At 40.4% G+C, this 243,829-nt stretch overlaps 18 protein-coding genes across 28 annotated transcripts; 10 read left to right on the top strand and 8 right to left on the bottom strand.

The window, feature by feature from the left end:
* The first annotated feature begins 9,577 nt into the window (after positions 1 to 9,577).
* Positions 9,578 to 17,390, top strand: LOC117470139 (sodium- and chloride-dependent GABA transporter 2-like). Its single transcript, XM_034114706.1, is given in 15 exon segments — positions 9,578 to 9,945; positions 10,023 to 10,157; positions 11,258 to 11,398; positions 11,965 to 12,052; positions 12,155 to 12,287; positions 12,368 to 12,502; positions 12,576 to 12,679; positions 12,784 to 12,908; positions 14,574 to 14,686; positions 14,775 to 14,912; positions 15,630 to 15,732; positions 15,923 to 16,023; positions 16,395 to 16,406; positions 16,408 to 16,566; positions 16,873 to 17,390. Coding segments are annotated over 15 exon segments (1,788 nt in total). The 5' UTR covers positions 9,578 to 9,779; the 3' UTR covers positions 17,008 to 17,390.
* Positions 17,391 to 18,953: 1,563 nt separating this feature from the next.
* LOC117470142 (sodium- and chloride-dependent GABA transporter 3-like) lies at positions 18,954 to 19,823 on the top strand. Its single transcript, XM_034114717.1, has 2 exons — positions 18,954 to 19,301; positions 19,379 to 19,823. The coding sequence occupies exons 1-2, from the start codon at positions 19,136 to 19,138 to the stop codon at positions 19,537 to 19,539; spliced, it is 327 nt and encodes a 108-aa protein (XP_033970608.1). The 5' UTR covers positions 18,954 to 19,135; the 3' UTR covers positions 19,540 to 19,823.
* A 22,786-nt stretch (positions 19,824 to 42,609) lies between these two features.
* Positions 42,610 to 50,237, top strand: LOC117470140 (sodium- and chloride-dependent GABA transporter 2-like). The gene is given in 15 exon segments (XM_034114708.1): positions 42,610 to 43,079; positions 43,157 to 43,291; positions 44,392 to 44,532; positions 45,099 to 45,186; positions 45,289 to 45,421; positions 45,502 to 45,636; positions 45,710 to 45,813; positions 45,918 to 46,042; positions 47,607 to 47,719; positions 47,808 to 47,846; positions 47,849 to 47,947; positions 48,668 to 48,770; positions 48,961 to 49,061; positions 49,433 to 49,603; positions 49,910 to 50,237. Coding segments are annotated over 15 exon segments (1,788 nt in total). The 5' UTR covers positions 42,610 to 42,913; the 3' UTR covers positions 50,045 to 50,237.
* Positions 50,238 to 50,539: 302 nt separating this feature from the next.
* Positions 50,540 to 57,711, bottom strand: si:ch211-132b12.7 (uncharacterized protein LOC564531 homolog). Of its 7 annotated transcripts, none has more exons than XM_034114714.1 (5): positions 57,516 to 57,711; positions 56,027 to 56,084; positions 55,237 to 55,419; positions 54,238 to 54,437; positions 51,913 to 52,893 (listed from the first exon to the last, which is right to left on the bottom strand). In XM_034114714.1, exons 3-5 carry the CDS (start codon positions 55,409 to 55,411, stop codon positions 51,913 to 51,915), a joined length of 1,356 nt encoding a protein of 451 aa, XP_033970605.1. In that variant the 5' UTR covers positions 55,412 to 55,419; positions 56,027 to 56,084; positions 57,516 to 57,711. The 7 variants fall into 7 exon arrangements, with proteins under 7 accessions (XP_033970607.1, XP_033970605.1, XP_033970602.1 ...); XM_034114711.1 differs by lacking the exon at positions 56,027 to 56,084 and adding an exon at positions 57,151 to 57,230 and having other exon boundaries at positions 57,516 to 57,692; XM_034114710.1 differs by lacking the exon at positions 57,516 to 57,711 and adding an exon at positions 57,151 to 57,506.
* A 956-nt stretch (positions 57,712 to 58,667) lies between these two features.
* Positions 58,668 to 65,377, bottom strand: ccnp (cyclin P). 2 transcript variants are annotated; one of them, XM_034114841.1, is made up of 9 exons: positions 65,204 to 65,377; positions 64,434 to 64,556; positions 64,037 to 64,112; positions 63,650 to 63,816; positions 63,384 to 63,482; positions 62,713 to 62,868; positions 59,643 to 59,801; positions 59,381 to 59,559; positions 58,668 to 59,167 (listed from the first exon to the last, which is right to left on the bottom strand). In XM_034114841.1, exons 1-9 carry the CDS (start codon positions 65,255 to 65,257, stop codon positions 58,999 to 59,001), a joined length of 1,182 nt encoding a protein of 393 aa, XP_033970732.1. In that variant the 5' UTR covers positions 65,258 to 65,377; the 3' UTR covers positions 58,668 to 58,998. The 2 variants fall into 2 exon arrangements, with proteins under 2 accessions (XP_033970732.1, XP_033970731.1); XM_034114840.1 differs by having other exon boundaries at positions 63,650 to 63,819.
* Positions 65,378 to 67,501: 2,124 nt separating this feature from the next.
* Positions 67,502 to 79,321, bottom strand: akt2 (v-akt murine thymoma viral oncogene homolog 2). The gene is made up of 14 exons (XM_034114727.1): positions 78,812 to 79,321; positions 76,303 to 76,470; positions 75,962 to 76,093; positions 75,732 to 75,843; positions 74,370 to 74,523; positions 73,569 to 73,700; positions 73,392 to 73,457; positions 73,233 to 73,301; positions 73,016 to 73,138; positions 72,792 to 72,920; positions 72,073 to 72,287; positions 70,745 to 70,832; positions 69,534 to 69,636; positions 67,502 to 69,437 (listed from the first exon to the last, which is right to left on the bottom strand). Exons 2-14 carry the CDS (start codon positions 76,346 to 76,348, stop codon positions 69,358 to 69,360), a joined length of 1,449 nt encoding a protein of 482 aa, XP_033970618.1. The 5' UTR covers positions 76,349 to 76,470; positions 78,812 to 79,321; the 3' UTR covers positions 67,502 to 69,357.
* A 2,062-nt stretch (positions 79,322 to 81,383) lies between these two features.
* dhx40 (DEAH (Asp-Glu-Ala-His) box polypeptide 40) lies at positions 81,384 to 88,116 on the bottom strand. Its single transcript, XM_034114695.1, has 17 exons — positions 87,729 to 88,116; positions 86,900 to 87,045; positions 86,692 to 86,811; positions 85,909 to 86,145; positions 85,719 to 85,785; positions 85,498 to 85,629; positions 85,311 to 85,410; positions 85,097 to 85,183; positions 84,782 to 84,964; positions 83,966 to 84,046; positions 83,701 to 83,858; positions 83,004 to 83,118; positions 82,743 to 82,851; positions 82,386 to 82,480; positions 82,186 to 82,255; positions 81,832 to 82,060; positions 81,384 to 81,624 (listed from the first exon to the last, which is right to left on the bottom strand). The coding sequence occupies exons 1-17, from the start codon at positions 87,898 to 87,900 to the stop codon at positions 81,512 to 81,514; spliced, it is 2,214 nt and encodes a 737-aa protein (XP_033970586.1). The 5' UTR covers positions 87,901 to 88,116; the 3' UTR covers positions 81,384 to 81,511.
* Positions 88,117 to 88,507: 391 nt separating this feature from the next.
* Positions 88,508 to 90,892, bottom strand: LOC117470198 (zona pellucida sperm-binding protein 4-like). The gene is made up of 10 exons (XM_034114864.1): positions 90,699 to 90,892; positions 90,484 to 90,605; positions 90,306 to 90,405; positions 90,003 to 90,220; positions 89,827 to 89,915; positions 89,614 to 89,747; positions 89,186 to 89,375; positions 88,949 to 89,084; positions 88,792 to 88,855; positions 88,508 to 88,670 (listed from the first exon to the last, which is right to left on the bottom strand). The coding sequence occupies exons 1-10, from the start codon at positions 90,757 to 90,759 to the stop codon at positions 88,582 to 88,584; spliced, it is 1,203 nt and encodes a 400-aa protein (XP_033970755.1). The 5' UTR covers positions 90,760 to 90,892; the 3' UTR covers positions 88,508 to 88,581.
* A 1,262-nt stretch (positions 90,893 to 92,154) lies between these two features.
* On the bottom strand, positions 92,155 to 97,605 carry LOC117470133. 2 transcript variants are annotated; one of them, XM_034114699.1, is made up of 11 exons: positions 97,161 to 97,602; positions 96,244 to 96,591; positions 95,982 to 96,077; positions 95,801 to 95,851; positions 94,776 to 94,832; positions 94,621 to 94,647; positions 94,326 to 94,508; positions 92,795 to 92,842; positions 92,656 to 92,718; positions 92,529 to 92,555; positions 92,155 to 92,445 (listed from the first exon to the last, which is right to left on the bottom strand). In XM_034114699.1, the coding sequence occupies exons 1-11, from the start codon at positions 97,219 to 97,221 to the stop codon at positions 92,387 to 92,389; spliced, it is 1,020 nt and encodes a 339-aa protein (XP_033970590.1). In that variant the 5' UTR covers positions 97,222 to 97,602; the 3' UTR covers positions 92,155 to 92,386. The 2 variants fall into 2 exon arrangements, with proteins under 2 accessions (XP_033970590.1, XP_033970591.1); XM_034114700.1 differs by lacking the exon at positions 95,801 to 95,851 and having other exon boundaries at positions 97,161 to 97,605.
* A 1,096-nt stretch (positions 97,606 to 98,701) lies between these two features.
* LOC117470166 (P2X purinoceptor 5-like) lies at positions 98,702 to 112,923 on the top strand. The gene is given in 11 exon segments (XM_034114760.1): positions 98,702 to 98,930; positions 100,129 to 100,279; positions 101,524 to 101,595; positions 108,203 to 108,278; positions 108,532 to 108,628; positions 108,736 to 108,816; positions 108,929 to 109,070; positions 110,353 to 110,483; positions 112,394 to 112,487; positions 112,653 to 112,718; positions 112,816 to 112,923. Coding segments are annotated over 11 exon segments (1,227 nt in total). The 5' UTR covers positions 98,702 to 98,721.
* Positions 112,924 to 114,849: 1,926 nt separating this feature from the next.
* Positions 114,850 to 116,563, top strand: ly6d (lymphocyte antigen 6 family member D). The gene is made up of 3 exons (XM_034114869.1): positions 114,850 to 114,957; positions 115,767 to 115,865; positions 116,007 to 116,563. The coding sequence occupies exons 1-3, from the start codon at positions 114,909 to 114,911 to the stop codon at positions 116,093 to 116,095; spliced, it is 237 nt and encodes a 78-aa protein (XP_033970760.1). The 5' UTR covers positions 114,850 to 114,908; the 3' UTR covers positions 116,096 to 116,563.
* A 5,151-nt stretch (positions 116,564 to 121,714) lies between these two features.
* Positions 121,715 to 127,265, top strand: LOC117470167. Its single transcript, XM_034114761.1, has 7 exons — positions 121,715 to 121,855; positions 122,645 to 122,691; positions 123,838 to 123,878; positions 124,144 to 124,227; positions 124,623 to 124,714; positions 126,037 to 126,151; positions 126,799 to 127,265. Exons 1-7 carry the CDS (start codon positions 121,715 to 121,717, stop codon positions 127,263 to 127,265), a joined length of 987 nt encoding a protein of 328 aa, XP_033970652.1.
* Positions 127,266 to 129,839: 2,574 nt separating this feature from the next.
* Positions 129,840 to 136,780, top strand: LOC117470201 (SAM domain-containing protein SAMSN-1-like). Its single transcript, XM_034114868.1, has 8 exons — positions 129,840 to 130,016; positions 130,989 to 131,066; positions 131,505 to 131,630; positions 132,028 to 132,145; positions 132,330 to 132,481; positions 133,046 to 133,261; positions 133,633 to 133,777; positions 135,990 to 136,780. Exons 1-8 carry the CDS (start codon positions 129,960 to 129,962, stop codon positions 136,124 to 136,126), a joined length of 1,029 nt encoding a protein of 342 aa, XP_033970759.1. The 5' UTR covers positions 129,840 to 129,959; the 3' UTR covers positions 136,127 to 136,780.
* Positions 136,781 to 137,067: 287 nt separating this feature from the next.
* Positions 137,068 to 144,152, top strand: hspa13 (heat shock protein 70 family, member 13). The gene is made up of 5 exons (XM_034114870.1): positions 137,068 to 137,461; positions 137,565 to 137,905; positions 138,539 to 138,752; positions 139,642 to 139,809; positions 142,172 to 144,152. The coding sequence occupies exons 1-5, from the start codon at positions 137,437 to 137,439 to the stop codon at positions 142,750 to 142,752; spliced, it is 1,329 nt and encodes a 442-aa protein (XP_033970761.1). The 5' UTR covers positions 137,068 to 137,436; the 3' UTR covers positions 142,753 to 144,152.
* A 678-nt stretch (positions 144,153 to 144,830) lies between these two features.
* gdpd5b (glycerophosphodiester phosphodiesterase domain containing 5b) lies at positions 144,831 to 197,133 on the bottom strand. Its single transcript, XM_034114871.1, is given in 17 exon segments — positions 144,831 to 146,089; positions 147,641 to 147,756; positions 149,917 to 149,999; positions 151,423 to 151,570; positions 151,903 to 152,060; positions 153,888 to 154,109; positions 155,305 to 155,455; positions 156,816 to 156,898; positions 159,003 to 159,035; positions 159,037 to 159,149; positions 161,130 to 161,223; positions 162,528 to 162,626; positions 162,948 to 163,007; positions 163,182 to 163,275; positions 166,521 to 166,624; positions 180,189 to 180,362; positions 196,740 to 197,133. Coding segments are annotated over 16 exon segments (1,845 nt in total). The 5' UTR covers positions 180,306 to 180,362; positions 196,740 to 197,133; the 3' UTR covers positions 144,831 to 145,919.
* Positions 197,134 to 204,634: 7,501 nt separating this feature from the next.
* serpinh1b (serpin peptidase inhibitor, clade H (heat shock protein 47), member 1b) lies at positions 204,635 to 208,179 on the top strand. Its single transcript, XM_034114705.1, is given in 9 exon segments — positions 204,635 to 204,710; positions 205,259 to 205,290; positions 205,973 to 206,073; positions 206,075 to 206,122; positions 206,230 to 206,422; positions 206,543 to 206,813; positions 206,894 to 206,992; positions 207,104 to 207,336; positions 207,430 to 208,179. Coding segments are annotated over 7 exon segments (1,212 nt in total). The 5' UTR covers positions 204,635 to 204,710; positions 205,259 to 205,290; positions 205,973 to 206,008; the 3' UTR covers positions 207,733 to 208,179.
* Positions 208,180 to 213,001: 4,822 nt separating this feature from the next.
* Positions 213,002 to 223,405, bottom strand: gucy2f (guanylate cyclase 2F, retinal). The gene is made up of 18 exons (XM_034114839.1): positions 222,664 to 223,405; positions 221,627 to 221,928; positions 219,326 to 219,680; positions 219,106 to 219,190; positions 218,524 to 218,620; positions 218,264 to 218,389; positions 217,672 to 217,752; positions 217,374 to 217,550; positions 217,135 to 217,291; positions 216,555 to 216,704; positions 216,286 to 216,434; positions 215,616 to 215,779; positions 214,963 to 215,155; positions 214,396 to 214,570; positions 214,207 to 214,305; positions 214,027 to 214,121; positions 213,837 to 213,922; positions 213,002 to 213,183 (listed from the first exon to the last, which is right to left on the bottom strand). The coding sequence occupies exons 1-18, from the start codon at positions 223,403 to 223,405 to the stop codon at positions 213,102 to 213,104; spliced, it is 3,315 nt and encodes a 1,104-aa protein (XP_033970730.1). The 3' UTR covers positions 213,002 to 213,101.
* Positions 223,406 to 230,382: 6,977 nt separating this feature from the next.
* tsku (tsukushi small leucine rich proteoglycan homolog (Xenopus laevis)) lies at positions 230,383 to 239,077 on the top strand. Of its 3 annotated transcripts, XM_034114772.1 has the most exons (4): positions 230,386 to 230,645; positions 231,073 to 231,203; positions 235,835 to 236,146; positions 236,457 to 239,077. In XM_034114772.1, the coding sequence occupies exons 3-4, from the start codon at positions 235,841 to 235,843 to the stop codon at positions 237,195 to 237,197; spliced, it is 1,047 nt and encodes a 348-aa protein (XP_033970663.1). In that variant the 5' UTR covers positions 230,386 to 230,645; positions 231,073 to 231,203; positions 235,835 to 235,840; the 3' UTR covers positions 237,198 to 239,077. The 3 variants fall into 3 exon arrangements, with proteins under 3 accessions (XP_033970662.1, XP_033970663.1, XP_033970664.1); XM_034114771.1 differs by lacking the exon at positions 231,073 to 231,203 and having other exon boundaries at positions 230,383 to 230,645; XM_034114773.1 differs by lacking the exons at positions 230,386 to 230,645; positions 231,073 to 231,203 and adding an exon at positions 231,819 to 234,623.
* Positions 239,078 to 243,829: the final 4,752 nt, after the last annotated feature.

A 243,829-nucleotide genomic window follows, 5' to 3' on the forward strand; every position in this document is an offset into this window, starting at 1 on the left:
ATATTAATGTGTCTTAACATTACTGTCACTGATTATTTTACCTATTTCTTTTGTCTAAATTATTATTATTCTATACATATCCTCATACATTTATATTCAATGTAATGGTATGTTTTTACCTGCTGCTTCATTTCGGACCGCAAAGATGATACAAGATTTTATTACTTTAACTTGACCCAGGCAACATCATTAATTGAGTCTGATAATTGTGATTTTTTTTAAGACATAACATTAACAGAAGTCTTGACAAATGGTTTAAATTGCTAACAGTAGCTGCTTATACTAAGGGATGTTGTTCTTACACAGACCTAATGTACAATCCATAAAAAAGTCAACAGATCTGAAAAGCCACACTGTAAAAATTTACCAGCATTTCACTACATTTAACAGTATTATTTTACAGTGACATATTGTAATCAAGGCCCCCTGTAATATCCCAACAAATACATGTAAAAAGGACTGTATCCTTGGATTTCACAGCATTTAACTATTATTTCACAATAAAATACTGCAATCAAAATCCTCTGTAATATCACAACAACATTGTAAACATTGCAAGGATTTCACAGCATTTAAGAGTATCATATTACAGAGAAATATTGTAATAAAAAGCCCCTGTAATATCACAACAACATTGTAAACATTGCAAGGATTTCACAGCATTTAAGAGTATCATATTACAGAGAAATATTGTAATAAAAAGCCCCTGTAATATCACAACAACATTGTAAACATTGCAAGGATTTCACAGCATTTAAGAGTATCATATTACAGAGAAATATTGTAATAAAAAGCCCCTGTAATATCACAACAAAATATCTATAAAACTACAGTAAATTGGATTTGACATTATTTAACTATTATTTCACAGTAAAGCACTGTACTCAAAATCATCTGTAATAGCACAACCCATTACTGTAAAATTTGAATTGTGCAGCATTGCACATGTGCAGAATAGACTATTCTAACCGGCGTGTGTCCTGCAGCATAGCCTACTTCTCAAACCGTCTGGAAGATTTGAACTGAGACATTCTATACACTGTAAAAAAAGATCCTAATTTTACAGGAAATAATTCATTTTTTATAGTAATTATGTTTTTTTAAATAACTTGCAAAATCCCGTAAAATTACAGATATGAACTATAAATTAACAACCCAAAACATTATTTTAAGTATTTTGACAACAACAAATAACATTTATTTCATTTTTTTTTTAAAGTAAATTTACTATATCATATTTACCGTATTTTTTGCACTTTCAGAAAATACATGCAGATGTGTGTCAAACATTTTTTTACATAAATCATTTTCTCAATATTCAATTGAATCCACCACAAACACAAAATATCCAATGTTGAAACAAAAGTAAATAAATATGTTTTCATGAAATTCCTAACTTACTATATTGTAAACATCAACAGTTGACAATATCATTTAAAAAAATAAAAATCATAGAAAGTGGAGAAATCTCTGCAGGGAGGACCAAGGTTTAAAACACACACTGTTATTTACTCAACAATAAGTCACAGTTATCCTTGTTTTATTTATGTGTTATGTTGCTGTGTTTTTTTTTCCCATTGGTCAATATACAGTAATAAGGGTTAGTTATAGTCTTACATGCAGTATAATGTATGGTTTTCGGATTCTGGCCGACAGCCAGAGCTACGGCACTTGAAATAGAATTCAGCCTAAACACGGCAGACAAGTCAGGCATGTTTGGAATGAGTCCACAACACTCCTGATTGGTTAATATAAACGTCATTGAAGAAACCTGCCAATGAGAACTGTCTGCGCCTGTCGTTCACATTTGAAACATCCACGTCAGTTTGAGCGGGTCTCCTGCGACTGTAATGGAGTTAAACATGTATTTAGAATATCCTTAGTTTGTGAATGTTTTATTTTTTATTTAAGGTTACGTTTCTTCTTCTAGTTAGCTGAGTTTCTTCCCATTATCATTAATAGGTTGTTAAATGTTAAAGGGCCCATGTCATGGCCATTTCCACTGATCATAATTACATTGTTGAGGTATACTAAAATAGATTTATACTGTGCAATTTTCCAAACTCACATTGGTTTCGCATACAGCATCTCTGTCAAGCATGTGTATTCAGCAGTATTCACTCTCTCCACTAAACGACTCGTTGGAGCTCTTGCCCCCCCCCTCCCTGTGAGCCTAGTGTGCTCCGATTGGTCAGCTCGGCCACTCTGTTCTGATTAGTCAACCACCAGAGAGGCTCCGCCCGCTTTTTTCGGGGAACATCAGTGTAATAATGGCGTCGGTACAGCTGATATTTTATACGCTAACTAACCGAACTGAACCTACAACTGTTGTTATAGAAGAGTGTGACGGCCCCAGGGCCTGAAGAGGGTAATCAGCGCAATCACGGACACCTCCGTAGCCGGTGCTATTAATCCCAGCGGCCCGGCGATTCTCTCCCCGACCACCCTATCTCTGCATTTACCACAATAAATGTGCCGTGGTTTTGTAAACTCATGTATGTCTCCTTGCCTTTCCGTTGTGGCCTACGAGCCGGTCATAACAAAGAGTAAGTTATTTTTACCTGTAATAAACTACTACTGTTTGATGAGAAATCAAATCATGGTTTGCTATATATGAATGATATGTTATAGGAGCAAATAATTCAGGGAAGAAAGGATAGGCCTACTAAGTATTTCCATTAAACTTTATTTTTAGAAATGTACAAAATGAACATAAATATACATATATACACACGATATATCATCCATTCCTCCCCGCATCTTGCCTGGGCGCCTTTTAGCACGAGGCCTCAGTAGTAGTAGAAGTCCCGTCCCCGTCATGTATTGTCCGCCAGGATCTGGCTGGACGAAATCAAATGCAAATCACAAAATATTAGAGAAACTTAGTTGTTTTAGATTCGTTAGTAGTAGTTGTGGTAGGAGTGTGGATCTATCTAATGAACAGCTTGCCTGCTAATATGCTAACCTAGCTTTGTTTACCTTGGTAGCTAACACGATATGAACGTTAGCTTGGAGGAACGGCAACTATAATAGAGTGTAATAAAACTACTATGAACAAAAGCTAGTGGTTCATATTAGGCTAGCAATAACGTGTTTATAATTGCAATCGTATACGGGTATTCTGCTACGTTCGGTCATACATTGTAACTTGCATGAATACATTGTTTTGCGCTAGCATACAGCTAGCCTCGTTAGCTATACATGCTGTATGTACTGTCACAATGTACGGTAAATCACCCGGAGTATACTGTATGAGTATTCCGTGTGTGTGACTGCAGACATTCTCCTGCCATGACAAACATGTAAGGCCATCTGCTGACATTGTAGTTGATATATTTAAACGCTAGCAACGTAGCATAACAAAAATGTTTTTCCGACCAAACCTAGGTCTAGCTCCGTGGGTTAGATCGGTAGCATACACGCTACGCCAGCTATAATGTAATTACGTTTCGCGACTGACCGCACGGCAAATCACCCGGAGTATACTGTCAATAGGTATTTTGTGTGTGAATGCAGACATTCTCCTGCTATGAGATACATGTATGCCATCTGCTGATATTAGAGTTGATATATGGAAACGCTAGCAACTTAGTTAGCACAGTTAGCACTGTGTCAATGGCTTAGCAGTCCAACACAGTTTACACATTTAAACAGTCTTGTTTGATAAATAACAATGCAAACTTACAGGTTGTGTACCCGAATCTTCCCCTGCTCCAAACGGTCCAAACAAGCTGTGCATATCCGGCCTCAAACTGGGCAATGTTTTGGAAGCTTTCGTCTGTGAAATGCCGGTTCTTCGAACCTCTGAAGGAACAGTGTTAAAAAGAAATTTCAACCACTGACTTCGTCGTGGTTCTTCCGTCGGTAGGACAAACAGCTCAGATTTCTCCTCACATTTCAGGAAACAGGTCCTTGGCAGTGGCATGACTGGATCGATTGTGAACTGAACCAGAGCTTCCAACAGTAAATGTTAGGCTGGCAGAGGGTGCGGCCAGCGCCGCTGGGTGTGGCCATAGCTCTTCGGGATTGGTCCATTTCGTTCCGGGTACCGCATGACATCAGGCCGTACCCGGAACTAAATGGAAGACTCAAATGGGCAGTGACGTATCTCCAACGAGGCGTTTTAGGGAGGTATTTTCTGTGTTAGAGTTTTACTCGCTACAGGGTGTACTTTGAGGGTTTTGACTCTGCACACCGTTTACATGCATAAAAACCTTCATAACACACAAGGGGACGGGTAATAACCGGAAAAGCATGACATGGGAGCTTTAAGAAGCCCTGAGATGCTGTTTCTTGCAAGATGTTGCGCCCGGGAAACCGGGCTTAACAGGTGGCAGCTAACGTTAGCTTACAGCTTATTGCAGTGCTGCTGCGCCACCCTCTCATCTCCAACACGGGAGAATTACACATAAACATGCAGCGGGGTGTCACAGTGTTGTCGCCAAGTTTATTGTAAAGTTTCAAAGCTTTCTTACAGTGGTATCCAGTTAGTTAATTTCAAGTTATAGTTATAGTTATGTTCTAGTTACAGCTAGCATACGGCTAACCGCTAACGTTTAGCTAACTTGCTAGTTAGCTCTGCTCTATATATTACAAGCTAACATGACTAGCTAATGTCACACTGTGAACTAAAATAGTTTTTGTATTACTACATCATACATGCTTGGTCCAAATCACTGCTAAAATTATAGTATGTATTTTTTTTTGCATTTTTATCACACTTGGCCTAAACTATTTTAGTTCATCATTTAAGAACGGGAGAATGAAAATAATGATTTGTGGTAATCAGAAACAAGGCATTTAATTAATACTTTGAATATTAATGACTAAAGGAATAGATTTGAAAATGTATAGTAAAGAAACACTCAGCCATGCATGAAATAATTTAGCAAAATAATACGGGTCATTTTTGACCCATGTTGTGCCTTAGAAGTGTAGTGATACAAACATGATTTGTATTCAAAAGTAAGAAAGGAAAAATTAAAATTGGTGTTGATCCAAAACAGGTTAATTGAGGGAATACCTGGAATCCTGAATGATTAAAGTAATTTATTGCAAAGATATTTACAATTAAACTAATTCGGGTCACTTTTGACGCATGTTGGTTGTATGTTGTGTAACAAAGGGTTAACATGACAGCTGTGATGTTCACTCTTTTGACAGAGCACCAGTGGACAGTAAAGACTATGGAAGAGAAGATGTGATGGCTGTGTGGAAAGCTGCTGACACCAGCCTGTGTCCCTCATCAGTTTCTCCAGGCAGCACCCAGCTATTCTTCCATCTTGCAGATGAAAAGACTTTGATATGTGAGTAATAACTTGTGTCTAACATAATATTCAATGTGGTTTAGTAAAGTATTTAAAAATACCCCACATTGTACATGTACAGGACAATCAGACCTTTTTCAACAAAGATCATCAGACAATTGTTTTGTCTTTTGAGGTACAGCCGCAGCAGAGAGTCTGAGTTTGAAGAAAACCCTACAACTTTATTTAGTGTTGTTTAATCAATCAATATTTACTGGTCTTGAATTTCCTCACTGGATTACAAAATGCTCGAATCTTATTGTGCAGGGACATTATGCAGATTTCATCAACTGAAGATGAAAATATAGTTTCAGCGATATGTACCATTTTAAGGAAATAGACTGTTAGCGGTATTGACCGAAGCTCCGCAGCTGTAGCTAGACGCTGCTAATGAAAACTCAAGTGCTCAATTTGTTACTTTTGCTTTTTTATTAAGAATTGACCAAGCATATCTTCCTCTTCGAAATCCCAGTTGTACTTCGCTAACACGCAGTGCCTGCGAGGGTGCGTTTGATTGTTCCCACCCTTACCTCATTTATGGACTAGGTCATGTTAGACAAGCAATCCAGTGGTTAGTTTTAGGGTAAGCTTCATTGTTTGTTTTTTTATGTATTCACTTTAAGAGAAAGGGATTTCAGAAACAAGTCTCACAAGTTTGGCTCGAGGTAACATTAACAAAAGCTAACTGTTGTTAGACTATGTTCCCCCCTTCTAAACTTATGAAATGAATGAGAAAAATATGAACAACTCTTCATAGAGCCACATCCACACAGCTTTAAAGTTGTAGGAAGCTGAAGCATTGCATTCGTGCCAGCGCCTAGTTGTAGTTTCTAAGGTATTAGAAAGTTGTGTTTTCTGGAAGGGGTTTAGCATTTGATCAATTCCCTTGGGATGCTATCAAGAACTGTTTTACAATCAATAGTGTGTTTAAGTTTCCAACCCTGCTTCAAAGGTCCATCATACAAGATGGGGGATCTATTGGCAGCTGCTGATAATAACATTCATCATTATGGTTTACTAATTGTTGTCTTTTTGTCCTCTAGGTTGCACTGTCACATCTACAGTAGCGCAGAATGGACAGAGGAAACATGATTGGGCCTCAAGTTTTTTGCAGCCAATATACATTCTCCTACAAACTTGGGATAGGAGGGTGAGTGAACAAGTTATCCATTGGTTGGAACCTACCATTGTTAGACGTACTAAATCCTGCACACTGCTCCTTCAAATGGACAATGTGAACATATGTCGCCATTTTGTAATTTCTGTTATTTTCAGTTGGGAATGTTTCAAAGTAATCTTAAAAAATTAAACTTACTTTTTGTTTATACTGTTTATAAGTAGATGTTTAAATATTAAATGCTGTATTCATTAAACTGTTAAGCCCCAACGCCCCCATCGGCGGGTCTTTTTTTTTCACAAATAAAAAAAAAAAAAAAAAAAAAATTTTAATTTTTTATTAATTTTTTTTATTTTAATTTTTTTTCTTTGAATGGAATGAATACCTATGGTGATAATTCAATGTAATACATCATTTTTATAGTCTGGTACCTGAAAAAGGTCAAATGGCACTGATGGAACCAGATATACCCAAATGTGCCGAAAGCCTATTCCGCTAAATCTCTCTAAAAAGGTCAAATTCAACTTGTTTTGCCTCAATCTTGATACAGGGTACTTATTATATGTTTATAGTTTGGATTCCTAAAGCTTTTAGTCTACTAACCCATCATCCAAGGGTGGTTTTCACTATAAGTAATGGGTTTTTTGTAGGCGGAGGTAAGAATTTACCTTTTTTTTACTATGTTCCATCTGAATTTACTCTGACTGAGAAAAATCTATATTGATTCTGACACTTCTACATCCAACTCACAGATGTAACCTTGCTTTGATAAAAGAAATTATTCATATAACCCTTTTAGAAATGAAGTTGTAGTCATTTGTTTTGGGCATGTCATTTTCGAGCCTGAAACATGAAAAACAGGCTCGGGGCTTAACAGGTTAATGGTTGTATAATTCTACAAATATTTTTATATTTTAAGTTTTAACATTTTTTATAGTAATTGTTCCCTACAGAACATTTTGTGCTGTCTTTTTATTGAACGTCTTTGATTGGAAAATGTTAGAAAAAAGCTGTAAAATAACAGTATTCTACCTGTAGAACTTTAGGTTCTGTATTTACTTTTGTGTTTGATCATAAAAATCTAATAACAAAAATGTAAAAAACTGTTTTTCTCATCAGAACTTTATTTAAGGTATTTGAATGTAACATTTTAACTTTTAAGACAATGGATTTTGAAAAGAGAGGAAACATCTGTAACACTACAGTGTTTTCCTGTAAAATCTTTAAGGACAATTCCTGTTTATGAATTGCTTTAGCACTTTATTTCAGTGAAAGTATTTTACTTAATTTAAGGGTTTTTGTTTGGCAGTTTCTTTTTTACAGTGTAGCCTATTTGATTTGACCCAACTGGACTCACGGGTGAGATGCTTTTTGTGCATTTTTTGCTTGCTGTATGTGGATGACGTGATCAGTCACGTCATCCAATAGTATTTGACAGGAAACCATTGTATGAGCTTCCTCCAGGAAGTACCGGAGCTGGGGACTACAGTTATGCACGTCTATCATTGTAAATTGACAGTAAATTGCTGGCTACTCATCTGCATTACTTTCACGGTACACATTGTAAATTCACAGTAAATTACTGGCAACTCTTTTGCATTACTTTCACAGTACACATTGTAAATTCACAGTAAATTACTGGCAACTCTTTTGCATTACTTTCACAGTACACATTGTAAATTCACAGTAAATTACTGGCAACTCTTTTGCATTACTTTCACAGTACACATTGTAAATTCACAGTAAATTACTGGCAACTCTTTTGCATTACTTTCACAGTACACATTGTAAATTCACAGTAAATTACTGGCAACTCCTGCATTGCTTTCACAATAGAAATGTAAAAGTACAGGCCCTTGTTGTAATGCATGTACAACAAAATGATGTAATTCCCCAGTAACATACTGTAATATCACAGTAATTCCTTAGTCATTGAAGCTGTGAAGTTACAGTATACAGTTTTACCTTTACAACAATGCATTGTAATATCATGGATGTGAAATTACAATACATTGCTGTGAAGACATTCACAGCAATGTATTGTAATATCATGGATGTGAAATTACAATACATTACTGTGAAGACATTCACAGCAATGTATTGTAATATCATGGGTGTGAAATTACAATACATTACTGTGAAGACATTCACAGTAAATTGCTGTGAATCTTACTGTGAAAGTCATGCAAAATTTGGCCTGGTATTTATTGTGAATTCACGGTGAATATTTTTACAGTGTAGGATTGGAGTTGTGCAACTTGAATTTCAATGAGACATTCATCAAACATACCACAAGAACATGTTGATAAAACAACCCGCTGCGCTTCAGTTCAAAAAGGATTTTCCCTTCCTACAGAATCCTTCAGAAACGCGACGCATCTGAAAAAAACTTGAGGTATCATTTATGAACATTACTTCTCTATGTAAATAGCAGTGGCGAGCCGTCAGGGCCCTCTAGGCCCTCTGTGAGGGCCTAAGATATTCCAAAAAATAATATTTAAAAACATTAAAAAAAAAAATATTTTTTAAAAATATATTTTTTTTTTATATTATTTTTGTTATATTTTTCATTAGTTTTACGGAAAAAAAACTTGATTTAATAAAATAACATTTCCAAAGAAATAAATCCTTCGATCTGCCTGTTCGGTTTGAATGTGAAGGGTTACATGAAAGAAGGTCTGGCCCTCTCTGCGATTCACAGAGGGCCCGCTATAGTAACTGAACGAGAGAGTAATGTCAAATGACAGTACAATTGACCAATCATATCTTCCCTCTAAATGGGTGGGTTTCATTATCGCGGACTTTATGACAAGTTCCGCCCGCTGTGAAACTTTTCTTGTTTCCATAGGAACAACAACTTCCTGTCAACAGCGTGAACTCGCCTTCAAAATAAAAGCATGCCAAATTACACGTAAGACATACAACTGTAACGAAAGTAACAAACACAATGCAATATCATTTTCAATGTCAAAGAACACAAATTGGGTTCACAGGTGTTGTTTTGTGTGGTAGAGGGTCGCTGTCATTGATGCGTTTTGCACCCTGGGCCGTTGTTTTGATATTCCGCTGAAGTATACGCTGTGACGTAATAACTATTGTTTTTCCTTTTTTTCGAGGGAAGGGGTGGGGGTCAGAGGGCCTAGGTATAAAGCTCACGGCTCGCCACTGGTAAATAGTTGTTTGTTTAGAGATTGAAAATCTTTCTCAGCCTTGAGTGAATCCACATTTCTCCTGAGAACTGATTAACCTCTCAGGCAGTTGCTCATTACATGATACAGAATCTGTTGTGAATATAAAGGCAGAGAGGACCTGGACACAAGGGAATGGGACGATTGGGTTCAGACTGAGCTTTCACAATGACTTTGGATATGACGAATAAAAAGATTTCAACAAAAAACAAGCAAGTGGAGGAGAGAGGACAATGGGGCAGTAAGGTGGAGTTTCTCCTGGCTGTGGTGGGAAATATTGTCGGCCTGGGCAACGTGTGGAGGTTTCCCTACCTCTGCTACAAAAATGGAGGAGGTAAGCAAATACGAGGCTAACTACTTGTAACTATAATCTGTAGTACAGGCGAACTGTTGTATACTTTGCACATTTAGGTGCCTTCCTGGTGCCATATCTGGTTTTTGTGGTGACCTGTGGAGTTCCCCTGTTTCTGCTGGAGACCACAATAGGCCAGTACACCCAGGAGGGGGGCATCACCTGCTGGAGGAAGTTGTGCCCACTGGCAGAAGGTATGCTATTTGGGACTTTTTTGTAGATTAAATATTCACTGAAAAAAGTGGAAGAAGTAGCTGGTACTTTTGCTGTTTTATTTTGGTAGTCACACAAAGGAGGGTTCAAACACAACTTAAAGACCAATTTTCCCTCAGAGCTCCGTAGACAAACATTGACCACCTTTCAGTATGTCCTCTGTGAAAAATATTAATATTTAAACGAGAGGTGGGAAATCTTTTAGTTCTGTTGCTGAATGTTTATTTCATTGAAAATAGTTAGTGATTTTTGTTGGTCCTAAGCTAGCTGTGTAAAATCTTAGGAATTGCCAAGAGTTAACTAACTTAAAGGGGACCTATCATGCAAAATGCACTTTTGTACGTCTGTTATACATGAATATGTGTCCCCGGTGTTCCAGGGAACTCACCAAGTGTCAGAAAACACAACCCTCTCTATTTTCCTCCATACCCAAATCTCTAAAAAAGGGGCTGCAACGGATCTGATAAAAACTGATCCAGATTTAAACACTGTCCTGACGTCAGGACAGTGGCGCTACGGCTATTGGGCCAACTCCACCAATCAGGAGGAGACAGCCACGGCCATTGCCGTTCGAAAGCGCTGGAGACGCTGTAGTACATATGCCAGGCCTGTAGATGGTGCTGTTCTCACTGAATCTGCCCTTGCAAAAACAGAGCTAAAAAATGTCAAATTGAGCAAAATGAGGCATGGCTAAAATGCATGATCTGTTTGGTATTTTGAAAAAAAAAAAGTATAAATATGCCTTATATATAGGTATGGTCCTACACTATATTATTCAAATATAGCATGATAGGTCCACTTTAAGTCACCATTGTTTAGAGCTGAGGACTACCACCTGCACTTTTTGCATTGTAACAGTGTAGATTAATACAATAAATAAAATAAAATACATCTATTTATATACAGTTTAAGATACATTTATTTTAGATTGAGTAAGCAGTTGAAGAAGTAGGCTGTATTTTGTCAGGCTCCCGTTACGCTGACCGTTCACCGCTTTAGGAAATTATTAAACGGAGGTTGACGGGTTTTTCATATTGTTAGTCTATAACAGAATCTATAACTGCAAAATGTGAGCTTGCAGGTATTGGCTATGGAGGGCAGGTGATCCTCCTCTACAGCTGCATGACCTACATCCTCATTCTGTCCTGGGCTCTGCTCTACCTGGTGTTCTCCTTCAGCTCACAGCTGCCCTGGGCCAGCTGCGACAACTACTGGAACACAGGTGAAAAGGATTGTGATACTTAGATACAAAATAATCTAATCTAAAATAAACTTGTGTTACAGAGTACTACCATATCTGCTGTGTACTGATGTTATCTTAGAACATGTCGTACTTTTTCACATTATCTCAAGACACTTCCAGTGATTTAGAAGTGATATTTTGTGAAGTAGAGCGTTAAGTTTCAGAAACAATTAGTCCTACATTTCCGATAATGCAACTAGATGGCGTCGTCCATTAGCCCCTTCCTGTCTTGTTTTCCATTTAAAGAGGCCCCATCATGCTTTTGGGTTTTTTCCAATCAGACGGTGAAAAGAGGTGCATGCAGCGTATGAGAAAAATAAAGATCTTATTGAACATTAAAGCTAGTAAACATGTCACAATAAAGGCACAAAATAAAATCCTGATACCAGAAAATCAGCATAGGGCCCCTTTAAACTCCACACCAGAATGGAGGCTCTGGTTAAAAAAAAATGGAGACTTCCATAACCTCATCCTAGAGCCACAGAGACACTTATACATCTGCCTTGAGAATATAATCTTAATTTCCTTTCTTACTATCTTTTCAGATAACTGTGTTGATCTTTCCACAAAAAATGAAACCTTTCAATGGACCAACCGGACCAACACATCCTCTGCTGCCACAGAGTTCTGGGAGTATGTATATGAACAAGCTAAGCCTCAAGGTTCAATCAAGTGCCAACATTTTTCCATCAAAACTCTCAATAAAACATTGTGTCTATCTTTGTATCCTTCTAGACGACGGGTGCTGGCTATCTCAGGGGGTATTGAGCAGATAGGCAGCATCAGGTGGGAGATGCTGTTGTGCGTAATTATAATGTGGGTCACATGCTACTTCTGTATCTGGAAAGGGGTCAGGTCTACAGGAAAGGTATTTATATACAACCTAATACTATAGTAAAAGTATATGCTATATATTTGAATGCCTCAAATGTTGATATTTTTCTCCAGGTGGTTTATTTCACTGCTACCTTCCCCTATGTGATGTTGGTCATTCTTTTGATCCGCGGACTCTCTCTTCCTGGGGCTAAACAAGGAATACTTTTCTACCTTTTGCCCGAACCCTCACGACTCGCAGACCCTCAGGTAGGAGATGCATGATATGGTAACAGTGCAGAGTTCATGGATACATTTACCCACTGTTACGTTGCTGGAGCAGGTCTGGATGGAGGCTGGGGCTCAGATCTTCTTCTCATACAGCATGGGGGTTGGCACCTTAACTGTGCTAGGCAGCTACAACAAATACAACAACAACTGCTATAAGTTAGTATTTGTCAATGTGTGACTGAGCTTGATGCTCTGATATCAACTTTTCTGACTGATGAAGAAATTATCAATTTGAATTCATGTGTTTTTGTGTTTTGCAGAGACTGTCTGTTGCTATGTCTGCTAAACAGTGGAACCAGTATAGTAGCTGGGTTTGCAGTCTTCTCTGTGCTGGGGTTCATGGCTCATGAGCAAGGCGTTCCCATTGCAGAAGTGGCCGAGTCAGGTAAGGCAAGCCAATAGAGATACTAAGAAAATGCAACCTCGTCTTTCTACACCTTGTTGCAGCCTAGGTTGAAGCAACCATTTTGTAACCACATCATTGTCATAGCAGTAGGTGATGCACATCTCCTAAACTCCCAAGAAAGGCTAGCTAGAGCACGACCATGGTGGAAAGTAACATACATATACTATAATCTAATGACAAATTAAGTATCACAATAATGATCAAGTCTCTGTCCCAATGTTTAAAGCAATTGCATTTAGAGTACTACCAACTGTGTGTCTATGGTGACATTCCTGGGAAAATCATGAGCAGCACGCACTGTCTGTATCTCTGAGGAGGGAGGTCTAAAAACACACAGTTACCGCTTATCAATCAACATAGAGCCAATGGATTTAAAGGGTTTATTTGTCATATACACAATAGTAATAGTATTTTTGGCAATATAAAGCTCAAGTATCAGGCTCCTCCAACAAAACGTAAAATAGAGCAATACGTTTGGCCTCAGATGCCACCTAAATGAGCCCTTAATCACTCTTCATGTTCATTAGTTCAACCAAAGACGTTTTTCTTCTTACATTTTCCACATGGGTTATCTAAAAGGAACTGTTTAGGACTAAAGAGGTCAAATCATACAATATTTTCACACAAAAAAAAATCAAAGAGGAGAGAAATCCAATCACAAACTGCATGAGAATTTAGTTTTAGAATATCAGAAAGTCAATATAAAGTATCTGGGGACATTTCACTGCCGAACGAGTACTTTTACTTTTTTACTTGTCAACTACTATATTGGTAAGAGGAGTTTTCCTGGTAAGGGAGTATTTTTTTGAGTACTTTTACTAAATTAAAAGTCCTGAACATGCCTTCCACCTCAAGTCCATAATAAATTAAACATTTGCTGACATCTTCAGGGCAACCATAGACATGACACTAACAATCAGCCCAAAGCCTGAGTGTTCATGGCACCTTATACACACATTCATTGTCACTCACTGGGGTAAGGGTCAGGCTCTGAATGAGCTCATGTTGCTCTACTCACATGTCCCTTCTCTTCCCAGCCCAAATATTTACAGTACAAACAAAAAATCTGACTGCGTCAACATCAGTAGCTTATCGCATTTTGTCCGCTGTAGCTTGAAGTAGTCAATGGCTGTACTTCCTTTAAACCCCTTCATGATTCCCTGTTATTTTCCCAGGTCCCTCCATTTAGAGATCAAGGAAGTTGTTTTTTAATGTGTTACTTAAATCATGACTTTTCCACTGCACAGCCACCTGTGTTTATACAACTTTTTAATGGCTCCTTTTTTCTTTTTCTTCATTCCTACATTCCACTCTTCCTCCTCGTGAAAAACACATAAATGATCACGACAATAAAGCAGTCACCTTGGCCTTATCATTTTCAAAGATTATTTTCCACGCAATCTACATTCAGTCTGTACTGAAACACACATGTAAAGAGATTTACTCTGTTGTACTTCTTCTATACCCCTTCCTGATTTCCAGTAACGCCCCCAGTTCCCTCCAGGACGCTGTTATTCATTTGTTACTCGAATAATGAAAATCCACTTGCCATTGGATGCACTTTTGCTTTACAAAGTTATAATGCTGAATCGGTTGAGCAACAAAGGCAGATAATAGCCAGTGACGAGTCTTCTTGTGTTCCAGGTCCCGGCTTGGCGTTCATTGCGTACCCTCAGGCTGTAGCCATGATGCCTCTGCCCCAACTGTGGTCCATCTGTTTCTTTGTCATGCTCCTCCTCCTGGGTCTGAACACACAAGTGAGATGGCCTCTTCATGAACTCTTTGAGGAAGAACACGTTCACATATTGAGATGTACCTATTTTGTCTCGTGTTTTCTCCCTTCAGTTTGTTACAATGGAGGTGGTGATGACGTCCATCATGGACATGTTTCCCTCAGTGATGCGCAGGGCAGGCCGGCGGGAACGCTTCCTCCTCCTCTTCTGCCTCACATGCTTCTTCTGTCAGCTCGTCATGATCACTGAGGTCAGGGTTTAGTGTTATATACATACATTAAATATTTACCAATCCACTATGGCAGAATATTGCTGCCAAATACGATTTGTATACTATCTTTTCATTTTATTGTCACAAGATGCTTCATTTGAATGAATACAACATTTATATTTTAGGCTTCCATGCACCTGATTTTGTCATAATAAGTCAAATGAACAAACCTATGTTAAAGGGGACCTATCATGCAAAATGCACTTTTGTACGTCTTTTATACATGAATATGTGTCCCCGGTGTTCCAGGGAACTCACCAAGTGTCAGAAAACACAACCCTCTCTATTTTCCTCCATACCCAAATCTCTAAAAAAGGGGCTGCAACGGATCTGATAAAAACTGATCCAGATTTGAACACTATCCTGACGTCAAGACGGTGGCGCTACGGCTATTGGGCCAACTCCACCAATCAGGAGGAGACAGCCACGGCCATTGCCGTTCGGAAGCGCTGGAGACGCTGTAGTACATATGCCAGGCCTGTAGATGGTGCTGTTCTCACTGAATCTGCCCTTGCTAAAACAGATCTAAAAATGTCAAATTGAGCAAAATGAGGCATGGCTAAAATGTATGATCTGTTTGGTATTTTGAAAAAAAAAAGTATAAATATGCCTTATATAGGTATGGTCCTACACTATATTATTCAAATATAGCATCATAGGTCCACTTTAAGTAAATATCTTTACTGTTGTTTCCAGGGAGGAATGTATGTGTTCCAGATGTTTGACTACTACGCTTGTAATGGCGCCTGCATCCTCTTCCTGTGTGTTTTTGAAACCCTGGCACTGGCATGGGTATTTGGTAGGTATTCTGTTTCAATTGGCACTGCAGGTATTTATGCTTGACCTATACAGTTGGGAAACTCGAGAGATCAAACGAGATCAAATGTAAAGCAGCAGAGGCAGAAACTACAACCTAAATGACATCAAATAATCCACACACATCTAACCTGATCCACTAATCATATCCTCTTAAATCTTCTTCTATAAAGGGGCTGATCGGTTGTATGGCATCATAAAGGACATGACAGGCATGCAAGCCAACCCGTTCTTTAAATTCTGCTGGCTCTACCTCACACCGCTGGTCTCACTGGTGAGTCACTTTCAATGCTGTACATACAGTATGAATAATGTATTTTCACACAGCCTTGGTCTATTCTCTAGTCTAGTGCACAGAGGCTGACGAAGTGCTCAGATCATTACAGTTTAGAAATACTCTTTTTAAACTACAAGTCATGCATTCAAAGTGATCCGTCAGTGGTAAAAAATAAAGAAGTATAAAGAACAAATGATACATTTACTAAAAGAAAGCACCAGTAGATTCAATGGAAATACTGAAGTATAGTAGAAGTACCTCAGAATTGTACTTCAGTCAATAGTTACTGTCCAACAGTGCATGTACACCTGAATATGTCCCAGCATGTTATTGTAGCCTTTGTTTTTTTTTTCTCTCCTTTTTCTCAGGGCACTTTCATTTTTTTCTCTAGTGGAGTACCAGCCTCTGACCTTTAACCGCTGGTACGTGTACCCTACCTGGGCCAACGTGCTGGGCTGGGTCCTCGCCCTCTCCTCCATCCTGCTCGTGCCGGGGTGGGCGCTGTTTAAACTAGCAACGGGGACTGGGAGCCTCAGTCAGGTGGGAAAACTGTATAAATGATAACAATTCAAGAATAATCACTATGTCTTATATTGGATATATTCATTATGGGCCAATTACAAGCAAAATAACCGATAACTCACGTCTCGGATCTCATTTATTAAATAGGTTTCAGTTTCAGGATTATTGTGTTTTTCATTATTATGATTAATTTAGAGTAAAGGCCTTTTAGAAGTGTGACATGTTGAGGTCTATAAATCAAAGTATAATCCCGATTTATATAACAATATAGATAGAATTTTAAAAGTCTCAAAGTATTTCTGACTTTTTCTCCCATTTTCTTAGCGTTTCCATCATTTGTGCCAACCTGATCCTGACTTCACCGTGAACCAGAAGAGAGAAACTGAGTTGCAGCCCAGCAAAGGGGAAGACCTGCAACAGATCACTACTACGTTTATACCAAACACAGAATCACCCTGAACTCTTCTTCAACTGCATTTAAGTGTCATCAAACTAAGATTGGGTACAGAGCGGCTGGGCTTTAGTCTAAAATCCTGGTTGTTGAAAGGTTATCAAAGTGTTGTTGAATGGTTATCAAAGTGTTTATAAATGGTTGTCAAAGCAGTGCTGTAAGGGTGTAATTCCGAATGAAACATAACAGACACTGTTTTTCACATACTTTAACACAGTCAAACTCTCAACTGTGGCCCATCTGAGGAAAAGAAAATATCATCAGAGTGAAAACGGAAAATAAAGCATCTGCATGAGGGAAAACGGCGTTGATTGATTAGATTCTGTTGATGAATCTCTTCCAATATTATAAGATATGTGTTGTATTTGTAAAATAAAATATGATATCATAACCTGGGATCATGGTGTGTCTTGGTAATGCAAAACAGATAAAAGGAAGTCGGTTTTTTTAAGGCTTTGTTGACAAACATTTAGATATAAGTCCTTGCAGCATGGATGATGTAATGTTGAGGAAGGTTTTCTCTGCAGCATTGAGCATTCAGTTGTGCCTCCAGGGCCATTTATTCGGCAGCTTTTATCTTGTGTTGTTTCAAGGGCACCAATCTTGTCACATGTTTGGACTGCTACCTCTCCTTCAGCATGTTAAAAGAAAACATTTTCTACAAGAAGATGGATACCTTTATCCTTTCTCTGTATTAAGTTGCTATGGTGTGACAGTGACACAACCAACTAAACTGTTTATGTTGTATTGCCTGTGTCTAAGCCAAATTCCTCAGCCTCCAGGGGAAATACATTTTATTTTTCTGATAATCCTTTAAGTGTCTCACAAGCAGAGATCATCCAAACATCAGTGTGGGTGTATAAAGTCAGTGATTATATAAAGTGGTACCTCGGGTTGCACTTGAGTGAATTAAAAAGGGATAGGATGTCAAACACTTATTTCTGTTGAAGCACATTCGGCAACAAAACCTGTACTTCGACATGTAGTACGAACCTTGAATCATTGTTGGATTCCCATTGACCTGCAGAGATATCTTGTGCAATTAAAACTATGTTTACATAACCAGGGATTAACCATTCAAATGACACATAATATCCAAAAATACAAAAAAACTGTCCTTTTTGATGATAATGTGATTGCTACTGTAATTTGTGAAGAAGTTGCACTGAATAAAGAATAAAACATTTTATATTTACTGTCACAAACTTGAATTATTTGCGATTACAATACCTGATATCATGCAATATACAATGCTCAATAAGTAAATAATTACTTTTTCAGGAAGGAAATTGTACAATTCTGATGGAAATAATAAATAAAAATAGGTTTAAACCAACGTTGCAAATTGTCATAAATAGAGATAATGAAATTGTTTAAAGTGGGACTGTATAGGTCTGTTAAACACATCCATATTAATGTGTCTTAACATTACTGTCACTGATTATTTTACCTATTTCTTTTGTCTAAATTATTATTATTCTATACATATCCTCATACATTTATATTCAATGTAATGGTATGTTTTTACCTGCTGCTTCATTTCAAGATGATACAAGATGCTTTGGAGTATATTATTACTTTAACTTGACCCAGGCAACATCATTAATTGAGTCTGATAATTGTGATTTTTTTTTAAGACATAACATTAACAGAAGTCTTGACAAAGGGTTTAAATTGCTAACAGTAGCTGCTTATACTAAGGGATGTTGTTCTTACACAGACCTAATGTACAATCCATAAAAAAGTCAACAGATCTGAAAAGCTAGGATTGGAGTTGTGCAACTTGAATTTCAATGAGACATTCATCAAACATACCACAAGAACATGTTGATAAAACAACCCGCTGCGCTTCAGTTCAAAAAGGATTTTCCCTTCCTACAGAATCCTTCAGAATCGCGACGCATCTGAAAAAAACTTGAGGTATCATTTATGAACATTACTTCTCTATGTAAATAGTTGTTTGTTTAGAGATTGAAAATCTTTCTCAGCCTTGAGTGAATCCACATTTCTCCTGAGAACTGATTAACCTCTCAGGCAGTTGCTCATTACATGATACAGAATCTGTTGTGAATATAAAGGCAGAGAGGACCTGGACACAAGGGAATGGGACGATTGGGTTCAGACTGAGCTTTCACAATGACTTTGGATATGACGAATAAAAAGATTTCAACAAAAAACAAGCAAGTGGAGGAGAGAGGACACTGGGGCAGTAAGGTGGAGTTTCTCCTGGCTGTTGCGGGAAATATTGTCGGCCTGGGCAACGTGTTGAGGTTTCCCTACCTCTGCTACAAAAATGGAGGAGGTAAGCAAATACGAGGCTAACTACTTGTAACTATAATCTGTAGTACAGGCGAACTGTTGTATACTTTGCACATTTAGGTGCCTTCCTGGTGCCATATCTGGTTTTTGTGGTGACCTGTGGAGTTCCCCTGTTTCTGCTGGAGACCACTATAGGCCAGTACACCCAGGAGGGGGGCATCACCTGCTGGAGGAAGTTGTGCCCACTGGCAGAAGGTATGCTATTTGGGACTTTTTTGTAGATTAAATATTCACTGAAAAAAGTGGAAGAAGTAGCTGGTACTTTTGCTGTTTTATTTTGGTAGTCACACAAAGGAGGGTTCAAACACAACTTAAAAGACCAATTTTCCCTCAGAGCTCCGTAGACAAACATTGACCACCTTTCAGTATGTCCTCTGTGAAAAATATTAATATTTAAACGAGAGGTGGGAAATCTTTTAGTTCTGTTGCTGAATGTTTATTTCATTGAAAATAGTTAGTGATTTTTGTTGGTCCTAAGCTAGCTGTGTAAAATCTTAGGAATTGCCAAGAGTTATGTAACTTAAAGGGGACCTATCTTGCAAAATGCACTTTTGTACGTCTGTTATACATGAATATGTGTTCCAGGGAACTCACCAAGTGTCAGAAAACACAACCCTCTCTATTTTCCTCCATACCCAAATCTCTAAAAAAGGGGCTGCAACGGATCTGATAAAAACTGATCCAGATTTGAACACTGTCCTGACGTCAGGACAGTGGCGCTACGGCTATTGGGCCAACTCCACCAATCAGGAGGAGACAGCCACGGCCATTGCCGTTTGAAAGCGCTGTAGACGCTGTAGTACATATGCCAGGCCTGTAGATGGTGCTGTTCTCACTGAATCTGCCCTTGCAAAAACAGAGCTAAAAAATGTCAAATTGAGCAAAATGAGGCATGGCTAAAATGCATGATCTGTTTGGTATTTTGAAAAAAAAAAAGTATAAATATGCCTTATATATAGGTATGGTCCTACACTATATTATTCAAATATAGCATGATAGGTCCACTTTAAGTCACCATTGTTTAGAGCTGAGGACTACCACCTGCACTTTTTGCATTGTAACAGTGTAGATTAATACAATAAATAAAATAAAATATATCTATTTATATACAGTTTAAGATACATTTATTTTAGATTGAGTAAGCAGTTGAAGAAGTAGGCTGTATTTTGTCAGGCTCCCGTTACGCTGACCGTTCACCGGCCTTACCAGAATCTGTGATTGACGGTATCCTAAAATTATCTGTGAAGCTAAGCGGCTGCGTTTCGTTTTGGTTAATGAACATTTGGGGCAAGTAACCCCAGGGGATCATCCAGGGACTCTGTTCTGGCTGATTCCCTCTGTGTGTGCTGCTCGGGACGTATGTGCCGTGCAGGCATACACGGAGATGTTTAAAAAGACCTTAATGAGGGCAGCAGTAAAGTGGAACTTCTGTGTGAAATCAAAATAGAGATTTGTAATGAACAAATCGCCGAGATTCCGGGGGTTTCAGCGGCCAACACTAGCAGTTAACACAAGCAGCCAGAGATATTACCCCCAGCGCCTCTAAAAAAAACACGGCTCCAGCTGCGGCTCCGGGGGATGTGTGTAAAATACCTCCCCGTATCTGCATGAGCTGGTGAAGTGAACTCAGAGGGAGAAAGTCACAGCTTTTGTCTATAGCTTTAACTCACACCACCGCCGTCTCTATTAAAAACGAGACGGTTTAAAAGCACTCTCGTGGCTTGTGGCCGTTTACGATGTGCTGGAAAGTGCGAGGTGCGTGCATTACCTGATGCGCCACAGTTCCCTACATTACTGGAGGAACTGGTGCCGGTCCGGGGTGCATACATAAAATTATAGGCTAATTGATCATGGGTGGGCAGTGGCATGCAAGTGTAGAACAAAACTGTGTTTCATCGTTGTGATGAACATGATGGCGTGTGTATAGGCTGGTCGAGTAGGACTACAGTTAACTGTGTAGTTTCTGATAGAAAGGGTAGAGGAGAAAAAAGTCTATGTGCTCCAGATCGGGGGGGCATAGCACCACTAGAACAGAGTAGTGGGGTCGCAAGAGGATAAGCTAGTTATTGCTCTTGGACGGTCTTCAGGCACCGATCTAGGACTTGTATACAAGGGTGGGAGCGCGAGTCAAGGTGCCCCACTGGGTTCCCCATAGAGCAGACCTGGGCATCGTACGGCCCCCGGGCCACATACGGCCCTTTGGTTGACTCTGACCGGCCCGTGTAAGGCTAATTGGAAATTACAAAATAAACATATTTTCTAACTTTACCTCATGCATGGACTAAAGCTGCATTGCTTTTATTTTGAAGTTGTTTTTTATTCACGTGCATAATGACGCAATACGTATATCAAGACGTGCACATTATTGGATCCTTGTCACAAGACGACTTTAGCCCTCAAAAAAATGTCCGCTAAAAAAAGAAAGGTAGATGCTGAATGCAGGGTTTTCAACAAAAATTGGACTGCTAAGTATTTATTTACTGAAGTCGGAGGTAAAACCGTGTGTTTAGTTTGCGGGGAGCAGATCGCCGTGTTTAAGGAGTACAATGTGAGTCGACATTACGAGACGAAACACGCGGAGAAATATAAAAACTTGACTGACGCTGAAAGGGCGCGGACATCGGAAGCTTTGCTAGCTAAGCTGCAAAAGCAGCAAGGCTTTTTTACCAAGCTTCACACATCCAGTGATGCAGCAACCATGACCAGCTTTGTGATATCCCACAAAATTGCTAAAAACAGTAAGCCGTTCTCGGAGGGGGAGTTTGTCAAAGAGTGCTTGGTGGACTCTGCAGCACTAATATGCCCTGAAAAAAAAGCCGCATTTGAGCAAGTCCCGCTGTCCAGGCGAACCGTGACTAGAAGGATCGAGGACATTGCGGGGAATCTGGAGCTTCAGCTGCAACGTGAAGTGGCAAGTTACGACTTTTTCTCCTTGGCTTTGGACGAGAGCTGTGATGTCCGCGACACAGCCCAGTTACTCGTATTCGTCCGCGGGATAACACCGGACTTCAAGATTACGGAGGAGCTGGCAGCAATGCGGTCGATGAAAGGGACGACGACAGGGAGCGATCTGTTCACGGAGGTAAACGAGTGCATGGACACGCATACATATGTGAACAAACATTTTCAATTATGAAGTTTACGAAATCCAGGTATAGATCCTCTCTCACTGATGATCATCTGTCAGCTGTGCTTCGCATCTCCACCTCAGACATTCAACCTGACTTTGATGCACTCGTTAAAGCCCAGCAGAGACTAGATTTCTCTCACTGAACAAGAAAAGAGAACTTAAAAACACCAAATGAGGTGGTTAGACTACAAATGTTGGCATGTAAAGGCACCAACTAGCAGTGAACTGGGACACTTTCTTTGGAAGCCTTTTTCTCAAAATCACAGTTCAGTGATGTTTAGTGACAGTTCAATATGATGTATCTTGCTTAATATTTGGAGTACAAAGACAATATTGTGATGTCTTTAGAATGCTAAGAACCTCTTTCCAACAGTAAATGAAACTCAAAATGTGTTTGAGTGAATGTGACTGAAAATGTTCACTAATATGAGTCACAAATGGTGAAAAACGTTCATTTTGTTTACCATTGTTTTGGGAAATTTGATTTAATAAATGACATTTTTTTGTAAGGCAACCTCACTTTTTCATTGCTTAACTATAACATATACTCTTACCAGCTTGTCAAAACAATGCTATTTACTGCTTTTTATAAAGAAATACAATTAATATTATGCAGAATTGAGTTCAGCCTTTTGGCCCGGCCCTCCACAATATTTTCAGTTTCTCATGTGGCCCCTCCTTCACAGCCCTACACTTTAAATCATGAGACTTTCAAATCATAACAGACAGAGATCGGTATCACTTTGTGTTGCAAGCCAAATCCATGTAAAGGTTCTACTTGAGCCCAATTTAAATACCATAAAGACAGTATTGAACCCAGCTCAAGCTAAATGTCAAATGTATTTAATTAATGTACAAGTGTTTTGATTTATTTAAAATGTTCCAGTCTAGCTTCTTTCGAGTTCAGTCTAAGCAACAAATTGTTTCTCATAACATTCTGACTGCTGTCCCACATGTTTTAACCTTGGGCAGACAAGCTGTTCACACGCCCACACACACACACACACACACACACACACACACACACACACACCACACACACACACACACACACACTTTGGATAAGTATTCACCTTATCCACATTGTAAATTGTTGCCTTCTTTAAAGTTATAAGTAATTTAAGATTAATTATTAAATTAAATGTGGTACATAAGATAAAATAAATAAAAATAACTTTGACTTGATCATTTTGTTCACAACATTAGACCTGTCCTCTAATCTCTACTAGAATAAGATAAGTGTGCATGTTTGGATGTTTTATCACTCCTGTAATGTACCTAATCTTGATATCCTTTTCATTACAGAGCTTGGAAAATGGTGTATTGATTAGATTCTGATCCGTGCACGTCCAATTTTGACTGACTTTAGTTCTAATGTTAATGTTAATTTGACTTCAACCCATAAGTAATTATTTAAATTAACTCTAAATTTCACATGATGATGGATTAGTGTTCCACATTTCTTCCACTAATTTGTTTTACAATTAGGCCAAAGGTAAAGAGAGACATTGATGACCTTGTGTCCCTTTTGTTAGTACGTGGTTCCATTTTGTCTATGGCCTTGGACGGCTTCACTAAAAGTCACCCAGTTCTGCCCTGCTACAGTCCGGCTGAGTGCAGTCACAGAGATGCTATGGCTGCTCTACATGACATTAAAGGTCTGGTCTGAATGGACACCATTTCCTGCTCCCAGAGAGAATGACACTCCTCAAACTGAACATTACAGCTGTTGATACTGTCTCACATGGGTCTGCTCCCCCCCACTGAGCCATGAACTGAAAGCATGACATCTGCTATAAACACTTGGAAGCCTCCCTGTCACACCAGCACCAACCCTTGGGTCAGTCAGATGAGACTAACGGCTTCACTTAGGGCATTTGGTTCAGATACATGACTCTCGTTACCGCAGAGTGGGTTGTTTTGAAGGCTATTCATACTGCTATGCAGAGGATGCCTGTAAGTTGGCGAGCTGGTAAAAGCCCCTACTATTGTTCCAATAGGCCTAATGTCAGGGGCCGCTTAATGTCTAGTTCTACATGTATTCACATTATATAGACAATGTTTCCACCTGGTAAAACTAAAGGCTGCACGAAACTCAGGCTACAATACAACCATTCTGTTCTGCTCTAACAATTCAATTTATAGATTCTACATCAAAACAATTAGCTTTTATTGTTTCCAATGATAACGTCACCTTAGGTGGAGGAATGCAAACCTGTTTTCAAATGTAAGGTTTTGATGTTGTTTGACATTTCTCAGTAATGACACCCAATATCATTCATGCTATGCCTTCAGTAATAACTCAGATGTTAAAGGGATGAAACTTTTCCTCCCAAATCAGATATGCTTTGTTTTTCAACAAATGTATCAATTTCCTGCATAATATATGTTTATCACAATGGTTTTTTGTAAGCTGCACACAGGTGATACTGAGTCTTCTCGATTAATAGATTATAAACTATACCATGCTTAAATAGACTCCTAAGTTATTATTTCATATGTACCATATGTAAGAAAAGGGAGGGAAGAGTCAATTATATTGAGTAATTTATTATATTTCTGATAAACTAATATGTTATCAAAAGGTAAATGGTGAATTAATATACATTTAGAATCATTGAGAAGGGGTTATATCCACAGGGACAAGCTCACCTTTAACTTACAATAACATTTCTCTGCTATGGACTGATGAGTATATGATTCTTGCATGTTAAATGACTAACACAAACCTTCAAAATGATAATGTGCATGTGTCAGGAAGGCTCCCAAATAATTCTGAGGGGCCTATTTTTGTAATTAAATGATAATGTGCTAATCCATTACTTTGAGTTGTCTTCACTCAGAAAAACATCCCTATCAAGTGTTAACCCAATAACTAGGACAGCTCTCAAGGCCAAGGGTCAGAGAGAGAGGGTCACACTCTCCGGGTGCAGAGAGCACCCCCAGCCACGTGCAAGGAAGCACGAGGTCGTTCGAGATGGGATGCTTCTCTTCACCTTTCTGATAAGAGGGGGTTCTTCTCTTCATCTTTCTGCTCGGTGGGCTCTAGCAGACAACCCTGCAGGACGAGCGAGGGCTTCAGAGGTTTCTATAATACAAGGTTCCATGTTTCTTGGAGGAGTTTGATGTCTTCCTAACCTCTCCCATCATGGGGGGGACACCTGAATGCATCAGGAATATGCAGTTGCACTCAAGCAGATAGCAGAAGGAATACAGGCAGATGAGCCTCCGTCTCACTGGGGGGTCAGCTACAGTGCTCACTGAATGAGTCACACAAAAGCAGAGCAATTGGGGGGTTGAAATATGGCGCTCTGATGAAGAGTTTGAGCCAATCAGCACCACAGTGCTAATCTACAGTATCAGGATGCCTTTACACACCAGACACTCGGTGTCATAAAGGGAGGAAGAGAACGAGTCAGGAAGACTGACGGACATGTTCTTCCAGCTCTCGTACAAAGATGAACTTTGAATTGAATGACCAGATGTTTAAAGATGTACAATTAATGATTGTTTTTTATATTTCCAATGACCAGACGTGTTAAATAGTGGTGATAAATATATTTTGTCAGATCAGATTACACTTTCACACTAAACAAAATTAATAAATAAATATTTTCAGATAAGGTATTGAATAAGGTATTTCTACTATTATCACATATAATGTTAATATCCTTAATCATCCAGAAATCAGGCTTAACAACACCACTCTTTAATGTATTACCCATGCACAGACAGACCTACAATGATGTTTCAAGTACTGGATTAATTTCAGTTTTGGCCCAAAACAAATATTTATAATAATTCATATAACAATTATGTAGCATATTTGATCCTCAAATTAGAGAAGTATAATTTAAAGAAATTGATATTCTATATTCAACATTAGATAACTAATGAATAACCCTTTCCAAGTACCATAAGTAGATTTTCAGGTAAGTATGGCTAATAAGGATAATTGATAGACTTAATTTGGTACAGATCAGTTGTAGCATTTACAAATGTATGAATTAAAGTTTTAAGAATGTTTAATCTTTCCTTTCCAGGTTTTTACAAAAGTCTTTGAATATTTGCCTAACTTTTCCTTTTCAGATTTTGAACAATGTACTTTACTAAGACTGAGTGCCTTACTCTTGGCTAAAGCGTAATGAAGTAAAAGTAAAGTAATCCTAAAATTGAGGACACTGCAATTTTGCAGATTACAGATTGATCAAATCACCACTGTGAATTTTATGCCTTAGCTGGATCTCTTATGATCCTAAGTTTTAAATGCTTTTGATTAGTGATTGCCTTAAAGCAAATCTTTAAGCTGCAAGCTGGTTTTGATTTTATAGTTTGATAAATGACATTAACTAATGGTTTAAATGATAAAAGATATTAGTTTAAAACAAATATTTTGTTATTATGTATCTGTGTTTTATGTGTGTTCATTTTTGTGCTTATTGACAAAAGATGCTCCAAACACTGATGAGAGTGTTAGGGCTGGGTCAAAAGTTCAGGACCTACAATGGCAGAGACCAGATGGATTCAGTCTTTTAACAAAGTTTAATTAAGGAAAAAAGGAGCAACTAAAAAACAATCCACAAAATGAAGGTGGATCTAGTTCTCGCTGGTGGCGGTGGCAGGCCTCAGGCTGGCTCGAGCAGACACTGGAAAAACAGAGGAAAAAACAAGGTTACTCTTCAACAAAAACAGCAAGAGAAAATCACACTAAACTAAGATACTACGATGTTCAGCTCTACCGAGTGAGACGGAATTATCTGGCACTGGAGTGTGAACATGACCAGGGTTTTATGGAGGAGTTGATTAGATGAGTACAGGTGCTCCTCATTGTGAACCAGCTGCGCCTTCTAATGATCACCACACCGCACAGGAGAGAGAGAGAGAAGACAGAGAGGAGGAGGAGAAAGCAAAACACCTAAACCATAACAGTACTCCCCCCCCCCTAACGGACGCCTCCTGGCGGCCTTCCTGGCTTGTCAGGGAATTCCCTATAGAAATCTTCCAGGAGGGTGTGGTCCAGGATAAGGGCCTTAGAGATCCAGGACCGTTCTTCAGGACCATATCCCTCCCAGTCCACAAGGTATTGGAAACCCCGACCACGCCGGCGAATGTCCAGAAGCTGGCGTACTGTAAATGCAGGGTGATCATCAATGATCCGGGGAGGTGGGGGGGGGGGGCAGCCGGAGGAGAGAGAGGACTAGAGACAAAGGGCTTGAGCAGAGACACGTGGAATGAGGGATGTACCTTGAGAGCAGGAGGAAGGCTAAGGCGGACGACACTGGGATTTATGACACGTTCGATTGTATATGGACCAATATACCTTGGGGCCAACTTGCGCGACTCAGTCTGGAGCGGCAGGTCCCGAGCAGATAACCAGACCCTTTGGCCGACCTGGTAGTCTGGAGCGTGGGTTCGGTGGCGATTTGCCAGCCTCTGGTTACGGGCAGCAGTCCGGGTGAGGGCTGCTCGGGCTTCCCGCCAGACTCGGCGGGCACGACGGAGATGGGCCTGGACTGAGGGAACGGTCACTTCCGTCTCCTGACTGGGGAACAATGGGGGCTGGAAGCCGTTAGAGACCATAAAAGGGGACATACCTGTGGCGGAACTGACCAGGGAGTTATGGGCGTATTCCACCCATGCCAAGTGCGAAGACCAAGAGGCGGGGAGACGGGCAGCGACACAACGTAGGGCTGCCTCTAGGTTCTGGTTGGCCCGCTCTGCCTGGCCGTTAGTCTGTGGATGATAACCCGAGGAGAGACTTGCCGTGGCCCCCAGTGCCTGACAGAATGCCTTCCAAACCCGGGAAGCAAACTGGGGACCACGATCTGAGACAATGTCCTGGGGAATGCCGTGAAGCCTAAAAACATGGGACACTAGGAGGTCTGCCGTCTCCAGAGCAGAGGGCAGCTTGGGCAGGGGGACATAATGGACAGACTTAGAGAAACGATCAACAATGGTGAGGATGCTTGTATTACCTTCTGACGGAGGAAGTCCTGTAACGAAATCCACAGCAATGTGCGACCAAGGGCGGTTAGGTATGGGTAAAGGGCGTAGGAGGCCAGCTGGAGCACGGTGAGAGGATTTACTGCGGGCACAGACAGAGCAGGCAGAGACAAAAGCCCTGGTGTCAGCAGACATGGTCGGCCACCAAAACTTCTGCTGGATTAGGGTCAAAGTTCTGTGAAAACCTGGGTGACAGGCAACTTTAGAAGAGTGCCCCCACTGGAGCACTGGAGATCTCACGGAGGAAGATACGAACAGCCGATCGGGAGGACAGGCCGCTGGGGCAGGATGTTCCTGGAGGGCCTCCTGAACGGTCTGCTCGATCTCCCACCTGGCCGCTCCAACCACACAGGAGGTAGGGATGATGGTCTCAACGGAGCTCTCTTCAACAGGGGGTGAAAACTGGCGGGAGAGAGCATCTGGCTTGGTGTTCTTTAATCCAGGGCGGTAAGTCAGAGTGAAATTGAACCTTCCAAGGAACAGTTTCCACCGAGCCTGACGGGAGTTCAACCTGTGAGCAGAACGTAAATAGGACAGGTTCTTGTGATCGGTCCAAATGATAAACGGACATACAGAACCCTCCAACCAGTGTCGCCACTCCTGCAGGGCTAGCACAACGGCTAGAAGTTCCCGATTCCCCACATCATAGTTCCTCTCTGCAGGTGTGAGGCGTTGAGAGAAGTAGGCGCAGGGGTGGAGTCTATAATCCTGGGACGAGCGCTGGGAAAGGATTGCCCCGACACCTAGATCCGAGGCATCAACCTCCACCACAAATTGGAGTTCTGGATCTGGGTGAATGAGGACAGGAGCGCTGGAAAACAAATCTTTTAGTTTACCAAAAGAGGACTCGGCCGCAGGGGACCAGGCAAAAGGCAGTTTGATAGAGGTTAACTGGGTTAGAGGAGCAGCAATACGACTGTAGTTCTTAATGAAACGTCTAGAGAAATTTGCAAACCCGAGGAACCTCTGCAGCTGCTTCCTGGTTGATGGAACCGGCCAGTCCCGAACTGCTTTCACTTTAGCTGGGTCAGGTTTTAACTGCCCCTTTTCAACGATGAAACCCAGGAATTGAACAGATGACACATGAAATTCACATTTCTCAGCCTTAACAAACAGTCTGTTCTCGAGGAGTCTCTGGAGCACACATTTGACATGAGAAACATGATCATCTAAAGACTTTGAGAAAATCAGGATATCATCTAGATAAACAAAGACAAAGTGGTTTAGCATGTCCCTCAAAACATCATTTATAAGGGCCTGGAAGACAGCTGGAGCGTTTGTTAACCCGAAAGGCATGACTAAATACTCAAAATGACCCAGGTGAGTATTAAATGCTGTTTTCCACTCGTCACCCTCTCTGATGCGAACTAAGTAGTATGCATTTCTAAGGTTAAGTTTAGTAAAGACAACAGCGTCATGCAATGGGCCGAAAGCAGAGTCAATGAGCGGGAGAGGATACTTGTTTTTGACGGTAATGTCATTTAGACCTTTGAAGTCAATACAAGGACGCAGCGACTTGTCTTTTTTGTCCACAAAGAAAAAACCCGCTCCCACAGGTGAGGAAGAAGGACGAATGATGCCAGTGGACAAGGATTCCCCAATATACTTCTCCATGGCCTCTTTCTCCGGCCTGGAGAGGTTGTACAGTTTTTTTGTGGGCAAGGGAGCACCAGGGAGCAGCTCAATAGCGCAGTCGTAGGGCCTATGTGGTGGCAGAGAGAGGGCACGATCCTTGCTAAACACAAGTTTAAGATCATGGTACTCGCTAGGAATAGATGAGATATCGACCTCCTCAGCTGGACTTGGGGATGGGGAAGAAAATGCAGCTTTAGCTGATCCTAGGCAATGTGAGTGGCAGTGATTACTCCAACCAGTAATGGAAACAGATGCCCAATCTATCTGGGGATTATGAAGTTTAAGCCAGGGTAAACCGAGAACAACAGGTGACAGCGGAGAGGAGATAACAAAAAGTTCTACAGTCTCTTGATGATTACCGGATATGGTCAGGGTAATGGGAGCTGTGCGGTGTGTGACCTCAGCTAATAGTCTGCCATCTAATGCTAACACTTCTTTAGAATTAGCCAGTTCAACGGTGGGAATGGACAACTTAGAGATGATGCCAGAGTCAATGAAATTGTCATCAGCTCCAGAATCAACGAGGACCTGGAGGGGATATGTGTCCTGTAACATACCTGGGATTTGAATACGACGACCAGGGGATAAGGAAATGGAAGAATGGCTCACCAGCGTTCCCCTTATGGCTGATGAGCCCGCTCTTTTGGCATCTCGGGACACCCCGCGATGTAATGGCCCCCTTGTCCGCAGTAGTTGCACAACCTCAGGCGGAACCTGCGTTGGCGCTCTGCTTCAGTCAACTTCATCCGACCGATCTGCATGGGCTCCTCCTGGTGAGACGTGGGTTGAGATGCTGGCGAGAATGGTAAACGAACACTGGCGAGCTCCGGAGGTGGGCGAGGAACAGCTGGTGACACACGAAAGGGGGGAAGGGAAAAAGGCCCTCTGCCTGACTGACCTCTCCCTACGTCTCTCCCTCAACCGGTTATCTAGACGAATAGCCAGACTAATTAACTCCTCTAAGTCGGAAGTCTCGTCCCTAGCGGCTAATTCGTCCTTGATTTCGTCCGCCAACCCTCTTAAAAACACACTCTGTAAAGCCGCTTGGTCCCAAGTACACTCTGCAGCTAAAATACGGAAATCAAGGGCATATTGGGAAACTGAGTCTCTTACCTGACGGAGAGAGAGAAGCTGGCTGCCTGCCTCCTTACCCCTAACAGGGTGGTCAAAAACCTTACGCAGCTCTCCGGAGAACGCATTATAATCTGAACACAGGTAAGGCTTGTTAGAAGAAACTGCCAGCGACCAAGCGGAGGCTCTCTCAGAAAGAAGGCTCATAACAAAAGCTACTCTATGTTAGGATGGCGTGGAAGGGTAGGACCCAAATGCAGACTATCAAAAAGGTAACAGGTCTCGTAACAAAAAGCGAGCTTTATTTTAAAAGCTGATCAAAACAAGGCATGAAACAAATGGGTTGTACAAAAAACTGACCGTGACCCACATGGAGGGAGACAGGAGAGACAACCGTGACTGACATGGAGGAAGACAGGAAAAACCAACAATGAACCGACAGGGGAACACAGGAAGAGACAAGACTAAATACAGGGAGGGGTAATCACAAGACAAGACACAACTGGGGTAAGAGAGGCAGAAACACAAGGGCAACAGGTGAACACAATCAGACACACCAGGGGAACTAATGACAGGAAGGCAAACACGGGAAGAAGGAACAGAGAAGACACAAGGAGGAAAACATTTCAAAACAAAAGGTGGAAAATGAAAACATAAATACAAAACCGTAACAGAACCCCCCCCCCTCAAGGGACGGATTCCAGACGTCCCAAGAAAACCGCCAAAAGTCCAAAAAATTCCAGCAGGGTGGGTGGAGGGGGTCTGGAGGACAGGTTTGGGCTGACAGCCCAGGGGCACAGCGGAGGACCCGGAAGGGGTCTCGGGCGGACGGCCCGGGGGCAAGGCAGAGATCAAGGAGGGGGTCTCGGGCGGACGGCCCGGGGGCAAGGCAGAGTTAAAAAAAGGGCGAAGACCACAGCGGGCGAACTCAGGGGGCCGGGCATGAGAGCAAAGGCAGCGGCTGAAAGCGTCAGGAGGCCGGGCTCGAGGGCGAAGGCCACGGCTGGGGAAATCAGGGGGCCGAGCTCGAGGGCGAAGGCCCCGGCACTCAGGGGGCCGGGCTCGAGGGCGAACAAGAAGGCGTCGACGGGACAGCTCCGGAGGCCGGGCAGGAAGGTGCTGACGGGACAACTCCAGAGGACAGGCAGGAAGGCGCTGACGGGACAGCTCCGGAGGCCGGGCAGGACCCGTTGTCGGCCAGACAGGAACCGGAGCCGACGGAACAGGCGTAGACGGGATCCTGGACATGACATGGACTGGTGTCAATGGGACCCCGGATGGAGCAAGGGCTGGTGTCGACTGGACCTCCAACGGAACAGGACACAGAGTTGGCAGGACCCCCGGCGGGACAGGTGTCGGCGGGACCCCCAACAGAACAGAACATGGAGCTGGCAGGACCCCCGGCGGGACAGGTGTCGGCGGGACCCCCAACAGGACAGGACATGGTGTAGGCAGGAAATCTGGTGGAGCAGGTGTCGGCGGGACCCCCAACAGGACAGGATCTGGTGTTGGCAGGAAACCTGGCGGAGCAGTAGTCGGCGGGACCCCCAACGGGACAGGACATGGGGTTGGCAGGACCCACAGCTGAACCCCCAACGGCACATGACACAGGGTTGGCAAGACCCCCGGCAGAAGAGTAGTCGGCGGGACCCCCAATGGGACAGGACATGGAGTTGGCAAGACTCCCGGCAGGAGAGTAGTCGGTGGGACCTCCAACAGCACAGGACATAGGGTTGGCAGGACCCCCGGCAGAAGAGTAGTCGGCGGGACCCCCAACGGGACAGGACATAGGATTGGCAAGACCCCCGGCAGAAGAGTAGTCGGCGGGACCTCCAACGGCACAGGACATAGGGTTGGCAGGACCCCCGGCAGAAGAGTAGTCGGCGGGACCTCCAACGGCACAGGACATAGGGTTGGCAGGACCCCCGGCAGAAGAGTAGTCGGCGGGACCCCCAATGGGACAGGACATGGAGTTGGCAAGACCCCCGGCAGGAGAGTAGTCGGCGGGACCTCCAACAGCACAGGACATAGGGTTGGCAGGACCCCCGGCAGAAGAGTAGTCGGCGGGACCTCCAACATCACAGGACATGGGGTAGGCGTCGGCCATAGAGCCAACAGGACACGGGGTGCTGGAGTCGGCCGGACCACCGACAGAACACGAGGGGCTGGAGTGGGCCGAACCACTGACAAAACACGGGGGGCCGGAGTGGGCCGAACCACTGACAAAACACGGGGGGCCGGAGTGGGCCGAACCACCGACAAAACACGGGGGGCCGGAGTCGGCCGAACCACCGACAAAACACGGGGGGCCGGAGTCGGCCGGACCACCGACAGGACACGGGGTGCTGGAGTCGGCCGGACCACCGACAGGACACGAGGTGCTGGAGTCGGCCGGACCACCGACAGGACACGAGGTGCTGGAGTCGGCCGGACCACCGACAGGACACGAGGTGCTGGAGTCGGCCGGACCACCGACAGGAGACGGGGTGCTGGAGTCGGCCGGACCACCGACAGGACACGAGGTGCTGGAGTCGGCCGGACCACCGACAGGACACGAGGTGCTGGAGTCGGCCGGACCACCGACAGGACACGGGGGGCTGGCGTCGGCCGGGGAGCCAGTACTGGAGCCGAAACTGAAGTCGGGACCATGGCTGCTGGGACCGGAACAGGGGCCGGAACCATGGCCGCTGGGGCCAGAACTGGGGCCGGAACCATGGCTGTATGGGCCGGTTCTGGAGCCGGAACCATGGCTGTGTGGGCCGGTACTAGAGCAGGCACCATGGCTGCTGGGCACGGAACCGGAACACGGAACCATGGCTGTGTGGGATGGTACTGGAGCACGGTACCATGACTGTGTGGACCGGCACTGGAACACGGAAACATGACTGTAAGGTCCGGTTCTGGAGCAGTGACTATGGCTGCTGGGCACGGAACAGAAGCCTGGACCCTGGCTGTGTGAGCCAGGTAATGGAGCACGGAAGCATGGCTGTGTGGGCCGGTACTGGTGCACGGATCCATGGCTGTGTGGGCCGGTAATGGACCACGAGCCGGCCTCCCGACCTTGCGTTTCTCCGAGGCCCCCTGGAGGCTCCGTGGACCTCCAAACGCCAGGCGGGATCCCAAAAAAGGGCCAGAGAATGGAGCTGGAACCACTGGAGCACGGGCTGGAATCTTGGTCTTGCGTCTCCTAGAGATTCTTTGGAGGATCTGTGGGCCTCCCCAGGCCTGGTCATACCCCAGGAAAGGGTTAGAAGCTTCGGACAAGTCCTCAGGACTACTTGTGAAAAGTTGTAGCCACTCAGGCAACATGCTCCTAAGCCAGGGCTGGCGAGCAACCTCCTGACGTGCCTCCTTCAACGCAGCCTCTCTACCACGTCTAGAAGAGGCGCCATTCCAGGTATAAAAAATGTACTCCAGAGAGTACCCAAGACATTCTGCCTGTAGAGCAAAACGATCCGAGTCTGCTGAGTCCAAAGCTGGTCGGTTCATTCTGTTAGGATGGCGTGGAAGGGTAGGACCCAAATGCAGACTATCAAAAAGGTAACAGGTCTCGTAACAAAAAGCGAGCTTTATTTTAAAAGCTGATCAAAACAAGGCATGAAACAAATGGGTTGTACAAAAAACTGACCGTGACCCACATGGAGGGAGACAGGAGAGACAACCGTGACTGACATGGAGGAAGACAGGAAAAACCAACAATGAACCGACAGGGGAACACAGGAAGAGACAAGACTAAATACAGGGAGGGGTAATCACAAGACAAGACACAACTGGGGTAAGAGAGGCAGAAACACAAGGGCAACAGGTGAACACAATCAGACAAACCAGGGGAACTAATGACAGGAAGGCAAACACAGGAAGAAGGAACAGAGAAGACACAAGGAGGAAAACATTTCAAAACAAAAGGTGGAAAATGAAAACATAAATACAAAACCGTAACACTCTAGACTGATCAGAGGCATATGTAACTGGCTGCTGACTGAACACTAACGAGCACTGATGAAGGAATTGGCTGCATGTCCCTGGATTGCCTGAATACCTAGCGGGGATGGGAATATGTGGCTCCCGGAGACCTGGACTCAGTGTTGCTGGATGAGCAGACGGTGAAACGGGAGAAGGAGCTGGAGGGACTGGAACAGGATCTTGGGTAAGCCGGGTCACCGCGTCTTCCATGCGGCCGCTCAGCTGAATCATACCCGTCGTGAGTTGCTCAAGTTTTTCATTCAAGCTTCTCAGGACGGACTCGTGCTGACCCATGAGCGCCCCCTGTGAGACCAGATGGATTCAGTCTTTTAACAAAGTTTAATTAAGGAAAAAAGGAGCAACTAAAAAACAATCCACAAAATGAAGGTGGATCTAGTTCTCGCTCGTGGCGGTGGCAGGACTCAGGCTGGCTCGAGCAGACACTGGAAAAACAGAGGAAAAAACAAGGTTACTCTTCAACAAAAACAGCAAGAGAAAATCACACTAAACTAAGATACTACGACGTTCAGCTCTACCGAGTGAGACGGAATTATCTGGCACTGGAGTGTGAACATGACCAGGGTTTTATGGAGGAGTTGATTAGATGAGTACAGGTGCTCCTCATTGTGAACCAGCTGCGCCTTCTAATGATCACCACACTGCACAGGAGAGAGAGAGAGAAGACAGAGAGGAGGAGGAGAAAGCAAAACACCTAAACCATAACAGAGAGATCATTTTCCTATTATGATTGGCTGTATCAATCATTGTGATTGAATGTTTCAATCTTATTCTACTTTGTGATGTAATTGAATGTAAGGTGAGACCACACTCAAATCTGAAGACGCCTATTGATTTAAGTATTGACCAGAATTATTATTAGACTAATGTTTTAAGGTTATCAAAAATGATAAAAAGAGAGGAACTGTTAAGGAATAATTCTTCTAGATATCTAACCTTTTGCTCTGTGACGTTTTATGATCTACTCTGACGTCTGTTATCTCCTTTAACGAAAGGCCTTGGTGCCATATGTGTTGTTGTCATCAGTTTGTGACCGGTCAACTTGTCTGGCACGAAGGGTAATTGTTGTGAGAACGCTGAGGCACTTCTTTATCGGTGTTTGTGGACTCTAAGATGTGAAATCTTTGAGGCCATGAGTGTCGGACGCAGGTGACTCAGTGTTCCCAGCTGTTTAGTCTACTCCTTCAGAGATGTTGATTCTCTGTGAACCAGTTAAAAGGTCTAACATAGAGAGAGGCTCTTCAGAATTGACGTGGCAACTCTACCGTGTAGTCAGAACCTCTGACTCTTTGATTTGTGATGTGAATCCTCCGGCCGAATACTCTGAATAAACCCATCAGTGTTTGACATCAAAGCTCCAACTCTCACCGTGTCTCCTTCCTGAGTCGGTGACTCCATGCATTGCTACACAGAAGTTTCCTCCACAATATTAATGTGTCTTAACATTACTGTCACTGATTATTTTACCTATTTCTTTTGTATAAATTATTATTATTCTATACATATCCTCATACATTTATATTCAATGTAATGGTATGTTTTTACCTGCTGCTTCATTTGGGACCGCAAAGATGATACAAGATGCTTTGGAGTATTTTATTACTTTAACTTGACCCAGGCAACATCATTAATTGAGTCTGATAATTGTGATTTTTTTTAAGACATAACATTAACAGAAGTCTTGACAAAGGGTTTAAATTGCTAACAGTAGCTGCTTATACTAAGGGATGTTGTTCTTACACAGACCTAATGTACAATCCATAAAAAAGTCAAGAGATCTGAAAAGCTAGGATTGGAGTTGTGCAACTTGAATTTCAATGAGACATTCATCAAACATACCACAAGAACATGTTGATAAAACAACCCGCTGCGCTTGAGTTCAAAAAGGATTCTATTTCATACTTACTGACCGCCAGAGGCGGTGCTTTAGCACTGGATATCTTCTGTCTCGCGCATGCGTAGGTCGAATATTTATATCAACAAAGTCACGTGTGACCCCGTATGACACCGGAAGGTATAAGTTCCGGTGCTGTCAACGGGCTCAGTCCTTTTTCATCTTCTCGCTGCGTAGGTTACTACTTATGAGTAGAAGCCAAGCTAAGCTTACTGAAAATTGGGATTCTAGCTCATCGCTACCTGTAGCCTTGCGATCGTTTGATCGGAGCTGCGGGCTAGGAAAAACGCTCGCCCTCCAAAGGCTGCGACGAGCTGTCCGTCCTCCCAAGGGAGGGGACCGCGGTGTTCACCGCCCGGACCCCAGGAGCTCCGGACCGATAAAGAGCGGACGCTCCTGCACACAGCCGGTGAGATCGCTACCAATTATTGCTGATTGTGCTATATCTATATACTCTCAAACTAATGAGATAATTGTGTACAAATTAACCGAGGGCTCTCGCTAATTTGTTACTGTTACCTGTACTATCACCCAGTTAGCTGAGGGCTCCCGCTGAAAGCTAACTTTCTACTGCGCTAGTGAAGAGAGCGTCTCCGCCCTCCTCCTCACTACATACTTTTGGTTCTTTACCTGTACTATCATCCAGTTAGCTGAGTGCTCCCGGTGAAAGCTAACTTTCTACTGTACTAGTGAAGGGAGCGTCTCCGCCCTCCTCCTCACTACATACTTTTGGTTCTTTACCTGTACTATCATCCAGTTAGCTGAGTGCTCCCGGTGAAAGCTAACTTTCTACTGCACTAGTGAAGGGAGCGTCTCCGCCCTCCTCCTCACTACATACTTTTGGTTCTTTACCTATACTATCATCCAGTTAGCTGAGTGCTCCCGCTGAAAGCTAACTCTCTACTGCACTAGTGAAGGAAGCGTCTCCGCCCTCCTCCTCACTATACTTTTGGTTCTTTACCTGTACTATCATCCAGTTAGCTGAGGGCTCCCGCTGAAAGCTAACTTTCTACTGCACTAGTGAAGGGAGCGTCTCCGCCCCCCCTTTCACTGCATACATTGGTTCCTTGCCTGTTCTATCGTCCAGTTAGCTGAGTGTTTTCGTTCAAGTTAACTGTTACGGCGCGAGTGAAGGGAGCGTCTCCGCCCCCCTCTCACCGCATACATTGTTTCTTTACCTATTCTATCGTCCAGTTAAGCTGAGTGGTTTCATTCAAGCTAACTGTTACGGTGCTAGTGAAGGGAGCGTCTCCGCCCCCCTCTCACAGCTCACAATTAGTTCCTGTTCTATCCTCCAGTTAGCTGAGTACTCTCGCTCAAAGCTAACTTGCTACAGTGCTAGTGAGGGAGTGTCTTCGCTCCCCTCTCACGGCGCACAATTGGTTATTTTATTTAATCGTTTATTTGACAGGGACAATGCACTGTAATGAACACTTAAAACATTTAAAGGTGTCAAACGTAACAGTGCCAGATTTAGCTTTGAGCTATTTTCCATTCCCTCACATAAAACATTAAGGAAATTACTTTTTACAAACAGGGTAAAAAAAAAATATATATATATATATATATATATATATATATATATATACATGATATGCAAAGAGTGGCAACGACACATAAAGTGTTCCATCCTCCAGTTAACTGAGTGCTCTCGCTCAAAGTTAACTTGCTACAGCGCTAGTGAAGAGAGTGTCTTCACTCCCCTCTCACAGCTCACAATTAATTCCTGTACTATCCTCTAGTTAGCAGAGTGCTCTCGCTCAAAGCTAACTTGCTACAGCGCTAGTGAAGAGAGTGTCTTCACTCTCCTCTCACAGCTCACAATTAGTTCCTGTTCTATCCTCCAGTTAGCTGAGTGCTCTCGCTCAAAGCTAACTTGCTATAGGGCAAGTGAAGAGAGTGTCTTCGCTCCCCTTTTCACTGCACACAGTTGGTTCCTGTTCCATCCTCCAGTTAACTGAGTGCTCTCGCTCAAAGTTAACTTGCTACAGCGCTAGTGAAGAGAGTGAATCCGCTCCCCTCTCCCTGCACACAGTTGGATGCCCGTTCCAGCCTTCAGTTAGCAGAGTGCTCTCGCTTAGGCTAACTCGCTACGGCGCTAGTGGAGAGAGTATTCCGCTCTCCTCTCACGGCATAAACCCATTAACTGACTTCATTTTTTCTCACTCCAGTTAGCAGAGTGCTCACGCTCAAGCTAACTACTATTGTGCTCACTCCCCTCCACGGCATATTTGTTTCCTGGCCAGTTATTTACAGGCAGCTGAGTGCTCTAGCTATCGCTAGGTCTAACGGCTCTAACACCTGTATGGCTCCTCTTTAACCAGAGGATGGCCATGACCTTTGCCCCTCTTGTCTTGGCCTCGAGCATCTGAGGGAGGGCCTTTCGGAGGACCCGTGCATGAATTGCACCATCATGCCTCGTGCGGTAAGAGCTGCCGAGGTTGAACTACTGACTGAGGGTGGCCTTCCCCCCGCACAGTCGACTCCAGCCCAACCTACCCATCCTAGGCGTTGGGCCGCAGAGGCTGCGGGTGCACCGCCCAAGAAGAGGACTAAGCCTGATAGGCTGTCCTCCAGGGTGGACCTACTCACTACTGAGCTAGCCCAGATGAGGTCACTCCTCTTGGCTCTCCATTCCCGAAACAGCGCCTGCCAGTGCGTTCTTTAGGCGCACTCCGGCACCCGCCACCCGCACTGTTCCTCCCTCTTGTGAGTATCTGAGGGAGTTACATGCATGCTGGAGGGACACTAAGGCTCTTTACAGTCTTACGTCCGATGGCCGAGCCTTGGTAGCCATGCAGGATGCGGCAAGAGTTGGCCTTGACCACACGCCGGCTGTTGAGCCTACCATTGCTTCCCTCATAGTTTCCCCTGACGAAGCCCTGAGGTCGGAGGCCAGGTGCCCTCGACTCCAATGTCGGGTCACTGATGACCTGCTCACTAAGGTTTACGATGCAGCGGCGCGCATGGGCCGTGTAGGCACCTCATGCTCGCCCTCTCAGCTTCCCTGCAGCAGGATGCTCTTAGCGCTTCCTTAAATCAAGGGTACAAGCTTCAGTTCCGACGCTGGCCCCAGTCTTCAGCCGGGTCAAAATGACCACCATAAGCGACCCGGCAAAATAAATCGCCCTAAACCAGGAGCTGTCAGTCCTCCTTGCCAAGGGTGCAATCGAGCCTGTGGACCCCATCTCACAGCCCGGGCTTCTACGCGACCTACTTCCTTGTAAGGAAGAAAGGCGGTGGACTTCGCCCAATCCTCGATCTGAGGAGACTCAACAAGTTCCTAAGGATTTTACCTTTCCATGTGCTGAGCACAGCGGACGTTCTTCGTACCGTGGCCAGGGGGGAATGGTTCACGTCCGTCGACTTGAAGGACGCTTATTGTCATGTGCCTATTGTGCCTCATCACAGGCAGTTTCTTCGCTTTGCCTTCAGAGGTCGTCATTTCCAGTTCAGGGTGCTCCCATTTGGACTCTCCCTCTCTTGGACGACTGGTTAATCTGTGCACCATCCCGGTTACAGACGATCCAGGACACGGCTCTCCTTCTCTCTCATGTCGCCCGGCTAGGCCTCAAGGTGAACATGGAGAGGAGTTGTCGGAACCCCTCTCAGAGCCTAACCTTCATTGGGGTGGCTCTGGACACAGTCACTCAACCAGCAAAAACAGTGTTCTCGCCCCCACTCCTGGTAGACGTGATGCTTTATTCTAGCAGCAGCCGACTGGATAAACCGTCCTGCTAAAACTTCTTGTTTTTTCCAGCTAGGTGAAGGCAGTGCTCTCGCTCCCGCTCCCTCTGCTGGTAACATGGGTGTAGTTACATCCCTTTTGTGTTCGGCGAGTAGGAGCGTTGCTCTACTCTTTCCGTTCAGCAGGTAGCTGGTGAAGGCTGTGTTGTCGCACCCCACTCCCGCCTACGCTGCATCTGGCATTCGTTATTAACTCAACCAGTGAGGGCGGTGTTCTCGCCCCCACTCCTGATAGACGCGCTGCTTCATTCTAGCAGCAGCTGCCTGGCTAGGCTGTCCTGTTAAACTTCCTTGTTTAACCCAGCTAGGTGCGGACCTGTCCATCTGCTGCACAGACTCTGCTGTGGGACGCCTTGGCGTCTCCCCAACAGGAAGGACCTCTTGTCTCAGTTGGAGGGTCGGATGTGGCACCCCGACCCCTGCCACCTCCAGCTGTGGGTCTGGCCACTGGGCCCGACCCACTGCTGAGCGACTGCATAGAGTCTGTCAGGAAGACTATTCTCAAATGCTAGGGACAACCTACTCGTAGGCAGTACGAAAACAGGTGGAAACTGTTTTTTGACTGGTGCCAAGGGCGAAATGAGGACCCAGCATATTGCTCGGTACCTACGACCCTTGAGTTCCTTCAGTCCCTCCTGGACGACGGCCGGTGTCCCGCTACCGTCAGGGTGTATGTGGCTGCTATATCAGCTCAACACGCAAGGGCTGACAACAGCACAGTGGGGAGCCATAGGCTGGTATCCCTCTTTTTAAAGGGGAGCTCTGAGGCTTCGCCCCCCGAATTTCCCAAGGGCCCCTACATGGGACCTGCCCTTGGTGCTGGATGCCCTATGCTTGCCTCCTGTTGAACCTTTGTTACAGGCAGAACTGAAGTGGCTCTCAGCTAAGACTGCTTTCCCTCTTGCCATCACCTCAGCAAAACGTGTAAGCGAGCTTCAGGCCTTGTCTGTGAACAGCTCGTGTCTGAGGTGGAACTCAGATGGCTCAGGTGTCACCTTATGGCCGAACACAGCGTTCCTCCCTAAGGTGCTGGCACGCTCTCATTTTAATCAGCCTATCCAGCTGGCACGGTTTGACCCCCCATCAGGAGAGGGGGAAGAGAGGTCGAGACTCCTATGCCCGGTGCGGGCCCTTAGAGCTTATGTCCAGACTACCGCTGACATGCGTCAGTCTGAGCAGCTCTTTGTGTGTTACGGTGGTCCTAGAAGGGGCTGTGCGCTCTCAAAACAGCGCTTGTCCCACTGGATCGTGGACGTCATTGCCCAGGCATACAAGGCGAATGACCGTCCCTTGCCACCTAGAGTAAAGTGCCACTCTACCAGGAGTGTCTCCACATCATGGGCGACCTGGAGAGGTGTGCCCCTGGAGGACATATGTGCTGCGGCCACATGGGCATCTCCGAGCACATTCGCCAGATATTACAGGGTGAATGTTGCCGCCCCTCACCCGCTGGGTGTGGTCCTCCTGCAGAGTCCGTCTAGGCCATCCTTATAGGTGAGTATTCAGACTTCCTCGTGACTCTGTTGATATAGGTCATCCAGTGCTAAAGCACCGCCTCTGGCGGTCAGTAAGTATGAAATAGAACGATAGTTACGTATGTAACTACGGTTCTATGAATACTGGATGACCGCCAGAGTTCTTGGTCACTCGGAATTTCGTGTTTCTGCGAGAAGATTCCAAAGGACTGAGCCCGTTGACAGCACCGGAACTTATACCTTCCGGTGTCATACGGGGTCACACGTGACTTTGTTGATATAAATATTCGACCTACGCATGCGCGAGACAGAAGATATCCAGTGCTAAAGCACCGCCTCTGGCGGTCATCCAGTATTCATAGAACCGTAGTTACATACGTAACTATCGTTTTCCCTTCCTACAGAATCCTTCAGAAACGCGACGCATCTGGAAAAAACTTGAGGTATCATTTATGAACATTACTTCTCTATGTAAATAGTTGTTTGTTTAGAGATTGAAAATCTTTCTCAGCCTTGAGTGAATCCACATTTCTCCTGAGAACTGATTAACCTCTCAGGCAGTTGCTCATTACATGATACAGAATCTGTTGTGAATATAAAGGCAGAGAGGACCTGGACACAAGGGAATGGGACGATTGGGTTCAGACTGAGCTTTCACAATGACTTTGGATATGACGAATAAAAAGATTTCAACAAAAAACAAGCAAGTGGAGGAGAGAGGACACTGGGGCAGTAAGGTGGAGTTTCTCCTGGCTGTGGCGGGAAATATTGTCGGCCTGGGCAACGTGTGGAGGTTTCCCTACCTCTGCTACAAAAATGGAGGAGGTAAGCAAATACGAGGCTAACTACTTGTAACTATAATCTGTAGTACAGGCGAACTGTTGTATACTTTGCACATTTAGGTGCCTTCCTGGTGCCATATCTGGTTTTTGTGGTGACCTGTGGAGTTCCCCTGTTTCTGCTGGAGACCACTATAGGCCAGTACACCCAGGAGGGGGCCATCACCTGCTGGAGGAAGTTGTGCCCACTGGCAGAAGGTATGCTATTTGGGACTTTTTTGTAGATTAAATATTCACTGAAAAAAGTGGAAGAAGTAGCTGGTACTTTTGCTGTTTTATTTTGGTAGTCACACAAAGGAGGGTTCAAACACAACTTAAAAGACCAATTTTCCCTCAGAGCTCCGTAGACAAACATTGACCACCTTTCAGTATGTCCTCTGTGAAAAATATTAATATTTAAACGAGAGGTGGGAAATCTTTTAGTTCTGTTGCTGAATGTTTATTTCATTGAAAATAGTTAGTGATTTTTGTTGGTCCTAAGCTAGCTGTGTAAAATCTTAGGAATTGCCAAGAGTTATGTAACTTAAAGGGGACCTATCATGCAAAATGCACTTTTGTACGTCTGTTATACATGAATATGTGTCCCCGGTGTTCCAGGGAACTCACCAAGTGTCAGAAAACACAACCCTCTCTATTTTCCTCCATACCCAAATCTCTAAAAAAGGGGCTGCAACGGATCTGATAAAAACTGATCCAGATTTGAACACTGTCCTGACGTCAGGACAGTGGCGCTACGGCTATTGGGCCAACTCCACCAATCAGGAGGAGACAGCCACGGCCATTGCCGTTCGAAAGCGCTGGAGACGCTGTAGTACATATGCCAGGCCTGTAGATGGTGCTGTTCTCACTGAATCTGCCCTTGCAAAAACAGAGCTAAAAAATGTCAAATTGAGCAAAATGAGGCATGGCTAAAATGCATGATCTGTTTGGTATTTTGAAGAAAAAAAAAGTATAAATATGCCTTATATAGGTATGGTCCTACACTATATTATTCAAATATAGCATGATAGGTCCACTTTAAGTCACCATTGTTTAGAGCTGAGGACTACCACCTGCACTTTTTGCATTGTAACAGTGTAGATTAATACAATAAATAAAATAAAATATATCTATTTATATACAGTTTAAGATACATTTATTTTAGATTGAGTAAGCAGTTGAAGAAGTAGGCTGTATTTTGTCAGGCTCCCGTTACGCTGACCGTTCACCGCTTTAGGAAATTATTAAACGGAGGTTGACGGGTTTTTCATATTGTTAGTCTATAACAGAATCTATAACTGCAAAATGTGAGCTTGCAGGTATTGGCTATGGAGGGCAGGTGATCCTCCTCTACACCTGCATGACCTACATCCTCATTCTGTCCTGGGCTCTGCTCTACCTGGTGTTCTCCTTCAGCTCACAGCTGCCCTGGGCCAGCTGCGACAACTACTGGAACACAGGTGAAAAGGATTGTGATACTTAGATACAAAATAATCTAATCTAAGATAAACTTGTGTTACAGAGTACTAACATATCTGCTGTGTACTGATGTTATCTTCGAACATGTCGTACTTTTTCACATTATCTCAAGACACTTCCAGTGATTTAGAAGTGCTATTTTGTGAAGTAGAGCGTTAAGTTTCAGAAACAATTAGTCCTACATTTCCGATAATGCAACTAGATGGCGTCGTCCATTAGCCCCTTCCTGTCTTGTTTTCCATTTAAAGAGGCCCCATCATGCTTTTGGGTTTTTTCCAATCAGACGGTGAAAAGAGGTGCATGCAGCGTATGAGAAAAATAAAGATCTTATTGAACATTAAAGCTAGTAAACATGTCACAATAAAGGCACAAAATAAAATCCTGATACCAGAAAATCAGCATAGGGCCCCTTTAAACTCCACACCAGAATGGAGGCTCTGGTTAAAAAAAAATGGAGACTTCCGTAACCTCATCCTAGAGCCACAGAGACACTTATACATCTGCCTTGAGAATATAATCTTAATTTCCTTTCTTACTATCTTTTCAGATAACTGTGTTGATCTTTCCACAAAAAATGAAACCTTTCAATGGACCAACCGGACCAACACATCCTCTGCTGCCACAGAGTTCTGGGAGTATGTATATGAACAAGCTAAGCCTCAAGGTTCAATCAAGTGCCAACATTTTTCCATCAAAACTCTCAATAAAACATTGTGTCTATCTTTGTATCCTTCTAGACGACGGGTGCTGGCTATCTCAGGGGGTATTGAGCAGATAGGCAGCATCAGGTGGGAGATGCTGTTGTGCGTAATTATAATGTGGGTCACATGCTACTTCTGTATCTGGAAAGGGGTCAGGTCTACAGGAAAGGTATTTATATACAACCTAATACTATAGTAAAAGTATATGCTATATATTTGAATGCCTCAAATGTTGATATTTTTCTCCAGGTGGTTTATTTCACTGCTACCTTCCCCTATGTGATGTTGGTCATTCTTTTGATCCGCGGACTCTCTCTTCCTGGGGCTAAACAAGGAATACTTTTCTACCTTTTGCCCGAACCCTCACGACTCGCAGACCCTCAGGTAGGAGATGCATGATATGGTAACAGTGCAGAGTTCATGGATACATTTACCCACTGTTACGTTGCTGGAGCAGGTCTGGATGGAGGCTGGGGCTCAGATCTTCTTCTCATACAGCGTGGGGGTTGGCACCTTAACTGTGCTAGGCAGCTACAACAAATACAACAACAACTGCTATAAGTTAGTATTTGTCAATGTGTGACTGAGCTTGATGCTCTGATATCAACTTTTCTGACTGATGAAGAAATTATCAATTTGAATTCATGTGTTTTTGTGTTTTGCAGAGACTGTCTGTTGCTGTGTCTGCTAAACAGTGGAACCAGTATAGTAGCTGGGTTTGCAGTCTTCTCTGTGCTGGGGTTCATGGCTCATGAGCAAGGCGTTCCCATTGCAGAAGTGGCCGAGTCAGGTAAGGCAAGCCAATAGAGATACTAAGAAAATGCAACCTCGTCTTTCTACACCTTGTTGCAGCCTAGGTTGAAGCAACCATTTTGTAACCACATCATTGTCATAGCAGTAGGTGATGCACATCTCCTAAACTCCCAAGAAAGGCTAGCTAGAGCACGACCATGGTGGAAAGTAACATACATATACTATAATCTAATGACAAATTAAGTATCACAATAATGATCAAGTCTCTGTCCCAATGTTTAAAGCAATTGCATTTAGAGTCAACTGTGTGTCTATGGTGACATTCCTGGGAAAATCATGAGCAGCACGCACTGTCTGTATCTCTGAGGAGGGAGGTCTAAAAACACACAGTTACCGCTTATCAATCAACATAGAGCCAATGGATTTAAAGGGTTTATTTGTCATATACACAATAGTAATAGTATTTTTGGCAATATAAAGCTCAAGTATCAGGCTCCTCCAACAAAACGTAAAATAGAGCAATACGTTTGGCCTCAGATGCCACCTAAATGAGCCCTTAATCACTATTCAAATGTTCATTACAAAAAAAATCAAAGAGGAGAGAAATCCAATCACAAACTGCATGAGAATTTAGTTTTAGAATATCAGAAAGTCAATATAAAGTATCTGGGGACATTTCACTGCCGAACGAGTACTTTTACTTTTTTACTTGTCAACTACTATATTGGTAAGAGGAGTTTTCCTGGTAAGGGAGTATTTTTTGAGTACTTTTACTAAATTAAAAGTCCTGAACATGCCTTCCACCTCAAGTCCATAATAAATTAAACATTTGCTGACATCTTCAGGGCAACCATAGACATGACACTAACAATCAGCCCAAAGCCGTTGAGTGTTCATGGCACCTTATACACACATTCATTGTCACTCACTGGGGTAAGGGTCAGGCTCTGAATGAGCTCATGTTGCTCTACTCACATGTCCCTTCTCTTCCCAGCCCAAATATTTACAGTACAAACAAAAAATCTGACTGCGTCAACATCAGTAGCTTATCGCATTTTGTCCGCTGTAGCTTGAAGTAGTCAATGGCTGTACTTCCTTTAAACCCCTTCATGATTCCCTGTTATTTTCCCAGGTCCGTCCATTTAGAGATCAAGGAAGTTGTTTTTTAATGTGTTACTTAAATCATGACTTTTCCACTGCACAGCCACCTGTGTTTATACAACTTTGTAATGGCTCCTTTTTTCTTTTTCTTCATTCCTACATTCCACTCTTCCTCCTCGTTAAAAACACATAAATGATCACGACAATAAAGCAGTCACCTTGGCCTTATCATTTTCAAAGATTATTTTCCACGCAATCTACATTCAGTCTGTACTGAAACACACATGTAAAGAGATTTACTCTGTTGTACTTCTTCTATACCCCTTCCTGATTTCCAGTAACGCCCCCAGTTCCCTCCAGGACGCTGTTATTCATTTGTTACTCGAATAATGAAAATCCACTTGCCATTGGATGCACTTTTGCTTTACAAAGTTATAATGCTGAATCGGTTGAGCAACAAAGGCAGATAATAGCCAGTGACGAGTCTTGTTGTGTTCCAGGTCCCGGCTTGGCGTTCATTGCGTACCCTCAGGCTGTAGCCATGATGCCTCTGCCCCAACTGTGGTCCATCTGTTTCTTTGTCATGCTCCTCCTCCTGGGTCTGGACACACAAGTGAGATGGCCTCTTCATGAACGCTTTGAGGAAGAACACGTTCACATATTGAGATGTACCTATTCTGTCTCGTGTTTTCTCCCTTCAGTTTGTTACAATGGAGGTGGTGATGACGTCCATCATGGACACATGTTTCCCTCAGTGATGCGCAGGGCAGGCCGGCGGGAACGCTTCCTCCTCCTCTTCTGCCTCACATGCTTCTTCTGTCAGCTCGTCATGATCACTGAGGTCAGGGTTTAGTGTTATATACATACATTAAATATTTACCAATCCACTATGGCAGAATATTGCTGCCAAATACGATTTGTATACTATCTTTTCATTTTATTGTCACAAGATGCTTTCATTTGAATGAATACAACATTTATATTTTAGGCTTCCATGCACCTGATTTTGTCATAATAAGTCAAATGAACAAACCTATGTTAAAGGGGACCTATCATGCAAAATGCACTTTTGTACGTCTTTTATACATGAATATGTGTCCCCGGTGTTCCAGGGAACTCACCAAGTGTCAGAAAACACAACCCTCTCTATTTTCCTCCATACCCAAATCTCTAAAAAAGGGGCTGCAACGGATCTGATAAAAACTGATCTAGATTTGAACACTGTCCTGACGTCAGGACGGTGGCGCTACGGCTATTGGGCCAACTCCACCAATCAGGAGGAGACAGCCACGGCCATTGCCGTTCGGAAGCGCTGGAGACGCTGTAGTACATATGCCAGGCCTGTAGATGGTGCTGTTCTCACTGAATCTGCCCTTGCTAAAACAGATCTAAAAAATGTCAAATTGAGCAAAATGAGGCATGGCTAAAATGTATGATCTGTTTGGTATTTTGAAAAAAAAAAAGTATAAATATGCCTTATATAGGTATGGTCCTACACTATATTATTCAAATATAGCATCATAGGTCCACTTTAAGTAAATATCTTTACTGTTGTTTCCAGGGAGGAATGTATGTGTTCCAGATGTTTGACTACTACGCTTGTAATGGCGCCTGCATCCTCTTCCTGTGTGTTTTTGAAACCCTGGCACTGGCATGGGTATTTGGTAGGTATTCTGTTTCAATTGGCACTGCAGGTATTTATGCTTGACCTATACAGTTGGGAAACTCGAGAGATCAAACGAGATCAAATGTAAAGCAGCAGAGGCAGAAACTACAACCTAAATGACATCAAATAATCCACACACATCTAACCTGATCCACTAATCATATCCTCTTAAATCTTCTTCTATAAAGGGGCTGATCGGTTGTATGGCATCATAAAGGACATGACAGGCATGCAAGCCAACCCGTTCTTTAAATTCTGCTGGCTCTACCTCACACCGCTGGTCTCACTGGTGAGTCACTTTCAATGCTGTACATACAGTATGAATAATGTATTTTCACACAGCCTTGGTCTATTCTCTAGTCTAGTGCACAGAGGCTGACGAAGTGCTCAGATCATTACAGTTTAGAAATACTCTTTTTAAACTACAAGTCATGCATTCAAAGTGATCCGTCAGTGGTAAAAAATAAAGAAGTATAAAGAACAAATGATACATTTACTAAAAGAAAGCACCAGTAGATTCAATGGAAATACTGAAGTATAGTAGAAGTACCTCAGAATTGTACTTCAGTCAATAGTTACTGTCCAACAGTGCATGTACACCTGAATATGTCCCAGCATGTTATTGTAGCCTTTGTTTTTTTTTCTCTCCTTTTTTCTCAGGGCACTTTCATTTTTTCTCTAGTGGAGTACCAGCCTCTGACCTTTAACCGCTGGTACGTGTACCCTACCTGGGCCAACGTGCTGGGCTGGGTCCTCGCCCTCTCCTCCATCCTGCTCGTGCCGGGGTGGGCGCTGTTTAAACTAGCAACGGGGACTGGGAGCCTCAGTCAGGTGGGAAAACTGTATAAATGATAACAATTCAAGAATAATCACTATGTCTTATATTGGATATATTCATTATGGGCCAATTACAAGCAAAATAACCGATAACTCACGTCTCGGATCTCATTTATTAAATAGGTTTCAGTTTCAGGATTATTGTGTTTTTCATTATTATGATTAATTTAGAGTAAAGGCCTTTTAGAAGTGTGACATGTTGAGGTCTATAAATCAAAGTATAATCCCGATTTATATAACAATATAGATAGAATTTTAAAAGTCTCAAAGTATTTCTGACTTTTTCTCCCATTTTCTTAGCGTTTCCATCATTTGTGCCAACCTGATCCTGACTTCACCGTGAACCAGAAGAGAGAAACTGAGTTGCAGCCCAGCAAAGGGGAAGACCTGCAACAGATCACTACTACGTTTATACCAAACACAGAATCACCCTGAACTCTTCTTCAACTGCATTTAAGTGTCCTCAAACTAAGATTGGGTACAGAGCGGCTGGGCTTTAGTCTAAAATCCTGGTTGTTGAAAGGTTATCAAAGTGTTGTTGAATGGTTATCAAAGTGTTTATAAATGGTTGTCAAAGCAGTGCTGTAAGGGTGTAATTCCGAATGAAACATAACAGACACTGTTTTTCACATACATAAAATATGTGTTAATGAGATACTTATTAAACAAACTGTTTATAAACATGAACAAATACAATTTCTAAAGATACACTTTGCCGAAAAAATGATAATTACGTAAGTTCATCACAATCAACTTCCCTTCCGATTTTAATACGAACTAAAATCACGCATACTCTATCAGCATGTCCTAAATAACTGGCAGTTTTATGTGCAAAAAGCGTTTTTTTCAAGAGGTCCTCGTATAAATATTTTAAAGACATCGACGGACACACTCTTTACTTTCTCAACAGTATCCATGACAACACACTGATTTTGTGTCATAACAAAAGCATCCTTTATTTCAAAATGATTAATCACAGTGAACGGAAAGTTTTCTCTGTAACCATGGAGCTCAATGGAAACTATTTTCAAGGTGTTCAGGAGACAGTGAAGCACATGCGTGTCTCTAACATACGCGTCACAACCCGGGAGAATCTTTCATTTCCATGGAAGAAGTTACATGAACTAATGGAGACCCATATTACCATAGTCGGCTGAATTAGAGAAGAATCATTGATACACTGACAAAGTCTATTCTTCATATTTCTTTATTTAAATACCTTAAAATTGTGAAAAACACACTGTAAAAACCACTTGAGAAATATGTGCATTGATTGCAGTGATGTCTGTCATATGCAGAAGCACACAGAGAAAGATCATTGACATAACACATGATTGTAGCCACTTAGGCAACACCGTGTTATACTTTAACACAGTCAAACTCTCAACTGTGGCCCATCTGAGGAAAAGAAAATATCATCAGAGTGAAAACGGAAAATAAAGCATCTGCATGAGGGAAAACGGCGTTGATTGATTAGATTCTGTTGATGAATCTCTTCCAATATTATAAGATATGTGTTGTATTTGTAAAATAAAATATGATATCATAACCTGGGATCATGGTGTGTCTTGGTAATGCAAAACAGATAAAAGGAAGTCGGTTTTTTTAAGGCTTTGTTGACAAACATTTAGATATAAGTCCTTGCAGCATGGATGATGTAATGTTGAGGAAGGTTTTCTCTGCAGCATTGAGCATTCAGTTGTGCCTCCAGGGCAATTTTTTCGGCAGCTTTTATCTTGTGTTGTTTCAAGGGCACCAATCTTGTCACATGTTTGGACTGCTACCTCTCCTTCAGCATGTTAAAAGAAAACATTTTCTACCAGAAGATGGATACCTTTATCCTTTCTCTGTATTAAGTTTCTATGGTGTGACAGTGACACAACCAACTAAACTGTTTATGTTGTATTGCCTGTGTCTAAGCCAAATTCCTCAGCCTCCAGGGGAAATACATTTTATTTTTCTGATAATCCTTTAAGTGTCTCACAAGCAGAGATCATCCAAACATCAGTGTGGGTGTATAAAGTCAGTGATTATATAAAGTGGTACCTCGGGTTGCACTTGAGTGAATTAAAAAGGGATAGGATGTCAAACACTTATTTCTGTTGAAGCACGTTCTGCAACAAAACCTGTACTTCGACATGTAGTACGAACCTTGAATCATTGTTGGATTCCCATTGACCTGCAGAGATATCTTGTGCAATTAAAACTATATTTACATAACCAGGGATTAACCATTCAAATGACACATAATATCCAAAAATAGCCCTGAGTACTCCCTCTTCCTTTAAAGGCACGGCGGATTTCTAACCGGTAGAACTGTCAGGAGGTGTAAAGGTGACATTTTCCGATAGACAATTTCTATCACCCTCGATCTCCCTGCCTTTTTCTGAGTTTGGGTCTGGTACAGTAGAGTGAAGGCGAGATGAGCCCTCAGCAGCGTAGGAGTATCCTGTGGAGAAACTCACTGGTTGACTGGAATCTATATGATACGGGATTTGTACATTTTGCAGGGTTTTAAGGTTAGGGTAGCTCCCGGACTCGGCCATGTCTCGATGCAGATGTTCCCATGTGTTGCTCAGGCTGTGGGGGGGGTCGCTGGCCGCCCGGCACAGTAACTCCGTGTGCTGGCGGAGCTGGGCAATGTTCTGCTCCGTGGCGTTGCTCTGGCGAAGCAGCTCCTTGGTGCGCAGTGTAATGTCCAGCAGACCTGACTGTCGGAGGATTTGTACCGTGTTGAGGAACCTGTGGTGGCGGGTACTGATGGTGCTGTTTTGGTGAGGTCCTCTGGATGTGAGGTTGGAAGACGTATGGTGCAAAGTGGACCCAGATGGGGCGCCTTGGCTTGAGGAGACAGTAGTTGGACTGGAGGAGGATGCACTGGTTGAAGAGGGACATGGCAGCCCATGGGTTAGGACTGCCTCTTTGGGTTGCTCATGAATATGCTGCTCAGGAAGACTCCTGATCAACGTTTTTTCCTCATTCATGTGATTTGTGCACACCCTGTTACTCAGATTCTGTGATTCATCATTAGATACAGATTTATCAGGCGGTGTCTTGCTGGGGTGTGGGGCAATGCGGGGGTAGGAGTTGAGAATGGGGAGGTAAGTGTCATTTATTTTCTTCCCTGTGATGTGGGACTTCCGGGACAAAGGCTTGTGGAGCTCGCGGGAGGCCGGCAATAATCTAGGATGCTGGGAATGGATCATATGGGCGGAACCAGAACATCCTGTTCCCCGGCTTCCATTTCTCCGGGACAGCTGGACTTTTTTTTGTATCATGTCCGGCTGGTGGGACAAGGAAAAACAATGCGAGACATACATTAAACACTATATTGAAGGTAGAGGGGTATGTCTACATTATGTTTATTCCGAAGTTACAATTTCAGTTTCCAGAAATGCTATTTGCAAAGGCCTTTGCCGTTTTGAGCATGTGTCCAATCAGACTGTGCCTATTGCTTGGCCCCTGTAAGCGCTGTTTTAGAAAATTGCTTTTGCGCAATTACTCCAAGGAAGTGAAGAAGAATTTGGATGTAACTCTAGTATATCCGGTATCTTGCTGCAATGAGCTGCAGTCTTTTAATATAAATATTGAATGTATCGCATTTCTACATTTGACATTGCACTTCATTGGTTCCCTTAGCAATACACTCGCCAAGTGTAAGGTAGAGGGCACTCAAGAGATATCTTGCTTTAAGCCCCTGACACATCAACCCGATTTTGGGAGTCAGAGGCCGTCAATCGGCCTACTCAGGTTGGTGTGTCGCGCACCGTCGTCTCTTTACGGCACATTTTCACACCTCCCGCGGCCGATTCAACATGCTGAATCGGCCAAAGAAAGTCGGCCAAAGAAATCACTCTGATTGGCTGTTCAGCTTAGCGAAGCAGTGCATGAGAAGCGAAGCGGAAGTGAGGGACCAAAACAAACGATTAAGAAGGCACACACAGACGGCTAATCTTTTTCATTTTCATCTCACCCGGACGCAAGAGTTTCTTTTTTATGTTTACATGTTTTCGATCGACGAGAGAGAGTGAAAATGGAACCCAGACGCTATTTGTTGTTTGTTTATATCACGCAGTCTGTTCTTCTTCTCTCTGTGTACAGTCTGTCTTCCGGTTGTTGCCTCTTTTGAATGACGAATACACACTACCGCTGCTTGCTGGTAAGGACAGTTATTGCCACTCGTCGACTGAAGTCTTTGCGGTGTGTTCGTAGGCGGGCGGCGTAGGCGGGCGGCGTAGGCGGGCGGCGTAGGCGGGCGGCGTAGGCGGGCGGCGTAGGCAGGCGGCGTAGCCGACGTAAAAGTCGGGACGCCTTCGGTACGCGTTCTTTGGTCTCAGGTTGGTGTGTAGCGGCCTTAAGATCAAATTGTAAGATAGGGGGATTATAAATCTTCCCTTGTATCTACTTTTTCTTTGGCATATGCATAATGAATACAGCCTCCATGTCCCCTTTCAGAAAAGTGAAAAAGTCACTATGGCAGATATGAAACACTTTTACAGTGAGTCGCTCTGACATTTAGCAGTTTGAATTTGCAACATTATTTTAAACATTTTCTCGTTGCACAGCCTTCACACATTCCATCCTTCAGGTCTGTCTACCCTCCCTGTGTGTGCCTACACTTCTCTTACCTTTTTCAGCACCATGTTATTGATGATGTAGATGGGTTGGAGCTCGCGGCCTGCTGTTTTCAGTGTAGGATTCCCAGGATTCCCTTGCTGGAGGTCTTTGGTTTGACCTGTCTGTGAAGTGGCGGCCTGCTCACTGCCTTTGCTCTGGCTTTGATTGCTACGCTGGTCCTCCACATCTGTCTGCTGCCAGTCTGAGCCATCTGTAGAAGAGATGGAACAAGAAATATATGCTGATTTATGAAGAATAAAAACATGTTCTAAGAGATAGTTAAACATTTGTTGGTTGTTGGATTTTTTTAATTAAAATATATTCAACATATGCTTTTAGTTAACAAACAGGGGAGAGAATAGGGGCGTACATGCTTCGTTTATATATTATTTTTTTCTTCGCTCCTTACGCTAATCAAAGGACAATACATCATGATAGTGATTACATATTCTCCACTTCCTCAAACACCATTTTGGTTAGCTCGCCTTTTAAGTGGATACCGGGGGGGCTTGTCACAACTGAAGAGACGTTTTCAATGGCTTGTGGAGGAGTGGGCGTGTTTGTGTTGTATGACAGGAGGGGTGTGTGTGAGGTGTGGCAGGAGTCGCTTCACAACAACAAGGATTATTACGTAAGAGCTTTAGTAAAGTGAGACACCTGAACTCACCATTTAATAAAAACAATGACTTAATTTAAGTATATTCTAACTTTCTTCAATTCATTTATGTCTCCTCAAATGTACAGAATTACAATAGAAATTACTTAAATTCCTGCACACTTCCTCTGATGTGGATGTCCTCACCAGCACATTTGCCTTCTAGTCATGGTTACATTTTAAATCCAAGAACATTTCCTACACATTCATCGTGTATTTTAATGTTTTTGACCCATTCAACTTCTCAGCACTACCTAATCTGACTTGTTAAAATGCATGGCAGTGTTATAAGAAATAGACTATGATACTCTGCAAATTGTTTTGCTCTGGTCAAATGTTCACCACATTTACTCACCAGAGTAGCCGGAGTCTTTCTCAGAGCTGCAGCGGGAGCCCGTTCCACTGGAGTCGTCTACGTCTTTAGTTTCACGCATTGCCATCAGAGTCAAACTGTTGCTCTTATTTTTAGCATTCTTGCTGGATGAGGCAGAAGGATTGTGCTCGCTCAAGCAAGGCGCTTCCTTCGGCATACTGGACCCTAATGAGAGAATACAGGATATTTATTACGTGGCTCAAAGCTAAAGAAATATATTTTCCTCTCATGAGACAGAGCTCTGTGGTGGACTGGTGACGTGCCCAGGTTGTTCACTGCTTGTCACCTACTGCATTGCATAGTGGGCATCAAATTAACATTTCCATTGGCTATTAATTATTTAAGTGAGACATTGTTGCTGTCTTTTTTCACTTTATTTGCATCACAGTTTCTTACAATAAGAGTGTGCTGTTCATAAATAGCTTATCACTTGGGTTCACTCTTAATGTGTTTGTGCAGTCAATTGCACAACAGCTTTTTACCTTGTCAACTTTTATCCCCTCATGAATCTGAAGGTGCCTGTGTGGATTCATGAGGGGATAATAGGTGCCTTTGGGTGGTGTAACTGAGACAACTAATCACAGAAACACAATATGTGTAGTACTCAAGGTAATAGCTTATAATTTAAAAGTGACAAGTAACTGGAGACTGTGGGAAGTTCATGAAACATTTGAGGAAAAACCATAACACAAACGAACCCTTATGAATAACCACCTCCCCCCCCCTCCCTGTTTTCATGCTTGTGTGTACATGTGTCCCCAGGTGTATTTACATGGAGCCAATGGAATGCAAGGGTCATGTGTTGTTTCCGAGTCAACAGAGAAAAGAGCCTGTAACGTTTAGTGAAAAAAGTGCATTAGTTGACAAAATACAAGGCAGAGACCTAGAGCACAGTAAATTCATGCTTTCATATGAATGCATGAGCTCGTTCAGGCTGGGGTTGAACTTTAACGTAACCATTTCTTCTCTCACGCATTTGTATGACGTCTGTCAATCTCAAAGGCTCAGCAACCAAAATGAAATCCATATGTGTATTTACATGCATCTCTGCTTATGGCCTTAATAAAAGCCCTGAGAATAGAAACAAAATCATATCTGAGGAGGGGCTTCAAAATAAACCAACACATTTAAAAGATAACCAGTTTTAACTGATTTGTTGATCACTATTAATTTGGGTTTATGAGTTTTAAAGAACATGACTTAATACTCCCATCCACACATGGTTCAAGCCAAATAAATCACTTTTTGTGTCTTCCTGTGTCCTCTATATGAGTTGGATATCATCATGTATTTGATGGTGCACATTTAAATTACAGAAGCACAAGTCAGTTAGGGAAATGATCAGATAGAACACAGGTCTTATTGGCCCTGAATGACACCAGATACTTTTATGTGCTTTCCTTTGTCTGTAAGGATACAATAATCAACAATGCAGCCACTAAATGTTACATTGTAGGTCTGCTATCAAATCAACACTGCAGCAACAACATGTACAGTAAAGCTCTGCATGAGGCATTTTCATAAGACATTTCCGCGGTACAAGACTTTTTCTCCTGGTCATTTTACAGTCACCAGTGCTTCTCGTATTTTCGGACGCAGTGAAGGCAACACTGAGCTGAAACAGCGCCCCCCCCCCTCCTCCTTCCTCTACATTCCCCCTATTATGTAACACCACAGACTATGTAACACCGAACTTCGTGTCAAATCCTCTCTTAAATACACTTCCTCTCACACTGAACGCAAAAACACAATAAATAAAGAGGTTGCTCGGAATAAAGCGGCATTAAAGGGCCGAGTGCAAAACAAAACAAAAAGTTATGAGTCGGAGCTCGGATAGGGAGAGATAAGTCCTTTCAAAGCATGCTTTACATGTTCTGTCTGCAGTGGGAAACTTACCTTCAAATGTAAAATATTAAATCATTTCCACATTTGGTCGCTTTCCCCGCTGACTGGGTACCGAGCAGCGCTAACCTGCACTGACATGTTTCAAATGTTATGCAAGAGTTACAGTAGAAACGATTCAGTTTCCGCTCTTTGTCAAACATGCTGAGATAACACTTACAGTGATAGGGGCTAAGGATAGATATCCGTCAAGTTAGTCAGAACACAAGGCACATTAAATACTTAGCTTTTAAAATAAAATGCATATCCCCTTTTTTTCTGAATGAATTGCACTCATTAGGAAGAAAATTCGAATACGTTTCAATGTTCTGCATAATTCATACCATGAAATAAAATCCTCAGTCTGTAGCCCTACATACCTGCACGTTTATCCAAAAAGTGTCCGCTTTTGTTTTGAAATCCTGCAGGCTAATTCTAGCTGGCTTGACAATGTCGTTTGCCACGAAATGTTAAATAAGGAGTACAGAAAATAGGTATATCGAAATGTAATGTTATTCGACCTTGTATGCGGCCACAAGACAGTTACAAAGTTCCCCGCCGATGACACAATAAAACACGGGGGGGTGATTGTGTTTCAAGTTACCTCAGAAACCCACAGTCTGATGGACCTCCTACCAGACACAATACAAATGATCGCCCTGCTAGCTTAACGCCCATTGGTCGATGAGACAACTGCTTAAGCCAATCACAGTTCAGGGTACATGCAGCAGCGAGCAAGTGTGCAATAAAAGAAACTCCCATAAAAACCTTATAATTATAGTGGAATTTAAACTTAAAAATTAATTACTTAAATACATCGGAACTAATAAATATAAATAAATCAGAATGAATAAATAAAATAACATGTTGAAAGAAATACATAAATACAGGAACCACTACAATACATAGAGGTTGACAAATGTATACGAAATACATGCATAAATAAATGTTGAGATTAAAACATAAAAAAAACATATCTTTGATGTATTCCTAAATGTTGGTTTACTTGCATTTATGCTTAGGTCATGTTCAGTCCTGCATATATATTTGGGCTAAAGCTAAAATATATTAGATTATGGGCCCAGGTAGTTTCAGTTAAAGTCACTTCAATTTGAATTGCAGTCTCGAGCTGTATTCCAAAAGGCAGCTAACCATTGACCACGTGCCTCTGCCAACAAGTCTATTGGCGTTTGCTGGAATGAGCCTGCACCCACATTACAGCACTAAGCTCATTTGATGAGGTAGGCACAGCAGGGCACAATAGAGCAGTCAGGAAAATCAGTTAACATTATGGTGGGTTTGCAATACGTGCATTGGTTTCTTGACAATTATTACAACGACATACTCACGCTGTACCAGAGGCATAGCATTCTTGACATATCGACTCCTTTAAGCCAGTCAGCTGTGTGGGCATTATTGCACATGAGCAGGAATGGCCAATGTGAACAATACCGCCATGCAGCCAGAAGGGGGCTCTGCTGTCATGTAGAAATCGCATACATTTGTGCAAAAACAAAACAGCTGAAACTCAAAACAGTTGCAGCGGACACTTTATTTTTACATTAAAACGTTCAAAAATAACATGATAGACAGCCCACAAGACAAGTACACATCAATACAATTCAAACATTTTTCTAAATTGGCTGCAAGATAAGATCATAAAACAGGTGTCACATACATACTAAAGTGCATACAATCTTTGGTCAAACAATGTTCTTTTTAAATCTTTCAAACTTCTTCCTCATCCTTTCCCATGGCAACTCTTCGGGATCCACAGCAAATAGTTGCGAGCCATGCTCAGATTTTTGGAGCACACTAGACAAGTGATACTGGTCTAGGATCAAAGTTACGGAGTCAAAAATGTCAGGTGCATACACCCAGCAGAGCAGCAATGTTTTTAAGGCCAGGGTGTACGCTGACATACATGGTTTCTGGGGAGGAGAATTTAATAAAAGTAGCGCAGGTCTCTCGAGTGTGGGCCTTGGCTGCGGCACCGGCCAGAGTGTGCATGATCCTCAGCACGGCCGTCTCACTGAGAAAAAACAAAAGAATAGATTTAAATATTGACAGATAGGATGGATGCTGACTTATACACAACATGTGGACGAAATGTTTTGCATCTGTGAAGTTAGGAACATGGAGAAGCCAGGGATCCGTTACTTAAAAGCTGAAGATGCCCGGGGGAAAGGCTCTCTTAGGGCACTGTGGATGAGATAAATGCATCTTATCAGTCAAAAACACACACCTGCCGACATGCACACTGGAGGCCAGACACCAAGCAGCCTCTCCTTCTGGTGTCGGGGGTTCCTGCAGAATTTGCCGGGACAAGCAGAGGACAGATCCTGCCAACTGCAAGGGCAGAAACACCACACACTGGCCCTCTAGGAGAGACAGCTCCAGAAGATAGCGAGCCATCCACACCACCTGGTGGCACAGACAACACTTCTGTTCAGATCTCGACTTAATAGGAAATACATTGACAGAAAAGAGGACCAGGAGGGACCTACCTTAGCACTGCAGCGAGCAATGGAGGCGAGGAGGAGGAGGAAATGTAGAGGGGGACAGTAGGACAAATCAAACTTGAGCACTAAGAGGACTTTGCGTTCCATTCGCAGCAGCTGAGGCTTCGTGTAGGTGTGGTCCATCAAGTAGCAGAGTCCTGATACCTGGAAAAAAGGGGGAAATGTTTCACATTCATTTAAGGTAAAACAAGAATGACTAAAGTGATTAGGGAATTAGAGAAACTGTTGTCGATTACCTTTAAAAAACAGTTTGATTAATATCTCAATTGTCCCTCTTCGCGCATTAAAGGTCCCATGACCATTCTACTGATCATAATTCCATTGTTCAGAATCAGAAACGGGTTTATTGCCAGGCAGGTTCTCACATACAAGGAATTTGACTTGATGTCATGGTGCATACATAAAATATAAAACAAACTCTCCATATAAAACAACCAATCTAAAATAAAACAAAAAATCTTTAAGGACACTAATAAAATATAGTTGGATAGCAATAAAATAAAGCAGTAATTTACAGCGAAATAGAATGCAGTGAATTATAAAATAAGAAATATGTGCAGTAAGCAGTATGAACATTGTGTGCATTAATGTAATGCATATAGAGTCTACGTTGTGGCTGAGGTAAGTGTCAGTGGGGGGGCCGGGCCGGTAGCGGAGGGGAAGAAACTGTTCAGGTGGCGAGAGGTTTTGGTCCTGATGGAGAGAGGTTTTGGTCCTGATGGAGCGCAGCCTCCTGCCAGAGGGGAGGGGGGTGAACAGTTTGTGTCCAGGGTGGGAGGGGTCGGCCTCTATCTTCCCTGCCCGCCTCAGGGTTCTGGAGGCGTGCAGGTCGTGGAGGGATGGCAGCCGATCACCTTCTCTGCAGAGCGGATGACCCGCTGCAGCCTGCCCTTATCCGTGGCTGCGGCGTACCAGATGGTGATGGAGGAGGTGAGGATGGACTCGATGATGGAGGTGTAGAAGTTCACCATCATTGTCTTTGGCAGGTTGAATTTCTTCAGCTGCCTCAGGAAGAACATCCTCTGCTGTGCTTTTTTGACGAGGGAGCAGATGTTCTGCTCCCATTTGAGGTCCTGGGCGATGATGGTGCCCAGGAAGCAGAAAGACTCCACAGCAGTTACTGGGGAGTCACACAGAGTGATGGGAGCGGGTGGGGCTGCGTTCTTCCTGAAGTCCACAACCATCTCCACTGTCTTGAGAGCGTTGAGCTCCAGGTGGTTTTCCCCACACCAGGTCACCAGATGGTCCATCTCCCACCTGTAGGCAGACTCGTCCCCACCAGAGATGAGTCCGATGAGGGTGGTGTCGTCTGCGAACTTCAGGAGCTTGACAGACTGGTGACTGGAGGTGCAGCTGTTGGTGTACAGGGAGAAGAGCAGAGGGGAAAGAACGCAGCCTTAAGGGGAACCGGTGCTGATGGTCCGGGGGTCACAGACGTGTTTCCCCAGCCTCACGTGCTGCTTCCTGTCAGACAGGAAGTCTGTGATGCACCTGCAGGTGGAGTCGGGCACGTGCAGCTGGGAGAGCTTGTCCTGCAGCAGAGCCGGGATGATGGTGTTGAAGGCGGAGCTGAAGTCCACAAACAGGATCCTGGCGTAGGTTCCTGCTGTGTCCAGGTGCTGGAGGAGGAAGTGAAGGGCCATGTTGACAGCGTCGTCCACAGACCTGTTGGCTCTGTAGGCGAACTGCAGGGGGTCCAGAAGGGGGTCTGTGATGGATTTTAGGTGGGACAGGACGAGGCGCTCAAAGGACTTCATAACCACAGAGGTCAGGGCGACGGGTCTGTAGTCATTTAATCCTGTGATCCTTGTTTTCTTGGGAACCGGGATGATGGTGGAGGTTTTGAAGCATGCTGGGACGTGGCATGTCTCCAGGGAGGTGTTGAAGATGTCAGTAAACACAGGAGACAGCTGATCAGCACAGAGCTTCAGGGTGGAGGGGGAGACATTGTCAGGGCCAGCCGCTTTTCTGCTATTGAGTTTTCTAAAAAGTCTGTTTACATCCCTTTCATCGATTGAGAGAGAATTCGATGTGTCGGGGAGGTCAGTGGTGTGGGAGAGTGGGACACTGAAGGAGGGAGGGGGACGTGGAGGTGTGAGACTGAAGCTGTTGGGAGGTGTCATGGGGGATGGTGTCAGGACTGAACTCTGTGTCTTCAAAATCTACAGTAGAACTGATTCAGATCGTTTGCAAGGAGTCGGTCGTTCATGGAGTGCGAGGCTTTTGGCTTGTAGTTTGTGATCTAGACCACACCAGACAGAAGCAGAGTCGTTTGCCGAGAGCTGGTGTTGGAGTTTCTCAGAGTATTGTCGTTTAGCATCTCTCACCGCCTTGCTAAAGACGTACTTCGACTCTAAAACGTGCCTTATCGCCACTCCAAAGCGCCTCCTCCTTGAGGTTTACTAGAATAGATTTACATTGTTCCAAACTCACATTGGTTTCTCATACAGCATCTCTGTATGTGTATTCACTCTCTGTCCTACACGCCTTGTTGGAGCTCCTGCCCCCCCCCTCCCTATGAGCCCAGTGTGCTCTGATTGGTCAGCTCGCCCACTCTGTTCTGATGAGTCTACCACCGTTACATCAGTGATTATGTGTTACAATGGCGTTTGTTAGCAACCAGAAAATGACACCAGTAATGACAAACAGATGAGAATGCTGCGAATGGAGTGGAGTGAATGAGTGAGCCAGCGAAGCTCCGGAGTACCGCGGCTGAGAAAAGATAAGGCTGAGTGAGTGTGTGTGTGTGTGTTACGTCACTATGACCGTTACGTCACTATGACCAGGAAGAAAAAAATGTAAAAAGAGAAATCTCCAACGAGGCGTTCTGGGGCAGCATAGACAGGTCTTTTCTGTGTTAGAGTTTTACTCGCTACAGGGTGTACTTTGAGGGTTTGTGACCCTGCATACCATTTACATGCATTAAAAAGCTACATAACACACAAGGGGACGGGTAATAACCGGAAAAGCATGACATGGGACCTTTAGAACTACAAGCTTGTGTATAAAGTAAAACAAATACCATATTAAATTAGGGTGGGCTGAGCCATCTTACCTCAGGGAGGAGACACTCTTCCTTCTTTGCAGCGAGGAAAAGGCAAACCATGCCGAGGAGCTGCAGGTTGACTGTGGTCACTTTGATCACATGCAAGGAGCGGTTGAGGAGGTTTATGGCCAGATAGAGGGTCTCTTCTTGAAAATGCATAATCTCCTGTAAACCATAAGATACAGACCAAACAAATGTGATATCGTATATTAAGTTTTGCCCTCAACCTGGACATTGAGGCAAGATACAAATAAAATAAATAAGTCTCGTTTCAATTTGTTACATTTTTTTAATACACATTTTTTGTAAATATGGGAAATTAGAGAGGTCCAAGACAGCTGCCCTGGGGAATTCCACATTGTAGTGATTTCATTTGTGACAGGGTACCATTATACAAATACACTGGTTTCTGTTGGATTAGTCCATCAGTACCGTACCTACCATTCACTTTATGTTAATATGGTATACAACCATTTGTTAAATCGTCTTACGCTGTCCATACAAGTACCCCACATGATATGCATGTTGGAATCCAGTGTTTTACCATGACACCTAAGACAAATACAGTCATCTCTTTGGGAGCATTTGACCAGTTTTTAACAAGCACATAAGAATAAAAAACTGAAGACTTGCTTTGTTTTTCGAGGAAAAAGATACCCTTCATCTACAGCGAGACTTACATGCACTTGAATGAGCCAGTCTACCAGGACAGAGCGAGTGGCGTCAGTAAAATCCCGGGGCAGATCGGCGTTGGGAAGAGTGTTTATTGCTTGAGTTCTCTGCAGGGTGAAAACAGGAGGCACACACTGAATATTTAACCAGATATTGTGTGGTACGATTTTCTGCCAATCTTGTAAACATTTAGTGGCGAGGTCTGCATAGAAAACCTTTCCTAGAACATTTTAAAACGTAAAAGAAAGCCAGTGGATGATTTATGTCATCTCACCATCATGTCCAAGAACACATCCCAGGCAAATGTCCTGTCCCATATGAGATCAAGTTTCTCCAGTGCCGTCTCCACTTCATGGCGCAGCAAGCTGGGCACCAGTGCCTGTAGGCTGGGAAAACCCTGCAGCTGAGGGTAAAGAAGCATATTCTCCTCCACACACCCATCTGCTACACAGGATGGAAACAAGGACAAGTAGGAGTAACATTATGCAAGTAAATACTTTTTCACTCATTTTCTACAATGTGATAAAGTAACCATCTGTGCACCAAAATCCCTCATTTAACAACTACTGTCATTCTGATGCAGAAACCAAGTTAATCCTCATATTAAGTGCATCCATTTGAGACTTTAGAGTGGAAATAATTGTTATATTGATTACATTACCAGCTGTGTCTGTTAAACGGTCTTCATTGAACCCCATGATGATGCTTTCGTTTGTTTGTGCCGATAACCTCCTCTCCTGCAAACAGACAACCCCTTTACACACATGCACTTGGAAGTGGGATTGTTAGGATCATGGCAGAGAAAAAAAAAAAAAAAAGAAAAAACTTGACAATCTTAGCTGAGTTGCTGAAATAAGTTTACAGTGAATGAAACATTTCATATTTGGAGATCAAAATTACACAAACCTTTCTACAACAAAGGGCAGGTCCTTCACATCTGGACTTCCCTCTAACAAATCATACTTATTTGCTGGAAAATTAGTTTATACTAGCTCAAGCTAAGATAAGACACTCTAGTATGTGTTGGGTGAAGATTACGAGCAGGAAAGAAGGCGTACCCATCTGCGAACTGGCTCCATTTTGACTGGAACCATCCTGGACTCCTCTACTTCTACAGGCTGCCAGCGATCTATCGTCCCACAGGCATACCGTGATCTGAGGGGGGCTCGCCTCTCATCCGCCTGCAGGGACAACAGAAAGTCTCACTGCTGCAGATGTAATCAGGATTTACCCATTTTATTACCACAACTGAGGGCAAAAACTACTCGATGGAGACTGTAGGTGGCTGCAGTTCATTATTTTTATTAAAATAATTTGTGCAAAGCCATCCCGAGGTCACACTCCACCCATCTAATCAGCAGCTCATTGACACCTGGGATCATGGCAGGTGAATTCAATTACTATCCTGACAACACAAACATGGAGCTGGCCTGTGTGTTAGAGTTTGAGAAACAGAAGGCAAAGAACTTAAAATAAATAAAAGTCTAATAGTTTACAAAACTTGAACTAATGAAGTGTCAGTTACTTTTGGAAATAAAAAAGGAATTAATAAGGAGCAAGGTTTATTAAATGAGCTTTCCTCTGAACCCACCCCTAACTGATTGCTCAATTTAACACATCTGCAATCAATTATTTCGAAAAGAAAAGTTAAAAACCCCATAATATTTAAATGGTTTTATGGTTGAAAACATATAAACACGAGGGAACTTTTTACACATCTAAGATCACCTGAAAACTGAAAAAAAATTGTTTAGGTTTGGACTTTTTTTTTGTTGCCAACAAAGTATGATTGAGACTGCTGATTTGAGTCCACTAGGCAGACCCTCACCTTCTTGTGTAAGTCCAGCAGGGGCTTAGAGTCGCAGAAACCAGTCCGGGCCATGGTGACAGCCGGAGAACGAGTTCCGTCCCGCTGCAGCTACTTATCCACAGTGTCGGTCGGCGGAGGCCTGGAGCAGAGAGCAGTCATGCTGCCCGGAGGCGGACAGCCGCTGATAAAGACAGGTGAGCCCCGCTGATTGGGGAGGGGCCACCGGGGTCAGGTACACGGGAGAGGAGCACCACTTCCGGTCGTCGTTTCAAAAAAGAAACCACGTTTTGTGTCCAAAAAAAGTATTATTGATCTTGACATAACCAAACTTCAGGCATATATGTTGTTTATGGTTCATTGTGGAAAACTAGCCATGCTCCATAATAAAGGAATATTTTGACATTCAAGATTTATACAGGAAACACCTTGTCACATCTCACTAAGTGAATGTGCTTCCTTATTATGAATATGCCTGAAATATCAACTAACAATCAGTGTTTTTGGTGTGCTACATTTATTGTGTCTACATTCATTTGTACATTTTAGGGAGAAATTATATTGTAAATATTTGTGTGTGTTATGCAATCCAATTAAACACTACTTACTGGGCCTACAGCCAAAGAAAATCTACCTCCTAAATAAATCATGAGCTGATAACGTGTCATAGTCTGGGCTGTTCTCATATTGTTTTGTTTTTTTAAAGAATTATACTGAGGTCAAATGTCCCTAAATGCAACCCCACAAACTTGACTACCCACTAAAAAATCTGTAACTCCTCCACCACATTTTATACATTGATTTGTCTGCTGAAATGAACTTTTTATTGTTTTTTTAAATGTGTTTCTGGCCCTAAACTGTCCACAAAAAGTATAGGACCAGGCTTTACAAAAGTGGATAATGTAAATCTATTTATTTATTGTGTTAAATGGCCTCAATAGCTATGGCATGAAGACGGCATCTGTTGCAGTGGATTACACAAGAGTGTGCAGGTGTACAGTTTAAAAATAGCAAAAGAAAGACACAGACACAGATTTATTCAGTAAAAATGTTTACTGGCACATTATAGTTGCAAATGTTATAAGCTACCATATTGTAGCAGGTATCACCCATTACATTGTGAAGTCTTGCACAGGGGGGCTGAAACTGTCTACCAGGACAATGTCCTCCCCTTATAGATTGCTTTTTTCATTGCCATCTGAGCCTCAACTAACAGCAACCAGCAAAAAAAGAAAAGAAACTTGTTACACCAGCATCAGGTGTGACATTCGTGACAGTTGCACACATTCAAATATACAGAGAAGCAAGGTAAACATAGTAAAGCTGCAAATCAAATACTACAAGCTGCAGGCCTCCGACTCTACCAATGCTGCATTCGCCTTCAAGCTTCTTTTTTTTTGGTATTTACACAATAGTGAGGAGGCACTTGTTGTGCCTGTGTATGCCTACAGGAGAGGTCAGGGGTATTAACTTGCATGTTCAGCTGTGAAGCATTGCTTAAAGCGTGGCCAGCAGCGAGGTTCAGAGTATGGCTTCACAACCAATATTAAAAAAGTTCAGCAGCACCCCCTTATGGCCATGATAGCAATGAAGGCAAATCCACAGTGGAGTCCCATCAGTGCAGTGGTTCTGAAATCCCATCCTGCCGTTTCCAAAGCAGGACACTAGGCTAGAGTATGATGGCTGTGCCTGAGCCAGTGAGAAGAGGTGCTGGAGTTGTGAACTGTAAATCAAAGCCATTCGATCACAATATCATCTGCAGGAACTGGGGCCACCTGCTGCCCGACGATCAGTCAAATACCTGCTGCTTTTCTGTGTCCTGATCCCCACTTTCACTCATACATCTCACGGTCACGCACACAAACTTAATGAAAACAAATTCATAAGTGACATGACAGGTATCACAGAGAATGCTGATAGAGGTTTTTCAAACCCTTCAAACTGAGTGAGCTGAGTGCTCTGCAGAGAATGGTATCAAACTACTGATTTCATTATTACATTGTTTAAGCATTGCCTGGAAAAATATATATTTTGTATGTGTTCTGCAGGATGTAGACATGTTTTAACTGTTTAGACGATCTTATCTTTAGTTAAAAAAAACTATCATGTGACCAATTTAAATTTCCCTTGATAATACTTTATTATAAATGTATGCAACATGTATGTTCAGAACTAATGGACATTATAATGCTAACCATAAATTACCAGCCCATTCAAAATCCAATCACTGATTGTTACCATCTTAGCAAAATAAGCATTCCCCCATTGGAAACCCATTGAAATGAAGAACGTAATAAAAAAAAAAGAAAGCCATTTAAAAACGTTTAATATATAACTTTTATATAATGTATACTTAAACAAGACAATGTGTCTTCCAAAATTTGAGAAATAGATGGACAAAAAAGGAGAATAAACAAAACAATGACAAACAAAAAAAGATCATGATGTTCCTTTAGTGAAGCTCTACGAGCAACCAACAACTCTTCCAGCACAATGGAATATAAAATGCTTGTGTTTAAAATGAACATGTTATCGTGTGTTGTAATGACTCAAAAGTATGCATATTTTCATTTCAACGTATCAAAACATCAGCTGGAGTTTTGATTAGTTCCCCTTCTGCGGGTTGAAGGTTGGTCGAACAGCTCATGCAGTGTTTAGTTGGATTGTAAAACTGCAGACTTTTTTTCCAAGACATACAAACCCAGCGATTGAAGTGCCTTTAACACCGCATTGAAGAAAAACATGCACGAAAAAAGGATCTAAACATAAGATGTGGAATCATTTGAAGTGTTAAACGCCCACCAAGTCAGTCGATTTTTGGCCTCATTATAAAGACTTAACGATTTAACTCATTCTTTAAATACGGGAACATTCAAAAAAATATCTTTAAAACTTACACTGATATTACAAATAGATAATGAACAAAAGATTGGTTCCTAACTCTTCAGCAAGGGAGTGAGAATTACTGGATTGAGGACAGCGAATGGCTGCGTGCGTCTATATTGGTCTTTCTTTACAAGTCGGGGAACTGCTGTGAAGTCTCTTTCTTTTTAAATCTTACTATCTTAAACACATATTGAAGCGACTGGCCTTAATGAAAACATACACCAATAACCGGCAGCTAGTTTGTCGTGAAGTCAGTCTGGACACTGTACTCTAAGGAAATGACTGCTGCTTCACTTTGCATCCAACTACGATCCAATGCATTGGATCGTAGTTTCTTTTCCTAAGCTCCAAGATGGTCACAGCAATCCTAAATCACATGCTTGTTCCCTTTAGAAAAGGCCATTGAGTGTGTCGCGTAGTGTCCTCTCTAGTTGATGTTCCAGCAATAGTTTGAAAACATGCACGAAAACAGACAAAAATGGAGGGTTGAGAATCAAAAAAATGGTTGTTCATACATCCTCCTGCACTCCTATGCACTCACGCTGCACATTCACCCGCTCATACATACGTGCAGTGCAAACACAGAAATGGCAACCCTCCTCCCATCTCCCCTCTACTGTAGGAACGGTCCCACCCATGATTTGTAACAGCAAGTTCCAGAAAGAGCACTTGTTAAAAAAAGAAAAGAAATATGGCCTTACATTTAAAACCGTAACAATCGATGAAATAAAAATCTGCCTTTTAGCCCAAATCTTTTTCCGTAATTTGATTTTGTTAAAATGCTATCAAGTACGTCTGTGTATATATAGATGCAGTCTATGCATGGGTTGGTGTGTGTGTGTGTGTGTGTGTGTGTGTGTGTGTGTGTGTGTGTGTGTGGGTACAGCTGGTAGAGAGGTGGTACTTGCTGGCATAACCTGGTTTTCAAAGTGTCAAGGCTTTGATGTGGTGCCCCAGTGCAGCGGACGTCCTGCAGGAGGACCTAAAGCCCCCCCCCCCCCCCCCCAGAGACAAAGCTGCCAGTCTCTCCACACAAACCTTCTGAGGTCAGTCATTCACGGCCCGTGTGTTCGTCTCATACTCCATGATCCCCGTCTTGTCTGAATAGCCAGGATATGTGTGTGTGTGTGTGTGTGTGTGTGTGTACGTGCATTAAACACCCAATGAAAATGTGTCTTGTGCAAGTTTCTGTGTGTGTCATTCCCCAGCAGTGCAGGTGTGTGTGTGTGTGTGTGTGTGGGATTGTGATCGTGTGTTAGCCTGCCTGCTTGTTTCAAGAGTCTGAGTGATCATTCCCGTATGCTGGCGGAGTAGGAGAACTGAGGGAAGTGCGTGCGCTGATCGGTGTCCTCTGCGTCTAAACTATCAACTGGAGTATACAAAAGGAGAGAAGACAGAGATAAACGTGTTAACCCTCAAATAAATCCAAACTTGGAGCACAACAAAAAGCACACGATATACTCACACTTGTCAGGCGGCGTTATTGTTATGGTTTGTGCTGTGAACTCATCATCAAAGTAACGCGTGTCCGTCTCCGATGTCACCTGGGGTTTGAACGGGGGAATGAGCTGAGGAGAAAAAATACAATCGGTCATTTTACATCAAATTACATTCTATTTAGCTAAATGATAGAGGGCTTGATAGATCAAAAGTGACTTCAAATAAGTTAAAGTGGACCTATTATGCTATATTGGAAAAATATATTGTAGGGCCATACCTATACAAAACATGTCTGTGAAGTTTTTTGATTAAAATACCAAACAGTTCACCCATTGTAGCCATGCCTCATACTGCTCAAACCCCTCTTTTGCAGCCCTGTTAGAGAAACGCGGATTTTGGGTCCTTAGCTTGAAAAAAAAAAAAGAAGGCGGAGCTAATGCCTGATCAGAATTCTACCGGAGATAAAGTTAAATTCTGCTGTGATAAAATGCCATCCTGTTCTAAACCACATCAAGGATTATTTCTGAAACAGTATGGAGCTCAAAAACTTTTTCTCTTGTAGGTTTATCACAAGGTGAGTTCTTTTTTTATTTCCTGCTTTTTAAACACATTACACAGTACAGGTTAGCTCTGAGTGTTAGCGAGGCTTGCTAATGTAAACAAAGACGGGATTACGTCCAAAACACGTCAGGCATTGTTTCTGATAGCAACTCTCTGTGGGTCCGCCGCCGATTTGACGTCATATCGGCAGCAAATCTGTATCCGCTCGTTCTACCCCCGTTTTTAAAAGATTTGTGTACGGAGGAAAAGAGAAAGGGTTTTATTTTCTGACGCTGCGTGTGAGTTCCCAGACGCACCGGGGACACATATTTATGTATAAAAGACGTCAAAGTGCATTTTGCATGATAGGTTCCCTTTAAATCAACCAAGATACAAACTAAAAACTGAAAGAATCATGCAAGTACATTATCAATAAGTGCTTCTGCATTGGATTCAAATAAGCCAAACATTTTTAACTGTTTTTATTATATGTTATATTATATTGGCCAAGGTGACGTCATAACGGGTAGGTTACATCCTACAGGGGAAGATGTGTAAACTTCCTGCCGTCATGATATCAATGTGGAGCTTGTTCCAACACGTTGGAGCCAGGATAGCTTGTTATTGTTATGTTTTTTCACACCCTGAACATCCTATGAACTGCCACGTCATTTGTTTATTTCCTCAGAATCTCACCTTTTTCTCAAGAACATCCTGCCAGTTGATGGAGGTGAAGAACTTGTGGCTCATCACTTCTTTGGCATCATCTGCGCCGCCCCCGAGCCTGTAAACAAAACAAAAACAGCATCATCATCTCCACCCACTCACCAGCTACCTTTATTTATACAGATAATTGTGCAAACACCGAGCACTTCTGCCGTGTTGTTCCCTTCTGATAAATGTGTCTCTCATTTCCTCACAGGTGCTTGTGTTGGTAAGGCAGGCAGTGCTCAATGTACTACTTTTAGCAAGCTCTTCGATTGTTCCAAGAAACACTGGGGCTCGACAAAAACAACAATCAATTATGTCTGTGTTCGTGGCCGTTGAAAACTAATCAAGAAGGAACAAAGGTTTAATAATGTGGTTACTTATTTTATAGCTGGATTTGTGGGGGCCCTGAGCACAGAAGAAGATTCAGAAAACTAATCGAGTGTTACAGACATGGTGCAACATCGCAGGAAGGAAAGGTTTTTTTCTTGAGCTACACTGCTGCATCACTCTGTTTTTTTACTATTATACAAATTGTAACACTGACAATGTTTGATTTTTCTCCATTTTTGCATGTTATAACGTTACACATACATTTGAAAAAACATTGTCATCTTTGAAATAAGGCGAAAAATAATGTAATGATTTTTAAAAGAATACATACATGTCTACTGTATTGGCAGCTTTTCTTTTACACTAGCATATCAATATATCTACTTTGATGATATGTTGTGCTCAAGCTGGGGCTGCTCAATTAATCGTATTTTAATCGCAATTACGATTTTGGCTTGCAACGATTATGAAAACAACATAATCGAAATAAAACTATTTCTTTTAATAATTTGCATTTTTTTTTTGTTGAATTATACTTAAAGTTCAGGGTAATCAACTGTTAAAAACATACGGTTCACATTTTTTTTTTCAATAAATGGATGTTTTCAAAGTAAATGGATAATCATTTTTAATAATCGTGATATCAATTATTGAACCAAATAATCGAGATTATGATTTTTGCCATAATCGAGCAGCCCTAGCTCAAGCTATTTTTAAACGCTGCCTAATACAGTGACATGTCTTTGTTAAATGGCTTTGGTAAAACGTGATGTTTACAGAAAACTGACCTCAAGAAATATGTAGGAAACATGTTTTCATTTTGGTTAAATATCTTTAAAAATATCTTTGTGCAGAGTTGTGAGCCTTTCACACTACAGATAATCGTGAGACTCATTTTGATCCTGATTATCCAGACAAATTCTTATATTTACTAAATGAGGGTTTGATTCCCACGGTGTACGGCCTAGCTGCTAACCACACACCTTTGTTTGGGATCCTTTTTGAGCAGGCCGGCCAGCAGGGCCTTGGCCTCAGGAGCCAGGTTCTTGGGGAAGCGGATCTCCTCCATGAGGATGAGCTCAAAGAGACGCTCGTGGTCCTGGTTGTAGAAGGGCAACCGCCCACACATCATCTCGTACATCACCACGCCCAGCCCCCACCAGTCCACCGCCCGACCGTAGTCATTGTCCTCCAACACCTGGCAAGGTAGAACATTAAAAGAGTTGAGAGAAGAGAGGAATATCATCAAGAAACTATTTTTACTTATTTTCTTAAAAAATATATTAAAGTCCTTGTTTTTTGTATTAAAACAAAAGGAGGTTGTCCTTTCTAGATTTATTTTTGGAAAGGATTGAGAGAGCAAACTTTCTTCTCCCAGGAACCTGTTTATCGCAAATGCTCTGTAGGTCAATTCACATTTCCTAAGTGTTAGTATGTTATCATTATGGTAGCCAAAGCACCAAAACTGTGATTTACCACCAGCTCTCCCAGCTGAACTACTGTTCACACTGCTTTTTCCCTTAGTGCCCCACGAGGCATCAACAAAGTAGCTCCAAAATGTTCAGACATGAAACTACCGTCCTATCAAAAGTTAAGATTCCATAGAATAGATTTCATCACCTGCATGGCATCAGGGCACATTTACATAAACATGGTGACAGAAACATAATAATGTGTGATTCCTCAGCCGTGGTGAAGTTACCTCTGGTGCCAGGTACTCAGGGGTTCCACAGAAGGTTTTCATGGTGGCACCGTCCGTGATCCCCTCTTTACACAGACCGAAGTCTGTAATCTTTATGTGGCCGTCCTTGTCCAACATGAGGTTCTCCAGCTGTGCAGGGAGAGATTTAGTTTACAGTCAAATTATTACAAATATTCCTTCAGCTTGTTTACTAATTTAATACAATACTCATAACAAGATCTTACCTTTAAATCCCTGTAAACTACATTGCGTGAGTGTAGGTACTCCAGTGCTGACACTATTTCTGCACCATAAAATCTTGCTCTGTCCTCTGAGAACACTCTGTCTCGTGATAAGTGAAAGAAGAGCTGAAAAAGAATAAAGAAAGAAGGGACAGGAGTAAGGTCATATGTAGGTGTATTAACACATCAGTGGGTCAGGTGAAAAAGAGAAAAAACTTACTTCTCCACCATTTGCATACTCCATCACAAAGCATAGCCGGTCATGAGTTTGAAATGCATATTTTAGTGTCTGTAGAGGGAAACATATTTTAACATCCTGACAGTTCCTTCATTTTGTAAAGTGCAAAATAAAGCAACAGTACCAGCACTAGTAACTCACCGTTAGAAAGGGATGCCGCGTATTTTGGAGAACTCTGCTTTCTGTAACAGTGTGTGCCACTTCATCCTAGAGGAGTACACACACAAAGTTACATTGAGTACATGCAAAGATAATAATATGTAACATTACTGTTCAAGAACTCTGTAAAGTCTAGATATTATGGTGATTGGCACTTACTTTAGCAATGATGACTTCTTTGCGGAGGATTTTCATGGCGTAGTACATCCCTGTGGCCTTCTCCTTCACCAGGATAACTTTACCAAATGTCCCTTTTCCCAGAAGCTTCAGATAGTCAAAATCACACATGTTCTGCAGAAAACACAATTAAAGAAAAGCTGTGACGAAGATGCATATATAATATACACATGTATTAGTGCACTACATATGCTGTGTCCCAAAAAACAAACACACACAAACTTATTTTGTGCAAATGAGATACGACATGCTGAAAATGTATTAATATTTCCCCCGAAATTACATAATGAATCTTTTAAATTACATAATGAATCTTTTAAATTACATAATGAATCTTTTAAATTACATAATGAATCTTTTAAATTACATTACAAAGACACCGTGAATCTGAATTTGATTTTTCTGACCGTTGCTCTATTGCAGAATAAAATACAAATTATTAAACAAATATATATATTTATATAAAACACAAGTATAAGTAGTAAACTAAAATAAAAGATCAAATAAAAAAACAGAGTTAGATATCACTGTAAACATAAGAAGTTAAAGTAATAATTACAATAACATTTTGTAATTGTTTAAAGTCAAGGAATAAATATAGATGTTTAGTTTGTTATAAGTCTCCTACATATAAAATAATCACAAAAAACATATATACACAAATGTTGCTCTGCATCATATAAAGGTTGCTTCACCCAAACATATTGAGAAAGATTTAAAGGCTTAGCGTTTAAACAAGTTGCAAACCCTCGGCTGCCAGGCTCAGCTAGTGCAAATACTGACCACTTTTGTGCGTAATTTGGACACAGCGATCTCCATCTCCTCCGTGCCGCTGATGTCACTTGGTGAGCCAAATTTAATCTCCATGGGCTCCTCGTCATGCTGCTGACTCTTCAGGCCGTTTGCCACCGCCTGGATCGATCGCATCCACTCCTCCCTAACCCCGAAGGAAACACACATTAAATCTAGCCATGTCTACATTACTCTGAATATAAACATCTGAATTGGCAGGAGTCCTGCCTGAAGGTACACAGTATAGTAGTAGTAGTAGTAGTAGTAGTAGTAGCACTGATGTTTGTTTTGTAAACTCTTTGTACTCCGACAGATGGTTCAGACGTTGTGCCAAAATATATATCTTAAAAGGACAAACAGGAGTCTAGCGGCCTACATTTGGGAAGTAGAGGATAATCTGGGGGGCTGCTGGGATTTGGGCAGAGCCGATTTAAACAACATTTGATGACGATTGCTTGGGTTGTGGGGGGAATAATCATGTTTAATCTGGAACTGAATTCTATTTCGAGCAGGAGGGTCTTTTCTACTCTTGCAAAGTACAAATTATTTCTTAGTATTGAGGCCCTTTGTCCGTATCTTTCTGTCCTTATTAATTTAACTCATGTTTGATAATATCTTTACGAGTTCTATTCTCAGCAAATGAGGATGTGGTTAGGTTTAGTAAAACAGTTATAGAAAATAAGTAAATGAGACTGTCTAAAATATCTCTGGACTATTTACATTACACACCGGGGAGAGGACACCCGACCTTTAACTGCAGACTACCTTCAAGCTACAAGTAAAGTTACATCTAATTATATCAATAATGACACATCACAATGTCACGCAGAAGAGTGCCTTAGACTGAGTAGAGTGAGTGAGGCAGAGAAGACATGCCATATACGTATTGAGGATAATAGTGGTAGTTTACGTGTTCATTTGATTAGCTAATCTCAAAAAGCCGCTAGCCTGATTGCAGACTCTTCTAAAACTTTTTTAATTTAATTAATTGTATTTATTCTGGTTTTATTCAGTCCTGTGTTTATTGACTCTGTTGGCATTTAGTGTTTTTATCAATCGGTTTAATGACTGGGAGGGGGGTTAGTATTTTTTTTTTGGAGCACCCTTTGTGCATGAAAATGGCTATATAAATAAAGTTTGAATAATTGAAAACAAATGTTCATCTTTGCTGTTTTATTGTATAAATGTTTATATTAATCCGGTTTTTCAGTGTAGACTGTTTCACATGTAAATGAATGTGAAATATACTGGTGGCCAACCACAGATGACTCACATTTTAATAGGGTTTTGTCTTCAAAACAGACAGACAGAAAATACGATTAGAAATAAAACTCTGAAATGAATGTGTTTTACCTCTCTTCGTTGCTGTCTACATGGAAGGTGCGCTCGATAACAGAGGTCCATTGCAGGCATCGAATGACAAATGTGTTGGGCCTTGGGCGCTCTGTCTTCATCAGCTGGCATTCTGTAAGCAGAGACACATCAGCCAACACCGAACAACTCAAGGCAGCGACAACAAAACATCAAACCACTTCTCGGAGTTTAATCCGCCACTTATTTGCCAGCAAGATTGGAAAACCGACCTGCGACTGAGAAGTTGTTGAGCGGTGGGAGGCTGTGGTCACTGGACACCTCGGGCTTCTCTTTGTAGCCGATGAAGGATCCATCGCTCTTTAAGATGAAGTAACGAGGCCGCCATGTTTTAATGTATTCACCTGGAAGACAGACAGATTTTGATCCAAATCGGTTTTAATGTTTGACACCTTGCTCATGTGTTTGTCAAAATATTATCACAGTGAGGAGACTCCAACTTACAAGCCAAAGAGGGAAGTACTTAATAATAAAAGGTATAGATTTTTTAACATACACTATTACATTTATGTCAACCCAGATGATGGATGGTGAACACAAGGGGCCCCCTTACCTCTCTTGTGGAGCCATCCCTCTCTAACAACACTGACTTCATTCATGCTGGGGCAGAAGACTGTCTGCGTTGGGAGGGGCTGCAGACAAGCTGGTGGAAATTGTGCAAACGGTTCCTATTGGTCAAGTCCCTGAGAGTGGCTCAGATAAAAAATATATCATGTAACACCTGCAGGAAAAGGAACAGAAAGAAATACTGTAAATGCAGAATACACGGGTGTCAAACTACCTATAAAAGACAAAAACAATGCTAATCGTAGCATGGCGTAACTTTGACATGTGACTACAACTCAGATACAAACAATGGTATTCATATTAAAAGATTTTTTTTTTATCACAAGCCTGTTTTTTCTTTGTGACTCAGTTTAGACTATTTACAATTTATGGCTGTACAGAATAGTTTGAAGCTTCAATAATAACATTAAAATATGATTTTCTATATTTAACATTTAAATGCTGAGCAGCTTTTATGAGATAAAGATTAGGCTACGATAATATTATTAGTATTATACTATTTATAGAATTATATCCTGAGGCTGCGAAGGATAATTTCAGACGAGCATTGATCCAAACATTCCCAATAACTCCAGATCATTGTAGGTGAGAAAAACCCATTCACTTTTTACATATAAACAGTTGTTTAAATGAGGCCTGAAGAAGGTTTGAATACAGCCAGGAAGGGGGAGAAGAAGACAAAGTGAAAACATTTCTGGAAACATAGGAAACTTTCTGTGTATTGCGCTTGATGCCTATCTAAGTGTTGTCACCACAGCACTGCGCTTGAATAAATTCCTCACCTTCGGAGGCACTCTGTTTCCTTGAAACACAACTCCACAACAACGAAAAGTGCTGACATCTGCAAGTCTGCTCACAGCCTTATATCTGATCATCTGACACTTAGGACAGTGACATCCAAAACAGGACTAGCATAATGACTATAATAAGATATAATAAGATCTCATGCAAACCAACAGAGATGCAAATCAGAGATGCCGTGTCAAAATACATCTAAATTATATATACAGTACATTATGGGACCTATACAACCGATATAACCATAAGCAAAATGTCTGTAAAGCGCTGTATTTCTAATGTAATAGCCTCCCACAGCTCTTGCTGAATGTTTGTGGAGAGGCCTTGGTGATCCAGGGTCAGCCCTGAATCAACAGCTTATGTTAGATAATAGGTTTAACAGAATTTCACAATATTTCAGTGAAAGTGATGGGGTTGAATATTACAGTGCATACAGTCACCAGAACACAAAGCCTGTTTGAACTGCTTTGTTTACAAAGATAAAAACAGATAAGGGTTCCCACGACTTCAGACTCTGTTATGACCGGCAGAGGTGCATCCACGGTTGTTCATAAATGTACTCATACTTATCTGAAGGGCTAAAATAATACGTGCTGCTATTTGAGAAATATGAAGCACAACTGCACGTTGTACACCAATAAGCAGTGTTGGAAGAAGTACTCAGATCCGTTACTTAAGTACAATTACAATTGTCTTAAGATACTCCACTACAAGTAAAAGTCCTGATTGCACAATGTTACTTAGGTAAAAGTATGAGCATTAAAATGTACTTAAAGTACAGAAAGTACTCATTCTGCACAATGGCCTATTTCATAATAATATAAAATAGTATGATGAGCTTAATGTACTTCAAGTATCAAAGCAAAAGTAGTACGTACAAGTTATGCATAATATTATCTTTACACAGTAATATTATTTGTAATACTGTTTTTAACACGTCAGCGTATTTTAGAATTGTATGTGGACCAAATACTGTGTAGATTAGTAGTACAGTACTGCATTTATAGCATATCAGCATATCGTGTGTTTATATGCGTAGTGCGTACAAAGTAACTGTTAGTGTAAGTACAAGAAGTAGAAGTATAAAGTAGCAATACATGGAAATACTCAAGTGATGTACAAATATATCATAAAATAAAGTAAGTACAGTACTTGTAAATAGTTACTTCTAAGGGCATCTAATATCTAGTCAAGCGTAAAGGTAATTGTCTTACATGTAAAGCTACTTGAGAAAACGGGTGTTTTTTTAAGCCAGTAAAAAGCAATACTTTACATTGCTACCCAGTTAGAATATTAACACAGTTAATCAATATCTGAAAAATTACATACCTAACCCTACCACAAGCTTCTCCGCGTAAACATTAACGTAGCGTCAACACATCCTCATCCTCTCAGTATCACATTTGTAGCTACTAGCTAACTGAACAAGAGTCAACAAACGTTACAAGTCCAAAGACGGGTCAGATGGCTTTTGTATGTTAGCTTAACAGTAAACAAGTTGCCAAAACACTTAAAATAAAGCTGATGAGCTGTTTGGCCAAGTGGTGCGACAGACAAGCAGTGAGGACACTGACCATGACCGCATTACGACCAAACAAGGCAGCTAGCCAAAATAGCTTTCAAGCTAACAGCTAGTTAGCATGTCGGTTAGCAACTTGCGCTACTTCTCCTCATTACCTTACTATGTCTTTCCTTACCTCGACTTCAGCGACAGAAATACTCCCAGCTGGTCTGCTCTTGAAGAGGCTCGGAGGTATGTTGTACAGAGCTCTCACCAGTTAGCACTTGAAGCGTGTGTGTATTGAACTCTGTCAATGATCACACAGCTAAGCTGCTCGCTGAGCTTGTTTTCTTCCCTCACAACAACAGCGTCGGCGGCGGCGTGCTTTGGGTCTGTTGCTGCTGCAGTGGCTCACTGAAGCGTATTGAAGCCAGCGAGAGAATAAAGTCCACCGAGCGCCTGAACTTGATGGATATTTATGTCGAACACGAGTACGTATAATGTCCAACTCCTCGGCAGATAAAAACCCCCTCTTTATGGGTTTAATGTGGTTAGTCGTCTGCTAAGCGTGGAAGGAAGCACTCCGTCCCAGGCAGACAGTACAGCAGCCCTGCAGACGCACGCAGCAGGAAGTGACGTAGAGGCCGGAGAGGGTCCACTGGTCCACTGCACCTGAACAGTCTGTGTGAAAGTACATCAAGTACCGCTACTGTAACCTTAACCTCCACACAACTGCACAGAGCTGCTGGACAGATTCTCTGACAGATAGGCACTGCGAATAAGGTTTAGAAAGTCGTGTAAAGTGTCCTGAAGAGGGTGTTGTTAGCCAGTGTCTCCACCTTCTCTTTTAAATAAATATGATATTTGACATAGGCTACATGACTTATGTAACATTTCCCCCCCAAAAGACCTAGGGGCTTTTTACCCTGAACAAAATGTTACATAAGTCATGTAGGCCTATGCCAAATATGATATTTGACATACATGATGTATGTAGGGGAGAGTGGGGTACAGTAAGTTGAGCCATTTTTTAGTTATGCTGTCCTCTAAGCAAGGAGAAATTATTACACATAGTAAAAATGAAAGCACACACCTATAATTCAAGATGTCTCCTATCAATGGCAATGATAAGAATTCATATTTGATCAAGGGCAGTGAAAATATTACTTCTAAAAAAAAAAAAGTCTTGTGGCTCAACTTGCCCCGGGTAAGGGGTAAGTTGATCCAGGTCAGGGGGTAAATTGAACCACTGTTCAAACTTGGGCATACCTGTTCAAACCTGGGCATACCTACACAAAATCTTAAAGGTAACTTTAAACAATAAATAACAAACCAAATACAAGTTTAGTTTTTCAAATATTTTTAATATAAATTTCGATTGAATTGATTGATTTTTTTTTAACATGTTAATAAAAGGAAAAGTAATCATACAAATGGTGATACAATTTCATACATCTTACCAATCAAACACAGGGTAAATTCAACTTTAAATGTAGCCTACAATGAGCTCTTATTATCAACTTGGCCTACTTTCATTAATTTCTCCATTGAAAAACTGGCTCAACTTACCCCAAGGCCCACGGTTCACTTTACCCCATAGCCACCATTTTAGAAAAAATAGTCTAGCATTAAAATTCAGAGTCATCTTTAGCTTAATGACTCACATGGTTTAATACGCTGCCAACACATCAACATATACAATATATTTGTTTAAACCTGGATACATTTTTTTTGACATGACAGCCGATATAGCTGACATCTAGAAAATGTACTTTGACAAGCAAAAAACGTTTTTTTGTAAAAATGTTTACTTACCAGACCACAATGAGCATCTCTCTTTCACAGGCAATGATAAATGGGAGAAGCTTGCATAATTTCTGGTCACGTGATTACAACTATAAGGCGTTGCCTGGTTACAGGGGGTGGTTCAACTTACCCACTGGCTCAACTACCCCCTTCTCCCCTAATGTAGCATTTTCCCCCCCAAAAGACCTAGGGGCTTGTTTCATTTTGATGGGGTGATACAAATGGATATTCAGAATTCCCCTTTGTAAAAAAAACATTCTGTTCCAGTAAAATATGAACATTATTAATAAAGTAATGCCTGCTTTGCATATGTAAACATTTCATTATTTTTGGTGCAACTATTAACATTTTGAACCCATTTCCTGTAGTGTTATTCCCCTTAAAAGCAACAAAATCGTCAAATCCAAACAACATATACAGGAAATACAAACTGGGGACCGCATTATAAAATACTGTACACAACAACCATTATAGAAAACAAACTTGCAAACAATATTACTTATGTAATTAATGACATCTGAAAACGGATTATTATTATTATTATTATCCTATTTTTGGAGGCAATAGTTTGCGATACTTTAAATGAGGTATGGTCTACATTTACTCAATTCGTATTTTTATCCATTAAGTCTAAAATGGCAGACTTGAGAACATTTGAATCAGGTGTGTTAAGGACCCCAATGGTCTTTTATTTAAAAGCACTTAAAAGGGTAGTATTAAGGTAAATCCACTCACTGTTTCATAATAAAACTGAAAGTTACTTTGGATTTGAACCTTGTTGAAAGACCTGTCATACATACATACATACATACATATATATATATATATATATATATATATATATATATATATATATATATATATATATATATATATATATATATATATATATATATATATATATATATATATATATATATATATATACTTATAAAGCATTGTTTGTGAAGTGGAGAGATTAAATAAGAGTAAGGCAATTTTATAAATGTAACAAATGTTTATTATACAGGTATCATTTACAAAAATGCTTCTTTGTGATACATCATATGAATCTTGTGCCTAAAAAGAAAGAACTTTCTGTCAAAGAGCTTTATTTTTGTTGTCTTTGTTGCTTTCTCTGCAGGTAGCGTGCACGAGCATCGCCGACAGCGGTTTCGTCGTTTCGCTTTTCCAGCTTCTTCATTACGTCCTCAGTAGAAACCTCTGAAAAAAGAACAATACATGTATTATGTTATAGATGACTTAATTCTTCAGACACTGAATTGTAAAACAACCAAATGGCCTTTCAATCCACCCTGTACAATAGGTGGACCTTTAACTTGATTATTTCATAAAATGGGACCATAAACAGGAACCATTAAGCTGTAGAAATCACACATTCAAAACTTATATTAAATGAATTCTGGAAACCTGCTGGTCTTTTGGCTGCTTCCCTGCTCTCCCATTTCTTCATCTCCTCCTCAGTCACTTCTTCTCTCGCCACACTGCTCAGCTCATAAACGTCCACTTCATGGAGTTTAGGTAATAAGTCCTTCACCCACTCGTATCGAATAGGACACGCCGTCCTGACGTACATCCGCGAGGTCACCAGCACATCGTGGAAGATAATCCAGTTCAGCTCACCCTCCTGGTCAAACAGCTGGGAGCAAAGAGGGATCATGATCAAAGTAGGAATTCAGAGAAAAGGCATGAAAGTGGTGGTTCCAAAAGTATCCTCAAGAAAACCTATGTTTTATTTATAAAGATATTCTTAGAAGTATTTACCGATGAGGCTGGATGAATGTGAACCATGGATCCGTGACCGTCCATTGTGCAGAACACCTTTCCAATAGACCTATGTTGGGGAAAGAAACATTTAACTGAAGATTTTTTCAAACACAGCTAATGTTACATTACTAAGAGATAATAAAGGAATCCCAAAGTAGTGTTAAATATAGATAATGTTAAATAAACATTGGTGATACCTTCTGGCGACGTTGGTGAAGTATCCTGAGCACAGGCATCGTCTGAAGAGTTCACTCTTGTTGCCGTCAAATGTTTCTTCAGGGAAATCTCTCTTCTGAAAGAGAACAAAAGTCACACTTAAATGAACGTGTGATGGCAAACAAACTAAACCATTCATAAACTACAGAGTTAAATATTGGACCATCACAGCTATCTTCAAAGAGCTCCATACAAATAATGATGCAACACTGATGTGGGGAGCAAGCATGATATATCACAGCTAAGAATAAAATAGGCCGAATTGCACATTTGTACATTACAGCAATATGAAGGCACCATTCAGTTAATGATACTGTATGAAAATGAGTTGTGTAAACCTGTTGGAGCCGGAGGAGAATATCTCTCAACTGAGTCTCCACACTGAAGGCTGACTTCAGCGCCCTCCAGTGGACCCAATGATCTTTACACCACGCTGACGGTCTGTCACTGCAAGAAGCAAGAGAAGGCTCACACTTACAACAGATGTGAAAATATATCATCATGCAGTATAACGTCCTGAATACATTGCAAGTAGGAAACTAACACTGACATTTCTGACATATAAATAATGTATATTGTGGCATTAATGAGTTATCTACCTGGATTGACACGACTGAAACACACTGAGGAGAGTGGCGAAATCGTTCATACTGCCGCTCTTGGCAGCCAGTGCTTTGTGCTGTTGATCTGCCTCCTTCTGCTTCTCCGGGTGGCCTGCAGGCAAGGAAGAGAGTCTTCACACCACACCTCCTGACACATTATATACATCTATAATATCTGATACTAGACACTTCCTTTAATATCACCGAAATATATAAATATAGCTCTTTGTATTTTCCCGCTTGTAGTTTTTCAATAGAACACTTCTTTTTGCACTGGGACTTCACTATCAGTAGCCAAACACTGTGCAATTCACCTTTAATATTATTGTTACTAATACCCCACTGTATATATTGTAGTATACATGTTTTCTCTTTTAGTACCAAGTGCATATTTTTACTTTATATAAATATTTTTATTCAATCGTTATATTTTAAAACATGTATATAAAAATATATCTTTTCCATTTTATGTTGTTCCAGTGGACATTTTTACTTTAACTTCTTATGTGTATATGAATATATTTATCCTATTTATCTTTTTATTGCACATCTTTAAATATAGGTTTATATACATATTTGTATTCTATTATTTTATTTAATTCTAAAGAGAGACTATCTCAAACCCCATTACCCCCAGGATAAATCTATATTGTTATTCAGATTTTGTTTTCCTTTAAAAGCTAAATGTACTGACCTGGCCTGATGAAAATGTTCTCCACAGACAGCATGGCGGCCACAGGCAGCAGCAAGTCCTGGCAGCCCAGCGAGGCGGCTTTGAGCAGGGCTCTGGTGAGGCCGGGGTGCAGGGGGAACTCCACCATCAGCTCCCCCAGCCGGGTCACTCTGCCTCTCCTACAGCCAGCACACCACACAGATAAGGAGGACGCATGACATTTCATAGAGAATTACTCAAACACAGTACTGCGGAGCTTAGAGAGTCCACAGGTTTTACCACTCACCTGTCGATGGCATCAAATTGGTAGAGCTGTTTTAATGCCTCCAGAATAAACCTTTCCTCTGGACAATCCGGATAAGGAAACCTTAAAATAAATCAAATCATTACAAAATAATTTAAGCTTATTCCCGTAAAGTATTTAATTGGACATTTGTTACACCTGATTCTATTGTAAATGTGTATTGCTTATTTATTACTGCATTTTACTGGCATCATTGTGTCACTTGCAATATTTTATTTCTATTTCTTTTGAGGTCTTAAAGTTAGGGTAGGTAAGAATGGAGAAACCAGCTCGAGTGCGCTAGAATTTGAAAGTACACAGCCGAAAAAAATCTGCCCCTTCCTTCCTTCAGACTCCCTTACAGAGCCCCTCCTCCAACACACACGAACGCGCACATGACCAATGAGGGCACGAGATAAGTTTGTGCACAGATGGAAGGCTGACAAGTAGGTAGGCCATCCAATTATTTTACCCGGGCCGGCTCAGATGATTGGTCGTGCTTTTTACAGCGCCACGGCTTCCACAGATGACATTTTTTTATGTATTTATTGTCAAAGCATTTAATATATTCATTGCTATCGGGATGTTAAGAGCATTCCATGGAATATAACAAAAAGTGTTTCTGAAGTGAATTACCTACCCCACCTTTAAGTATATGGTATGTTTCACTGTTAGAGCCTGGGACTTAAGCTTTTCATTTGTAACAACTACACTGTAGCTATCGTGCAAGGACAATAGAATCTTTGAATATTTGAAAAGGTAAAACAAAAAAAGCATAAAGAAATGATAAGTATAAGAAATAAGACAGAATAACCATACCTAATGACATCATGAACACCCAGGCACTTGAGGGTGAGAATCACTGCGGTCAGACTCGTCCTCTGGATTTCTGGCACTGTGTATTCAGGCATGCACTTCTCCCAGAATTCCTTGTTGTAGATTCGAAAGCATTTCCCAGCTGACGTTCTTCCAGCTCGGCCTGCTCTCTGCTGAGCCTCGCTCCTAATAACAACAACAACAACAACAAACACTTAAAAAAAAATGTGTCTGCAAGCTTTCATAATGGCATGGGTGTCAGCAGGAAAATTGCTTTTAGCAGGTTTGAAATTACATGTTAATTATTCCAAAACTCACTTTGAAATCGGCACCACCTCCAAGATATCCATGCCCACCCGTGAGTTGTGGTTGAGCTGCTTCACAAACCCGCTGTCAATGATGTACCTTTATGGGTAAAGATTTGGATGATTATATATTTTGCGCAAAATATTTTAATAATGTTATTAGACACACAAGTATTGTTATATATCTGATAAATGCTGCCATGTTGTCAGCCAATAAACACACTCACTTTATGCCATCGATGGTGAGCGATGTCGCTGCGATGTTAGTTGCCACTACACACTTCCTGATTCCTGGAGGTGGAGGCTGAAAGATCTGCCTCTGTTGATCTATGACGAGATCAAAAATAATACAGTTAATCTGGGAAACAAAATAAATTGAATTGACTTGACAATAAATGAGATGTATGTATTTACCAGTGGGCATGGATCCGTAAAGAGGCAAAATAAGAAGGCCTTCCACGGTTTGGTCCTGCACATCGTAGCGGTAGTCTATAGACTCAGCTTTTTCATACAACATGTCGCAGGCACGCTCAATCTCTGACTGTCCTGTGATGTGAAACATGGAGAATTTAAATAACTCAATGCCTCAGGGTTAAGTTGTACTGTGATCTTAGAGCTTGATAGTTATGACTTACCTGTCAAAAATACAAGAATATCCCCTGCCATTTCACTCGTGTGCACATCAAGGGCCACTTTTACCACCTGAGGGGCAAACATGAATTAAGCTATAACAACACATTTAATCTTGATTGTTGAGGTATTGTTGTAAAGTTTCAACCTTGAACCATGAATGAAAAACACCTAATGTATGCTGAGACTCAGTACCTCTTTCATATAACCAGTGCTCTCAAAGTCTTTAGGTCCTACAGCAAAACCAAATGTGCTGGTGACAGGGAACATCCGCCCAGGAATAGCAAAGACGGGGCAGTCGCCGAGAAAGGTGGAGAGTTTGTCAGTTTCTAAGGTGGCTGACATCACCACCACCTTCAAAGGAGAAGCCCGGCCCTTGGGGGCTTTGGCGGGGTTAGAAAACCTTTTCTTCAACAGACCCAGGAGAATATCCTGCAACGAATACAAACTCTTACTACAAGTGCAGATAGAAACAGAGACAGAAATAACTACATTTTGTAAGCTAACAATGTTAAACATTTAAACCCCCTCCCTTTGGAACTCACTCAAAAACACATCAGATGTTGTGTCTCCCTATCATGTTTGAGCAATTGATAAATAGAATGTTTTTTTTATTATACATTATTTGTTTTAAATTGCTCAACATAATGGTATAATAAGTAAATAAAGGATAACTAAAGCAAATGGAATTAGGAAGAACAACAACATCTTGTTCTTCTTTAAGAGTTTATAAGGTAAAGTGTCTTAATATATTCATTAAATTCTGATAAAATAATGAAAATAGGATTGGTGTAACTTTTGTTGTTTTGTATTTATGTATGTTCAAATCTACCATATCAAATTATTGTATTTAAATTAATTATTATATGTCATGTTATGTCATTTTTTAAATTACATTTTGATTAGTTTTACACATGATATAATCTTAAAGTCATACATTAATGTTAAACATCTTGGATCAACGTCATATGGACTCACTGTGTTGAGGCTGCGCTCGTGGACTTCATCCAAGATGACCACGCTGTACTGAGGAAGGACCGGATCTGCCAGGATCTCTCGCAGCAGGCAGCCATCTGTCATGTACTTCACCGCTGTGCTCTGGATCAAACACAGTCACAGTTTCATGTCAACAAATATTTAAAAGAACTACATTGTAGTTTATTCAGGTTTTTTTTGCCTGTCTCACCTCTGATGTGCAGTCATCAAAGCGCACTTGGTAGCCAACCTCTCTACCCAGAGTGCATTGCATCTCATGGGCGACCCTCTGGGCCACAGTGATGGCAGCCACTCTGCGGGGCTGGGTGATGCCAATTTTGCCATCTTTACAAAAACCTGCAAAACAAGTAAGAGGAAGGGGTTCATCTTAGTGCAGTGGTCTCATGTGTGTCCTAGCATGATTAAAAGGCCAGGACCGCTGTGTTAATAAATGCCAGACACTTTTTACACAATTTTGAGAGTATGGGCTATTTTTCTGCCAAAATATGTTTTTTTTCAGACAACTGTAAAGAAAGTACACATTTCGTTTTTTATTTTACAACAAGTTGTGTATTTGAATCTGTAGATGTATCCTACAATCAGCATTAGTGAAAGCCTCTCCAATACACATTTGAAAAATCATCAGGGGAAGTTTGAAAATGTATGTCATTTTTCAATACATAACTTTAAAGGACAATTTGTCAAACATATGTGTGTCTTTTTTCTCATAGCCTACTCTGAGCCAGACATCTTCGCTTTAGCAGTAAGGTACTAACATAAAACAACATTCCTTCGCATTCCTTTGTATTGTAATTATACATTTTTACTTTGCATTGCATGTTGATGTTTTTTTTATTTAACATTTAAACCCTTTTTAGAAGTAGTGTATCTCCCCTTAAACCACAAATCACATGTAAATGCTGTCATCTAACTTTAGAACTTTAAAGATTGTTACATAGTTGTTCTGATCTATGTAGTTTGTGCATTAGCAATAGCAAACCTCATATAACCACAGAGGAAGCAGCTAAAAGACAGCTTACCAGCTTGATGAAGGTACTTTGGAAGTTGTGTGGTTTTCCCGCTGCCAGTCTCACCGGTGATGACCAGAAAAGTGCTGTCTTTGACGGCCTGAACCAGCTTGGCTTTGTGCTGATAGATCGGCAGGTTCTTCGGGTCATTTTCTTTCGGGTCCAATCTCGTTGACTTGGACATAATAACAGACAACTCTGAGTACCTTTACCCGCAGAGAACAGTGTGAGGAGCTGAACAGACGAAGCTAATATCGATGTTTATCACCCGGTACACGGTTTAGTTGGAGTTATTTGCCCACTTACGGTTTAAAACTTTACAAAATTAAAGTTTCTTTCAGATTTCTGTGTGTCGTTTCAAAGACGACACGCTCGCTGTACAACTTCCGCAAACTATCTCATTCTGTGTTTCTATTGGTCGAGGTGGGAGCACATGACCGAAGAGCCTCTACCACGATAAAAGCTTGCCTGAAATTAAATGTACTAAAACCGACTTACTGTATCACAATAGAATGTAATACAATATGTTCACAATTCTATTTACTTTCTTAAATAACAGTTTTCTCTGTATGAAAACAAAGTTAAGAACCACTCACTTAGTATTTCTGAATGTAAACATTTTCCAGGGATCATTATGTTCATTATGATGACATATTTTGTAGGTATTCATTAAAAGTCCTTAGGGTAGCAGGTTGACTATGGGTGGGTTGATTTGTTTTTTTAAATGTCACCAAATTAGTTAAGATGAATCTAGAAAATGAATCAGGCCATTATAGTTTGTAACAGGTTTATTTTACAACAAATCATTTTTTGCTTGAACATTTCTAAAGTGTGCTTGAAATAGCAGGGTTTTCTTCATGGTTATTTACAGATAAATAAGAGGTCCACCAGAGACTACACTGTAAAGAATGCTCTGTTCTGGTCCTGGTGCGATTTCTCTTAATTTACGGCTTTCTGAAAGACATGGAAAAACAAACAAATATTTTACAGTGTTAGATGCAATGTAACAAAGTGTGTGATTCACTAAACCAACATAGACTTCATAACAGGTTAACAAGTCTGCAAATCCACTTACTGTTACTGCAGGATTGTAAGTAATCTGGTCCCTTATTTATCTCTATGTCACAGTGGAAATATACCTGCAAGGAAACATCCTATTTTAAAAACATCCCCAAGCCTAAAAACGTTATTGTTGATCTGTTTATTTAAATTTTGTTATTTGTCTTACATACCAGGTTTTCAAATGCTGGTGGCTTCACAAATGAGAACATCTTGACCACAAACCATTTATGAAGAGAGGGATATTTTAGCACCTTTGGAACAACTGGCAACACACCAGTTTGGTGGCTATCACCACTGAAAGGACATCTGGATTGGATAAGGGAATTCAGTTGATCAGTACAGGCAAATATGTTAACATACAAATTGCCTTCTTGGATATTAAAATGTATGTCTTATTGTGAAGTCACCCTTTAACCAGCAGGTTCCATCTTTGTGGGTCATATGGGTTTTTAGTTGGTGTCGCCCAGCAGTCTTCAAGCAAGAGCACCAAGTCCTTGTCTTCATGTTTGAGAACAAAAACGTCCACATACACAGGCTTGCCAAGCTCAGTCACTGTAGGAGGGTCTCGAGAGGAATGGAAATACTTGTAGTTGGAATCTGTAGATTAATGATGATTGAAAACAAATAAATAAGGCTTTAGCAAATCTGAAACTGTCCATTCAAAGTAAAAGCAGTTCATTTATGTTCATGTCGTGCATTATCACTTTTTTGATGGGACTTTCTATTGTTTGAAGACTTTGTGTTGGATACAAATGTACAAACAGACACATACATTTGAGATAGACAACAAAAGTAAAAAAATAGGAATGTATAGCAACAATTCGACCAACTTAACCTTTGGCAAACCTCATTTCCGTCCTCAGTATTCCCTCATTCCTCAGTGTGGACAGGTACACCGATTTTCCTGGCTTATCCTCGACACCCAGCTGACTGATTTGTGCCAGTGCAAAGCTGCAATGCACAGTATGACTACGAAACAATTGAAAAAGTAAATGAATAGCCATTACCCTCATACAGCAGGAGAAGTGGGTTATTTTAAATTTCTTACAGGAAAGGAGTATCACGAAAAATAGAGCCTTCATGCAGATGTTGCTTCACCTCAATGTTGACCCAGTAGGTCATAATCCCTTCTGATATCTGCAAGACACAGCAAATACAATACTTTTTGTTCTATAAAATATCACTGATTTCTCTGATGATGGGAGGTTATTTAATTGAATTAACCTTGGACTGAGTGCCACAATCAGTGAATGGAAAGCTGAATGTGACAGCTTCCTTGGATTTTATTTTAGGTTTACAATTGTCACTTTGACCAGAAGGGATCCAGACAGCATCCAGGTTCAGAGGTGGGACTGTGGCATTTTGATAAACGGTAAAGTTGAACCCATCCTTGTTGCAGAATTTATTTTTTGACGCCAGTGGTTTATCATTTCTCCTCACCTCTGTAAAAAAAGAATTGAGAATTAATAATAATCTAACTCCTTAAACATGTTGGCATTATATTTCAATTAAAGCTAGGATTACTACCTTTGACTTTCCTTTCACAGATCAGAGGTATTGACTTGACAATGTCAACTCTTCCTCTGTCTAGTGCTGTGATGACAACAGTCAGACTTGTGACATACTTCTATTGAACGAAATGGTCAGATTAGAATGTGAAAAATACAAATCAGCATTAAAATTAAACACACACTTGTAAGCTTACTTGTCTTCTCACAAAGCATCCATTTGGAGCGACTGTTAGGACAATAAAGGTGTCAGCCTCTCCAAGGAAGTAGTGGCACTGTTTTGCTATGGAGATGGCTTGGTAATACCCGCTGTGCTCATCTGTGTGTACATTTAGACACAATCAATAGCATAGTACATTCTTAACAAGCTATGTATCATGATCAATACATATTTTGCAAATGTCTGACTCACCTTGAACATAAATATTGAAAGGGAGATCAGGAAATTGCCTCTTTGACAGGTAAACAGACATGAACCCATCGTGGCAAATGGATGTATGATTACTGTTAGTGTTAGAAACTGCTGCTTGGGGTGGCTTTGTAGCAGCATGAGTTTTACATTTCAAAATTAGCAGTGATAATGAGAACAAAATGAAGTTTGTGCTGTGTAGCAACATCTTTGGAAAGTGTGACAGGTGCAGCAGCTGCTTCTCATTTGGCCTGATTGGCACAGCTCTCAGGAGAGTGAAAGCAACTCACAGAAACTCTGTCACCACCTTAAAAAACAACCCATTTCAGGGACATTTCTGCAGTTTCTCACCGTATTCTCCTGCAGTTGGAAGCTTTGCAAATTGATATGACTATTTAGCACAATTCTGCACCATACTTCATCCCTTTTATTTTTTGTACAAATGTTTTCATTTCATAATAGTTTTTATTGTATATTGTTTGTAATATTTCTATGTTTGCTCTCTTCGTACTGTGTTTTCAATTCCTTGTATGTGGCAACCTATTTTGCAATAAAACTGATTCTGATTCAGTTTACATTTATGCAGGAAAAAACCCTCTAAACTGGCTGTAGGTGTCAGTGTGGTTTGGTTAAAAATAGGCTACATTTTTTCTGCAAGTCAACCTGAGTGCATAAAAGCAATTGATATGGTATAAAAGTACTGTTTCAAATGCATTTAAAACCTTTTGCATACACAGGGTTGTCTCATTAAACAAACATACCGAATACTACTGGATTTTATGTTAAGATTTTATTTGATAAACTTCACCCAACAACAATGTGTCATTGTCTTATAGAGGTACAGAAAAAAAACAGTACTATTATGCAGCAAACAAGACATGTATCAAGTTATAGTATGTTAAAATAGTAAACACAACCGTGATTGGAAAGGATGTTGATACTGCTAATATCTCAGCAGCTGTTTAAAATCTCTTTAACCCTTCTCTTGCGTTTCGGGTCAAAAGTGACCAAATGACTTTTGTTTTAATCATAAATATTGTGTTTTTCATCCAATTGCCTCAATACCTTATGTTATCTTCCACACTAGGCCTCTGAACATATACACTTGATGATCACCACTTGCATTGAATTTTGAGTGATGTATTCAACAGTGAAACACCCTTGATGTTTTCGGTCAGAATTGACCGCCATAGAAAAATGAATGGGTATGAGTGTATTATGTTCATCCTGCAGATGGAAAACATCTATACACACACACACACACACACACACACACACACACACACACACACACACACACACACACACACACACACACACACACACACACACACACACACACGAACATGAAAACACTGGCTTGCTTGTCTCAAATCAATACATCCCATACATCATTGGAACGGGATCTCAGCTACAACACTAACTAAAGCATTTCCATCTCCAGTAAACACAGCCTACATGACAAGCATTTTTATTATATACAGTAATGTAAAATAAGCACTATCTTTGAACTTACTGCCAAAAATAATATGAAATTCACGCCTGGTGTCATTCTGTCTGTCACCCCTTGATTCTACTTGCTTTGACTGTTCAAATGAGATGTCAACCAACAAAATTGGATAAGGGGTTCCAGAGATATCACTGTGCAAAACACACCGGTCAAAACCTAACGCAAGAGAAGGGTTAATTCTCTATAGGTGGTTGAGCTGGTCTACGCTCCTGTTGTATATCGGGTTTTTGAATTCAGCATCTGACAGGGAAACAATGGAGAAGTTGGAGAGAAGTTGAGCAGATATTATTTCATCCTGAACATGCCAACAGATCAGCACTCACTTTCTTTGGCTTTCTTCTTCCCCAAACCTGCAGCCAAACACAATAACAAACAATCAAACTGATTACATTTTGTGCATTCAACTTTTATTTCTCACACTCAAATCAATATTAAATGTAATCTAAATACCTCTGCGACGCTTCTCCTCCTGAGTTGAACTGGCTTGTTGTTGCCTCATTTCATCTTGGTTAACTGTGTAAGGAAATGAACAGATGAAGTTCCTGAAAACATTGAAATTATGTGATTTAATAAAACATACTTATATTACCGTAATAAGGGCGCTTGACACTTGCTTGCCGTAATCTGTTGAAGAGCTCTGGAGAGGTGACAGGAGACTGAGTTACTTTAGTTTGTCAAAATAAAATCAGTCATTAGCATATGGTTGAATGCATTTTAGTACATTTATTCAAGTACTGTTCTGAAAACATGTGAGGTACTTGTACTTTACTTGAGTATTAACATTTTCAAATTTGTTCTACTTCTACTCCACTACCCCTAAAACTGAAAAAAACAAAAACGTTTTACCTTAATTTATTTGACACTTGTTGATACTGGTACATTTGTACGTAAATAAAATGATATGTTAACAACCAATCTACTCAGCAGTATAGAACATATCCAGGCTTTGCTCCAGATTGACTCATATGTATTTGTTAGAGATACAAAAAAACCACTTTAGTGATATATTTTAATTGAAAGGTCCCATGTCATGCTTTTCCGGTTATTACCCGTCCCTTGTGTGTTATGAAGGTTTTTATGCATGTAAACGGTCTGCAGAGTCACAAACCCTCAAAGTACACCCTGTAGCGAGTAAAACTCGAACACAGAAAATACGTGTCTATGCTGCCCCAGAACGCCTCGTTGGAGATTTTTCTTTTTCCATTTTCTTCTTCCTGGGTATGGTGACGTGACCATACCCAAATGGATCCGTGGAGCTCCACACACACACACACTCTCTCAGCGGCAAAACTGTGACGCAGCGTCCACACAGCGGTGCGTTGAAGCTTGCCGGTGGGCGTGTCTGAAACTCGACCAACAACCAATCACATGAATCTCCCGCCCCAGACACACAAGCACGCGGTTTGATTGGCTAGAGCTTGTACTGGCATATGATTTGATTGGCTGACGCTTCCGTCGAAGCTTCAAAAGTAGAACATTGCTTTACTCTTGATGCGAGCAACGCGAGCAAAGCGAAGCGACGGAACCACAATGCAGTTCGGCAAAGCGTGACGTCACCCCATTCAAAGTGAATGGGCAGAAGCTTTGAAGCTTCAACACACGCCGCCATGTGGACGGGCCGTTATACTGTAGGAGCGCCGCGTTTGGGGGTGCGGGTGCTAGTGGAGCCTCGCAGATGGGGGTGCTGCAGCCCCCTCAGCATCCTCCCCCCTTCCCGCGTCCATTCGTGATGTCTCGCTGTCTCGCAGACCCCACGCAGCAAGCAGGAAATGAACCCAGCTCACACTGTCCGCTCCTTGCAGCAGCGAGCCGCGCAACGTCCCGCCAACACGGCACCCAGACCCCACGCAGCATTCTCATCTGTTTGTCATTACAGGTGTCATTTTCTGGTTGCTAATGCCATTGTAACACATAATCACTGATGTTCCGCTGTAACGGTGGTGGACTCATCAGAACAGAGTGGGCGAGCTGACCAATCAGAGCACAGTGGGCTCACAGGGAGGGGGGGGGGGGGGCAGGAGCTCCAACAAGCCGTGTAGGACAGAGAGTGAATACACATACTTTATAGAGATGCTGTATGAGAAGTAGTTGTGTAAGTAATTATGCTAGATGTTAAGCACCTCTATGAAATCTCAGTTTAGTCCTCTGACTCTCCGTCCTCTGGAACTGGTTGAGGTTTGGATACATCCCACTGCTACTGTCAGGGTGCAGAGTCAGGTCGGGATGAGGCATCGCTCCTGAAACTGTGTTGCAATAATCTCCGGGTTCCTCCTGCTGGTTGAATGGGCCTTGGTCCTCATTTTCTGGTATTTGAAAATATAATACAATGATGATTTTTTTTACGTTTGATAACAAAGACATTATCTTTTAAAAATCCATGAAAAAAAGTGAAGAAACAGAGCATTGTGCACTCACCATAAACAAGACTATGATTGTCTGCACCTGTAGGGAAATGACACACACAGTGTACAGGACAGTTACTTGTCAAGAAAAAAACAACATATATATTACTTTCTTTATTGTCTTATTGTGCATCACATGTGTTAAAATAAATGACTTTGTTTGATTACCTCCCTGCTGTTGGCCGACTGGCACTCTGCCTGTTTCCTCTTGTGAAGGACTGACACCTGCAGGGGGACATTATAAGGTCAAAGGTAAAAAAACCTAGAAAAGTCTGTCCAGTCTCCTCTATCCAAAACATTGAACCCATAACTGTTCATCCATTTGTAGTAACCTAAAATCTCCATGTATATGAGACGATGATCTTTTCTCAACCTACAGTATGAGATAATGCTCCCGCAAACACGTTTGAGGGATTTTTCTCTCACTAGACGGGGGATTTTTTGACTTTCTTAGAACCTCTCAACAACATTTCATGACGTGGTATCAATCTTCTTGACCTGAAATAATAAAATGTTTTCCCCAAACTAACTAATCTTTTGAAGGACAGGTGGCAACTGTTTATTTTTCTACAATGCTATTTAACCCTGTCTTTTGCCAGGGTGCTCTGCTGTGGACATTTTGTCTTTTAAATAACAGATGCAAGTTTACACATGTATTTTAATTTAAGATGCCTTGCCTGGCTGTACTATATTCATGTATTTTATTTTAAAGTATCTGCCTTTATTTTTGACTGCAACCGTGTACTGGGCAACATTTTACAATAGGCCTTTCTAACTTAAAGGCAGGGTAGGTAAGTTTGAGAAACCGGCTCGAGATCGCTAGAATTTGAAAATACACCACTGGAGAAAATCTGCCACTTCCTTACAGAGCCCCTCCTCCAACACACACGAACGCGCACATGACCAATGAGGGCATGAGATAAGTTTGTGCACAGATGGAAGGCTGACAGGCAGGTAGGCCATCCAGTTATTTTAGCCGGGCCGGCTAAAATGATTGGTCGTGCTTTTTACAGTATTACGGCTTCAACAGATGACATTATTGTATGGATATTTTGTCAAAGCACTTAAGATATTCATTGCTATCGGGATGTTAAGAGCATTCCATGGAATATAACAAAAAGTGTATCTCGAGCCGGTTTCTCAAACTTACCTACACCACCTTTAAACGGTAAATTGTAAAAATGGTTGCTTACCCTCCGTACCTGCACCTTCAGGATTGTACGAAGCTGTGTTTTTACAGCAGACTGAAATAAAAAAAGTTTTTCTTTGAATCAACCAACCAATCCATTCATCCATAAACCCATTGAACAAGCAAAGCACTTCTTATTCGATGAACTGTTTGGACTAAAAGTGTCAGACTGGGGCAGTACTCACACTTCATGCAGCAGTAGCCACCGACGCTCAGCAGGATGAAAGCAGCCACACCAGCACTGATGTAAATCAGTAGCATCATGTTTACGCTTTGAGCACCTGCACAACAACATGTGGTTTCACAAGACTGTACTTCACAGGAAACTGTCGCTCACACACTCTCCCTCTCCGGCCCACAACGTTTGTGACCATGGAAAGGAAAAAAAGGCAGCATGTCTCTGCACATGCTGCTACTAACATGATCTTAAAATAGGAAATACCTTACCATGTTCAGCAACCAACTCCACTTGAAGACAGTCATCTCCTCGTGTACAGACATAACACCCCAGGTCTGAGTTATTTAGCTCATTGATGCTGATGGAGAAGTTCCCCTCTTGGCCCTGGTTTGGAAAGGCCTTCACACGACCAGACCTGGGGTTCAGGAACACGATGCGACCTGCAGACGTGAGCTGCAGCAGGTGCAGATCAGGAGTTTGGCTCCATGACACCCAGGTGACGTTACTTGGTTTAAAGTTGCATGGGAGAAGCACAGAGGAGCCAAGCTGAGTGCTGAGTCTGTGCGTCTCACACACATCTGGATCCTTCACACAAGACATCTTATTGTACGGCTCGTCTGAGCGGGACGAAAGAAATACAAGAAAAGGTTCAAGCCACATATCTCATGTATTCAATACTTAAGTGTAGACATGGTAAAGTTAACCATAAGGGTTGAGAAACGTTTGATAACTACAATTGTAAAGGCAAATTCAGCAGAAAAAGCTGCAACATATGAACATTTTTAAACGCTAATTGCCTTATTATAGACAATGATAAAAAAAACGTATAACATTGAAACAAAAAAAATAGGAGAAGCTTAATTAGACATAAATTACTATCTTAATAATTATCATTTTACCTAGGGATAAAAGGAAGATTAATCAGACAAATATATAAATAAAACATTTAACATTGAAGAAGAAAAAATATGTATGTAGTAATTTATCATTATTGAATTATTATGACATATATTTAAATATATTAATAACATCATAGTTCATTGTAGTCATATCTTATCTTGAAGTCAACAGATTTGGTATTATTAACATTTGAATATCCAAGCCAAAGTTTCAAAGAATAAATGGATTGATTAAATAATGTGAAAAACGCGGTATTTTAATTATTTAATTTCACAAGAGGACTCACCATTTGAAGTCACACAAATAAAGCGAAGCGCTAAAAGGAACATCCACCCGTCAGTATCCATTGTCAGTATCTCTCACAGTGTGAGCAGCGCTGTGGTTGTGCTCAATGCAAACCCCTCTAAGCATCATGGGACAAAACCACAAGACCATCACAGTTCATCTGCAGAGGCACTTTGTTGTCTTTCCGTTTCACATGAACGACAGACTAAATGTTTGTCACAATGTTTCTCTTTTCTTAAGATTTAAGTGGATCATGTCTAACAATATATTCAAATCAAGAAGTATTGTTCTCTTGACACAATGATAGATGAATACTGTATGAGTAAAATAAAGCCTGACATAAATGCCTCCACCAGACCACTTCCTGTAGATGCTTGGCCTTGGTGTGAAGGCCAATGGAAAGGTTTATCACAAAGCCTAGTGAAAGTAGAAGAAGCATATTTATACCTACATTTCATGTTCAATAAATATAATTGCAACAACTGCTCAGGTTTACTGCTCCACAATAAATTGGTCGTTATTATTTTAGTTTTTTTAATGTATTTAATTGTTTTACATTTTTTATTGTATTTATTCATTTTGTACTTTTTTTATTATCTTACATTTTTTACCTTTTTGTGATGCTTGAATTGTCACATAATGTTTTTATGCTGCATGTGTGCAAAAAGGTTTTGACATTTGACCTGAAGTGACTTTCTTGTTCTTCGTTATCATTTGTGCCGTGTTGTTAAAGCATTTTGAGCTACACCTAGTGTATGATAAGTGCTACACAAATAAAGCTTTATTGTAATTATGATTACGATTATTAGTATTATTACTTTGTGTGTCCGTCTATTTGTGATAACGACTCAATACATTTCAAAAGAAAATATATAGGTTACAGGTTACCTACCATGGCGGCCTTATTCCTTTTTAAAAGATCATACTGCAGTATGATGCTATTTATCTGAAATTAGATCGGACTTGACCACCTGAAGTATCCAAAAGCCGTCTCAGATGTAAATGAGTAGCCTCCTCTCTTTCGTCAGTGCGCCTGCAGGATGAGTTGTGGTTTTACAAAGAAGTATTTCACATGAAACTATAACACCTCTTGTTCACGTGTTCGGCCTACAAGTTTTGTGACCATGGAAAGGAAGGAGGCCACAGATGACTGCCGCTCAGAAAACATCTTACCTCTTTATCATACTCTATGTCTCTGCTTAACAAAGAGCACCACCAACAGAGGTGACTTCCTTACACTGAAACATGGTCCAGCAAAATATCTACAGATCTCATATTTAATTTTGAGCCATATTTTGCTTGAACTAGCACCCATGCATGCTACATTTGCGACCATTCAAAAGTCAAGCCGAATGGCAGTATGTTTGTAGACTTTTGGTTTTAATTAAAAAACAATCTTATAGTTGTCCTTTCCATCAATTCAAATTAGAATCTTCAAACCACCATGATGTCTTCAAGATAATACCGGGTGTCTCTTTTCGACCTCATTGGTAAGAAATCCAGTTTTATTTAGAAAGTCCCAGCCGGGTAAGTTGCCTGTTGATGCTGACTTGACGCTGGTGATGTTCGGTGTAAACGTGCCACTGCATGTTTATCCTCTGACATCCGAGTCTCCGCAGAGTTACAGCAGCAGGATGGCCGGGAGCTTCTTCAAAGGACGCTTCCTCTCCTTATTCGATTATAAAACGGAAAAGTACATTATTGCCAAAAATAAAAAGGTTGGAGTTTTGTACCGACTTATTCAGTTATCTATCATTGGCTACATTATAGGGTAAGTCAGTTCAACTTTTACAGTTTTATAACCTCATTGCACAAGTTAGAAATTACTACAAGAATAAAACTGCCTTGTTAACCATGAGAAGATAAATCATAGTATTAATACAGGGGTTTATGTTGACTATTATCAAACTGTAGGATAAATATTTTGCATATGACCAATATGCCAAAACTTTGTTAAGTTTACAGAAGTGTTTTATAGAGATGATGTGCTTCAGTCAGTGCTGTGAGGCCAAGTGACAGAACAGGGTATTTTTTACTTTTTTTAATGTTCAGTGTACGTTTGTGGCTTGTTCCGCGTCCTGCAGCAAAACCCATACATTTAAAAGCTCCTTCTCCAACAGACTGCTGCAGCTCCCCTGTCACAAGGACAGATACTGGAAAACATTCCTGCCCACTGCAATAATACTGTACAATAAATCACCTCTGGAAGAGAACTCTCTGCTCCATAGTTTCTCTAGAAATTAAACCACGTTGTACATTTTAATTTTAATCTGTTCAATATTTATACTCCATATTCCATATATTTTTAATATATATATTTGTATATATATATATAATATCTGCATGTATATTTTCTATTTCAACATGTATATTTTATATTTATTTTATTTTTCTTTCTATTCTTGTATATTTTGTAGTTTTGTTTTATTGTAAAATGCCTTTTATGCTGCTGTAACAACAACAATTTCCCAATTTGGGATCAATAAAGTACTATCTATCTATCTATCTATCTATCTATCTATCTATCTAAGCATAGGTAAAACTAACTTTTTCAGTCACAAGTGCTTTATTATAAAAACATAGGTTTTTTATTTAGCCTTTATTTAGGTGTCAGTCATTCATAAAATAGTCCATAAGAGTACAACCTAAACCTATAGTTACCCAAAGGTATTAAAGCAGAATATGTATCTTTATTGCACTTATTGTAAGTCTCTTTGTATTAAAGTGTTTGCTAAATGAAATTTAATCAAATGTAAAAGCTTGTAGTCTTAAATTAAAATAATATTCCATGATTAGATATACCACGTAAATGTTCCACTAAATTCAAATGGGAATTCATCCCAAAAGGAACGACACATCTGTGTTAAACGAAATGTTTAAGATGAACAATGTGAAAATCGAAATGACAAAAGGATGCTTTAAAGTTTAAACACACCTTTTAGCTTATACATCTTTCCTCTCACTCACAGCTGGGTTTTTGTAAGCAAGAAAGGCTACCAGGAAACAGACACTGCCATCCAGAGCTCTGTGATAACTAAACTGAAAGGAGTCTCGGTGACTAACACCTCGGAGTCTGGTCGGCTGGTGTGGGGGCCGGAGGACTACGTCATCCCACCACAGGTGAAGCTTTAAAGGTCAACTATTATGCAAAATCCACTTTTTCACATCTTTTATACATAAACATGTGTCTCCTCTGTGTAAAGAGATTCTGAAAGTTTCAGTTTCTCTCTCTTTTTGTCCTGATCCATTTATATAAAAACCTGTCTGAAAATGAGCTGATCAGAGTTTGGTTACTTTATGATGTCATAACGAATTGTTGGCTTGTGTAACCATTAGCCAATCACCAACCAAGGTAACCCCCCACCCCCCACCTTATCACCTGAATCTCCTCCTAGAGCACCATTGTGTTCTTTTTAACCAAATATCTCTCAGAAGGGTGTGGGGAGTGGCTCCTTATTTTCATCTAAAGTAACGGACAGAGAATCTGCACGTTTGAAACAGGGCTGAAACAGAGAGGATTATGGGATGCTACAATTGGGGATCTGTTTGGTATTTTGAGCCAAACACTTCAGAGACATGTTTTGTATATATCTGAGACCTATAATATATTGATGACAAATATTATAATAGGGGACCTTTAATCCAGAGCACCACACATCAACACTGGGTGAAAGACACACACATGCTAACTACATAGGGAAGTTAATACAGAATGCATAAAGTGCTGCATAAAGTGAACTTCTAAATACAAATAAAAAGTATTGAAAAGAATCTGTGTCACTGGAGTGAAATCCTGTTCCCAAAGTCCAGTAGACGCCTCATCCCTTTCAAGTGGGGAATATACACAAAAAGCCCAGGAAACTTGACACACACACATGCTAACTACATAGGGAAGTTAATACAGAATGTTTTTCATTTTTGATACATGCTTAGTTATGTCTGCCTGAATGTATGGATGAAGCATGCAGGTGCAGCTCCATAAGCATAATGGGCCAACAATGTAAAGTGTATCACTAATGGAGACCGTTATTTTTGATTAGTCTGTCGATTTCTTTATCAACTTGTTGTTTTGTCTACAATGGCAAAAAGTGGGGACATATATTGATAGGTGTTTGTCAAAGCAAAGGATGACATCATTAATGATCTTGTTTTGTGTAATATAAAGACATTGAGTTTAGTGTCGAAGAGGACTAAAGAAAACGAAATATTCACATTTAAGAAGCTAAATAAGAGATTTTTAACCAATTTTACATAAAAAATTGCCAATTACCATTTTTTTAAATAATTTGTTGGTATACAATTGACCCAAATGCACATATTTGTGATGTAAACATAAATACAAATTCACAGTGTTTTCTCTACAGGGTGAAGCGGTTCTGTTTGTTGTCACCAATTTCTTGGAGACGCCAAACCAGAAGCTGGGTTACTGCGCTGAGGTAAGGAAACAGAACACAGGTACTTTCAGTGATTACAATAGGAGCTGTCAAAAATAAGAAATACATATATTTTTTGTTATCCTCACATTTGACAACAATGCCAGTCGTAACAGCAACGTATCATGCAATGTGGAACTGGATTTAACATCCATTTTGACTCACCAATTCAAAGCTGTTTTCTGTCAAAAATTATCTTTCTCATTTAAAAAAGTAAAAGATATCAAATTGCAGATAACGTAAAGATATATATATCAGCCAATATTAGTGTTTATAACCAGGTGAATGTTCACTCTAGACTGTAGTGAGTGTGTGAGGAATTTGAGATCCTTTATTTGATTTGTTCAATTATTCATTTAAGGTTACTGCAAGAGTATCAGACCCTCGATCCTTATACCCTGTTAAGGTGTGACAGTCCATTCTCCAATGTGCCACCTAAAATGTAAAACAAACAAGATGATAGCCTTGAATCTCCATCCATTATTAATGAAACTATCTTGTTTAGTGATATGGTGAGCAAATAGTTCCTACAGGGCTTCAAATACTCTATGTGTTTGGTTCATAATAGACAACATTTTCACACACGTTTTCATGTATTTTATCTATTGTGATTGCAGTTGTCTTTATTGCACCGGGATACATGGCATTGAATTGTTTTAGTATTAGCTAGCCACAGAGCATAATGTGCTGTTTAGACTGTGGAGAAGACACGGTCAGCCTGTAGTTTCAAACTGTCTGACACTAACTGTGTTTATTTTAAAGTAAGGTTTATTTACTTTGCACTGTTTGAGTGCTGATAATCTGGAAACTATTCCAAACAGCCATGATTCAAAGTTACAGAGGGCCATGAGTGACCGAGTTTAGGGAAGAAATTACACAAACTGAATCTTCTCTTTGCCCTATCATTTTGTTTCAATGAACCATAGAAATACGCTTGTTTTCTCTCACGATTAAGGGCTTCTTGAGCAAATTAGCTTTACCGAAAGCTCCACAAATCAGGATGAAGAACACAGTTACACAATGTCAATTCATCAATAGTACGCACAATGTGAAGAGAGAAAATCAGAGGCACTGGTCTGCATTTTCTTCACAGCTCTTAGTCATGACAAAATACCTTTAACCCTTCTTGTGTGTGTGCCAATTATACTATTCATCCTCTCTCTCAGCACTATCTTTGGCTGCACATTTACAGAACGTGTCTGGTATGTAAACTCAGTCTTTTTTGGTCTCTTGTGTCACTGCAACATCCAGGAAGAAAGTGGCACACAGCCATAAAACACTGCTCTTGTAAACATTTCGGCTCTCACCAATCGCAGTGCCCGTCTGAAAGGCTGCCACTCAAGCAGGGACCATCACTCATTATGTTCTGCCAGGCAGTCAAAACTCACTTAAACAAGAGGTTCACATATGTTATGAGAAGTGTCCATATGTGTCCATAAACCAGAGGTGGGGACTCGAGTCACATGACTTGACTCGAGTCAGACTCGAGTCGCATATTTTTTGACTTGAGACTTGCTTGACTAACATTGATAAAAGACTTGACTTGACTTTGACTTGGTATTCATGACTTGAGACTTGACTTAAGCTTGAGACAGATGACTTGAAAGGACTTGACTGTTTAAAATTAAATATTTGCGTTTGTTTTTGTAGTGAGATATTACGTTTAGTTTTTTCGAAAAACGTGATTGGGTGTTTATAGCGCCATGCGCGCAAACCTGGCAACCCACTAGACGGCAGGAGTGTCAGTTAACATGGCAGCGGCTAGCGTTACTCCAACAATAGTGAAGTTTGGATTCAAGGATTATGTTGTCGTTGACGCTAATAAGAAGAGAACAGCGGTATGCAGGGTCTGCAGCATAAAGATCAGTGACACGACCACCACAACATCCAACTTCATTCGTCACTACAAAAAAACCCACAGAGAAAGGTGCGTGAATGTGTTGTGTTAGCGAGAAAGCTAACGTTAAGTTTAAGCTACGTTAGACTTGGTTTCAAATCGATTAAGCATTGCAAAGAGAAGACAAAATGGTAAATGAACACTAGAACCGCCAAGGGATTCATTTTGACTAACCCTGATACTGACGGGCTGTCAGGAGAGGGAGAGAGATGCCTCGTTTATTTCCCCTGTGTTATTATCAGAAGTTACTGTAAACTGTTGAATAATGTAGTTCATCTACTTTTAGTAGTTTGTTTAAATCTTTTAATTATGATGTTTTTGTTTGTAGAAGTGCATCATTCCTTGATTTATTGTAAAATGAATCTGAACTTTTTGATCTGTTATGATGATAAACTGAAGCAATTTCTAAATTAACCCAATTAACTGAGTTTTAAATCGTCCTACTTAGTTTATAAGGAAATTATGAAGAGGAACAAATGAAATGATTTGAAAATGATATCTATGTAGGTGCTGATGCTGTTGGCGGTTCTAGTGTTAACAGAAATTTAAATTAAATATGTGTAATGGCAAATGCCATATATGATTTTCTTACCTGGAATTCTGCCTTTTTGAACAGACTTTTTGATTGAGTCCTAGCTATATTGTCTGCAGTTCTAGGGTTAATATGAATCTAATATGATTGTCATCGGTCTAAATTAGATTTCAAATGATTAACTGTGTATGTAATGAAGATCATAGTGTGAGTTAAATCCATTTTCATAACCACTGTCTTTTAACTGATTTAAATGCGGAAACTGGGCTTATTCATCAGAATTTTGTATGACTTGACTTGACTTGACTTGACCTGAGCAATGACTTGACTTGACTTGCTTGACTCTCACCACAGTGACTTGGGACTTGCTTGATACTTGTAGGTCAAGACTTGAGACTTGCTCATGACTTGCACATGTAGGACTTACTCCCACCTCTGCCATAAACAAACCTGAGGTACATTTTTACTTTCATCTTAATGGTGTTGCGATGAAACTGCTTACCTTTACTCCACAGGACTCTACTGTTTCAAAGTAAGCTGACCTTGTTGTGTCACCAGTGTATGGTCACGTCATCTTTGAATGTTGGGATTTTTCATAAAATGTATAATTTCACAATGTTTCCCAATATATTTTCTAAAAGAAACAGCCAAAATATGATATGTAAGGTAGCCCTTACCTGTCAGGAAAGGCACAATGTTCGCTAACTCAACATTGTATGTCAAAAGTGTGAGGGAACCTAATTTAAATGATTAAAAGTGAAAGGTATAAAATGGTAAATAAAAAGTATGGTTTCCTATATAAAAATGAGTAAGTCATATTCAAGTCGATGAAGAAGGCATAATGTTTTAGTATTTTTTATTTATTTCATTCATCTATATTTACATTTTTTTGGCCGAAATGGGCTTCTGTAGTTTCATTGTTTGTGTAGCCCTTTTTGTAACACCTACTGAGAAAGAACAGGCAATAACTATGGCAAGCCGATTTAGCTTTTATTCATTTCTGGAGGATATCAAAAAATATCTCTTACTAGTGAGAATGCGAGTTATTGATATAAAAAATGCAATTCTTACTAGTAATGTTTATTTCTGATATCAAAAATATAATTTCAACTAGTTAGAATGCAAATTCTTGATATCACAAATTAAATTGTAACTAATGTTGTAATGTGTATTTCTGATATCAGAAATGCGATTTTAACTAGTGAGATTTGCATCATTTTTCTCATTCATTTCAATGGGAGTTGGACTATGAACTAGTTCAAATTCCAATTTCTGATATCAGTAATTCAATTTGAACTAGTCGAAATGCCAATTGTTGATATCAGAAATACAATTTGAACTAGTTCAAAATCCTTTTTTTGATATCAGGAATTCAATTGTTACTAGTTATAAATAAAAATTGAATTATAACTAGTAACAATTGAATTCCTGATATAAAAAAAGGATTTTGAACTATAGTTCAAATTGTATTTCTGATATCAACAATTGCATTACTGATATGAGAAATTGGCATTTGAACTAGTTCAAATTCCAACTCCCATTGAAATGAATGAGAAAAACGATGCAATTCTCACTAGTTAAAATTACATTTCTGATATCAGAAATGCACATTACAACTAGTTACAATTGAATTTCTGATATCAAGAAATCGCATTCTAACTAGTTGAAATTATATTTTTGATATCAGAAATAAATATTATTACTAGTAAGAATGTAGTTTTTGATTTCCTCCAGAAATAAATAAAAGCTAAATCGGCTTGCCATAAATAACACACAAGCATGATTATTAAACAATCAGGGCGAGTATAAGTTCAAAGGGTTTAAACAGAAAGGGTCAAAACCAAAATGTAAAACAGACAAAGGCAAACGTTACCGACAAGGTTCAGGCAGGGAATCCAATAAATAAGCAAAGGGTCAGTGCTGTTGCACGTTTTATAATGCAGAAGACCATTTAGCTGCGAGGCAATGGGAAGCAGGTGGGTGTGTGAGGCATTCAAAGAGGTAAGGCCTCCTGACAGGGCCGTCCCTCCATACAGGCCGATCATGCAGACTGCGTGGGGCCTGACCTTGTGGAGGGGGCCTCATCTTGCGGAGGGTGCCTCAACTGAGCCGAAAATGCGGCGCACCTATGCGCTTATGCGGCGCAATTATGGCGCATTTCCACTACAGCGCGGAGCGTGGTTTAAGCGTGCCGTGCGCGGCCCGTTTTTGGTTGTGTTTCCACTTGACGTAGTACCGGCTAGCGGGTACTATTTCACCAATTTTCTGGCCCCATAAAATCGAGGTTCTTAGCGGGCCAACAACCAGGCTGAGTCGGGCTGAGTATGCTAAACTAGAGAGAGAATCGCTAGCAAGGGGGCTACAACTACAACAATATGAACATATTTGACCGTGATTTAATTGTAATACACGTTTCAAAATGATGCCGAAGTAACAACATACTGATACCGGTTAGTAAAAACCATGAATTAATGCTTTGACAAGTCTGCAGACAGACGGCAGGCGAAAAACCTTTTAAAATACGTGTTTTCTAAATGGAGATCGGCTAAGCTAACGCAGTATATGCTCCGACCGCCCACACTCACAACGGCCTATACAGACATAAATAAACCATCGACTGTATTCAGTGGCGGCTGGTGGAAAATATTTTAGGTGGGGCTGTGGAAATGGTGATCAAACAATACTAGGGGGCATTTCTTTGAGAAAAGACCCCCTAAATGATGACTTCTGGTGATGTTAGAGGGGGGGGGGGGGGGGGGGAAGGACAATTTGAGGCTTAAAAATATGAGAAGACTGATCAATACCTCCATAACTTCAGTGTGGTTAGCTATGAATCTTCCAAAACTTCCAAACACCTTGTCCTGGACATAGTTTCTACAGCATAAACTGTGCTAACAAGCTGAGATTCCACAGATTCTAGAAATATAAGTATCATCACTGAGCGATCAGAACTCGCGACAGGGGAAGCAAATACAGACATCACACGACGTAGCTTTAGGTAGCAAAACACGGAGATATGCTCACCTTTTGCAGAATAACAATTCTGATCAAAAACGAGAAAAACGCAGCTGAAGGTGTGTCTGTCACTTTGAAAAAATGATTGATGATCCATAATTCCATTTTTATGTAAAAAACTGAGTTTTCATTAGCTGCTAATGGTAGCTTCCAGAGTGTATGACAGCTTCCTGTTTTGTCTCCTTGGATACGAGTCCAAACAACTCACAGACTGCACCGGGCGCTCACGTAGGAGCCCTGTGACCATCAGATTTGACGACGCTGATTGGCTGAAATTATGTTTCGGCGGCATAGTTTAAAGATAGCAACAGTTGGCTTCTGCTGCACTTGCTGCACTCTCGTCTGGGCGCTGTGCATAGCGCCCAGACGAGAGGGAGTAATGATACACGGGCAAGGCCAGGCAGGAAACATGTGACTTATCAGTAACTTTAGACATCGTAACACAATTTTAAACGAGATTTTATTGTAGATTATACATTTTACTGATACCAATTATATAATATTTACCTTGTTTATTAAAAAAATAAAAATAAAAATATTTTTTAAATATATATTTTTTTATTTATTTTATTTTTAATGTGGGAAGAGGGGGGGCGGCGCCCCTATGGGCCGGCCGCCACTGACTGTATTCGCCATGACACAGACAGTCTGTGGTTTGTACTTGTTTAACTTTTGTCTAGTTTCTGAACAGATATGAGGAGCTGTGAGCTCTGAGGGCTAACAGCTAACGGCTGATGTTGTTTTTCTGTGGTTTGCATTGAAGATGACGTCCGCCTACACTGCGTTACTATAGTTACTGCCCCAGCTACTAAACTGTAATGGAAACGCAGCATAAAGTGAGCCAGTCCTAACAAGGCCTAACTATACTGTACTAAGCCGAGCGAGGCCCTGCAATGGAAATGCGCCATTAGTGTGGCGCGGCATGGTTTCGCCGCTGCGAGGCCCGCTGCGAGGCCCGCTGCGAGGCCCGCTGCGACGCTCGCGAAACAGAGGGCCTCATCATAGAACTTTGCGTGGGGCCTCATGTTGGCCATGGATGGCCCTGCTTCCTGGGGGGAAGGGTCTTAATGAGACTAGGGAAAAGGAAAACCAGGCAATATTACTGCATAAACACTGGAGGATTGGGATAATTCCTGAAAATGTATTACTGTGTCTTTTGTTCTCAGAGCCCAAAAGTGCTGGATGGTCACTGCAGAGATGACGAGGACTGTGAAGAGGAGAAGATGGTAATAGCTGGTAACGGTAAGAAAGTAACATTGTCGGCTTAGCTGCATTTTGAATTATGGTTTAAATGTAAATTCTCTTGTCACTATGTTTTGACTCAAATGAAAATGAGTTCAACATTTATGATGGTAAACCCAATTAGGTTAGGATAAGTGTCTTTCAAGCCTTTGTGATTGTTTTTTTTAAATCTCTTTTGAACTGATTATGTAAGTTCAATATTACAGTGTCTTTTCATATGTGATAAGCTTTGTGAATTTCTGTTTTTCTCAAGGAATTAAGAGTGGACGATGCTTAAGAAAAGATGAAAACTCCACTGGTACCTGTGAAATATACGGCTGGTGTCCCATTGAAAGAAAATTCAAACCGCGGTAAGCAATCACAGAGAAACTCTTGCAATTGTATATAAATATTTGATGTACTGTAAATTGGTTCAACAAAATTCTCAAGGCATTAGCTTGTTTTTGTTTTTTTACAGTAAACCTCTGCTGTTAAACGCTGAAAACTTCACCATCTACATCAAGAATTTCATCTTATTTCCCAAATTCCAATTTTCAAAGTAAGCCAATACCTATCCCTCTGTGTGTAACACTGCTTGTACTGCTAGTGTCCCAGAAGCAGTTCACATTTATATTCTCACTGTACAACTGTGTGTGTTTTTCAACTATAAGGTCCAACGTCCTCGAAACAAGTGATGACTCCTTTTTGAAAAAATGCAGATTTGATGAGCAGCTCTACCCTTACTGCCCCATCTTTCGCCTGGGGGACATCACCAGGAGAGCTGGATACAACTTCCAGGACATGGCGACATTTGTTAGTATTGAACTTTTATTTATTTTTGATTGTCTGAAACCTTCATTTTAATGAAATATCTGCAGGACTTCTGTTAAAGCTGATACACTTTAAGGGTCAACAATTCCCCAACATGTAAAACCTTACCCCTCCCTAATTAAAAAAAACAGTACAGAATGAGTGTACTGTACGTGTAAAAAACAAAGTGTAAATCTCAACATGTCAGGCAATGTCCTCCCCTCTCTCGCTTACTTCAAACTCCACTCATCTCCAATAAAGGCACTCACACAGACACACAAATACCTTTAATAAAAAAAGATGTACATAATTGTAGACAGGGAGAGGGTTCAAGGCTTAATATTAAAAGGGGCACTGCTCCCCCCTTTACCCCCTTTTCCCCCTTAAAGGGCCCATGTCATGGCCATTTCCACTGATCATAATTCCATTGTTGAGGTCTACTAGAATAGATTTATATTGTGCAATTTTCCAAACTCACATTGGTTTCTCATACAGCATCTCTGTAAACTACGTGTATTCACTGAATTTCACTCTCTGCCTTTAACGGCTCGTTGTAGCTCCAAAAGCTCCAGCCCCCACCCTCCCTGTGAGCACAGTGTGCTCTGATTGGTCGGGACGTTGTGAATCGCGCTGAGCTCCGTGGAGGTGTTGTTTCCTTGTTAGCGATACACAGCCAAACACAGCCAAACTCATCCTGAGCACACACAAAGTCACAGCCGAAGTAAAAACAATAAGTGTGGCTTGATATAGAGTAAGAAAAAGGTTGATAAACGCTGTGAGAATGGGTCTGCAGAGAGAATTTCGCCGCGATCCCAACTGTCTGTTATCAGCCTGCAGCCAGGGAGGAGAAATCAGCTGAGCTGCCTGCTCCCTGCACACAGATGTGTGTGTTATGAAGTCCGTGGATTGGTCAATTTGGACCAATCAGCTTAACGTAACGGCTCCGCGGACGTAACGTAACGGCTAAACGGATTGGTCCATTTCGTTCCGGGTACGGCTTGACATCATGCCGTACCCGGAACGAAATGGAAGAATCAAATGGACAATGACGTATCTCCAACGAGGCGTTTTGGGGAGGTCTTTTCTGTGTTAGAGTTTTACTCACTACAGGGTGTACTTTGAGGGTTTGTGACTCTGCACACCGTTCACATGCATAAAAACCTTCATAACACACAAGGGGACGGGTAATAACCGGAAAAGCATGACATGGGCCCTTTAAGACCCACCATTTCCCATTTTTTTACTATGATTAGTTAACACAGTTGTTTGGTATTGTGTTTCCCAGGGTGGCTCCATTGGCCTTTTGATAGAGTGGGACTGTGACCTTGACAAAGGCTACTCTAAATGTAATCCACATTACCATTTCACACGTCTGGACGTCTCCAACAACTCAATCTCAACAGGATTTAACTTCAGGTCAGAGTCACTGCAGACTGTATGTTTCTACAGTATGTCGCAAAGACAAATATTTACAATTTTCTTCAACAATGTAATGTAATGTATTTACAATTTAAAAACACATTTGTAAGGAAATTATTCAAATATTTGATGTGTAAGCAGAAAGCTTACACATCTTACGGCGCAGACTGAAAACTCATCTCTTTCGACTCCACTTCGAGCAATAAAAAAAATAAAACGCACTTAGATACTAACTAAGCATTTATATACTAACAAAGCACTTATATACTAACTAAGCACTCGTATACTAACAAAGCACTTATATACTAACTAAGCACTCGTATACTAACAAAGCACTTATATACTAACTAAGCACTCGTATACTAACAAAGCACTTATATACTAACTAAGCACTTATATACTAACTAAGCACTCGTATACTATCAAAGCACTTATATACTAACTAAGCACTCGTATACTAACAAAGCACTTATATACTAACTAAGCACTTATATACTAACTAAGCACTCGTATACTAACAAAGCACTTATATACTAACTAAGCACTCATATAACTAAGCACTCATATACTAACAAAGCACTTGTATACTAACTAAGCACTTATATACTAACAAAGCACTTATATACTAACTAAGCACTTATATACTAACTAAGCACTCGTATACTATCAAAGCACTTATATACTAACTAAGCACTCGTATACTAACAAAGCACTTATATACTAACTAAGCACTTATATACTAACTAAGCACTCGTATACTAACAAAGCACTTATATACTAACTAAGCACTCATATAACTAAGCACTCATATACTAACAAAGCACTTGTATACTAACTAAGCACTTATATACTAACTAAGCACTTATATACTAACTAAGCACTCATATAACTAAGCACTTATATACTAACTAAGCACTCATATACTAACAAAGCACTTATATACTAACTAAGCACTCGTATACTAACAAAGCACTTATATACTAACTAAGCACTCATATAACTAAGCGCTCATATACTAACAAAGCACTTATATACTAACTAAGCACTTATATACTAACTAAGCACTCATATACTAACTAAGCACTCATATACTAACAAAGCACTTATATACTAACTAAGCATTTATATACTAACTAAGCACTTGTATACTAACTAAGCACTTATATACTAACTAAGCACTCATATACTAACAAAGCACTTATATACTAACTAAGCATTTATATACTAACTAAGCACTTGTATACTAACTAAGCACTTATATACTAACTAAGCACTCATATACTAACAAAGCACTTATATACTAACTAAGCACTCATATACTAACTAAGCACTCATATACTAACAAAGCACTTATATACTAACTAAGCATTTATATACTAACAAAGCACTTATATACTAACTAAGCACTCGTATACTAACAAAGCACTTATATACTAACTAAGCACTCATATAACTAAGCGCTCATATACTAACAAAGCACTTATATACTAACTAAGCACTTATATACTAACTAAGCACTCATATACTAACTAAGCACTCATATACTAACAAAGCACTTATATACTAACTAAGCATTTATATACTAACTAAGCACTTATATACTAACTAAGCACTCATATACTAACAAAGCACTTATATACTAACAAAGCACTCGTGTACTAAGGACTGGCTTATCTAAAGCCAGTTGAGTAGCACTTAAAATGGTTTGGCTCTATGAAACCTAATGTACTTATATGATTCTGTTTTCTTCAAGTTTGTATCTTCTTGGTCGAATGCACTTACTGTAAGTCGCTTTGGATAAAAGCGCCAGCTAAATTAAATGTAATGTAATTCAATGAATGTCTTAATTGCGTCTTATTTTTTTGTCATTCTCATGCCTCTATAATTTCCCATTTGTTCCTCAACAGACACACTCGTTATTTCAAAAATGCTGCTGGTGAGAGCTATCGATCTCTATTCAAAGTCTACGGTGTCAGATTTAACATTATGGTCCACGGAAAGGTAAATACATTTCTTTTTAGGATGAATACATGAAATACTAATCTGCTCTGCCAAAGCATGATGATGCAGGTTCTCTTGATAAATAAACAACAGTTATAACCTTTTATATTGGTAATTTTCCACTTTCTTATTCTACATTACTTGTATTTCCTCTGCTTTTCATAGGCGGGGATGTTCAGCATTATCCCAACAGCCATCAACGTGGGTTCAGGACTGGCTTTAATGGGAGCTGTAAGTACCATCAATAATCATTTGCTTTCAAAAGAACTGCACAGGATTTTAGATTTTGCCAGTTGTGACGGTAACTCAGTAAAACTTAATTTCACAGGGAGCTTTCTTCTGTGACATGGTCCTCCTCTACCTGATGAAGAAGAGCGACTCTTATCGAGAAAGGAAATTTGAAGGACCAAAGTAGGAAAAGCAACACATGGGTTGAGATCTATGAGGCATCACAGTGCATATTATACTGTAAAGATAATAACCTTCATAGGTCAAAGACACTGAAGCATTTGATTGATAATATCTGGTTTAACATGTATTTATTTTTAAAATACTTTAAAATGACACATTATGAAACATGGCTTATCTCAAAAAGTGAATTGTAATTGGTTTTGTTAATACTGTGCATACTATGTAGTTTAACAGGTATGTGTGTTCCACAGAATAAAGACATCAACAGCTAAAGACAGAAATGCTGCCACAGTACAGGAGAAACTGACATGTTTTACTTTTTAACAAGAGAGATGAGTTTGTAATTGTTGGTTATAGTGTAAAACAATACATAGAAAACATGTCGTGTAAAAAATGACATATAGAGCAGTTTAATATTCTTATGTGAAGCTCTAATAAGAAAAGGCTAAAAAATATGAGTCTGAAGTTGTTAGTTATCAGTTGCTACTTTTCATTTTTTTAAAACATATTTTTACATATTTGAAATTGCAAAAACAAAACAATACCACAACTTTATAACAGGTTAAGTCAAAACGACTAGAATGAAGTTATTCAAGCTATGCATGCAAGTGAGAGAAAAACAAAAGAGAACATCTGAACTTCTCTTGGAAAAGTATTTCACTGAGAAAAAGCTCACTTCGATTTTTTAACAGTTATGTCGGTTACTGCTTGATTTGCAAAGATCAATAATCCATGTGAAGGAAAATGACCTCATAAATGAATTTCCAGTTTTCCTCTTCCATCTTGTTTTTGAGTTGTACATCAGTGACGTCAGTAACAAACTAAACATGTTATTAATACAGAGCACTGCTTGTATATAAGCTGATGTAAATAGAGGTTTTAATAAAACACTTGACGTGGTTTAATATATGCAATTATCACATTATTGTTTATTATAATAACAAACACAAGAAGAGATTTGGTACACACACACACACACACACACACACACACACACACACACACACACACACACACACACACACACACACACACACACACACACACACACACACACACACACACACACACACACACACACACACACACACACACACACACACAGTCTTGCACTACCCCACTGTTGCCTACAGATGTAACTAAAGGACAGCTTCAGGTAGTAGCCAGCCTCAGAACCACGTCGACACCATACAGTGTGTGAATGTACTGTGGGGATGTTATTGTCTTCAACCTACAGCATCAGAGCTGTAAACAAGTAGGGATTAATACAACTCTCATGTTTCCAACTCAGTATGAACTCCTTTACCTGGAATGTTTAAAGTTAATAAAATCTTGTGCCTGCCATTTATCACCATGTTCTCTTTTAATTTAGTGTCAGTTGACATGTTGTCATTAGCATTTAGCTCCTAGCACAGCTGAACTGGAAGTACTTAGGAGGGGAGTTTCCACAAAGTTATTTGTGGTACTTGGCATGATTTTCTGTTTTCGCAGCCAAACCCCGCATGCTGTTTGGATTGAATACATTGATAGATTAAAAATGTCCACTTTCAATCCTTTAAAAATAATACAAATCACTGTAATTGAACTGTTGTTCAATAAAATGCAGGACAAAATAAGGCCTCTGATGCTTTTACAGAATGGACAGTAAAGGCTGCTTTGCTGAAATATATGACATCGTCTAGTTTAATTTGATAAAATATAAAAACTCACATTCTGTTCACAAGTCAGACATAAAGCTCATTTCAGAAATTCAAAGTTTACAAACAGCATTTTCAATAAAAGAAGTGGCTGGCTTTTCTTCCTGCAACACCTTGTCCATCAGAAATAAAATACCTATTGTTTTTTTTTGGTTTCACCTTTCACTGGAGACAATAGAGCTTAAATGAAAACCCATTTACAGGAAAGGAAAACAATTTACAAGGAAGTGCCCAACTAAATAAAAGACTGGTATGTGGAATGGCAGTATAAAGGTGCGAGTGCAAGAGGTTTGTCCGCATACCATCTGACAACATGAAGGTCCTGCTGTTAACGCTGGTGCTCCTGCTGTCTAGCGCTCAAGGTGAGCCATATTCCAATTATAATTATATTAAAGCATCGTATTTATAAAGAAAATATCCAATATGAAGTAAAAACATTTAATCTATAATGGAAGCATTTTATTTGATCTCTGATGCATTACCTAATGCCATTATATTAGTGCCATAAGAGTCTATATACAAGTGATACATCATTTGTAACATTCACCTGTTTGTAACTTACAAATTATGTATCACTTGTATATAGACTCTTATGGCACTACTTCTATTCTATTCTGTTTTATTGTACTTGCACTATTTGTATCTGTTTTATTGTGTTGCACTGTTGGAGCTAATTTCCTGCCATAACTCCACAAACAAACTAAACAGGTTTTACAAATGCCTTATGATTCACTAACAAACACAATGTGGTTTGCAAATACAAAACACCATCTACAAACTAATGAATTTAGTTTTGCAAAGAAAAAACGTATCTATCAAACAAACACATAACATTTTTCTAATAAATCATGTTTCAGAGACAAATTCAGCTTAGGTTTTACAACTACAAAACTTTTTTTTACAAGTACAAAACTTTTTCTTCTCACGGCGGAATATTACTGCCAAAAGTCACGTGACTCACTCACGTGACTTTTGGCAGTAATATTCCGCCGTGAGAAGAAAAAGTTTTGTACTTGTAAAAAAAAGTTTTGTAGTTGTAAAACAAAGTGGTGTTGTTGTAAAAAAAAAAAAAAAAAAGGGCGTACTACCACTAACTTAATATTGATGTTGTCTTAAAAACGTCTTACTATTGTAGCAATTAATTCTAATTGCTTTTGTTTTTTCCCGTCAGTGCTCTCACTCACATGCTTCACCTGCGAAGGAGACGTGAACTGTAAGGCGGAGACAGTTTGCCCGGCATCCTCTCAGTACTGCAAGACCATGGAGCACGGTACTTAAGCTATTTCTGTACTTTATATCTAATGTCTATGTTTTATTATGTTTGTTTGGCATTTTTAGAGAAGCCATTTTCATCCGGTACAATGACACATGGATTGTAAACTCATTTTACATTGTTTTTTTTTGTCGACAGGAGAAGAACTTCTTCGAACTTGTGAGGAGCTTTGCGGAGATGACGATGACTTCACAACCTGCTGCACTGAAGACCTTTGCGGACCCTGAGGCCTCCCTATAAGCGCTCACTTCCACTTCCAGATGAATTAAAATAATACGAGAACAAATAATTACCTGAGTCTGAATCTGATAGAAAATGATTTGTTCATCTGACACTCCTATCTTGCTTTTACTTTCAATTCAATCATGAAATTATGATTAATGATTTAGTCTCACTCTTCATTTCACAGCCAAAAATGCACTGGTTCAAAGCCATGTTTTATCTTCAAAGATCTAGTGATAGCGAAAGGGCACACACACACGCACGCACAACACACACACACACACACACACACACACACACACACACACACACACACACACACACACACACACACACACACACACACACACACACACACACACACACACACACACACTGTGCTACGTTGGTCGCTGTCTGTGTCGGCTGTAATGTGAAGTTGGCTGTTTCAAAACATGTAATGGAAAGAAATAAAGCTTTGAATTGATCTGCTAGATTTGTTTCAGCTGTCTTTTGTTACAGGTTAGACAGAAGCCTATTGTTCTGATGTACAAGGTTAAACCAATTATACCCAGCAAATGTGTCCACGTGAGGTTGACATGGGTTTAAAAACACAGTGTAGCTGTTTTTTTTGGGACATCTAGCAACAATAGAAGACTGCCGATGTAAACATGGAGCCTTTGAGAATTATGACAATGCAACCAACATTTTGTATTAGGACTTATTTTCAAACACATATTTTTCTTTACTCTTTCTTAATGTCGCTATACGGCCAGTTGTCTAATTTTTTCATGAAGTTAAACTGGGTAATAAATTATAGTAAGCCAATTAATTCTGTCCAACATCTCCACGTAGCCTTACACAAAGAGAGGTGTTCTGGTCTAGTTTGTGTGCATTTATGTAATGAGAATAACCCAAAACCAATAACAAAACTAAACTAAAAAAACAAAGAGACAGATTGGCATTTAACCAAACAGACATTGATCAAATAAAGACACTTATATGGTAACAGAAATGTGATGAGCATAAGTACATTATCATCTGATGATCCTCACCTTTTCCCCCACTGAGCCAGGCACATTATGTATCTTTAAAGAAACAAATAAAACTTGTTCACAAAAGTTTTTCTCTCACTTCCTGTTCAGTGTGTGAATCTCGCCTGGCAGCATTCATTCACTCAGAGAACATTCTTCACACCCTGTTACTGTCAGGCAATCACAGAGCTGTACTCATGCCCATCAACACACTGCGGAGCGTGTTTCATCTACAAAGTTATTCAACATGAGGCCAGGAATAGTAATAGTAACTACAAAGAAAGCATCTTAAAGCTTAGCTTACTAATTAAGGAGGAACGTTACCCTTTGATCATGCTAGTTTGTTTATTTATTAGCCGATACTCCACTTAATCTCCTTCTTAAATGCATTTCCTGTTCCTCCAAAAACACAAAGACGTTCAATGATTGAATGGCATGGATTCAAAATACCTCCCAACCTCATGGGCCTCTCGACATCAGGCAAATAATTCTGTAAAATATAGGTCATAAGTGTTAATCTCTCCGGCTGCAGCTCAGATGGCAGAGGTGGATAAGTAGATCACAACCTTTTACACTTAATGTGTTACCCATAAATACACACATATTGTACATGTCCCAAATAAACACAGATGCACACAGTGGACGTTAACGCAATCATGTTTATGTTTTTGAACCAATTTTGGGGGAATCACCCCAAAACAAAAATGTTACAACTTTCCATGATTTAGAGGAATTATTGAAACTTCTAAAGAAGTCAGTGTGCAGAAAACCACATTGAGAGCATGAGGGAAATACTACTTCTCATCTGCTGCCCACACAGGAAGAGCTGTGCTGCTGAGCATGTGAGAATTAGCATCATGCCTCATGCTAAGTGTCTTTGTCTATAGTACATGGGGGCAAGGCTGTGTAAAGCTCCAATCATGTTCGTTGAGACATTTTTTAGATTTAATCAAGGATCTTGCAACATTTTTGGCACTGCTCCAGTTGGACAGTTTGAAGCTTATTTGATTTATTTTCTTTGTTGTTACTACGCAGTTTCTAAATCACGTGCTTCTTCTTTATACTGAGATAATAGATAATGCCTTTAAGAATCTCCTCGTCAAAATAACCCTGCTAATATTTCAATCATTAGTAGAACACAACTGTTTTGAACAATGCATGTAATAAAATAGGAAACAAATCCATTAAAATGCCAAAGCCATCATAAAGAAGGTATGTTTTTGTATCCGAACGTATTATATGTGTTTCTTTTTTCTTTTTTCACCCCATTAGTCATCTCTGAAGGCCAACCCCTCCCGTCACCATTATCTTGTAACCTTTTGAACTGGACCCACTGGATTAAAACTACCAGAGAAGCAAATCATACAACAGTGAAACACATTGATGCAGCAGTATGAACAACTACAAATGTCATATACATGTATTTATACATTCATTTTTGCTGTATATGTATATTTTTGATGGATTTTGGCTGATAATACTATCATATATTAAGATTTCGATTGCAGGACTGTTATTTGTGATTTTTTTTTACATTAGTTTTGATACTTGGGTAAATTATATAACGATTCTTCCATTGCTATAGGATACAAAAAAAGAGCATGTCTGCTGCACAAAGCTTCCCTGCTTAAAAAATATAGATTCCAAACAAAGACTCACTCTGTTGCTCCACCAATGGAGGGCCTGTTGTCAAGAGTGAGCTCTGCTTTAGCTGGTAGAGTAATGGTGGTCCATCTATTGGATTAGTGGAGGGATTTCACTGTGGTATTAATCTGAGAAGACAGCAGGAGAGCGGGCGCACGCTGAGCTGTTGTGTCTCTCAGTCTCTGGCCGTCACTCAGCTCGCTGTTCCAACTCCATCAGACGCTCCGACACACACAGGACACCTCGCAGCCAACATGAACCTTTTCTGCTTCTCGCTGGTAAGAGACACACTTTTCATTTCTGTGTCTACTTGACAAGCTGTGTGTGAGAGGCTGAGGGAAAGAGAAGTGTTGCTATGTGATTGAAATGCAACCAGTACATTAGAAATCTGTTGATCATGGCATGCTGTGCAAGTCATTAGGTTTGGGAAAACAAGTACAATGTTGTTATATCAGCCTCTGAATAAGTTAGAGAACAGTGACATGTAACTCTATTTAAACTCCTCCTTCAATTCTTGTTTGTAGTCAGATCACTAACCCACTTATTGGTTAATCATTATAAATATCCTTCTGATATTAAGTTGCTCTTTTTTGCACAACTGTGTTAAATGTAGAAATGCTTCTCTAAAAAAAACGTTGTTACATTTTCTTTGGATTCACCATGTATGAACTACATGATATGAATATAATTACCTAATATGCCTATATGTTTGTACTTTAATGCCGTAGTTTATGTAGTAGTTGATGAGTTCACAATGCTAGAGGACAAAGCAGATAGAGTATTGATAATTGAAGCAGTGTAAAAACAATGTGTAGTGGCCGCCTTTTCCCATTCCCTCCCACATATGGTCCCTCAGATGCTGCTGCAGCTGTCACGCTAAACGCTGACACAAGGTCATGTATATACAGACTATTCAATTGGACAGATGTTGGGGATGTTAACCAACAATCAGGATTATTAACAAACGTCGTTCTACAGTCAGAGGCGTGAACTGTGATTGCACTCATTGTCCTCTCTGGTGCTGTTGATTCACGTCACTGTGATGAGTCATTGTACAAAGACAAATGCAACAAATATCAAAACTAAGACATATTTGACCTACATGTAGTTTGGTTTAGGTCATCATTTGGCACATTAATTGAAATTAATTAGGTGAAATAAACGTATCATTTCTTTGATGCAGGACTTTTTTTTTAGAGTTTCTTTTTGAAACAAATGTACAGACATTAGGTAAAGCTTTATGAAAACTCTATCTTGAAGGATATTTAAATATAAATAATTTTATAATGAATTTCCTCCACAATTCAAGATATCACAGTAAGCGAATGAAGGGAAGTACAACTATTAAACAAGTATTAGGTACAAATGTGAGGATATCTGTATTGTTTCTTTTAGTTTCTTCACATTTCAGTCAGACAACTTACGTGTTTCTTAATATGTTTATTAGAAGCAGCATATAGTTTGAGTTTGGCGTCTAGGCTCGGGCCTCATCACTCCACAGATTTACAAAGAACATTGAGTGATGATGAGATAACTATCCCCCGAGCCTAAAGGTGGAAGCTGGGGTGGAGGCTGGGGTGGAGGCTGGGGTGGAGGCTGGGGTGGAAGCTGGGGTGGAAGCTGGGGTGGAAGCTGGGGTGGAAGCTGGGGTGGAAGCTGGGGTGGAAGCTGGGGTGGAAGCTGGGGTGGAAGCTGGGGTGGAAGCTGGGGTGATGGTGGGGCAGGCAAGCAGCAGCAACATGAAACACAGCAGCAGGAACATGAACGCAGCAATAGCAAGTGAACACAGCAGTGGCAGCCGCAGCAGCATAGCGAGGCAGAGGCAGGAAGACCTGGTAGCTTAAATAGAGCGGCATGTTTAGGAGAATGTGTTTGGTTGGTTGTAAGGGGGACGAGGTGCGTCACATGTTAATGTATGATTGGTGCTCGAGTTGACTGCCTGAACTAGCTCACAGGCTTCGCCCCATTTAGTCCAATACCGACGAGATAATAAACATTCTTTGAGATTTAAAACCTAAAAAGGTCATCAACTGACGATGACATTGGATCAAATCTCCTCCTTTGTTGCCACTGAAAATGTCCGTCTGTTCAGTAAAAAGATAAGACGTCAACATACAGACAAGACGAAAGGGATGAAGAGAGAAATTGTTCCTAGAAGGAATCCAAACAAGCCACACACATTTTAATCCTGACTGAAATCTGTGCTGAGTAAATTTCAATCCTCCACTACATCCCTGGTTGACAAGCAAATTGAAAAGAGCTTTGGAGTAGCATTAGCAGCATATCCCTACAGTCGTATCAAATCCTCATAACTCTAATTGTATGTCTATTTTAAATACAGCAAACATGTATGTCTTGTTCAACCATTGAGGTTTTTCTCAGTTGTAGGCCCTGGAAACAATCATTTAAGCTGATGTGTGAGCCTGTATGACATTTCCTCACCACTAACAGGAAGTAGGCAACCTACAAATCTTGCGCAATATGTGGGCACTACTTGTTTCATCATTAGTATTAATCAGATGTAATCCATCAGTACGGAGGAAACCCATTCATGAATCAAGCTTGCTGAGAAAGTTTAACTGAGCAGCTGTCTGTCTGTCTGTCTGTCTGTCTGTCTGTCTGTCTGTCTGTCTGTCTGTCTGTCTGTCTGTCTCTCTGTCTCTCTGTCTGTCTGTCTCTCTGTCTGTCTCTCTGTCTGTCTCTCTGTCTCTCTGTCTGTCTCTCTGTCTCTCTGTCTGTCTGTCTCTCTGTCTGTCTCTCTGTCTGTCTGTCTGTCTGTCTCTCTGTCTCTCGGTCTGTCTCTCTGTCTGTCTCTCTGTCTGTCTCTCTGTCTCTCTGTCTGTCTCTCTGTCTGTCTGTCTGTCTGTCTCTCTGTCTGTCTCTCTGTCTGTCTCTCTGTCTGTCTCTCTGTCTGTCTCTCTGTCTGTCTGTCCACGTGGCATCAGGAGGGGTCCATGGACAGCCTGTATGAGGCGGTGCAGAGCTCTGGTGACGGACCCCCCCCCACCCATCCCCAGCCGAGCCTCCAGCCGAACATGCAGCCGCTCCTGCAGCCCGGCGGTGCTGCTGGACGACAAGTGGCACGGCTCGGGAAGATCCATCTCTATGGTGAGAGAGTCAGAGATCCAGAAATGTATCATTACAGCAAAGAAACAGTGCAGATAACAGCCCAAAATAAGACAATAGACAACAATGGAACGAAAATAAGTAGCAGCGTTGAACATAAAAGTAATGAGGCATCAGCAAGTGACCACTTTTATCGTGTGCGAGAAGTAAAAGTATGTGTATGTTGAACAACAGTCGTGTAACAGTCTGAGGAAGTGAAGCAGCAGCCAGTAATAATAAAGTAAAATGTATATTTAAAAGATTCAAAGGTTTTATTGTCATATGCACGTGTAGAAATGGCAATGAAATTATTTTGACCTGAGCTCCTCCAACAATGCAACATAATGAAATACAAAAAAAATTATATTTTTTAATATATATTGTACATAGACGCTCCTATAAAACAGTGTGATATATTCGGCATTGGTTTGGTTGTTGACCGGGTGGCTGTGGTGGTTGCCTGACTGCTACAGGGAGAAAGGAGAAAGAAAAGGAGGAACCTACACTGTGTGTCCGCTCATACTGCATGCATGACATACGGATTATAGGCGGCCTGCTAACAATCATAATCAGATTGTAAGGGTCACTCCACAGAGGAATTGGGACTTTTGGCCTCCTAGCCACCAGATTGTACTTTCAAAATAAAGCTGATTATGAAACAGTTGAAAGCTGCTGCTGAAGCCACACAATTCAGAATTGTGAAATACATGTAATTGAACAATCACTCATTAAATCATTATTTGTGCAGATAATAAACTAACATCTGACTGAAAATGCTTTGTTTTCATTCAGGAGATGCCACAGATGCATAGGACCATCTCTAATGAAAAGAAAAGAAGGTGAGAGTATTTTGTGACTACTACTCATTGTGTCATTATGCTGTAAACAGACACTGAAACTGAATACAAAACATTGTAATCATGCAGGCTTCTACTGTAAAACCTTCTTTCTGTTTCTTTTGTTGAACGTGCGTGTAAACTGCAGAGAAAATCACGCAGTGAAAGGGCTTTTGTCTCCCATAGAGTAATAATATGGCTCCCTGTTTATTGTCACCGCCTTTTACAGTAACACTGGAAATCCTTCCTGCTACAGCTGTGCTCTTCGTCTTATTCTTATGTCTAGTTCAATTGGTCTCGACAATTCAATAATGTATCTTAAAGGTGGGGTAGGTAAGTTTGAGAAACCGGCTCGAGATCGCTAGAATTTGAAAATACACAACCGGAGAAAATCTGCCACTTCCTTATAGAGCCCCTCCTCCAACACACACGAACGCGCACATGACCAATGAGGGCACGAGATAAGTTTGTGCACAGATGGAAGGCTGACAGGCAGGTAGGCCATCCAGTTATTTTAGCCGGGCCGGCTAAAATGATTGGTCGTGCTTTTTACAGTACTACGGCTTCCACAGATGACATTTTTTTATGGATTTTTTGTCAAAGCACTTAAGATATTTATTGCTATCGGGATGTTAAGAGCATTCCATGGAATATAACAAAAAGTGTATCTCGAGCCGGTTTCTCAAACTTACCTACCCCACCTTTAAGAGGAGCGACAGCCCATTAGACATTGGAAACAAATAATATATATTTTATTTTTTTTGATTGTTAGTAAATGCTCTTTGACAAGCAGTCTCCTGCAGACAGTTGAAAAAGCAGACGGCAGATTATAGCTGGTTGACTAGGATTGAAGGCCCGTTTGCTTACAGTCTGCAGTCACCTCAACACCTTCACTCCCCGGCACAGTTTGAGGAACAGATCATGCACCTCTGCACGATATCTAGCTTGTCATGACTCCTCAGTTTAGTCATGTTATGTGCTCTATGGTTAGCTTTTGTTTTGAAGTGTCTGTCTTTTTGTATCGGTGGGATTGTTTTGGTTTGTTGTCAGGCTGAAATGCCAGATCATCTTTACTTAGTTCTCAGAGTCTACCCTAAATGACTCTTATTAGAGGCAGTTGTGTAATATCTTTGATTATTTTACTTTCAGAACACATATATCCAAATCTGCCTCAGATAACGACACACTAGGTGAGTACAAACAATGTCCTTTGGGTTTTGTTAATTCTGGGTATTTATTTTCTTTCAATTGGACCTCTATCCTCTATCCTACACCTTAAGGAAGACTGCAGCACAATATTTGAACTTCTCTGAGTTCGAAAGAAAATACTGTTATGGGGATTATTTAGATTAAAAACCTCCGATGACCTTCTGTGACTCCGAAAACAATTTCATTCATTTAATGTGGATGCATTTAAAAACCCAAATGTTTGTGATTTGTCTCCCTCCACGGCAGATAACCCCGGCTGTAATGCTGCAGTTTGGCCGTCTGCCAAGAGCCAAGAAGATTTAGTCCGCATCCCCAACAATCACAATGAAGGTAAATTGGAAATAAATAGGTTAAGCTCATCTATATGGCAATGTTCATTTGGAATCTCAGCATGACGTCCTAAGACTTGAGCTGGGTTTTCCAACCAATTTTGGGGATTAAATGCTGCACCAAACAAGCACTGTGAATGTTGTACCCGATCATTTCTATTGAGGCACATGAGGAAGGGATGTTCAATGTCCAATGTGAAAAGAAAGAATGATTACAGCAAAAGCTATTTTAGAAATACCTTACTTTAAGATGGACTTGAACAAAGGTACATTTGTCCTTTAATCTTGAGAAACTGAGACATGAATAAATCAGCTTCCTGGGTTTGTTGTTGTTGGGGTATATGTTTTTGCAGTGTTTCACTAACCTGATGATTGTTACATGTTGTTTCCCTGCAGAAATGAAAAAGACTAAACACAAAACAGAAACCAAAGATGGGAAAGGAGTTCATTCAGGCACAAAGAAAAAGGAGAAACCACACTCAAGCCACGTAAGAATAAAACAGAATCACTACAGTCTTCTAAGCCAGGTTCCCCTATTGATGGTAACCTAATGAAAAGTAAAAGTACATTTAAACAGAAATATTTTAACCCCTTGCCTGAACTGAAGCTGACTCCTTTGATTGCTTCTGTAACACAATTACATCACTATGTCATGTAAATAGAGAGCTTTTTGAACATTAAAGCATGGAAACATGTCACAGTAGAGACAGAAAATACAAATATGAACCTTCAAAATGATCATAACATGTCGTCTTTAAACAAAATGCTCCCCCTTTATCTCTGCACCACTCTTATTAACACAGCATTAACATACTGATGCATCCCTGACAACCTAAGCATCTACACAAATGTACCTGTTGCTGCACCAGTAGATGTGCAAATGTTTGCAAGTGCAGACTGGGGGTCACATGACGCAACAGGCCATTGTGTGTCTAACAGGCTGCCAACTGCTTGTGACATCCAGAGAGCCTCTGGTGGCCTAAATGGCACAATTGAACATAAATGCTTATTTAGTATTAATACAGTGCAGATGGCCCACAGAGGGTACTGTGTAATCTGTGGTCCAGAGAGAGATGTGAAAGAGTAGGACTGTGTGCGTGTGCGTGTGCGTGTGTGTGTGTGCGTGCGTGCGTGCGTGTGTGTGTGCGTGTGTGTGTGTGTTAGGAGGGTTTAGCAGCCTGTTGCCAGGTCACTCAGTGCCCATTCTGACTAATGCCCATAATAGTGAGAAGCAAACAAAGCAGAGCCTGCCAGTAGTGGATCAGCAGCAGCTCTAGTGTCTCACAATGTAGCTGCTAAAAGGACGAGTGACCCAAATGGGTAGAAGATATTATGCCCGCCCTTTCTATAAATAACCTCTAAAACCAAAACAAATGTCGAAAGCTATAAGCCCTACGAGGCTGCATAAGACAATGCTAAGATGTTAAACAGGTATAGTGTTTACTTTGTATTCTTACCACCAGTTCATCATGTTAGCATGCTAACATATGCTGATAACTATTTTAAAGAAATAACAGCTGAAGTGTTTCACAAAAAAATAAAATCTGAACCTCTTAGTAAGAGCTAGGATTGATCCTCTTTGGACAATGAATGTGTCTTAAAAATGTGATATCAATTGAATTCAATCTGGACCAAGTTGTAGACCTATCGACAGACACATTAATGCCACTAGCAAGGCGAAATGAGAGGTGGGAGCTACAAATGTTTTTCTATTAGCATAAAGTGCATTTAGTCGAGCAATCAGAAGAGATGTCATCTTCTAACAGAATTAGAAATTTCAATTTAAATTTCGTGTGTTGTATTTATTCAGAATCTACACGCCAATGGTGAGTCTAAACCTGCAGCCAAAAGAAACCAAAAGACTGGAAAGAAAGCTGGTGGAAAAAGCGGGAAAGATGGGTCGAAGAAAAACCACAACTCAAGAGGTGAGACAACTTTCTGTACCAACGACGAGATGACTGAGCCGTTTCCCTATTCCCTAGATTCATCTGTCCTTTTGTAACCTCCCTCTCCAGCGACTGAATGACTCATTTCCAAGACTAAACTTAGTCATGCTTACAGTTGCAGAATAGGATTTCAAGATTATTCTGCTCTGATGAATTTTACTTCTGCTCTGAAGTTTCTTAACTCCTTCAGTGTAGTTGCCTTCGATGCCTTTAGTACTCAGGGCTGCTTTAGAGTAAACAAGCATCCTTAAACTACTTATAGCTAATACAGACCACAAGAGATACTATTTTTCTGTTTGGCCATTTTAATATTCCCTCCTACTCTCTTTCCGGTGCTGTTTTATTGAGTAAAGTGGTCTCATAATAATAATAATGCCCATTTCCAGTGTAAAAGGTTTCTTCAATGTCTTTTGTAATAGTCTTACGACACTTGTGATGGTGTTACAACACTTAGTGGGAATTTGCAGAACAATGACTCACTCTTCATTGTGGTAATTAAGTTCTGTGGCAGCAACACCTCGACGTGACGCAGAAGCCTGACTCATGTGTCAATGTCAACATCCCTGAAGTTTCACCAGTAGAAAGTTGTGAATTGTCAGTTTTTCATTTATGCTTCTCTCTCTCAGTGAACTCCCCACCATGCGCTATGAGCCCACCCCTGGGACCCCACTATCTGGACGTGCCCTACAGGTCAGACAGGAGGCCCTACATAGGGAAGTCGGCCACCCTCCCAGTCCCCACTCAGGAGAACTCGACCCCGGGCCGACGCACAGACATGATGAGCCTCCCTGGTGGAGCGACCCCCACCCATACGTACCACCAGCGCTGGAGTAACCCAGGCGAGAGCAGCCCTTCCTGGGGGTCCGTGCAGCACACCTGCCGCCGGCCGCTCACAGAGTATCGCATGTTCTCCCCTGACTTCAGCACGTCCCCGGAGAAGGAGTGGGAAGAGGGTCAGCAGTGGGAAGAGGGACAGCAGCAGGAAGCGGCCCAAAGGGACAGCTTAAAACGGGACTGTAAACCCCAGACTTCCCCAAACGTGCCACGATCTATAACGGATGTGATTCTATCAGAAGCAGATGTAAGTTTCTAACGGTCACTATGTGTTTTGGAAACCATTAGTTAGTTCTTCCAAGAGCTTTGACATGGTTTGAGTCAGTGCTGTAGAGATTTTGAAGCTTAACTTTGCATCATGCACGTTCGCGCATCAGAACAGTTTAGTGCAACTACAGATTTACATTACTGGTCAATATGCAGCCCCAATGATGCCAAGCATAAACTTTTCTTGCCTTTTAGATGCACTCGTGCCCTAAATGCTGATGCAATGGTCTTGGATGGGTCTAAAGGATGCTGATAGGCAGATAGACCCATAGGGAGGTTCTTGTCCATCTGGTGGACACATTTCTGGGATTCAGTTGGTAATTCATTCATAATTTATCTTAGTGAGTATTAAAGCATTGTTTAGTGTTGTTTAACTGAACTTTTACTAAAAATCTGGTTAGTTTCTTTTGGTTCTGCCTCCACTAGGTGTTCTCAGACCATGTCAAGTGTTGATTGGTTCAATCATTTTGTTAACACCAATATTAGGATGCATATTATGTATTATTGTCATTTCATTGGTTAAAACAACATTTTCTTTCCCTGTTTTGGTAACTGGTAAACTGGTGCCCTTTTTGCACGTTTGCTACAACTGAAATTGTTACATTTACAGATTTTATCGGACCACAAATGTAACAATAATTAGGTACAGAACCGACCATTCGATGACTAGTTTGTTCGTAGGAGATAGGTCGCTATCCCATAGGCTCTTAACTCAGAATTTGCGTAGTCTCTAAACTGTGGGGAGTACAGCCGAAGAACCATTGTTCTAACCTATTTGAATTCAGCCTTTGGTAACCTTTGTGAAACATTTAAACAATGCATCATCGTTTGATTCAGAAACTGAACTTTTAGTTGGGAATCTGCCCTTAGATTTTCCCATTTGGATCCTTTCTATCAGTTGCTGTTCAGTACAGCTCGTTCGTCACACAGCACTAATACCGCTTCATTGTGCGGATTGACCTCTAGGGTCAGTGTCTCTGCAGACATCTATCAATACGGAGACCTCTGCTGATACCCAGAGAGCGTGTGCAGAGTGAACCCAGCGCAACACAAAGCGGTTAAAGCTTAACCTTACTTTGTGGAAAACTGTCGAAGTCGTAAAGGATGATCCAGTGTGGAGATTACATAATCTCTATAGATCTATCGTGTCATTGGTTCTCAGAAATAAAATGTAATTTCATTTGGCATCAAGCCTCTTAAGAGTATAGAAGTGATGGTGTAAAGGTTAAGACTCATTGGGCTCCCTATTTAATGAAATCAGAGCTCTTCTATGCGTCCGTTTCCTGGACCCACTTTACATGTACCATGTGACCTGTATCACACCGTCAAACAAATGTCCAATGACATTTTCCAATATTATAAAATTGTAAATATGCCGTACATTTCCAAAATATAGTATAAATCACACAGACTTAAAAAACTAATTAAATTCTCTTCTTCAGTTTTGGTAAAAAAAAAAGACAAACCAAACTAATAATTATATTTTAAAAGATAAGAAGATAAGGATACTTTAAAAAAAACAAAACAAGATTTATGTCTAATTTTTAACTCTATACATGAACAACTGCCCCTCCAGGGAGTCAAGCGCCTCTGAAGTAAAATAGATTAGAAACTCTAATCTGGATCGACTGGAGTTTACAGACTGATTGCATGCAGTGGGATTAGGCAATGGTTTTGTCCGTTGAATTCCCTTTTTTACAATTGATCAATTGAAATGAAAACACAGAGGCAAATCCCTGCATGGCAACATCAGAGCAGTGAATGAGAGCAAAGTATGATCCTGTGGAGAGTCAAACCGCCTCTTAGTTTCACCGGGGAGTTTTGTAACATGATAAAGTAAGGCTAGTGATTTTTAACCTTTTGTCAAGAACTAAAACTACTAATCATTTCCTGTAGATACATCTTGATGTTTCTAAGAGATGAAAATAAATCTATTCACTTCCACATTGAGAGCAGAAACAAAACGGAAAGCGTTTCGACATGACTAAGTTGCCACTTTCAGCTGTTCCTCTGTCCTACATCAGCACTTCCTCAAAATGATCCTCCCCACATTAAGACATTTAATGGATAACATAATTGCCCGCATCATTTACCATATCCAAGTTCCCCATTTCTAAACATTTGAGGAATTTTCAACTTTTATCCATCTTTTTTCCATGATTTCCTTTCGTTTAATCATTATAATAAAACATTTTACTCTACAGTTCTGTTTGTTTATAATGTCAGCTTAACCCTGATACTTTATGACTAACTCCAGTGGTTATATGACTGAGCTCTGCTTGGTGACAATACAGCCCAAATCTAAGCAGAACACCCCCACTAATGAAACTAAGTAGCCAATATGAAACAATCTCATCATCACCAGGTTATCACATATCTTCTGAAAAACAATTACCACAATTATAAAATTTAAGATCAGCCGTTCCTGGAAGTGGTTCTTTATGTTTTCGTCGAGCGGGCCACAAAATGCAAACTCAAGCACTTGTATTTTCCCCTTTCAAAGCAACACTGCTGTGAGGAACACAGTGTCAATTGCCTCACATCCTGTGTTGTGAGGAAGTGGAACAGCCAGCCCATCAGACAGGCAGCCACAGAGTTAGTTAACACATCACTGTCAGGAGAGAGGGGTAACGACAAGAGGGGAGCAAACACTGAGATTTGAAAATAACCTTAAAAACAGGAGAACATGTTACAGAGGACGGCCTCCAATGTGTCCGACAAAACAAAGAGCTGCAAGCCGAAGGTACGTGAAAAAAATTCAAACTAAATACGAGTGTAAAAGTATAGATGTCGAATATCAATTGTGACATTAGGAAATGACCAATGTCCTGAGGGGCAAAAAGAGACAGTTACAAATGTGTACAGGTTTTAGGTGCATTTTATGTAAAAGACACTTATTACCATTAAAACATATTCATAGTTGATGTAGGGTGTTTTTCTCCAAATTTAAAAAGTAAATTGTATTTGGAAGATTTTTTATAATGCAAAACAGACAAACCACAATGGCTTAAACTACTTAAAATGCAATACCACAGACATTGCAATTAGCGGGAAGAATAAAGATTTAAAACTGAATGTCTTTGATTCTGCTGCTGTACTGTGGGGTAAAGTGTTCGCCTGACAGAGGACGCTGCATTTAATCAATCCGCAGAAGGTTGTCTAGAAGTATGGAGCTCATATTTAACCCGGATTTCCAGGGATTACTCATTTATTCAATTCGGAGATGATGGGGAGTTGGGAGAGATTATAATGACTTTTAGTTTTATGAAAAAATGAACCGGAGCAAAGCTACGAGACCTATGTCATGAGGACAAAACAAAACAAAACAGTTTTTTGTAATCGACTCTTTTTTAAGTACGGACATGTTAGCCAGTGTTGCTGTATATAACCACATATTCTCTCTGCTGCAACATGACCACACAATGTGTACATTTTCTGGATACATCTACAGAGGGCACTAACAAATAATTAGAACATTTTGTCTTTCCATAAGAGAAGGGACATAACGAGGGTAGAGACCATGTACAAATCTAATCATATTTTGTCAGTAACATCCTCTCTGGAGTGAAGTTGGAGCATTTTTGTTTGTTTTTTGGCCTTAAGACAGCTGGGACAAGGACTCACAAATGCAATGAGTGGATGTTATGTAATGCTCGTTACACAAACAGTACAATTTGTCTTTATGTCATGCTTTGCTTTTTAATCCTCCCTGCAGCGCTCCACCAGCTTTGGCAGGTTTGATATCAGGAATCACTCTCCACAAGCCAAACCAGAGGAAAATGGAACAACCGTGGTATGTGGATTTATTATTTAATTTTTTATTTGTATGTGCTTAACTGCTAAACATATCATAGCAGCACCCATGAGAGCAGTTACTTGTCAATAACTTACCAAGTATTCATGTTAAGTATTTCAATATAAACATTTGCATTAAGAATGTTCCCCTTTTGCACTGTATGCTTACATATTCAAATATCTGCAGCCATTGGTGCTGTGACGTGTTTTGTATTAACCAGCACAAATTAGGTAAAGATGTGACTAAAGCATTTACAAACACAGGCACACACACACATTCTCACAAACACTTGATCTTCAAGCCTTATCTATGCCTTTAAGGGCAAAAACAAAGAAGGGAAAAACACCTTTGCTGTACTAGATGGGAGAAATACAATATGTCAAGGTCTTAAATATCACAGTACTACTATTTACTAAATTATCTCTCTTTTCACAGCACACAGAAAACTGCGAGACTTTGGACCCAAACAAATCAGCTGGACTTGGGAAGAAGATGAAGGCAATTTCTCTGACCATGCGCAGGAAAATGGGCAAGAAACACGCCAAGTCATTTTCTGAGGAGGTATTGTGTAAAAACTGAACTCACACAAACAACACTTTACCTCAGTTACAGTAAACCTGCCCGTCTTTCTCAAGAGTCCTATCACGTTCATCTCTTATTAACCCACATCCTCAGACTCAACGCTGTTTGCTATATTCAAATGACGCACTTCGCTCCGACTTACACTCAAACACGTATTTTTGCACCCTTGTTTGACTGTTATACTGAGAACTTGAAGTTGCTTAACTTGAAGTTCTCTGTTATAGTTTCCTTATTGCCTTTCACTTTCATGTACTTCATTAGTTAACTGGAGTTTGCACACTTTAGTCTATGATCCATTGAGAACTATAAGAATATTTGAGTCCGTACTCTCTTATATGTCTCAATAAAAACTGTATATCTGTTATTTTCCTCGCAGGCTGATGACATTGACAAAGACCCAGAAGCAGAGACAGAGAGCTGCCCTCCAGCTGAGAACAACCCAGCAAAGACAAGCAACTCCTTAGAGAGTCTTTACAGTGGCCAGAGCTCCTCCAGTAAGTACCTGCACTGCAATGTATGGGCCACAGAGTGCTGGGTAGTTTTAGCCAACATAGTGAACAAATATGTGGAGTTATATAACTAATTAAACAAAACAAAACCTTTCAAGGTCAGGGGATTTGTGTATCTATGAATAAACAGGTACAATGATTAGATAAGCATGACTGTGTGTGTGTTCAGGTGGTGTGACCAGTGAGTCCAACGGTTCTGGTCAGAGAGACAGTCTGAGGCTGGAGGAGGACGGATCGTATCAGGGACAGTTCAGCGGCAGAGCTCGGGTCCACACAGACTTTGTTCCCAGCCCGTACGACACAGACTCCCTCAAACTCAAGGTAAGATACAACACAGCAGAAGTGGCGGAAGCACTTAAAGAGGCCCCATTATGCTATGAGGGGTTTTACCCTTCCTGTAATGTGTTATATAGGTGCATGTAAATGGTCTGCAAAGGCTAAAATCCCAAAGTTCCCTCCAGAGGGAGTTTCTCTCCCACACACAGCCTGAAATGCTTCTAATTGGACTCCTTTGTTTACGTCTGCAACATAATGACATCACTATGTTACACTTGCACTTCTATTGGCTAGCACTCCAACACATTGTATGTTATAGGCTAGGGGCGGGACATCTTTTAGCGGTTGACCAATCATAACAGAGCCATCCAGCTAACTAATGAGAGCAGAGTATAGGCTCTGGTTTCAGACAGAGGGTGAAAAGAGCTGCTGCAGCACAGGCAGTATGAGAAAAATAAAGACCTTTTTGAACATTAAACCACTTGGATAGCACTTAAGTAAAATACACAGTGTTTTAATGTTCAGTAACAACACAGCTCTGATCTAAATTATTATTTTACAAGGTAAACATAATCTTTAATCTTCACATTCACTGTTATTTTGTCCTAGGTCGGAGACATAATCAACATCATCAGTAAGCCTCCGATGGGCATCTGGACCGGCATGCTTAACAACAAAGTGGGCAACTTCAAGTTCATCTACGTAGACATGTTGGTGGAGAAAGAGGAAGAAGAAGAGGAAGCTCCCAAGATCAGACAACAGAAGCTGAGCAAAAGACCTCGGCCTAAAACATTGCTCGAGTTACTGGAGCGACTGAATCTGGAGGTGAGGAAACATGTTTTTATGTGTTTACAAGTGAGAGGGTTTACAGATCATTACATGCATAAAATAAAAGCATTTATTAGAGTAAGCCCTTCTGAGCAGGAAGTAAGTGATAAAGAAAAAATAAATCTTGTGGTAGAGTTCAGCAAGTTAACCATTGCTATCTCAACCTCAACCTCAACGATGTATAAAGGTTAAACACCTGGCATTATCAATTCTCTCTCGAAACCTGTACCATCACTTTGTGAACACGTTGTTCCACTCGTGAAACTTCAGAGACTCAAGAGATGAAAGGTGACTGTGAAAACACTTTTTTTCTGAGCTCATGTACACTCTGTGGTTTGATGGTAATGAAGACGCCGCTGTTGTTGCAGGAGTACGCCTCTGCCTTGCTGCTGAATGGCTACCAGACAGTGGAGGACCTTCTGCACCTGCAGGAGAAACACCTGATAGAGCTGAACGTCCACGACCCCGAGGACAGACGCAAGATTCTCGCAGCTGCTGAGTGCTGCTACACAGGTCAGTAACATAGGCTACCATGCAATGACTATCACTTCTATTGAGTTGGTAATAAATTACATATTTGTTTCAACTTATCATATCAAATCAAATCAAGTTTTATTTATATAGCACATTTTTAAACGATTTTTGGTTGAGCCAAAGTGCTGTAAATATAATAAAAATACCCTACAGTAAAGACACTTTACAGCAAATACAACAGCACAGTTTGTGCAGAATATCAGTATGAGAAAACGACACCCTCTGTCCTTAGACCCTCACATCCATATGTGGTAATGTAATGACCTTTGAATAATGACACCAAAGGTTTGGTTCCCTAAGCCTTGCTCTTACTTTGAAATTATGTCTGCCTCTGCATTGCAATGTGTCTTTCACAATAAAGGACTTAGACATAAACATGATCCCTTCCTACAAGAGAGTATTTTGCTTAGAGGCACCTCCACAAAAAGACTTACAAGTCAACAAAATTACGTACAACTCGACAATACAGCATAAAGTAACATTTCCAGATAGCAGAACACTGGAAATTGTTAGCTGTGGAAACCCTTCTCAGCAAAAGAGCCCTGGTTATCGACGAGGCAAAGGAGGTGAAGGGCGAAAGTTAAAAACCAAATGTTGAGGTCAAGTGCCTATCAATACAGCTTTTTCACAAAACAAACAACAAACTTTCAAATAGCAAATGGACAAAGCTGTAATTAGCAAATAAATGCTAACCAAATTAGCATACCCAAAGGCTCCTTTAAACCTAAGGCTCACCAGTCAATCAAATTGCAAAAACAAACCTAGGACCAACATCTTGACCAAGCTGCCAATATTCAATCAGCCAATCAGAAATTAGCATTCAACATGGCTAACAGTAATTTTACAAAAATCTTTAGTGACTTTAGTAGCATTCAAACAGCAACAGAGACCATGATAAACATCTAAATAAGAACAGCCTGTTCCTAAAACATTTAAATAGTATAACCTTAAAGTTTAACATAAATATAAAACCAGGCAGGTGTAACTCAGTGCTTTTCAACAACTTGGTTGTAAGCTATTATTCTGCCAGGAAATAAAAAAGTGTTTTTTAAAATGTGAAAACAGAGGCATGGGTGCCAGACAGAAGAGAAATACATCCTGTGTGCTCTGAGAGGCTTATCACTGGTTTCCTGTCACTCAGAGAGAAAGTGCTTGAGGTGTTCCAATCTGATGTCTCGAAGCAGAAGGCTGATTATCGCTGTGTGAATAAAAAAAAACGACTTTCCCGCATGAAGAGGAACAACATCCTCTTGCAAGTTTTGTTCAGGCTGTTGTTAAACTGCAGTTGTAGACGAGGCAAATTAAAAGCCATTGTATTTGTTGTCTGGTTGACAGCGCGAGTAAACAGATGGCGTGCCTCTGCCAGGCTTATTGACTCAATTTAATCAAGCTGAACTCCATTAGGCTAGTGGTTTAGCAACCTGGACAGGAGGATTAGCAGCTTCCATCAGTGGAGTAGAAATATTAAAGAATGGCAGAATATTTGTACTCTGTGTGAGTGAATAATGCAGCACGGCCACCGCCTCACCTGGATTAAGCTTTGATGAGGTGTTGGATGTATCAAAGTGTCCAAACTGATGGACGAGATTTCTTTCATATTGCACATTGCATATATCTAAGTAGTCTAACATTTATTTGACTAATCTCTGAGAGTGGGGAATAAAAGTCTAAGAAGACATTACATTTTGGGGTGTCTTTGTTTATAAATATCTTTATTTTATATTTGTATTGCACATTCTTACTTAAACATCTCATGTTTATACACATTTTAAATTCTATTTTTTGAATTTCTAAGTTTTAAATGTTATTCTAAAATGGAGTAACTATAAATGTTTAAAAATGCAAATTCTCCCTGGGATAAAAAAGTATTTTGTTTTTGTTCCGATTAATATCAGAGTGACATTTGCAGAAGTAACTTCAGCATTTAGTTATTAAGCCAATCAAAGCCAGCCAGCAACACATTCTCATTGTTTCCTGGGAAATGTAGCAATTATAACCTTTAATGTTAAAAATAAAGTATTGCTATCACAGAAATAGATCGTTAAAAAAAGACTCAGCCTTTAAATGTGGGTTAATTTCCGCTGACTAGAGCACTTGGAAATGATTTAATTTCCTTTAATGCGGTTGAAGACAGAAACGTTTACTATTATGACATTTGATTAAATTCCATTTAACTTGTTTTCGACCGCAGGTGACGAAGTTAAGGAAACGGAGGAGCAGAGATCCTCCCACAGTCAGCAGGAAGAAGACAGCGACTGTCCCAGAGACTCGGGTTGCTTTATTCCATCTGAATGTACAGAGAGGCTCACAGAGGCTGTGGACTCTTAGTGAGAATACTCCTCAGATGGATACGATGACTATTGGGATTAAAGTATTTTCTTAAGGGTGATGGCTTCGAAAATTATCAAAATGTCAAGTTAATATCCCTTATTACAACATTCTGAGCACATGCTTGCCTAATGTAGAAGCGTTTTAAGAGTGTAATTGAACAAACAACCTGTACTCAGAGTCATTTTATCCATTTGTCGCTAAAATAATAATAATCAAGTTGTACGTTTTGATATAAAGAGTTTTCTTTATTTTATGTTGTTGAAAAAGTGACATTTTATTGAATTAATGTCATTTGTATTTATTGCATTCTAAATCATTCAGTGTGTTTTCCATAAAAAGCCTTTATTTATCACATCTGTATCATTTCACCCTTTCTCATGGTATATTTTTTCTTCTCATTAATGAAGTGAAGGATGTTTTTGAAATGTGGCGTCTGGGTTTGAAAAATGCATATTCAAATGTTGCCTATATTGTATACTGTACAGGAGAAAATGTATTTTTTCTTAGTGTGTGTGTGTGTGTGTGTGTGTGTGTGTGTGTGTGTGTGTGTGTGTGTGTGATGTGCCTGTGCATGAATTCATGTTAAAGTCAGCATTCAAATGTTTTCAAAACTTTTTGTAAATAAAATAAAAGCAATGCAATAAAATATTATTTTTCAGAATGATTTATTTCAGGTACCAGTTCAGTGCCTGATAATAGTTATTGATGCATTTACATGCCATTATATAATATTAAGACAATTTGTTCAGAAAATTAACAAAAAAATATATAAAAAGTGATTTTTATTTATGTTATGAAGTTAGAATATTCTTTTTTCATGTTGTCATATTTTTTATGTCAACCTTTTGATTCATTATAAAAACAGTTACAATAATAATATAATATGAATTAATAATACAAATTATAACACTACTACTGCTAACATATTATTATTATTAATAATAATTCACTCCATCTCAAACATGGATGTAAGAGAATAGCCCTGGCTCTGTCTGGTTGGCTGGGAACACGGAAACGTCTGAAACTTTCATATTACGTTGCATGTCGCTAGAGTTCATGGGAAGTGTAGTATAACGGCAACATCAACTATAATATTCGTGGCGTCTATGGTGTGAGTCTCAGACTACATTACCCAGCATCCACAGGGCGCCATGCAATGTTGACGTGTATTTTGTTGCTAATCTGAAAAACTCCTATTTCGCATCACACAGCTGTCACAGCCGGACATCATTTAACCAAAACTTGGAACATTTGACCGACATTGTGTTATATTTAAGCGGTTGGTGAGTTCGAAACAGTTTGTAACGATGTCCGGAGAAATCTCTATGATTGGTAAGTTAAATAACGGTTATTTCCACTCTGTAATTAGCCGGTGACAGTATGCTAACACATGAGCTAACTTGCTTGGTCCTCATCACCTGTTGTCCCGGTCTAGGTTCGGTTATCCTGGCCCTCTTCCTGGCAGGATACCTGGGTCAGCAGTACTTGCCGCCCCCCAAGCCCAGAGTGATCGGCCTGGATCTGGGCACCACCTTCTGCTCGGTCGGCGTCTTCCATCCTGGCAGCGGGGAGGTGGAGGTGATCGCGGATGAAGAGGGAAGGAAGAGCATCCCCAGCTCCGTCTCCTTCACCACCACTGCGGTGCTGTCCGGACACGAAGCCGTGGAGCTGGCCGACAACAACCCTCAAAACACCATCTATGATGCAAAGAGGTTCATAGGGAAGATATTTGAGCCGGAAGTCCTGGAGCAGGAGAGCGCGCGGTACCCGTTCAAGGTGGGTCGTGATGGGGTTAGTTCCCAGTGACTGACCGGAACTACTTTGCATGTGATTGCAAATTAGCAGTGGTGGAAGAAATATTCTGAAAAAGTAAAAGTCCTGCATTCCAAATCTTACTTAAGTAAAAGTATTATCACCAATATAAAATATAACAAGTAAAAGTAATCATTGTGCAGAAAAATTGCCTTTGTGTGTATAATTATATTTATATATGTGACATTTCTAAATAATATTGTTGCATCGAGTAGCATTTTACTGTTGTAGACAAACACAGTTCTGAATGACTTTTTTGTCAAATATTTTAATTATTTTACTATTTTATGACTTAAAGAGTTAGTCCACTAGTATACATTTTAGAGATGCATTTTGTTAAAAGTAGCTTTAGCTGTTTAATGAATGTTGTGGAGGAAAATTACATTATTTCCCTTTTGAATGTAGTGGAGTAGAAGTACAAAGTAGCATTAAATCGAAATGCTCAAGTAAATTACAAGTACCTCAAACTTGCACTTAAGTACAGTGCTTGAGTAAATGTACTTAGCTAATTTACCAAATCATGTTGAAATATCCCCTTACTCTCAGTTTTGTTATTCTCTCATCATCACTGACTCTGTTTGTTTGTGCCTCTTTCAGGTGATAAACAATAACGGAAGTGCAGAGTTTGTGATCTCCACCAACCACACCTTCACTGTGAGTCCAGAGTTCATCGGCTCCAGGCTGCTGCTGAAGATGAAGAAGATGGCCGAGCGACAGCTGGACGTACCCATCCAGAAGGCCGTCATCTCGGTGCCCGCGGAGTTTGACGAGAGACAGAGGAACTACACCGTGAGGGCCGCTAACCTCGCTGGTCAGTTCTCTTATTATTTAAGCTGATAGTTTAATATCTTTATGTGTCATTTGAAAAAGCTGCACCTGCATCTAAAACACATATAGCTACTGTTATACTTGGATATTTTTTAATTAAAGGTCTCCTATTATACTATTTTTAGGCATATATTATAGGTCTCAGATATATACAAATATATAAAAAAACATGTCTATGAAGTGTTTTGCTCAAAATACCAAACAGATGACCCATTCTAGCCATGCCTCATACCCCTCTATTTCAGCCCTGTTACCAAAGTGCTGATTCTGGGTCCGTAGCTTTAAAAAAGAAAAGGGGGAGCTTATGCAGGAGAATTCTACGAGATACTCAGCTAAATGCTGCCGTGATGAAACGCCATATCATGTTCAAAACCACATCAAGGATTATTTCTGTAACAGTATGAAGCTCAAATGCTTCTTTTGTGAGGTGAGTTCCTTTTTTTTTATAAAAAAGCTTTTTTACACATACTCTCTCCAGTACAGGTTAGCTCTGAGTGTTAGCGATGCTTGCTAATGTAAACAAAGACCATATTACGTCCAAAACACATCGCATATTGTTTCTGATAGCGACGTTTCTGATAGGGCCGTGGGTGTAAAGCCAGCCCACATTTCCGATATTACGTCATATCGGCAGCGAATCTGGATCAGCTCCGTTGTAGCCCCGTTTTTAGAGATTTGGGTATAGAGGAAAAGAGAGAGGGTTTTGTTTTCTGACACTTTGTGAGTTCCCTGACACACCGGGGACACATATTTATGTATAAAAGACATCAAAAAGTGCATTTTGCATGATAGGAGACCTTTAAGATCCATAACAGCCTTTCTTCCCCACACACATGCGCCACATTCGTTACATGTTTTCCCGTGTCCCTCAGGCCTGGAGGTGCTGCGCGTGATCAATGAGCCCACAGCGGCGGCCATGGCGTACGGCCTGCACAAGGTGGATGTGTTCAACGTGCTGGTGGTCGACCTGGGGGGGGGGACCCTGGACGTTTCTCTGCTCAACAAACAGGGAGGCATGTTCCTCACCAGAGCCATGGCAGGTAAGGACTCTCACTGATACGAGATATGAGGTGATATGAGCACGCTTTTGTCAGAAAATTGGAGCTTCAGCTTTTGTTGCGCAGTTCATGTCCCAGTTAAAGGATTTAAGTATCATTTTCCTCTGTGTCAGGCAGGGGAATTGTAAAATGAGACTAGATAGACACGTCCTTGAAGCAGAATCAGGTTTATTGCTGACTAGCTTCACACAAACGAGATATTTGCTTTGGTGTGAAAGGTGCATACATAAGAGGAATACGTCATAGAAAAGGAGCAATAATTGTGCTATTACAAAAACTATTTAAAAATAGTTTTTTTTAACGGGAGACAACGGGAAAATCCCCTCTCTTTGCCCGCTCACAGACCCCCAAAGGACGGCCTAGAGACCTCCAAGAAAAAAAAACTAAGTAGGCTACAGTAAAAATATGACAAGTACAATAATTTAAAGTTGCAAGTTTTTAAAATAGGAAGTGTTGAACAGAAATATGCAAAATATTCTGAGGGGTGTGCAGGATTCACAGTATAACATGAATAAGATTAGTTCACACAGTTCACTTAGATATTGGATATCGTAATATGGCAATGTTGTATTTTCCCGGTTTTAAAGGCTAAATTAATGTATTTTTCAAATGTTTTAGTCTTTTACCCACATCCCCTCCTTACTGATGATCACTCGTCAAAAATGTCAGTGTTAATATTTCTATGAAATGACCAATTCTCAACCCAACATATCGTCACAAAATCGAGGTATTAGGTCAAAATGATAGTGATAATTGATATACTCCATATCATCCAGCCCTAGGTCTGTGATCTTAACACTTTGAAACATAATCTGGGAAGTTAAACCTTGGTTCTGTTAGTCAGTCTGTCATACAGATAGATTAGGTGTTTAGAATTCGTTCAGACAATAATCAGGTAAAATGTAGCATCTATATATTCTGTAACGTCGCAAAAAAACTAGTATAAGTTAAATGTGTTGTTATAACCAGGGGTGCACATAACTTTTTTAGTGAGTTACTCAGATGAGTACCAGGAGACAGCGTTTGGTACTCACCCCACATGAAGCGTGGTTTTAATAAGTGTAGTCTTCCTCACTGTCCTCCTCAGTGTCTCCTTCACTGTCCTCTATTTACACTTCTTGCATGCTAGATGATGAAGATGCACCTCCCTGTCTCTTTTAAGCCTCCGATTTGCTTTCTCCAAAACTTGTTGCCAAAACTGTGAAGTCCTTGCATTTCCTGAGGCCAAGTTGAAGGATCAAATACTAAGAAATGATCACATGACTTGTAGTCATATCTGATTTCAGAGGAGGGAAGTAACAAAGTACATTTATTCAAGTACTGTACTTAGGTACAATTTATGCTACTTTGTACTTCTACTCCACTACAGTTCAGAGGTAAATCATGTACTTTTCCTCCACTACATGTAGTTAATACATTTTAGTTACTTCACAGATCTGGATGAATGATGTGAAATATAATCAAGTCTTAAATCAGACTTTAGTTCCACCTGGAGTAAATTCACAAGCTACCCTGCAGTAGCCTATACAAAGTCATTCAAACTAATTTTTAAACACTTTAATGATCAATAATTATAAAACATATCATATACATTATTATGAAATGGACCAATCTGCAAAATGACTACTTTTACTGTCGCTACTTTAACTAGGTGTTGATGATAATACTTTTCTAATTTTACTTGAGTAACACTTCATCCACCTAACCCTGTCTGATTTCAAACTCTTCCATTAACAGCCTGAGTAAGTTTGCAGGCAGCTGTGTGTTTTAACTGCAGCAGCTTGACCACAGAGCGTGAACGTTGTGATCAGCTGATTTTGCGCAGTTCTCCAGTGTGTGCGCGGGGCACAGAATGTGCACAGGGGAGTCTCCCACTGCAGCCAGTTGATGTAGTTTTGGTACAATTCTGTTGTACACACCGACGTTAACAGCAGCCCCGTCTGTGCACACGGCGACCAACTCTGTCGTCCAGTGATCTAAGCCTCTTTCTCCTGTGAAGCTTCACAGGTCCGTCGGTTATGCCCTGCGCGGCACGGCCAGCACCCAGTTCAATCAGTCATAGAAAGTCCGAAGATTTTTGCAGGGAGCGAAACGGCAAAGTGGCTGCTTAATGTCTTTGTTTTTTTTGGACAGGTCTAATAATTTACTCCACTGAGTGTTGACAAGAAACACGTATAGACGAAATATGTGTTTTTGTTTTGATGACCTATCAGGTACGCAAAGGCGCGTTGTGACACAAGTGACGTTACGCATTTCAGATTGTTGCCGCGCATGCGTACCTGCGTACCAGTTATGTGCACCCCTGGTTATAACCTTATCATGATTAAACTGTGTTTCTTGGCAGGGAACAACAAGCTGGGAGGTCAGGACTTCAGCCAGAGGTTGCTGCAGTACGCCATGGAGCGAGCCCAGCAGGAGTTTGGCGTCCCTCCCACTCTGAAAGAGGACATCCACCGCCTCCGTCAGGCCGTGGAAGCCGCCAAGCTCAACCTCACCCTCAACCCCAGCGCCTCCATCCGCGTCCCCCTGCACCTGCACACCCCCGACAGCTCAGAGTCCCCCGGAGGCTCCGCTCCTCCTCCGGTTCTCTTCCAGACCGTGATCACACGGGAGCTGTTCGAGGAGCTCAACGAGGACCTCTTCCAGAAGATCCTGGTCCCCTTGGAGACCGTGTTGGCCGAGGGCCGCCTGGACAAACAGGAAGTGGACGAGATCGTTCTGGTGGGCGGCTCCACCCGGATCCCGCGGATCAGGAGGCTGATCAGCGAGTTCTTCGGGAAGGAGCCCAACACGTCGGTAGACCCCGACCTGGCCGTGGTGACAGGGGTCGCCATCCAGGCCGGCATCATGGGGGGGTCCTGGCCCCTGCAAGTGAGCGCCATCGAAATCCCCAACAGACACCTGCGCAAGACCAACTTCAGCTGATCAGAGTTATTTATGTAAACGATCAAAGGGATGCCTCAAAGACTTCATAGCTGTTTCATGCTTTAATTATGTGCGTCATTTAAAACCTGCTGAAGTATGAGGAACTGCCAACAAAACACACCGTCACCTGAACCAGGAAGATACTCAGGTTTTTAACTCATGATTCTTGTTTGTGTAAGTGCCACATTTCACAACATTCCTCTTAGACAGATTCTAACTGATAGCATCTACAGAAGTGAACAGTCCTGTTTTGTTAAGGGACAGATTATTTTATTTTGCACAAAGCTTCCGCAGAAAGAAAATAATGACTGAAAATGTGAAGGAGAAACTTCTCAGCGTCAATGATGCTTCTTCATGGTAGATACTTTCATGGTGTTCAATTCAGGGAGCAACCATTTCAAGGACTTACAACCTAGCCAGTAAATCTTCTGCTAATTATGTATTTATTTATTCATAAGCGGTGTGTGTCAGAGGTAGAGACACAGTGTGTTCCTGTTCAGAAAGCTGCTATACTGTTGGAGGTGCGTGGAGGTGTAACAGTTTTAAGATGTATAATTAATTTCAAACAGATTCACAGCATTGCCTACAGACGAATCACCTCGATAATGAGTAGGTGTGGTTGACTCGGCTAATAGGTAATGATGCATGTTGAGAGAAAGCCTAACTATTCAAACAGTACTGTAACATCTCACATCACTAGCACCACCTCTCGCTCATGCTCAGTGCTGCACCTCCACTTGTTGACTAACTGTTTTTGTGCAATAGTGAGCCATTTGTGTAGCAGGGACTTATGTTTGTGCTGCATGTGAGAAGTAGAAACTGCAGCCTGCTTTTTCTGCTTTAGGTAGAGAAAGGTGACTATAGACCTGCAGGAGGACCAACGCTTTGCTTACCGGTGCTTTGTGGATTTGGAAATGGACCTGATGAATGCCTTCAATTGTGACAGAATTGTATTGAATAATTTACTTTGAAGAAAATTATCTTGCTCTTTTTGTGGTGGATTTTAGGCTGGTTACTGAAAATCCAGTATGGTCCAATATTCCCATTTCCAACCAAGAACTCAAGTTACCTTCATTCCTTTAAAAAAGTATTAAGACTACATTTTGCCTAATTTCATTCATGAATCAGTTTATTTATTATATCGACTTTTGTTCTCATTTGTCGTACTTCTCATGTTGAAACTAAGATCTTGATATAATGGAGCCTTTAACTAAAGAAGCAGATTGCCTTTGATACCGTACATATCATTATTAGTCCCTTTTTGAAAGAGGGAGAAATTATGTGACTAAGATCTATTTTTATAGGTCGTGTCATACTCACTGAAGTCCAGCCACCTCAACATTGACGAAGAAGTTTGAACTTACAAGCCGCAATTAAAATGATTTCCCTTCGCTAACTCACTTGTCTCTTTATTTTTTTATTTCATATTCCCGGGCTTTTCACACTCCTGATCCGCACATTTTTTATCCTTTTGGTGTTTGGGAAAGAGGATGCTCTTGAGAACTTAAGGCAGTAAAACTATTTTTGATTTGATTCAAAATGTAGCATGGGCGGTTCTCCCCTCCAAAAGAATACATCTATGATAATGCAATTCATGTAAAATACTAACTTACTGTGCTGTAACCTGGGCAACGGGATTTTTTCAGTAATGTAATTTAATAAGTGGAAATTAAGTTACTGAAACAAATATTAAGAAATGAAATAAACACAAAGTTTGGCATAATAAATACTGTATTTATTATGCCAAACTTATTTTAATGTTCTGTATCTTGGGCCAAAGTAACTCAAATAAATTGTAACAGTCATTGACACAAACGCTGTTTATAATAATGGTATTTTATGTGCTTGACTAGAAATGCATTTAATGTGCCCATCTCATTAAATGATTGGCCCCATCACGGCCCCCTCCCAGTAAAATGAGTCGAGAACCGCAGCTGAAATGTAGTGGATGTGTCTAAAGTCTAAAAATAAAAGACAGGATTACCGACTCACTTATTAAAAACACCGTCAGATTGTTGCTTTAATCCCCAGTTCCTCCTGTTCGCATGTCATCATTGAAAAAAAAACAAAAAACAAGATGCAATTTAAAATCTCCTTTTATTAGATTTTTTTTATTTATAGTTTACTTCTGAGGCACAGTAATACCCAAATAAAGAAAACACAAAAGGCAATCCATTTCCTTGACCCTGTGCTGCCTGTTGTGATCCCTGTAGCGTCCCTTCAAATAGCTTAGAGCTTTATTTTCACATTTAGCACCCACTTCAGCAGTCCGTTTGACACCAACCAGCACGTGGATGCATGCAGCTAACAACAACACACTGCAGACTGTCCTGCGACTCGGAGGCAGTGCCATGACTTCCATCATGACCCGGATATTGCTTTTGTTCATCACGGTCACATTGTTCAATAATTATTTGTGAAATATAATGCTTAGTTGGCTGGAGCATCTCACACACTGGTTCACCTTTTTATGTACAATAACACACTCAACATAGCACTGCACACAGGGTAAAAAATATATACCCAGCCTGAATACACACTATACAACAATCACATCTTTAAAAAAAAAAGTCCAAACACATTCACATTAACCATAAAGACTGCACAAATCTTCACCCCCCCAACACATACATCAGCTGATATGATTATTAGTCACATGCACTGGTCAAAGGTGGGGCGAGGGGGGGCATTCAGGCTCTTTCAAAATAATTATCTTACATACACCATGTGAATATTTCACCTGGAGGAGAAGGCAGGACTTCTGTAAACAGCTTGTTGGTGTTTTTTTGTTTTTCTCTTTAAATATAAATATGAATGAACAGCAGCACAGTGGAGTGCTGATGGAAGGCGCGAGGAGCGGTTAGCGTTAGCGAGTCTCATGCTGCGTTCAAGCCTCGTTAAAAGCTAAGAAATCTGCCGCGAGAAGAACAGTGGTTAAAAACAAGAAACTGCTTTGGAAAATTAGCTTAAAATAAACAATCTGGAAACATATTTAAATGAAGCAGGCGTTAATTGTAACTCAGAGGGGCCTCTCCGGGCCACAGATTTGGCGACTCCCGTCAATAAAAAGTGCGTGTAGTCCCGTGTGATATACAGTATGTCTGACAAGCAAACTCAAAACTATTTACAGAATTTACACAACTGAGTGGTTGTTTTTTTTCTCTCCATCAGATACAGCAGTCTGTCAGTTTCTCAGCAGGACAGAGGTGGAGGTCAGAGGAATGATGAGTGGTCTGTCCACACAGGTCGGTCACTGTGATGCCCTGGTTGCTTTATTAGTAGTCGTAGCCGTTGTCTTCGTACAGCTCCTCCGCACTGCCGACTCCATTCCCCACCTCTGGAGGGCGCCAGAGGAGTGAGACAAACAGTCAGTGTACTGGATAATGACATGCAGGGCTTTAAAATGGGGGGGGACTTAAAAAGAAAACAAGTATTGATATCATGCTAATAATACACATGTGGTTTGTTTGTGTTAGCTAATATTAGGCCTTGTGGATTTCTTCATGCCTTTTCACAATTTATTATGTAATTGTTAGATGTGTGCAGTTGTGAGCAACTCTGTTCAAAGTATTGGGTCCTTTACGGCTGCAGAATTTTTCGAATTGTTATCAAAATCTCAATATGGACTAGTGCAATATTTAAATTGCAGTAGGAGCAATTCCCACTAAAATTTCAAATCTTATCACAATTGAACAATCAGTCAAAAATAATCGCAATTATTTATATTTCCCAAATTGTGCAGCCCTTCTTTGAGTTGGTAAATGTAAATTAATCAATCCTTGAGGTGTATTACTTTTTGCACACTATGGCCCCGGTTTCTCTTTTATAGTACCGGTACATGTACATTCGACCAGTAGTACTGCCCGCCCCATAACACGTGTCTTTAATGGACTACAAGTCATTTATAAGATGAAATAGCATATGAATTTGCGTGCATTGATTCAACATCCCACTTGCATATACGTTATGTCATGACAGCATCTCAATAAAACAACGCACAATAAAGAAAGTCCAATAAGATTTTGGCTAATAGCATTTTTTTTTTAAATGCTATAAATATCACTATAGTTTAGTTGTGAATTATCATAGCAACTAATCGTGAAGTGAAAATCTGATATTGTGACAGCCTAACTTTACAACCACATCAGTTTGCAAGAAAAACACGTTTTCCCTTCTTATAGTATTTTAAAAGTACAGTAATCTCAATGGATAAGAACGTATTTAATCAAGATTTGAATTTAAGTGAAACATTTGTATTTCTACCCGATTGTGAAAAAAACTGACGCGTGTAGGCAATGATGAACGCATTTCTGCAGTTACACTCAAATAAGATGTGAAAATAGAAGAAAAAGGAGCGATTGAGTAGAAAGTCGAATGAAAATCATGAGCGGGAGAATTAGGTGGGACTGAAATGACTCACCTTTGACCCCCAGCTCTAGAGGCTGTCTAGACAGACTGGGGCGTCTATGAGCTCCCCTACACATGACGTAGTCTCCAGTGGGGGGGGCAGTGGGGGAGGATTGGTGCATGAAGGGATGGATTGTTGATGAAGGGGGGGGGGGGGGGAGTGTAGGCGGAGAGGAGTCAGGTAACGAGGGATGCAATGGAATAAAAGGAAGTAGTCCCTGCTGGTGGAAACATGGAGAGGAGGTGGAGCACATCACACAGGCCGCTTACTGGGGGTGACCTTCAACAGGAGAGGAAGAGGAAGAGGAGGAGCGTTCACAGACAGATGCATGCTGGGATGCAGAGACATGCTTATGACACTCAGGATTTCTCATCTTTAGGTTAACAGACAAGAGAGGAATTTCAAAGTCACAACAAACAACAACAACACGGTACAAAACATCCGGGGCGTAAACACGTCCTCTGGCTGCGAGGCTCTCACCTGAGAAGATGAGTTTCTCCTTCATCACGTTCAGGTCTCGGCTGGACCTCCGGACGGCGGCCGCGCTCAGCATGATCTGCTCCGGGTTGTAGCTGCGCATGCCGCTGGTTCGATACCTGGAGGGGGGGGGGGGGGCACGGTTAGGGTCAGAGGCCGTCTCAAGAAGCAGCGCTCAGGTGCTATGCTCCATAAATCTGGATGAGCTAACAGAAAACTGCAGGACTGCTGCTCTCCTTTTAAATCAAGGAGGAAGAATTTCCTCTTTGCAGTTGCCTTTTATTAAATTAAATAACTGTTATATCTGAGACTTTTTCTTGCATTTTAAACCTGTATATCTTATTCTATTTTAGCTTTTTTTATTTATTTGTATTCTCTTGTTTTTTTTAATGATTGTTCTCAAATGTAATTGTTGGTTTGTTTAGCACTGTGTCTTGATGCTTTTAATGTTTTTATTTTAAAGCACTTTGAATTGCCTTGTTGTTTAAATGTGCTACATAAATAAACTTGGCTTACCTTGAGTCAACAATTACATCCCTAAATAATGCAGTTTGTAGCTCAGGGACAGTTTTGGTCCGTAGAGGGAAAACGTCTACAGTTCAAAAACGAGCTACATGCCCAACTCATTGTTAGTGTGTCGTGCAGAGCCTTAAGATGAACACTAAACAATGAGGAACATTTTGTAATAAGGCACTCTTTATTAGGTGTGTATTGTTTAACTAATCCATTTAGTTAAATAGATTGTTATTTAAAACAGTGTGATCTGCAAATAACACTTTGCAGAGATTCAAAAAAGATATAACATGTTTTCAGTTGAAAGTCATTGTTCATAGTGCCCTGCATTTACTATATATCTATTGAATGTACTTTCTGGATGAATAATAATCAATACAATTAAATACAGGAACGTTTGCTCCAGTCTGTATTTATTGAATCATTATTTGTGTGTCAAAGCAAAGAGATTCATTTCCTGCACGTGAAAACGGCGCCTTTGCTTCAGTGAAAGCAACTTTGACTTCAATTAAATAACTTATAACTCTGAAGCATTGCTCAGAGCAACTGTAAGTGATGCTCAGAGAGGCTTTAAAAAATGCAAAAGAGCAAGCTCTTAGCTGGTCAGCATCGATAAAAGTCAATTCTGAGGCACTTCCCCTGATCAATGAATGCACAATCGTACTTCATTTGGACGTTTAGTCGTTGGGCTTAATAAGATGGAGAATACATTTAAATCTCATTGGAGACTTAATGCTGCGGATGTGTTGTGCTGTGTGGGTGGAAAGCATTTTATTAAGTCCGTAGGGATAAGGATGTGAGCTTCTTCCTCTAGAGGAAAGATGCAGCAGTGCAGTACAACGATTCAGGTGACATGGAGACAGAGAAAATAAATATAGGAAGAAAGGTAGAGAGAAAAATCTGATGAAGTTTAATGTCATAACAGAGAGAACGACAAGACAACTGAGAACAAATGGGAAAAAAAAGTCAAAAAGAAGGCAAAAAAAATGCGAGAAAAAAAAGAACGATGGATAAAGATGGTAAAAGACAGAAAGAGTGTGAAAGGAGAGAAGACTTTGGGTCAGGAGAGGTGACCCAGTTACCTGATCATGTGATAGCTGAGAGAAGAGGCCAGAATGCAGCAGAGGAGGAGAGCATGCACATCAGGCAGAGGAAGAGGACGAGGAAGAGGCGGAAAGGACGCAAAAAGGACAAAAGAAGGCAGGAGACAAGAGAGGTCAGTTTAAAAGCCAGCAGAAGCTACAGAAGAGCAGAGCACCGGGTCGTAGTGAAAAAGACAACAAAAAGGAGAGATCTCTGCCCTTCATCTCGGAAGCAACAGGAGGAAAGCCATCTGTCTCTCTCCAACGCAAAGAGCAAATGCTGCTGTAGGGTTCACATCGTTTAGCTTAGAAAACACATGCTCATAGGATCATCTTCATTACGCAGAAGTGCAGGAGGAGAACACAGCAAATATACATCATTACAGTTTATACACGACACTCCACACAATGCCATTTAGTCAGCGGTTCCTCTGTACGGTCATTATTGGCAAAGTATTGTTTTTTTTAAAGGGATCAAAACACAAGAGAACAGCATAATTATGTACAAGCTGTTAGTTTGTGTTCAGGTCAGATGGATTGAGAAAAAGTGTGTTGCATTGCATGGGAGATTTAAGAGAAGAGTGCTTGTTAATATTCAGTATTTAGTGACAGAATACACACACAAAGAGCAGTCTTTAGTTCCCTCTTTGTGCACCCGTGTGGTCATTGAGTGGCTGTACTTACTTCTGGAAAATGAATATTCCTATGACTACAGCGAAGGAGATAAGGTCCACAGACACCCACATCAGGCAGTATTCATCTGGTCTCTGGAAACACACACACACACACACACACACACGTTCATGGCAGAATCCACCACTGGGTGGCGCCTTGTGTCAACAAATCAATCTGTTATGTGAGCAGCCCCATTCAAACTGTGAATAAACACACTTTGATTCATAAATCTACATTAAAGAAAATACATTTGAATTGGGGAAACAGGGGATTATGCAGTCCCTTAAGATGTGCATTCATGTCAAAGTGTATTCAGAAGGCATTGCACTTGAACACAATCCCAAAAATGGTCAGTAATGTAATATAACAAGTTGAAAACCTGCATACAGACATTTTACCCCCTTAAACGGTATGAACACAGGCTTTTCCGTCAATGTACGTCCACTAAAGCTGCTTGTTTTGCCACTAGGCTTGTATTGTTATTACAAATTCCAACACTATGGAAAATAACATAAATGAATTCACTATATCCTTCTCTTGATGTGTACTGTTTTGCATTGTGTCCCACTCAGGGAGTAATCTCATTCTGAAATCACGCGATAAGACGTGACTTTGAGTCAGTGAGACTTGGGGAGCAGCTTTGCGTTATCAAAAAGACTTTCCATGTTAGCTGATTTATACGATGTGGATGAGTCAAAAACCTCTTAGGAGATTTCAAAACGAGACTTCTCCTTGAGCAATACTTAGACATAATGATAAACAGACTAGATCAAGCACAAGGTCGAGAAAGATGTTTTTGTCAGTAAGAAAAACTACACGATCCGAGCTTTAATAGCAAAACAAGCATTGACTTTAACACCATGCAATGGCAGATTTCCCTTGACTTCACAGTTGACAGCAGATGGCCCAGCAGATTAAACTCTTCCTGAACCACAGCGGGGGGGCCGGGGTCACTTCCACATGTTGTCATGCAGGGTCCCCATATGGTGCTACAGACGGGTAGAGCAGGCTGGTGAAACGATAGCAGAGCGGCACAGTGTGGGTGCTACCCAGGTTTTCAGAAGGGGATTGAACTAGAAAAGATGAGTCATGCACTACAGCGTCCACTACAGTGATAATGCACTTCATTCTACAGTGCAGAGGCCTCGAATGAGTGTTTAAAACTTAGAGTATATTATGCTCGCTGCAGGAAATAAAGGAGTTCGGTTGAAAGCTAAGAACCCTTGTTGGTATCATTTGTTAAAATCTCGTTTAGTCATGCAGAGGTGAGGAAGCTTAAGGAGAGGAGACAGGTTGTCATCTAATACCATCTACATGATACAACCTATAGCCAGTTTATGAGAGGTTTTACACTTTGAAATCCTGTTACCAAGCAGATATTTTACAGGCTGGAAGGTCAAATAGAAAGACTATGGTGGAAAAAAGAAAGCCTCACAGAGAAACTCACACTTTACACACAAAGAGCAAGAAGAAAAAGTCAAAGAAGAAGCTAAACAGCATGTCCTGTGTCCTTACCATGAGCCAGATGGGGTAAGGCACCTTTTTGAGGATATGTGAGGCCTCGGAGGAGACGGAGGACACCCCGCTGCACCAGAGCACCGAGTACAGCCAGGGCTCGTTGATGGTGTACAGCGTGATGCTGATGTTGCTCTGGGAGAAGTTTCTGAAGGAAAGGAAGAAGAAAAATACATATTTTATTATTACATTACATTACATTTCATTTAGCTGACGCTTTTATCCAAAGCGACTTACAATAAGTGCATTCGACCAAGAAGATACAAACTTGAAGAAAACATGTGTAAGCTTTCTGCTGTCCTGATGTCAATTGGGAGCTCATTCCACCATTTTGGAGCCAGGATAGCAAACCCACGTGTTTTGCTGATGGGAGCTTGGGTCCCCCTCGCATGAATCCCATAAGGGCACGTCTTTTAATTAAAATCTGTGTGGAGCTGTGCCCACCTGATAACAGTAGCAGGTTTATGTGTGTGTTCCTACCCGATCTCCTGCGTGCTGGCCTTGTTGTATCGGAGCAGCAGCCGGCTGATGCCGTCCAGATTGAGTCGCTTGAGTCTCCGTTTCTCCACTGAGGTCTGGATCAGACCGGGGGCCAGCTGCCTCACCTGAGCTCTGTGTTCATCTGGAGTCCACATCACCTTCACACAGCACAACACAAACTGTTCTTACACTGGTCCCAATCACACTTTGTGTCATTTATCACATCATTAATGACGCATGGTCTGAATGAACATATATAGTAAAAGGAAATCACCAAGACAGGAGGTAGTCGTGGAAGCCACCTGTCAATCACAAGGTAGCCTTGCCATAAAGCAGGGGTGGGGCCTCTGGGCCGTATACGGTCCGCGAGACCATTTGGTACGGCCCTCGAGGTAATTTATAAACACACGCAACATTTTTTAAAAAAGAAATCTAGACCGCAAAATAATTAAACAATCGAGTGCCTGTTTTTCCTGGCCAAGGACAGGTTCCTTGAACACAACACGAGCCTAACGTGCCATCACGTGGTATATGTCTCGTCTGATAGGGGTGTAGAGTGCTGACGGAGAGCACCGGAACGCCGCTCCGGCACTTCAAAAATTGTAGTACACATAACGAGCCGTACACATGCCGCAGTTTTTGTGTGGCTGTGTCCTTAGTTGAAAGCCCAGTGGCATCTGTTCATCTGTCATACTGATCATACAATAAGGCCATCGAAAAGAATATGCTACATTACAGTGGAACTACTTCTAGATCTTTGTGTGTCATTCAAGCTTGGCTGTGTGTGTGTGTGTGTGTGTGTGTGTGTGTGTGTGTGTGTGTGTGTGTGGCACGAGCACATTTTGTTTGAGCGAGCGAGCGAGAGAGAGAGAGCGGTACCGGGGATTGTTAGCATCTGGTTAGCTAGCTATGCTAACGAATATAAGGAGCAATCAGGTGGAAGAGAGCTCTCTCTCCTGACAGACTGAGATGCTCAAATAACCTCAGCTCAGTGAGTTAAAGGCTGACCTTTATATGATCATTATAGTTGTAAAAAAATAAGAGAATAAATGAAAAACAGGTATAAAATACTATGACAGTAAAATAAAGTTGTTATTAATAAACAAGAATACAGTTTAAAAGGGGAGTGATTTGTAAAATATCCATAAGCACTTTGGTTAACGTGGGTTGTTTTTAAATGTGCTTTATAAATAAATGTGATTGATTGATTGATTGATAAAGAAAAATAAAATCTGCTTACAGTTCTGTTTCATATGGGTTTTGAGAGATGTATCCATAGATCTCTTAATGTTGCTCTCAAAGTGCACCAGATTGATGCTTTTAACATCAACATTTAAAATAAAATCTTCCCGGGGGAGCATGCCCCCCCCCCCCCCGACCCCCCTAGAGGAGGTTAGGTCCCCCCTACTGAAATCATGACCACATGGATAGGATACTAAATACATTTGCACACATCTTGTGTCCATATCTTTCTGTTTTGGTGGTCATGCCACAACCGTGCGCATGCATGCATACACGAGTCATGGTAAGATATCTGGATTAAGAGGTTGCTTTTTCTTTGCACAGCATGAAAGAAAGGCGAAATGAATGGGCTGTGATTTTAGTATTTTTAAGCAGAGGTCAATAATTTGTACGGCCCTCGGAGGATGTTGTAAAAATTGAAATGGCCCTTGAGAGGAAAAAGGTTCCCCACCCCTGCCATAAAGCATAAGCTGTTTTATCTATTTAAACATGTATTTCACAATAAAAAGGACCATTCTTTACAATATGAGCATGCTTCTGCATTGAAACAACCTTGAAACTAGTGATTTCGACAATATACTGGTCAGGAAAATGATTACTTGGGAAATTCTCTGGGAGTGGGGTCTGGGAATATGGGAGAATAAATCCACACATCTAGTTGCTCAAAATAGATATCTAGACATACTGCTATGGAAACATCACAACGCGGATCGAGTGTATCTAAGCCTTCAGTCCCTACTCACCAGGCTCTGAGGAACCCCAGATTCCTGCACAGCCTGCAGTGTATCATTGATCCAGCTGTAGTAGCAGGGGTGCTCCGGAGGGGGTCTCCTGAGCCGGAAAACCACCGTGCTGTTGTGATAGGAAGCCAGCCGCAGAAGCTGCTCCAGGCTACACACACTCTGATTGGCTATCAGCCGCTTCTCACTCGACGACAGGGTGTGCACCGTCCAGAAAGGGTCATCCTGAAACACAGGGAGGGAGATGCATGAGGACGAAGATCAGATATGTTTAACACAGGTGTCAGTTTTATTACAGTTACAAAAATAAACAAAATAGTATATAATAACATGAAGTAATTTAATTTGCATTTTTTGAAAATCTGTAAACCTGCTTTCTTTATCCTAGTTACTCTAAACCAAAGCTTCCATCCTTTATAAGTAGTGCGTATGGAAGCCTACAGCAGATACATTTAGTGGAATATATTGTGTATATATTCCTTGTTTCCTTCACATCCCTTCCTGCTTCACTGCTCCCTGTCAAAGGATACAAGAGAAGAAGACGAGATGCATCTTATATAGGTCTTCCATAGTGTGCTTCACTTCCTTCCTTTTTGCTCTGTCATTTTAACATTCAACATTTTAATACAGATCAGGACAAATATACACGTGGACATCATACTATGGCAGATAATTGTCATGATTATGCACAGAACTGCTGAGGCTTTTTCTTGAAATCCAGCTCACATGCAATGTAGAGAGACTGAGAGCGAGTGTGGAAAACAATTTAGATTGAGACAAATGTTGACGTAGAAGAGGCATCACAGCCAACTGTCTTTGCACGCTAATCTGAATGATGAAATATAAACTTCATTTCAAAATAACATGAATTTGAACCTACATTTAGAGTGCATGCATTTAAATTGAATAGAAATCAAATACATGACCGGAGGGTGCTGTAGAAAACACAGCCGAGGAGTATCTCAGTTCATGAAAAGCAATGTTTCTACATCACTGCATCTTGGTCAAGTTTATACTGATTCTCTTTCTGACAGAATGTGAAATAACATGGATTTACACAATCTGCAGCAAATGGCTGAACAAGAATAAAGAAGCAGGTCAATTTTACATTTCTTGTAGAGTATGGTATGCAGGGAAGAATAATTGGGTCCCACACAGTTTCTGCACACTTCTTATGGCTTGTTTGTCAGCGTGCTTTCATCCTGTTTGGCCCTCAGCAGGTTGAAACCAAACAATTATTTTGAAGCACTAGTTGACCCTCTGCAAACAGAAGAACTTCTCAAAAGCATTAATGGATCCCAGAATTCAGATGAAATAGGCGTACTAATGATTCAATAGGCTAATGACCTTTATCTCACATCACCACACCACACAATGCTGTCGAACAGTTAAAATGGCTTCATCAGCAACCACAAACTACCTTGAGGAACCACTGTCCGGCGTTGAGCTGCCGCAGATCTGTCCAGTTGAAGGATGAGGCATCTTCCATGTGTCTGTCGGGGAAAACCTTCCCCACGTCTGTGGTCCTCCGCAGGGTGAGGTCGTGCATCAGGAAAGGCACTCCGTCCACACTGATGATCAGAGGTGGGAGCAGAGTTAGGCGATGCACTTTATGGTAAGGCAACATCTAGATATTTGTTTTTAACCCGCTGACATCAAATACAAGAACAGGGTCACACATCTTTTTATAATAATTCAAACTGAGCAAGCTTAAAAAGGACTCAAAAGGATCAGCAGAGTTAACTGTCTCTCTAGTGAAGGCTTAAAGGAATAATAGCTTTCAAAAGGATGTCATATTTATTCAGATAAGAGCAGAACAGACAAGACTTGGTTAGAGCGGATAAGTCTTGAAATAATGTCAAATAAAAAAAAGGAAAAGGGAGTAGAGACAAGACCAAAGTGTATTGTGAGTCTTTATTTAAAAAAAGCTGCTGATCAATATTTGAATACCAAATGACTTCTCTTTTATAACAAGAGCAAATAAAAATGCCCTCCCATTACTTAATATTTGCATATCAAATTCTTTGCAGACAAAAACAATGCCTTCCCTGTGTGGATACAAGTGTGTGTGTGTGTGTGTGTGTGTGTGTGTGTGTGTGTGTGTGTGTGTGTGTGTGTGTGTGTGTGTGTGTGTGTGATCTGCTGGAGTCTCACTGGCGCTCTGGCTGTCATCAAGTCTAATTACTCAGCACAGCCAGGAGCTCACCTGTCAGCGGCCTGCACCAATCACACACCCAGTCACCTCTACTGTACAGTGAGCGAACACACACAACCACACACCCACCCACACACACACACACACACACACCGGTTTCTCATACAGGAATAGAGTCAGAATCAAAGATGACAAAACGTGGAGCTCTAACTCACAACAGGGCAACACCCCCCCCCCCACACTTTTATATAATCAGTCATCTTCCATCACTGCACATGCATGAGTAGACATGTACAGGAACTATCCATCACTAACCATGGCCATACAGAACCCTTACTCTGTCTGACGAGAGAGTAACACAATTTGCTAACACAGAATATGTGTAACTTGTCTTTAAAGTACATAGAGATATTAAAACTCAACGTGACAGAAACATCAATGCTTTTAGTCATATTTAAAACATGGGGCAGTGGGACAGGTTAGCTTCGTGTGACCAAAGTTAGTACCACGACAACAAACACGTGAAAAAAGAAGAAATCACCTGCCAAAACCTTTTTGTTATTGTTTTAAAGACACATTTTTCCAGAGCGACCCGGAAGGATTATCCCTGCAAAATCCCTTTCTTAATTCATACATACATCAACAATAATTAAGATCAGACTTTTAAAACTAGATTTGTTGTTCCTATTTGCCTCTCTTGGCTTCCATAAACCAAACAGCGAGGCAGAATGTAGGGATACTAAATAACTCCATTTATCTGGCGTGTGTGTGTGTACCTGATAGCCACGTCAGCCTCCAACCCGGTGACGTTCATCTGCAGAGCGCGCTGGAAAGACCACATTGTGTTCTCTGGAGCAAGCTGGAGAAACACACACACACGAAGTCCTCTTACAATGACCTCATCAGAAACTGAAAACCCTACCACTGCTGAAGAAAATCATAAATCATAAAATGCTGATTATTATTATTATTATACATATTATCAATTAAGTTGTGTTACAACATCAAAAATAAACATGAATGTGGTGCATCATAGATGTGAAAATAGACTCCTTCCTTTTGAACATTTTGTTAAATGAAATGGAGCAGAGACGAGGATTGCTCTTTAAAGGTCCCATATCATGCTTTTCCGGTTATTACCCGTCCCCTTGTGTGTTATGAAGGTTTTTATGCATGTAAACGGTCTGCAGAGTCACAAACCCTCAAAGTACACCCTGTAGCGAGTAAAACTCTAACACAGAAAATACCCCAAAATGCCTCGTTGGAGATTTCTCATTTTCCAATGTTTTCTTCCTGGGTATCGCTACGTAGGGATACCCAGTAGCCACACCCTCTGCCAGCCTTTCACGAAACAAAGCTTCCCAAACCTTTCAGCGATTCATGCCGGATATGTACAGCGTAGGGCACTGAAGAACGATGCTGTTCCTACTTTGTTTGGACCAGCGGGAGATTCGGGTACACAACCTGTAAGTATTCATTGTTGTTTGTGTATTTATGATGTTTAAAACAAACAAGGTATCTACCACGACTGTTTAAATGGGTAAACGTTTTTCGGACTACTACGTTGGGATCACGGAGAAATGCTCTCCGCAGACCCATTCTCACAGCGTTATAAACCTTTTTCTTACTCAATATCAAGCCACACTTATTGTTTTTACTTCGGCTGTGAGTGTTTGTGTGTGCTCAGGATGAGTTTTGCTTGTTCTCCTGTATCGCCGAGCAGCTCACACAGCTGCGAGGAGCTGCGAGCCTCAACGAGCCTCTCAGCTTCGCGACCAATCAGAGCACACTGGGCTCACAGGGAGGGGGGGCAGGAGCTCCAACAAGCCGTTTAGGGCAGAGAGTGAATACCGGTGAAGACACATACTTTACAGAGATGCTGTATGAGAAACCAATGTGAGTTTGGAAAATTGCACAGTATAAATCTATTTTAGTATACCTCAACAATGGAATTATGATCAGTGGAAATGGCCATGACATGGGATCTTTAACTCAAGTCAAGGCTATGATTCATATCACACCATTAGGTTAACATCACTTACTAGAAAAGCATTTTCCTATGAGACCGTGTGAGTAAAGCTAATGATTTGGAAACACAGGAGAGGAATAATGCCGTAATCAATACAGAGTCCTTCTGGTAAACAGATTTCAGTCATGTGACCACATTTCTCACAGCATCGCAGAACCACTCCCAATTTTAGATTCCGCTGTAAGGATCGATCGCTCAACACAAATACCACAAACAGCAGCAGGGTGTGTTTTGGATCGCGCGAGTAACTGTCACGAATAACTGGGAATCCTCCTTCATTTTCCTTCCAAGTGTTGCATAACACCGAGTCAGACGCTGTGCCAAGAACATCAATCACTCTTCAGGTAATATTTACAAGCTATACATGAATCCAAGCACATAAATCAAATATAAAAAGCAAAAACGTGCTTATGTTTGCATTAATCAGATTTGAACATGGCCTTCTGATGCATACTTAACTAACAGGCTGTAATAAGAGTTTTTTAAAACTGTATTTGAGTCTAAAATGTTAGCTGTGAGAGAGATGATGTGAAGTGATGGCAGTGAACGTGATTATTAGTAATGTCTAAATCGATTTTCTTTCACAGCAAGTTGCCAAGTCTTTGCAAGACACAACTGCAGAAAAAAATCCAGTAGAACATATTTCCCTCCCATACATCACACAGTGAGAGCGCAAAGCTCCCACTGGGTTATGTTTGTAGACTATTTTCAGTTGCACTACACCAAGGTCATTAATAGACTAGAATAGCTCTGGGAATCGCAGAAGAAGAAAAATGAATAAAAAACAACAGGAACAAATATCTGTTTGCAGTTTTCCTTCTGCCTTCTCCAAATCACAATCTTTGGCAGTGTGAAAGATGTGAAAATACAATTTGTTTATTGTTGCCTGGTTTATTACCACATTCAGATGTATGGTAGTTGTCAGCAGACTCACCATGGGGGCTCCTTGGTGGCCAATGACATCAGGGGCGTTGTTTGAGGGTGCTGGGGTCCATGATGCAGGGGGAGGAGATGTACAGCGGCACCACGTAGAGACCCAGCAGCACACTGAGATACAGCAGCACCACTACCACCTGGAACACTGGGAGAAGACAGACCATAATACAATTGTGACTGATATATATGGTGTGATAACAAACGTTGAAGGTTGGGAAGTGTGCTTATTTGCAGACACGAAAGCCACCCTCATGTCTGTAAGGTATATATGAAGCTACGACAGCAGTCAGCTAGCTTAGCATTAGGACTTCAGACAGGGGAAACAGTTAGCCTAGCACTGTCCAAGGGAAAATAATCAGCCTAACAGCCCATCTAATGCTCACTAATGAACCGTTAACTTGTTTGATGTATCTGTTCAAACAACTAATCATTAAATCTTCTTAACAACTCTTCATTGCCCTTTTTTGGTTCCTGAGCAATGCACCTGCCATGACATAGCTGCATCTCTTAGCGATGATAGAGCGTTCATGTCATGTGGGTGCAGAAGCTCACAGGAACATAGAGACTGTACCAAGGCGTCCTGTTTTGCTGTGTCACAGTTTATAGGGGTCTGCGCGCATCTCTGTGTACATTACACAGTGTACATAACGCACTAATAAAAAATGTCCCATAAATCCCAAGAGCTTGTACTCCGCACTGCTCCTCCTGTCTTCAGCAAAACACCAACAAAGCCTGAAGTAGTTTTGATGAAAGTTTGCAAGAATATTAAAGCACTGACATACCTATATTGCACTTTAGTTGCATATTAAAATGGGACATGTTTTTGGCAAAAAATGACCATGGTGACTGTGACAGCTCCTGCCTATCTCCTAAAGTCTTGATTATTGTTTGTCCCTGAATGTAACACAGATCGTGGGAGTGTCAGATGAGAGCACCTGGTTGTCGCATTACTGGAGATTAAAAGCTCCTATCCCGAGTGGCTCTCACTCTTTTTCCCTGATCTCCTTCCTGAGAGCATCTCCGGACCTTTGTTTGGTGTTTCCTTTGGTTTGTACACCTTGCACTACATAATGCTCTCACATTCACATCTACACTACTGATATTACTCACAAACATTCCTCATACTGGTAGTTATGTCTTTATTTGTTTGCTTTTTTATAATAAATAGCGCGTTATAATTTTTTTTTTGCACAATAACAATGTTGGCACCTTCACCTGGGTGACTAATACAGTACATACGCCAAGGTAGTCTCTTGTAGCAAACATCCTACAGTTGGATTAACTATTAAATCCACAGCACTGAACTTCACGAGAAAGGAATGTTTGATGTAAGAGGTTGATGAATTTTGAAGTTAATTATCAGTATTTTGCATGGGTACGTACAGTGTATGACAACATTGCCATCAGGGGCCAAGGAGAACACATTTGCCCTGCTTTCAGCTCAACGGAAGTGAGAGATGAAGGCTGCAAGTGGGAGCGCACACACACACTCATGGGAATGTATTCGTTTCAAGGTCAGGGTGGGGTTGACTCTTGTTACGAACAGGAGACTCACACACGGACACACTCACTCACATCCTCTCTGGTATTTGGAAGATGCTCAAGTGTGGCCTAGACATTTCCACCTCATCATGTCTCTCCAAAAGCAGAAACTAAAATATATCCAGGACTTTTATAACATTAATATTTCCCATAGCACAAACTGTTGTCCATAGTCATAAAAAAGACATTTTATGATTTACATGAATGATTACACACATTAAATCAATATTACTACAAGGCTCTCTTTGTTCAGAAGACAATAAAACTGGTACATAAATGACTTTCGATTCTATTCTACACCAACGGCAGCGAGAGTGAGAACACTCACTAAGAGATCCTAATCCCCAAAAAGACTCGAGGAGAAACAATCCAAGGTGTACCGACTGGAAAACATCACATGAGCCCGTAGGAATGTTCGTTATCTCCGACACCCTGGGTGGAGGTCCTGGCCTCTGTCTACATAGAGTTAATCATTCACCACTCTTCCTACCATGTGTGTGTGTTTGTGTGTTGATGTGTGTGTGGCAGACAGGGCACAGCGGGTAAGAGTAACTTGTACTCTTTGTTGCAGAAGTAAACATACTTGTTTTCTCTGAGCGGGCGACCTGTCCCGCCACGATCCACGACAGCGCTGTGACCGCAGCCAGAGCCCCTATGTGCAGGAACGGACCTGTGGCCTGGACAGAGAGGTGAGGAAGAGTAGGGAGGATGAAGGAAATAGGATATAGAGAAATGGAGACAAAGGGGAAACAAGAGTCAGAGAAGACAGTCAGCAAAAGAGAAGAGAAACAAAAGGAAAAGACAGAGAGGCATTGAATTATACACATTATCTGGGGTTAAGACATTGTTAACATCACTCGGAGATAATAACTATAATTTGTAGAGGCTTTCAATGTCAATGGCATCAGTTTCAGAGGAGTAGCGCGTCCACTTCAATCACACAGTCATGGTGGTGAAATAATCTCACAGGGACACACTAATTATAAGCTTCTCACAACTCCTCGAAAATCGTTTAGCTGTTAATTGTTAGGACAGGGTATATGCAGGAATCCTGAAGTCAAATGTAATACCTTTTAAGACCTTTTTTAAGACCCTTTCCATACATTTTAAGACCTCATCGCCACTTCGAGTTCTAACCGGTTACATTGGCGACACACTTTACCTCACATTTACTATATACAGTATTGATTGTCCTTCCTCCTTATCTTCCAACCATTTGGACGCAAACTTGCATTTCCCCATAACGACGTTGTTTAACAACCGGCGTAAACGGACCTTCGCGCGCTATCAAGCAGTGAGCGTGCGAAGTCCTGTTCAGATGACGTCAAATCCAACGGGATGCCGTAAATAAACTACACAGAATCACACTACACACCTACGCAATGATTACATTCAAACTTTAGAATACAACCTCTTTGGACAATTTATATACTTATTGAAAACAAGCTACAAAATATAATACCTTGGAAAATGCCATTTAATACTTTTTAATAGCCTTCATTTTCGCTAAATTGATATATCAACTTTTAATACTTTTTACGACCCCGCGGACACCCTGTAGGAGGATAAATGTGGATTGACTGTTTTCTCACCAGCACCAAGGATTTTCTTGTAAGAGAACAACAAAATAATAATAATAATATATATAGATATTTACTGTTAAAACTTCATGTACCTATTAAAAGGTAGGATTGATTGATTTAGATACTTATTTATTAATATCAGATTGATACCAGGCTAAAAAAAAGGTACAAATGTGAAACTAAATGTTTTCAACCCTCACTTCCTCATCCAGGTAAAAGTGGTTACAGTTCAAATATTTGATCACAAACCAATGGTCAAAGTCTAGGTTGTTAAGTAGGAATAATAAACTGCCTCGACTTTGTGTCGCACTCAGTTAAGTATTTGAACGTTCAATCATCAGTGATGTAAAAGCCGTGAAACATGGCTTTGTGGTTTCGCTGTGTTTCAGTGTGCTGACCTGCAGCGAGATGGGGATGACATCCCACTCTTGCCCCCATGTTTGATTGACAGATATCACCCCGATAACGGTGGTGAGCAGAGCAGCAGTCACTCCTATCTGTAGAGACAGAGAGAGAGAGAAAGAGATACAAAAAATCAGAGGGGCTGTCACTTTGGATAAATACATGTTCACTCCCACACACACTAGATTAACCTCCAAATGGCCCTCAGCCCTTTCACACCCAAAACAGTGTTTGGTCCATGCATTTGATTTGCATATAACATTTTAGACTCAGTACAAATGGTGACAGATAGAAACAGAAATACACATCACAGACAAAAATAGATGCATAATGCAAAACATCAACCACCTTCCACTTCCCATTTGTCACAACACACACGCCAACACAGTTGCTCCGTCTCACATTTGGCACATTACCTTATGGAGCCAGTGCAAATTTAGCTGTTGCCCAAGTGCAACGTGGCAAAGTGCTAGAACCTAAAAAGAGAAAAGCATGTCAAGTTAGAACTTTTTTTAAATGATCTGCTGCTTAACAAATCGCAAATTGTTCAACATAACCATAGTCCTGACAACGCAAGCAATCACTACAGAGGCAATATGATGAACACGACTTGTTTAACATCCCCACAGTGAATATGATGTAGGACTGACCATTAAGAATGCAATGTAGGTGAAGCCAGCAGCAGTGGTGGCCAGGATGGGAACAGTGCCATCACTCCACTCCCCAGAGCGGTTGTACAGGAACCTGAGGAGAAAAAAACATGTGAAAAATAAATCTCATAACATCAGCTCACCTGCATTTCATTATTACTAATGGTATTGAAGGGTTAAAGAATAGATGCGATTGAGCTGCAACAAGCATTTTGTTTTATATTTTCTCTTTTTTTAATAAAACAATGCCTTAAAGGACCCATGACATGCTTTTCCAGTTATTACCCGCCCCCTTGTGTGTTATGTAGCTTTTTCTGCATGTAAACGGTCTGCAAAGTCACAAACCCTCAAAGTACACCCTGTAGCGAGTAAAACTCTAACACAGAAAAGACCTGTCTGTGCTGCCCCATAACGCCTCGTTGGAGATTTTTCTTTTTCCAAATGTTTTCTTCCCGAGTATGGTGACGTAACCATGCCCAGGTCCAAATGGACCAATCCGTGGAGCTCCTCACACACACACACTCACTCAGCCTTATCTTTTCTCAGCTGCGGCTCCGCGGATTTCTCAGCCTGAGTTTCGCGGTGTCTCACCTGTCTCGCAGTCAGATCCCACGCAGCAACCAGGAAACGACACCAGTAAGCCAGCTCACACTGTCCGCAGCAGCGAGCCCCGCAACGTCCCGCGGCAACACGGCACCCAGACCCCACGCAGCATTCTCATCTGTTTGTCATTACTGGTGTCATTTTCTAGTTGCCAATGCCATGGTAACACATAATCACTGATGTTCCGCTGTAACGGTGGTGGACTCATCAGAACAGAGTGGGCGAGCTGACCAATCAGAGCACAGTGGGCTCATAGGGAAGGGGGGGGGGCAGGAGCTCCAACAAGCCGTTTAGGACAGAGAGTGAATACACATTAGGGTGGTCCTTAAAATTGAAAGTCGGAAAGTCTAAGCTCCAACCCCCAGAATTAATTCTATTAGTTTTATTATTCAATAAAACTCTCCTGGTACATTTTTTCCTCAATCTGACAACATTTACCCCTCCCTCATCGACCTTGAAGTTTAGCCTCAGTTGCAGCACCGTGGCTGCTGGTCTGGCAGCCCAGGTTGATGAGGGGGGGTACATGCTGTCAGATTGAGGAAAAGATTCACCAGGAGAGTTTTCTTGACTAATAGAATGAATTCTGGGGGTTGGAGCTTAGACTTTCCGACTTTCAATTTTAAGGACCACCCTACCAAGGCTAAACTTCAAGGTTGATGAGGGAGGGGTAAATGTTGTTGGAATTTGAATAAAATTCACCAGAAGAGTTTTCTTGACTATCATAACAAATTCCGGTGGTTGGAGCTTAAAATAAATGAATTTGAAAATGCACATGGCACTAAGGACCACCCTAATACACATACTATACAGAGATGCTGTATGAGAAACCAATGTGATTTTGGAACATTGAACAATGTAAATCTATTCTAGTAGACCTCAACAATGGAATTATGATCAGTAGAAATGGCCATGTCATGGGACTTTTAAGTTAGCTTAAAGATATACACTTTGATTTATTTCGACAATGGCAGGGTGAAGAGGTTGCTATTTGCAGGCTTTCTGTCAGCAATAGATAGCGGTGTAATATGAGTTGCCGGGTCTATAGCATTATCAGTTTACAATGGATCTGCAAGACCAGAAAAAAAAGGCACAAACAAAATAAAAGGCTTGTGAGGGAAGGGAATATAAGACTGTTGGTGTTTCAAAAGGCCTTTAACTTTCATGCAGGCCCCTATAGAGCGGCCTCAAGCTTTATCGTTGCAATAAAGGTAACAAAGATACATCAAAAAGAGCCGTCTCCGTGACAGACCGCAGACAGCTAGTGTGGGGCGACGGTGAGAAATCAGACCAACGAGATAATGTGATTGTATCATTAATGGATGGGAGGAAAACTACTGACAGCTGGTTTTCTGTCTTATGTGGAGCTTAAGTATGGGAAACAAGTGCAGGCTGGTTATCTGGGTTCTAGTAATCACTGACTGTCAGCTTCTCTTTGCAGACAGAAGACATTGTTGTAAAAATGTTTATCCAATGTCGCTTTGAGCTGTATTTCTCTAAAGGCTGACAGTATCTGTACATCCACATCTGAAGAGCAAAGACAAGTGTGTGTGAGTGTGTGTGCCCATGTGGGCTTTGACATGACAGCCAGTGCCTTTAGCACTAATTACTTCGAAGCGTTATCAGTGATTCTAGTGGCACAGAGCCACAGCGGGGTCACTTAGCGCTGATGCTCCTAGCCCTTTGTGAATAAATTGATACTGCAGATGGAGCAGGACGCTCCCTGCTGCTAAATCACTAGAACACATAAGGGCAGGGATGTCAGCTGTGTGATTATCTGTGGAAATCCCACAACAAGCAGGAAGGAGAAAGCAGGAAATGTGAACACTTCCTATTAGAAAGGAAAAGCAAATGTCATGCAACTGACATCCAGAGATACATATACACTGGGGAGATTGCTAATAGAAGGACTGAGGTTCAATTGAATAAAAGTAAGAAAATGGTGAATGAGAGAAGTACAGGGGCATTGTGAAATCACAGAGTACACTGGCTGTGAGAAGAGCTAATGGAAGGAGACAGAGGATAATAAGAGGAAAAGGTGACATTGTAGAGGTTACTGAGAGCAGGAGGAGAGGGGGAGGGGGAGCAGAGCATGTGATGTGATATTTTGGGACACAGCCATTTTAACCATTTCATACTACAGCATGTATAAGAACATGCCGAACACAAATCACTTCAGAAATATAACACCACAAATCAAGAAATGTTTGATTTAATGCTAATCCAAAAATAATTTGTCTGTCGGATTCACAACTTGAAGGGTGCTGAATCTTTGACCATGAATAAATGGCATAATGTTAATGTTTTGAAGGGTGTTTTGATCACTTATGTCCAGTGTAGTTTGTACCTTAAGTATCTCATTTACATTCTTGTATACAATTCATAAAATCTCTGGTGCTTTAAGGAAAATTGCTTGCATGGTTTTATGCAATTGTAAACAGACACATTCCGCCTACAGGTTTGAAATAAGGCTTTGTTGTTGGCTTCAAATCTTTTCATTCACATATAAATGTGGTCACAAAAGGCGGCATGGGACCAAGTCATTTATAGTATAGTAAATGTTGGGAAAGCCATATTATGTAATGGTGTAATCTGTGGAAAGGATGGGTGGTCTTTGGGTCAGATTAAGGCAGATTAAAGTGACGATTTAGGAAATCAACAAGCCGAAAAGCTGGGATATAATGTATTTACCGCGGAAACAATATGCCGATGGGAGTGTGGCTCTCGCTGTGTACTCACCAGTTAAACTCATTGTAGTCGTTATGTGCTTCCCACCAGAAGTAGAACCAGACCAGCAGCAGACAGAAGGTGAAGAGGAGGATGATGGACCACAGCAGCTCCCACTGCGTACACACAAGAAGAAATACAACTCATTATTTCTGTGGATACACTTGTTTAATTAGAATGAATTAAAGACACATTACTTAATGCAGAACAGCTATAAATGCTGACAAAACCAAAATTAGGACTTAGTCTGTGTTTGTTTACCCATAGCTATTAGGTTGAATATTTGTAAGATTAATTTGTACAACTTTCCAGAAGATCTTCAGAGCGCACCAGAGCTCATTAGATGAAAACTTTATGCAAGCTAACCAAAACATGGTTTCAACCTGGCTGCCGACCCTTGGAGAGAGTATTCCCTTATACACTTTGCTCATAATGATGAAATAACTTTTAATAACTTCACAAGCAAGCCGGCTAATTACTGTCCTCATCCGCTTTGCACTTTCGTACTAAGGCAGATATTAAATTGGCTTCTTCTTCAAATACAGGAAACACACCTCTGGGTCACTCTCAGGCGGGTACATTAAGCAGGTGTGCTCGTCTCGTTCTTTTTTGCGTATTTAAGCAGCCACGCTTTTGCTGTTACTCGAACAAGAGACCTATGACCTTTTCATAATGCACAGTTTTAGATAAAACACTTGAAGGAAGATGTGCTGATAACCCTCAGGTTACACACACAGTGTTGAGAGAACAGTTTCCCTCGTTTAGATATTAATAGGATTTTAATCCATCAGATTCCAGTGAACACATGAAAGGGACAGGGTGTGAGACAACCACGCACATTTTGATCACATTGTTATAGTGAGGCTCTGTGACGTGAATTCTAGGTAATCTGAAAAATAACCTGTTTTACTGGGAAGAAAAACAACACATCTAAAGGTTGACTGGTATTACCGGCATTATAGCTGTCTAGCATGTCCTTAGGAAAAAATACTTTTGGATAAACAGTAAAGACGTATTTAAATGACATCAATATGTTGTCCGGGCTAAAACCATTATGATGTCCATTATTTAATTTGATGACGCATTTTGATAATTGATTAACAAGCAAAAGTGCAAAAGATAACATGGTTCTAGTTCCCTTTTTCTGTTTTATTACATCACTTCAAATTGAGCATTTTGGGGGGGTTTGGACGGGTGCCTGGACAAACACGCAATTTGAAGATGTTCCTCTGAGCTCCAAAAACCCAGACGTGGCTATTGATTAAATAAAAATGAAAGAATCTGGATACAAAAAAGTAGTTGCCATAAAAATGTCCCTGTAATGCACGTGTCCATTGTATGCACTGCAGTGTGTCAACATAAAGAAACTCAGTTCAGCTACTTGGCCTTTCAACGGGAGTGAACCGTTGTTGTTGTGTGTGCTGCGGATCAGTTTATCAGCGCCTCAGTCAGCTGATGGCATACCCAGGTAAGACGGTCTGTCTGACCTTTTTATATCTCTCATTCCCAGCGAGTTTGTTTCTAAATATGGAAGTTCTGAATCATGACACAATCACATTTCCCTGCCTGCAACTAATCCAAACAGTGCAGCATTTGAAGGTCATTAAAGCTTGTTTGTAGAGCTTTCCCACATTTCATCATTCTGAACATAGCGTCAGACTGGAAGTAGAAGTTATGATGGTTTGGTAAACTGATGATACTATTAGATTTGTTGGCATGGTTTTATGGCATAACAGAGATCAGATGTACAAAAAAGGAAAACCAGCACGAGGGAATGCTAATCCCATCTCTTATTTGGACATGGGTTTTGAATATTTTCGGACTATGCAAGAAAAAAAAAAACCTTATTATGCAAGAAGGTCTGCTTACATCAGATATTGGCACTAGATACTTTTGGATACACATGTTCCTCTTTGAAGGAAATGACCCTGAAGTAAAAGCAGTCATTCTAGAAAAACACTTCCCGTTTTGGTTTTATTAAGTAAATACTATTCAACACTTCAGGTGTTTTTTATCATCAGTATCACATTGTCCTATACAGGAGAAAACAATGATTAACCATTTAATCAGAGCAAAGCAAATCAATTCCACCGACAAAAAGGTTACCATGGTTTCTGTGAGAGGGAGCTCTGTGTGTGTGTGTGTGACGGATCAACTCAGATTATTGATGAGGGGGCAGAGACCCTCGCTCCCATGGTCTTTAATGACTACCTGCAATCACCTCCGAGATATGACCTTTCTCCTGAGAGGACATTGTTCCCCCCCCCACCCCCCCACCCCTCCCCTGTGGATTATGATGATGTGACTTGATATGCCCCATGAAGAGCTGTGATGGTCAATAAGTTGCCTTCATGCAGTGTTAATTGGCTCTCATAATAAACTGAATCCCAGTGACGTATCTGAGATCTGATGCTAAAAATGGGATTATTTGTAATGCTATACACACACTGCTAAAGTAGCTTGGACAAGTATATATACACATCTCTGTTTCATTTACAATTTCTAATGAATACTTTCATGCACTGAAAACTATATTCAAATTACAAAAACAACAATATTGTGCATTAACCAGCATACAATAGAGTGTATTAGCTATATGATCCCATGTGTCACGCTAGATGATAAAACCAAAACAGTTATATCAAAATTGCGACAATATTTAAGGGTTAATTATCGGTGCTTTCAAATGATTACCATAATGCCTTTTTTTAATAAATATTCATAAGTGATGTGACTAGTATTAGTAATAAGTGGTTTAAGGCAAAACGGAAGTTGCGAAAATGACATCACTTTACTGCAATCCAGCCTTGAAATTTAGAATAAGACAATGCCATATTAAGTTATTACGATATCCAAAAATATCACAATATCAATATGACATTGATATATTGCCCAGCCATACATATCCTAATATTTGCAGGATAAAAAGGACACTTTGTCAATTTCTGCTCAAAAACTGCCGTGATAGTGTTTTAAAACGGAGACAAATCTGTATTAACAAAATTACTGATTTCTCATTTTTGATTTAGGATCTGATGTTCTCTTCCTGCTCGACAGCTTACTCAGCAGCAGAGATCGACTCCGTGACAACACATTACCATTCTGCATGGCTGGCATTTTGTCCAGGCACACCACCCCATGGCACCGGCAGCAGCAGAGAACACATCCGTGAGAAAACCTCAATCTCTGTCTCAGTGTTTAAAGAGCGGTGTATGCCAGCAGTCATTGGTGCTTTGTTCTAAGAGTTATTCTGATTGGTGCCACGCCATTTGCCCCTTGGAGACATCTTAGAGGACACGGAGGACAGGTTCTTCCTTGGAAGACTCAAAGATATTGGATTAGCTTTGATCCAATCAAATGATGTGGTAAGCTGTAATTAAAATGTTATTAAAGAATATTTAGAATTACTTTTCGAAACCACAAAGGACGCTCTCTCCAGCTAGTCTGGGGAACTTCATTCAGACAGCTGCAGTGTTTAAGATTCCATTTATTTCTTATAATTTCTGAACAAATGTGCCTTTCAAATTGTAATAAAAGGATGGATGTTATAGATAATGAACCTTTGAAAAATAGGCACTGCTAAAAATAGAAGGGACATTCATTGCAGCATGTTAACTTCTTATTTTAAAACCTATAAAAGCATACACTCCAAAAAACCCACTTGCCAACAAAATTATTTGCAAGAGCCATACATCTTTTTAAAAGTTAAAAAAGATATCTGATAATGGGATTTCTGGCACTCATGAGGCTTAAGAGATTCCCCAAAAGTGTTTACACTGACAAATACATTGAGTCTCTGAGGAAAACACTAAGAATAGTGTGACACTGATTCATCTCCGCTGACTCACCAATGCGTCAGAGAACTCAGTGACTTAACATCTGGGAAAAGCAGGTGTGAAGAGAGGGAGAGAGAGAGAGAGAGAGAGAGAGAGAGAGAGAGAGAGAGAGAGAGAGAGAGAGAGAGAGAGAGAGGAGATAGAGAGAGAGAGAGAGAGAGAGAGAGAGAGAGGAGAGAGAGAGAGAGAGAGAGAGAGAGAGAGCCACATAAGTCTTTGTTTAGAAATATTCAAAGATGTAAAGGTCCCATGTCATGGCCATTTCTACTGATCATAATTCCATTGTTGAGGTCTACCAGAATAGATTTACATTGTTCAATTTTCCAAACTCACATTGGTTTCTCATACAGCATCTCTATAAAGTATGTGTATTCACTCTCTGTCCTACACGCCTTGTTGGAGCTCCTGCCCCCCCCCCTCCCTATGAGCCCACTGCGCTCTGATTGGTCAGCTCGCCGACTCTGTTCTGATGAGTCCACCACCGTTACAGCGGAACATCAGTGATTATGTGTTACCATGGCATTTGTTAGCAACCAGAAAATGACACCAGTAATGACAAACAGATGAGAATGCTGCGTGGGGTCTGGGTGCCGTGTTGGCGGGACGTTGCGCGGCTCGCTGCTGCGCCCTTTGAGGCTTGAGGAGCGGACAGTGCGAGCTGGCTTACTGGTGTTGTTTCCTGGTTGCTGCGTGGGGTCTGCGAGACAGCGAGACACCGCGGAACTCAGCCTGAACTCAGCCTGAGCACACACACACACACACACACACACACACTCACAGCCAGGCTGAGATCCGCGGAGCCGCGGCTGAGAAAAGATAAGGCGGAGTGAGAGTGTGTGTGAGGAGCCGTTACGTCACTATGACCAGGAAGAAAACAAATGAAAAAGAAAGATCTCCAACGAGGCGTTCTGGGGCAGCATAGACACGTCTTTTCTGTGTTAGAGTTTTACTCACTACAGGGTGTACTTTGAGGGTTTGTGACTTTGCAGACTGTTTACATGCAGAAAAATCTACATAACACACAAGGGGACGGGTAATAACCAGAAAAGCATGTCATGGGACGTTTAAATGACTGCAACAAAGAACTTTGAGCAAATGAAATTCAGCCGATATCATTTTACCTTTCTGCCTGCAGTTTGTGTTTGTATTTATCTTAACTTAAAGCGGCTCACAGCGGGTCCAGTGTAGTGGCTTACGATCAAAGCAGCTAATGATGCACTTAATAAATAGGCTTACTGGATTATTCAAATCTGTTTACAGCCGTAATCCTTTGAAGTTCAAAATGTCACATAAATCTTTGAGGCCTCTTTAATTGTTCTTGTTGAGCCGACACCCTCGAACCAATATTTCTTCACAGTACGTGATCACAGCATCAAATAGTGATTATTGCTCCCCTTGTTTTTCAGTGTTACACTCCCCGGCATCAGGTCTATTAGCATTGAATATTGAATTTAGCAAATAAAACTTAATTGTGTCAAACCACAGTAATTTGTGGTGAATATCTCATTGTGTGTGTGGTGAATGTCTTTTTGAGAGTCATGCGGGTGGAGTTAATCACATGTATTTAATGTAATTATAGAAGATTGGTGTAAAGAAATATGCAATGAACTGACTTCTAAATACTCTGACGCTTTAATTATGGCCCTTTGGGACAATCCCGATCAGATTATAACCAGGAAAATGAGGCGTGCAACATTAATAATGGTTGCAGAGATTCTCTGATGTGCATTTGCCCTACATTCCCTGTAAGGGCAACCACTAATGATGATGCCAACGTGACTGAAGGATCTACGAGCTCTTATCCGTCCAAGAATGCTTCAACATGTCTAACAGGTCGGATCCAGGCTGCGGTGTCATATCCATAGGAGGGTTATTATGCATGCTCTACAGAACAGGTTATTCATGCATGGATGAAGTGCATGCTAACTAAAAACATACAATTATATATTGTTATTTTAACAAAGCAAATGACATACTGTGCTTTGATTTACATTATATTTTCAAGTCAACCCCCAGGCCAAAAAAGTAGATGGATGCACATTGACGTGTAACTGCTTGTGTAGATTAAAAATGTCAAACTGCAGCTGAAGTAGCTTTCTGTGCTCAACTCTGACCTGTTAACAGCAGCACACTGTGAACCAACACAGCCCCACAGCCTATACATCACACAGGGAAGCATTGGGATTATCTGTATATTAATAACCGCACACATTTGATCAGAGCATTCTTTCGTAGAGCTAAGTATGCGCTGACAGGGCAAAAAATAATAAAGCATGTTTGTGCTTGTTACTAACGGCCCGTCCACACAGCGGCGTGCGTTGAAGCTTGCCGGCGGGGGGGGGGCTGAAACTCGACCAACAACCAATCACATGAATCTGCCGCCCCCGGACACACAAGCACGCGGTTTGATTGGCTAGAGCTTGTACTGGCATATGATTCGATTGGCTGACGCTTCCGGCGAAGCTTCAAAAGTTGAACATTGCTCAACTTTTGCAGCGAGCAACGCATTGTGGGAGCACAGCTACGCTTCGCTCCCACAATGCAGTTCGGCGAAGCGTGACGTCACCCCATTCAAAGTGAATGGGCAGATGCGTTGAAGCTTCAACGCACGCCGCCGTGTGGACGGGCCGTTAATGTGAGCTGAGAAACTGTACTAGTGTATCATCATACGAATCACAGTGACTGGGACTGCACAATTAAATGAAATTGTATGAAATCGCATTGTGGACTACTAAAATATTCAATTTGCAGGAAGCACAATATTAGTTGAAGGCTAAATATGTGTTTTGTGAAGCTGAATAGATATCCCGGCCTACAGACTTAACAAAATACATTTGTCAATGGTAATTATGATGCAAAATCATCAATCCCTTTAATATCCCAAATCATATCGCAGTGGTTATATCAGTACGAAAAATAAAAAGCCATAACATTTACACACTTAAAGTGTTCTACATCGATATCACAAGAAAACTTTATGAACACTTTTACATTATTACATTGGGGATTGCAAACTCAATCTATGTATGTGTCATAAAACAAGGCGAATAGTAACTGCTGCATTGGCACGTTACTAAGCTATCCTGACATGTTCTGCAGAAGCAAGGAGATCATGCAAAATGCATTACACATTTAGCATATGATATAAACTATGTTTTAATAGCCAATATAAGGATTTTCATATGTAGATATCACAAAATGAAATGATGCATTCAATTAGGTCTGACAGCTTGGCTCAGTATGCTTTCAGCTAACATGCCAACACTGGAGAGAAAATATTCAGTGGGATGCCCCTGAATATATTTGCTGTCAGAGAGAAAGAGACAAACAGACACAAACATGGCATGTGTGCGCGTGAATAAACTTGTAACGCAATGAAAAGTAGGAGAGATTCTGACTCACTAGAGCAGAGGAAAACGAAGTGGAGCTTCTCTCCCTGCACAGCCTCACAGGCCTCTATCTTCAACGGATTTAACACCTCAGTCCCCCGTCACATTCCTGAGCATATCCAGATAAGTCCCAGTCATTTCACAAAGGGCCAGAACTGCTTTTTAATGCGGCCATGCCACCACAGCGATGCAATTATACGACCGAAGTCCTGTCACTAATACTGACTGAAACTCCATTTCTCTATTTATTTTAGGGTGGTGGAATACAGAAACTGTTGATGTATTTTACAGAGATTTTTAATATCTCTAGAGTGTTAGAATTTATACATCTTTTATAAAAACCTTTTTCAAATGATCTCTAAATTACATTACATGTTACTTGTTAGATGCTTTTATCCAAAGCGACTTACATACTCAATACTGTGGACAATCCCCACAGGAGCAATTTGGGGTGAAGTGTCTTGCCCAGGGACACAACGACATGCTGACTGCAGTGGGGTTTGAACCTGTGACCCCCTGATCCCAACATCTACGGACAACCCACTACACCACACGCCAAATCTGATCATTTTTTTACCCCACATGAAAGATCAACACTCGAAAATGAACTCAAGATGAGACCACTTTGATCACAGGCAGTGCCAGCCAGTAAGAAGGTCCTCACACTTCATGACATTCAAATATCATTCTTTACATATCTTTTTTCAAAGTATATGTTTAGCAATTACTGAAAATGTGGGATTACTTCTTTAAAAAGGAAGACCCCACACAAGAAAATGTAGCAGGTGTCCCTTTCTGTATCCATCCCAGGGCTTAACAGCCACACACCAGGAAGTAGCTTGGGAATGTTATAATTACAACAGATAAAGTAAATATGCCGTAAATATGCCGTTCAGCGAGCACATAACTTATCAGAGCACTCATTAACAGCGGGAGACTATATATTCAAAATAGTTTCTTTCAGTCTCTTAGCGACAGCTGCTTTCATTCTTACGCCGTGTGTCCTCTGCAGAGCAACCTATGTGCAGCTCACACACAATGATAAAGTGATTGCCCTTAAACTAAAGGAAAGTGTTAAATGACTACTTTTCTTAAAGATTGATCCTGCCTTGATATGTTCTGCCAATAATAGTAACGCTACGATAAATCCCTTACCTTTCAAGGCCTTGGTTTCACTATCTGGAACATGCATGTGCATTCACATTCACTAGCTACTTGAGTCAAAATCAATATGAGTTGCTGCCATTTCCTCCATTAAACACCTCTCAAACCATCCATCCCCTCAGCCTCCTCTTTGAGTCGCCTCGCAACTGATTATTGAAGATCATGACCTTTCAGTCTGGCAGCTGGAAGTAGGAGTGGACAAGAATGTGAAGAGGCCAAATAAATTAGCTGACTCATTTAGAAAGTCACCTGTCCAAAAACTGATATTACACAACAAATTACATCTCAGAGGATGCAAGAGAAGATGGAAACATTTTATGATTAAGAACTACAATAATGTCTCTGCTCATTTGATCTTCTTTCTTTTGACAATGTAACTGTTGCTATCCAAAGCAACACTGTAACATGGGGGAGTCATCATCACTAACTGCTTGTTCTCTTTAACTCTCTAGTAGTAATATGACCAATATGTCAGAGACCGGGCTTACGAAGACCAAAGGATCACTGACAAATGAAGGCAGAGGAGCTATGCTTCTATTTTTAAGGCCTTTGTGTGACTGAATGGTATAGACTGGCTAAATGGAAATACTTTCAATTATTACTGAGAGGCCAGATCGGCTTGCACTGCATGACGTGGAGCGTCTTCCTACAAAGCACCTTGAATATAGACAAAAGAACGTCCACTAAGACAGCCAGCAGTTAACCTGAATGGCTAATTACAGTGAACACAGATGAAAAACCGGGGGGGATTATTGAACGAGACGCTGGTGGATTATGAACGAGTCTACAGTCGTTTCAACTTGAGATTCTCAGTTCTCACGCTTCTGTGATTCGCTCAGGTCCGGTTACATGTAGCTGATACTTGTCCTTGATTGGCCACAGTTTGTTTACTGGGATCATTAAAGATGCAGTCACCTGCACCTATACTAGGACACATGGAAAAGACAATGGCAAAGACAGCTCTCTACTCTAAAGTCATACAAATACATAGCAGCATCTAAAGTCATACAAATACATAGCAGCATCTGACATCACTAAGACATGGCTGCAGGCTTAGTAGTTATCTATATTTAGAATAGTGGTAGAACGCATCATTTCCAATAGATATAATTACTTTATTGTCATTGCACCACGTTATATTACAGAACCTAATAAACAAGCAACCCAATACATTAAAATGACAATCATTTAAAAAAGACAGATAGTGAGATTTAGCATTTCTGAATTTGAATCTTATAATTAAAAAGAACATAATTACAGGAAGAAATATATATTTTTTTTTGTATTGTCGTAGTCCCTGGTGCAATGACAATTAAGGAATGATTCTTCTTCTAATTGTAGTGCAGTTGGACTACAATTCAATCAAGAAGACTGTATGTATCGATTGGCTCAATCACTAATTATGCAGAACAATTTAAAAGAGCGTTGAGGGGAATATATCCACATCCTGATTCGACTAAACAGCCCGCAGAGTGAATGACTGTGTGCTTCTTACAGCGGGGGTCAAGACAAGTGCGTTCCACCACCACACGGTCAAAACAAAGGATGAGCCCGGTGAACAAAGAATGCTGACTCGGCACTATCCTATCATTTGGACTGAAAGAACAACCACTCTCAACAGGAAACAGAGCTACGTGGTGTCCAGTTTCCTGCAAACAGGACAGGGAAAACATATATTATTATTATGTCCTGCAATGCTCTTCATATGATGCGAGAGCTATTCACATATAACCGCCCGTGTTATTTGAGTCTGTTTGTTTATACACCCAATGTAGGTTAAATGCACACCACATGTTTTCTTTGGCCTCCGTGTGCTGACTGCCACAAGTTGATTGTGTGTGTCCTAGGCTTCTGCTTGTCTACAGTAAGGAGGTATGTGGGCATAAATAAATGATCCAATCTAGTGTCTGCGTCCATGAGTGTGCGCACATGGGTAGATGCGCTGTGTTTGAGTTTGTTGCAGCAACATAAACTGTGTGTCCTTCCTAAATACGGAATGGAAGAGATAAAAGAGAAGGGTCAGGACAAATTCTTTATCTTGTGTAGGCGGTAATACTTATCCTGAGATGTGCCAAATACTAGAAAATAACACTGTGTTTGGGAGGTAATTGCGACTATTCTAGATCAGGGTATATGCAGGAATCCTGAAGTCAAATGTAATACCTTTTAAGACCTTTTTTAAGACCCTTTCCATACATTTTAAGACCTCATCGTCACTTTGAGTTCTAACCGGTTACATTGGTGACACACTTTACCTCACATTTACTATATACAGTATTGATTGTCCTTCCTCCTTATCTTCCAACCATTTGGACGCAAACTTGCATTCCCCATAACGATGTTGTTTAACAACCGGCGTAAACGGACCTTCGCGCGCTATCAAGCAGTGAGCGTGCGATGTCCTGTCCATAAATAAACTACACAGAATCACACTACACACCTACGCAATGATTACATTCAGGCAAACTGTAGAATACAACCTCTTTGGACAATTTATATACTTATTGAAAACAAGCTACAAAATGTAATAACTTGGAAAATGCCGTTTAATACTTTTTAATAGCCTTAATTTTCGCTAAATTGATTTATCAACTTTTAATACTTTTTAAGACCCCGCGGACACCCTGTAGATGCACACTTGAGATTTTATAAAGAAAATGTATAGACAAATATTGATTAAGAATATATTGACATGATTGGGAATGTGACCATAAATAGGCATACATGTTAACTGTCTAAAACTGTTTAAATGCCAAAAGAAACTCATCTCATAACCTTTCATTGTCTTTCCAGACTATAATAAATGTGACTCGCATGCACACGAACACCTGCAAGGACATCGCTCTATAAACCACCCCTGGAGAAAAGAAGAAAAAAAGAATTGATGGATGATATTGATAACTACATTTGATTAAATTACTAATTAAAACATGTGTGTAGGAGATGACAGACACTTTGGAACAGTGCAGTATTGCCATGGCAAATGAACATCTATGTTGAGAGCTCAAGGTTATTTATGGAGGATGAGCCAGCAGGGACATGTTTGGTCAAAAGCAATTGTTTGTTGTAAATCAATGTTGAAGGTAACTAGAGAACATTGAAGTGAAAGAGCACACAGTTATGGAGGCCAAACAGAGAAATGTGTGGGTTTTATAACGTTTATCCCATGTAGTTTTTACAGAAACAAATACATGTTCAATAATGTCACCCTTCTTACGCAAACATCTTGTTATTCTGAGCTGTGAAAAGACTCGCATTTAAATTCAGCAGCCAAAAAGAGGATTGCCATCCCTTTTTATACGTTTGTCAAAATGTAGGTAGAGAGAAGATGAGGAAAACTGTAACGTCTAAAAGGAATTCACATTTTGAAAGAGGCATGCTATTGAAAAGCTGAAAAGTTACATCATTTTCCATCGATCTCCCTGGGTAGTACAGCTCTCATTGAAATGACATTGACAAGAGAAATTACAGAGACTGACATTATCATGTATCAATCACTGCTGAAAGAGAATGAGCAGAGGTGCACATAGGAGTGTGTATACAGCCAATCATTATCTTGTGAGATAATCATATCAGCTCTATGTCCTACTTCTTTGCTAAGCAGTGATTATTTTGCCAAATCCATATACCCAAGTATCAAACCAACTATCCGTGCCATCAGTAAAACCTAGATCAATATATAAGATGTGAAAGACTCAGACTTACAGTATAACGCTGCAGATTGAGTCAAATATCATTCTAGTGCATCTTGAGACTACAATACATGCATTTTGGTAATGTGTTTCATCCAGTAACCAAGTACTAAAAAAAAAGGAATGATGATGTAGCGCAGTGGTTCTCAAACTTTTTTCAATAATGTACCCCCTTTGAAAAAAAACCTGATCAGCGCAAAAACAATTTGTTAGGGAACAAATGCCTATATAAAGAGGTACAGTACAGCCTTGCACCATCAGTGTCTGATTTATTAAAACAACAACCTTGTAACTGAGAAACACTTAAATGCTACATTTCAAATGTTACAATCCATCACTAAATTCATGGCAAACCAATTTCAACATCATGCAATAACACTAAGATGACATTAGTTGCATTGAATTGATCTTTTTAATAAGTTGTACTTAAAATTTAGTGAGAAACATGGGCTTGTGCTTCACTGAGGATCTTTGTCATTCTCTGTGACAGGAAGGCCACTGCAGTTATTACACTTCGCGTTTTGAAATATGTGTAACTGTTAATATAAAACCCACACTGCTCAAATTTCGTTACTTTTCCTAAAATTTGTATATTTATTTATTTATTTATTTATTTATTTATTTATTTATTTTGGGGCGTGGGGAATGAAGAGAAAAAAATATATGAGCATTGTATGAGCATAATGCTGCGCTATACTTTGCGGCCACACGCCGTTGCCAAGCAACACTTATTGTTTAGGTCCTTTGATAAGCAGGCAGTCATATCATTAACTAGAACTAGTTAGATCTGATAGATTTGGACATAAACGCGAGTGAAGTATAACCGGATGAGAGAGAGAGATCAGAGATCAGATCAGCTGCTGCTGACGGAGAACACGCAGCTCTGCATTATCACAGCTCCCCCCGCTGTGACGGACCGTTGAGCGGAGCAAAATACACTAAGAGTTAGACCTAACACACTTAGCTAGTTTATCTACTCTGGAACTAGCTAAACTAGTTATAAATATATTTATTCTTTACTTTCGGTTCACTTATTACAGGTTCAGCGAGCTGCACAAGACTGACGGGCTGTCAGGAGAGGGAGAGGAAAAGAGAGCACCCCGTATATTTTTCCCATTTTATTATCCAGAATTACTGTAAACTTTTGAATAAAGTAGTTAATCTACTATTAGTAGTTTGTTTAAATGCATTACTTATGTTGTTTTTTTCATTAACATAAAATAAATCTCACATACCCCCTGCAGTACTCCAACGTACCCCTAGGGGTCCGTGTACCCCCATTTGAGAACCACTGATGTAGCGTACTCGGAGGACATTGTTTCCCATTTCGTTAAAAACAAGCAATCAACCAGCGTGCCTTTTCTGTGATGTTTCACTTTCATACCAACACAGTAACATTTGAGTGTGTTACTATGGAGACATCGAATGTTGTCGAGTAACTTTTTTCCAACAGTTTTCAGGTGAGCTTTTAGATTTGTTGTTCATCTCAATCTTCTCACAACTTCTACAATGTTTTTTTTTATTGTCTGTACAAGCAGAAATGCAGAAATTCAAATTGGTGTCGCTCATCACAAAACCGTATTTTTCTCCCCCTCTCACCTTGGTGGTGTCATCATGGGAACGTTGATAGCGTTTCCAGCGGCAACCGTAGATCCCAGTGATACAGGACAAACACAGCTGGCGCTCATAGACCTGGAGGGGTTGGTGTTTCACCATGCTCCTTCAGTCAGTCCTGCATCCAGAGCTCGAACATCCCACTGACTATGGGGTATCCTTTAAAAAAACAACAAAAAGCATTTCCAATGTTAACAACATGATTCCGAAAGTGTTGGGACAAAAAAAATCAATCCATGGAACAAACAGTGAAGCACGTCAGGCACTTTGATGGAAAACACATGCTGACCTGAAAAGCATCTGATACAAAGCCCGGCCTTAAATTAAGACCTCGTTACCCCGCGCTAGTTTCCATTGACAACTGACTCATCTATATGATCAAGAAGGAAAAAAAAGAACATTCATTTGAACAGGCCTTTGTGAGCCCACCATTTAGTAAATTACAGTGACCATGAATATATCACAGTCACTCCAGATCTAGGTCAAAAGACAGCGTGCAGGCCCCATCCCTCCCTTTTATGTCAGGCCCAGAAGAAAGGCCAGGCAGAGAACAGGCCAGCAGGCGTAACAAGGATGTTATGCAACAATGACATTTTAGCAAAGCCCTTCAACTTACAGAATGAAAATCGATGCATGCCGCTTTTAACAGTGTTAATGGTCCACGTGCCAACTAGACCTGCGAGCGGTACAAAACCAATTCTGTGTTGCAGTGAACCAAAAAAAAAACCCTCTTTATCAGGAAGAGCAGCAGAGCACCATGATACTTTAAAAATAATAATCAGCACTACTTTTATGCCTTTCTATTTTTAAGTTATTGACAATGGTAGAACGATTCAGGCTGCTTTGGAAGTGAAAACGCAGAGCTACAACTCGGTGCTCCCTTTGAAATGCTGCTGAGTCGTCATTGAGGCTCTAATGAGCTATAATAACAACAACGGTATTACAGCAGTGCTGGCTGTTATCACAAGTTTACCTCACTCTCCTGAGACATGGTGGAGCCCGTTGTGCTGCCTCTGATCAATCTGCGGTTAAAAGTTCATCTTGGTGACATCGAAAGCATAACATTCTGAGTGTAATGAATGGATTATCTCGGCTGATAACAATCAAACAAACATGATAACAACTTTTTATAAGCACGCAATCATGTTCCCTGAAGCATTTACACTGTCGACACCACTTCTTAACAGTTTGGGAAGCACAGCTAGCATGCGGCTAAGTCAGATGTGATGTTTCAGAGCAGGTCTGCATGTTAACTACACTCTTCTTGCTGTAATCTGGCTGTCTCAGACTCTAGGCAGCTGCTCATTAGCATCTGCTGCAGTGGCCATGTTTCCTGTTATTAGCAACTCTGAGGAGGGCGGGCCTGACCCAAGGGTACAATGATTCCAGCCCACCTCAGCAGGACCACAATGCTCTTGACAGACAATGCCTTGAATATATAAATGTTACGTTTTAATCTACCACCTACAAAGGCTTCTCAACATCTTTTGCATTCTCAAGAATGAGAACTAAAACCCCCAAAATAAGATAGCATTTGAGTACTTGCGGTTCCCTCGTTTTGAAGTCAATGGGTTTTGTGATTGGGTTTTTGGTTAGATGTCTGAAATTAGGTAAAACTACTTTTAAGTGATTTGTACGATATGTCAGAATATATTCCAGTCAGATATTTCTGAAGCGTTTAAGTGTCATAAAAAAGGCAGTAGCTAACATGTTGCTAAATGAGGCTACTAAACAGCATCACAGAGAACACAAGACTGTCTTTATCGTAGTAGCAGTGACGTGAAATAATGTGGTGGTTTTGTTTATAGCCCTCCATTTAACCTCTGGTTGTGCTTCTTACTGTACCATTTGCGATTGCATTTACGCTTCAAAAATAATAAAAGTGCTTTTAATATCTGAAGATAAACCAGCTGAAGAATGTGTCGAGACATGTGTTTGACACAGAGAATATTTGCTGCAATTATCCAAAAGAAAAATACAAGTGCAATGCTAACTGTCAGCTGTCATCCCTGCCAGAGAAATGTGTACCAAGCTGAAGGCATTGAAAGAAAAAAACCTGGTTTAAAACAATCTGAAAAATGTGCTAGAAATAATCACATTATCTTACTAAGAGTCTGCATCGCTGTATTCTCAAGCTGTCGTGCAGCCAACCAGGGATTTGAACCTTGATCAGATCAGGAAGGGCTTGACAACAAGCATAGCAATTATCCTTGTCTGATGCGTCTCATGAATAAATCATGTCTGACGGGTTGAGGGAGATCACAGCTTTGTAAGCACATCATTTCCAGCCTTGAATCGAGCAGCAGGGCTCTAAGGAGTCAAGCAGTTTGAAGAAGGTTCGAACAACAGGTGAGCATTTCACTAGACAGACTTTCTGTTTATGACATGGAATATCAAAATGTCCCAGTAACTGTCATGAAATTCATTGTAGATATTAAAAGCACAAAAACTATTTGACCTACTTTTAAGAGAATTATTTTTGAATTCCACTTATTTTAACGCAAGGCACAGGTTTATCATTTGTTCACTAAAAGGTATTTCATTTGGACAAGCTGTTTTGTCAGCTCAGCTTTTTTTCACTTCATAGTTTTATAGGAGTAAATAAACTTGGATACAATTCAAAAAAATGAAAATAAATCCATTGACAATTCAATAAAAAAAAATGAAATATGATTTTTAATTAATGTTTCCTACTGCAGTATGTACACCCAAACACTACATAACATATTCATTTGATTAAATATTCATCTTAGCAGGCCTGAGCTGTAATGATGGGTGTGTGTATGATGCACGCTTCCTAATAACGTACGACAGACCAACGTGTGTATGTGTCTGGGCATGTTGAACAAGACGAAAACAATCGTGCAGCTGACAAAATAAAGCTCCATTTGCGTGTTCATCGAGGCAAAGTAACAACCACTTTCAGCACGTCGTGTTGTCACTTGTTGACAAATCGTAACGTTCAGACCTGTATCCACAGCATGTCGTTTCAGCACAGTGGCTCACGCGGCTTAATTCACAACATGTTTACCTCTTAAATCTTCCATTTGTGCCAGTTGTGTCATTTATATCACAAACTTCACTGCTCCTTCAACTTCACTGCTCATCAAACAGCCAATTAATTTGAAGATTATCATAATTAGAGAGAGCAGCTCTGAGATCACATATTTGTCACCTTGAGATGGAAGAGTCATCCATATTTTACTTCCGAGTTAAATTTGCCCCAACCCTCATCAGAGCTGTATGAAGACAGAAGGAAATGTGCTGCAGTTAATCCTTTTATCAGCAAAGTGTCTGACAGAAACTCATCAGCTAAATGACCCAGAGGACACAATTAAATATTTTATAAACTGTGATGAATTGGCAAAGTTAAAGTTTAATAAAGCATGGGCAATGAGGTTGTAAGATTAACTCTTGAGCCAAAAAAAGCTCAGCTGAGATGGTGAGCTTCACATCACACATTTTTATAAAAGACATCTACTATGCCGAGAGTTTAAACACCATTTCAGATTGTATTAGCGGACTCATCCTATCAGGACTGCATTAGATTAAACAGGTGAAATCAACAAGTGATCAAAGCTTTGCACCGCAGCACGAGTAGCTTTCGTAAAATCTTTGCGTCTGTCACAAGTTGTCTGACTCTGAACAAGAAGAGATGATTTTTTTGAGGGTTGCATGAAAACCCCTAAACGGCTGTTGTCATCCCCTTTTCTGCTGCCTCATTTCCTCCAATCACAGGCACAGAGAGGGAAAACAGTCTGCAGGGGAGGAAATGCTTCAGCACTTTCCCAGCCGAAAACAGTGTCTTCTCCTGACCAGGCAACTGAGGGGAAAAATACACGTCCGCATACAGTATAAGTGCTGTTTCAAGACCCTTCTACAAAATGTGTCTGATCTGATGACTTTAACATAATACTACGATGTCAATGTTTCCATTGTGTGTCCAAAACTCAAACATTTAACTCATCTTCGAATCATTCTGAGAATCGACATGCACAACAAATTAGACTTCTGCATTACAGTTACACTTGGGTACCATACACAGTATTAAATGAGACACTCAGCTAAATTGTTCAAGACTGTTGTGTTGATAAGCTCCAACAATTCCGGTTCTTTTTTTGGTTTGCCGTCATTTATTATCATGCTGCAGCATCTCCTTTACTCTGTGACGGGGATGAGCTCTTTCAACCCTCATTGTTAATGTAATTGCGATGAAAATTAGTGAAAAGCGAATAATTCATAATTAAACCCGTCGAATAAGGGTTAACAGAAAACCGGTATATTTTGATCTGCTCTTTTAGTATATCTCATTCCACTGTTTTACACAAACACATTACTAGCCCGGCTTATTTCCAGATATCTTAACATTTGGCAAAATCTTGTAAACATAGCTTCGGCATGAGTCAAAGCAGCCGCCCGCCGCCCGACCCCCCCCCCCCCCCCCCCCCCCCTACCAGCGCTACCTGCAGGCAGATTCTCCTCAACACTGATGGGGGAGAAAGAAGGAAAGAACAGGAAGAATGACTGATATTGACTGATGTCTTCGTTCTTTACTTTTCTAAACTTCACGCAGTAATGTGAGATGATAGTACCTTTATAGACTTTGCTGTTGTAAACATATATTTTGCTGCTCTAGAATAAACATGTAGACATATTTAAAATATAAATGAATGATTATCCTGGTCTGGTTTTACTCTTTTTTGTGTAAATATACTAGCAATTATTAAGTAATGAAAAAGAAACCGTAATAGTATTGATACGTCAGACCGCTAAAGAGTATTGATTATCGAGTAATAGCATCAATTCAATCCTAATGATATCTTGCTACTTACAACCAAAGGCATTTTTTTTTTGAATTTGGAGACAACACATAATGATATATATATTTAATGACCTTCACTTTGATGAAGGTCATTAAAGCCGCAATCTGTTTTTAAAAATTCATAACACACACATTTCTACCTACATTTCATTAAGTGATCCACTTCTTCTCTGTAAATCGTCCTCCACTTAGTCCTTTCCTGATCCCCTTCATGTTTTGAATGATCTGAATTGCTAAGGTGTGTATTGGATACCGAGTAACACAGCTCCATGGAGACTTATCTGAACCATGTGGCATCAGAAGATGCTGTGAGGGAGTTGATTAGTGACACATGGGTGATAAAGCCCATTATAACAAGCAATGAGAGAGTCATTATACATCAGAGCTGTTGGCGCTGCCTCAGCACTCGCTGTAGAAAATATACTTGGAGTCTTGGCAATATTTAAAAATAAACTCACGAAAGATCCTTTGCCTTCCAAGTAATACTCTTGGTACCTCTCATGTTACTCACCTCGTTTTCTGTTTGAGCTAAACAAACTGTGTTAGAACAGTAAACAAACAGGCGTTTATGTATCGGCAATTGGTTGAGTCATTATTGTGTTGTGTCAGTTGGTAACAGTGTCGTAAATTGTGAATCAATGGTCCAAAATGTAAGATTTTCTCATTTCAAATTTAACTTGAAGAATTAAATCATGTGACAAGTGCACTACGTTCTGACGAAAAGTCTAAAAAAAAAAGGCCAATTCTGGCTTCATCTATCCTGAAAGGCTAAATAAGAACATGTCATCAGCTTTTTAAACAACGGTTGAGCACAGATAAAGATAAGCTTCCCATTGCTTACTTTAATTTCTCTTTCCATGCGTCAAAGCCAAGGCTGTTTCCTCGGAAACCAAACATCTGATATTGTGTGTATGAATGTTCACACTTTACTGCTATATCTCAGGCAGGGGGAAACTATGGTCTCAAAATAAATAGTAGATTAAGATAACAATTGAGGTAACAAGGCTTCTCTCGGCCGGGTCAATTCACGGTAAATGACGTCTGAGGCCCTCCAATTATGAATTCAGTTTCTTCTACTAAATACTAAAACAAAAAACTGCATCCACACCATGTACTGTCTTATTAAAGGTAGGGTAGGTAAGCATGGAGAAACCAGCTCGAGTGCGATAGAATTTGAAAGTACACAACCGAAAAAAATCTGCCCCCTCCTTCAGACTTCCTTACAGAGCCCCTCCTCCAACACACACGAACGTGCACGTGACCAATGAGGGCACGAGATAAGTTTGTGCACGAGATGGAAGGCTGACAGGCAGGTAGGCCATCCAGTTATTTTAGCCGGGCCGGCTCAGATGATTGGTCGTGCTTTTTACAGCGCCACGGCTTCCACAGATGACATTTTTTTATGTATTTATTGTCAAAGCATTTCATATATTCATTGCTATCGGGATGTTAAGAGCATTCCATGGAATATAACAAAAAGTGTTTCTGAAGTGAATTACCGACCCCACCTTTAACACAGCAGGAAGATTCAACCTTAAAACACCAGCTGGGTCGCTCTCGATCGTAGAGCAATGGAAAACCTCTAATTTCACAACAATAATTACACATGACAACACAAGCACATTACCAGATTACTTTGTGGGAACATGGAAAAGATAGGAATGTTTTAATTCAGGCACCCAGCAGCATTTTCCTATTGCTATACAAAGAAATCTGGCTCACAAGAATGAATAAAAAGAACAATTTTCTTTTACATTGCGTTTTCAAACTCACTTGACACTGTAACAGGAACGTGTGAAAACTAACTAGACCTTGTAGATGAGGTTGTAAGCTCAGGAAAGGAGCGTACAAAATACTTTTGGTGGTTTTAAGGTGTTGTAGGTTATGTATTAACAATGCAGTGCAATATAAATGCAGCTGTTTATGCCAGTTCCTGCAGAAAGCCTCTCCATTACCCAACTAAAATAATGTTTGGCATGCTTCAATCTAACCCTGAATGCAACACAACACAATTAATTTACATCATTCGAATCAAACCTCAACATAAATCACTCCCATGAGTCAATGCCGAAAAGGCTTTGAGCCCACAGCTTCTGTTTATCCACAGTTTACCATTAAGTCCCACCACTAACCACTCTCACTTTGTCCACTCAGATGTGCCAGTTGCTGACAAACATTGCATATGTATTATAAAATAAACTGATATACTCTAAGCGTGCTAAAAGTGTCACTCATCTGCAACGTTTTTCTTTTAAATAAATTATATATCAGCTCTATCTAAGCATCTCATCTTTGGATTTATTGGGCACCTCCTTGTTTTGGGAGATACATGACTGATAAATGTTGGAACCAATCACATTGATTGATTACACTTTGCTAGAGCCCCCAATTAGAAAGGTGTAATCATTAGCAGCTTGCTTTCACACAGTTTTAGAAGGTGAAGGTGGAGATACTGATTAGGTAGCTGCAGGTAAGCAAAAACACAAGTAAGCACTGACTATGCAGACTTACGTGCATCCTGGCTAACGAGCAGTTTGGCCCTTATTTTAGAAAAGGTTGACGTCAGGAAAATGATTCCCAAGGTCTTTATTTTTAACACCGGATAAGGGGGATTTTCTCGTGTGAAGTCATTTCTAGACAACCATCCGTTTTAATGTAAAGATGTATTATTTATTTGTCTATTTGATTTATGATTTTATTTAATAAATACACATTAAATCAATGACTTTTGCTAGATATCTTTATGAAATACTTTGTCTTGTTACTTTTCAGCAGGTAAGCTGCCAGAGGCTCTGGGTGGAGGTGTGGTGTGTGCAGTGAATCTTTAAATAGTAGGCATGCTGCCGTGAGACTGGCGACATCTTTATGGGTCTTGGCCAGCAATACTTGTTTGAAGTCGTCTTGATGACCTAAGGGAATATTCCTTGACATATTCCGCCAGAATATTCATGATAATTAATGCAGATTTATTTCCAAGCATACAGGACCTAGGTTGATATGCGGTATCATCGATGTTCTACTGCTCTCTCAGGCTAGTGACATTACGATGAAAAAATTGAGTATTCAACACATACTTGTTGAGAGGCAATGGTGCCAGAACATTCTGGCCTCACAAACGATGATAGAGGAGTATTGCAAAACTCTTATTCCATGGTTCTTGGGTGTTAATATTCTTTCTGTGCTCATGATTCCGACAGGTCATGATTTGTTTTTAATGGTTATTGACTCTGAAACAAATAGATCCATTTGTAAGCAATAATCTTTAGGGAAATGTATTCTTTGATACTTAGGAGAGCTTTAGAAATAGGCAATACATAAATATGACCATAAAACAAAAACACATAATGAACCAGTGTTTGATGGGGATCATTAAACTGCTAACTGTTACAAAGACTGGAGTTTTTTTCTTCTGAATTTTGAGCCAAGGAGTCTTCACAGCAGCTCCCAATTTCAAAGTCTTACATTAAACCTGAGATTTAAAAAGGCTCTAGCGCTGTGCCATACAAGGTAGTGCAACTGCAACTCAAAGCATTTGAGAAGAATTAATTATTTTGAGGCGAGATACTTTCAAACTGGCCGACAGCATGGAACGACTGACAATATGTCAACCACAGTATTTGCACATAATAGAATAATTAGTAAAGCTGGTGGAAGGAGTATTGTAGCTAAACATCCAGACAATCTGACACTTTGCTTATCAAGGTGACAGCGCATCAATCCAATACAAATATGGGTCAGAGATTTATCTAATCACACTCCATCAATTTCTTCATTTACACCTTTGATGACAGAAAGGAAGAGAAGCATCATTACTGTCACTCGTTTCCATTTATATAGCAAAACAAAACAAATGAATGACCGGAAAAAGAGAGAGAAATCCACCCAGTCATTTCAGTGCGGACGAAACCACGGAGGCATAAGTAGGTCAAGTGATATGTGAAGATATTGCTCTCGTTTTTCATCTGGAGGCAAACATATTCTCTGAAGGGTGGGCTTCATTATACAGTATAATAAGAAGCCGCCTTCATTGACTGAAGAATGGTTCGGTTTATAAGAAAAGGTGATTTGATAGAGAAGTGTCTTGATGTGATGCTGCAGGGACAGTGCTTGACAAAGCAAAGTAGGTAAAGAGAAACATTAAGCCAGATAAGCAGCTTTGTGCAACCTTGTGGATGGCGGGGATAGTCGTTATTGATTTAGGTGTTTCAGGTACTGGAAATACTGTGCTTTTCCCCTGAGGTCTGGCTCAATGTACCAAGCAAATAAGAAACTACAATATGAGCAACATCCATCAAGTGAAATCTACTAGGTGTAAGGCCACAGGCGGGAGAATTCCTCTGTTTTCAAGTATGTTGTCAAGGGACCACCAAGAAACTCATTTCTGTTGGAGAGGTGGAAATGAAAAGGTGCCAACTTCCCCCCAGAAAACGATCCCATCCCTTTCCTGCTGTGAGGAGCCAGGCAGCTGATGGTGTGTGGGTTTGAACAATGATCACCGTAGAGACACTAGGGCTGTACCCGAATACAGCTGCACTGCGGCTGCCAAATAGAATTGATTGAAATCACCAATATCAACGTAAGAGCTTGTGCCTCTTCGGGGGGTGCAAACACTTAACCATAAACTTTATCGTTTACTTTCTCCGTCTTTATATGTAGATATTACGTTTTCTCCGTTAATCTCCGACACGTTGTTTCCATAGCAACAACAACTTCCTGTCAACAGCGCTAACTCTCCTTAAAAATAAAAGCATGTCCATACAAAATATGCGCGGGCCGAATATCTGAATATTCGCTGCTGATTACTACAGAGTATCCGGAGCCCGGAAAATGGTATTCGGGACAGCCCTAAAAGACACTGATCCTAGTCCACATTCGCACCACACTTTCCTCATCAACTTAAGTACAGTCTGTGATTTCCAATGTCTGGAGGGATAGTGAAGGGAAGCACTCAGGGCAGGAGATGGATCCTGCAGAGAAGAGTGCCAGATAATAAAGAACTTAGGACTGAGTTGGACGCACAGACTGGAGCCGGATGTCTGTGTTCCTGCTGCCCACACTGCTTTTTAAGCTGACAAGAATATATCAATTAAAGCTAAATGTCTGGATGTGACTAAGGAAAACATGGCAGCCCTCTGCAAAGTGGTGCTTCAAGCTAAATGCTACAATTGTCAATTCTAACAGGCTGATACATGTTAGGTTAGCATATTACCATCCTAAAATGTGCCAATTAGCAGTATCAACAAATGACAGCTGAGGCTGGTTTACAGGAATGTCCTCAGTTTGCAATCCATGAACGAACTGTGGGGATATTTCATTAAGGCCGTAAGTGTTGGACCAATGGGCAGACCGCATTGCCGTAGAGACATGCCACTAGGATGGTACAAAATGCAAAAGAATAAAGCAAACAATAGTGATGAGTGCAAAGGTGAGAACCAGAGTTTTCGTGACATCTTTTTCTACAAAGACACAAGGTAGGTATGTTAGGGACAGAAAGAAAGCCAGGTCAAAAGGGCATTTTGGGGGGAGCTTGGTGTTGGCGTTATAACCAGCCACAGGTAAACTACATCTGGATACTGTGTTCAAGCCGTATATGAAGAGGTTTCTTGCTAAGCAGCTTCAGAACCACATTTTCATCTGGAGTTGATGTTCTCTCTCGTCAGTTATTAAAGCTTTGGTAATCAAAGACAACAAAGCTTTAAGCTTTCATGCCCAGTTAGCCCGGTATGAGCACCCTCATTTGGTAAAAGGTGAGAAAACCTAGACAGTTTTTTACTTTCGGATGGGAATCTTTGGGTATCTTGTTATCTAATTTTGGTAATTGGGTCATTATTTGATTTCGATTTAAAATGGATGGAGCAAAATGTTTTTTCTATGAAGTGTTATCCTTCAAAAACAACAAATTAAAGTTACACATAAAATAAATGCTGCCTGTAACCTAAGTTAAATTGGTATGCTTTGACTACTCACTTTGACACAACCTTGACTTGGAGTGTAGGATTACAGTCCATTTTCTAGAGAAATGTCTTTTTACACATCTATATAAAGCATAATATGTGAAAGAGTGTAACTGCAACAAAAATGCATTCCTTTACAACCAATTAGTCCACAGACTACTTGTAACACTTCATCCGAGGCTTCACTAACTTTATTACAGTTCCCCCATATAGTTGAACCTACACCATTTTATTCAACAAATGTTTCTGCTTTCACAGCTGCTTTTGCCATAAAATGCCAGTCAACAGAGAGGGGGATGTGGGGCCCCTGACCAGTCAAAATCACATGCATACATTGCTGAGAATTGCCTTGGTTTCATAGAGGCAGACAACATACAGATTTCCAAATGATGTTAATGAATGGTTCTTTAGGGCTGCTAAGTTGTAAACAAGAGAAATCAGAGATTGTACTTGATGGGATAAAAACTATGTTTTGTGTTCTTAGCACTATTGACTCGTCAGTTTGTAGCAATGAATCATTCTTGCCATGACCCAATGTTGCCTGCTGTTTACTCGGGCTAGAACAAATCTAAAGAATTGAAAAAAAGGCTAATGTCTGGACCCCTCCTGGCCGGTCTGCCTATTGGGGTTAGGAGAAAGGATTCTGGGTTGGTTCATAATCATAGGTGATACTGTAGTGCTGATACTGTGGCCTGGAACGCAAACAGCTGACAAAGATATCCGTGGCATGCAGAGAAGTGGTGGGAACCATTGTTATACTGTGTGTGGCAAATGGACAACTCCATTGGATCAGTTCACTCCGGCGTCCGACTGTTGTAGTTGGACTATGTTTTTTATCAAGGTGCCATCTGTATGTCTACATGAGGGCTCTACACCACCATCTGTGTGTTGACATCACACCAAGTTATGTCCTCTACTGCGCCTGCTGCCTGGGCCCCGGAGGCAGGGCCAGACCAGCAGGTGCCACTATGGTGGACTTGGCATGAGAGATTCTTCCTCATCCGAACATGTGGAGTCTTAGATTTTATAACAAAGATAATTACACAAAAGAAACAAATATCAATAATACAATCATTATAAAAAAACAAGTAACCCCTCTACAGAAACACGGCTGTTTGCTATCTTGGTTCCGAAATGGTAGAACAAGCTTCCCATTGATATCAGGACAGCAGAAAATCCAACACAACTTCCGTCGCAGACAGAAAACCCACCTGTTTCCACTGCCCATCGGCCAGAAATAAATACAAAATCTCACTTCTTCTCACGAAAAGTCTGGCGTATTTCAAGCTAATGCAGTAGCACTTATTAAAAGCTAATGCACCTACAGGATACTTGTTTTTTTGGAGTTTGTATATTCATGGTTTAATGCACTTATTGTAAGTCGCTTTGGATTAAAGCATCAGCTTAATGAAACTTAATTTGAAAAAAGCGACTTTGCTTTTCCAATTTCCAGACATTATGAAAATCTATAATAGACACCTGATTCTCTTTTTACATTTGAACTCAGTGGTGGTGGGTCTCAAGTGGTGGGAATATCCCTAAGAATGAAAGAAAAACAAGCAGACTTGTTATCCAGTCAAGTAGGTATTCTTGCCTTTTTTCAAAGCGGAGCCTCAGCTTTGACAAAATAACTGTGCACCTCCCAGTTTGTCTGAGCCCTTGGACTTTGAAGAGAGCTCAAGTTGCAAACCAGCAATGAGGGCGAACCAAAGACTCCTGTGTTCCTATGAGGGTTACATTAATAGCAATTAGCCTTGGGAATGCTACCTGAACAAACAAGGTGAGGCAAAGAAAGTGACGTTTTCTATAAGTTTGACTTTTACTGTGGGCTCGCACTTAACAACAATCTGTCAGAAGGTTTAGTATCGTCTCACAGTTTTCATTGTCAAATGCTTAACTTCATAACGAAAGTATCTGATATGAATAGTAAATATCAAGCATCTTTGACAGAAAGGGGACTTGTTCAGAGGACATTAGGTATAGGTATTATGACTATTTTTCTGGAAACCAAGCTTCCGTAAATGTGAACAAACCCTTATTTGTTTAGTTCACAACTCTCAGTGTAAAAGATATTCTAGGAAATGTTGCAAGTAACTTTGCATTAATGTTGCTTTACACACCCCTAACCCATCATGTCTTTTGATAGATAGAGAACTACAGACTGAAAGATGCTGAGTAAGCATCTGATGACACATGCAGACAAAAATCTATGATTTTTCGACATTTTAGCCAATCAATCATCCAATTTTAATATATTGTTGGTTATATTCAGTGTCTGTTGAGAAGGCTTGTTTACCCTATTATGTGACTGCATGTCATTGACTTGCGCTTTGAAATGGACTTGTGCTAGTTTTAGTCATCTACATTTCCATGAAACCTTCAAAACGTATAGACCTTACAAACCTCCAACAAATCACAATCAGATCAGCTCATACTGCAAAGCCTTTCACTGCTCAGCAACACTTCACCCCAATTGCTGTTATTCAAAGATTGAGAGAAAAGGTATTTGCACAAAGGAAAATTGGTTTGAATAAACTAGCAGTTTGACCTAAAGTACTATGGAAATGATAGTCCTGGACTGAGTCAAGGCTGTTATGTACATGTGGGTTATTTCTTATTTTCAAAAGTCAATAACTCCAATTTACTTGCCATTACTTTTGCATTGAATTTCTGCTATTGTGGTTCGAACTAGGGCTGCACGATATATCGTGTCGTGACGATAATCGCGTTATGCTCATGCGCGATATTGACATCGCAGGACGTGCAATTTTTTTTTTAGGACATGCGATATTAATTAGGCAAATGAACTCAAACACGTCATGTTACAATTATTTTGCTGCTTGCTACAAAAGGAAAACTCACGCGGCTCTCATGTCAGGGGTACTTGAGTGAGTGACATGCAGGCTCTGCATGCACAGCAAACCACCAATCACAATCATTCTTGATCAGATCACAGCAGGATAACCGAGCTAGCTCGTTGCTCTGATAACTTAAGATCCAGAAGTCCGTGACTAAAATCCTTCATCTGGTTAAATATTGTTAAAAAAAAAAAAAAATTGTATAGCAATAAAGTTCAAGAAAGGATGGTTTGCGGACAAAAAAAAACTGTCTTTTCTTCAATTCCTGTATTTTTTCATATCGCAATATATATATATATATATATCGCAGGGGAAGAAAATATCGCAATGTCAGTTTTTTCCAATAATGTGCAGCCCTAGTTCAAACCATGTGGAAATCATATACTACTTTTTCATAAAAAGGTAATAGAAATGTATATTCTATTATTCTATTGGGGATCAGATGGTCACAGGTTCAAACCCCACTGCAGTCAGCATGTCGTTGTGTCCCTGGGCAAGACACTTCACCACAATTTGCTCCTGTGGGGATTGCCCACAGTATTGAGTATGTAAGTCGCTTTGGATAAAAGCATCTAACAAGTAACATGTAATGTAAAAGTAACATGTAATGTATAGCAAACACTTGCAGAAGAGTGCCAGCTCTTGTTGGAAGTTCATTCTCCTAACTGTGGCAAGGCACAGAAGAGGAGTGCATGTGTGTGTTTGTTTGCAAGTGAGAGAGAGAGAGCCAGAGATAGCTGGACTTCACTGCTACAGGGCAGCCAATAATAACAGGTCCTTTATAACAAGTCAGACTTGCACTCCCTCTGGATAACGCTGCACAGCTTCGACGGACCACGTGATGTTTCTTTTGTATTATGAAGCCAGAAAAGATCATAAAGGATATTGGATTTATTGTTAGTTGGGTATGTTTCTTGCAGCTATTTACGGGAACTGTATACACACTGTGGCAGTTATACAAGCAGGGCAAAGCAGAATGGCGAGGACACAGAATCAATACTCGACTAAAATGGACAATAGGGTCAACTACGGTCTACACGGAGCAACTAAACATGTGTAATCAGCAACAACTACAACATGCATGTTATTTGAAAGCAGGGCTGAACCATTTTTTTTAATACCTAACTGTGATATTGCAAATGTTTTATGATTGTCTTAAGACTGAAAACACAATTTGGAGGCAGGGAAATAACTGCAGCAACACAAGAGCGCAATTAATTCAGAATGCCATTTTGAAACAAATGTTTTCTTGAATATAGTGTATATTCGATACCATTTTGATTAGTTGTTCAGCCCAACTTGAAAACTAGATAAGGAAAGATTTAAAAAGCTTCATCTACAAAACTGTGTGCAAGAGTTGGTAACCAGTATGTGGCTCGCTCCTGTGAACGCAGCATTACATTCCTCCCTTTTGTGACCTATTATATCACCCTCTATTCTGGATTGACTCTTCTAAAATAACAATACGGATATTTAAAGCTTTAAACAAGCCTACGTCTTTTCAGCTGGGCCGTGCATTAGTAAAACATTACACCTTACCCGTAACTCCAATACAAGAACTGTAGAAGTGTGTACAGTATGTTACATCACAGTTTCTCAACTAACGTCAAAATGTCAACCTTTGAATCATTTTGTGAAATCCCCAAGTTGAAATTGGAGCAATGAATGTCAAGAGTGATGTTTATTATTTCACGTGTCATGCAATCTGAGTTTCAATGTCAAGATCTGAAAACATTTTCATAGTGATGGCTGCTTTCAGGACAGGAGCCCCACTTACTATGCAGACGGCATATAGAGTATTGTACTGTACGAGCCAAAAGGAGTTAGCAAAGTACTATTCTGCACACTCCAGCCCAAAGCTTCTGCAATCCATTTATAGATAAGAAAACATGTCCTGCCTGAGTTGTCCGTCTTTTATTTTATTTTAAAAGCAAACAGTTTCTAATCTCTTTAAAAGCAGTTATTGGCATGCCGAGAGGATACAAATTAAATGTCATCTTAACTTAAGAGCTTTACCTAAATCAAATAAGTGTAAGCTGTTTTTACTGGAGGTGTAGTAGTGACAGATGGGATATGTCAAACAGTCAAGAAGGATGAAGAGACCATGCACCAAATGGATCTTCTCCAATGGCCAAAGGTTTTTTGTGACTAGATTAAACTCTCTAATGAAGTTCTAAATAATATAAAATGTTGTAAGTGATCCCATGTTCTGCACTATCTGACAGCATGCAATCTTTCTTGGAATACAAACACAACCGGAAAGCCATATAACAAGCTTTCAATTTCCAAAGAAAAATTAATGGTGTCATCAACTATGCAAGTAAGTGCATACAGTGTGCATATGGAAGAAGTCCACCTGAAGACTCTGTAGCTTAACCTGCATTATGCCAATACACGTGCTATTTTGTAATATGCACTAAACTGAGAATGTGGGAATCAATTTATGTATTCATAAAAAGGGGGATACAGGAATGTATGGCATACAAACATCATGGGCGTGTCCAATGTATTTGGATGCACATGAGACCTCAGTTAACAGTGGGATAACTACTGAGTTTACAGGGTTGTGATTGGTAAAACATTATTACATTAATTAAGAAATAGTTGAAACTAGTACACAACAGCCACATATGTTATAAGTGAGGATGCCAAAAGATGCAACTATTATAAAGACAGGAAATACACATTTAAATCTTAATAACTTCTGGTGGGCATTATTAGCTTGTTAGACTGTTTAACTGTTAGAGGAATGGTATAAAGTCCTATTCACATTATTTGTGAACATATAGAAATAAAGTGCTAAAATGTTCTGAAATGTTAAAACGGTCTACTAATGATGCTATAAAACTAAACGACAGGTAAATAAACACCACAAATACCGTTACACACAACACACACTCACCTGTCTGCTTCCACTTTTCTTTGATTCAGTTCGTTTTACGGCACACGGTGAAGTTTTTTTTTCTCTTTCTGCCCGTTAAAAATGCCACCACACCCGAAAGTCAAACGGGGACAACCCGTGTGAAAGGTACCGAGTGAGAGGTGGGTGGTCGGTAGCGGTAAATGCTGACAGAGCCGAAGTTTTACACCGAAAAACAAAAGGAGAAAACCGGACGGTGTCAATGGCAACGGTGGAACGTTGGCCAAAATAAGTCCCGTTTCATAATGTCAGTTTCTCCGTCCTCTGTGTGTGTTTTGGTTCGCTTTGGAAATAAAAGCTCCGCGTTATCAGTGTGAGCAGAGACACATTCACCGGTAATTCAATGTACTGACTGGTGGGAGGAGTGTATTTCGGTCTTTTTATCTCCAGTCCTCCTGTACAGTCAGTGAGCGTCACCGTCCTGGCTGACTTTACTCCCTGTCCGCGCGTTCAGGGCCCAGCGAAAGTACAAAGAACTACACTTTAAAACAGTTAACACCGTTTTAACAAACTCTTATTACCCATATTTTGATAAATTGCACTTTCTTTAAGGTTTCGAACGTCATTTTTAATTATTAAATGTAAAATTGAAGCCAAATGGCACTCAACTACCATTGGTTTTCTCCATCCCACTCGACAGATCAGGCGTAAGCTGAAATTCCGATGTTACCTGAACGCAACAACGTGCAAATATAATTTCAGCTAAAAAGGCTTCTTTTTTTTTTTTAATCAATCTGCTATTTTAGTTTTTTAACACCATACCTTAAACACGTTGATGATAATGCGGTTTAATGAAGAAGAAGCAGTTTTGCTTGTTGACACATGACAAAGATTAAAGGTCATGAGTAGCCATGTCTGTTTGGAAGGTGAGTTATGCCATACACACAAACAGTCCAGGTTTATTTCCATCAAACCAATCCTCTTTTATCACCTTTTTTATTTGACCTCAAAATAACTAAAACATTTTTGTTTGATTACGCATCATGTGAATTGCATGCTTTTGTATCCCTTTTTTCTGTAATGGTTATCCACTATTCAAGTCTCATTTTCTATCAGGCCAACAAACAAAGCAAATAATCAAATCAACAAAAAGGTCACAGTCCTCCCACACCAGATGAGTGTTTTCCAGGCTCAGACTTTGTCACTCACCTTCAATCATATTGACACACACTAAATTAGATAACTCATTAAACAAAACACATTGAATTTTTGTTACGAGAACACCATTTGCAGTCATAATCAGAGACAGCATGTTATGTTAGGAGAGTCTCATAATAAACCAATTTACACACGCTGTGACACATCGAGTATTTATCTTAATTTGTTTTGTCAGCTGCATTAAATACTTCTGGTGGATGTTTTTAAATGAATGTTCACCTGTATAGGGGAATGTTTTTCTAGAAATGAATAAAATAAAATATGTTTTCCTCAAGATTGGTTTTGTTTTAAAACCAACATAAAAACAACATTTAACCACAATGTAAAATGTTGAACACATAAAGAAACACAACGACTGCATTGATACATTTGAATCCCTTGTTAAATTGGAAATCCAGATAGTGCTCTTCTGTTTAAAACTGAAGGATGATACCATACAAAAAAGTGTTCAGTACAATGGCTATAGTTTTATTAGATGGACTGTTTCCATTGTTATTCATAGTGGCCCATTGTTTTTCCGTCAATTGCACATTAAAGTGCATTTATTATTGACCGTATAAGGTGTTTAGTTTACTGAATGTTTATTTAATACGTTCCAGTTGTCCTTGTGTCATTGGGTTGAAGAATACCAATATACAATGCTGTTGCGTTGCTCTGAACCAAAGCTTTACCAGTAGACACATTCCAGTATTAATTGTGCCAAAGCCAATAAATAATGGGGGATGTACAGTCCTTTTCAGATCACTTGTATTCAAGTGGTTTGCCTGAACTATCTCTATGTGAAGTGTAGGAGGAGTTGTACATAAAAGGAGATCATATCTATCACCAAGGAAACAGTGAGGGCAGTGAAACATTAGCATAATATGAAGAAAAACAGGAGTTTGTGCATGTTAATGTGCATCTGTGTCTTTCCTCAGATGGATTACATGATAATGTATTCAGATTCAACAGCACTTTAACCACCACTTCATTCTAACCATTTAACATTACTTCAAAGGGAATCATTTGTGTGAGATACTATCACCACCCTCACATTCATGCACACACACACACACACACCTTGATAATGCCCGTTAAGTGCATCTTTACATGTTGGGAAGCAAGGCAAATGTTGCTCTCGGGAAGGTTTTTGATGTAGCAGCACAGGATTCTCTGGACTTATACAAACATATCCAGCTGCTGCGCTGTGTTATGGTCTCCACCCAATTTAAAATGACAAACAGAATCCACAGGCAGGGGAGGAAGGAGGATGGCAGGTAGGGGTCTCCTCTGCAGGTGGTGTGTCAGCAGGGTGAAGTGTTTGTGACTGCACTGTCTGAAAGGTCACCTAACGTGAGAGAGGAGGAGTGAGACGAAATAACGAGAGTACCAACACAGATACTTGTAGATTGTATCGTCTAAATGCCAATCCAACAGCTTGTTATTACTTTGAAGGTCTGCTGGAATTTCACAGCAAGGTGGAATTTATTCAGAGGCCATCTAAGGGGGAACTGAAACAGCATTGATTTATATAGATCTCTGAAGGGAACTGGTATTAAACATATTACTTTGATCTGAACACTTTATTCAAAGGCAAATATCACACAGGTAGACACCAGACTACATGCTGTCCCAAATGTACTGGCCTCGAATATTTAACTTTCTGTTTATTTTAATGTTGACACAATGGAGCTATAAAACAGAGGTATTGTGCCAGTGTGATCTTAAGAGAAAGTGGAAGTTACTACTTGAACTCCTCCTGTTGACCATAAACAAATAACTTTCTCTGATGAAGTGGGTGTACTTCATTTGGTTGCTTTTTACCCCATCTAGCGGTTGTTTGACAACAATGCAAGGCAGCACCAAAAAACTGCAGCTGGCAAATAATTGAAATTAGTTCTGCGTCTTTACTTCTGAGCAAGCATTATTGGTTTCGATTTTTCCTCAAGCACATAGAGAATATAAAAACACAAAAGTCCACATTACATTTAAAAGTGTCTTTTGAGTAAAAGTAAAATACAAACCTGAATATAGCCTTATTACTGACTACAAAGCAGACGTTGATGGCTTTAGGGGAAGCTCTCTAGTTTCTCCCACCAGGGGGCATAATCGGTCAATATGAAACCATTTCAAAGATGATTGTGTGGTGCATTGTCATACATGCCAACTGTTGCTCTTTCTGATACAAGGTCAAATGTAAATGTCCCCTCTGTGGGACGAAAAAATAATTTCTGATTCTGATGTAAATAACAAAAATGTCTTGCATTTGTTTTTCCTGAACCAAGATTTAAAACATGTGGTCAACATGGTCACATTATTATTTTTTTGCTTAGTATTTCATGACTTTTCCTAATTTAGTGAGGACTAATGGGTAAACATAAAATGAACATGAAGATCTTTTTTAAATGTCCTGTGCGCACTTTGTACGCATCGGTGTTCCTTGGGGTCAATTTGACCCCAGTCTGTTTAAGTAGTATAAAACATGTAAAAATGTCAATATTTTACACATATTTGTGTTGATTGTGTAGGATAATATTGAGGTGACTATTACATGCAAATGTATCATTGTAAAACAAAACTACCCTCTGCTTTAGTTATTGGTCCTTTAACAACATCAAAAAGATCTTACTTTAACATTTTGTTTCAGTCAGTGAGATTTTATGGTGATTTATATATTTTTTGACAGTCACATAATAGGAATTCCGAATGTATAAAGGGGTCTGTAGAGGGGAAGGTTGGGGTAATGTTTTATTTAAATGGTTATTTAGGTAGTCAACTAAGATACCTAAAGCACCAGAGACATACATGTTGGTTAACATTTGGAATATGATCATTGTCTTGAGTTTTAAACTACTGGGGTCAAATTGACCCATGGATAAAGGGTGTATAGTACATTTGAGGATAACAGGAGGGTTAATGCATTACAATCCCCCAAAAAACATTTAAGACTTAATATTATAATAATTTACTTGATGAAGAACTGTCTAGCAACAGGATGTAACTGGTATGAAGATACACCTTCTTTCTTTTTTTACATTATTCTACTGAAAATTGAGTTTACAATATTGTTTCCTGGGGATAATTTATTCAACTGTTTTGATTGTAAAGAGGCAGTTGTTCACACTTCATGTCTTTAACATCCGGTGGATTTAGATTGACAAAGCACATAACAAACTCCATTTGATCCCAGACATCAAACTTCAGAAAGTTACATCACGCAGCAGACTGAAACATTTCTCAGGTCTTGCGTCATGGTGTTCCAGCTGCTGCGCTCTGCTTCCTTCAGTGGAGTCTTTGTGTCCAACATGTCCCCTCGTGGTCGAAGCAGCCTGTGACAGAATTGCATGATTACATCCAACCGAGAATATATCATATATATTTAATCTTTAAAACAGTGTCAAAACGTTTGCTTTTTGGAAACTTTGAATGATAACAAACTTTTTTAAGAGAATACTTCAAACACTATGTGATGCACCTGGGGAAAGTCTACCATTGGAAACAATAAACAACAATATCAGAGCCCATCTGGAAAGCATACTGCAGTGGAAACCAAACACTGAACCTTCTGGAAGAGATATGCAGAAAGGGAGGTGTTTAGAAACCCCCCGCCTCAACAGACTACAAAATCATGTCAGTCTATCGGTTTGAAGGACTAACACAGATGTCCTCTGTTTATTCACATCCCCCACATACAACAGTAGCCGCTTAAACCATGATGCAACTGCATGGACATCTGTTTTGTTTTATTCTATTACAACACAAACCTTAAACTTTAACAAACAGCAAAGATGTACAACGCAGATAATATCATTCTGTAGTATATGTGTTGATTTTCTGTTGACCACATACATACTTTCTTATTTAAATCCAAGTGAATAGACTAGAAATTAATAAAAAATAGACAAGATTAACCTTATTGATATACTTGTATTTTAGAAGCACTAAGAGAGACACAACTGGTTGCAACCCACGGAGTGCTAACACACTCAGTGCTGAGGTCGGTGTAATGACTTCCAGATGTTGAATTGGCTCCTGTCGTCAAATAACCCTTTCTTACTGTAGATGCAGTCGCTCCACCCTCTGAGGTCTGCTTTTGAATCATATGTCTGTCAAAAAAACAAAAACATGCGTGGTTCATCACGTAACGACTATAGTTTAAAGCAAACTTCTTACTATCTTGATTGGTTGTGAAATATTGCATCATTTGATATTGTGCTTATATATGTTGAATCCTTCCTAACTGTTTGCATGTGGTGGTTTGGAAAAGTACTGGAAGTTTCTATAAGCTCACACAGTCACGTCCACACACAGAATGTACAGTATTTAGTCAGCGTACAGGAGGTACTTTGAGTGGATTCATGTAAAGACACAAAACACAAACCTCATCCATTAAGAAAAAGAATGACATTTATATTATTTTGCCACAACAATGTGCACTACTGTTGCATGAACTTTTTCTGTATGATAATGTAGAGTGACAAACATAAATCTAGATTGACGTGACACATTTCATATATTATACAAATCTTTTTTTGCGGTTGTGAGCCTCATTTTCTTCCCTTTCTTTTACTAATTGCATCTTCCAGGCCTTCGCCCCTCAAGGAAGGCAATTTAAGGATTGCTATTTAAATGGAAATTGTGTGTATTGGGAGATTTGACCAGACTTCCTTGACCCAGAAGTAACCCTCTTTACAGGGTGAGGAATCTAAGGGGTTTATTCAGAATAACAAACACCTCCTGACGGGAGGAAGAGGGCTTCAATCCTGTGTCAAACCTTTCAAAGGAGAAGTTGTTAGCTGAGTCCATCGACTGCAATTATTGTATTATTGTAATATCTACTAGAGATATGTGGTGTTAGCCTTTGGGGAGCTTTTTTTTTTCTTAGAGCTTTCCGGATACCTGCCTCAACAAGTCCCTGAAGAATGGAAGCCACTCATCAGATGGCATGTCAGGACAATTGGCAGGGGCTGGATTAGGAGATGGAAGGAATTCCTTGAGTTGGAAAATAGACACCATGATCAAAATGGATAGTGTGTATTTCAGAGTGATTACTTTACCTGTCCTTCTATGTGATTCGGGCAAATGTGTCGTTGATTTCCCTGGATACATAACAGATTATACAGGGATAACTTTAAAACTACCATTGTGTAAATCTATCAATCTAATTGTATATACCTTATTTCATTCTATTCATGTTCTAGCAGGCCTCTTTGATTGTAGATTATTGACACAGATTACACAGCAGAAAAGGTATCTTTATAACTAAGATTATGTAAATGACATCAATCTGATTTGTTTGACGCAAGTCTTTACAATTTATTTAATTACATGATGTTACGAACTCAGACACTTAGGATGTAGGACCCAATTGCACGACCCGGGAGACAGAGGTAAAGTATTAGTAAGATACTTTATTTTCCAAAATACAGCAATGAACAACAAAAAAGGTAACTATCAAATCTCTAACCGAGATGACAAAAATAGAGGAACAAAATGAAAGCGCTCACGTAGTGAGGAATCAAACTTTACAAGAGTACGAAGAGCATAGACCTGACCATAGCAAGAGACAATACGAACTGACAAAGAACACTTGGGAGACAGGGGAATATAAGCACAGGGTAACTAGACACAGGTGGGACCAATCAGGGGCGGGGCTGACATTGATGAGCACAGGAGACACAGGTGAAAATAATCAGGAAGCCTGGAATGAGAGAAAGCAAACGTAAATAACATGCATCTCTCTAGCATTTCTGTCGGTGCACAACACATGATGTTCTTGCACAATTCAAGAAAAAGAGATTCTGCTCTGCACACAGCAGTTTTTACGACAGTGTTTCTACTTAAGACCCCCGTCCTTCCACCGCTGTGCTCCAGCAGCTGAGCTGGACAGACTGTCCACTGTCACTGTGGGGGTGGGGGCAGGGCTGGAGACCCTCTGTGAAGCAGGAATAGGACTACCACAGAGGAGAGCTTTCAAATGTATTCTCATTCCCATCTTAAATGAGACATATGTGTAAAAATGTTAACAAAAATGTAATTAATGCTTTTCTTTCTTCTACATTGGCAAACAATGTGCCCATTCACTGATGTCTTGCCTGCTGAGATTGCAGAAGGATTATGCACGGTGGCTGGGAAGGGCAAACAAGAATTACAAAGTGTGAAACACTTTAACAAAGCTTGAGACAGATTTACATTATATAAAACAAAATTACATTAGCAAAACACTTTAAACAAGGAAAAAACTATTTAACATTGACAAAAACAAATTAACAAGATGCGAAACACAAATTTACATTTTATAAAACAATATTACATTTTATAAAACAACATTTAAGAGGGTAATGCACTCGTAAAACAACTGCAAAAAGTGTTTACATGCGACATATTACCATGAATCATTAGAATTATTAAAATAGATAATCATCTTTTGTATGTGATGGAACCCATGTTAGAGATTGAGTCAGCAAGCAGCGTAAGAAGCTAAAGGCTAAGGAGTTGTGTCTGTTCTGACCCAGAATCAGATGTTCTCTGTGTTTCTGTCTGAAGCCACAGCAAGAAAAGTTTGAAAGCTGAACCCAGATCAGCGCTGGGGAGTTCATTTCAGGCAACCCCTCTCATTCCAGCCTGTGGTTTCAAGTGGGACGTCCCAGCTCCCTGCTCCCAGCTTCCTGAGGAAAGACACACACCCTCTTTTGCCCATTCCCACTTCTAGAAAATTCTTTCTCTGGCTATAAAAAGCAGGATAGTTTGTTACAGTCGCATTATCCACAGGACACAAGTCAGAAGAGAGAAGAGAACCCTGCTAATATTTGCCAGGTAAGGATTGGAAGATAATTGTCTTTAATTCAGGAAGGAATGCAGAGGGTGAATGGAGTAATTTGTTTCATCGTTACAGTGCAGCATTTTTCCAATTTAACCCTCAAACATTCAAACCCTTTTTCACTATCTTCATGACCCGCACACATAATTTTATAGTTTATCTGCATTGCATTGTTGTCATACAATATATCCCAGCATGAGGATACTGAAGTTTTTTGTCACTTTCCAGTCCATTTAAATGCATGAATTGCATTGAAATTAGGAGAAGTACTGTATATGCACCCAATGTGTTTTTTTTTTTAAATACTTGAATCCATCACTTTTTAATGTAGAGAAGTCAAATCTGCCCGTTCGGGTCACAGCTGACTGGATGAACTTTTTTTTTCTGGGTCACAAAGAGAGGAATACAAAATATGAACGTGTTTGATTGTTAGTGATTACTAACATGCATAATAACTTAAACGTGAAAACAAAACTCCATCAGAGCCTGTATAATATTTCTGCCTGCTTTATGGAGATTGTTACATACACCTCTTGTCTTTCAGAATGAAAATGGCAGACATGAAAACATCTAAAGGTATCCGAATATGATGCAAAGTATCACAAAAATGCAAATATAGGGATGAAGACAATATATCTCTGCTCTCAGAATGGTGGATAAGGCTCAGAAACAAGATGCTGATGCAGGGCGATAATTACAGTCCTATAAATCTGGTCCTTTGTTTGAAAGACGTATGGGATGAGCTAGATGTTACCTGCAGGCACAACACTTTTCTCTAGGAAGAAACATGGCTCCGAGTGCTGCTAAAGCGAACATGTCAAAGTGGAAAAGAGGTTTTTAAAGTCATTGAAGTGCAGACGTGCAGTGGTTCGAATATATGTAGAGAACAAAGAGGCATCATATGTCAGTGTCTGCACACAGCTTCACTCTGAGAGGACGTGGTACCAGCTATACAGCTTAGCCTCAGTTTCTGCTGACGTGACGATGAACATGTCTGCCTGAAAACGGAGGCGTTCTCAAACTTCTGTGCGGGCTGAGCCAGCCCTGCCCTTCAACGATCTGCTCCACATCTCAAATATAGTCTATGTCATGGCATTCAGAATTTCTCAGTTGATGAATCATTTATTCCACAGACTCCCCCTGAGGAAACATTCTGACGTGCCTTCCATCTCAAACATACACATTTATTAGATTTTACAAAACAAAGTCAGGTTCAAAGATGTTAACCCTAGCTGTGTCTTCTGTCCCTTTTTCACAGGCTGTTGTACAGTAGCTGCTTTTGGAGACAAACAGGATGTGGATGACAAACGTTGTAGCTCTTTGTTTGCTGGCCCTCGTGGCCTCTGCAGAGGACAAGAAGCAGCCATGCCACCATGCTGGCTGATAAAAGTGCCAACCTGGCATTCAGGTCTGAAATCAACTCTTAGCTTCACTTGGTTTTGCCTATCCATTTGTTGTTATATTTTTCTGGTTAGAAACAAAAGCAAATAATCTCTTTTTGTGATTTCCTTTCAGCCTCTACAACAAAATGGCAAAGGAGAAAGGCGCAGAGAACATCCTCATCTCTCCTGTGGTGGTGGCCTCCTCCCTGGGGATGGTGGCTCTTGGGGGCAAGTCTTCCACTGCCTCCCAGGTCAAAAAGGTCCTCAGTGCTGACAATCTGAAGGATGAGCATCTGCATGCAGGCCTTTCAGAACTGCTCTCTGACGTAAGAACAATACTACATCCTACATATTAGACTTTATTTCTTCACAAAACTCAAAGGACACCCTCAATATTTTTATTTATTGCTCTTTTGTCACTATTATGTATGTTACACGTTTTTCAGGTGAGCGATACCAAGACACGCAACACTACCTGGAAGATCAACAACCGCCTCTATGGTCCCAGCTCCGTCTCGTTTGCTGATGACTTTGTGAAAAACAGCAAGAAGCACTACAACTACGACCATTCAAAAATAAACATCAGAGACAAGAGGAGTGCAGTGAACTCCATCAACGAGTGGGCAGCAAAGTCCACAGACGGCAAACTGGCTGAGGTCACCAAGGATGTTCCGAACCCAGATGGAGCCATGATTGTCAACGCTATGTACTTCAAGCGTGAGTATAAATACTGACTTTTATTGATATGTTTTAAATACATAATGCAGATGAGTAATTGTGTTTGTTTTGTCCCACAGCTCACTGGTTTGAGACATTCAATGATAACATGGTGGACAAGCGTGTATTCCTGGTTACCCGATCACTCACCATTGAAGTTCCTATGATGCATCGTACAGGTGGGTTTTCTCCAATGTCTCTATGCTTTGGACCCTAACTCATTATGTCATTAAAAAGTCTGCCAATGAGAGCAAGCAAGACCAGATGTCTTATTGTTGTGCTCTCTGCAGGTCTGTATGACTTCCACGAGGACAAGGAGAACCGTATCTTTGTGCTGAACATGCCTCTGGATCAGAAGCAGGCCTCTTTGATCCTCATCATGCCCCACCATCTGGAGCCCCTCGAACGCCTAGAGAAACTCCTGACCAGGAAGCAGGTGGACACCTGGATCAGCAAGTTGGAAAACAAGGCTGTGGCCATTTCCCTGCCAAAAATCGCAATGGAAGTCAGCCACAATCTGCAGGTAAGTGTCGGAAATGTGATGGTTGTGAGAAGATAGTCTAAATACCAACCAGAAGCCATTTGAATTATAAAAAAACATCTCTGTATTTTCTAGAAACACCTGGCTGAGCTTGGCCTGACCGAGGCTGTGGACAAAGCCAAGGCTGACCTGTCCAACATCTCCGGAAAGAAAGACCTGTACCTGTCCAACGTTTTCCTCGCGTCAGCCATGGAGATGGACGTGACAGGAAACCCGTTCGACACCAGCATCTACAGCTCAGGAAAGCTGAGGAACCCCCAACTTTTCTACGTAAATCACCCCTTCATTTTCCTGGTGAAGGACAACAAGAGTAACTCCATCCTGTACATTGGCAGGGTGGTCAGACCTAAAGGTGACGTGTTGCGCGACGAGTTGTAATGTTAATGGGAATTGGGTTGGGTAGATTAGTTATTTCTTAAATGGTGGCAGGAAACTGTGTGTATTTTTGGTATGACTGTTAACTCGTGAGCACATTCCTGTTGGCAATCTGTGGACTTAGTTCCTTAGCCCTCTGGTTTTGTACAAGATAAACTTACCAGGGAACAATTTCTCAAACCCAACACATTAGGTTTCAACCTTTAGCCCCCCTATTTAAGATCTTTATGAACAAACGCTAGACAACAAGCTTATACTAAGTGCGTTTTCTTCACAACCTGTAAGTAAGGCTTTGACCCTGATCCATGTACGTTTTCTTGCATCATATTTAACGTTTAAAGTTAACAAAGATCTTTGCACAAGCTTTGTCTCACTCATTCCCTTCACATGCTGGTTTTTTTATTGTGCCTTATTCATGTTCACTTGCCAACCATACTGTGTCATGTTGTTGCTGTACATGTAGGTATTTTCAACAGAAAAAGCTGTTGGAATCGTGGAATGTCATATATGAGTTTTTCAATAAAAAAACAAAACGAGCTTGTGTTTGGTTTTGTTTTTTTTGCAAGTTATGTCTGAATACCATCCAAACAGTTGATAGAGTCTTCTGGAGGTTTAAGCAGAGGAGTGTGAGCTCGCTAGAGATAACATCTGAAAGGAAAAGGTAAACAATCTTTCCAGTCGGCTGGAGGATGAACAAAACCTCCAGGTCTGGAATGTAGGGGTCATTGCTAATCTCCCGTCGAAAACTATGCCGAATATTTCGTGGTTCACTTCCCTAACCACCACTGGCCTACATAAAAGTCAGTGGGATTTTAGTTGGGATGTCCCAAACAGAGGAAAAGCAGACTCAGCAGTGCAGGAACTGGAGTGCAGGGTTCTGATAGCTAGTGCAGGGATGCAAACTCATCAGGTATGAAAAAGGTGACAAGGATCCGAGCCCCCCGACCCCACGGAATATCGGCTTTAAAATGAGGAATAACAGAGGATTTTAGCAGTCAGAACAACTAAAGCAGCAGTGTTAATAATAACAGAAACGCCAAAGAGTCACATCTAATAGAAATATATTTAAGCATTTATTTTAATTGTGGAGCAGTCAGTTTATAATTTTGGCAGCACTGTTGAGCATTTTGAAAATGTATTTTCATGCCTCTGTGCAAGGCTGTCTTTCTATCTTTATAGCCAGTGGTGTAAAGTAACTAAGTTCATAAACTCAAGTTCTATACTTGGGTACAATTTTGAGATACTTGTACTTTATTTAAGTATTTCAATGTTTTGCTACTTTGTTCTTCTTCTCCTCTACAGTTCAGAGGTAAATGGTGTACTTTTACTCTACTACATGTATTTAATACCTTTAGTTACTTCACAGATGTGGATGAATGATGTGAAATATAATCAAGTGTTAAATCAGACTTTAGTTCCACCTGGAGTACATCCACAAGCTACCCTGCAGTATACAAAGTCATTCAAACTAGCTGCACCTTTACCAGCTTGGAGAACACTTTAATGATCAATCATTATAAAACATATCATATATATTGAGCCGTGACGTCATCTTCAATGAGAACCCCAGAAAAACAACACAGCCGTTAGCTGTTAGCACTCAGAGCTCACAGCTCCTCATATACGTTCAGAAACTAGACAAAAGTTAAACAAGTACAAACCACAGACTGTCTGTGTCATGGCGAATACAGTAGCTGCTTTATTTATGTCTGTATAGGCCGTTGTTGTGAGTGTGGACGGTCGGAGCATACACTGCGTTAGCTTAGCCAATCTCCATTTAGAAAACACGCATTTTAAAAGGTTTTTCACCTGCCGTCTGTCTGCAGACTTGTCAAAGCATTAATTCATGGTTTTTACTAACCGGTATCAGTATGTTGTTACTTCGGCATCATTTTGAAACGTGTATTACAATTAAATCACGGTCAAATATGTCCATCTTGTTGTAGTTGTAGCCCCCTTGCCAGCGATGCTCTCTCTAGTTTAGCATACTCAGCCTCGTTGTCTCTGGCCCTAGACCCACGATTTTATGAGGCCAGAAAAACTGTGAATTAGGACCCGCCGGCCGGTACTAGGCCAAGTGGAAACGCAACCAAAGACGGGCCGCTGACGTCACAGCCCTCTTAAACCGTGCTCCGCGCTGTAGTGGAAACGCGCCATTATACATCCATGAGCAGAGCCGACAGGCAGGAAGACTCGAGCACACAGCTCGCGCTTCATTATGATATATAAAAAAATACCCCAAAAATATTTTTATTGCAGATATACATGAATCACACAAACGACCTATTTTGGAATCAAAACGGCGAATTTCGCCGAAAGGTAACAAGTTTGCATCCCTGAGATAGTGGCAATCTCATGCAGTTCCAGCACAGCAGATAAAAAGGTGTAGTAATTGATAAAAACAAATTAGAAGTCTCAAAGGTGCTCCCATACAGACCAAGCATTACTGTATCTTAAGCCTACTTTTCATTATTGTACATTTGAACACATAAATGTGTCAAAAATGCAAATAACAATAGATCTTGAATACCAAGATGAGAGCTGTAGCTGGCTACAATGTAAAGAAAGCCAAACAACAAAGGTGTTACGAATGAATCATTTCATTATTTTACGAAGTCATATTCTCATAAATGTATTAATAACATAAATTACACAATATACATATTTCAGACTGACTGTTGTTGTTTTGAACACCAAAACATGAATAAAACATGCTTATATTACCAATATTAAGATGTTGACATACAGAGATTTTAACAGTTATTTAAAAATAAACGAGTATAATTTAATTTAGCGCTGACTCAATATTTAGGGGTTTAGATCAAAACAACGCTTTTTCAAAAACATTTCTATCAAATAACACATTTCATTATTATTATCTTTTTAGGTTGAAATTATGTTATATGTGCATCCTCTGGTATTCCCTTATAATATACCTATATGTCCTTTTTTGATAAATTGCATATTGATTAATATTGTTTACTCGGAAGCATTCAAATCCACTTAATGCTCCTTAGAAATCGTAATGTTGAACACTAGATGGGGCTCTTCAGCGGCTGCACAACTTTCAGACACATCTTGCATCGTTATGAAAATCTTTAAATGTATCATACCTGCTTAAAGAACTTGGGTTACAATCTGTAACCCTAGTTTGTATTGCTAACACAATGAAATGACATACAATCATTGATATAGACACTCAAAGAGAAAAACTGTAGCCCAGATTTGCACAACAATTAGCACATCATCAGCCTCACAATAAACACACTTCATTGAACACAGAGATATAACTTGATGTCACTTCTTTGCAATTGTAATGCAAACGTTTACGGTCTAGGTCTTCTTTTATGATTTGGTGCTATATAAATAGACATTGATTTGACTTCCAACATACTTTCCTATGCTGCGTTCTTTCCTATATTGATACATACACAGCTGTTAGGTGTACAGACACTTTGGTGCTTGCAGTTATTCACCAATCAATCCATTTATGCACAATAAAAAGGCAACATGTGAGTATGCCTGTTTTTTGGTCACCATGAATGTTTTTGCTATGTTTTTGAGATAAATGTGTTTGTTTGTATTTACTCTGCAAAATGCAACCTTTGGAAATGCATGGAGTTGCAAATGTACATTATGAAGAGAAGTACTAAACTTGTGTGTTGTGTTTGTTCAATATATTTATGAACTTCACTGAAAATATCTCTGGAAAATGCAAACCCAGACTCATATTTCATCATTAAAATAAGAGAACGATTTAGATTAAGCACAGCAGTGTGTCATTGGTTCAAAGAGAGTTAGGATGAACCACATGTGACAGAATAGCGATACATATCACTAAAGGACCTGAAAACTGTATTTCATATAAATCTATATGAAAGAAGAATATGTTTGTTGCATTGTCATTACTGAGTCACACTTTCATCAGTGTAAAAAAAGGTCAAAGCTCTATTTTAGTCTTTAATATTCCTTGTCATCTTTCTCAATCAAAGTAGAAATATATTGTTTTAAAGGGCCCATGTCATGGCCATTTCCACTGATCATAATTCCATTGTTGAGGTATACTAGAATAGATTTATATTGTGCAATTTTCCAAACTCACATTGGTTTCTCATACAGCATCTCTGTAAACTACTTGTATTCACTGAATTTCACTCTCTGCCTTTAACGGCTCGTTGTAGCTCCAATAGCTCCAGCCCCCACCCTCCCTGTGAGCACAGTGTGCTCTGATTGGTCGGGACGTTGTGAATCGCGCTGAGCTCCGTGGAGGTGTTGTTTCCTTGTTTAGGATACACAGCGAAACACAGCCAAACTCATCCTGAGCACACACAAACTCACAGCCGAAGTAAAAACAATAAGTGTGGCTTGATATTGAGTAAGAAAAAGGTTGATAAACGCTGTGAGAATGGGTCTGCAGAGAGAATTTCGCTGCGATCCCAACTGTCTGTTATCAGCCTGCAGCCAGGGAGGAGAAATCAGCTGAGCTGCCTGCTGCCTGCACATTGAGTGTGTGTGTGAGGAAGTCCGTGGATTGGTCAATTTGAACCAATCAGCGGGGGCTTAACGTAATGGCTCCACGGATTGGTCCATTTCGTTCCGGGTACGGCATGATGTCATGCCGTACCCGGAACGAAATGGAAGAATCAAATGGACAATGACGTATCTCCAACGAGGCGTTTTGGGGAGGTATTTTCTGTGTTAGAGTTTTACTCGCTACAGGGTGTACTTTGAGGGTTTTGACTCTGCACACCGTTTACATGCATAAAAACCTTCATAACACACAAGGGGGCGGGTAATAACCGGAAAAGCATGATATGGGCCCTTTAAATATTCTCTCTTCTGATGATCATATAATAGCAGCCATTGTCTCAAACGTCTAATAACTTAAACCTGGCCACAACAAAGTAACATCCTCAGCTCCACAACTCTATTATGAGCTTACGTGGCAAACAAAAAAAGATATTACCCCCAGAAAAAAATTACATTTCATTTTGAAACAGGCGTTTGGGGCATTCAATCTTCTGATGGGTGAAATAGGTGACCACCCTATGGCCGGTGAGTGCACGGAGGAGTGAATAAGAGGAGTGAATAAGTGCATCCTTCCCTAAGGAGCGGTTCACCTTCCCCGCGCTGCAGCTGGTACGTAGACAGGTAATGCGAAGGACAACTCTCATTACATTAGCACCGTAATGTTCTGCTGTGCTGGCTGCAGGTAGATTAGCCAGTCCAGGGACAATCCTCTTAAACAAGTCTGCACTAAGCCACAGTGAGAGCCTGGGTGCTCCAGCTCTCTATTCCTCAGGATGTGTCCTTCTGTCTGTCCTTCCTCTGGTTTCCTTCCTTTGTCACATCTTTCCTTCTCTTCCTTTCTTTCAGGTCTTTTTATCCACCTGCCTGTTGGCCTCGCGAAAAAGAGTCTTGATCTCCTCAGTCACCATTTCCTGCCAGTTGTCCCTAGGAGATGCAGATGGTGGAGTTAAGACCGATATTGGGTTTTACAGAGACACTTGAAGGCATGCCACAAGAAACACAAAAACACAGGAGAATAAATGAGTTAATTATGAAAAAATACCAGCTAGTCACAGTAAAAACGAGTGAAACAAACAAAGAGGGCTTTCCCCAATCTGCTTAAGAAGATGTAGAAGGTGATAAGATCAAGAGATTATTGAGACTAATACAGCACAGAATAAATGAGAGAGGTCAGACTCAGGCGTCGTTTCTGGTCACATCAAACTGACACAGCCACAGTCACATTTCCACAACACAACACCGGCTGCCATGCAGATCTCTAACCTCCTGTGTTTGGACTGAGAGAGTCATGCCTTTTTCTCAGCTTTCTTTCTCTTGTACTCAGCTATATCCTCAGGGTTCAGACCGTGGCTGTCTTCCCTGAAGTAACATTCAGATAGTTATAATTTGCATCATCGAAAGTGTATCAGAGGCAGCAGGCAGTTATGGATTGATAACACGAATGAAACGTAACATCCAAATTGGCAATTTCAACTTGGGGACAGGTAATCATTTTGGGATTTGGTATACATTTACTTATTATTTTAGAGTTAAGCCATACAAAAGGTGAAAGAAGTAACAACATTTGAATTTCTTACCCCGGTTTGATCTCTGGCGGACTTGGCAAAGGCTTTGTAAAGTTTGTTTTCCCTACAAGCCAGTAAGTCTCTTCAATACCTTTACCCTAAAAAACAAACAAACGAGAAAACATGGATTTATAGGTCTCCTTCAAAATATTTGTCCACATACCAAATACTGAGGTTACATATTTGTAAAATGTCACGTTACCTTCAGCTCTGTCTTGCCTCTCACATCTATTTTATAACCTTCATTTAGAGAATGGAGGATTTTCACAGTGTTCATGTTAACATGGATTCTATAAGCTGAGGGACAAAGAGGAGGGAAGAAGTTATTAGACTATTACAAAACATGAAACTACACAACTAAATGTGTGCCCAGGAAACTCACGCAGCCCAGTGGATTCCATACGAGACGCAGTGTTGACGGTGTCTCCAAAAAGGCAGTACCGAGGCATCGTCAGACCGACCACTCCAGCAACACAGGGCCCTGAATACACAACAAAAATAATCAGAAAATAATGTATTCGTCCCACGTGCTTATCGAGTGTTAGAACAATAACAATGTGAAGAATCTCACCTGAATGGATGCCTATGCGTATCCTGACGGGCACGTTTGGCATGTGCCGCATGTGAAAGGTTCCCACCGAGCTGAGAATGTTCAGGGACATATTGGCAATCTCAGCAGCGTGCTTGTTGCCATTTCTTTTGGGCAAACCAGATGCTACCATGTAAGCATCCCCAATGGTCTCCACCTAGATATTGTCAACATATTTATTCAGTTATGGGCACATAAGACTGTAACATTCCTGAGCTCTTTGAAGCACAGTCAAAAGTATTTTATTCCACTGTACAGTATTTTATTTGACATTCTTCATCATATTTGAAATGAAGTAGTTTACTTATTTCTGCATTTTTCTTGCACCGTTGTGTCACTTATTGTGTCTTATTGAATGTCCTGTATGTTGCACTGTTGGAGAAGCCTGGGTGTTTCCATTGCCAACAACCACGCTGTAACTTTTGTGCGTTTGACAATAAAACCTTTCAATCTTAGATTTTGAATCAGTGTTTGGACTGTAGACACAAGCTGTTGTATAGCATGTTAACATTTAAATGACCCTTGTAAATATCGAGCATGTTCTCTGACCTTGTAGACATCATGGTTGCTGAGCACGGCGTCAAACAGAGAGTAGAGGTCATTGAGAAGGTCGACCACCTCGATGGGATCACTGAGCGAGGAGATGGTGGTGAAACCTACGATGTCGCTGAAGTAGATCGTCACCTGGTCAAAGTACTCTGGCTCCACTGTGGCTCCGGTCTTCAGGGCCTCGGCCACAGAACTAAAGACGGGCAGAAAAGTGACAAGAAACAGATAGTCAGTAATTGTATCTCAAAGGGGCCCTACTATGCTTTTGGGGGTGTCACTTTCCTTTAGTGTGTTATTTTTGGTGAATGTTAATGGTTTGCAAAGGGTAAAATCCCTAAACGCATCGAAAGGGACTCTTTTGTTTACTTCCTGAACATAGTGACATCACTGACAGCACACTGCGCAACATTTCTAAGCAGTTGACCTATCACAATAGAGCCGGCCAGCTAACCAATCAGAGCAGACTGGGCTCTGGTTTCAGACAGAGGGTGAAAAGAGGTGCTGCAGCACAGGCAGTATGGAAAAATAAAGACCTTTTTGAACATTAAAACATGGAAACATGTCACAGTAGAGGCACAACATACTAATATGAACCTGAAAATGAGCATTATGTTGTTGTCTGATGTTTATGTGTGTGTACAGTATACACTCACGGTGGCAGCATCTCTGACAGCAGTTTTTCTGTTCTCTGTTTTTCCGCCTCCAGCTCTTCTGTTCTCTCTCTGATGAGATCCTCCAGGTTGGAGCTGTACTGCTCCAGCATCCGCAGCATGGAGTCAATGATGTTTGTCTTCTTCCCCTTGTTGATTATCTTGAACTACTCGCAATAAAAAAACAATACAGAATCACATTAAATGATACTCATAATATTCTATTCTAATAAGTGTTTTATTTGTTTGATAACCGGCCATAAGATTAGAAAGGTTTGATGAAAGGAATAATCCTGAGAAGTTCAAAATGCATTCTTATAAAGCATGTCAATCTAATACCAAATTATGAAATGGCTTTTCCACCTTACAAAAAAAATCTTTATGTTGAACACATAAAAAAACATGGATCTGCTTTTCCCTATCTTTTTATATCCATGTATCAATATCGTATAATTGTATTTGCTTTGTTTTGTTTCACTCATAGTGACAATATGCAATCAATATTGAATTAACATAATTTTTGTATAATCAATCTTGTGTTCTCTATAACTTGACATTTGCCATTATTCAGGTTGAGGGTTCAAATAAGCCCAGAGTATTTTCTGCCTCTTCCTGCACTGTACACTTTTATGTTTGTGTTATTTTTAACTTTGCCAATCATATCAAAATGTACCCGGTCAAAGATCTCATGAAATGTTGGTCGGCGCTCTGGCATTTCGCTCCAGCACTGCTTCATCAGCTGGATACACTCCAGAGGAGCCTGGTCCGGGGCCACAGTGGGGCGGCACATGGGCGGGGGCTTCTTCACCTTACGTATGATCTCTAGTGAGGAGACATGGAACAAATCAGAATGTAGTAAAAATGTATGAAATGTTCTCAAATCTCCACCTCATTGTTCTCAAACTAATGAACAGTCCTCTCTCTTCCGTGATGGATACGCACCCTCGGGTGTCAGACCCAGCATGCAGTATGGAAGCCCTCTGACCACCACCTCCTGAAGGATGATGGAGAAGCTGTACACGTCTCCCTTGTAGGTGCCTTTGCGTGAGTTCGCAGTGTCCCTTAAGAACTCTGGAGCTGTCCAAAATAACTCTGTGGAAAAAAGAATGGACAAAGAAAGTTTGAAACATGATACACTGAACAAAGTGAAACATTGACTTCAATTAAATGTATTATTTCAACAAATTACACATACTAAAAGCAATTAAGTTTAAATAAAGAATATTAGTTTCAACTTAATATTATTGCTTGCAACTTACCTAATACAATTATGTGTAAATTGTTGACATAATACATTTAATGTTCAGTTTTTTCAGAGGGTGTGCTCTAGTATGTGCTGTAATTGTGCTTCAATTGTGCTGTCAATTTGCTCATTTGTTTTTGTCTTTGATTATGTTTAGTAATTGTACTACTATAAATACAAGCATAGGTTAAAACATTCAACCTCATCTTAACAGCACCTTTGAAAGGCTAATGTTGTATATTGGATAGTCATGAATAGCAGTGAGGCATTCTTTCATACCTTCAGGTGGAGGTTCTTCTAAAGGAGCTTTTTGAGCATCCAGCAGCTCATTGAAGCCATGGTCAGTAATCTTCAGGACAAAACGCCCGTCCACCACACAGTTACGAGATTTAAGTCTGCCATGGGGGAATTCTTTGTGGTGAAGGTATTTCATACCCTGGAGGCACAATATGTTTTACAATGTGGTTAACCATAGAATAAATGTCAACAAACCAATGGGGCAGTTCATCAGCGTTTACCTTGATGAGGTCGAGCAAAAGCGAGGACTTGAACATCCAGTCTAATTTGACGTCCTCTTTTCTCAGCAGGTCCTGCAGACTGCCCCGGGAGCAGTGCTCCGTCACCACCGCAAACATAGAGCAGTCCAGAAAGAAGCCAAGGAACGGATTCACGTTCTCGTTTCTCAGGTCTTTCATCTGAGAAAGCAGATAAGGAATTATGTTGTAATGATCCAGAAGTATGAATGCATTTTTTATTACAATAGTTAGCTACAGCACTTATTACTACTGGAACTTAGGTGAGGACATGCTTCTCTACCTTTGTGAAAATCCTGATGGTGCTCTGTTTCACTTCTTTGAACTGACCCTTCTTAAATTTCCTCAGCCACACCCAGTCGCCCTGGAAGAGAAGTCATGTGTTTGCAGTGGGATCCACTTCAGTGTTTCACATTTTTAACATATGGTTTTATTGACTTCAAAACGTTTTAAACTCTTTTAGACAAAATGTTTATTTTACTACTGAAAAAACAAACATTTACTGCTGCCTGTTCATTCATCCATCCACATTTCATGTGAGTATCTGGGACGTACTGTTGTGATTCCTGATTTAAAACCACTTTAAATCGTACACAATATTTGAGAGGACAAAAACTAAAGCCAAGTTAAATCTTCACTAACCTAGAACAAATAGTCAAACCTAACCTCAACCTCCCTCAAAAATTGATTTAAACATAAATCAATGACACATTAAAACCAAGTGTTGAATGGGTTTACACTCTCTTAAAAAAATGGCAAGAGTTGTGTCATTGTTGAATGTCCTATAAGAGTTAACGGCCCAGACATTAGCTTTAGAAGGACAACGTCACATACAGGCTGAAGCAGCAGGAGGAATGACTCTCAGTGTTACATACCTCGTACACGGCTACATTGGTGGTCTCATGAGTGGTTGTCTGTAAGCTGTTTACAGAGTGTGAGCGGTCTCCAGATTTCTCCTCTATAGCGCTCTTTGAGTCGCCTAGATCTTCTAAATTAAGTTTCTGAGGGAAATAAAACAACAGTGGAATATTTTATGGAATGAGTACCATCCTGAAACGTTTAATTCAATGTGATATGGCTACTTAGTACAGTATAATGCAGAAAACACATGGAAAAGAGATTTGCTGATGCTTACCTTGTTGCTTGGCTGAGGATCGATAAATGTGAGATCTTCTAAAGTCAGGAGTATCCGATTAGGACCTTTGAGCAGTCGGATTTGTTGGAGTCTCCTCCTGTAAATTAGATCAAGAAAAAGATAAATAAATTGGTACAAAAGGAGGGAGCGGGATTTATAAATCTAACTCGGGATCCTCTTATCTTCAGAGTGAAGACAGATAACCAAAATAAATGCACCTATGTGAGAACTACTTCTAGTATCCTGTCGGCAAAAAGTACTTGGATATTAAATGAGGGTCAGGATTATCAGCAATACACTTTTGGAAAATACGTTAATTAGATTTCAACAGTATTTATAAATGTTTTGGTTATTCTGCTTTCTTTTTCCAAATATGATTCTCTACCTTTTGTTACTATTTTTCTCTATACCCTTTTCATGCTCAAGCATCTACACAGAACATCCATTATTGTGCACACTAAATGATGATGCAAAATATCTCCATATCAAATGTGTGGGATGCAGCTGAAGAAAAGCACAGGAGAGGAACACTGCTACTTGTTTGCTTTAAAAGAAGAACCTATATCTATCTACAGGCTGTACCTGATGTAAAGACCAATAAGGAGCCCTCCAACAGCCATAGACAAGATGACAGCAAACACCACTATGATGTAGGTGACCTCCACACCTGGGGATGACAACAGGTAACTTGATGTTGGGGGAAAAGCATGGAGTAGATGCAACTGTGAAGGGCTTGATAAACCACACATCCATACGTCATTCACATGAATACACACACACATGCCAAAGCGAAGCCCCTTACCTCCAGTGCAGAGGACGTTTTTGTCAAACCAGCAGCTTGAATCAGATGGCGGAGGATATCCTCCAGGAAAATGAATGATATTGCCAGCAAAACTAAGCACTCTGGACTTAAGGTCCAACAGAAAGGTCTGGTAGAGCTGGCTCCCAATGCCGTGAGAGTCCAGGATGACGTACTTGGTCAGAACGTCCCCAGCAGCGTCCACCATGATCCTCTGGTTGAATCCGGTGAAGTTTGTGTTCTTTGTGAAGTACGCCAGGTTGACTCCTGACAGCAGCTCTCCTGCCTTCCTGACATTGTGGATGGACTTGGCCACCAGGTATATGCTGTTATAGATAGTCCCAAATAGTGGGTTAACCTGCAAGAAAAGACATGATGTGTTAAGCATTATATTTCACCCCATCATGAAATGTTGAGCAGTAAATTGTCGCAGTCTGTTTGCTAACATGCAGTGGTGTTATGTAACTAGGTACATTTACTCAAGTACTGTATTAAAGTAACATTTGAGAGATTTTTTGCTACTTTGTACTTTTACCCTATTACAATTCAGAGGTAAATGGTGTACTTTTACTCCACTACATTTATTTAATACCTTTAGTTACTTTGCACATTTGCATTAATAATGACAAATATAAACAACACTTTAAAAGGACTTTAGTTACACTTTGAGTAACATTCACAAGCCACCCTGCAGAGTACAAAGCTGCACCTTTACCAGCTTTGAAAAAAACATGAATGCCTCCATAATTATAATCAAAACATACAATATGTGGGTCATTCCAGAATTGGAGGACATTGCATGTCCCACATATACAAAATCAAATAATCCATGCCCAAAAAGCTAAAACATGCACTTGTGTTAAATATACTTGTCTTGAGACAAGATGCATATAAAGTTGTAGAAAAAGTGGTTTCAAAATATTATTTAAAATATCAAATAGCTCTCGAACATCCCCTAAAATGGCCCTTTTCTCTTGTCCCAGCTTCTTGGTGACCAACTTGCATGTCAAATGTAACATTTAAAATATGTTTTTTTATTTACTTTTGTTGGTATTATTCTATTGATATATGTCTCTTGTAATGGTAAAATCAATTTGTTAAATCACTAACACATTTTAAATAACAGTAATTTTACACTGAAGGTGTGTCCCTCAACATGCGCGCAACCCTGTTACCCAAACCTTTTTAGCTTGGCAGAGGAAGTGAAAAAACTGTTTGACACATGACACAGTGGAAAGGACATCAGCAAGCCATGTGCTACTACCATGGGTAGGACAAAACTAAGTCCTCTCTTTTATTTTTTATATATTTCCAATCTTGTCACTCTTGAAGGAGTGTGGCACTCATACAAACACAACCCTGTTACTCACATTATGAGACTAAAACAAATTCATTTCAAATGTATCTTTCTTTAGTTAAATATCTAAGTGTGTCCATTCCTTGACAATAGCATTACATTGTGCAGCTAGCATTAATTCCTGAGGTAAAAGCCTGCAACCCTGTTACTATAATTAGAGTAACATTTATTTGTCTCATTTATGTCATGATCCATTTAAACCTGTTACCTTACGCAACCCTGTTACTCTAATTTCAACCCTGTTACTATATCATTTTTTCTATTAAAATAATAAAATTAAACCAGTTTTATCCAAAAACGACATGAGTATTTAATGTAAATGTGATAAAGAATTTATTGAAGAATATTTTTGAAAATACTTTTTTCTGCTTAATGAGTATTTGTAACAGGGTTGCACAAAGCATGGCACACAACAAATAAAACATCTAATAAAAAGTGTACATTTGATGCCTTAGCTGGGCAAATCACTTTTTTTTATGGTTTATCATCTGTTTTTCCTAAATACAATAAAATAAAAGGTTCATTTTTCAAAAATATTGGTGTCTAAATTGTCCTCCAATTCTGGAATGACCCATGTGTCAAATAAGTGTCACATTTGCATAATGAGCAATTTTACTTTGAATAATAACTATACAATTCATGTGTAAAGCACTTTTCATGCGTCAGGTGCAGCTCAAAGTGCTTTAACAAGGCACATATCACAGGGATTTCACTTGTAACAGAGTATTCCTACATTTTCTAGTTTTACTCAAGTATATGATCTGAGTAGACTACTACTCCCACCTATGCTAACATGCTAGCGGTGTTAGCAAACACGGCAAAAGCACAAGTTGCAACATTTGAGTCAACTCGCTTTCAGTTAGGGGGCTGTGGTGGAAGAACAAAATAAGTGAACATTTTAATAAAAAAAACAGCTGTTGATGATTCGTTTTTGACGTGGTTACTACCTGCTCAGGCTGCACGTCTAGCGTGATTTCCTGACTCCTCTTGGCGGCAGCGAATGCCTCATTGAAGGAAAAAGGCTCAGAGGCCATGGTGATGGTGAGCACAGCATCATAGGCCTCCCTCAGCCTGCTGTTGTTTTGCAGGGGGAAGAATGAGACGTTCGTGTAGGGCAGGCTGTAATGGAGGGTGTCGTAGGGCATGAATACATACTTCCCTGAGGTCAGGCCCATTTCCTGTGCTTTGAGAAGAAAGGTAGCCTGCTGCTCCCCTCCAATGAGGACTGAGTGCATGCACATGATGATGACTGAAATTGATACGGAAAAACACAGTAAGGTTTTGCAAAATATTGTTTTTATGGACATAGGTAGAGTGATAACATGTGTTAGCTCAAGTGGAGTTTACATAATGTACTCCAAAAGTTGAAGACGAATCAGAAAGAAGGGTAATTGTGATTAGATGCAAGTGGCAACACTTATTATAGTATATATTCCTACACATTTAGTTCAAGTATTCAAAGTTGTTAAAAATAAGAAGTCGAGGTTCCCTGTAATTTCACTTTTCTCCCAAACTCAGCTTTTTCCACTTGATTATTATTTAAAACAAACAAATGAAGCTTCTGCCCCAGTTCACCTTAACCACAAGGTGAAATCTGCAGTGTCAAATGGCATTATTTTCTCTTTAATCTCACTAGTACTCGACACTCTCGCAAGGCTGTTTTTGTTGCACTCATGCCAATGAAGCATGTTTGGAATGATAAGCCTATTAAAGAGGATGTGTTGCCTCCAGCTTGAAAGGGAGAAAATCCTGGTGGGGAAAATCAAAACAGATGAGGGTTTGATGTTTTGCAGTTCAGCCTGTGATTTAATTCCTGCTCCACATGTTTTTATATTACTATCTTTTTTTGTAAGTCCCCTACGACTGCATATAATAACATTTTAATGATATTATTCTACTTTTTCATCATCTGGTATCACCTTAACATATAAAGTATCACATGTTATAATTGCTAGCTCCTGTATTAATGTCAGCATAGACTCACCCCTGATTTCTCCTGCTTCCTGGATTTTCCTCAGTGTGCTCTCCATCTCTGTCTCATTCATGCCAATGGATGTAACCAGGCCAACAGGAAGACCCTCACGTCTGAGAGCAGTAGCAACTCTCGCAGCAGTGTCCCTCCATATATCCTCATTGGTTGAGATCACCACAACACTGGCCCACCTAAAGTATTTCAACACGATGAACAGCACCTCAGAGGGAAAAGGTACTGTCCTGGAAAAGGTTGGGTATCCTATGACCCGGTCCAGCTCATAGTTAACACAGCCATACGAGAAGAGGGCCTTATCCCAGTTCTTGGAAAGCAGAGAAGCGGCAACACAGTATCCCGGGTTTGTGGGGCCAATAAACACATCCGCCTTGTTCTCATTGTAAATAAATGCAGTGAGAGCTGTGGAGGTTTCGCAAGGTTCCTGGAGAATGATAAAGTCCAGTTTAAGGCCTAGATCCAGATTGAGGTCTCCGTTTATCCTGTTTACAGCGAGCCTTGCGGCTGCAGCCGGCAGAGCCCTGTTCTGCACAGGGTCGCAATTCCAAGGCCCCAGGACCCCCACTTTGAATATTAAACAGCGGACACAACAAGGGAATGTCAATACTCCGAGGAGGACCCATAACAGAAAGTTATAAAAGGGCAGTGTCGTAAAAGTTGGTCTGCTTTTAATTACTGGCATACATGGATGGTTGGACTCCCACAGTGCCCCTCTGAAAGGTGGATGAATATTTTGCATTGTCCTTCCAGGATGTCCAAGATAATGAATCTTCATGTTCACTAATGAATTAACAGTGACACCTGCAAAACAGACAAAGATAAAAGTATTTCTAATTCTTAAACAAATGGCTATAGTAAGTTGTGAATGGCGGATTTTAAACAAATGGACCACCTACCATTTATCTAGTGCCATCAGGCCAGCTTCAGGGTCCAATGAGGCATTCACACACGTGTTCCCAAGGTTCTGCTTTTCTGATTCCAAATATTCTGAATATAGCTATTGATCCCGAGCATCCACGGTGTTGCTCCGCTGAAGACACAGCCAATTCATTGTGTTTGGATTATCAGCTGAAAGTGACAGGCTGCAGGCAGAGGGCTGCGCGGTGCGTCTGTCGCGTTTGGAGACAACTTCAGCACCCTGGAGAGCTACTTATGTCCCGCAGTCAGCGCCTCTGAAGGCTCCTGAGCGTTTCCACAAACACTTCTGTTCACGGGAAGCATGTCTGAAGAAAGACGGATAAAATCCCATCCAGCCCCTAGGGGTTCCTTACCATCACAAAAATAAATATCCAATTGAAAATTGAAATGCAAATTGAACTTTGAGCGAACTTCCCTAAGAAAAAGTATATTTAAAATTGGGAAAACATTTGATTGATTGTCAATATATAAAGCCAGTGTCAGCTACAAGCCTATTCAGTCAAATCCCTTCAAAGTTACTCGGGGCTAAAACGTAGGTGTTAGCCTCTAATCCATTTTCAGTGAGGCACAATGTAAGAGGATTGACAACAGGCCTTAGTCTACTCTAAAAGCTGTGTTATCATTCAGGCTGGAGCCACACAAGGCCTCTCCCCCTCAGTTACCATACTCCTCTGGAAGTAATGTGTATTGATAATGATATTTTGATGTTAATATACTAAGTGTATATCATGGAAATACAGTTGATCCCATAGCATCGACCTCCATATGCTGTTTTTGGTAAACAAACATGTCCTGATGTGCCAAGTGGGGACATTTTCTTGCCATGGAGACACCTCAGCCATACTGCATGAGGACACCTGAACCGTGCTTTAATTGGTATAATATACACGCTGTACAGCAGGCTCCACAGATTAAGTGAATTAGGAGTGGTAGTAATTAAAGATAACGAAGGACCTTCCCTGCAGGTCCCCTGTGTTCTGCTGCCTGTTTTGCCTGCGTCAGTCTTTTCAGCTCTTTTTCAAAAGACGCCACCAACCAACCTTGCCTGACAAATGAGTCACAAACAAATGGTTACCACAACATCAACAGTGGGTGACGGTGTAAAAGACAAACTATGGACTGGGTGAATTATTTACCAGAACCAAAGCCTGGATCAAGCGAATGTCAGTGATTATACGTTAGATATTTGATTGTATTATTCCATTATAAGGTGATACTGTAAACCACTATTACATATAGTCTACAACTCTTCACTATTGATTTTTTATGTAAAGTCAAACATAGGTTTAAATGTATTTCATATAAGAGTAGTTTACTAGGATTACATTTAACAAAAGTGGTATTAGAATATTAAATATAAGGTATTTATTTTCATTAGTGTCAAATTTGTACAAAATCAATCAACATAAGTACTTAAAGCTTTGTCGCACTCTCGCTCACTCTCAAATGCAAGTCCGTTTCTAGTGACACATAGCGACGCATTTATATGCCTTCACTCCTTTTTATCTTTGTTCGTTTTTGTATTACTTAAGTAAACTGCCAAATCACTTAGCCCTTTTCCCTTTTTATTGTTTTTTGTGTGTGTGTATGAATTGTATGTGGTTCTGTGTATGGTGAGTTTATTTGCCAGTGCCAAAGACACATCATGTGTCAATTTAATGGACAATAAAGTATCCTGAATCTGAATCTGAACCCAGTAATGTTACATGCTTATTGGCTGATGAAGTAAACAAAAACCAACCCCTTTAAATTTGAATTCAGGTAGAAATAACAAAAGCTTTTAAAAACCACAAGGGTAATACTTCAGTCAACATCTGACATCAGCTGCCTGGTGTGTGTGTGTGTGTGTGTGTGTGTGTGTGTGTGTGTGTGTGTGTGTGTGTGTGTGTGTGTGTGTGTGTGTGTGTGTGTGTGTGTGTGTGTGTGTGTGTGTGTGTGTGTGTGTGTGTGTGTGTGTGTGTGTGTGTGTGTGTGTGTGTGTGTGTGTGTGTGTGTGTGGGGAGATAACATAACCTTCAAAAGTGATTCCTGACTACTAAAGCCAACGAGCCAGTAAACAAAGGTTATAGACATGATTCAGAAATATAACATTAATGTGCAACATGATACTCGAGAGAGAGATTTCACCTCTGTTGACCCATATTCCACGTAAGCTGATGATCTTCTTAAACATAACACCTTGACATCGCTGTCCTGCTTCCAGGAATAGAGCAGATGAATGATGACTCAGCACTACACATCTGATGCTGCTCTGTGCTTTGTTAGAAAATGTGAAATGAAACAACTCTCCACAAGAAAATAAAAAAGAACATTTAAGTATAATTAGGAGGGGAGGTATATTTAAAAATAACTAAATTGTATAAGTATTCACCTAACTTAGAAATAGACCTCTCTCTCGTCACACAGTATGGGAAGGTAAGGGATGCAGTGCGGGCAAAACGAGGATGATGTAATATGATATCCTCTGAATCTTAAAAAAGTATAAATGAGGACATAATTCAAAACGCATGTGAGACGTAGATAAAGACTTTTGGGAACAATATATTTTGAAGTCACTCACACTGCATATTCATATTTAAACAAATGCCCTTTAACACACCATATCAATGAAGACTGTGAAGGTTCTTCCAGCAATTATGATGTATATGGGATTGTTCATTTTAACTCAACTTATAAAAGAAAATTACTTCTCTTTAATTAAAGGGATTTCGTATTTAAATTAGGAGTACATCTTTCAGCAAAAGCTTGAGTGGCTTTGACTCTTAATGACAAAAGTCACTTTAATGACAAGATATTCAACATGATTCATGCGGTATCAGATTTTAAATCTGGTATTTAACCCTTGTGTACAAGTAATATAAACAGCATATATGGTTACTATTTGCCCTTTTACATTTGTTAGATCACATTAATGAATAAAGTGCTACTTGTTTTTGCCCGCTGACCGGCTGGTCCTGTGGCTCGTTTTTGTTGTTGTAACTAGCTGATGCTCGATCTCATCCTCTTCTTCAAAGTCACTGTCAGACTCAGAATTCTCAGAAATGTGATCCTCACATTCTGCAACCTCTTCCTCTTCCTCTACATCATCATCAAATGGTTCTCTCTCTTCCAGAATCATTTGCAAGGCCCAAAATGTGCAGCTTGGATAGAGTGCAAAAAAAATAAAGATTGGTTCCCACAAGACATAATGCACACACACACACACACACACACACAAACACACACACACACACACACACACACACACACACACACACACACACACACACACACACACACACACACACACACACACACACACACACAGAGAGAAGGCCCAGACAGGTACACAGGACCAACAATTTCCACACTTTTGTTAGCCCCAGTGGACACGAACACCCTGTATGTAATGTAAATGTGTAGGGGGGGTGTACAGTGGGTGGTCATTGACAATGTGTTCTGATATATGTTCTTCACGGAAATTGAGCCATGGCCATTGAGTGTGAGTTTGAAAAAATAATTTATCATATCATTTTTCTTTAGATAAATAATGAAAACGGGTTCCACAGACCCGGACACCACACAATTAACCTATATTTTCTGAAGATTAAACTGAAATCACAATCAGGCAAGTGCACAGATAGACCTCAAATGGGGCTTGAGCACATGCCCTTTTGCTCTCCTATTGGAGAAGTGCCCTTTTTTGAATGAACTGTTTTTACAAATCCGTATCATTATCTCACATAAAGCAAAGAAAAGGATAAACCTGTGTCTAATACACCTTATCTAATGTGTTGCTTTTTATAATTGTGTGCTTTAATTATTTTATACTCATTTGTTGGCACAGTATCTTAGCCGTACAATATCAGCATCTTCCTATTGCCTGTCATTACTGAACCATTGTTCCTGATGCATTTATGGAAAGGTGGTAAGAGAAAAAAGGAGGCAAGAGAGGGGCAGCATCTTTGCATGCAGTACTGAGCTTCTGTATAGATCAGAGTTGGGCTATATCTGTTAGAAGAATGTACTGAAATATAATTCATTTTTCTGCACGTATCATTAATAAACTGTCATGTATCAGTGTTTGAACCAACCCTATAGGTTTATTTAAATACATACATTTTATATCCCTTCAAACTGTCACACAAGTAATTATATCAGGCATGTATTTATTTAAAAGTAACAAAAAATGGCAGATTGCCTTTTTATGAATTTGGGCTCATGCCCTTCTCTGCACGTGCCTGATAACAACAACAGTGAAGGTCCTGATTTAATATTACATGTTTTTATTAAAGGCTCTCTGTGGCACTGCTGCCATCTAGCGGAACATAATATATTATCCACTGGGGAAAGAAAAAAGTATTTACAGTGTGTATATCTAATCTTTAAATGTAACTCCATGGATGCTGAAAACAGAATGCTTTCAACCCAGATTAAATAGGGATATTTTCAACAACACACTGTTTAATAAAGAGGCACAAATCCGTCAAAAAGAGCTGGTATGTTCTGTGAAGTAGGTATATTTGTTATAATTACTTTATGCCGCAAACGTCATATGGACATTTCTATGTTCATATAACGGTTAAGTGTGCTGGGAATGACTGGCTAAATGGAAACAACCTAGAATAAAAACGAGCTCATTTCTTGAATAATTAAAATACATTTATAGGCTAATGTGTCACACTATACTTTGTGATAATATATGTTCACTTGGGTCATGTTTGCCTCATCATATATCAGGTTTCTCTTTCACATGCTTCTTTCAAAGGTTTTTTTTGTTTCTACTTCCAGTCTCATGCTCTGTTCTGCAATCTCTCTGCCTGTGCCCTATCTTATCTTTACAGGCTTGAGGAATCCCAGACACTCATACAATGTATGTGTGTGTGTGTGTGTGTGTGTGTGTGTGTGTGTGTGTGTGTGTGTGTGTGTATCTGTCTGTATCTGTGTGTATCTGTGTGTATCTGTGTGAGTGTGAATACAAGTTGCTACACGTCTAACAACAAATGACATGTCAAAATAGGTTCCTCTTTCTATCACAGCTCAGTGTATGACATGCCTTTTTTTAGGGAACAAAGTGATCATGGTCTGTATTCTTTTATATCAAATGTTTTTTAACGCTTTTTACAAGAATAATGCATGTACCGCTGAGAGTGCAAATATTAGTGAATTTGTTTGTATTGAGCCTACAATGGGTGTGTGCAATGATGCAGTCATGCTCTCACGAGGAAAGCAAAATGAGGGTTCAAATTAAGAGCGGAGGCCCCTTCGTGCTGTGTGAGCAGCAACAGATGTTCACCATAACTCATCACTTGACCTCTGTATTTCAGGCCCTTCTAGAGAATTTATTCGATTATCTCTTGTAACAGGAAGTAGCCAAATGTCTCCACAGATTAGTTTTGGCATGTGACAATAACATAATGTGTTCCTATAGATTGGCTCTCCTGTGTAGAAAACTAGAATAGTGTTTTAAATTATCTAATGTCTTATTGCAAACTAATTACAAACAATGTTATCCTCATAACACATCATAATAAGGAAAATATAAGCACTACAGTATATAATCAATTACTTTACATACATCTGAAGGGTCTGTCTTAACAAAGGTTTCCACCATATTAAAAGTTCCCTCATGTAAAATAACCTTTCAGAGGGTAGCAACAGGAAACGTCTGCGTTTCCGTTCACATTATCTTTTTAATCAGTGTCATCAAAATGTGTGTTGAGGCCAATAGAAACAAAACCGCCGCCTTGTTGTGCAATGCTGAATGTTAGATTTCCTTCTCATGTGGGTTTGTTTGCAGTGTCTCTCCACTAGAAGGCGCACGGAGAAGCAGCGTCAGAAATACAGTCCAACACCGGAAGTTGGACGTGTTGGCCTTCAAAGTAAAAGCGTAAGTAGTAGTAGTAGAACCTTTATTTAGCCAGGAAAATCAATTAAGAACAAATTCTTATTTTCAATGATGACCTGACAGGAGGCAAAAGGCTTCCTGAGGGGATGGGGGTTGGTTAAGGAGCTCAAAATCTAAACTACGTATTGCCTTAGAGGCAATATTGTTTGTTTCAGTGAATATTCTTTAAAGTTACGTGAGTGTGTTAATACAAATTGAAAAAATAACCAAAAAATACTAGCCTATTTGATTATTGATTAATGTGCTCATCACTTCACTGTTGCAGTTTGGTTTATTTGCTCTACTTTATATAGCTACTAGGCTACTGGGTAGCTTAACTTATAATAACATTTGATAATATACTGTATGTGTCGATTTATATTTTGTATTAAACTAAATCTGCTAAGTAACTTGTAACTTAATAGGTAAATACATGTAGTGGAGTAAAAAGTATAAAGTAGCATCATGTGAAAATAATAGAATAAAGTAGGCTACAAGTAGGCTACCTACATGTTTTACAAAAAGTATAGTTCTTGAGTAAATAGTTACATTACATCAATGTTTATTGGTATGACCATCAAAAAAAAAATATTGTCAAACGTCATTGCGCAAGTTGGTAGCCTACAACAGAGCAACTACAAACAGCCTGGCTAATAATTGTATTCAATGATAAATCACGGTATGAACGAAACTGATGGATATCATCAAACCTTTCACAATGTAATGATTATGTAATATTAATGTATTGTTGTTGCCTACATAACAATATTGTCCATATCCTGACCTGACATCAAAAGCACCCTGGCAACGGTAGCCGAGGAAACAATACAAATGTGATTGAATAGAACCAAAGCATTTGTATCAATAGGCTATTGCTGCATTTGTAGCATTTTATTTTGGAAAGCATCGACAGGAAGTGATCTTCATTTGGACGCTGGGGGGGCTTGACGATGGTAAAACGAGCCCGAAGCAAGTCAAGACTTTATGGGATGGGAACAGACGAGTGTGTCCCAGTGTTTTCCAGCTCCTGACAGTGTATTGTGACGGGCAGACACAGGAGGGATCCGCAGAGCTCATGCCGAGCAGCGGGCACACTGCAACCGGCGGGACGGGAGCCCTGCGGGGGTCTGGAAAATGGGAGCGGTGAAGTGAAAAAACGGCCGAGAAGCGGACTGTCTGGAGGAAAGGCACCAAAGTAAGTCCACGTAACTTTCTCGGTACAGAAAAGTAATGAAAAAGCAACATTTTTCATATTTTTCACACGTTTCTTTCCCTGTTTGTCAGAAAGTGGTTTTGTTAACTCTTCGTCTATCAGCAGTGTTACGATAGTTTCGGACACAGAGCTGTGGTCAGATCAGGTTTCACGGTTGCCTCTTGGTTTTAAGAAACCGCCCCTGCATGGTGTCCCATAGTTCTGGACTGACCATATCGTTAACCGCAAATTATTCACACACGGAGAAAGAAACTTTACGAAGTGTGCAAACTCTTGCGGTCCGATGCCCATAGTGGTGACATGTGGAGCTGTGATTGACAGCCAAGAGGGGCGGGGTAGACGTTAAAGTTGTTATAGTATAAGTACTCGTAGATACACATGTGATACTTGTTTTGGGTGTTTTATCCAGAAAGGCTGCAGTGGAGTCCTCCGGGGTTTGCCACGTACAGCTGCAAGAAATTTGATCTGCGGAGGTGCCCATGCAGTGAGAGTACACCGGCCCGCCTCCTGGTTGACGTCCCAGGGCAGCGGTGCAGCGTGGTAATGCACACAGGGCAGGACACAGTTAGTCACACTTTTTATGATGTGGTAGTCTGAAAATCAGCTGGAGACAGACTGTTAAACTGCAAAAAGAAGAGTTTAACTAGGGTTTCATGGAAAAGGTCCTTCTGATGGACCTATGAGTTAGTGGGGGTAGGCTACTCAGTACAAGTAGAAAATACTAAATCTTAAAAAACACTGTTACCAGTTAAAGTCCTGCATTTAATTAATGTGTATAGTGCTGCTATATCTTAACCTATAACCAATGTTTTTTTACAAGATGTATATGTTGTATTAGCCATAAGCTTAGTATTAAACTAAGGCTGTCAGATAAATGTAGTGAATAAAAAATACAACATTGTCTTCTAAAGTAAAGTGATGTAGACGTTTTATTCCACCACTGGAAACATTGGTAGAATAATTATGTTACTTGTTTTTAAGGAGCAATACTGCAATGATAAAAGGTAAAGTATTATTTAAATAGGTATTACTAAGTATAACAAGTAGCAAACAACTTTATTTTCAAAAGTTAAAACACTAGTTTCAGAAATACCCTATTTTTGTTATATCATTATATTTTGGATTATTAGTAATACTAATGGATTAATGATGAAATAAATTAAGATACTTTGTAATACACATAGTTTAACTTATAACAAACTTCTCGCAGGTTTTGTTTATGTAAAATCTTAATTCACAGAATGTGTAACTAAAGCCAAAGTAGCATGAAATGGTACATATACATTCCCAGAGGAAAAACACCTAGTCCTTCAAAGTTTTGGCCAATTTATACTGCTCTATTAAGTTAGAATACTTCAATATAAAATGTCTTATTGTGTCAAATGATAGGAACAGATACACCAATGTGTTGTCATAACTGGTGCAGGCTTGATTCAGTTGGGGAATATATCCAAAATGACCAAGAAGACATAGGCCTTTTTACACATAACAACAAGTCTGGGCACCTTCTTGCCAAGGATCACTCTACTGGGTAGTTATCTTATTTCAGTACATTACACTGTCTCATTGACACAAGTGGTAATTAGATTCTGGCCATGCTGTTAGCTGCACCTTCAGTGAATCTTTTACCACTTTCTGTAATACTGTCTCTTCTAACTTTGCTTAGATGTACTCTGATACATTTGATCAGTCTCCTTTATTGTGAACCTATTTATTCACTGTAACTGTAGGCGTGACATCAGTTTCATATAGACTCACGCTTCCCCCTCAGTGATGTGCATTAATGTGGCTTAACAGGATTAGCACGGCATCCATTTTTTAAATTTGATAGTTTTAGCCTTAAGATTTCATTTAGGGGTCTCAATAACATGAATAATAAACAACAGGAGGATTTTATAAATTGAAGGATCAGTGCTGTTTGAAAATACAGAAATGTGTTTATTAGGAAAATTAAGTTGATATTTTGAAGATTTACACCGCCATAAATGTGCAGTTTATTACTTCTTTGCACACATTTAGATAAAGAAATTCAAGCTGGCAAAACATCTTGTTAAGACATTAGATAAGTATATGGCTTGTGGGCAATAAAAGTGCTGTATTGTAATGGCTTTTGACACACTAAATGATTTTGTCTCTACACTGATACCAAACTATGGTAATTGGATTATCACAGGCGAGTTGGGCAAAAGTCTGCTTGCATTTGCCAGGAAATTATCCTTTTGTAAAGAAAACATACCATGCAAAGTAATCACTACTGCGGGAAAGAAAATAAATAAAGAGCTAATGGCCGATGATCCTCTGAGAACAGCAGGATGCCAGGTTATGAGGTGCCAAAAGACCTCTGAAAGTGAGGAGGTGTTGGGGCGTGATATCTCACATGCATTTGCCAATTGTCCACTCAGAGGGCTTGCAGCTCGAACTGCCGTTGCCTTTTGGGTAATTGCAGTAGTTAGAATGTGTATGATTTGAAGGCAGCGGCAGCAGTTTGCTGTTAGCTGACATTTATTGGCGAGCGGTCGAGAGGAACACCTGGTGCGGAGAGTTCACAATCCACGCCGAGGCAACAGATGGAGCAAATGAGGCAGGAAAGAGAAGGCGGTCCAGACAAATGTGGCCACAAAACCACACAGAGGTGACGAGCGGCTGAAGACCAGTGTGGTAGACGTAAAGAACGTATAATCGCTCGGTTTTACTGGCAGTTTCCCATGTTTAGTCTGCATATTGCCTCTGTGGTTTCCTAACAAGGCTGATCCCTTTGAGGCCTGTAGTTTGCTTGAGGGGAGACAACACTTGTAATTGCAGAGAAGGCGGGGAAGGACCTTTATTATCGTATTTCACAACAGCTAATGATGTCATACACAAGAAGAGTTGAGCCGTTTAACTGTAAATTTGAAAAACATGTATCGACACATTATGTTACAATAAACATAGAGAATTCATTCATCACGGTTTGACCTCTGTCCTTTTACGTGTGGTTTATTCTGTGGGCGGACTATTTCGCTTCTGAGGAGCTCAACCAGAAAAAAAGCTTGTTAAATTGTGTTCAGTGAGTGAGAGATTTGTGAACTCCGCTCAATTTGACAGTCATAAAACTTGGCTGCTCGTGTTTGGTCAAAACATGAAGCTGGAGAGACTCACACATGCATGGGAATAACATGGATTCTTGCCTTTTAAATAATAACTTTTACACGTTAAAAAGTGAACTCCAAAGCAGTCTCAACCAACTTAGTTTATATTCATATTACAAGTTACAGCATTACAAGTTACACCCTTTATGTAGAATACATTAAAAAAACGTTTTACTATCAGTGTTACAAGTAGTTAGCAGTAGTCAGGGTTCAGGGGTCAACACAAAAGAAACACGACACAGAGGTGATCAGCTCAGACTAAAAGACTTTGAGCCACAGTAATCAGCCTGCATATGTTGACCCACTATGCAGCTATGTAACCTCATCCTCTTACTAGCCAAGATGAATAACCCTAACCCCTGTTAGATATAGCTGATAACAGCCTGAGTACAATCTCCCTGCAAACCCCAAAATGAGACAGAATGAAAAATAAATGTCAGTTCAAGGATAGGAAAGCATTGTTATTTTACTTTTTACATATGAACAAGTAATTCCCTGGGAGGCTGAATTTGATTATGAAAAAATACTTAAGTTGTGAACAAGTGCTCACAGCATTGCATTATGGGACATATGCTGTAAAACTCTGTTGTATCTTTAACTCTCTTTGCTGTGTCACGCCTCGGTCACTTGATCATGACTGTTCATTTCTACCTGTTACGTAACTCTTAACCTCTGTCCAATTGTCATGCTTATATCAGCGTTGTATGTGTGCATGGGTGTGTGTGCATGGGTGTGTGTGTGTATACACGTTGCTTAAATTGAACTGGGTAAGCTCTATTCAGCTCTTATTTAGACATAGAGGGACAACAGCACCGGCAACACCTAAAAAAAGGTATTTTTCTCTGGTTTTAAATAAAGAATATGTGTTGAATTTGATTAATTAACTTATCGTTATTTGTACAAATTTCATTTACCTCTTCTTTATATATTTTAAATCAATCTTACAAATTATTGATGCATATTTTCTAATAGGCAGGCTTTGTTGACCGTTTTTTTTTTTCATTTTGAGGCTTTCCGTATGCTTTTTTTTCCAGATGTAGTGCTTTTATATTTATTTCACTAATCATATATTTGTGCTTTTAACTGCATTATGCATTTTGATTAATCTTACAAATTATCGATCCATATATTTTGAATGTGCAAGCTTTGTTTTCTTTCTTTTTTATGGCTTTCCCGAATGCTATTATTTCAGATGCAGGGCTATTATAGTTTGGGATTATTTTTTTATTTTTTTGTCTAAATGCTCTGAGGCTTAGAGAATGTGCTCATAAAGTGGGCAAAACAAATGTTTCATAATTTTAAGATAGAACAGTGATTCTGTATGTTAAGGGCTTTGATTTACAACCATACATTCCAGTGAGTACATTTAGAAAGTGCAAATGAACTCCTTGATCAAAGAAATTAGGTCACATCCGTTGGGAAGCCAAGAAGGAGGGGAATCGGGGCTACTCAAGTAGCACGGATAAAAGCTCAAAGTCTTATCACAAAGATTAACAAATACCTAGGAGATGGCATTTGAGCAGGAACAGCTCCTCTTATTCTGAAACCACCAACAAGGTGTTCTGGGAGAGTTTGGACAAGGCGTACTGTTCTAATCTGCTGATTGGGGTTTTTTCTCAGATGGTGATCGCAGCTTGGAAGCAAATTTGAACATGATAAAGATTAGGGCTGCTCAATTAATCACACTTTTATCAAAATTGCAATATGGACTAGTCATTTTTTCCAAATTGTGGAAGCTCAATATTGTTAAAGGCTAAAAATGTTGTATTCAGTATTGTGGTGATATCCGAGCCAACTATTGTTCTACAAAGTAAACAAAACATTTGTCTCCTACAGATACTCTTAAGAAGATCACACCATAATCATTTTAATATATGTTTAATGATGATGGGAATAAGGATGCAAAACTAATAAATCCCTCTAAATCGCAATATCAGTCAAAATGAGTTATTTTTTCCAAATCATTCAGCCCTAACAACTACAAAGCCTTTCTAACTGACATGTTAAAAAGTTATGTAAATATTTATGTGTTCTCTTTTCTAGAGCATAATGGCACTCCTTTTTTGCCTTGGCCTGTCGCTGCTGGCCTCCGTCCAGTCCAGCAACGTCAAGAACTGCCACCATGGCTGCCACTGTGAGGTGGAAAGCTTCGGCCTGTTCGACAGCTTTAGCCTGACCAGGGTGGACTGTCGGGGGCTGGGACCCGGGACCACCATGCCGATCCCCATCCCACTGGACACCTCCCACCTGGACCTGTCCTCCAACACCATGGGCCCGCTCACCAACACCATGTTGTCCGGTCCAGGCTACACCACCCTCGTTAGCTTGGACCTCAGCAGCAACCTTATAACAACGGTCAGTGTTTAAAGGAGCTCTAGTACATCATGAGGTTATGTTTCCTTTGACTTTAACGACACATTTGTATTTATAAAAATGAAAATGGTCATTTATAATCAATAAAATGTGATTGATGAATTGATGATTGACGGAGTCATATTTTGGGATTTTTTAATACATTTGTGTGTATTGTGTCCCGCATAGACTACACAGCGCTGACAAAAGTTAAACAAGTTATTTCAATGTATCTTCACATCTGAAAAATGTACCTGGCCAATGTTTTACGGTTTCTTTTCTCTTTCTCTCTATCTTGCCTTCACATTTTCAGATAACAGCCAATGTTCTGTCCAAGCTGCGTTACCTGGAGACTCTGGATCTGAGCCACAACAACCTGCAGAGCCTCTCTCTCGGCTGTTTCTCCGGCCTCCCATTGGCTGAAGTTGACCTCAGCCACAACAACTTCCAAGAGTTTGACATGGACGTGTTCGCCACCAAAGTAAATGGTGAGCCTGTCAGCGTGGATCTGTCTCACAACAGGCTTGTGTCAGTCTCCACGGCTTTGCGTGGGAGAGAGCTGCACATTCAAACCTTGAATCTGTCAGCAAACCGGCTGCTGAGCGTACCGGCGCTGGCAGGACTTCCGCTGAGGTACCTCAATCTGGATGGTAACCCCATCACACAGATCAAGGAGGGAGCTTTTGCTCAACTGAAAAATCTAGTTTATTTATCCATCAGTGGCCTCCAGGACCTTCACGAGATCATGCCAAACAGCTTCACGGGCCTCCTAAGCCTGCAAGTACTGGATCTCTCAAACAACCCCAAGCTCAAGACTTTAAGCCCCGCAGTTTTCAGCGGACTGGACTCCCTGCTGGAGCTGAATTTATCTGGCTCTGCTGTGGCGTCCTTGCCAAATAACATGCTGACACACCTGCCCAGCATTAAGAGTATCACATTAGGGCGGGGCATCCAATGCTGGAGGACACAGAAACAGAGACAGTTCCACCGGCAGCTGGGACAGGTCCAACACAACGAGGTGCTCAGCTGTAATGTGGAGGGCATCGTGTTGTAGGAACAGTGCCTGTGGAAATGGACCAATCCTTAAAGGGGCCAGTATAGTCCATCAGAAGTGCTTGCCAAGTGGTCGAATAGCTTCAGAAACCCCCCTCACACCAACATCTTTCTGACGTTGGATATAACCATTAACACTTTAGATTTCTAGCATGGTTGGACAACACGTCGTACAACCACCTTCTGAGAGTATAACCACGCCAGTACAATCCTAAAGCGAGAGCCGTGCCTTATCTGCTCTGATATGCAAAACACTTTTTTGTTACTTTCACTTAATTACCTCTGTTCCAAGGTGAGCTTTTGGAATATGTCTTAAAGGTTTAAAGTAGCCTACACAAACTCTTGACAGAAGTATAAAAAATGCTGTACCTTTCAGAAAAAACGACTTAAAACACACAAAAAACTGATCCATTTCTTTCAATCTTTACATTTAGCCTGAACTGGTAGATAATTTTTCATAAATCCAACTTTTTGAGTAATGTTCATACTGTTTGTTATGTACTTCATTTAAAGTGGGACCATATTAAGAGCTTTTTGCACTCAAACCAGTTGTGATGTTTTCTTAAAATGCACATACATGCAGTGTAATACAAAACCTTCTGTGCATTGCTCATCATATCCACACTGATTTTTCAACTCTTGACCACTAAGATCATTTTATTTGACTTTGAATGTGATGCTTTATTGAAATGTTTAAAGGGATAGTTAGACATTTTGGGAAATGTGCTGATTTGTTTAATAGCCGAGGGCTAGATGAGAAGATTCTGATATTAGTTGGTCCAATATGAAGCAATATAGCCAACAGCATGCTAGCTTAGCTTAGCACAAAGCCTGGAAACAGAGGGAAACAGCTAGCCTGGCTCTGTCCAAAGAACTTCTTAAGCTCACTAAATAACTTGTTAAATCAATACGAAAAACTAAATGTGAAAACAATGGCTGCGGTTGTACGAGGGTACTATTTATTGGACTTGCAGTGACTTCCTGTAGTCTTTTGGAATTCCCCATTAAACTACAACATGTTTTCTTTATGGTTCAGTTGTTGACAGATCAAAGACATTTAATTTAACTTGTTTATTTAATAAATGTTGTAATTTTTAGACGTAACCACATAAGCTGTTCTCCCCTGTTTCCATTCTTAATGCTACACTAAGCTTCTGGCTGTGGCTTTATACTTAACACACATACATGAAATTGTTGTGAATCTTCAGATCTAACTCTAATCAAGACAGCTAATGCGCATATTATACATTATTGTATTATATATATGTCCCAAAAATGTCAATCTGTACAATCCAAGTACCATAGTTCTTTATTAAGCTCGGTCTGGGTGGGAAACTTACGCTATCTTCTGTAAGTGATGAGGGCAAAGATCTTTTCTTGTTACGACCATTTCATTACTTGAATCTGACCTCCTTAAGGACTCTTAAGTTTGGTGGCCTTTAGAAATTAGGCCTGTGCAGCCTTTGACTCACTGTTCTGTTTGTCTTACACGTTACACAACGGCAGCGAACAGGCCAGTGACCATGTTGACCGGCAGTTTATTTTGACCTGCTGGCAAATCATTCTCCAGTGGAACAAAACGCGTGTTTGCAAACTAATTTGACCAATGAAGTAAATCAACGTTCTCTCAATGAGTAATGGTAAAACACCAAGCTGCACCTTGCTGTTACGTGTAACTTCACCTTAGCATTCCTGTGGTTTTTCTGTGGACATAAGAGGACGAACAGCCTCAAGACTGCATATTAGGGGTTTTGAATGAAAGTCAGAAGAGCCCAGTCTTGGTGTAGAAGTTTATATTTATATGTATGTAACTATTTTGTATATAACTTTATATATAAATGAATCTTGTGTGTAATAAATTGACTCTTCTCACACTTTAAATGACTGCGGTTTGTTCTGTGTTATGTAATAACCTCAACTATTCTTTGGTGCGTAAGGGAAGGAGCACAAACTCGTCGCAAAACAAAACAACTCACATGTCAGCGTCGTCATCTTATTTAATATTGTGGTAGAGAGCCTGTTTTGCCACTCCGTGTGTGGTTTGTTTTCTTAGCCTCAGATCAGGGTGTGTCGCTTAAAGGTGGGGTAGGTAATTTTGGAGAAACCAGCTCGAGTGTGCTAGAATTTGAAAATACACAACCGGAAAAAATCTGCCACTTCCTTACAGAGCCCCTCCTCCAACACACACGAACGTGCACATGACCAATGAGGGCACGAGATAAGTTTGTGCACAGATGGAAGGCTGACAGGCAGGTAGGCCATCCAGTTATTTTAGCCGGGACGGCTAAAATGATTGGTCGTGCTTTTTACAGTACTACGGCTTCCACAGATGACATTTTTTTATGGATTTTTTGTCAAAGCACTTAAGATATTCATTGCTATCGGGATGTTAAGAGCATTCCATGGAATATAACAAAAAGTGTATCTCGAGCCGGTTTCTCAAACTTACCTACCCCACCTTTAAAGGGATAAATAATCTTAAATCTGAGTTATTAATCTTGCAGCACTTTCTTCACTTTTGCAACGTGCTGTGGGTTTTGCATACTTGAAACTGTCGCGTTACAAAGACACAATAAACACACTTGTGGTTGTGAACAGACGTTTAAAAAAAAACTAAAGCGGGCAGACCTGTAAGGGTTTGGCAGCATACAGTGCTACACTTGGCTGGTAACATGCTAAGGAGGTGACTGGGTAGCAGACGAGTAGAGAAAGGAGAGAGAGCCAGGTTCCAGTCATGGCGGCTTACAGATCTCCTGTGTGCGTCTGGCAATGAGTGTTTTTTGTCCTGTGAGACAGAGAAGACATTATGCCCTTCTTTCTGTGACACATCTTTGAAACTCCAAGACGCCCAGAAACAGATACAAATAAGGCTGACTAAACCATTGCACCATAGTTGTACTGTACGTGTTACATCCCGTACATTGAGCGTGTGCAAATAGAGGATCTGTGGTCATTTACAAAGCCAAAATGACTCTTGTCTTGTTTTTGAGTCTGTTTATCCTATTATTTTTCACATTACTAGGAGGCTGCAGGGGAGCCCTTAGTGGATTGACCCCATTGTGGAAATCACTTCAAGATGTTTGTGCTTTTTCTTTTTTTTCCACTCCTGAAGCACTAGCATGTTGACATCCGAGTAACCAATCCTCCATCCAAGTAAGCTCTGACATAGAAGCACACAACTACACTGTGAAAAGACATTCAGGGAATGCAACAGCACAACAAATCAGTTTATAGATCAAAAGGGGGAGAAAATTCAGGTTTGACATGTCAGTGGAGAAGAACTTCAGAAAATCTAGTCTCATGTCTATTTTCTTCCCAGTTTCTTCCTTAAAATGTGCCTCATTATAGTCTGGGACATACATAGAAATGTGTAAATTATACATTAAAGGATAGATGGCTAATAAATAGTATATGTCCATGTGTCTACTGCTCTGTTTTGAGAACATTTATAAACACATGATTTCCTAGTGTACCTATAAAAGATGTGTAAAAGCTAACAGAGGTAAACATGTTGTTTTGCAGAGCTGGAATCAATAGAGATGTTGACATAAGTTCTGACATTTCTTTTTGACCCTGAAAAACAAACTTAGCAGTGCCATTTAATTGCAATGTGCTCCTCTGTTGAATCTACCCTGACAGAAAGTTAGTTTTCCATGAAAGTGAAAAACAAATACATCCACAGAGCATTGACAACATAGAAACGTTGTGTTTTATCTATACCTGACATCTTGCTTTCATCATCACATACAGTACAGTCTTAGGGAGAGGGGCAGTTATCAGGAGAACAAGAGACCCTTTTCAGGTGGATAAAGTTGACGCTAAGTCAATAGAGACTTTTGAATCAGTGAGCCAAGTTTTCAGTTAGCTGACGTCTGTAAATGAACAGAGTTTGCATGTACATTTACAGTAAACAAACAGCGGTCCGCATGCATGCAAGTTTGCCCAACAAGATTTATATGTTTTGCTACAGCTACTGAACAAAAATAGACTTCAACTTTCTTATTTTAGTTTTTCAAAGAAACCTCCAGCGTAAAGATTTTAAACTTCATCATTAATTTCAATTTCCAAGACAAACTTAAAGGTGGGGTAGGTAAGTTTGAGAAACCGGCTCGAGATACACTTTTTGTTATATTCCATGGAATGCTCTTAACATCCCGATAGCAATGAATATCTGAAGTGCTTTGACAAAAAATCCATTAAAAAAATTTTTTTTAAATGTGGAAGCCGGCTAAAATAACTGGATGGCCTACCTGCCTGTCAGCCTTCCATCTGTACACAAACTTATCTCGTGCCCTCATTGGTCATGTGCACGTTCGTGTGTGTTGGAGGAGGGGCTCTGTAAGGAAGTGGCAGATTTTTTCCGGTTGTGTATTTTCAAATTCTAGCACACTCGAGCTGGTTTCTCCAAAATTACCTACCCCACCTTTAAGCGACACACCCTGTTATGAGGCTAAGAAAACAAACCACACACGGAGTGGCAAAACAGGCTCTCTACCACAATATTAAATAAGATGACGACGCTGACATGTGAGTTGTTTTGTTTTGCGACGAGTTTGTGCTCCTTCCCTTACGCACCAAAGAATAGTTGAGGTTATTACATAACACAGAACAAACCGCAGTCATTTAAAGTGTGAGAAGAGTCAATTTATTACACACAAGATTCATTTATATATAAAGTTATATACAAAATAGTTACATACATATAAATATAAACTTCTACACCAAGACTGGGCTCTTCTGACTTTCATTCAAAACCCCTAATATGCAGTCTTGAGGCTGCTCGTCCTCTTTTGTCCACAGAAAAACCACAGGAATGCTAAGGTGAAGTTACACGTAACAGCAAGGTGCAGCTTGGTGTTTTACCATTACTCATTGAGAGAACGTTGATTTACTTCATTGGTCAAATTAGTTTGCAAACACGCGTTTTGTTCCACTGGAGAATGATTTGCCAGCAGGTCAAAATAAACTGCCGGTCAACATGGTCACTGGCCTGTTCGCTGCCGTTGTGTAACGTGTAAGACAAACAGAACAGTGAGTCAAAGGCTGCACAGGCCTAATTTCTAAAGGCCACCAAACTTAAGAGTCCTTAAGGAGGTCAGATTCAAGTAATGAAATGGTCGTAACAAGAAAAGATCTTTGCCCTCATCACTTACAGAAGATAGCGTAAGTTTCCCACCCAGACTGAGCTTAATAAAGAACTATGGTACTTGGATTGTACAGATTGACATTTTCGGAGATGTAGTTACTTCAAAGCAGAGGGAAGCTTTGAACTGTGTATAATTAATTCAGGCAAGCAGAACCAGGGTGTCTTTATGAAGTGCTCTGTTCTTGCTTGAACAACTATCAAACAAATGTAATTTGACCTTCCCCAGATAGATCCTCTGGAGGATCAGGCTATCCAAGCAGCTAATTCACTTTGCTTCGACAACGAGCCCATACTGCTCCAAACACTGCAAGGTTTTACTTGTCAGTCCCGCAGAAGGCTGAAACACAACACTGTTTTTTACATTTATTTTTGTTTGTTTGGAATGGAGGAGTGAATTATTGTTACTAAACGTCATTTTCTTTCATGTATTGCGGTATAGAGGTGATGTTGCACATTTTTTAGATAAGACATATCGAGGGTCATAACGCCCCTTATGTGTGTTATGCTGCAGTGACAATAGACACCAAGGCACCGTGTCAGCGTAATGCTGCTCAGCAAAGAGGTTTTGTTTTTCAGACAAACAAAAGATCAGCTCAACTGGACAAAGGTCACAAAGATCAGTTTGTTTGCTTTCTAAAGAGCCACTAAAGCTGTTAACCCTATAGTGCACTTGGTCAATCCCAAGACAATAGGTTTAAACAATGAAAAACAAGATACTAATTGACAATAAGCTTTACACAGTTATTTTTTTGTGGTGTGCTCAACATATGTACTGTAGAGGTGCATGCAGATGATTTATTTGAATGTCCATGTAAAAAGATTCCATATTGCAGTTTTAAGGCTATAGTTCCCAACCAAGGGAAAATTGAAATATTGAAAGCAATAGAAGCAGAACATTGTTGCTACATATTTTGGATATACTTTACTTTACTAAGTAAGATAACATTAAAATATGTTTTAAAAAATAGGTCTTCTGTCTCTCTCTTGGTAACAAGCTAAATACATTTGTTGTAAAAAGTCGTAAGTAAACACTGCTTTGTTTTAATGTGTCATGACTAAACAAAAGAAAGTACTGCTGCTGTGGCTTAAAAAAACACAAATCAGCAAAAAAGTCAAACTCTTCAGGAAGAAAACTCATCACTTTAGAGTGACCCAAAACTGTACCACGACTCAGCATGTTGAGAACCAGCTCAAGGTGAGTAGTTCTGTGAAGTACAAGTTATATTAAGCTGTATTGTAAAGGTTGCATGCAGATTTATTTACACTAAGCTTCAAAATGTTCCATCAGCTGCTCCCTGTCCTGAAGTGTATGTCATGTTTTGTATATAAACACTTGTGTGCTGGTTTATTCATCACCAAAAGTATACAGAGTTTCACTTTGAGCAAATCCAAGTTTTGTTTGTATTCAAATAGATGTAGATGTAATTTTGTGTAACAGATGGACCCAAGATCAAGCAGTTCTATTATGTGGCTGACGTAAGCTACAC

Source organism: Trematomus bernacchii, unplaced genomic scaffold (genome assembly GCF_902827165.1).
Source record: "Trematomus bernacchii unplaced genomic scaffold, fTreBer1.1, whole genome shotgun sequence".
Classification (NCBI taxonomy): domain Eukaryota; kingdom Metazoa; phylum Chordata; class Actinopteri; order Perciformes; family Nototheniidae; genus Trematomus; species Trematomus bernacchii.

Excerpts from the sequence above, each read along its gene's own strand:
- LOC117470142 (XM_034114717.1), top strand. The coding sequence starts at position 19,136 with ATGACTTTGGATATGACGAATAAAAAGATTTCAACAAAAAACAAGCAA. Across the intron at positions 19,302-19,378 it reads CTGCTACAAAAATGGAGGAG|GTGCCTTCCTGGTGCCATAT; the intron begins GTAAGCAAATAC and ends TTGCACATTTAG.
- si:ch211-132b12.7 (XM_034114716.1), bottom strand. The coding sequence starts at position 55,411 with ATGCCGAAGGAAGCGCCTTGCTTGAGCGAGCACAATCCTTCTGCCTCA. Across the intron at positions 54,438-55,236 it reads GAAAGACTCCGGCTACTCTG|ATGGCTCAGACTGGCAGCAG; the intron begins GTGAGTAAATGT and ends TCTCTTCTACAG. Across the intron at positions 52,894-54,237 it reads ATAACATGGTGCTGAAAAAG|CCGGACATGATACAAAAAAA; the intron begins GTAAGAGAAGTG and ends TTGTCCCACCAG.
- ccnp (XM_034114840.1), bottom strand. The coding sequence starts at position 65,257 with ATGGCCCGGACTGGTTTCTGCGACTCTAAGCCCCTGCTGGACTTACAC. Across the intron at positions 63,483-63,649 it reads ATGTGTTCTTGGACATGATG|AGAACTCAAGCAATAAACAC; the intron begins GTGAGATGACAT and ends TTCACCCTGCAG. Across the intron at positions 62,869-63,383 it reads ACTGGCTCATTCAAGTGCAT|GAGATTATGCATTTTCAAGA; the intron begins GTAAGTCTCGCT and ends TATGGTTTACAG.
- akt2 (XM_034114727.1), bottom strand. The coding sequence starts at position 76,348 with ATGAATGAAGTCAGTGTTGTTAGAGAGGGATGGCTCCACAAGAGAG. Across the intron at positions 74,524-75,731 it reads GTAGACAGCAACGAAGAGAG|GGAGGAGTGGATGCGATCGA; the intron begins GTAAAACACATT and ends CTTCGGGGTTAG. Across the intron at positions 72,288-72,791 it reads CTGAGTACCTGGCACCAGAG|GTGTTGGAGGACAATGACTA; the intron begins GTAACTTCACCA and ends CTACCTTGCCAG.
- dhx40 (XM_034114695.1), bottom strand. The coding sequence starts at position 87,900 with ATGTCCAAGTCAACGAGATTGGACCCGAAAGAAAATGACCCGAAGAAC. Across the intron at positions 86,146-86,691 it reads ACGAGCGCAGCCTCAACACA|GATATTCTCCTGGGTCTGTT; the intron begins GTGAGTCCATAT and ends TATTCGTTGCAG. Across the intron at positions 82,256-82,385 it reads TTCACCAACGTCGCCAGAAG|GTCTATTGGAAAGGTGTTCT; the intron begins GTATCACCAATG and ends TCCCCAACATAG.
- LOC117470198 (XM_034114864.1), bottom strand. The coding sequence starts at position 90,759 with ATGTCTGTTTACCTGTCAAAGAGGCAATTTCCTGATCTCCCTTTCAAT. Across the intron at positions 89,916-90,002 it reads ATTGTGGCACTCAGTCCAAG|ATATCAGAAGGGATTATGAC; the intron begins GTTAATTCAATT and ends TGTGTCTTGCAG. Across the intron at positions 89,748-89,826 it reads TTTCGTGATACTCCTTTCCT|TCATACTGTGCATTGCAGCT; the intron begins GTAAGAAATTTA and ends ATTGTTTCGTAG.
- LOC117470133 (XM_034114699.1), bottom strand. The coding sequence starts at position 97,221 with ATGGATACTGACGGGTGGATGTTCCTTTTAGCGCTTCGCTTTATTTGT. Across the intron at positions 96,078-96,243 it reads GGAGTTGGTTGCTGAACATG|GTGCTCAAAGCGTAAACATG; the intron begins GTAAGGTATTTC and ends GTTGTTGTGCAG. Across the intron at positions 92,719-92,794 it reads TGTCAAGCGCCCTTATTACG|TTAACCAAGATGAAATGAGG; the intron begins GTAATATAAGTA and ends TTCCTTACACAG.
- ly6d (XM_034114869.1), top strand. The coding sequence starts at position 114,909 with ATGAAGGTCCTGCTGTTAACGCTGGTGCTCCTGCTGTCTAGCGCTCAA. Across the intron at positions 114,958-115,766 it reads CCTGCTGTCTAGCGCTCAAG|TGCTCTCACTCACATGCTTC; the intron begins GTGAGCCATATT and ends TTTTCCCGTCAG. Across the intron at positions 115,866-116,006 it reads CTGCAAGACCATGGAGCACG|GAGAAGAACTTCTTCGAACT; the intron begins GTACTTAAGCTA and ends TTTTGTCGACAG.
- LOC117470167 (XM_034114761.1), top strand. The coding sequence starts at position 121,715 with ATGAGGCGGTGCAGAGCTCTGGTGACGGACCCCCCCCCACCCATCCCC. Across the intron at positions 122,692-123,837 it reads TCTAATGAAAAGAAAAGAAG|AACACATATATCCAAATCTG; the intron begins GTGAGAGTATTT and ends TTTTACTTTCAG. Across the intron at positions 126,152-126,798 it reads GAAAAACCACAACTCAAGAG|TGAACTCCCCACCATGCGCT; the intron begins GTGAGACAACTT and ends TCTCTCTCTCAG.
- LOC117470201 (XM_034114868.1), top strand. The coding sequence starts at position 129,960 with ATGTTACAGAGGACGGCCTCCAATGTGTCCGACAAAACAAAGAGCTGC. Across the intron at positions 132,146-132,329 it reads CAGTGGCCAGAGCTCCTCCA|GTGGTGTGACCAGTGAGTCC; the intron begins GTAAGTACCTGC and ends GTGTGTGTTCAG. Across the intron at positions 132,482-133,045 it reads CAGACTCCCTCAAACTCAAG|GTCGGAGACATAATCAACAT; the intron begins GTAAGATACAAC and ends ATTTTGTCCTAG.
- hspa13 (XM_034114870.1), top strand. The coding sequence starts at position 137,437 with ATGTCCGGAGAAATCTCTATGATTG. Across the intron at positions 137,906-138,538 it reads GCGCGCGGTACCCGTTCAAG|GTGATAAACAATAACGGAAG; the intron begins GTGGGTCGTGAT and ends TGCCTCTTTCAG. Across the intron at positions 138,753-139,641 it reads GAGGGCCGCTAACCTCGCTG|GCCTGGAGGTGCTGCGCGTG; the intron begins GTCAGTTCTCTT and ends CGTGTCCCTCAG.
- gucy2f (XM_034114839.1), bottom strand. The coding sequence starts at position 223,405 with ATGCAAAATATTCATCCACCTTTCAGAGGGGCACTGTGGGAGTCCAAC. Across the intron at positions 219,681-221,626 it reads TAGACGTGCAGCCTGAGCAG|GTTAACCCACTATTTGGGAC; the intron begins GTAGTAACCACG and ends CTTTTCTTGCAG. Across the intron at positions 216,705-217,134 it reads AGAAGAACCTCCACCTGAAG|AGTTATTTTGGACAGCTCCA; the intron begins GTATGAAAGAAT and ends TTTTTTCCACAG.
- tsku (XM_034114771.1), top strand. The coding sequence starts at position 235,841 with ATGGCACTCCTTTTTTGCCTTGGCCTGTCGCTGCTGGCCTCCGTCCAG. Across the intron at positions 236,147-236,456 it reads GCAGCAACCTTATAACAACG|ATAACAGCCAATGTTCTGTC; the intron begins GTCAGTGTTTAA and ends TCACATTTTCAG.